The sequence below is a fragment of the Mirounga angustirostris genome, unplaced genomic scaffold (assembly GCF_029215605.1).
Source record: "Mirounga angustirostris isolate CCGP_5_RB_7025 unplaced genomic scaffold, mMirAng1.0.hap1 SCAF_6, whole genome shotgun sequence".
Taxonomy (NCBI): Eukaryota; Metazoa; Chordata; class Mammalia; order Carnivora; family Phocidae; genus Mirounga; species Mirounga angustirostris.
Window position 1 is genome coordinate 92,222,418 of NW_026991714.1, and position 272,294 is coordinate 92,494,711.

The 272,294-nt window shown below is 41.6% G+C and overlaps 1 protein-coding gene and 1 long non-coding RNA gene across 4 annotated transcripts; one reads left to right on the forward strand and one right to left on the reverse strand.

The window, feature by feature from the left end:
• The first annotated feature begins 40,661 nt into the window (after positions 1-40,661).
• Positions 40,662-221,022, forward strand: ARID5B (AT-rich interaction domain 5B). 3 transcript variants are annotated; one of them, XM_045877911.3, is made up of 10 exons: positions 40,662-40,817; positions 41,249-41,503; positions 71,099-71,324; positions 130,191-130,421; positions 177,255-177,367; positions 183,387-183,591; positions 185,529-185,581; positions 195,204-195,301; positions 211,163-211,361; positions 214,845-221,022. In XM_045877911.3, the coding sequence occupies exons 1-10, from the start codon at positions 40,797-40,799 to the stop codon at positions 217,011-217,013; spliced, it is 3,570 nt and encodes a 1,189-aa protein (XP_045733867.2). In that variant the 5' UTR covers positions 40,662-40,796; the 3' UTR covers positions 217,014-221,022. The 3 variants fall into 3 exon arrangements, with proteins under 3 accessions (XP_045733867.2, XP_064450745.1, XP_045733868.2); XM_064594675.1 differs by lacking the exons at positions 40,662-40,817; positions 41,249-41,503 and adding an exon at positions 70,771-71,012; XM_045877912.3 differs by lacking the exons at positions 40,662-40,817; positions 41,249-41,503; positions 71,099-71,324; positions 130,191-130,421 and adding an exon at positions 175,543-175,844.
• Positions 219,996-222,646, reverse strand: LOC135364760 (uncharacterized). The gene is made up of 2 exons (XR_010412444.1): positions 222,473-222,646; positions 219,996-221,203 (listed from the first exon to the last, which is right to left on the reverse strand). It is a non-coding gene; the product is annotated as an uncharacterized LOC135364760 (long non-coding RNA).
• Between the last annotated feature and the right edge of the window lie 49,648 nt (positions 222,647-272,294).

Here is a 272,294-nt window from a genome sequence, read left to right on the forward strand (position 1 = left end):
GTGTTCTTCCCTCCCGATGAAATCTCTCACTTCCTCAGAAAAATCCTGAAGAGAAAGTGAAAGGCAACTCACCTCAGTAAAGATGGTGGCGGTTCTCCAGGCAGCCAGAGAAGCCCTGGGCAACTGCTCTTCCTCCAGATTGCTCTCCCTGCATCACCTGCCTTCAGTCATGTTTTGTGGGCATGCTTTTTCAGATGAAATATCATCACTCATATATTGATACACTTAAAAAGAGCCATTCACCCAGAGCTCATCTACAGGTGTCACTCCCCTCCTGCCTTTTGTTCAACATCACGTGACATTTTGAATTTTACAATCTCTGGCGCGTTAAACCAAATGTGAAGTGTAAGCCAGCTGATTATCACTGGGGGAAAGAAGAAAAAGCAAACACACTTTTCCATGTTTGTCAGTAGGATACGTGACACACTATCGTTGTTGGTATAGGGAGGGAGGGATGTGGATGGGTACATGCATAGATTTATTTGTAAATTTATTGACACTGAATGAGCCTACAAGTTTCCCACCATGGGGTGGGAGGTCATCTTAGGGAGACCCAGTGGCACTGAGCTGTAAACTATTACAAGACAAAGGTAAATAATTACTCAGAGGTGGGAACACTTTACCCACAAGGAAGACCATTCACATCATCTCTTAAATCCTGCATCAACCTCACCTGGTGAGTTAGGCAGGGCATGTAGTATTCACCCCATTCTTGAAATGAGGAAAAATCAGGTTTGGGGAAGATAAGTGATTTGCATGATCCCACTGCTTATTAAAAACAGAGCAAAGCTTCACATTCATATTCTGAATTTAGGGCCTTTGGCTTACCCAATAGCAAGTAGTGGACTTCAGGCTTCAGTGGGGTAGATACTTCAAGTGTTAGTCTTTCCTAGAGCCTCTCTTCAAAACCTGCGATGTGAATGACTATTCTCACCCACCAATGCATGAGGCCCAAGTGGACACTCCTTCCCCACGCTCTGGACTTAAGCCCGAAACCCAGTTACCCATCTTCACTGGGAAATTTTATCCTGGAGGGTCGATGTCTACCAAAAACGGCTGTTTTGGCTTTTTTGTACAATGTACCATTTATTTTCTTCTAATTTTAAGAAGTATTACAAGTTCATTGTTTTTAAAAGTGAAAATATAGAAATGCTCCCTCATTTCGAAGAAAAAGTAATTAACATTATGTTGTAAGTCAACTGGAATCATGTAATGCAGATGTTTGTATAATTATATGCACTGAAGTTATAATGCTATTCTATTTTGTAACCTGCATTTTTCCCTTTCTACATCATGAGCATATACACCAACCATTAAATATTTTACTAAAATATTTTTTTAAAGATTTTATTTATTTATTTGACAGAAACAGAGATAGCGAGAGCAGGAACACAAGCAGGGCGAGTGGGAGAGGGAGAAACAGGCTTCCTGCCGGGCAGGGTGCCTGATGTGGGACTCGATCCCAGGACCCCGGGATCATAACCTGAGCCGAAGGCAGACGCTTAACGACTGAGCCACCCAGGCGCCCTAAAATATTATTTTTTACTTCTGCAGAGTAATTTTAGCCTACCATATGGAAGTACTGTTATGTATTCAACCATTTCCTTTTTTTTGGATGGACTTGTTTGTTCAGTTTCAGCTTTCTTTTCCTTTTACCTTTTATCATAAAGGAGCAGGTTCATATGTACCCCAATATTTGTCATACACTTGAGTCCCCTCTATCCCTAATGTCATACATCTCACCAATCAGCAGACTCCTGCTGCCTTAACTCCTTCCTTCTTGCCCTCTGTCTTTCCTCCTCCACCTCTACCACCAATACTCCAGTCCAGGACCTCCCACATCTCTCTCCTAGACTGGGCTCCCTAAAATCCATCTGGGCCCAGCCTTATCCATTCACCAACTCCAGCCTGAATAGTCTAAAACTCTAGTTGGACCATATTGCTCCCCTGCTTATAAACCACTCAGTGGCCTCCTATAAGCTAAAGCTAATGCCCAGTGTCCATTACATGGAATATGGGGCCATTGACGGTCAGGCCCTTAGAAGTCTGTTTTCAGTATAATGTCCTGCCACTCTCAGCCTCCAACTCCCCAAACCAGATGTAGCAAATGGCCCCCAGCAACCACTCCTGCCCTCTCAAGAGTCATACCGTGCATTTTCTAGATCTACCATCTCTACCCATGCTGTTCTACTGCTCCTACAAAGCTTCCTCCTCACCTCATCTCTTCACCTGGACAGCTCTTTTTAGTTGTTCAAAACTCTGATCAAGAACTTTTCCTCAGGAAAAAAGTCCCTCCTCCCTTAATGCCTCCCCTCATCACTTCACCTACCCCCAAGACTGTGCTAGGAGCCCCTCCCCATAGGGCTCCCACTGGCCCCTGGGCACATATCCATCAAATACTACCACACATTGTTTGCAAGGACATGCACACCTGTATGTATCCCTTGCTAGACCATAAAATAATCCAAAACTCTTTTTTACATTTCAACACCCATAGGCCTATATATAACACTTGGCACAGCACAGATGCTGAAGAAATGGTTAGTGAATTCAACCAATTTATTCCAAGGAAGTGAGGCTCATTGTGTACTTAATCTCAAACTTGTCCCACCTACATTGCTTCTGAGTCTCATTTCTTGAGATTGACTTAATCGATTGTCTTCTTTTGATCATTTGCTGATTGTCTACATGCTGGGCATTTTCACACACATGACCTAAATTTAATCTCACCACAAACTGGCAGAGGTAGACAGCTGGTATTTCTGCCTCCTTCTAGAATTCACTTTTCTTCCATCTTATAAACTTACTCCAACTTTGCTCTGCAGAACAATCCATCTCCTACTCCAGAACCGAGTGATTTTGGTGCAGTGAGAGGTGCTAACAGCACACAGCAGTGAATGGGCAGATGACCAAGACCAAAACCAAATAGCACAGCACATGGTCTTTGCCACAGCAATTGTTTCAGGGATGAGCACGTGACCAAACAAGCCAATGAGAGGCAAGAAATGCAGTTGGGCTGTTTAGATAAATGTACATCCTCTTTCCCAGAAATGATGCCAGAACTGCTATAGCCGTCTTGCCCCACCTGAGCCTCCAAATGACACCAGTGAAAAGAAAGGCAGAGCCAAGAAAGGGGGGACATCTTTGTGATGATGTTGGATTAGCCCTAGATGAACGTGGGCTGAAAGCCACTCCTGTGATCTGGACTTGTCACTTGCATGAGCAAATCAACTCCTTTTATCTACGTAAGTCAAATGGAATTAGGTTTTCTATAATCCACATACTAAAAGTCTTAATGCATATACCTATAAAGGAAGTATTGTTGGAAATAATTATTGTAAATTAAGACTCCAGAACATTACTATAGGCAAATTATAGCTAGTAAACAGCACAGCTAAGATTCAAGTTTGGGATCTTATAACTCTATACTTTGCTGTTCTCACTCATGTGATTAAAAACCTGACACAATCGGGCGCCTGGGTGGCTCAGTCATTAAGCATCTGCCTTCGGCTCAGGTCATGATCCCAGAGTCCTGGGATCGAGCCCCACATCAGGCTCCCTGCTCAGCGGGAAGCCTGCTTCTCCCTCTCCTACTCCTCCTGCTTGTGTTCCTGCTCTCACTGTCTCTGTCAAATAAATAAATAAATAAAATAAAAAATAAAAAATAAAAGCCTGACACAATGTAGATAAGGGAAAGCACGCACACGAACACACATGCACACACGCACACACACGATCTCTATACCCTATCATGAGATTTTAAATGACATCTGTGAGTCATTCTGCCCTTCTCTGCAATTAAAACATATTAGTACGTTAACTCTAAAGGTCTGCCTCACAATACAGAAGGGTATTCCTAAAAATGTGTGTACTTATTACTTTTAATTAGTCAAACTTTATTGTATAGAAATATTCTTTATTTCAAGGGATTTGATGGTAATCCTTCTGCAAAGTGAAGAATCTTAATGTTGAGAAGAAAACGAGTGCCATAATTTAAATCTGGCTGTTGATCAATCAGGATTGCTTAAAAATAAGTCTGATTTACAATTTAAAGAGAGAGGGAATCCTGACAGCATGCAGGTTATGTGTAAAAGACAGAGTATATCCTACACTCTGTTTCAAAAGTTTGGACAAATAGATCATTCAAAATGTCCAAAATACTTCCAAAGATCTTCCAGGGTAGAGATCCTCAACTGTGTAAGGAAAATTTGATAAAAACAAAAACAAACAAACAAAAAAATACCTTCTGTTGGAACAATTAGTTTATCTAGTAGGCATTAATTTAAAAAAATATATTTTGGGGCGCCTGGGTGGCTCAGTCGTTAAGCGTCTGCCTTCGGCTCAGGTGATGATCCTGGGCTCCTGGGATCGAGCCCCGCATCAGGCTCCCTGCTCGGCGGGAAGCCTGCCTCTCCCTCTTCCACTCCCCCTGCTTGTGTTCCCTCTCTCGCTGTGTCTCTCTCTGTCAAATAAATAAATAAAATCTTTAAAAAAAAAATTTAAAAAATAAATAAATAAATAAATAAATAAATTTTTTTTGAGCACCTCCTAAATTCCAAGGACTGTGCTAGGTACCTGGGATATGACATTAAGAAAAGATAAGAGAGCCTGTTCTCTTGGAGGTTATACTATAAAAATGTGTTCTGGATGCTCTACTAGAAGCTGGGTATACAGAGATAAATAAAAGAGACACCATCCCTGCCCTCAGAGAGCTTCATCAAGCACAACATCTCTCAACTATTTTGATTGTTTCACCCCATTATTACAAAGACTCTTGAGCAAGCATCCCTCACAAATGTATATTTACTTGTTTATAAATTGTAGCTTTGCTCTAGTTTCAAATATGTGCTGTATAACATATACACATCAAAACCAACCAACTAACAGAAAGCAGGAAGGATGAGACCAAAACTTAATATAAAGAGTTCTAATATTTCCTTCCCACACCCTTCATTGGAGAACACTGGTCTAGTAGACTGCGCCTCCAATGGCCAAGCATTGCCCTGACGGAATTACAGCTCCCCGTAGGCACAGTCAATGACTGACCCGCACTCTGGGGCTGGGGCTAGGCTGAGTATTTCTTACTTTGGTCCAGAAAACCACTGATCAGTGCCTGGCCACTGTCCGTGATCCTGTCTGGGATTCACGGACACCTAAAACCACTCTTGAAAACAGGGCAACCAGGGTCAAATCAGTTGAATTTTTATTTTTCAACCCTTGGCTTTGGCACTGAGTAGACACTCTGCTTGAGTGAACATTCCTCACAAAATATCTCATTTACACACCAAGCAGAGCTGGTTTATTTGGCCAGTGCTGGAAAACTCACAGACTAAGTGTCCAGTGCATTCTCTCCAGAACGACATGACTTGGACACAGCTGGCTGCATTGTCCCACCAGGCCTTCAGTTACAAAGCACCAGTATTCTTGGCACCCTCTACTTCCAAGACCAATGTGTAGAGCCCATAAGCTACAAGAAAACAGTGTTTCCTTACACCAATTTCTATTCCTGTTGCTGCAAATTAATTCAAACAACATTTATCGAGGGCCTACCTTGAACAAGACACAACAAATAAAAACTTATTTTAGCCAAATGACTTGAGCCAACATAGATATGTGGGTGAAGAGACTTGGTCATAGGCAGAGCTCCCACTTTAAGGAAATTATTTCACAGAAAAATGAATGCTAAGTAGAGTTTTCATGCCCATCCCCTGGCATCATTGTGAGCATACATCAGCAACCAACAGCATGCTTCATTCCCGCATACGCTAATGAAAAATGATTGCTTGTCTTTCTAAAACCAAACCAATTATTCTTGTTTTTGTTGAATGGAAATCTAGCTTGTGTTTAGTGACAGAATAACTAAATCAGTCTTATTTGGAACCCAAGCGTCAACGTGGATCCTGTCACTTTGCTGACAGGAAATGTACCCCAGATAGCTTATTTGATAAAACAGGGCTATTTTGGCTTTGAAACAAAAAACTCCCCTCTTTTGACTTCAGAACGAATGAGCCATGTGCCCTCACCTCCATCCCTCTCTTTCCCTGATGCCTGTCCTCACACAGCACATAACGGGGCAACATTGTACATAACCAGCAATGTCTGCTCCGAGCTGGTACACGGACACCTACCTGATTGAATATCACCATTTCAGAAGTGCTGCCTAATCACATTTTTTCAGGCTGTGTGAACAAAATAATGTTTCTTTAATTACGTGAACTCTTTATTTTTGATATTTTAATGACATTTTAGAAGATAGAGCAGCCACTTCTCTTAGATCGGGTGGTATTAATCAGGTGTGACAGCTAGTTATTTGATACATTTTTAAATCCCACTTGTATTTTCACACGAGTAATCTGGGACTTGATTTCTCAGTCCTGAGCCTGTAATGGCAACTTGTGCTTCTGCCCATAATGAGCAAAATAATTGAACCAAATTAGCACTATCTATAATTCAGTTGTAGCTTAGAGGCCTTATTTTATTTTATTTTTTAATGAAATTAAAAAGCACTCTTTCCCCTCCCCCCGCCCCAGGATAAATGTTAATAAATAAAGGTCAGTGAGATCAACATTCTTCATCGTGTCGGTCCAACACATGTCTTCCCCTGGGGCTGCACCCAGCAGCCACGCTATAAACGTGGCAGATCCCTTTCTTCACTGAGCATGTTTTGTGCCGGAGAGTTGCTCAGACACACGTGGGGGCTCCATTACCTGGGTCAGGACGCTGGGGACCATTTAGTGCATCTTAGATGCTGTTTGGGGATCACAGAGTATTAACATGGGGTACGACCTGGGCATGTGTTTGTCATAAGTGCAATAATTGTTAATTTGTTTGTCTCTCTGGTATCCTGAACTGAGAGGCCCCAGACGACAGGCTTGGGTTGCCTCTGCCTCATCGGAACTTCGGAGCCTCCACACCCAGCGTTGTTCTAGAAGTGCTTGTCTAGAGGCCACACTGTTAGTAAGTAAATGTTTTTGTAGAAGGCAAAGTATAAATATTGCTCAGGCCTCTCATTTGACAGAGAAAGATGAGGAGGCCCAGAGTAGACTTGATCAAGTCACAAAGCCCACATACTTGAATTCCATTCACAGGTCCCAGGCCAGTCTCCCATTTACTATACTGGTCTACTCCATAAAGCTGAGGGTCCAGCTAGTATTCAGTTAATAATAAGAGCAGGGGCGCCTGGGGGGCTCAGTCAGTTAAGCATCGGACTCCTGATTGCAGCTCAGGTCATAATCTCAGGGTCGTGAGATTGAGCCCTGAGTCAGGCTCCGCACTCAGCACAAAGTCTGCTTAAAATTCTCTCTCCCGGGGCACCTGGGTGGCTCAGTTGGTTAAGCGACTGCCTTCGGCTCAGGTCATAATCCTGGAGTCCTGGGATCGAGTCCCACATCAGGCTCCCTGCTCAGCGGGGCACCTGCTTCTCCCTCTGACCCTGTTCCCTCTCATGCTCTCTGTCTCTCATTCTCTCTCTCTCTCAAATAAATAAATAAAATCTTAAAAAAAAAAAAAATTCTCTCTCCCTCTCTCCTTCTGCCCCTCCCCCTGCTCGCACTCTCTAAATAAATAAACAAACAAACAAATAAATAAATAAAATCTTCAAAAAATAATAATACTTAGAGCAATAGAACAGTCTTTCTCAAACATAAACAGGCATATGAATCACCCAGGGAGCCTGTTAAAATGCAGATTCTGATTCGATAGGTCCAGGTTGGGACCCGAGATGCTACCTGTCTGAAAAGCTCTAGGTGACCCTGGGACTGCTGGTCTGTGGACCACACTTTGAGGAGCGAGGTCAGAGAACAGAGTGATTAATCCTGCTGTCTCTGGAGTCAGACTGGCAGGGCTCAAACCCTGACTCTGCTACTTTGTGCATTTTACCCACAGGCCAGGCACAGTGCCGCTATTTTCCCCAGACACCATGTTGTCAAGTCTACAGACACCAGAGAAACAAAGCAGGCAGTGGGGAGTGGGGGCGGGGGGGAACTGAGGCAAACTGGAACATTCGTGTGCTCTCTGGGTAGAAGCTGCCGTCTATCTTGATTTGATTGTTACATCATGGGAACAAAAGCCCTTGCAGAGAAAATCTGCATCACTGATTTCATATCTGAGGAAGAAAAAGATGAAGATAGATGATAGATGATGGACAGATAGATAGACAGACAGACAGGAAGACAGATAGTTCAATGATATCTCCTAATTTTTAAAAGTTGGCAACTACTTAAAACATTTCAGAACATCTTGCAAGCCACCCAGGGGCGGGATCCTGCCTCTATCTTGCTACTTCTTTACAAACATGTTCTCATTTAATCTTCAAAACAACCCCAGGAGGTGAGTATTTCTATGATTACCATTGATCAGCAAGGAAACTGGCCTAGAGCCGCTCAGGAGCTCCCTCCCCTTGCATGCTTAGGTAAAGACAGTCCAGGACGCGAGCTGGGACTGCCTAATTCCAAAGCCCGATCACTACACAGCAGTGGCGATCGTCACCCAGTCCTGCCCAAATCTCTGTTTCTCAAACGTCCCCTGGGCTGCGGCTGATGTGCCATGTGCTAGCAAAAGGGAGCAAACACCAATAACCATTAAAAGGAGTTTGCAAATCCAGCTGGCCCAAAAGATCAAACTTGTGACCTAGGCCTCCTGAGCGCTATGCTATCTCGTTTCTACCACAGGCTCTGTCCTCACATTGTGTGAAGGTTAACAGAATGAAATAACTAGAAACACCACCTTGAATCTTGGCACTGTGAGCCACGTAATGTCCATAGGCCTCAATTCGCCTCAATGCCCACCTCGTTGGGCTAGTGTGAGGGTTAAATGAGAGCTGAGCTCATGAAGCAACTACACCAGGTGTGTAATCATGCTCAGTAAACAGCCACCATATGTATACACAGTCCCTGTTATCTCCAGGGCATCTCCCCCAGGGACCCGAACACGGAACCAGAATGTTCCTTATATGTCAGGAGATCTGATTCACAGTGCACCTTTCTCAGTAGCTAATCAAGAGGAAATCTCAGGCCAGTTGAGCAGTGCCTGATGTCCCAGGATAATGACTTCTCGTCTCCCTTTATTGTCTTCTCTGCCCCCCCCACCACCACCCTACTGCTACAGAAAAAAAGCCTACACACTTGGAAGACAAGACAATCTGGTCTGGATCCTACTGTGCCCCTGGCTCCCTCTCGGTTACATCACATAGGCTACTGGAGATTCAATATTCCCAATTGAGAATGAGAACAATAATCGTTATCTCCTAAATTTTCTTCTGGTTTTTGTGGGAATTAGATGAGATGATGTATGAAAAGTGCCCGATACATAGTAGGCACTTTGCAAATTTAAGTTCCTCTTTCCCTTCTGTCCAACCTTATCCCAGAATGTCACCGGGTAAAGAGTGAGCAGATTACACATAACCTACACACGCTCTCTCTCCAGGCTCTGAAAAAAGCTTGTAAAGAAGGTAAAATTATACCACATTCAGCTCTGGACTGGGAATGGAGAACTTAGATGTTTGTTTATAAACAAACATGGAAATGCAAACTGTCATTAACCCCATTTTCAGGGCAGGGAAACAGGTTTAGAGAGGCTAGGTCACTCATTCAAGACCACTCTGCTATCAAGGAGGACTCAGTGTCTCATTTCTCAGTGGGTACACACCAAGACAAGTCATTTTACTTCATCGGTCAAATAAAGATCGCAGCAATATCCAACCATATAGGAAATTCATATTTTTGTCCTGGCTTTTGGAGAGTCTTCCCCATCAGATTCTTCACCGAGACTAGACCAGGATGCAGCCCCTGCTGAACAGGAGCCTAAGGCCAGTGGCTCGCCCTCAAACACACTGTTCTCTCATGTTAAAGACAAGTCCTGTTTGGTGATCTGCCCCAGTCTCCTTTCAAGCGGGCCTGTGTGGACAGTTGGGTAGTCTCTCTCTTGGATCTAAACTATTTTCAAGTGGCTCAGATGTCCAGGATGGAAAGGATCCTTTTGATACAGATCAAGTTCAGCTTTGATCATTAAACCATTCCCTACTTCCCTGTGAATTTTCACCAAAGCGGGAAACTGAGCCAATGCATGCACATTGGCTCAGAGGGTGGGTGCTATGGATCAAGGCGAGAGGGAGGTAGGGGCACAGCTCTCTCCCGTAAGCTGCATGAAGACACCCTGTTAGGACCGCAGTCCAGGGCGAAAAGAGGCACTTTAAATAGAGATCAAATACTGCTACCCTTTCTCCCTCTCCACTCCCTTGCAAATAAACACATAAGGTTTATGACTGGATAACCATTTGGTTTCATTCCAAGTGTAGAAATGGGTTTAGAAGACTTCAGTTTCCTGTCTCCTAACTTCCCTGACCACAAATATTTTTTATTGTAAGCCATGAAAGCAAAGGGTTATTTGATAAATTAACACTTCAAATGCCTTTGGTTCAACTCTCAGTTAGTCCTAAACTCAATTATTGGCCTTCTATTCATTTAGCTCAGGCACTTAGACCTGCCTCACCTGTCTCTTAATTCCTTCACCTAGAAAGCTTTAGTTCCTATCCTTGCTAGATTTTATGGGTTTACAATACTTTATTCAATTGCTCTATTGTAATATTTCTGCCCTCCACCCCCACCCCAAATAATCCTTTATGAGGAAGCATAGACACAGTAAGGTAAGCACAACAGTCTTCATAGCATTTCACAAATTTCTCGTGGCCTCAGAAATCACAAAATAATCACATTAAACATACACACACACTCACACACAACAACCTAGGCCTTTGCCTGCAGGACAATGCATGTTTTTTTATTAAAAGAGGAATTTAAATTCCTTCTGTGCACAGACTGTTTTAACTAGAAAGACTTAGAAAATTAATTTTTGCCTATAATCTCTTATAGATAATGCTTTAAAAATAGTTCCTCTTTAAAAAGCATATTTCATGCAAATATCAAAAAGCCTTTTATCTGTGTTCAAGATTTCTTGTTCTATTTCTGTCCCTTGTTTCCTTCTCTTAGGAAAAGATCAGATTTCGGGGGCCCTGGATCCCAGAACTCAGTGCTGGGAGGCAGAGCGTGGGGGCTGGGGGGGGGGGGTGGCGGGAGGCGGCGGGGTGGTAGGCCACAGGTCAGCCGGCCTGCCATCTCACAAGCTCAGAACCTCAGGTCCCCACCGAACTTCCTACGCTGTGCTGGGGCCGCGGAGGGGTGGATTCAAAAGGTGAGAGTTGCAGCCTTGCAGCTGGAAAGATCGCGAAGGCCTGGCCCTGTGGCACCCGTGCAGAAAGAGACGGAAGGGCAAGAAATAGCATCTTCAGGGGCGCCTGGGTAGCTCAGTAGTTAGGTGGCTGCCTTCCGCTCAGGTCATGATCCCAGGGTCCTGGGATCGAGCCCCGCATCGGGGTCCCTGCTCAGCAGGAAGCCTGCTTCTCCCTCACCCACACCCCCTGCTTGTGTTCCCTCTCTCGCTGTATCTCTCTCTGTCAATTAAATGGATAAAATCTAAAAAAAAAGAATAGCATCTTCGAAGCAGTGTTGCCCAAACCGCCCTCACTCACAAACCACCTTCAGGGTTTCTGCACATCCTAATACTGCCTGTATTATTATTTATTTAATATTTTCTTCAGACGATTCACTTTTTTCCTTTAGTTCAGCCTCATCCTAAGCAATCACCTTTGGTGAATGTCACTGTTTAATGAGCTGCTGTTATGTGTGTTTCTAATATACATTAAAAGAAGGACATAGTGGCGCCTGGGTGGCTCAGTCTTTAAGCATCTGCCTTCTGCTCAGGTCATGATCCCAGGTCCTGGGATCAAGCCCCGCATCGGGTTCCCTGCTCGGCGGGAAGCCCGCTTCTCCCTCTCCCACTCCCCCTGCTTGTGTTCCCTCTCTCGCTGTGTCTCTCTCTGTCAAATAAATAAATAAAATCTTTAAAAAGAAAATAAGGAAATAACCATTGAAATGAAATGTTTATCCACGTGCCTGTAACAATGTTCTCAGGTAAACCACCAGGCAGCCCCACAACACACTTTGGGAAACCCTACTGCTATGGACTGAATGTTTGTGTCCTCCCACCCCCCACCCCAAATCCATATGTTGAAATCCTACACTCTAATGTGATGGTAAGAGGAGGTGAGGGCTTTGGGAGATAGTTAGGAATTGTGGGTGGAGCCCTTATGAATGGGATTAGTGCCCAAATTCCATTTGACTACATATATTTTTTATCAATTTGGGAAAGCTATCAAAGCAGGCATTTCACACAAAAGGGTCTCTTTTTTTTTTGATATAGTGATTTCCCCAGCCTTCCCCCAGCCAGATAATATCAGCTTTATTTCCAAGCATTTAAGTGAAAATGCCTGCACAGCTGGCTGAGTCTCTGCCCTCCACTACGTGAGGGCACAGTGAGAAGGCTGCTGTCTGTGGACCGGGAATCAGGCCTTCACTAGGTATGGAATCTTCTGGTACCTTGATCTTGGACTTCCCAGCCTCTACAACTGTAAGAAAAATAGGTTTGTTGCTTAAACCACCCAGTCTATGGTATTTTTGTTGTAACCGCCTGAAGATGCTTGCACAGATGAAGAAGTCACCTACCTTAAGACACAGAAGAAGATACCAGGAAAAGGCAGGAAGGAGAAAAAAATAGCTAGGACTCAGCATTTGTAGAAAAAGAGTTTCCAAACTGTGTCACGTGGTGGGGGGGACTCCTCACCTGTGTACACACTCCCCAGATGAAGCCGTGAAGTCGAATGCTCAAGATGCCTTCTGTCCTTCTGTCCCCAGGGCCCCAGGAGATGCAAGGCCCAGACCCTGCAAACTCATACTGTTTGACAGGTGCCTGGGCCTGGAGAAATCTGCCCAAATCTATTCCAATCACCTGAACACCCATCGAAGCCCACCTCCTATCACTGTAGTCCATGGGATAAGCTCTCACCGTGGAGAGACAGTGCTCATTGTTATGCTCCCTGGCCATTAACACGGTACGTTTATGGCCCACAAAGGCTATGATACCTACCCATGCCCCAAGGATTGAACATTTGGGTTTGCTAATTTTCTGAAGGCAGCTTTGGGATAGTAGAAAGAGTGAAGTTATGGAGTCAAGTCTCTCCTGCATTTCTTCCCAGACATTGACCAGATGTGCAGTCTTGGGTCAGTTACGTAAATCCTGTAAATCCTGTGACTCCCAACTTCCATGTCTTCAAAATGCAGGTAATGATCCATATTTATAACAATTTTTTTGGGGGGGGAGGCTGGACAAAAAGCCTAGTGTATATAAAAACATAATACTTAACACATAATTTGAAATCACACAGTAAATATATTTTTAATATGAATTATGCAGCCACTAGAAACGATAAAATCATAGTAAAGAAGACTGTAAAAGCAATTATCAGAAACCCTTAAGATGATCAAAAGATATTCCAAATATTCCAATATTCCAATCTTAATATATTCCTGTGTGTGCGTTTATGTGTATTCACTCCAATTTCACGTGAGAAAAACAGTGCCTATTTATGGACAAAAACAAAACCATAGTAAAGTAAAACCTTTTGTGCCTTAGAGCTGAGAGACAGTCTGGCCTAGAAGTGAAATCCTGAGTCCACTACACTGGGCTTTAATCCCAGGTAGGCCCCCTCCCGAATGTTATCTTAGCTAAATTACGTAGTCTCTCTAAACCTTGGGTTCCGCTTCAGAAAAACAGGGATATTAATCATAGTATCCACCTCACAAGTCGGCTTAGCTGGTCTTAGTAAATTCTGGTATTGAGTAAATTTGCAAGAAACAGTACTGATATTAAGGTCTTAGGATGATGGGTGATACTTCTACTTTTTAAGAAGGATCTTTGTTTTCACTATTGAAAATGTAAGTAGCCAAATTACAACTATATTCACTGTGTTTCTATTGTTCAACCCCAAAGCTGTAGTGTGGGAAAGAGCTAGAAGAGCAAAGGCACCGCCACCACTAGGCTGTCCGATCAATGCTAAGCCACACCTGGGCAGCTTGTGACCACACCAGAGGGACAAAGGTTCCCTTCCCACCTGGCACAGTCGAATAGGACATAATGATCCAAGTGCTTTTTTGTCACACGGAACAAATGCATCTGAAATATCCCTGGGCTGTATGTCTACCCCTGCCACTTCCAATTTTACTTCACAGCTACAATGGAAAAATTTAAACCCTCTTCAATTTAAGTTGCTTTTATTTGTATTCAGACTAAGATAGAGTGTGGGTGCCAGGGGATAACTTGACCATTAAAAAAAATTCCATTTGACTACATATATTTTTTATCAATTTGGGAAAGCTATCAAAGCAGGCATTTTCACTTAAATGCTTGGAAATAAAGCTGATATTATCTGGCTGGGGGAAGGCTGGGGAAATCACTATATCAAAAAAAAAAAAGACCCTTTTGTGTATCCAATTTCACATCGCTGTTGTCATGCACAGGATGTATATTCAAATGTGTTTGCATATTTCTAAACTGATCATACATCAAAATTAGAGCCATATTGTTCCTTTTACAGTGAAACTGTTTATATAGGAAATATTGTACCGAACAGTCCCTGCCTCCACCCTGGGTTGTGACTGATTGCAGAGTGAGATAAAAGCACTTATGTCCACAAACAGGAGAAAAGCCTATATGCATGCAAGAAATCAAAAGAAGGTGTGATTTTAACACAAACACTATTATCAACCAAGAAAAAAAAAGATTACTGGAGTTTATGCAAATTCAGAGAAAGCAAAAAGCATATACTTACACACTGACAGACTGAAAATTAGGGGTTGGGTTAGATAACAGAATTCAGTTTGGTACAGTTCAAAACAGCTCCTGGATGGCTTTTTATTTCCATGTGACCCACAGAATTAGAGTCATTTACAAGGGATAGATATGGCCCACCAAGGGGAATCCACTTCCTACTACCCCATGGGAAACAGTGATAGAAAGCCGGCCCCTTGATTCTTTAGTGTATTCGCCGGAAGAGCTGAGCTGGTTTCAGTAAGTTCAGTTGAATTTTCCCTCCTCCACACTCAGCCATTTTTCCTTCTTCTTGCTCAAAACCTTGCTCCAACTACAAAGTGAAGATGGAAGCTGGCAATTATCTTATAAATCCAGGTTATGTTGTTTGGTCAACAGAATTGTAGATTTGATGGAGCTTAAAGGTATTTTAGAGATTATCCCATCCTGCAGTTTTCAGACTTCAAATATTTTGTCAGTGAAATCATATGTAGAACCCCAACAGATAAATTAGATGTTAACGGTATTCCACCATAAATTTATTTTAAAAGCAGGCAAGAAAAAGTCCTGATTTTAACATTTAACCTTTTATACAATCGACAAATCAGAATGGTAAGACTGATTTGATAAATATAAAATATTGATATTTGGACTTATGAATGACAACAGTCTTACAACTGCCTCAGCATCTAGTTTGTTGCTTTTGAAACCATCATTTCTCACACAAATAAGCAGTGTAAAAAAGTAACAGTTTTATATTTTAAACAGATAAACAGAAAACTTGATTTAGAAAATGTCAAATGTTGGGGTGCCTGGGTGGCTCAGGTCTCAATTTCAAGGTCATGAGTTCAAGCCCCATGTTGGGCTCCATGCTGGGTATGGAACCTACATAAAAAAAAATAAAAATAAAAATAAATTTTAAAATATAAATACATTTCAAATGTCAGAAGACACTGTATTCCAAAGCCTTCACAAAAACAAGGTAACCTGGCCACATAAATAAAAGGATTGATAGGCTGTAGTATGTAGAATTTGGGGGATTATGATTTTTATTATTATAATTCTTAAAATTGAATAGAAATCTACTTTAAAATAAAATTCAAATTAAATGGCTACAAAACTCTTGACTATGGTTTGAAAACCTCTGATCTAGTTCAACATCCATATTCTAGAAGCAGGGAGACCAAGACCCGGAATTGAAACGACTGGCCCAGGGACACAGCGTAAAGCAGGTGGCAAACTCCTTAGGTGCCCCCTCTTCTTGCTCCTCCCATTTCTACTTCTCGGTAGATTGTTCCTAGAGCTCTAGTATGTTTTATTATCTCCCATTTTTAAAACCAATAAAATAAAACAAAAAGCCTCAATGACCCAACACCCCAACATCTTCATCATATTATTACCTGCCTTCCTACCCCCACTTTTTAAGTCTCTTGAAGAATATCCTCGAATGCCATCTCCTCTTCAGTCAGCTCCAATGTGACCACCCCTCCTCCCCCCCCAACCAATTCCCAGTCTACTTTCCCTTTGCTAAACTTTATTGTCTGTCACCTCCATTAGATTGCTAACTTTATTATGACAGAAATTTTTGCATGTTTTGTTCATTGACGCATCCTGATTACCTACTCACAGTAGGCGCTTAATAAATATCTTTTGAATAAATTAGTAAGTCATGTTATGGTCCCTATCATTTGTGACTAAAGCTGCTTATCAAAAATCTCTAAGAGCAGAGTTATATTTTCAAATAACACTTGATAAAGGACTGAAAGGGAAGGGATATGCCTAGTCAAAAGCAATTGCCCAGTAAGAATCATTACAAACATAATCATTTAATGGCTCTAGAAACACTTGTGTTGTTATAAGAGACCAAGTTTTAACCCAACTGTGGCACTCAAAGGCTTTCTCAGTCTCGGGTTTTATTGGTGTAGATGACAAATGCTTCCATTTTCCACAAGTCCTGCAATTTGGAGCTTATATATGCCCTTTTAATTTTACCTGTCAACCTGGCGGTTCATTTTCAAGCTCATCTCTTCCTTGTCAAATGCAGCCAACAGAACCAAGACACACTAGTAATATTCTGTTTCCCAAACTCCCATACTTCCAAGTAATTGCAGATGACATCCAATCAGTAGCTTATGATGATAAAGTTTTATTTCCCACTCATGCTGCATGCCCGCTGTAGGACAGCTACAGCTCCATCCCATGAGTCTTTTTTATTCTCGGACCCAGGTTCAGGGATCCGCCCCTTTTAGGGACATTGCATTCTCATGGCAGAGGGCAAGAAAGCAATGGTCCCTAAAGCTTCTGCTCAGACATAGAATGCGACACTTCTGCTCACATTTCATTGGCCAAAGCGATTCACATGGCAAAGCCCGATGCCGATAGTTGGAATGCATTCTTGCCATGGAGAGGGAGGTCCTGTAGAGGAAGAAATCCCGTAAAGATGAGAGCAGTGAAGGGGGTAATAACTGTTTGAGGAAAGAAAAAGTAATAATACTGTCCTCCTCAGTGACAGTTTGAATATTGAGAATGAGAGAAAGACCAGAGTCTAGATAGACTCCCATGTTCTAGTCTGGGGAGCAGAGCAGGGGAAGACGGTACCATTCCTCCTGTTCAGAAGTACAGATGGAGGAGCAAGTGGTGAAGACAAAGACTACTTGAGTGAATGAGGTCTCCCAGGGAGTGTGAAGGAAGAAAGAGGTGAAGACTGAGGAAAGTACATTCTTGGAACTCGCAATTCAGTTGTCAGCCGTGGAGTGAGAGCCTACAAAAGAGACTGAGAAGAAGAAGGAAAGATCCAAGAGAGGCCCATGGAAATCAAGGGAAGAGAGATTTCAGGAACTTGTAAACTAGGCACCAGTCACCGTTTTAAGTCCTGCACACATATTATCTCAATTAACATCCACCACACTATAGAAGTAGACTCTATTTTGTAGATAAGGAAACTGAGATAAAGAGAAGCTGGATGATCTGCCCATGGTCACACATAAGTGAAGGAGTGCTGTGGAACCAAAGTGTATAGCTCCAGAAATCACTCTCCACTTCAAAGGTTATGGAAGGAAGAAAAAGGGTGTGAGCTTGATTGTCAAAAGCTGTTGAGTGCATGGAAGGTGAGGAAATGGAGTAGGAAGGAAACAATTCCTTTTGGCTGAGCTGACCAAGAGAAACCTCATGGTATGGGTACTAAAGGATGAACATCTTTCGGACATTCTTTCCTTCCTTCCTTGTCTCCCCTCACCCTTCCTTGTCAAAGCTGTAATTCAGAATTGTGATCTTCTAAGAACTCCATCTAAAGGGCAGCCACGTGGGAATTTTTTCAACCCGAGTAGGTTGTCACTTCCCTGCAATGACCATCCCACCTTTGGATCTTGTGGCAAAGATGACTGGCTGGTCACCAGGGCTTCCTCTTCTTCTTGCAAACACAACTACATTTCCCAGCATGCTTTGCAGCAGATATGGTCATGCGACTGGGTTCAAACAATTGTATGTGGGAAGTAATGCTGTTGTCCAGGCTTGACCCAGAAAAGAAGAGCGTGGAATAGATAAGATGTCAGTGAGAACACACTGGTGTAATGGAAGGGTCACCAGATTCAGAGTCAGATCACCTTATTCCAGTCGCATGACCTCAGGCATGTCCCTTAATTTCTTTGTTCCTTCATTTATAAAATAGGGATAAAAATACCTACTTTGCAGACAATTTTGTTTATTCAACCAACATTGATAAGGCAGTTGAGAGGTTGCCCTGCCACATGAAAGGAGCATGTATGTATATGGGGAGGTGCTCTCTAAGCAGAAAGCACTCAACAGTTGTTGATGACTAAGTTCCCATATCTCTCTAACTAGGTTCCTGCCAGTGTGTGTCTGTGCTCAAAACCAGTAAGGCAAAATGAGAATGTGCAATATCATCATATCCAAAGGATTATAATCCATCTTGGAGACTGCAGGAAAGGGTTTTATAGAACTGGCCCCCGGGGCCCCCTGGACATTCTGCTCTTTCCTCAAATTAGAAACACAGGTTTCATTCCCTGCTTCCTCTGTGTGAACCAGCATCACCAGCACTCAGCCTCTTGCTCTTTTATGACTCTACCCATCCTCAGGTACATCTGATAGGCAAGAGACAGAATTGCAGCCAGTGGTGAGCAGGGAGCAAAGCCTGTCAGTCCGAGGCTCCATGCCAATTCACCTTTAGGGTCAGGGTTTCATTCGGCATGGCAGCTCCTTCGACATCGGGCAGGCACATCTCATTTCCAATTCTTGCTAGATTTTAAGGCCATGTAGAAATCTGGAACCAAGGAACTTTACTCTCTCATCTGCCCATCCGTGCCACCACACTCATTGTCCAAGAAGGCTGCCTCAGATTTAGGATCACTGAATGTCAGGACAGGACAGGAGAGAGAGGTTGGTAGGCTATTCTCTGATTCATCTTTTTTTTTTCTTCCAGAAAACATTTCAGATTCTGAAAGAGTTCTGCAGCTAAATAACTACAGAAAGGTTTGTAAGACACTGAAGCAAGTTTCATGAGGCAAGTGACTTACTCTCCAATCTTCAATGTCCTCAACTATAAAGTGTGGGATATAGTATGTGTTTTTTTCTGCCACACAGGATTGTTTTCAAGCACCAATGAAATTATTTCCACAGATGGTGGAGGTATCATCGTTAGTATCTTTATCACTATCTTACCGAAGACCAGCACCAAGACCTATGGCTTGAAATCATGTCATCAACAGGACATCTTCTGGGTCAACCATCCTGTATGTAAGACTACATTATTTCATGTTTGAAAGATGCAGGATCTCTCTGGAATTAAGGACTTCAATAATAGTAAAGTCTCAGGAATCGAGACATTGCAAATTCAGAATAAATCATGGAGGGAGTGCCTTTGCACCAATTACAAAATAAGGCCTGAGTGTGTAAACAAGGATTCAAGGGGAGTATTGACCCTCCTCTTGAGTTAATCTTCAAAGCATTTTGCTCAGAACTTTGAGAAATGTTTTCAAAGCAACGTCTTCCTATAAATAAGTAATACAGCAATTCGGAAATATTTTTACTACTTTGTTATGGCAAGTCCCACAAGGGCCTACTCATGAAGATTCTGTTCACTGAGATTTCTTAATTAAAAATGTATTTGCTGAAAATATTCTATAATTTATACTTTATAGCAAGAATAAAAATTACCTTTTATTGAGGGCCCATTGGGGCACACATCATCTCATTTAACCCTTAGGACAACATGACAACTCCCAGATATATTGTAGAAGCTATTCTTTTCTTTGTACCAGCAGGAAAGTCTGGTTTGGGGAGTTTAAGTAACTCATCCAGTGTCCTAAAGCTAGAAAATGATAAAGCAGGGATACAAACCAAGGATTATGTGATTCTAAAGCCCTTTCTCCTAGTCATTTTTCTATTTTGTCTCTTAATTCAGATGACCTCTCATCCAGTTAGGCCAACTTAGTAGGGACTTTGCTGCAATGAAATATGCTAAAAGGGTCAGCCTTCACATCATCAGTTGGCATGTTTCTAGAAAGCAGTAGCCACACTTGATCAGATCCTTATTAAGTCCATTTGGCCCAGCAGGGTGTCATCATCCGTGGATGCCACAGGAGGTTTGATACTCATGATCATGACTTCCAAGTTTCCCTCATGGTCAGGATACTGATAAGTGTGAGAAATGACCTGTGTAAGGTCACAAAATCACCTAGCAACTGGGAAATGGGCATAGCAAGTTAACTCAGGGCCTATCAGGCTCATCTACCATCTTCTCCTTGACCTTCTGCCCACACTGCTCCCTGCAGTAGCCCTGGCATTTAAAGGGAAGGTAAAGGACAAGAAACATTAGTCTTTCTCAATCCCTCCCAAGAAAGAAAAGAGACCCAGCTGGAAAGAGCAGTGCAGTTGGTTCACGGTAATGCAGGCTGTAGAGGGAGCTGGCCCCAACATAAGGAATGTGCAACTCTATCCGCTGCTGATTTTCTCCCCAAAGAGAGACCCTGTGGAACGTAAACTTCAACCAAGAATTGGATTTTTCTTACAATGTCAACAATTACTTTGTTATTAAAGAAAAAATCTGGGAGGGAGATAGCAGATGGGCACATCTGACAAGAGGCAGGGAGGAGGGAGCAGTGTTCCAGGTAGTGGAGAAATTGTTCAAGGACAATTTGTGTGTGAAAATATAACCCCTATAAATCTGCCAGAGCCAACAGGACTGAAGGCGAATCACTTACAGAAATGTGTCATCTCTCCCCAGCAAAGCTGACCAGGGGCTTAATTTAGGTTCACGCCCTGTTTGTACTGGGTTTCAGATATTTTTTTAAGTGAGGCATGGGCAACAAAGAAGTAAATTGATATCAGTCCCCCTGCCTTGTCCCGTTAATAGCATCTTTTGCCTCCTGGTATTTTTAGAGCTTTGATTCAAAATATTAAAGTCTATGCCATAATCCAGATCAGCGAGCATATCATTGCCTTGGCAATAGAATACTGGCCTAAGAGCAAGAGAGCCAACTTTTTGTTCCCAATGCCATCATCAACTTTCTTGTTCTTGTCGACATGACTAAAAAGGATGGAAGAGCTGATCCATTAGTTAGCCAGTTGAGAATTGCCTAAGCAGCTTATTCAACCCATTAGGATATAAGTCACATTAAGGCAGAGATTCTTTTTTTTTTCCTTGTTCGTGCCATATCCCCAGTGCCTGAACCATGACTAGTTCATAGCAAGAGGTCAATCATTATTTGTCACATTAATAAATGAATCATCTATCCATTTATCCATCCTTGAAGACTAACGCAAAATATGTATGGGTTTTCTTTCCATGGAATTGCAAATGATACTCATTATCTCACTCAACTTTCTCCTTGAGACACGAGTTAACATATTTCCATATTACTTTAACTGCTGTTCCACAATTTTGGAATAGGAGCTCCCCTCTGGGACTGTCTTGCACCAACGAATACTTCCACTTAATTTTGATACCCACCCCTACCAACTCTTTAATAGCGGCCTACTTTCTTAATCACATATTCAGCAGCTTGGGTAATATAGGTTACAGACAATTAAACAAAGAGTTGTGCTCAGAATTATTGCTCTCTGGATTATCAGATTACAGTTTTATTCCATCATACTTTCTTAAAATGAATGATCTATCAGTTTATTATGGGAGATTTTAGAAGAGAGATTTCTGATCTGCCTTTGGCTAAGTCACTTCCATCTCCTCATATGGAGAGAAACACTTGGACCAAATCAGAGGTTCCAAGATGGCAATACTCAGAGTGGATGGAAACCATGGACACTTTCTATTTGACCTACATGGAAGTTTTTGTTTCTCTCTGTCTGTGTGTGTGTGTGTGTGTGTGTGTGTGTGTGTGGCGGAGGTGAGGGTGGAGGGGTGGGACAAGAGGTAGGGGAGTTTAGTTGCTTAGTTGCCAAGAGATAAAGACATCTTCACATAACAACCCAAAAAATCCAAATTCCCATCTTCTTTTTGCAATTCAGATCTGGCAACACTGTGTCTAAAATCTCACATAGGAACAGTTAGGAGCTGTTCCCTTTCTAGTTTGATCTCTCTGGTTCTCCCAGTGCCCTCCAACCCACATCACTCCTTAATGCTGACCCCCTGAATTAGGTGATCTCTGAAATTCCTTCCATACTGAACATTCTATTATTATGGAATTGTATGCAATACTGTCCATTGGATTGGGTCTCTAATAAGCATTTGATGAGAGTCTACAATGGGTAAAACTCTGTGTTGTCACTATATATGACTTACTTACTTTTTAAGATCCTGGGGACACTTGATGCTCTGAGTCTGTTTCCTCATCATTAATGAAGGAAATGGCTGCTAAACAAGAAAATATGAGGCCCAGATATCCAACCTGCTGGCCTCACTTTGAATATAAAGCTAAAGGATTAGAATGCTACCTCATTGCTGCTTCTCAAATATGCCCAGATATTAACTTTGAATGACTATAAACTGTAATAATTTGCTCATTGACTTTCTTCCAGTCATAGTATATAGTATATGTTATAAGCCAGTACATTTTTCCTGTGGAACTCAATAAACTATTTTTATTTTGAATGGAAAATAAAAACAGAGGGAGGCAGGGAGGAGGGAGCAGTGTTCCAGGTTTTTTTTTTTTTTCTGAATAATCCCTTCCAGTTCTCAAATTCTGTGAATCTGTGTTTTGGGTTTTTTTTTTTTTTTTTAATGCCCTTTCTTCACCCAGAACAAAATAAGCTCCAAAACTGGAGATATTCTACAAATATCATATTGGTAGAAAGGAATAAAATTGAAATGGCCCAAATATGCCCTACATGTGTTTCAATACAATTACCTTCTGGCCTCACAGGAGCCCTGTAAAGTAGATATCATCATCCTACTTTTACTGAGAGGCCAGTAAGAGCTGGAACTCAGTGTGGTCTGATTAGAAGTCCCAAGCTTTTCCCACCATTTATCATGGCCCCCTGGAAAGGTCTGTCACCCTAACTGTAGACAATTACATGATCTTACTTTATTTTTATTTTTTTCAATTACATGATTTTTGATGGAAAGAAGCACCGATGAGTTGACTATCCCTCCATTACTGACTATTAATAAATACATTCTTCTCAATGAGGAATTTACTTTAGAAAATTAGAAATTAGAAAATTGTAAATCTCTCCATAATTTTATCAATAATTCCTTTTCATTGTTGAGTTTTATTTTTTTAAACGTTTTTACAAGTTTTGTTTCCTCTGTATTTATTTCTTGGCTACCTTCTATTCACTGCAAATGACACTGATTTTTCTTTTGGTCATAAAAAGTTTTAAAAGTGAGTTACTATAAATTAATAGTAACCAGGAGGGGAAATACAGGTGGCAAATTGAGAAACCAAAGATCAGAAAGAAAACATGCCAATGTCTGAAGTTGGAGAAAGACTAGTCTGAAGGAGGAAGTGTGTGATCAGGGTTCTTGGGAAGGACTTACTCTAGTTACAAGTTAATGAAAATCCCTCCCCAGGGAGCAGCCATCTTATTGGCTGGATGTGGAAAAAGACCAGAAATAATGAAGGGTCAACAAGGAGAGATATTAATCAAAGAAGAGATCTCTTTTTGTCTTTGTAGTGTTTCTCATTTCCTCCTGTCTCTTAACTCCACCCCACCCAGGGCCTATTATTTTTCTATTAGGAAGTGCACGCATCTTTAAATCCCACTTAATTGGTCACTGACAAATCTGACTCCTCTCTTGAACACTGAAGTCACTCAGCTCAAGTAAAAATTTTCTTGTCTCCTCAGTAGAGCAAATGGAAATTATCTGCATAAAAATAATAAAATTGATAAATAAAAATTCCTTCTGTAAGAAAGAACATTAATAAGAACACAAAGCAGAAAATGCCAAGTGTTTAGAAAGCCTTCAGCTTCATTTTATTTAAATGTTCCATTGTTTGTAAAAAATTCTTTTTTTTTTTAAAGATTTTATTTATTTATTTGACAGAGAGAAACATAGCGAGAGCAGGGACACAAGCAGGGGGAGTGGAAGAGGGAGAAGCAGGCTTCCTGCCCAGCAGGGAGCCCGATGTGGGACTCGATCCCAGGACCCTGGGATCATGACCTGAGCCGAAGGCAGACGCTTAACAACTGAGCCACCCAGGCGCCCTGTTTGTAAAAAATTCTTAATAGCTTGCAAATCCAATTTTTCCACTACCAATTTTATCCTTGGCCACTTGGCAAGCACTGGCTTTTTTTTTTTTTTTTTTTTCTTTTCTGCCTCTGTTACCCCAGTGCAGAATTTGGAGATTTAGATATGTGAATCCTGAATTATGAAACATTGCAATAAAAATATCATCTCTGTGCTGGGAATAGCACTAAGAAACATCAGGACCAAGACTGTTACAAATTACTGGGAGCAGACTATCCCTCCACCCTACTATACAACAGAGATTCAGAACACACAGAGAATAGAGACACAAATTCTCTAGGGGTAGTTGATCTGTAGTGAAACCCTTTTATAATTTAGTGCACACAATTGCATCTAACTTTTATACTAACCACGTATTATTACGCATTGCATAATTATTGCAGGATTGAAAATATATGACAAATATGCCATAACTCCCCCCACCCACACCATGGCAGACATTATGAATCAATCATGGAACTGTTTCCTGTTAGAATGGGGTTGGGGAAGGAGGGCCAGAAAGGGTATCCTGATTAACCCTTTCCCTCATAATAGAATCCAGCTTTCCAAGGACTGATATTCCCATGACTGCCAAAATGAAAGCCTCCCCTTTTATAATGTTGGATAAACATTATTCAAATCTTCCTCTTTTGGTTCTTATTTCAGAAACGCCAAGCAGTTCATGAACACATTTTTCTTCTGTCAGATCTTAATGCAATGGGTTGAGTTTCAGCTTTGGCCAGGTTACTGCCCTTGAGAAAATTGAAGCTGCCTGCCTATGTCCCACTTAATGAGTCATGTCCACATTCTAAAGGCTGTGAGGAAAAATTCTAACTCAAACTTATTTGACCCATTTTTCTTCCTGAAAAACCTGCTTCACAGATCAAACCTCAGGCAGTCACTTTAGGAAAACTTGCCAGAGTACTATTTTTCAGCATATTAATATTCCCCCTTGATTGGATACAGGCTATCCTCATCTCCTTATGTCCACTTCAGCCACTCAGGCTTTTCCTTAGTGGGTGTCATTTCCAGGTCGTTGGCCTCATTGATCATACATGAATTCTAGGTATTGGCCACCCATCCTTATAACAGCAATCTCCTCTATAACAGGATTTGGCTAATGGTTTAAAGTAATGCCAATAATGTCTTGGATAAAGGCTTTTTCACATCTCTTATCTTACTTTGCTCTCACCATAGTTCAGTTAGGTATGAGCCATTTTGTGTCATTTGTCCCATTGGCAGATGATGGAACTGAGGCTCCAGGAAGTAACTGAGAATATGTCTTAGTGATGACCAAACCAAGTCTATAACCCATACCTCCTACCTCTCAGGCTTGCCCTAGAAGCCAATTAAATCCTTGCACAGAATAGGTTCTAGACTTTTCACACTGGACTTTTCAAACATTTGAAGTTTCATGCATTGAAGGCTTAGTCTGGTAGATTATGTCTAACTTTATATCACTAGGCTTCTCTCTACTGAAATAAATAGGTTTGCACCACCCTAGTCATTGCTGTTGTTTTCCCATTGTTGTTATTTAGTAGCGTTCCTCTTCTTCAAGGGAAGAGCAATGTAAATATACAACTTACTCAAAGAGTCACAGCCAAGCAATACACACTGCCTATGGAGTTCCAGGAACATTGAAATAATTCCCAGTTGATAGCATCAGAGAATTCTTCATAGAAGAGGGGCTCTTGAGTTGGGTTTCAATGAATGATGAGGAAGGGGAAGATGAGTTGAGGTATTCCAAGGAACATAACCATCATGAACAAAACTTCACAACAGTCATGAAGGTTTTTCTGTCCTTTCAAGATTCTGGTTCGCATTATTTAAGATAGAATATTAAGGAGCATCAGTGGCAATAATGAAAGTAATTCCTCTGTGTCTGAAGGTGCCCTGAGGTTAGACAGAGACCCAAGGGCACTAGGCACATTTTCTTTGCAACTGGTCACTGATTCATTACTTGTCCTTAGGACTAAGTCACTTACCAGTGGCGCATTCTTTGATGGACACAATGTTTTCTCATTCTCATGCTAAGTGCTATGCAAGCACAACTTGAGAGAGTTCTCCTCCTTCTGACGGTGCTCCCACCCTTAGGGCCCTACTGTTTAGAAGTTCTAAAGTTACTACAGCATTTAGTACTTCTGTATTTTCCAACTAGTAGTTGGGAGAAACAGCAAGGTCTCAAAAGAGGAGACTCTTCAGGATGTAGAAAAGAATATCAAATGTTCATAGAGAGGAACTGGGAAGGGGAGAGATGGGTGCCAAGCCAAGCAAAATCCCCAAATTACCAAAATGAATTGAATTGACCTACTCTAGGTTCCTCTTCAGATCAGATACCCTTTGTATGACTTCCAATTAAAAGAAAAAATCTACCAGGAAAGCACTTTCTATTTGGCAGAAAAGTTAACTGGCCCATCAAAAGTCACACAATATAGTTATTTACCTATACTAGATCCCCTCAGGTCTCAATTTCTAATAATGGATGATTTAATTTTTAACCAGATAAACTTATCCTCTTTTTGAGGGAGATGGTGCCTTCACACCGAAGGGTCAACTTTATTTTTTTATTTTTGAATACTACAAATTATTCACATCCCCTTAGAAGCTTCCTCCTTAGTGACTTTGAGCAAGTATTTAACCTCTCCATGCTTCAACTACTTAAAAGAACTGCTGAGAGTGCTTCTATCATAAGAGTTGTAAAGATTAAAAGAAATAATTCATTCAAAGTATTTAGTGGAGCTCCTAGCACATAATGAGTGCTCAATAAATGTTAGCTGTTAATTTCACTTTGAACCTTCTCTGGTTACAGTCACTGCCTGTTTTGCACATTTGCCCAAGTTTGCCAGTGGCTAAGGCAAGGAAGGCTGAGCCCTTTCTCACACATATATGGGATATATATAAATACATATATATTACATTGTAGAAATTTTCAAACTACCAAAAAGTACAAAGAAACATAATTGCCTCAATTCTACTATTGACATAAGCTTGTATGTTTTAAGTTAAAAGCATTTCCTTTTTAAAACAACAGTATTTTTAATATCTTCCCATGTCAATAAACATGTTTCTGTTGCATTCTTAATGTGTGCATATTTTTCCTTACTGGGGTTGTACCATGATTTTTGTAGTCAATCCTCTATTTCCATTACTCGTGTTTCTCTCAAATTTGTGTTATTTTAAATAATGTTCTGGTGTAAATTATATATTCCTTTTTGTGACCTTGTCCAAAATTTTCTTTAGCATAAATTCAGAGACGGGGAATTTCTGAGTTTGAGGGTGCACTGTATCTAAAGGACACATTATGTACTGCCAAATTATCTTTCAGAAGGACCATACGAATTGACATTCCCCTCCTTGGGGCAAATGCCATTCTCTTACTTCCAATCCAACACTGGCTACTCTTTAAAATCTCTGCCAGGTTGATAGGTTGTAAATCTAATTTCATTTTTTAATTTAAGGGGTTTTTTTTTATCAAAAGTAATGAAGAAAACAGCTTAACACATTCATCAAATATTTGAAATTTTTTCTTCTGTGACATCCCTGACAGTGTCATCAAGGAGATGGTAAAATGTGTGTGAAGAGCACAAACCCTGGACTGATTACCTGAGTTTGAATCCAGGCTTTATCTCATGCCAGCTGTGTGATCTTAGGCAAGTTACTTCTCCTCTCTGTGGTGGTGCACAACAGACCCAGTGCCTTCATTTAAATGTGGATAATATTAGCACTTACCAAGTACCTGCAGGCATTTAGGACATTGTTTGCCCATTTTTCAATGGGTGTGTTGGACTTCTTTAGGTGGATATGATGAAGAAGGCAAGGTGAAGGATATCCAAGACAAGTAACGGCATAAACAAGGGCACAAAGGAACATGAAGTGTCGTGCCACTCCTACAGTTGAATCTCTCCAGTAGATTCATATGATTTAAAGAATGAAAAACAAACACAGTTTCATGCATTGTTTTTCACTTCATGAAACCCAATTTAAAAAAAAAAGCCTTGGCAAGTCATCAATGTGAAATTTTCTTGGTCCATGGACAACTGTCCCCCTGGGTCTAGCAGCTCCCAGGTTGTGTTGTCTTTTACCTGTAATGACCCTTGTTGAGCAGGTGTGGCGAAGTAGAGCTACACTTGTTTCAGAATTCTACGGGCCCCAGCCTCTGGATCTCAAAATGTAAATTATACCAGGATACCTCTCTTTTCCTTGTGATGCAGCACAAAGGGGGATGTTTAGAACCCAATTTGGTGCTCTAACATTGTCCTCATGTGTGGGTGACACTACCTAGAAATGCAGTCCTGGAAACTTCATGGAGAGTCAAAAGAAACCTCAGACTTCATCTGGTTCAACCTTTTCATTCACAGTGAAGGTTCAAGACCACTGTAGTCACAACAGACCCAAGAATGGGGGAGCAGAGACCTCAGGGAGCCTTCTAACTTTTAAGGTTGAGGAGTGTTGTATGTAATTTGTTTAAAAATGTTTAAACCCAACCCCAATGTTGACAGGATCAGCTACACATGAGGAGCCATAATTACTTTACCCCGTTCTACCCATCCATCCTGTCCCAGAATGGCTTGAGGCACTTTATGAAGGTGGAATTCTGCAGCATATATTTGAGAACCATTTGTCTAATGTGCCAAGACTCTCTTTCCAGAGCTTTGCCTTACAGAAGTCATCCAACACCACTTAGCATCTCTGGGTCTCAGTTTCCCTCATAGGTAAAACAAGAGTACAGTTCTAAAATGCCTTCTTGAACAAACATTTCAGGATTTCACTTATGGAATCATGATTCCATTTATTCCATTTAGGCCTATATATTGACTCAAAGAGCAGACTTTCCTAAGACAGGGTACTTTATGACAACAGAAAATCATCACCCCCAAAATTACTATTATTGAAAAATAGCCCAAGGGGTCAGCAGAAATTATCAGCCAGGCACAGGATACAATTCAGGGCTCCTCAATTCCAGACCATGAGAAGCCAGGTACACTCCAAATGGGCATTGCTTCCAAAAATAAAAAGATGGGTACTAACTTAGGCAAGAAGACATTTTCAAGATCATCTTACTCGACTTCACAAACAGGACTTTTTAATACTTCCAAGTAAAAATTTCAAAACTGCTTTAAAAAAAAAAGATTTTATTTATTTGAGATAGAGCAAGAGTGAGAGAGAGAGCACAAGCAGGGAGAGCAGCAGGCCAAGGGAGAAGCAGTAGCAGGCTCTCCACTGAGCAGGGAGCCCGACGTGGGGCTCAATCCTAGGACCCTGGGATCATGACCTGAGCTGAAGGCAGACGCTCAACCAACTGAGCCACCAAGGTGCCCCTCAAAGCTGCTTTTAATACCATCTTCTCCGTGATGTTTCCCCAAGATGCAGTCCCTGATTTTTCTCCCTGGTATCACAGTCTGGGATTCTCACCTCCAGTTGCACATTAGAATTCCCTGCTTGGGGGGGCGGGGGGGTGTAAAAAATTCCTATGACTTGTGTACCTACCCTCAGAGATTCTGACTTAATTGACCTGGGGGCGCAACACCATCACCATATCTTAAAAACTCTCCAGATGATCCTGGCGTGCAGCCAAAGTTGACTGCAGCTTGTCTAGATGAACTGGCCACAAAGGCAGGTGCCTACTTCATTAGCATGCTGAACAAAAGTTTAGGATGTCTTTTGTATATATTTCAACTTCCTTATAATTGATATCTTTGACTATATTAGTATCTATTATTACATTTGTAACAGATTAGTGTAATGGCAAATATATAATTTATAAACAAATACACATTTATCTGGCGTGCATTCCAAAACAAGGGTTTTCTGATAGAAGTATGTCCCTGGAAAGTTTGAATCTCACTAATTCATTGGGTAAGTAGCCATTTCTAGTAAGTGGGCCTTTCTTTAATTATAGTCTTTGAGGTCTGTTTTTAGCTAACATGTATAGTGTTATCTGCCTTTCATTTCTGCATTATGTCCTATCTCCCAAAGTAGATTGTAAATGACTTTAAGGGAGAGACTCTGTTTCTTGCTTCTTACTGTTCCCCATATTTCTTGGCATGGTGACCCATGGCTGCTCAACTTAGGGCATGCCTTAGTTCCCTCACTCAAAAAAATATTGATACTAATAGTACCAACTTCATACCATTTTTATGAGGGTTAAATTTGAGACACAGTTCCTAATACATATCATTGGCTCAGTGAATGAGAATGATTTTGAGTTAAACTCTTATCCCATATACATGGGATACCAGGTACCATGCTAGAAAATGAGGAAAAAATGCATAAGACATGGTTCCCTTTTAAGGAACTCGGAGTCTAACAACAACAACAATACCGCAGACATTTAAACAAACGTAAGGACACATAATAGATGCTCAGATTGGCACATGTATAAAGTGCTATGAGAATATAGCTAAGGAAACAATTTTTCCTAGGGCCTTGAAGCATGAATAAGAGTTTTCCTACTGACAAGGAAGAGGCATAGGCTTGGAAGACCAGCATAAGCAAATGCAAAGAGCACTGGTTCTCCTAAGTGTACTCTGGGGAACTGTGGGAATTCCTGACACCATTTTAGGTGGTCCACAGGGTTAAAATAATGATCATAATAATTATTTGCTTTTTTTCACTTGCACTCTCTCTCAAAAGTATAGTGGCATTTTCCAGAAGCTACATGACTTGGGATATTCAACAGACTGAATGTAGAAGCAGCTATGAGAATCCAGCTGTCTTTCATTAAAGAGATTTGTAAAATGTAAAACAATGCTTCTCTTTTCACTAAGTTTCTTTGTTTTGGAAAACATAGTTATTATTTATATAAAAAAACATGTTATGCTGACATGTAATGAGTTTATTGTTATTTTAAAATGAGTTAATGAATATTTTAAAATATTTTTCTAATATTTCAGTTATAATTTCTAGTATGTTAAATATCAAGATATATGCGTGTGTGTGTATATATATGTATACATGTATATATGTGTATATGTATATACATATATACATAACTACCATAAACAAGCTTTTTGAGGTCCTCAACAATTTTTAAAAGTGAAGAGGGTCCTGAGACCACTAGCATAAAGGCATAAAATTGCATGGTCTGTCCAAGGAATAAATGAATAAATGAATACATGCAGCTAGCTAGCTGCTTCCAGTTCTTTTCAGAAGTAGACAGAGTATAAATTATAAATATATACATCACGCATTCATACACAATGAATCTGATTATCATATCCTCTCAGCCCCTGAATAACAGATAAAATACACCAGAATGCTGAAAGAGTTAACCTGAATTTATTGGTGATTTTTGGAAAAGGAGGGGGGAGCAGATTTAGTTAATCCAGTGAAAGTCATCGCATATAAATTTGCAAACTAAAATATTCCCTGGGCTGAGGTCATGTGTTTAATTTTAGCAAGCAGGGTGAATATGTTTGGGTAGGTATTTATACTAAGTGGTGGACTGAGCTGGAGATAGGTTTGGCAGTGGAAACGGTGATACAACCTTTATTATTTTCAATGCAAAAAAAAAATGAACTATTAATGTGATGTTCTGGTTGAGAATTTAAACTCTCAAAAAATCTGGAAATTCAAAGTCATGGTACCCATAGCAACCATAACTCTGCCCCCTTGCATGCCCAGTGTGGAGTATTTTGTATTGCAGTACATGCTGTGAAATCTATGCCTAAATGTGCTATATAGCAGAGTTACAGTTGCTGTGGGAACTGTAACTTTGAATTGCCTGCCTTTTGTGTCATTAAACTTTCAGCTGATGTATTGCATTAAAAGAATTTTTTTTTCCTCCACTGCGTTCCCTCATTTAAAGAAAAAAAACAAACTGATTGGGTATTTTTTTTAAAAAAGGATGTAAATGATGTTAGACTCAAATGGAAGGATAATGCATTCTTGTTTCCCAGATATATGCACTGATATAGCATTAGTGAATTACCACATTTACATATTTCAACCTGCAATCACAAGTCATAAAATAATCCTCTATTTATACAGCACCTTTAATCCTGAAGGGTCCCATCACACACAGAGACATACTGTAACCGAACCACATTGGACGAGAAAACTCAATAAATATTTAACAGTGCCCAACAAAATTATACAGTGCTTTAGGATAGGCAGTAGGAAAGAAAGGTATTGTCATCCAGTGGTCGGAACATAAGCCAAGGAGTGCGAAATCTGAATGCTTCTGTCTTCCTTTTGTGATGGCATTGGCTCTGCCCTTGAGTCAATGATTTGAATCCCTCACAATTCTGGGTGTTCCATTTGCTCTGTTTACCAGAGGAAGTATTTCTCGGTCCAATGGCAAGAAAAGACTTCAGAAGGTCATTTGGTGGGGTCTACTGCTCCCAGCCAAGGAACATACCTACATATTATAGAACAGACCACTTCTACAAAATTCTGCTACAAAGGGCACAGTAGTAAATATTTTAGCTTTTGAGGGCCATACGGTCCTTGTCACAACTCCCCACCTCTGCTGTTTGGCGTGATAGAAGCCGTAGACAATACAGAAATGAATGAGCATGGTTGAGTTCCAGTAAAACGTGTTTATGGAAACTGAAATTTGAATTTCATATAATTTTTATATGTCACAAAATATTATTCTCCTAGTGATTTTTTTCAACCATTTAAATATGTAAAACACATTCTTTGCTCATGTACAAAACAGGTGGTAGGCTATAATTTGCCAGTCCTTGCTCTAGAAGTTTGGGTTGCATGTCAGGCTCAAGGCTACCTTTAGACAGAGACATGCTTCTAAATATTTAACTAGCTTCCCAACCTTAAAAAAGAAAAAAAAGTACGTGTGTGTGTCTGTTTATATCTAGATCTAGATACGTACATATGTATATATCTAGATTTGGATATATACAAATATGTGGGTGTGTAAGTTCATTATACATTTTGCTGATATACAGGAAGTATAGCATAAATGTACAAACAATAATAAAATATACAACACTTTTCACCGTAAATTCCATATAGCCAATCTATTCTCATGGAATGCTTTTTGTTAACTATTCGCTGAACTCTTGTGTCCATAGCTAACCTATGATTGCATTAACAAATGAGTATAGTTCCAAAAAAAACAAAACAAACAAACAAAAAAAAACCAACAAAAAAAAACAAGCGAATATAGTTTCAGTGTGAATGTCGGTTGATCTTTTCATTTATATTAAGGAGAAAGACAAAAGTGAAAAAACAATGATGTATCTCAGAACTTCAATCTTTCATAAATGACATGAGCAACTTCTTTGCTGAATCAGGTTATAACTTTCAAGTATTTCCTTCACTTTTTTGTACTATTCGCAATTTAATTGGTACAGACTTGACAGACTTTCAAGTTAATTTGTGTATTAGTCAGGGTTCTCTAAAGAAACAAAACCAATAGGATGTGTATCTATATATATATTGGCTCCCATGGCTTAGAAGTTTCAAAATCTGCAGCTGATAAGCTGGAGCCCCAGGAGAGCTGATGGGCAGTCCAGTCAGAGTCCAAAGACGAAGAACCAGGAGAGCCAATAGTGTAAATTTCAGTCCAAAAATCAGCAGGCTCAGATTCATGAAGAGTCAGTGTTTTAGTCTGAGTTCAAAGACTGGAAAAGACCTATGTCCCATCTCAAGGAGTCAGGCAAGAGTTCCCTCTTACTCAGACTTTTTGTTTTATTCAGGCCTTCAACTGACTGGATGAGGCCCACCCACATGGGGGTTGGGGGGGAAGGTGGGCAATCTGCTTTACCCAGTCCACTGATTCAAATATTAATATCATCCAAAAAATCCTCACAGACACATCTAGAATAACATTTGACCAAATATCTGGGCACCCCATGACCCAGATTGATATATAAATATAACCATCACAATCTGCAATATGAACATTTTTCTCCATCATTTTCTTAAGTCTAGACAATCAACAAAACAATAAATCAAGCTCTGATTTGTAATGTTCGCTGAGTTCCATGGTCTAAATACTCCCACCACAGACAATTTCAAGCCACCAACATGCCAATGGACACGGATTGGGAAGAGAACTCTCAGTAACACACCATCTTATAGTATTGCAACCATAAAAATATAAAAGCTAAAAATAACCTCAAGAGTATATAGATAAGAGTGAAATGTAGTAATATAATTAAAAAGTGGTGAGTTTTGAGTAGGTATTACCTTTGTTTTTAATACAATACTTACTTGTGAGTTCGTGTCATTTAATGTTTAATAATAGAGATGTTTATTAGCCAGCTTGCAAAGTTCCTGAAAATATAACAATCAGCTCTGGTGAGTAAGTAATAGTTGGTTCCAGCAACCTTGAGAATGGAATTGTGCAAGCCCTGAGTAAGGTTCATACTGGTCCCCTGCCTTCTTCCTGAAAAGGCTGACCAATTTCATTTTGGCCAAAGCTTACTGAAGACAAGAACAGAAACAATCTCACTATTCTTCTTGGTATTATTTTTTCCTCTGAAGTACTCAGATCTCTTTACACCCTGAGTGAATTACTACATTTACATATTTCAACCTGTAATAACAAGTCATAAAATTATCAGTCTGTGGCATGGCAAAATGTAGGTGGAGGCAACCAAGGGACTCGCTGGCGCTTCCATGGGTTTGGTGGATGGCCTAGCATGGGGGGCTGCTAATCCACAGATGACCAGTCTGGATAATTCTGCCACAATCATCTGAGAAATCCTGACAAAGCCAGAATTAGGGTTTGAGTCCTGCAGATAATTATAGCCATGGACAGGGAGACATAGGAAATCAGTGCAGAATGGTCCCCTTGACTTTCAGTCTAGTGATTTACCTACCATACCCACTCTGCTTCTAAATAATGAGTTGCTTAATGCCTGTCAAGTAATTTTAAGTTATAAATCACCAAACACAAGGCATCATTAACGTCCATTTGAAGCTGCACAGAGAAATTTTTAGTAGGCAGTATATGAGTCCCCCAGTGGAACCAAGACTCCATGTCTGTACATTTTCTTGTCTTCTTTTTGAAAAATCAGGTATGGCAAGATGTTTTAACAAACCTCAGATGGCTGGGATCTCTGGTTTTAGGATGATCTAAGATAGCTGTCCCCAGCAGTACCAGGCTGAGGGGCAATTTGATTAAATTCTTTATTAATATGAGGATCACAAATGAAGCTGAAGAATAAGGAGCCTGGAAGTTACACCACCCACTCACCACCTGAGATGAAATGGTGTGTCATCCCAGGAAAGGAACAAGGTCACAATTTAGTCAAATGTCATATGTGCACCACTGCAGCGCATATAATTTAAAAAAGAAGAAATGAAGCTTATTTATTTCTAAACTAAATAACCCATAAATATCAAGGCATTTGAAGGCAGTGAATTGTTAAAATTAAGGGGGTTTGGGTGTATCTGTGATCAGGGTGACGGAATGAGACTTGGCTTTCATTGACAAACAAATTTAGAAAAATAGATTCAGCATTGCTACTATAACTGGAAATGGCTTGGACAAATTTAATCCAACTTCCCTGAGAATACCTAATTAATCTCAGGCCCGGGAGGAAAATCAAGATTAAGATAGGAAGTCTCCATCTGTACTAAGGGCAGAGGAACTTGGGGCCTCCGTGTCCACAAAGGGCATCACATGACCCCTCCCTGGGGGATCTTCTCGGAGTGCCTCGCTTCTCTCTTGGCTTTGGCTTCAAGTCTATGAGAAATGTGTACCCGGCTACCGATCTTACTGCCTGACTTGAGTTGGAGACCCACGCCCACCACAGCCCAGGAGACAAGCGACAAATACGAGCCCCATATTTAAGATGTAGCTCAACCTTTGACCACTAGAGGTCTCCTGGAAAGCAATGACCCGTATAACCCGGTTTATCTTCCTTCAAACCAATAGACTTGTTGCACTAAGACTTGGCGAGCCTGCTCTGCTGGAGGCCGCCTTATTAATAACGCCACCCACCCCCACCGCTGAGGACGGCGCCAGGCTAGGAAGGGGGAGGGGACTAGGCGGTGGCCGACCCTCAGTGCTGGTTTTTCGATCCACGAATCAGTCTGCAGACTCCGGGGCTGCCCCCTCGAACCCCACTTCCTAACCAAGCAAGACGGGAGAGCCCCTAACTCAAGGTCCCCAGGTGGGCAGCGCGGAGTCCCACGGACTTCCAACCAGCGATGGACTAGCCAACGGACCAACGTGCAGAATCACCTAGCATCAGGTCCACCAACAGGCCAGGATCCACCCCCTCCCCGGGCTTCGCCCCCACTCATTCCTGCCCCCTCCCCCCCTTCATCTCCTCCCTTTGCCTCCCGATCGCCAAAGTGGCCCGAGTTTAGCCGGTGGAAGGAGATTAGGGAACCTTTCACCGTCCCTGTTCTGATCCATGCGGTATTTTCTGCAAAAATTAGCGGCTTCTAGCTGGAAGAGGAAAGGAAAAAGGAGGGGGGAGACGAGGGGGAGCAAGAAAGGAAACAGCCAGGTTGAATTCCCAGTCTTTATCAAGCAGTTCGCTCACCAGTGAAAGAAAGCTGCAGTGGCAGATTCGAGCCACATGCGGTAGTGTGTAGCAATTAGTAGATAAAATGCTGACTAAAGTGCTAAAACATGAAGTATTATTGTAGCCAAGGTCAAAAATGCTTCAGTTGTCTTTTGCAATTTGGGGGAGGGGGAGGCCCAGAGGTGCGCAGAGAGGTTTGAATTTTCGAAATGGTTGCCTTCTTTCTTCAAACTGTACTTTTTTTTTTTTTTTATGATCCTGTTTATTATAGCCCAAGCTGCCTAATTATGTCACTGCTGGTTTTTGCAACTAACTTAATCCTCCTGATCCTTTATGAAACGATTCACAGGCACTGAAAAAATGTGTCTACTGCTTCCCCACCCCCTTGAGGGGGTGAGAATGATTTATTTTGTATTTTTTTACCTTTTAAATAAACCAAATAAAACTGAGAGTTGGATTTGGGGCTAGCAAAGCAGCAGGAATATAGATGTGTGGGTATAGGGTCCTGTGTTTCAGTGTAAGAGAGCCCAGAAAATAGTGGGTCATATAAACATATACTGCTTTATTTCCCACTCCTCTTTTATGCACAGTGAGTCCCAGCTACAAGCTTTTTTATAGATAAATAAAGCAGTTGCTTTCATGATTATAACTGTCCTGAATAGATTGTCTTCTTACAACATTCGATCTGTTTATGAGTATTTACTTTACATTAGCCCAAGGACCCTGCACTGCGGGAGTTTGTCTCTATTCCCCTGGGTGTCGGTGTCTCAAGTCTTACATCTGCTCTGTGATTGATGGAGCCTTGAATCCACGTTATTACTCTCTCACAAGCAGAAATCAAACAGGCTATTAACTACATTACTTCAAAGAACTGTTTCAATACAATCTCCTTATCTTAATTGAAACTTTCTTTGTATGGATATTTGCTACACAGATAATTTACAGGTGCCTATCAAGCATCATATTAAAGAGGTAAAATAGATGATATTTTTTGGTTTTTTGTTTTTGTTTTGATTTTGTTTTGTTTTTTTTTTTTTTGTAAATACACACCATTGTGATCTGTGATTTTAAAAGCCATTTACAGGATTGGACCAGAGGTTTGATTTATTAGATTTTATTATGTTCATGGGGGGTGGTTGTGGTGGTGCTGTAAAAAGAGAGGGAAGATACCCCTGTGATCCAGTTTTGAAATTTAGCATTCATCTGATTACAAGACTGCAGATATTCAAAAATATTCAGACCTAGATCCCTGCAATTGTTAACATCTGAAAAACCTTATCGGGAGTTTACAAAAAGAGAGATTACACAGCATGCAGCCTAGTTCAGCGCCTACCTTGAAGAGACATAGAAACAGGGTTTCTAATTAGATGAAGTCCCTCACAGACACTTAAAGACTTACAGCACCAAAACCAGCAGAAGTTTCTTAGATGCTCTAAAAAGCTGTGTATTTTTTAAGAGAGAGATTTAATATACAATCCAGGGATACCCTCAGGCATTCTGTTGAGGTTTCCTGCATAAATGCTGGAAATGCATTGGTCATACAGGAAACTGACTCAGACTCGATCTCAAATATGATCTTGTCAAAATACTGCAACTCAAGTTTTTAAATATAGGATGTCTTGAACTGGATGTATATATTTACACTAACAGGACAGAGACTAACTGAAGCCTTAGGCATCTCTCCTGTATTTAAAAAAAAATACGTAAAATGCCCTTCAGTCAAGTCCATTCATATGTAAAAAAATGAACAAAACGGGTTATTCTAATCAAATGTCTGCAGTATGCATCATAAAGTTAAAAAGAGAGAGAAAGCATGAGAGAGCTGTAATTTCTCTTTGTAACCCATGTTTATAAAATAGAAAGATCAGATGAAATTTCAAGGAAGATAATTAAAGAGTGATGTGCAAGTCATAATTTGGCTAATGCAAAGATGGGAGACTGAATTGTTACATTGTCCTCCTTCATTGTGCAGAGTTGTGATATTACTTTAAATTATTAAAATAGTTTTCATCTTTAAGAATACCGGCTCTTTGGCATGGGCTTTTATTACTTATTGTAATTGGAGGATCTGCCATTTTCTTTCGTTTATCTCTGTGTGTATAGAAACGAGATAGATCTTGCCTTTTATTACTTCCCCATGTTCTGAATCAAAAATGTGGTTTAGATAATGTTAAGTGCCCTAATTCTTACTGCAGCGGACGCAGACGTTATAAGAAGGCATAAAAATACAGAGAGGGTCTTTCCACCTCAAGTCACTGAATATGAGGCATTTGTGCTCTGCCGGGTGTATTAACTTCAGCCATGTGAATATAATTTTCATTAAAGTAATCCTGTTTCAACTAGATGCTGTGACTAGAGGTGAAACGTTGCGAAAGCGTTAAAAATAGCTTACTAGTAATTTCAACATCCTGTAATTTTATCACAGATCAAGTTTCAACTGTCATACTATACAGACCTTATTCCCCATATAGTACATGTTTACTTTTTTAGCATGCCAGACCCACTTTAGAAAGACTGGTGCCAATATAATAAATTCGGGGGGGGGGGGCGGGAGGTGCTGGAAGGAGTGGGAGGAGAACGGGGAAGGGGGTGGGGAGCGTGGGGGAAGCGAGTACACCATTTTACATCAACACTGCGAAAATGCAATCTAGCCTGGCGGAGGACGGGCAGCTGGGTCAGAGCGAGCGAGGGCTTTGCAGTCTCTGCCTGTTCCTTGTTCTGTCGCTCTTAAGTTTCTCTGTGTTTGCATAATAGCCGTGCATGCAAACCTCGCAATGCTCCAGGGCTCCAGAACAATAAATATACACATTTAAAACCTTTATTGTCTTACGGTTCATGCCCCCGGTTTTCAACAGCTTAATTTCTGGTTGTATTTAACTAGTTTGCAAATGGATTTTTTCAGTTTCAAACTATTATTGAGGAAGCTCCCCTCCCTTTTTTGGCGGGGGAGGGGATGGGGGTGGGGTAGGAGTCGGTATATTATTCCTGTAGCGCTGGGTTATATAAACACATTATCATTTGAGAGCGCCCTTGGCGTCCATCAGCATTGTAAACACGTACTAGTGTATATACTTCAAAATTAAAGAATGCACACGCAGAACCGGGAGCCTGAATTCATATTCCGAGCAGACTCGCTGCTCGCATTTATTGATTTATCATGCATCGTTTATTGTTCCAGTCCCTAAATGCAGTCGCTGTCCGTTCAATATTGTTTGCAAAATCCTGAGATGTGTGTGCACTGCTCACTTGTCTTTCTGTTTTTGGGGGGTTTTTTGCCGAGTATTTTTTGCGAAGCGAACAAATGCATTAATATTTATATGTTTATATAATCGATAACCCACTTTTCCCTTCCATGTAAATAGGCATCAAAATATAATTTAACAGATTAGTTCTCGAAAACATGGCAGTGAGGAAGCGTAATTTAACTATCAAACAAATCTACATGTCTAATAACAGCAAATCTGCTAAGGAGCATTAGAAAGAGGAGCAGCGCCCCGGAATCTCTGCAGGAAATGTTCTTTATATTAGACATATACAAGCAGGTCCTGTCAGATGCACAGCGGAGCTCGCTAGCTCTCGTCTCTTCCAAAAATCTCATTAGACGACACCCCTAGACAAGGGAGATCGGGAAGAGGGACATCTCATCTTCACACAGTTTTAGGGTGGATTTTATTTTTACAAACCGTCCTATATGTTTTTTGCCTTGATCCATCCGCTTCCCGCCGAGATCGGACGGAACCTTCCTTCCGATTATGAATTTGATCATTCCACATTTGGAAGGAAACCTACACAGTTTTGACAGGAGCTGAAAATTGAGTCGTCAGAGAAATATTAGGACATATTTTCAATCATTTTGGTGCCGAAGGGGAGGCAAGAGCTCAGTTTTATATTGAGACATTACGCCAGCTGAAGGCAGAGAATGTTTTTCCCTGCCAGGACCTGATGCAATCCATTCAAGCCAACAAGTTTGGAGAGAATGTTGAGTTCAATCAATTCAGAACGTCGAGATGGAGCCCAACTCACTCCAGGTATTTCGCTCTCCTCCGCTCCTCCGATCCCGGCACCCCCCGGCACCCCCCAGCCCCCCAGCTCACCCACACCTCTGCACCCACCCACACCCCCCACAAACTTTTCACCAAACTTTTACCCTCTGCATCCCCCCAAATCATTTTTATTGTTTAAAAAAATCCCTGCACTGATCATACATACATAATGTAATTTTACCGCCTCAGATGGAGAAGTAGGGAGAGGTGGCGGTGGGGGTGCCCGGAGTTTTTTTTTTTTTTTTTTTTTTAAGGGAAGCAGAAAATTTGTGGGCTCTATTATTTTTCCACCCAGCTTTATATCTGTTGGCTCTTCTGTATTAAGAGTGTGGATGTCTGTGTGTAAATGTGTCTGGGAATAGATGTTTGTGCTCTGATGGCTACGTTATTTATTTGGTGCTTTTTTTCCCCTGCAGTGGGTCGGCTCACCGTGTGGCTTGCACGGACCTTACATTTTCTACAAGGCTTTTCAATTCCACCTTGAAGGCAAACCAAGAATTTTGTCCCTTGGCGACTTTTTCTTTGTAAGATGTACGCCAAAGGATCCGATTTGCATAGCGGAGCTCCAGCTGTTGTGGGAAGAGAGGACCAGCCGGCAACTTTTATCCAGCTCTAAACTTTATTTCCTCCCAGAAGACACTCCCCAGGGCAGAAATAGCGACCATGGCGAGGTGGTAAACTTATATCTCCCTCTCTTCTTTCTTTATTGTCCCCCCCCCCCCAAGTAATGCTTATTACAGGGCAAGCTTGAAAATACTGTATTCACTTCTGCAGGCGAGCAGGATCGACTCCTTTTTTAAAGGGGTAGCGCCACTAGCTGGGGCTCGAGTATTTTGCCATTGTCAGAGTTTGGCTGTCAGCTTTACAAAGAGGATCCAACTGCTGATTTTAGTCAAGATCAAATAACTTGTTCGAGAAGGGTTTTGTTCAAGGATATGTGTGTGTGAGAGAGAGAGAGAGAGAGAGAGAGAGAGGGAGAGAGAGATCGTTCGCTCTCTTGCTACTGCGCTTGAACATCACATGCTTTTTATATATTTTTTGCCTTTTGAAAATCTTACCTTCGCGTCTGGCTCGGTCGGGGCTGGGTGGATTTCTTTCGGTGGGTTTCGATATTGTTCACTTTTTTTTTTAAGTAAGTATTTGATATGTTTAAGAGGGCGGAAATTACGAAATGGAGGCAGAGTGAGATCAAAAGCTATTGAGTTGGCAAAGACGTGTTGAATAAAGTGATAAATGACAGGTACTGGAATAATACATTCAAATAACTTGCAGATCTGCCCGGGCGGATTTCAAAGCGGTCGTGTAACCGGCACAAACACGTTAAGCATTAACAACTATCTCTCGCCCCCACCCCCACCCCCCCCACCCCCCCACCCCGGACAAGCCATTTGATGTTCTAGTTTTCAATTACTCCACGCAAAGTGGACGTCTTCCAGCGCGATCTTTGGGGATGTGTGGGACCGGGACGGGGGAGGGAAGGCAGAGGGGTGTGTGCTCGCCCACTGGCCCGGCGCGTCCGGCGGCCTCCGTGCCCAGACGGCGCTCCGGGGGAGGGTGGGGAGGGACCGAGCTTCGCCGGCACGTTTCTGGGCGGCCGCAGGGGCGCTAGCCGCGCTCCCGGGAGGACGCCCGAGGTGAGCTGCTGTCACCGGGCGCCGGGGCGGCCGCCTCCCTTCGGCTCTGTCATTTCATGTGTGACCGCAGTTCTGCGGGCTCCCCTCGTCAGCTGACCGACCTCAGCGCCGTGATACCCACCAGGGGAACTATTTTGGGGAGGCTGTGCCCTCGGTGCGGTGGGAGGGCGGGCGCGCGGCCGCCTGGCAAGGCTTTGTGTTGCCCGAGCGAGAGCAGGGTGATCAAACTGAGACTTTTGAGGGCAGCTAGCTCTGTGCCAGGCCCTCGAGCTTTCGAGGTAGATGTAAGGATCTTTTTGTTAAATGAATGGTTCCCCGTTTAACTCATCCCGGAGCGTGGAGCTGCCTGCCAGTCCTTCCACAATTCCTTGGTTTGATGGAGTTGATTGTACTTTTGGCATCGCCAGTTCACTCCCTCTCCCAGGATCGAATTACCCATCAGTGGTCTATGCCGGTTAATTACTGGAGTTCGTCAAAACCTTCGCCCTCAGATCTGCCTCTTCGGAAATAAGCCCCGCCCTCCTCCCCGAATGTCCCCCCCCCCCCCCACCGCCCTCCCCGGCCAGCTTTGGGTTTTAAACGTTCATACTTCCCGACGTCTGCCTGCAATTTTACAAAGGTGTTGTTTGGAAATACTGGGAAAAAATACTGCAACCTACCAACAGGTTGAGCTCTTTCCCCCTCCCAAGGTCTAGCTCGGCCCCCTCCCCCGCCCCAACTTTCCTGCGCAGCTGTCTTCCTCCCCTCCCCCTCCTGATTTCTTATTATTTGCTTTTCAAATTTATTACTTCAACATGGCCTGTGATCTGGAAAAGGGAAGGATTAAATATCCAGAAAAGAGCTGGTGCCTAATAGACTTCTGACTAAACCCAGAAGGAAATTATTCAGTGTTTTATGAGATATTTTGTGGTCACTCTCCTCTCTCTTTTTTTTTTTAATTGAAACTGAAATATTTTTAAAGACCCCGAGTTGACCCCACTTGGTCCAGTTTTAATTTCTGTTGGTGTAATTAAATAGTGAATTCTGATTTAAGAATAAAAACAGTATTAGCCGAAGGTTGCATCTGTTAGAACTGCTGATAATGAATAGATACACAGTATTTTTAAATAAATGATGTTAAAAATTGTTCATTAAGGGGAAATGAAAGCGAACCGTTGTAATGATCTGCACATTTCGTCACTGCTATATGAGCCATACCTAAGAAAATTAATCTTGTCATTTAAAAGTAAACTCTAGGGGGTTTGGGGAGGGAGATGGCTCTATTTATAATCCTCAGCTGCATATACATCGTCTAATATTATGCATGATTTGTTTTTTAATGCTAACACGGCTGGTAATTAGCTGTATGATTATACTTGTATATTTCATTAGGACTTTGGCTGATGTCATTGTGAATTATTCAGCCATATTAAAACAATTTTCAATTGAGATAATGACACGCCTCAAAATTATGCAAATGCAGGCTGCATTGTGCAAAATAATTATGACAAATGTAAAGCAGGTAGAAAGTTTCCCAATGCAGATTGCTTTTCCACCCTGGTGATGTCATTTCCCCCCCTGGCCTAAGTTAGTCATTCATTAGCTGAATAGCAGCCCCAGTCTCCTCTGGAGGAGAGCCTACAGAAACCAGCATTTACTGCAGGCACCTAGAGGGGGCAACAGGGTCCTCTCATTAAGAAATTTGCTTTGTTTTCACTTACTCCATTAACTTGTTTATATACAGTGAAATGATTTTTGTTATTGATTTTAAATAGTTTGGAATGATGCATTTGCCATTTGCAAAGTGTAACTGAAAGAAAAAGGTTTCTTGGTGATGTGCACTGTTACTTGGAGAAAATGTTCAGCACATTTAATCAGCCAGGACAGTTTATTTTAAGTAACCAAATGGAGGTTAATAATTTCTTGATTGAGCTGACATCAGCATCCATTTCAAAAGGACAGCCAGGACTCAGTATGCTTTTTTGGTTTAAGAGAACCATTCTGTCTATTTATGATTTCTTGAAATGTAAAGACGTCAGTTCTAAAAGCAGGAAAATTATCATTGTGCGAGATTAGAAATAGCGTCCCTGTGTGGTTTGCTATCATCTGCAGAGGGCCTTTTTGGGGAATATTTTATTGATCCTTGCAATAATTGTATGAGGCTGGATAAGGCAGGACTTTGTATGCCATTTTACAGATGGAGACAGAGGCTTAGAGAAATTATGTGGTTTGTCAAAGGTCACCAGGCCAGAACGCAGGCTTTTCTAAGCTTTAGGGTTGTTTTTTTTTCCCCCACTAAACCCTACCCTTGACACCAGAGTTTTAATGCATCATATTATATTCTAGAAGTATGCATTAATGTGGGCTGGTCCTTGTTCATTTTAGAATTATGACTAGTCAATCCGTTTTGCCAGAGGTCACTGGATTTTAGGTAGCAGAACCATTCTTATTCTATAAAGTTCAGCTGATTCGAGCTAGTGGTATCTAACAAGAACAGTTGCGTTTTAATACCATTATTAATAATCATTAACAATTTATTATTGGTTATAATAACTATGATAATGACTTAACTGCTGCCTTCACATAACTTCCAGTGCTGGCAACTGGTGTAGAGGAAAAGCAGTCCAGAAAGAGTTACATCTTGATTCTGCAACTTAGTATTTGTTCGACCTTGAACCAGCATAAACACTCTGAGCCTCAGTTTCTTCAGCAGCAAAATGGGGACAATAATGAGGCTGACTGGGGATTGTGAATATCAAGAGGCATTGTATGGGCAAAAGTACTTCAAAAACAGTACAGTCCTTAAAAATAGAAAAGAGGGATGATTGCGGTGACCTTTATTCTAGATACTAATTTATAAACAATAAGCAGGATAACTTTTATGCCTGTGTGGAGGTTCCCAGGCCTAATCATGATACTGTCTTAAATTACCATGAAAGTGAATAGCAGAGCCATATACAAGGAGTTAAGTATCTTTAGTAATTACCCCCAATCGCCACATTCAGCCACAACCTCTTCAGAGGAGGAAAATGGCAAAGTAGGCGGGTAATTGGTTCTGTTACTGGGTAACTTCTGATTATATTCATTTTCAAATTGCCAAGCGCTTAATCTATTGGCAATATACACTCTTAAAAGAGGTGGATGTGCAAGCTTGGATTTCAGCCTGACCGTGGGCTGGATTCTACAAGAAGCTTTACTGGGCACCTACAACTTTGAGTGTGGATGAGTAAGCTAATGATGTCAGGAAGTCAAGATCAAGTACACCTGGGCATTACAGATAGTAATGACACGTAGTCAGGATTTCTACAAGTGGTTACTATCTGGTTAAAAATTGTCAAACATTCATATTCCAGAGCCCCTGTTGAAATTAACTCGATTGGAATCTCTGGAACTGGGGTCCAGGATCCTGCATTTTAAACATTGCCTCACTTTCCTCATCTATGAAATGGAAATACAGTACCTACTCCCTAGGATTGCCTTAAGGATTAAATGAGTCAATACATGTGAAGTGCTTACAACTGAGATTGGCCCATAGTAGATTCTTCAGTAGTGGTGGACTCACTGTTTTCATCATTAATATTTGTATTGCTGTTCTCATTGAAATTTGAGACCACTACCACTACTTTCCTTTTTTTTTTTTTTTTAAGATTTTATTTATTTGAGACAGAGAGCACAGCCAGGAGGAGGGGCAGAGGGAGAGGGAGAAGCATACTCTCCGCTGAGCAGGGAGCCAGATGTGGGGCTCGATCCCAGGACCCCGGGATCATGACCTGAACCAAAGGCAGAGGCTTAACCGACTGAGCCACCCAGGCACCCCCACCACTACCTTTCCTAAAGAAAGGTTTTCTCTGTGAGAGGACAGCATCTAGATTAGTTTGCTAGGACAAATACCCGATATAGGTCTCCCCAAATCAGGTTGGCTTTCATCCATATGATGAGTTTAGCTATGTCACCAAAATAAAAAGTTCCTTAAAGATTTACATTTCAGTATGGAGCTATGCTGTCATCTGGATCGGCAGGATGTGTTTAAAAGATTGCCTGCTTGTATCACATCTCGTGTTAGTCAGACACGTTCTGAAATCTAGGAGGTGCTGGACCGACCCTGTTCTAGCTGTAGATGGCTGCTCAGTCTCCGGTCTATATACATGAGCTGACTTTTTTTTTTAATTTCCAAGACCTCTTCAAGTGACCTCACTGACCTTGGACAGTTTCTTTAGCTTTTCTCAGCCTCAGTTTCTCCATCTGTAAAATGGATCTAATGATCTCTACTTTGTCAAGAGAATTAGAAACAGTAATGGGAAGCGCCTGACAACTAGCATAAGCACTTACTACAGGAGAGCTCAGCAAATGAGGGATGCAGTTCGGGCAGTTTTTAGTAGTTTTAGTAATGACCTTCAACTAGGTGAAGGAGTAACTTTGCTCTAACTGGCTGGCCCTTCAGAACTAGGGCGAGAACTAATGAACTCTCTGGAGAGAATTTAGAGGACTGTGATAAGCATTAGTGAACTGCGGCCTGAGGGCTGAATCTGGACCACTGTCTGTTTTTGTAAAGTTTTATTGAAACAAAGTCAGACGCAAATTGAGTCCTTGTGACGGCAAACATTTGACCCACACAGTGGAAACTGGGAAATTATTTACTGTTTAGTCCTTTACAAAAATGTTTGCTGACCCCTGGCCTATGGAGTTGATTTGAAATAGGGAGCGGGAGTGTGTACTTTTTTTCTCTTTCTTACTTGGGTTGGAGCAAGACCCAGTAATACTAAGAAATAATTTAACAGTCATGTCAAAAATATTTGCATAAACAAATAAATCTCTGTTTCATCACTGATTCTAATGATGTTAAAATTTGAGAATCAGTAGAATGTGTACTGATTTAGATTTTGTAGGTTCAGATCCTAACTCCGGCAAACGTTGGTGTCATCTATCTTGAGTTAATCAAAAACTGCTTGTTGAGTGCTAACCATGTACTCGGAGCTCTGCTAGGTACAGAGATGGATGCAAAACAGTTCATGGTGTGACCCTGTTTCTCAAGAAGCTTATCAATCTTCATTGAGAGATGAGATCAACACGTTTTGAAAATGTAAAAACAACATAATTCGTTATGTAACACGTTGGTGAATTGTGCTGACAATAAATGCAATGTGTGTTTAAAGGAAGGCTCATGATCTGCATGATTTTGGAAAAAAGAATTTATTCAGCTTGCAGATGTTGATTGAAGGCCTACTATGTGCTGGACAACAGGATACAGAGAAGAAGGAGAAGGGCCTCAGCCCTCAAAGAGCTCATCGTTTACACCCATGGACAGACATTGGTCACAGAAAAGCTGTCAGACTCTCTCTGTGCTCCTTAGTTAAAGTGGAGATTAATTAAAGTCACTATTTATAGCCTTTCCTGATCTTTCTGGAAACTAGAAAGTATTGTCTTTATCTTTGAAGTCTCGATCACTCAGTGCATATTTATAGAGCACCTACTTTGTGCCAGAGCCTGTTCTAGGCCCTGGGGATACAGCCATGAACAAGATAGACAAGGATCCCTGCCTTCAGGGCTCTTCCTGGGCTGTGGTTGGTTTCGCCCTCCCCTGTGCTTCGCACATGCGCCTTTGGTGATGGTTATCTGTGTCCTTTTCCTTTGCCTGTCATTCCCCCTTTCCACCTCCCCTCTTCCCCCACCCTAGCGCTGTTCTCAGGAACTGCAGGTTATGCCTTATTCACCTCTGGGTACCCCCCTCCCCCAGTATTCAGTGCCAGTCACTAAGTATTTATTGAATGACTATATGACATCAGTCATCTAAAATGTTCTTTCCCACAGCCTGCTTTCTTTAAGGCCAGCCTGGTTTCTTCCTGGCAGAGGACCTACGATGGGTCATTCCCATGTGGGCCAGCTGCCGCATACCCCCGACTCATGCGTGTTCTTTCTCATCTAAAATCCATCGTCGTTTTGCCCCAAGATGTGAAAAAGCGTAAAGGATTTTCTTTCAGAGTACTCCGCAAAGAGATGGGTGCCTATTTGGGACTGATGATGAGGCTAGACCCAGCATGTCCGTGTTTGAGTACTTTTCCCATCTTCAGCCTTCAGCCCATAAAAAGCCGGGGCAGTGCGGTGGCGGTCTGACCAGAGACTGCCGGTCACTCCTTACCTGAGTGTGGTTGGCAGCTCCTGTGGGCCAGCATTCTTCCCAGACTGATGGTCTTAACTAGGCCAACGTTTGATAGTGAGTCAAAATTGTAAGCAATTAAAAGCTCCCTTGACGTTTAGAGTGTCAGGCACATACTAAGGAAATGTTATTTTTATGGAGTACACGAGTCCATACATGTAAATACTTTGTTATTAATTATTAATAAAGCATACCATTGTTCGTGGTGGCATCTAGTGATACATGACTCGAGCTCATTTATCAAAGTCTAGTTTTAACCAATATCCAGAATATAATTGCTCGAATCAAAATGCATTTGCTTGTCATTTTTTATAGCCAGGGGTGGTTGGACATTTGCCATCTCCCACTCAGAATAATATTGTAGCTAGTGATTACCCGTTGGTTTGGCTTTTAAAGAAATTTAAAACAAATTTATCGGTTGTTGGCTTAAAGATTCATTCGCCTCTCAGAAATGCCGTCGCAGATTTCCTGCATTTCTTGAAAACTTTGCTCCCGTGGCCTCGCACAGGCATGGATGGCTTTTTCCAGCCACGCTGTGGTCTTTGCCGGCTTGCCTGAGATTAGAACCCGGGCCTTAGCCTTCGGAAAACACGGCTTCCATCCTGGACTGTGAACGTCCGGATCGACAACACATTTCAAACATGCAGATGATGATTATTACCAAAAGGGTGCTTTCGAATCATGCTAATGGCATCAATCTCCAGCACATACTTGCGTAAATTAATTCTGCTTTTAAAATCAGATGCACTGTTAGCAGCGTCAAAGATGGATATTTGACATTTATCACACAGACGAGGACGTGTGGTTTAATTACATGAATTTTCTGTAGAATCTCTGTGGCTGTATAAATAGATGCACAGTGGCGCATGTCCTTGCACGCGTGACCATCAAGTTCACAGCCCTGTCTCCATCCCTTTGCCACGATGAGGAAAAGAGCGGGGAGGGGCCATGTGTTACTAGTCAATCCAGTGGCCCCAGGAGCCTCTTCCCCCCCTTACCATACCTTTCCTTTCTCGTGACTCAGAGCACACCCAGGCTGTGAAACACACCCCCTCCTCCCCAGAGCTGAGTTCCAAGCCTGATCAGTGACACTAAACATTAAACTCTTGTCTTTGAGAATAATAGGCTTTGCTTTCTACACCCTCAAGCATGTTGAGCTACTGTGCAGGCTGGAAAATAAAAATGTTCTAATTGTGTCTTTTAAATAAGCATAGGAGTGAATTAATTAGACCATATTTTGTCTTTAGTTGCTTAGTTACACAATAGTATTCCTGAGCACGAGTAAGATAAATTGGCTCTTTTTGTGCTGCCTGTCCCTTAATCATAATTACTGTATTGCTTAGGAGAGTAAAGCATACATAGATTTTGAATTTTTTATTAATAGTCAAAAATATGCATATGATATATAAAGTATATGCTGTTCAACCTGTTTTATATGCTTTTATGTGGGAAGAAGTTTTATTGTGGTGGTAACATTTGCATTAGTTGCTCAAAGATGTAGTTCTGGGAAATACATAATTGAAATGTTTTTGAATTGCTTTTTCTGGCCTTTTCAATCTTATTCAAAATAATAGTGCCTCCAGTCCTGGAGCAGTCATTCTCATTTGATTTAACATCTTTCTTTGCACTGTGTGTGCAGGGCCCAGCCTTAACCCTGCAGAGCCTAGACGGGGCTCCGTGATTCTCAGGCCTCAGACATCGCGCCTTATGTTTCTGGGCTCACGCCGTTGGGGGTCGGGGGCAGTGGGGCAGCAGAGCATGAAATGCCCTTTGTCCTTGGCACACTTCCACGTTCCTCGCAGAAATTTCCAGGGTTAGAGATCGTTAAGACTTTGTTTTAACTGGGGCTAGACAACGCTATGAGCTTGCCTTCTGGGGTCTTACAAAATGGGATGTTGCTACCAGAACTCGGGTTTCTGGCCCCCTACCCCGACCCTCCACCGAGGAGGCAGCAAGAGTTGGACAGCTTGATATAGTTATTGAACAATGGGAGAGTCTGGCTTAAGACCCAGGATGCATGCTGGGTAAATGTATGTGAAAACTGACCCCATTGTTCTGTTGTATTTGAAAAGCAAGTAAATTATTTACAGATATTTGCTAATTAAAGCACATGTTGTTTTACCAGCACAAAAGAACACAGTATAACTGGAGACAAAGAACTAAGTGCAAATAATTTAAACTTGCTAATTCTGTGTATTTTTCTGAAAGGAGGAATATGTTTTAAAAATATGTATAAATACATACATATTAAAGTGTGCGTGTGTGTGTGTGTGTGTGGATATTCGGATATGCATGTGTGGGTTTTGTTTGGTTCTGACCCCTACATGGGAAGCCTTGCATGCTACAGCGGTAACAGGCCAAGTTATCACCAGTTACCTGTCACTGGGCTTGCCCCAAGCCCCCTGTGGGCCATGGGGATGGAAATCATTGTGAGAGAATACTTGTTTTCCCTTTAGTCCAAGCTTTGCTTGCCATCCTCTGGGTTGAGCTCGGCTCAGGGTACCAGTGGAAAAAAAAGAATAAAAATGTTCTTACTCACTGCCTTGTTCTCTGACTTTCCTCCATGACAGGCTCGGGTTTAGTTGTTTTTCTTCTGTGACTACCCAACTTCGGTAACATTCTGGTTGGAAATCTGTGTTGTGGGATGAGGGCCTCTTGACATGGGGCGAAGGGTTCAGATGCAGAGAAGGTCGCCGAGAACATTCTCATACTCTCAGAGACCTTCCCCTGGCTGGATGTTGGTGGAGCCATAGGGGCAGCTGGTCCCTCTGGCTCCGCCATCTGCACCGACATGTTTGGTTTCAGGTGTGACTGGCTGGACATCCCTTGGCTTTGTTGATAAAGAGGATCAGGAAGGCTTGCCATGGTTATCTAAGAAAAAGGCTCATGTCTAATTTGCCAGGGACATTTGAATAGACTTATAGGACATTCAAGAGAGCAAGTCCAGCCCCCTTTATTTAATGGACACAGAAAGGCCAGAAAAATCTTGGGCCTAACAGCCAGCACCCTCGGGCACAATGGTCTGCTGCTTTGAGGAAGAAGGGCTGCTCTCTTAAGGTTCTACTCTGAGGAAAATAGGCAGGCGTTTCCCATGGGTGTGTTCAGGGTGGATCATCCCAGCGCTCTTAACCAGTAGATGGTGCCTCTGTGGGACATGACTCGTATAAAATCACTAATGAGAGTGTGGGCTTTAGTGCCAAGATACTTACCCAAGGGGCAGTGATTACAAAGAAACCAGGCTTGGTGTTCACAGTCCCCGCTGGACCTTACCTTCATTTCCATATTCTTTCCTGAAGTTAGGAGGGCCCTCTGATGGTATTATTTATGTTGGCTTAAGAAAAGCTTTGCTGAGACGGCACTCTTGGCGGCAAACTGAATTGGCATTTCTGCCACTCTGATATTCACGGATGGTTTCTTTCATTCTGAAATGTTTATTGCATGCCTACTATGTGTCGTTTCTCTCCAGTGGGGACATTAAGAGTGAACACAATGACTAATGCACAGATAAAAATTTCTGTTCCCATAGAGCTTACTCATTCTCTCATAATAAGAAGGAAAAAGCAACTTGATTGATTTATCCAAAGTGGCGGAAAACTATCCCCATACATTTTGGTCTTAGAACCACATTCATACTTCCTTCTTCTAAACTTTTCTCTTCTCTATGTATGCACAACCCAGAGAAAATGCCCCAACTTTCTCTTCTTCCAAACCATCTGCCAAAGTTTTACCCACAGTGTTTTCAATGAAGTTACAACATTTTCTGTTTATTGAGTAGCTATTATGTGTCAGGCATTGCATATATATTAATATATAAATTAAATGCTCATTTAATTCTCAAAGAAATTCTCTTAGGTTGGTTGTATTGTGACATTTTCATACTTCATAGATGAGGCAGCTGAGGCCAAAGGAGGTTAAATAACTTGCCCAAAGTCACGTATAGTTAAGACTCAGAGCTAGGATTGAAATCCAGGTTTTCCTTGATTCTGCCAGGATTGGTGAGTTTCATGTCTCCCTATCACTTTAAAATACACTAAGGGACTAACAATGGGATTTTGATTATATACTGACCTATTCCCTAATTGAGCCTTCATGAATATTGTTTCTTCAGTCCTTCATTTATTTGTTCAGCATATGGCGCTTGAAAGCTTCTGTCCTGCTCTCTAGGAATGTGCAGTCCAATTGGCGGTTGACTGATACACAGATGACTCAGTCATCATACTGTGCACTTGAGGAATAAAAAGTTTAAAAGGACTCCTTAAATCCCACACCCCCCCAAGGCAGGCATGTGGTGCCTCTCACACACTGCACAGGAGAGGAGACTCAGCCTCAGCCCCCCTCGAACGCCTTCTGTGTGCAGGCCAGCATGGGGCCCTGGAGAGACAGAGGTGGGGAACCAGGCAGATCCTGCCTTCAGGAAGCTGCCGGTCAGGTGGGGAGTGCATAATTAATCAAACTGTCACAAGTAATGGGTCATCGTGTGGCACAGTCAATGTGATGGAGTAAAAATACAGGGACCTCTGACAGGAGTGCCTGATCTTGTTGGGAAGCTCGGTGAAGGCATTTTGAAAGAAACAACATTTGAACTCAGGTCCAGTGAGATTCTGATGAAGGTTGGGAAGAGGTTTCTTTCCAAGATGTGGAGGTGGGAGCAGTGTCCCTACAGGATGATTTCTGGGCGGAGCCTAATCTCGGTAAACAGGTTAGAGATGCCCATGCCGCCCACTGGAGGCACCTACTGTTCTCGATGTCATCGAGACACCTAGATGGCATCTTCAGAGGTGATTTACATTGGGCGGCTGTGGGGATGTTGAAAACAGGGGGTCAGTAAACAAAGGCCCACTGGTCAACTCTGGCCAGCTGCCTGTTTTGTAAATAAAGTTTTATTGGCACACAGCCGCACCCAGTTGTTGACAAATGGTTTCTGGCAGCTTTCACACTGCAGTGGCAGAGTTGAGTCGTGTGACAGAGACTGTGTGATACACAGAGCCAAAAATATTTACTATCTGGCCTGGGACTAAATTGATATTAATAAAGGTAGTAGTAAAACTAGATGCTTACAGCTTCACGTGAGCTTTTATTTACTCCTTACAATAGTAATACCATGAGGTAGGTTCTAGTGTCATCCCCATTTTGCGGGAGGGCCATCTGAGAAGTTAGGCGACTTGTCGAGGTTTCTAAATTCCTTCACCAGGTGAATGACAGAGACTGAATGGGAACGTGAGCTCTTGTGATTCCAAAACACAGATGGCAAAAACATCGCGCCGTCCTGCTGACAAGTGGAGGAAACACAGGCAGTATGAGCAAAGGGGTCTAGAATTCACCAAGATATTCCTCTGTGAAGTAAAACCTCTCAACAGCTGGATCCCTCTTTCAAGGCCCTGCTCAAATGCCACCTCCTCCATGATGTCTTCCACCATGTAGGGGAGAAAGGGACCCAGAGCCCATGCACGTGCTTAAGTGCCCACTGGGCCCGGCAGGTGACATCAAGTGGAGTGAGCCAGGTCTGGAAGAAAATATGATGCTTGAGGGAACTTGGGACGTGCAACTCACTCAAATGTCGTTACTCACATCCTGCTGATCATTACTGGGCAGGAATGTCATTTCATATTGCCAGGTCTTTCCATTTTTCAAGAGACATGTCAGAAATCTAGACTTTTGTGTGAATGTAGTTGGCACTTTGGTCCAACTTTCAAAAAAAAAACACTGGGCCAAACAAAACATATCTTCAGTCTGGATGTTTCCCCCCAACCTCTCCCCCAACCCTGGCTGCCACCTTGCACTCTCTAGAGCAAAGCTTTGGATGAAACCATTCTTATATTTGGCCCATTTTCTGTGGATAAAGCAAAAGGAACTTATTGGTCCTAAAGGGGCAGCAAAGAAGTGAGAAGGGGAAAGCCAGGTAGACAGAGCCCTCACCCTTCTCTCTAGCCAGAGTTCCAGAGGCCTGCCGGTACAGGACTTGAGCTGTGGAAAGAAGCGTGTGCGAGTAGGAAAGTGGCCTGGAGTCATGCTGAAGGTATCCTGGAGACAGGAAGCTTGGGAGCAGGCCCTTGAAAATAACTAGGACTCTCTTGGATGAGCTTTTTGAGGAATGAGTTGGACAGAGGGGGAAACCCTTGACAGAAGAAGCCATAGGAAGGACATAGATAGGAAGGAAGGACATAGCAATATTGGATATGGTCTACACTGGGCAAGAGGGCAGGGATTTAGTGGAAAATAAGGTAGACCGAGGCCAGAGTTTAGGGGGTCTAGCAGGTCAGTCTTCACTTGAATCTGAAGGCCAGTGCTGATTAATAATTTCACATGTGCATTTTGTCTTTCTGGTTGGAATAGAAACTCTTAGTCTAGAAGCTTGAGAAAACCAAATGTGCATACTTACTCTGCCAGTTAGTAGCTGGTTGTCATCTTGGTCTACTTACTTAATCTCTTTGGGATCTCAGTTTCCTTACCTGTAAAATGGGTTCCTCTTACAGGGCTGTGAATATCAAATGAAATTTATATGGGCACAGAGCACCAAACCATGGCCTGGCTTCTCCTAGGCCTTTAGCAGATGCTCGTTATCGATCCTGCCCTTCCTGGTCAGGGGCCAAATCATAACGTATTGTCTCAATGAGGTCTGTCATGATGCTAGACTGTTAATAGCTCGTTAATAAGTAATGTATTGGTTAAGCCGTTGGACTACTAACTATTATTTGAAAAATGCTAACTAAAAAAACTATCAATTTGAATAGAGCGAAACTTCCTGGCTTCCCATCTGTCCTGAGACTTTTCTGTTTAGGCGCAGAGATTTTGATCCATGTTTGAGGTTTCTGGTCAGGTCTCCGTTCTGTTCTGTACCATTTAGATCTTAAAGGACATTGAGGGGGCGTCTCTCCCATCAGCCACAACAAAATGGGATGAGATGGGGGAATGATGGTGTCAAGAGACAAAATCTGCATTCCAGATGTTCCATCTTGGTATGCCAAAGAACGTTCAAACCTGCTGCTTCTCAGGTTCCGCCCCCTTCTTGAGGCAACCTCTGCGAAACTGGTGTTGACCTGCCGAATGTGCACAACATTAAATTTATTTCAGATACTCTCACCTTCCCTCCGTTTAAAAAAAAGCCTCTCCTATTTCCTATTCTTACCCCCCACACCCGCAATTTAAAAACATGTTTCCCCCCTAGACACCTCCTCTCCCTCCTCTTCTTGTGGTAGTGCTGGTGGTGGTGGGAGGGAGTGTATTTCACACACATCTTTAAGATGTGCGAGGGCAGGTTCTTTTAAAAAGCAAAAAAGCACCAGCAAAGGGATGCAAAAGGAAGGGAAGGGGTCCCAGCCAAAATGGCTGGGGGATCTCAGACATAGGATCTTCAAAATAGAGACTGCCTGCTGGGCCATTAAATCCTTTTGCTTTGGGTTAATCCCACAGTGTATATCAGATTACTGAATTCAGATGAAAACACTGCTCTAGTACTCTGTCTCCTCCCCAAATTATTCCAAAATCAAGTGTACATGGGTTATAAATACAGAAAATAATTGAGTTCTGTGTGTCTTAAGTGAAATAATCTGTTCCATTCTGTTTCTTGTGAATATTCTCCATAATAGTCTAATTGTGTTTTGTGCTCCTGGGAGCTGAATGTGTGTTCAGCAACAATGCATTGGGTTGTAAAATATGCATCCTCAACTATCTGGGCAGGCAAAAAGAAGGATCTAGTAAAAAGGCTGAAGATGTTTCTCCTAATGCAAATTGTATGAATCACATAAATGGTGGTATCTTTTAAAATTATCAGCAGGCTCTGTTTTTCTTTTTTCTTCCCACCTATAGGTCCTGTTTCTCACTCCACATTTTTGATGTTATAGATCAGTAATTCAATAGACAGCCAAGCAGGTGTTCAAATCACTCCTGACCCCCCAAATTCCTTAAGTGACCCCTCGAAGCAGTGGAGTGAAAACATTCTCAGCATGTCAGAATATTGAGATATCTCAGTTGCCTTAATTTTTTTTTTTTTTTGGCCTTAATTTTTAAAAGGCTGTTTTCTGCCCTTTTTGTTTGTTTGTTTGTTTCTCTTTTTAAGCAAAGAGAAGCCACATCTTGATCCTGGCCATGAGGATTGGAGGATTGTGTGTCTACAGGGCCTGCAGACTGTGCTTATAGGCAACACAATTCTGACTGGTCAGCTGTACCAAGGGCCTTCCAAAGATGAATCTGGAAAAGGTGGGAGGAGGAAAAGAGAGACAAGGCTTGGGCTTCTTCTCTGGTAGCTAAGGATGTAATACAATACTGCTCTTGAAAAACATTTCTATTTTTAAACATAGGTCTTTTGGCTGCAAATTTTTATTCAGTTCAATTCAACCAATATTTATTAGTATATCCAGGGTACTGTGGGGGTGGCAAAGAGATGAGTAATATCGGCCCCTTTCCCTTCAGTTGCTTGGAGGAGAGAAAACATAATGTTAGCCTTACTTGGCAAGATTATCTTTTACTCTGCCCCTTGCATCCAGGAAGATATGCTCATATTATTAAATAGTGTTCTTGGAAATTTCTGTGGGTCCCCCAAAAAAGAAAAGGCCTCTTGTATAGGTAGTTGTTTCAGGATTTAGGCAGGCAGGAAGCATTTTTCCACTTCTCAGCAGAAATTAGTCTAATTTTCAAGCAGAGTCAAAACTGGTAGTTAGCACCTTCTTTCATGGGCTTTATTTCATTATCACACAAAAATGTGTACATATATCCCATATTAAAGATGAGTGTATTGTTATCTATTGTTGTATAACAAGTTAGTTACCTCCAATTTTTGTGTCTTTGGACAACATTTATTATTCAGTGTTTCTGTGGGTCAAGAGTCTAGGTAAGGCTTACTGGGGTGGCTCTGACTCAGGGTTTCTCAAAGTTGTAATCACAGTGCCCGCCTGAGCTACGGTCATCTCAAAGCTCACTGGGGTAGAATCTACTTCCAAGTGGCTCACTTGCCTGTTGGCAGGACACAAGTCCTCGAGGGCTGTTGGGCTGAGGGTCTCATTCCTTGCTGGCAGGTGACCGGGGCCTCCCTCAGTCCCTTGCCATGCCCCATGGGCTTCTCCATGGGCCAGTTCCGAACATGGCGGCCTTCACTCACAGGGTGCGAGTGAGACAGAAGCCATAGTCCTTTTGTAACCTAATCTCAGAAATGACATCCATTTGCCTAATTCTGTTTGTTGGCTACTGTGCAACCCACACTCAAGAGGCTTACCCAAGGGCATGAATACGGGGAGGTGGGCATTGTTAGGAGCCAGATTAGCAGTAAGCAATGGAACCAGTCACCGTAGCCTAAGGCTAGTCTGATGAGGGTTGAATGATATTCTTCTCACCCTATCTAGCTCTTTTTTTCCTCTCTCTCTCTCCTTTTGTTGTTGCATATTCTCTCTGGGTGATTCCTTCCAAACACCTCCTCGCTCTTCTGGGCATTTAATTATAGAAGACATACATGGTAGACAGCAGATTGCCTTAATCTTTTAAAGATTTGTAAGTCTTAGAGCACGTCAACAAGCCATATTGGGTCTTTCTTAAACCTAACATCTTGATCAGTGAATTTGGAGAGTTTTGCTGGAAAGGGCATTGTGTCTGGTGTGATAAGTCTGCCGAGAGAAGGGGAAGGAGGCCCCTGTACCTGGTGTAATTAAACAGGCTCCTTATTGTATAAGAAAATAGGTAGGTTTCATGCACAGTGGTTGAGGAGGGGCATTAAGTCAGGTTGGTATGTGTCCGTGTAAAGACATAAACATCCAAACGAAAGGGATTGTTGTCCCAGTTTGTGTTTCTGAGAAGTGGGTCTACAGGAGATGAGCATGTCCTTGCTACCCACCAACCTTCTGCATATGTCATAGGGCAGCTGGGCTTCCACCTTGTAAATTCTGTGAAAATCGGTTATTTCATGGGAAAACGTATCTATTTCTCTTTCTGGGAAGATGCAACTTGGTTTTCTACCAAGTGTTCAAAACATACATAAGTAGGCATTAAAGGTTTGAGGAAAAAATGACAATAAGCAAATTTTAGTCAATTTTTTTTTAAAGATTTCATTTATTTATTTGAGAGAGAGAATGAGAGAGAGAGAGAGAGCACATGAGAGGGGGGAGGGTCAGAGGGAGAAGCAGACTCCCTGCCGAGCAGGGAGCCCAATGCAGGACTCGATCCCGCGACTCCAGGATCATGACCTGAGCCAAAGGCAGTCGCTTAACCAACTGAGCCACCCAGGTGCCCCAAATTTTCGTCAATTTTTAACAATGGAAGTTGATTTATTGGGTAGCCTCCATGCTAAACCTACTGGAAATTTAGAACAAAGGAGTGTGGATTCAAATTTAGAAGCGTGCATCAGCTATAAGGCATGCACCATGGTGTGTGTGTGTCTGTGTGTCTGTGTGAGTCTGTGTGTGTGTTTAACCTTGAGTTTGACTTTGCACCATGCTCCTCCCAGTGCCTGTGTATCCTGTTTTCTCTGCATGAAATGTCCTATGTTCTCCCCCCATCCTTTCCTCCCCTCCTGACCTTTCTAGCTCCTTCTGTTCCTTAGGGTCTTAGCAGAGAGACCTCCCCAACCACTCGATTTGAAATCATCCCCAGTTCCACCCCTGGTCTTCCATTATTGCCTCTTCTAGTTCTTTTGCTTCCAATTTTTTTACTATCTGGCTCTTAGACTGCCCCACTCCTCTCTCTTCTAATACACACACCTCACACCATACACTACACATGACACTTAATGACAGTAGGCCTCAGGAAGGTAGGGAATTTTGTCTGTTTTATTTCAGACTGACATATAGTTGGTGCTCATTAAATATTTGTTGAATGAATGAAATCACTTATGACAATTTCTCATTATATAAATCATATTTAGTTGAGGGCTACCGTTTACCATCTACCCACCCCCCTAGACTGGCCTCCATGAGTCAGGGGCTTCTTCCCCAGCTGTTCTAGTACCTAGCACAGCTCAGAGTAGATGCTCAGAACATCGAAGAAGGGAAGAGTGAATGGATTCTCTGGCAAAGGACTGAAAAGAGAGTAGCCTTCATTTCCTAAGTGCGAACAAGAGGCCGTGGGCACCATGCATTTCGGAAGGGAGCAGCACAGAGTCTTATTCATCCTTATCTCTCCGTGGCTGGTACTCAGCCCAGGGCTCGGCCCAGAGCACAGTCCATACAGGTTAACTGGATCAGATTGAGTTGAGCTAGGGAAAAGCTCAAAGTCTCTCGTGACGATAACACTGGTGATTCCTTCTGTATTCCCTTCTGCAGTCGTTTTCTCAGAATGCCCAGAAGCATGCATGTGTCCATTCATCTGTCCATCCATTGGTTCATTCACTCATTCTTTAAGCTCCACTTGGGAGTGTACCGGCTATTGGAAGGCATGGAAAGCTGTGCAAGTTTTCAGCCCTGCTTTCAGAAAGCTTACCTTGAAGGAAACTTGGGCTTCATTCTCTGGGGTTTGTACAACGTCCCTGGGACAGCAGCAGAGTTGGAACTAGGCCGTTGGAGTTGCTTGGGTCTGTCCTCTGCACCGGCCTGCACACCACGATCTTCGAACAGGAGTAGAAAGGTCACCAACTGTGGTTGCAGACTGGCTCTTGCATTAATCCTGGCTTATTCAAAAACACGCAGTATTTTTCCAAACTGAGTTTAGAGCTTTTGATGGAAGCCTGAATCATTTACCATGGCAGAGCATATCACCAGTATAGGGAAAACCAGAACTTAAAAATACAAAGCCCCTTTAAGTAATCCAATATAGGATAATTACATTATTAAATAAAGCTGTGGGTTTCAGATTATTCCACCGCCATTGTACATGTAAGGATAATAATGTGAACTGTGCAAAGTGAACAGAGCAAAAAAAAAATGTTTAACAAGAGGGAGCATGTCTAAATCATATGTTTATGTTTAAATAGAGACTACACAAAACAGGAAGATTTACTTGGTTTCTACATTAAAGCGTTCTAAATAGGCATGAGGCTTTTGGTGATACGCTGTGAAGACTGCTCTTCTCATTAATGACAGTAGTATGTCAAGACTCCACGCCAGATCACCAGCAGCCCTGCATCATTCAGACAGTGTCCACCATGGTTTTCATCTACCGACAGGGGCAAAGAGTTTTCTTCTTCCTTTTAGGGTCTTTATGGAATATAGGCCCCACTGAGCTGTGTACCTGGGCAGAAGGTAACGTGCCTGTAAAAGTGGGTGAAAAAAGATCAGGAGATGTCAAAGGAATGGTTTGGAGTCGTTCAGCATATTAGACCGTCTGTGTTGGGTGGCGGTTGAGTTTGGGTTTTATTGTTATTGTTTGTTGAGAAAAAGTGGAGTTGAGAATGTTTTCAACTGAACTTTAACACTGGAATTAGACTCATTTATCTTCTTTTGCTTGTTTTAATGGCCAGAGCTAAGAATATAGGTGCCAAGCTAGTTTTTATCATAGCAACCTCAAAGTAGTTAAAAAAAAAAATAGACTGTGGAGTGAAGACCCCATTAATTTGGCCAAAGGGAAGGTGGGCAGGCTCAACCATTAACACGTCTTTCGGTATGTATCAGATACTTGCCTGTTTAGAGAGGAAGTATCTAGGACACTGGGATGCATCTTCTTGCTCTCTGCGTAAATTGTTTTTAATCTTAGGGAGGGAAAAAAGGCTCATACATGGTCAATCCAAAAGGAAAGATATGAAACTGGGCATTAATGAGAGGATGTTTCTGGGGTTTTCTTTAGAGATGGGCTTCTAGTCAGGGGAGCAGGCTGCAACCTAACAGGTTTTAAATTAACTTCTATTAAAAATGTATTTAGCTACATAAAATATTTAGGATTTTGAATTACTTGTTTGATACGCAAATGCCTTTGGCTATACCGTGAAGGATGGTTGCATTACATCTGACAAATCACACCTCAGAGCAGTCTTCTGTTTGCTTACTCCCTCTAATTGTGCCAGGATGGATTTCCAAAGTTCATTGAGCCACAAGCTTCACCCAAATATCTGTGGGGAGGGAGGGAGGAGGTTGGAAGAGAAGGGGCTGGCTTGGGAAATTGGAACCCAATACACTAATGGGTCTCCATGGCAAATCCATTTCATCATGTTCAGGGAGTCAAATTAAACCTTAGCACATACTTGAGAGGATATCTTCATCACTCGGACGACAGAAAATTCTTCACATTTTTAAATAGCACATGAATGGCAATTCCTATAATCTTACTTTGAGGACAAAAACACAATACCAATCAAAAATTCAAATCCCTTTTTGTTGCAAAATGACCTTAAATCCCAACCCTTCCCTCCTCCCCCAACCCCCAGGATACTGTTAGGGGAGAGTTCCCTTATCCCAGGGTGGGAGTAGCATGGAGCTTTACTAGAGAAAGGACCGTAGAGATCAATTTGCCAGCAAGACGGGGGTGCTGCCAAATCTGGTTTCTGGTTCCACCTCAGTTTTCTTATCTCTAAAATGGGCCTGAGAACACCTACCTCAGAGAGTCCTTGTAGAGATCAAGTAAGAGGTCTGTCAAATTCGTGGATTAGTGTCTGGGTAAAGTAAAACATCTCAGAGTTTTCGACTGCCCTATCCTCAAAGACTGAGGAGAATGACTTAGAAGCCCAGACATTAGTAATTGCTTTCTGGCCCAGCTTCCCCTTGGAGGTACCCAGCAGCTACAGGGTTATCCACTGTTCCCTGACAAAGAATTCAGAAGAGTTAGGAATACACACAGCTACTCACAAGTGGCATATGGATACCCCTCGCCCTCACTCCCTCATTTTCAGTTAAAGCCATGTGATATAGTAATAGTAATCGCCATTATTTCCTGAGTGCCTACTCTGTGCTGACCATTGTACTCTGATGGCTTCAACATCCTTTACTGCCCTAGGAGGCAAGTTTTTTTTTAATCTTAATCTTTTTTTAATCTTATTTTCCCCCATTCTTTAGTTTTTTTTTTTAAAGTAATCTCTACATCCAACGTGGGACTCAAACTCACAACCCTAAGATCAAAAGTCAGACGCTCCACTGACTGAGCCAGCCAGGCACCCCACCCCCCAACCCATTTTTTTTAGATGAGACCTTGGCAAGATGATGCCATGCTCCCAGGATGAATGTGGACATTAAACCTAGTAGAGCTGCATTTGAACCTGGGGCAGGCAGACTCCAGAGCCAGTGCTTTCTAAGTATCCCTTCGTTTCTCCAAACATGGAACCATCCAGAGATGGTGTACCATTAAGATAAGCAGTTTTTGTATGCTTTAGGCACAGCCTAGTCCTTGGCTCCTCGGGAAGTACGAAAGAAGTAGAGATTAAGCAAGGATACCTGCCGCTAAAAAGTTTCCGCAATGCAGGTGTTTACTGTAGAACATGGAATTACACAATTCAGCATGAAATAGTGGTGCCTCATAAAGATTTACCATTATGTCACAGGTAATAAGAACAGGAATTCCCAGTCCAGGGACCAACTTAGTGTTGATATCATTTTATTTTGTCTACTCAGTACATTAAAAAACAACTACTACCATCTATTGCCATCCTTATTTCTAAGGAAAAATGGATATTATTACACCACATGAAAGGAGGAGGGACAAAGTCTTAAATGGGAAGAGTGGGCAGGGGCCCCGCTAGGTCAGTTCATTCTCCAGTACAGAGAATATTTTAAAAACTGTTCCCTTCTCTATGCTCTCTGCCCTCTGTTTCACTGGTTTGACTCCATGAACAGAGCTGCTGGCCCTGTGGTTTCTGGTGGGGTTCAGCCAGAGAGGTGCCCTGCCAGGATGGGGATAGGAAGGAGGGTGAAGACAGGTGATGATTCCCTGTTCTTTCCTGTGCAATTCCTCCAGGCTCTTGGTGTCCCTCCAAGGAAGAGTCACCACCACTGGTAGAGAAGGGTCTACTCCATCCTAGTAACCGCTCGCTCCCTGCTTTGACCCTTAGGCCTACAAGTGATGATAACTGACCTGCCCTTAGCCCAAGTTCCTTTACTCTATCTCTTGTGGCTCCTTTACATCCCACCAACACGTTTGTCATCAGTGCCTTTCTGAAATCTTCCTTGGATTATCATTACACAAGCATTCTCTTTCTTGCTGGGATCCTACACTGGTACAAAGATCGCCCCTGAAATCTAGCAAATGGAGCTGCGTTGTCTTCCTTTTTCGCATTTCACGGCTGGCCAGTGAAAACTTCCATCTTGTCGACCCACGTTACCGTTCTGCCCTGACTTTGTTGGACTTCTGACCGGCAACCACGTGCCTGTAGAGTGAAACCTTTTACTCGCTCTGTAGGTGTCCTGTTAGTGGAACACACCAATGTCTTAACTGGGAGAGTGACCGGCCACGTGAGCGTGAGAGTGGCCAACCCAGCCAGGCCCGGTGGTGGCAGTCTTCCCCTTGCACGCTGTGGGCACACCTGCCTACCACAGTGGTGAGGGCACAAGCCGATGTGCTTGCACTGGTCTTTCTGAATGTTAGCATTTAACAGGGTTTTGTGTGTTTGTTTTCATTTTTAGTTTCTATCTAGATGAAAATATCCCACTCTCGTGGAACCAATTGGACTATTATTTTGGGTTCACTATTTATTTAGCTAACATCACCTGTTGGTATGCTTGTGTTCCTAACATTTATCACATTGCAATTGCTACAAAGAACATTTTAAAAATCTAGGATGTTTGGGGAACATTGAGGTGAATATGCCGTGTTTTCCTGTTCTCATTCCATCCTCTCTCTGTCAACCCCTTTTACATTACGTTTATGTGTTCATGATACTTTAGGCTTTATTAACATAGCTGAATATAGTTATCCTTTTTTTTAAGATTTTATTTATTTGAGAGAGAGAGAGGGAGAGAGAGAGAGAGCAAGCAGGGGGAGGAGGAGAGGAAGAGAGACAAGCAGACTCCATGCTGAGCATGGAGCCCAGTGTGGGGTTCGATTCCATGACCCTGAGATCATGACCTGAGCCGAAATCAAGAGTGGGATGCTTAACTGACTGAGCCGCGCAGGCGCCCTTGAATATAGTTATCCTAAGCAATGATCAGTTACTGGTTACCACATGGTATGTTATGAGGAAGGCTGTGTTCATGTTCTCTCTCCTGAGGAACGATATATTTATAAAGATAGAGGTTTTTCTGTGTGTCAGAGAGACCCAGAATTAAAATTGCTTGGATAAGTCGGGAGTTCAAAATCTCTCTTGTGTCACAGCCTACAGGTAGATGGTTCAGGCCTAGTAAGGTGGCTCTGCACCATGAGGTTGCCTAGACACCCAGCTCCTTCTGTCTTTTTCTCCTGAGAGATTTGTCCTCATGTGTATTGTCCAAAGGCGTTTCCATTCCCTTTAAGGCCATGACCTGGTAGTGGCACATGTCACTAATACTCATATTTTTTTTGGTAAGAACTTGGTCACGTGGCTGCACCTGGCTATAAGGGAAGGCGGGGAAATGGTGGGGATAAGGATGCTTATCTAGTGAACAGCTTTGGAAGACAGAGCAAGTTTCTTTCTCCAGAACAAAGGGCAGGCGTGATTATTGACCAGTATTAAAGATTTGGGTTCCCTGCACTCAGGGTCCTGCTCCTATAGTGCACCCCACTTCACGTGCACATGTCAGCTCGCCCTCTTTGCATCTCATTTTGGGAATTAGGTATTGAAGAAACAACACGAACATGATACTTTGACTGCAGCTGTTGCTGTGAACAATAAACCGTTCTTTGTCTCTGACCAGGAGTCTTGTGTCCTCTGCCAGCATCCGTAGAATTGTGGCAGGCCAACTTGTAAGTTTGGAAGGAGAGTAAAATCTCAGACGCTTCATAATTCTTAATAAGGACGAGAGTTTTGTCAAAGATCGGGTTGTTCGTTATCAAATGCCACTAAGAGGTCAAAGAAAATGAAGAATAAGAAAAGGTCTTGGTTGGGCGCCTGGGTGGCTCAGTCGTTAAGCGTCTGCCTTCGGCTCAGGTCATGATCCCAGGGTCCTGGGATCGAGTCCCACATCGGGCTCCCTGCTTGGCAAGAAGCCTGCTTCTCCCTCTCCCACTCCCCCTGCTTGTGTTACTGCTCTCGCTATCTCTCTCTGTGTCAAATAAATAAATAAAATCTTTAAAAAAAAATTTAAAAATTAAAAAAAAAGAAAGAAAAGGTCTTGGTTACATGATATAATACAATGGTTCTCGAAGTTTTTGGACTCAAGACCCTTTACACTCAAATTATTGAGGATGCCAAAGAGCTTTTGTTTATATGGGTTATATCTATTGATATTTACTGCATTATAAATTAAAACTGAAAAATAATCTAAAGTACTTGGTAACTCATTTAAAAATAAAAACAATATGACATCCACATGTAGAAAAAAATGGATGTCGAGCTGAATCTCACAGACCTCATACAAGATTAAGTCAAAATGGATCATACTTCTAAATGTAAAGCTACACAGCTTTGGGCAGGAAACATAGGAGAAAGTGCTTATGACATGGCATTAGGCAAAGAACTCACAGGTGCAAAAGAGTAAAGCCACAATTGAAAGGAGAAAAAAACTGATCAAACTGGACTTGATCAAAAATTGAAAACTTTTGTTTTATTGAAGACACTGTTAAGAGAATGAAAAGACAGCCACAGGACGGGAGAAAATATTTCCAAATCCCGTATCTGACAAAAGACCTGTATTTGGTAGTTACAAGAACTCTCAAAACTCAATGGTAAGAAAACAAACAGCCCAATTTGAGAAATGAGCCATAGACTTCAACATGTGCTTCACCAAAAAGGATATACGGATGAAAAAGTAACACCTGAAAAGATGTTCAACATCATTAGCCGTTAGGGAAATGAAAATTTAAAACATGATGAGAAGCCACTCCATACATATTAGAGTGGCAATAATAAGTTAATAAACAAAAACCGTATCAAGTACTGGCAAGGAAGAGAAACAACTGGAACTCTCTTCCCTTGCTGGTGGGAGTGCAAAATGATACAGCCACTCTGGGAAACGGTCTCTGCAAAATTAGGTAGACGCTTACCCAGCAGTCCCTCTTCTGAGTTTTTGTTCTAGAGAATTGAAAATGTCTGTTCACAGAAGAAGCTTGATGTGAATGTTTACAGCAGCTCTATTTGGAGTCCCCAAAGTTGAAAACAAGCCAGTGTCCCTCAGTGGGTGAATGGAGAAACAATCTTGTGACACTTCCATGTCAAGGGAGGTAGTACGCAGCTGCGAAAAGGAACAAGCTTTTGATACATGCAGCAACATGGATGTGTCTCAGAGGCGTTACGCTGAGTGAAAGAAACAGTCTCAGAAGATTTCAGATGGTATGATTCAATTTATATGACATTTGGAAAAGAGAACTCGATAGCAAGAACATATCAGTGGTTGCCATGTGTTAAAACTCATAGAACTGTACATCAAAACAGGAGATTTTACTGTAAGTTAATTTAAAAAATGAAAATAGCCATATAAACCCATTATATAAGTGCTACATTTTTATCAAAATTAACCATATTTTGAAAAAAAAAATCAGTAAAAACAGTAGCATTGTTTTCCATTTTTATAAGCTCTTGACTGTCTAGCTTAATAGAGACAGCTGGGTTCTCATATCTGCTTCTGCATTTACTCTCCTGCCTTACCATATGTCATATAGTGTCTGGAAAACCCCACTATACACTTGAAAGAAAATAAGACTGAAAAAAGCAAATAATGTCTTAGTATTATTATGATCTTTGTTTTGCTTCTATGGACCACCTGAACTAATCTTGGGGATTCCCCAGGGTTCCTGGACTACACTTTGAGAACCACTGACATAATACACTGTCCCAAATTTCAGTCATTTTCATAGCATCTTGTCTTTTATCTTTTTTTTTTTTTTTTGGCCATACCCACATGTCCTGTGTTTACTTAATGGTTTTGTTCAAATTGGCCTATTTTTTTAACTTAAATTTATTTAAAGAGGAAACTTTCTAAATCTCCTATAAATGGAAAACCAGTACCACTTTCCCATAAATGGAAAGTAACCACAAAAATAAATAAGCAATGAGTAACTTTTAAAAAAAAAAAAAAGTTTACCCATGAACCATCTACACTCATCTCTGCATGGTACAACTTTGGAAAACATCAGAGCGGAGGACTCATGACAATGAACGTGTTGCTAACTCTGACATCCCACTTCATTTATGTTAGCCCATTTAATCCTCACAATTACCATAAGAGGTAGTCTTATTGTCCTTTTTTAAAAAAAATACATTAAATAAAATGGAAGCACAGGGAGCTTAAAGAAGTTTCCCTGTGCTTCACAGTGTAAATTGCAGGCCTGGGATTCGAACCCAGGCAAAGGCTTCAGAGTCCAGAATGAATGCTATGTTGGCAGATAGGAAACCTGGAGGCATGCCCCGGTTCTATCAGAAGGTGGTACGAGGCTATGTCATTGGACCTCACTGTGCTCGTCAATAACGTGAAGGAGGTGGACCAAATCAGGGTGTGCATGTTTACCTGCTGGCCAGCAGCCCCACGGGGCCAGGCAGGTGAGGGAAACATCGACTGACTATAAGGCAGTAGTAGGGAGTGATGGGTCACCCGTAAACTAGATATCTCCCATCTTATCTAAAGAAAGCAACCACTTTCAACTGTTTTTGTTTCTGTTTTGTTTATTGGCAGATACCTCTTTTTTATTTTATTTTATCTTATTTTATTTTACTATTTTGTTTTTATTTTATTTAATGAAAAGACAGAAGTCTAGAGACCTTGTGTGAAGTTTCCCAATTTTTAGAAAACGTGGGGAGACCAGCAATACACAGGCTAATTTGTGACTTCATAGCTAGATACTTTCCTCTGACAGAGAGGGTTCCGGGATGGCATGAGCTGTTTTTATACAGAGGTAGACACAAAATCCAAACTACAGAAACAAGCCACTTAAAACAGTGGCAAAAGGGGATCTGGACTTCCATAGCCTCTCAACACAGCCTCCATAAATATTGCTAGGGAGCTGGGTTAATTGAAAAGCCAAGGTACATTACGAGAATAACAAAGTGTATTTCTTTGTGTTCCTTTTGTGTTGTAGTAGAGTAAATCAGCAATATTTATCCAGTGCTAATTCTTGGTTTGCAGAGAGCTAATGTAATCATGAGATGAGCTTATTGTAATTCTTTTCTTAGACATAGAAGCTTGCCCAGGAACGGCAAGTATTAGGAACTTTAGTCAACGCTTGCTCAGAATAGTAAATATGAACATGTGATTTATGCCATTGTGTGTACAAAGCAATGTTTCCTGAGACATTTTCTATATATATGTTGGCTGTTTTGTTTTTTGGGTTGGTTTGTTGCTTCCCCTCCTCCGCTTATCAGATTTCCTTCTAAATCCTGGCATTTGACAATGTTGCAAGGCCAGTTTCTCTGTGAATCCACAGTAAAACACTGGTGGTTGCACAATTCATCCAAACTTGGGTTTATGGCTTATGCGAGTTTATGTGAAACCCTGCATTTGTTTTCATGTACGGATGTATATTCATGAAGTCTGCTTCTGAGAGAGAGAAAAGGAGGGAGGACAAAATCTATAGACTGAATCTTGAAGGATGGGTTTGTTCATCAATGACATCATAAGGATTGTATTTTCTCTTGGTTAATAAACTATTTGTTTGGCGGGCGCTGTAAGCCAGCCAGGGCTAGTCATACCATTTCTTGGAAAAGATCTGAAGCAACTGGTAATTGAAATGATAATCATTTGATCATAGAGCTATTCGAAAATAACACTCATCTCCAAACTGGTCTCATCTAAGGAACCATATTTGGTAACATTGTTGCCAAATTCCATCTTTGCTAATGTTGAGACTTATATACCATGATACTTAATTATTTTCCAGCATATTCTAAACTTGATTTCTGGTGTGCCCTGTCCAGAAGCTGTTCCCATATGCTTTGAAACAATACCCAGCCTGAATTTTCATTCTGACATTTAATAATCACCATGTAATAGCTATAAAATGCGTGACAACGACAGATCTTTTATTTCAAGAGGATGGTGTAGTGAATCTGAGTGAAATCATCCGTTGAAATGGTACTTTGTAATATGCTCCATTGTTTATAAAGTACTGAATTTTTTTTTCTTGAGCAGAGGATAAAAACAGTTTCCACTTTGGGTCCCATTCAGTGGAAGTTCATATTTAATCATGATAAGAGAATGGATTCCATTACGAAAGTTTTACTTTTCATTTTTGATAGAGTATTTATTTTGTTGCTGCCTAACAAACTTTGTTCTCAGAAGCAGCTTGGAACTGGATGAGGAAAAGTGAAATTTTAGATCCTACCTTAAAATAATTTTAAAAACTAAATCCAGGGTTTCTTATTGTGTGAAGCTGATCTTAATAAACCCTTTTTTGTTTGCTTTGGAGTAGCATGTGCAGTACTGTGTGTGTGTGTGTGTGTGTGTAGGTGGGGGAGGAGGAGGAAGGAGTCATGTTTAACAGCAAAATTAGCCAAAATCACTTGTGAATTCCTTTTGTTTAGTAGCTTAGAGGCATCTTCCTGTTGTTGTTTGTCAAAAATATTTCTAAGATTTTGTAAGCTTAGGGGTTTTCACAGCTAAGCTTTCTTCAGAAATGTGAAGTAAAAGAAATGAAAAAAGTCAGTTCAAGTTGAAATGTCAAATGCTTCAAATAATTTAACTTAAAACCCAGTGAGATGATCTTCTTAAGCCTTTTCCAAAGAATCTTCGGGTAAGAGAGGCCCTCCTTTGCTCCATGGATGGATATCTATTAAATATCTTGCCGGATTAATTCTGAGTCAGAAAAGTTGGTTGTTTCCTGGAAGCAATTAGAGATGCTTAAAATTCAAATTTATGATCCATACGAGAAACTTAAGTTTCAACTACTTTTCTTAGATTCAAAGGCTTTCTCCTCGCTCACCCTCTCTCCCCTTGCCCCATATGTATTAAAAGAAAAAATCAGTTCATTTCTCAACTTACAAAGTTTTTAAGAAACATGAGAATGTGTAAGTTTCTTTCAGTGGGAAGCACATAACATTTATGAAGTATTTCTTTTGGGATTACATCACAGTTTTATTTAATTTTTAAGACAAAAGTTAAATTCAATATTTGTGTATAAGCCAAGGGAAAATGTACCATAAACATAGGAATTTGGGGGTGAGTCAGAGTTCCAAGAATCCCAGATTTACTTAGACCATTTATATAGAGACAGGCTAACCATTAGTCACCTAGTTCTCACTTTTTACTTTTGCAATTAACTGCACCTAAAGATTAGCTTTCACCCGAGCGAGTGGTTAGATGGGCAGAGTAGGCTTTGGCACCTAGCATTAAAAATGGCTATCAGAATTACTGCCCAATTTGGGGGCACTTTCTTACCGTATAACAAATAGATCTTCTACATTATTTTTCAACTAGACAGCTAGCAGTGAAAAACCCTTGAAGTGAATTATTGAAGATTCTTTGTCACCAACAAGCCCATTGTCTGCTTGCATAAAGTTAAACCACTCAAATGGTATTTCAGAGGGGCTTTGTTGAAAATTTATCGTTTGCCCCCCAGCCACCAATAATGTTTTGTTCTTCCCTGACCACCTCTTGTAGGATGAAGTCATTGCTGTTTCTGAAAAGGTAATTGTGAAGCTTGAAGACCTGGTCAAGTGGGTACACTCTGATTTCTCCAAGTGGAGATGTGGCCTCCAAGCTGGCTCCGTGAAAACCTCGGCCTTGGGGAGGAACGGACAGAAGGAAGCTCTGCTGAAGTACCGGCAGTCAACCCTCAATAGTGGACTCAACTTCAAAGATGTCCTCAAGGAAAAGGCTGACCTTGGTAAATATAATTTGTACTTCAAATCGCATGTGTGGGCGTATACGTAACCTACTTTGTTGTTGTTGTCGTTCACAGACCTTTCTGGAAACCCTGTCATATAGATAATTTTATATAGATATAAAATTTCTTTGACTTCAAAGTATCCTGGGAATATGTATGGACAGATTGTCTGGGTGTGTAAGGGATGGATGCTGGCTGCCAGATCGCAGGGCCTTCTCCGTGGGAAGCCCCATGCCAGGAACTGGGTGATGTAACACATGACCTTAGGCAGCTTCCCGTTGGTGTGAAGGCATAAGACTTCATTAGGGTGCCTGAGACTGAATTAATGAAGAGTTTAAATATTTGTTCTAAGGAGATAGTATGACATCTACTAACACCATGTCAATTTCATGTGTTTGTTTACATTGGGTGGAAAACAGCGCGAAGAAGAGAGAGGAGTTACTTAATGTGGAGCAGGAGAGCAATAGCAAATTGTTTAACCTCCTAGCCTCAGTTTCCCCACCTGAAAAAGATGGGCACTTTAACACGTCACTGAGATTTAAGATATAAAGAGTTTAGCACAGGGATGATTGGTGTACGCGAGGGGCTCCCTAAGTAATTCTGTTGCTTTAACTTAACACTTTCGTCTCCAGAGACTTTTTGTGACCTTTTCTTTTTTTTTCTCCCCCTTCTGTCTGTATCTCCCTGTGGCATTCACTGACTTATTCTCCTAGCATTGCTCAAGACCAAAGTTGTTGACCTCTGAGTTAGACTAGTTATTTCCTCTTTAGGCAAAGAGGAACTTCACTTTTAACATATTAAGGCATCTTTTTCTTTCATTCTCGCACAATGCTGATGTTCATAGCCCTATTTTATGCCTTAATGTGACAACTTCCTGTTTTTTTCAGCCTAGGATTTAACTATTACAACAAACCTAGACTATTTACTTAATTGGCATAAAGAGACTGCATAACAGCCGTAACTGTCTTCGGTGTGATTCTGATTTATGATGAGCTGTACTGTGCTTTGGGAATCATATTAATATTTTCTTGCAATTTGAGTCAACGACTAACAGTTTCCTGTCATATTTTGGTAGATGTCAGGCGGTAATATTTTGGACATGGCAGCCTGACTGTCATGTGTACACGTAGGGAAAATTATTAATCTGGTGGTTTTATTTTAAAGCCCCCCAATTGTTTTTTTACTGTATTTCCTATATATGCTGTTACACTCCCTAATTTCATGAACACACAGTGACTAGTCTTCTGACATGTCATAATGGTGAATAATACATCTTTTGTATTACTTTCCTAATGTATGCTCTAAGTTGTATTGCTGTTGTCTTGTATTTCCCCTAACATTAAAGCGTGTTTTTTGTTTGTTTGATTTTTTTTTTTTTTTTTAGTTATGGAATATACTGTTACTAATAAAAAAACTAAACAGGAAACCCATGGGGGACAAAAGGATGTGTAGATGGTTAAGCTTGATGTCACACATATAAACAAAAGTATTTATAGCAGAGTTGTTTTCTGTTTAAAATTGATAGTTTATTAATGAATCTGAAGAGAAACTCAATCTCTTAATTCTATCAAAAGATTTAGAGGGTTTGATCTCACTGAATTCTAAAAAATGTCCATGATCTACTTTTTAATAATTGATTTCAGAAGAAATTGATTTATAGTGAATATTCAAAGTACTTAGTGGTTTTTAAATCTAGTTGTTCATTGAACTCAGTACGGAAATTTTAAATATAATGCTGATTGCTAAATCCAGCTTCCCCAGATTCTTCATTCAGTGGGATTGAGGCAAGGCCAAGGAATGTGGACTGATAAAAGACTTTCCAGGTGATTCTGATTTTGGTTTTTAGTGTTTTTTTTTTTTATCTCATTTGGGAAACAGAACTACAATTAGTGCTGAGGAAGGGAAAATAATCAACAGGAGATTGGATGGGGAGGCTCTCCTCTGGTGAACAAGAAATACCATGTGCTTTTTCTTTCTTTCTTTTTTTTTTTAAATGTAAAATACCCCTTTAAGGATAGTATTTGGGGCCTTGAAATTCTACTCAGTTGGTATGAACTGTGGGGAATTTGAGACAAATAGCTTTTGTAATTGGAATGCACACTGTGTTGTAATAATGTGGAAAGAGAAACAAAAACTTTCCTTAATGTAATGAGTTTCCATTATCTGCCTGATCTAAGGTTTACAAGTCTACATTGTTAGGATTTATATTGGGGAGATAGGGGGTGTCATTTGCTGTACGCATTCCTGTCCCAGCAACTTTCTCTTCAACCTCTTCCTTTCTCTGTCTGCAACATCAAAATATTTGTTGTCTGTACTTTTCTTTCTACACAGTGGTTTTCTTATCTCTCTTTCTCTTGGCCACACTGAAACCACTTCCAATACCACATTGTTAATGGAAGTTCACACACTTATTAGGTTTTTCCTTCTGTAGAACACTTCCAACTCCTCATTGTTCTTACCAAAGAAAGAAGATGAACTCTGAGATTATTTAAGACCCCCCCCCTCTTTTTTTTTTTTTCTGGTGGAAGTCAACAAAGAAGGGAAAGATCTCACCTTTCTTGTGGCTAAAATAAAACTCCAATACGTTATGTTTTTAACCAAAGTATTTCATCACGTTAAAACATCAATAAGAACAAAATAATTAGGTTGACTCTTAAAGAAGGGATTTTGCCATCTAAAAGCTAATTAAAGAACTCTTCTTGCTCAATGTTTAGGTAGAATAAGTTCCCTTTAATCCCAGTTTGTGTCACTTCCTGTCTCTCTCTGAAGAGTAAAAAAACAAGAATGTTCTCACAAATGTGTGTCTGCCAACAAATTAATACTCCGCAAAGAGAAACTCTGCCCCAAATGGCAGCTTCCAATAACTGCTCTGATTCGAAACACAGCTCTTATGTTTTTTATCCCCTGCCCCTTCAAGGACAATATTTGTGGGTATCATGTTTGCTTTTTACAAATCTGTGCAGTTTTCGTTTAAGATTCAAAATGACTGGTGACGAAAATGACACATCTAGGTAGTGGGAAAACCAATAATCTTCAAAAACACTCCTGAGATGTGTTAGAATGACTTCGTCCCCTTTCCTCCTCTTTGTCCTTTTCAAAGAAAGAAAGTTCACTATGAAACCAATTCAAATTGTGACTTTACTCGGTGAGATATTTTACCTTCTCTCAGACTGTTTCATACTGAAGTTTATAGGAAAAGAAAAAAAAGAGAGAAACGAGCTATGTTAAAATAGGAGGGTTGAGGAATGTATTATTCATAAGCATAACGAACACAGGAACCTGTTTTTCCAGAAGAATCGGGTTGATTAAATCATTCACTACCAAGCTTCTAGTTATTTATTTTTGTCTTTAGAATTACAGTACTTAGCTTTTGTAATAAAGTGGACTTGAGACCCATATTTGGTATGGCAGTTGGAAGTCATCAAATGAAGAATTATTTCATTTTACAAAATTTTTAGCAACTAAGGAATATAAACACTATCAGTTAAACATAGCAAACTTGCATTTTTTATTCCTTGGGCTATAGTTTGGGGGAAAAAATCAAATTATTTTATATAACACTGCTTCTTACAGAGTTCCTTTAAGTGAAGTATGAAAGCTGCAGTGTAAGCTTTATTGGCCTATAAATATGTCATTATAGTTGGACTACATTTATATGCTTTGGATTGTTGTTTAAGCCAAGAAAATATGTCTCTACAGGTTGACTTTTTATTGAAACCCTTTGAGGCATACAACAGAATGTATTTTAGGCCAAGGTTATTAAAACAGCATTTTCATTTTTTTGCAGCAGACTCATTGTCAATTATGCTGCCACAAAGTGTCTGTGGATGGGCAGTTATGAATGGTTTCATCTCCAAATGTGTCTCTAGAAAAAGAAAGAAAAGACAGAAGCGTCTGAGCTGAAATTGAGAAAAGAGACCAAAGGATGTGGGTGTGGGTACAGCTGAATTTAATGATGGGGGTTCCCTTGGTTCAATTTCTGTTTCTGAAGGCCCATCAGACTGGGAAAGTGTGGCTTCCCCTGTCCCTTCTGCTGCTCGGATTTTGTTGTACTCTGGGGAATAAGACAGCATGATGATGTTGAAAGCGCAGTGGGCAGGAGGTCAGGAGACTCTTGGCTCCACCTGTCCTGGAGATCTGTCACTTTCTGCAACAGTCACTGTATGTTTACATCTTTAGGTTCCTTGGGTGTAAAATAGGTGTAATAGTGTATACCCTGCTTTATCTCACTCGGTGTTTGAGAAGATCAACTGAGGAATAATTAGTTAGTGTCAATGGAAGCATTTGTGATTTGTGATACTGAAGTCCTAGTATAATCAGCATGTTACTATCAGAAGAAGGTTTTGTATGATAGGGAGCTATGCAGTATTTTAGTTTATTTGTCCCTTTTGAACTTTCCTAATCACACGGTCTAGTATTGAGGGCAGGGTTTACTTTCATTATTATCTGCCTCAATAGAAGACTATTATTAAAATCCTCCTGGATATATATATATATACACTATAAAATGATATTTTATATGTATATTACATATTAGATATAAAATATACATATGTTTTATATGGTTCCTTACATATAGATAGGTATATTTATATGTTGTATAACTTTTTTCCTCCTGAGAATTTTGTCAAAACAAGCTGGGCCAGGAGTGGCCAGTCGTGTCAGTGACTTCTCAAGTACTTTTAGTTAGAAATTGACTTGGGGCACCTGGGTGGCTCAGTCGGTTAAGCGGCTGCTTTCGGCTCAGGTCATGATCCCAGGGTCCTGGGATCGAGGCCCACGTCGGGCTCCCTGCTCAGTGGAGAGTCTGCTTCTCCCTCTCCCTCTGCCTGCCTCTCTGCCTACTTGTGCTCTCTCTCTCTCAAATAAATAAATAAAATCTTTAAAAAAAAAAAAAAGAAATTGACTATAGTCCTTGCTTGGAAATTCTGGAGGCCTTGTATTTCAAATGGTTATTTCAGGTCATTTTTGAGTTTGATATGTCAAACTGCTTCTTGGGGTGTGGATGTGGGTAGGATTCTCACTCTGCATTGAAGAAAACAGTTTAAATGTCTCCAGTAAGAAGCATGCTAAGGTGCTGACAGTTTATCATAATGAGGATTTTTCACCTGATACATCTAACGAACTTACTAGGATTGAAGACATGCTTTATTAGGACAGTCCTTTCCTTCCTCCTTCCTTCTTCCCTTCCTTCCTTCCTTCCTTCCTTCCTTCCTTCCTTCCTTCCTTCCCTCCTTCCTTCCCTCCTTCCTTCCTTCCTTCCTTCCTTCCTTCCTTCCTTCCTTCCTTCCTTCCTAGATGTAAACTTTGTATATATATTAAACAGTCTTGTGGTTTATTTGGTGTTTATATTTTAACTTCATTGCTGGGTTAGCTGTACTATTTTCCTTAAGGTAGAAATTTGTGAAGTTTCTTAGATGATATATTGTTGAATTATTCTATTCATGAACATCATGAGGAATCCCTACAGAAGGGCCTCTTCACTGAAACAAATCTGGCCTTTATAGAATCTTTGAGTTCAAAATAGAAATCAATTACCCATGGAGCTTATAAAAAATTTTTAAAGGTACTTTGCAAAGGATTTTCTCACAAGGCCCTCTGATGGTATTGTTGTGTGAGCCACACATTCTTTAAAGAAGCTCACCGTGGCATAGTTAACACTGAAGTATGCTGTCCAAGGGCCAACATGGCTGTTTCTTCGTGAGGTTGCTTCATGTGTTTGTAAATTGACAGTCCAAAGGACCTTTGACAGGAGTATGTTCACCTTTCCCAGAGTCTGTATCCAAGACATTCAAAGTTTTAGAACAACTTTTCTAAGGATCTGGGAACAGATCAGGGAGGTTATTTATTTGCCCATGTAATCAAACAGTTGAACATTGTCCTGAAATAATGGTAGAATGCGTGTGTAAGAAGTGTCTTGAAAAAATGACAATCGTGTATTTTGTCTGCACTCAGCCATCTCGGCTGTTCCTGCTGGAAAGCAAGTCGGCAAAATCCACGCATGTGTGAGCCAGTCGGCAGCTGGTCATGGATATTGCTGTCTGGATACTTGTCTTGCCATCACTCATGATGGCGCATTCCAAGTTAAGACCCTCTCGTTTGGAATTTCTGTTGACTTGTGGATCTTCTGGTGTTTTCTAGAGTAAGGAATGCGTTTTAGGATTCCATATTCTATTTTCTTTTGATAGTGGACTGAAGATGGATAGTCAACAGAAGAGAAGTTAGTAGAATTTAAGAGTTTATTCTTTTAGAATTGGAGATGTCAGGGCAGAAGTGGGGGGAAAATGTGAAATTGGAAGTTTTGGTGTTATTTTTAGTATTCAGGTTACCAGTATTCACCTCTTGACTACAATGCATGAACAAGGCAAGAAACTCATGCTTTTTTCAAGCTCTTCAGAGAGTTGTCAGGCTGGACATTGGTACAGTTGATGTTTCTAATCCCCTTTCCTTGAAATAGTCCTCAATCCTCTTTTTATTTGCCTAAACAATCCCAGTTCTTTCAATTCTTCCCCAGGACATGGTTTTAAAAAATCCTTCACCATCCTGGTTACTCATCTTAGGATCCATTTTGGGTGTTCTTTTTACACCTGCTTACCCATTCATATTTTATGAGCTCGTCTGTGCTGAGAAATCTAGACCCAAATGAGGAACAGCTTCCTGTGGAAGAGGGACTGTGATACCCGTCCCTCCGTCTGGACAGCCTCCAGGTAGATCATGACACTGACTAAAGTATGGCTCTCTTCTTCTCTTCAGCTGTATGGCCTGGATTTCTAATTCTCAGAGCACAAAGAGTTATTCATTGTTATTCAGCCACTACTCCTGAATTTCAGTTACCTGGGTTTTTTTGTTTTTAAACAGTAGCATTAAATGTAGACTATTATCAAATGAAAATCGTTGTCAACTAATATGGCAGGAGTCTCTGTGGCTCAGTACCAATGCTATGCTTTTCTAGCTTCTGCGGTTCCTGTAGTTGTATTATAGCATTTAAGGGACTACTTGCCCCAGCTGGTTTTTGCCTCATTAAAGGTCCACAGTTGAATACCAGCATGGTGTCCAGCTTGTTTAACCTGCTCCGATCAAATAAGATAAAGACCAAGAAGTATTCCCTAAGTTATCATATGTGTTAGTTGAATGCATCACCCTCCTCCTGGACTCTAGCTATTCTGGCTTTTTTGTTTGTTTTCATTTTCTGTTTTTCTGGTATTTTGTCTTTAGTCAGGGACTCTATGGTCATTTCTATGAGAAAAAGACCATGATGGAGAAAGCAATCAACCCGTAATTTTGTTTTAGCTTCATCAATGAGAAATGTTAATTTCATAATGAACTACCTGTGGTGGTTACCAGCTGATGGGAAGATAACCAAAGATGGAAGAAATCCAGGTGTGGTCTGAGTCCTTTGCTCAGATATATATATATATATATATATATATATATATATATATATATATATATATATATATATCTCACCTTTAGTTCCTGGTTACATACCTGGGGTCCATTGGAAAAAGTCTTTTGACAGGGGCGCCTGGGTGGCTCAGTTGGTTAAGCGACTGCCTTCGGCTCAGGTCATGATCCTGGAGTCCCGGGATCGAGTCCCGCATCGGGCTCCCTGCTCGGCGGGGAGTCTGCTTCTCCCTCTGACCCTCCTCCCTCTCATGCTCTCTGTCTCTCATTCTCTCTGTCTCAAATAAATAAATAAAATCTTTAAAAAAAAAAAAAAGTCTTTTGACAGCCTTAGCTTCTTGCAAGCTCATAAATTTCTGGTATCATAGATTGACGAACTTGGAGCAATAATTCTATATGCATTTGGCGGGAGGAGTGCAACACTGACTCTGGGCCTCAGAGATGCTTCAGAAATGTGGTTTGATTCAACAGCTCCCCTCCCGTTTGGAGATACATAGTGCTTTTCTCCTATCATTGTAACTCTAAAATGTTTTTGTTTGCTCTCCACCTCTCATCTCTTGAGCCACTGCATGGTTACTGACTGTAGGCCATTATTATAGCTGTTATCTGATGGCATCACCTTGCAACACAAAGCACATACATCCTACATGTGAATTGCTGTGACTTTTCCAGAGGGTTTTGTGAGCAGATATTTGATTTGGGCATTTAGGCTTAATTCTCTTTAGTCTTGACGCTGATTCTCCCAAACAGCTCGTTTATCTTTTAGAGTACTTCAGATGTGAGGTTTTATTGCAAAACATTAATTTTCCTAAATGTCAAAGATTCACCCCTCTTCTGTCCTCCAGCATTATGTGTTTAGGTCTGTAGTTTGCACAGGTCACTGCAGAGAAAAGCCGAGGTTTGGACTTTTACCCCATTTTAATAAATATATTTATTTAGGACAGGCAGGAATAATGGTGGGTTTGCGAAGCCTTTCTGAAGTGCTTCGTGCACAGTAGGGGCTGAGCAAATAGTCCTGCCATTTCGGGGTTTCCTGACCGGCCTGCCCATGTGTGTTTTCTGTTAGTGGTTAGTGTGCTGGGGTGAAATGACATCTCTTCTTTCTCCCCCAAAATCCCAGAGCCATGCCTTGCCTCCACCTCTCTCCCTTTGGACCTCTCCACTTGCGTTCTAAAATTTTTAATAATTTCTAACATTTTTATACTTCTGACCCTTTTTTAAAATATTGGTTTTCAGCCTGTAGCCCCCCTCCCCTCCCCGCACCTTCCGTAGCCTCATGCCTATCGGATAAAGTACAAAAGTAGGCCAGCATCCAGTGATTACCCCAGCCTCCATTGCTTTTCTTTTTTATGAAATAACTTTAATTGGTGTTGTTTTCATTACCAATGCTATCCATGTTCATATTACAAAATGTGGGCCTTGCAAACAAAGAGCAGAAAAATGTACGTTGCTTCTTTTCCTCCCATCCAGAAGTAACTGTAGTTAACACTTTGATAGATCTACGTGCCAATGTATATAATATGTGCAGAGACCAGAATTCATATGCATGTACTTTTCCCCCATAAAAATGAAATCTCATGTTTGCCTCCCCGTTGTACATCTGTACAGATGTTTCGTGACAGTATCCTCAAACGCTCTCTACACTGTTTCTTTCTGCCTGCGTCATGTTGCACTCTAGAGGTGTTTCTGTTGTTGAACATTGTTGAACGTTTCGGTCACTTCTGTTTCCTAAAACTCGGTAAAATTCTTGGTGCTCTGCACATATCCATGACTATTTCCTTATATATCTGTAGAGGAGGAATTGCAGGCTCAAAGTGCACACGGAATGTTAAGACCGCCTATCTCCCTACCTTATCTCCTATCCTTTATGTAAACCTTCTGCTTTAGTCTAACTAGTCTGACTGCTTGGTCTCCTTTCTCTTGAGCAACACGGACCTACCCTCCTGCCCCTCGATCTCTGCAGTGCATTTTGAGTGGCTCATGCCTTCACTCATTCTTGAGATGCCCCTTCCAGGACTCTCTACCTGCAGAAATGCTCTCTTTTCTTTAAGACTAGCAGGTTATGCCCCTGAAGCCCCCGTCAGCCATTCCGCTCATAGGATTTTCCCTGCTTATGGAGCTCTTAACACACTTAGTGTCCCTACCACCTACAGAGCACCTAACTCTGTAACCAGCAATATAAGGCAGTATTTGTTTCTTACGTGTTTGTCTTATCTTCCCCGTAACGGTCTTCGGTCTATCATGTAGGCATTCTAACTTCAAAGCCATACCTACTAGTTTGAGTAAACATGCCACTTTTATGATCAACCTCTAAACCTCTAAATCTCTGGAGTTCTCTGCTCTGAGTAGAACCGGGATCAGTGGTTGACTTGACTTCTTTTCCGCGCTTCCTACCATGACACCCTCTAGTGGAGGGGCGGTCTCATCGGTGCCTGCTAGGAGAAGCAACATGCCTGGGGGGCAGGGGCGGCTGGGGGGTGGAGTATGTCGTTTTTAACTATTTTGGCTTAATCTGTAGCCAGCCATCTATAGACTTATGCTGGGAAACTCGTTAGGAGAGATTTTGAACGTGCTCGAAGCTAGCCTGCTAGCCTGAGGGTTTGGGGTATTGTCGTAGGGGTTTGTGGTGTGTAGACATTTTGCGTATTAATACTGGCACTTATTAATTCATCTCTTCCTCAAGGGAATCTTTTACATGTTTCAGGATTATAACAGTTACAGAAATGTGCAGGGAAATAAACAAATCCAGACTGGACTTGCTCTGCCTTATCTTTCTTATTATCGGCTTGTTCGTAATCTGTCTTTTTTTTTAGGTGACAGGTTATTAAGGAGATGGTTTTGCATGACATCTAGTATTTCGTATTCCAGGCAATTGCACTGTTTTAATCCTCGCCTCCCTTAAAATGGTTACTTGCTAATCATGATGGAGGATATTCTCCACCTTCCAACTACCCATTCTGCTTCTTTGGTTCACAAAGAAAGTATTCTATTGGGCCCTACAAAAACAATGCTTCATGCCTGGCCTATTCACTCAATAAGAAATAAAACATTGTTTTCATAGCAGTGCTGATAATAAGGCAGATTTCAAAGCATGATGAAACGTATACTTTTCTAGCAGAGAAAAACCTATAGTTACCTGGCTAATTACCCATCACGTGATGCTTGTGTGTAAATATAGGCTTCTCACATTTGCAGCCGTACAGGTTTCTTTTTTCTTTTTTCTTTTCTCTTTTCTTTTTTTTTTTTTTTTTAATTGAGAACACTTATTTAGTTGACACTGTTTTGTATTAATGTTTTCAGTCAAAGATTTAGAATGAGCAAACAGAAGCTACCATTTTAGGGTGCCTTCTTTTTGACCATTGTGCTAAACCTTTGTAGCATGGACTTTAATATAAGACAGTCCTGGATTCAAATTTTTGCTCCATCAGCTGTATGACCTTAAAAATTGTAATTCTGCTTTGATGGCTTATCTGTGAAACAGAGTTAACAATACCTGTCTCACGGGACTGGGGAAGATTAGATTCGCTCACGTATGAGGAATCACCAAGAACACAGTGGGAGCATTTAGTCAAGAACAGTTTTTTTTTTTCCTTTCCTCCTTCCTTTAGAAGAGTAAACCCTACAAAATGCTGTTTCCTCCTCCAGAAAGTAAAATAGACAATTGCAACATAAAAGAATACGAAGATATAGACATAGTAATACCTGACTTCATTGAGATTCACTCATAAACATTTGAGTATCTATTATAAGGCACTGAAGTTGGTTCAAGGTTAAATAAGTCATGATCCCAGTTTTCTAGGGGTCCAGAAAACCTCAAGAGTTATTTTGAAATGCTTTTAATGTGATGTCTTTAAATTTAATTCTTTTTGTCAGAATTTACCTGTGTATTGTCCTGTAAACCATCTGCTTTTACTTCCTTAGATCATAATTCACAGCCGATCCTTAATTGGTTAGAAAATATTTGATGCCAGGAATTCAAATGTACGTTGGGATATCACAAGTGAGACATGTGAATTACTGGCCTCATCTGATGCTTCAGTGGCTGTGACCTGGCTGATCTTGTGGTATATTAGTTGTATATAGGTAGGTGTCTGGTGTTTGTGTGTTTGTACAATGGTCCAACCTAGAGATCTGTTTGTCCTTGAGGTGCCTAATTATTCCAGAAGAAACCCAACCACACTGTGAGGGCCATGGGTTTGTGTGTTTTCTTTTGGAGGTCATGAACAAGAATTTTAAATGGACATCAGGAAGGCCTGAATTATGCTACAGTAACAAACATCTCCAAGATCTCAGTGGCTTAACACAACAAAGGCTTATTTTTTTTGCCTCTGCACAGTTCACTGTGGCGTACAGGACTCTACAAAACAAATTTTCCCTATGTGCTGGCTCCGCATTGGTGCTTCGTGCTTATAGGAAGGGGAACCGAGAGGTGGAGAGCTGAGCACTAGAGTTTAAATGTTTACACTCGATAGTAACATGAAGGAACACACATCGCTTCTACTCACATTTCACTACTCATTCAGATTAATTCCGTGGTCATGGCTTACTTCAAGGAGGTTAGGATATACAAGGAGTTTAGGATATATAATCCTACAGCATTCTCGGAAGGAAAGGGAAATTGGATGTTGGGTACACATTTGTAATAGCTCACACATGCCCTTGGGATATTGATCAATTTCATAGAATAATAAAATCTCAGGGTTGATAATTTAGTTATAAGATTCTAGTTGTGACATCTTTCCTACACTTGCTACTTCTTAAATGTCTTCTGCTGACATCTTGATTAGTTGACCTTTTACTATTTTCAATGATTGAGAACTCATTACCTTACGAGGCAGTTCTGGTCCATCTTTGATCCATCTCTGTGTTAGAAATGATTATTTTTGATGACTTAAGTTTGAAATGCATACGGTTTATAGTACAAACTACTATATTCATGGTATACTATTGTCACTAATTCTATTCTTATAACAACAGAGAGCAAATCAAATTTTCCTTTTCCTTGATAGTGTTTCAAATATTTGAAAAGAGTTGTCCCCACCCCCACTTTTTCATTCCCCAGCTCAAACACCAACAGCCTCAATCCCACATTCCATATGTAGCATGGCTTCTAATTCCTCCCCCTTGCTGGTAGTCCTCATCTAAAGGAATCTCAGCTGTCCCTGCCACTCTCGGAGTATAACTATATTTGTCTCTACTTAAGGAAAAGATGGGACTGCAACCCTTTAATTTTTTTATACAATACATGTAAAAATTTAAACCATTTCCTGCTTAATTGTACTTTTTTACAATACACATAAATATTCAAACCATTCAAGTACAAGTCCTTCTTCGCCTCTTTCCAATTCCACTCCTTCTCTTAGAATTTACTTTACTAACAATCAGAGGTTACTCCTCCAGTTATCTGTGTGTGTGTGTGTAAATTGTTTTGCTTTAAAAATAAGATCTTGGGGTGCCTGGGTGGCTCAGTCATTAAGCGTCTGCCTTCAGCTCAGGTCATGATCCCAGGATCCTGGGATCAAGTCCTGCATCGAATCGGGCTCCCTGCTCAGCAGGAAGCCTGCTTCTCCCTCTCCCACTCCCCCTGCTTGTGTTCCCGCTCTCGCTATCTCTCTCTCTCTCTGTCAAATAAATAAATAAAATCTTTAAAAATAAATAAATAAATAAATAAATAAAAATAAAATCTTACCATGTACCCTATTGTGCAACTTGCTTTTATCGGCTACTTAAGTAGCTAGAACTGTGTTGTCCAGTATGGTAACCACTAACTAGGAACAGCTATGGAGCACTTGAAATATGGCTACTGCGAAAGAGAAACTGAGTTTTTGATTTTAATTAATTCCAGTTTAAAATTAAAAACTGAAGCAATTAAAATATTTTTGTGTGTGAAACAGCTTTATTGCTTTGGTAGGGCTACATATCACTTTGCTAAATGTTTAGCATACAAATTACATGTACTTTAAGTGTAAAATACACACCAAATTTCAAAAACTTACCATAAAAGAATATATATCTCACTAATAATTTTTATATTGGTTACATGTTGATATAGTGTTTTTGATATGTTGGGTTAAATAAAATATATTATTGCAATTGATTTTACCTTTTCCTTTACATTTTTTATGGCTACTCAAAATTTTAAATTATGTGGCTCACATTCTATTTATATTGGACAGTGCTGATCTAGAGAGATTCGAATAGCGGTGACGGTTAGCCAAACTTTTTATTTTGAAGTAGGATCGCTGCTGTATGCACTGAGTGCTTCAGAAGGCTAGAGCACTGAGTTTGCCGTGGAAAGAAGATGAAGATGGAAGAGACCCAGGCTCAGGAACTCATAGTGTAGTGGGGTGGACAGACACAGCTAGGTTGTGACATGGGGGTTAGCCAGTGCATGGATGAAGGTGTAAGCGACATGCACTGGGAGCACAGAAGAAGTTTCCATGGGTACGTGTCTTGCAATGTGAGCAAACTTGCAAATGCTTAAAGGGCAGGGATTATGATCGTTGAATAAGTGAGGCGATTCCCATCCCGTGTGATTTCTCTGTTCTATCAGGTTATTGCTAGAAATAAAGAATCTCGTGGTCATCTCTGGCTTAGATCTTCTTTCTGAATGGCCTACTCATCTCACTAGGAACTTGGACTTTGTTCAAATTTGGCTTCCCAGATAGAATTCCTGTGTTTGATGTTAAATGCTAAGCTTTCATTGTCTCTGACAAAAACATTGGGGTTCATATCAAGCTTGTCTTGTTAGCAGAAGGAATACATGTATTATATATTCCTCGTTGAAATTCCTAATATTTTGTCAAAGCTTTAGCACTTCTCCCCAGAAAGTGTTCTGAGATGTTGAAGGGAAGATAATTAAGCTGAAGGCTCTTTCTTGATTTATTTGGGTTTATAGAGTTCCATTTGTTTCATAACTAGGAAGACTTTTTATGCCTACCAATGCATTCTCGGATGATAAAAGGCTATCAGTTGAAACTCAAAATGTTAAGTCTTTATCCTCTCATTGGGTGTCCTTGATTCATCAAAGCAATATTTTCGTGTGATATTCCTTGCTTGTATTACCCACAAGCTACGAAAAAAAGTTGGCAATTTTCGACTGCAAATGATAGAACTTTTCTGTGAAAATGTCAACTTTCTGCCTGGCTACATTATTCATAGTTGCAAATGGGGCTAGTGTGGTTAATCAAATCAAGTCACATAAAAGAATTTCTTCTGAAGGCAATGTTAGTGGTGGATCTCACAGAATCAGAGAATTACCCTGGGCAGAGTTTTCTGGCTGAATAAAACTGTCGAATCTGTTCTGGGAGTGAAGATATGGATGGTATACATCCATACTACAGATGTATGTACAGAACTACAGCGGGTTCAAGGTTTGGCAGACAGTGCACCGATGATCATCCGCTTTCTCCCACCCCCCAAAATCCTATAACTTACGCTGTAAGTCAAGTGCCTGAATGTTCTGCTGAGGAATCATGAGTCATGGGTTCTTCATTCAGGACCAATGGATAAATTTGTGTGAGGATGCCTACCCGCCCCGACAACCAACACCAAATCTTCATGCAGAATTCTGTATGTAAATACACATTTTCTTGGGAGACCATTCAGAGCATTAATCTGATTCTGAAAGGAGCCTATGAAGGTTATGAAGTACTTTTTTAATGCCTGGGGATTATCAGTTACCCCCTCTCCCCAAAAAACACCCCTCAGGCACTTCTGCCAAATTTGATGTATTGCCCTTTCCTGCTAGTCCATACATATGGGATCGAGAGGAAAGGTGGTTGGGTTCCCCTGTCCTGATGGTGCTTAACCTTTGTGGGGTGCCATGGATAACTTTGAGCATCTAAAGAACACTGTGGATTCCCTGCCCAGAAAACATTTACATCCACCAAATTGGAGTGACGTTGGAGGACATTCATGGACGCTGTCCTGAAATTGCTTTTTGAACTCTTGGGTCAAGACTGCTGGTTGAGTCCCTTTAAAGAGCACAAAATCATCATGCTTAGAAGACCAAGGAGGGTGATGTTGTGTCCACCCACAATGTTGGTGGGATTCCACTCTCCGATATGGGGATTTCTGGTTCTCAAGCATGTGTGGCTCTCTCATCTCGTATATTTTTCTTCTATATTTTCAAATTATAAATTTTGACAGCAGGGTTAGACCAGAGGCAATTCTTATTTTCTACTGTCTGGATAATTTGGATCTGCCGTGTAGACATTGTATCTTTATTAGTTACTTCCTCTATAGGGTGCTGTAAAAAGGCTTGCAATGGTGGGAAACCCTCTGCAGACTCCTTTTGACGAAGTAGAGCGCCCTTTTGTAATGTAAATTCATTTCCTATGGCTTAATTTTTAGATATCAGATTTTCATAAAATTAGGCCTAAGGATTCCTTTGAAAGCCTTTTTGTCAAATCGACCCAGTGGCCATTTCTAACAGCAATTTGTTTATTATGTGAATCAATCTCATGCTCAATATTCTTTTTTTTTTTTTTTTAAGATTTTATTTATTTATTTGACAGAGAGAGAGAGCAAGAGCGGGAACACAAGCAGGGGGAGTGGGAGAGGGAGAAGCAGGCTTCCCGCGGAGCAGGGAGCCTGATGCGGGGCTCAGTCCCAGGACCCTGGGATCGTGACCTGAGCCGAAGGCAGACGCTTAACGACTGAGCCACCCAGGCGCCCCTCATGCTCAATATTCTTAATATTTATAAAATAATGACTTTTTCTTTTACTTAGGGAACTCTGCATATTTACTTATGGCTCTAAATTTGGTCTATTTCCTGGGAGTATGAGTTGAAGCCCAAAATGAGAAACCTTTTCTTTTTTATTCTGATCGAGACCCTATCTGCCATTTACTAGACTGAAGTACTTACCGGGAAGAGAGAAGTTCCCTCCCTCAGCCCAATTTTTAATCTAAGATACCGTCTGGCATGCAGTAGGTGCTCAAAATGTACATTGGATAAATGGATAGATGACTATGCTTTAAATCTTATATCTGGAGGCAGCAGAACGTAATGGTAGGAGTCTTGCTGACCTGTACTTGAACCCTGGATCCCCAATTTAAAAAAAAATTATAAAATCCCTACTTCTCAAGGATATTATGGGATTTAATAATATACTGAATTTCAGGTTCTTAAGACAATGTCTGGCACAATAAAGTATTTGATAAATGATAGCATTATTAAAGTCTCAGCCCTTACGTTAAGATATCCTAGACTTTAGTAATTTATAAACCAACATCACAATTTTTGCCATATCAGTAACTCCCTATTTTTTAATTTACTTAATATTTTTCTTTAAATTAACTGCCTCTTTTTTTTTTTTTTTTTACCTAACTTGATCTAATAGAAAATTGTATTTCACTACTATAAATGGAAAACCTGTATCACTTGCTATAAGGAACAGTGGAGATAAATACATAATTCTTAAAATTAAAAAAAACCTGTTTATCCCTGTACCACCTAAGGTTGACTTGAGTACACCACACTTAAGTCATTTCCTTCGAGGCTTCTCTCTTGGGCAACAGCCCAGCCTAGCTTATTGATAGCAAAGAGACCTGCTCAGGCTGTGGCAAGCCTCACGTCAGCAGCAGGCTGGGAAGGGTTGGAAGCAGTTACAGTGAACTAATCTATAGGCTCAGAAGTGTAACTGCCACACAGATGTGAGGTCTGAAAATAACCCACCACACACCTGCCCTTGCTGGGTGTCCGTTACGCGTTAATTGAGCACCAGTAGATGAGATGCAGTAGGAAGAGTAAGAATAAAGACATGAATCTTACCTCTGAGATGCCCAGACTCTTGTGAATGGTTTAATACTCAGCCCGGGATTGGGGTCACAAACTTAAGAATCGCAACTCTGGGCAGTTGTGGAACATGGGTCCCAGGGGGTGAGGAAAAGGGTAATTGTTATTACCCTCAACTGGCCCCAAACAGTGATTGTGTAACCTTGCAAAACTGAGTCCTGGGTAAAATTTGTCTCTTTAGAAATGCACCTAGTCAAAGGTGATTTGCTGAGGCTGCATCCTTCAGGTTGTCTAGATTAGAACAACCTCCTTGCCCCAGGGTTGTGTTCAAGCCAAGCAGAAGAAAATAGACCCTGTTCTGAAAGGGAGTGTACTTCAGTGGCACACGAAAAACAAAAGTGAAGGCTCACATCTGTGTTGTGTTGCATAATTGATAAAAGCTGAGGAAGCACCACTGGAGACAGGCTCCTCGTCCATACTACTCTCCCAATCGTTCAGATACGGGCAGCACATTTGAGGAGGCACGTCGGTACTCAGAACGTTGCATGTGGTTTGAGAAATGGGTCCGAATGTGTTTGCCAGACAATTTGATTCCAACCGTGTACCGAAGACCATCCTCAATCTGACTGTGCTCTACCCCGTTACGCTGAGAAAGAAAAAGATAATTCCGCCGAGCGTTGCGCCGTTGGCTAGAAACACCACAGTTCTGAATACAAATATTTCTAACGGTAAACGAATCATTAAAGGAAGAGTAGCATAAAATATCTAACAAATGAACTCCCGAGGTTTGGAATAGAATACATTTTACCATCCATGAGCAGGACCTTAATTCGTCAACCAAAATATTAGTTGTCCGTTGAAGTCGCCAAAAAACATTTATGGTCTTAGAGTAAATGACTGGTAATTAGGACTTACAAGCTATAAATACAGAGCAGGGATTTGGTGATATCATAATAAACCACGAGAGAAGCTAGAGTGGTTTCTAATGTTAGTAGAACCTTGAGAAATATTTAGATCCATGTTCTCAGCGCCACAGTTGGGTTTTTTTTTTTTAATTGGGAGGTGGGGTTTTATCAAAAAGTGTGCCACTCTTTTCCATCAGAGTCAGTGGGAGTATAGACTGTTGAGAGGAAGTTAGGTCCTTGGTTTGTATAACGCCTGAATCTTTTAACAAACAATATATACTTAGAGAAAAATAAAATTATTCCCCCATTCCTGTCTCAGTTCCCTCACTTCAGATCCCTTTCCTTTGAATGAGTTCTGTATAAATGAAAAAAGACAACAATGGAAAGTTCCTGGGCCTCTCAGCTCCTCGTCCCCAGTTTGGCTGGTTTATCCGCTATTTCAGATTGTAAGAAGTAAAGCATTCATCATTCCAGCTCTGGACTTTGTTTCCCTCTCTTTTTCCCTGCCGGTCGGCTGACTCTGGAGACATGACAGGGGTGCTGACCCACACCTCTGTCCTGGCTTCCCTCACTCAGAGTGAGGGTGTGAGGGTGGGAGGGTACCAGCTAGGCTACGTCCAGAAACGAAGTGATGGGCATGGATGATATCAGTGGGGCATCTTAGTGAAAGATCCAGACCAACAGCTGATCTCCTACGGGCCAGTGTCAGTGCCTTGCAGGACCAACCCCGCAGAGCATCGTATATTTGAGCAAGGAGCAAGACAGTTCTTTGTAAAGTACGTTAGTCGCACAGAAAGTTCCATGGAAATGCGGGCCAAGTGGTGTTTGGGGCTGTGGAGAGTTGCTTGCTGCATGATAGCTACACTCTTGGTTTCTGTAGCCCATTTCAGGAGATTTCAGGCATCCTGGACTAGGCATTTCTGTGTGCACGCACCACAACCATATCTAGCATGTGCAAGGCACTGGGGAAGAAATGTCCTGGACAGCCAACACACCTACCCTGATGTCATTAGCGATAGTTTTTTAACGGAGCTCACATGCAGGGACAGATGTTCTTTTTTTTTTTTTTTTTAAGATTTTATTTATTTATTTGACAGAGAGAGAGACAGCGAGAGAGGGAACACAAGCAGGGGGAGTGGGAGAGGGAGAAGCAGGCTTCCTGCCGAGCAGGGAGCCCGATGCGGGGCTCGATCCCAGGACCCCGGGATCATGACCTGAGCCGAAGGCAGACGCTTAACGACTGAGCCACCCAGGCGTCCCCGCAGGGACAGATGTTCTTGGTGTGAAACACAGTGCCAGGATCTGGCCCAGAGTAATTTTATTTTTACGTATGTCTGTGGTCCTCCGATCCCTTGTAGATTTGCGCCTTTCTTGAATTTGAAACCTGGAATCAAATCCAGAGTCCGGCTCACTGGAGGGTCAGAGTCACGGGTGAGAATCAGCACATGAACAGCTATTGGGCACATGGCAGGCCCCAGTCAGCAACCAGGGGCCCCCCAGTGTGGCCGGGGTTAACCCGTAGTGCCTGGACGGAGGGGGGTGTCACAAGGGAGGATCCAGGGATGTGGGGGAGGGGACAGGGAGCATCAAAGAGAGGGGGCTGGGGGCACTGGCTCTTTACTAACCAGCAAGGAAGTCCTCGGCCTCGTAAACTGGTGAGGCCATCGTGGGGCCTACCAGCCAACCGGGCAGCCCCTGCCTAGGGCGCTGGTCTCAGTGTGTAGCAGGGGGGCAAGAACGTGCCTAGATTCTGTTTGTAGCTTACTGAAAGCCCACCCTACAATGCTTAACTGAATAGTGCTCTTCAAAATGCACCGACTAAAAATAGTTTCATCTGCAGTGTGAACATAGTTTCGTATTTATACTAGCATCTGGCCTAAGGAATTGAAGACTCCATTCTTTAAATAGCTCCACTCCAGCTCTTGAATACTCTGAGAAGAAAATCTATCCCAGTCAAACACCTTGTTTACATAGCCATGTTTAAATGCAAACAAGCTCCCTTTTTAAAATGCAGAAGAATATTAATTTGGGAGTGATGGTGCTTTGGGGTAGTCTTTTGGGGGGGGGAGGAAGAGGGGCTGACTAGAAAATGAATTTAAAAATATGTCCATTTAGTAAAAAATTTCTGAGACCTCTACTGTGTTAAAATTTTTGTATTTCCCTAAATTAGATTTGCAAACATGTAAATAGTATGTGTGAATTTGGGGTGCCTGCTTTACTGTCATATGTGAAACCAGCTAGAATGAAGGTCTTGGGAAGAAAAACTTACACTGCTGCTAATGCCCAACAATAATAGAAATATAAGCCTAGATACACTTTAACTTTTTCTACCAGCAAATGCTCTGGAGCCGGAAATCATTTGCCAGGAGGCAATGAATGTACTTTTGTTAGTCTTAGGGGGATACTAATGGTTAGTCCCCATGAAGAAAAATGTGAAAATAACACACTAAAAGTAAACATTACGAATGGATGGCTAATGATTAGCTGTTATAGTCCAAAGGGGCAGGGTATTTTTTTTTTATAGTTTTATGACCCTTGCCCAGCCTTTATTGAAAGAACATTGTATATTCAGAGTTACGTATTTCAAACTTCTACCTCCTTTGAACATCTCCTTAAAGATCATAGCACATATTCTCCGCCTTCATTTGTATGTTGTTGTAGGGAGAGGAGGATTTTAAATGAATACTGGTTTTAACATTATATTAAGGAAGAGGAACAGTTATTTTTAAAAATTCAGTTCATGAACCCACAGAGTGGGTTATAATAATAACTCTTCCTCCCATTATGAAAATTAAGTAAGGGCAGTAGGATTGTTCTGCTAGGTAGATGAGTTTGTACATGATCGCTACAGTGTCTTCAAGATAGAGCCCTGTCCTGAGTGAAGAGCTTTTGTGTACTTAGGCCTGTTCAGAGAAATAAAAATGTTAACAGGTTGCATTTTTTTTTCCTTATTTAAAACAAAAATGGCTGTTTTTGAGTCCCTGGGGGCTCTAGTTTTACAACTTAGATTAACTACTTTAGTAAATAAAAGAATGTCGGTAGAATATTGCCCACTAAAATGTTAACATGTGGGTATTTGGAGAGTAGGAACATAAAAGCAACTTTTCAGTCATTGCTGTTGAAATTAGATTTGAGGCCATGGGTTGTTCTTCACGGTCTAGGAAAGTAAATGCTCCGGCTGAATGAAAACTAGGTATATTCTTTTCTCTGAGAAACACTGAAATGTCATAATTTAAGCACCACTTTCATTTTTCACCAGTGGAACTTTTCTAGATAAAAATCCAATCTAATTCTAAATCATCCTTTTAAAATGTTTTTTTTTTTTTCCCACTACAAATGTAATATGTTTTTTTATGGCAAAAAGTAAAGATACGTGAAAAGAAAAAATAAAAATCATTCATAGTCCCAAGACCCAGAGGGTTCTACCACTGGTAACAGTTTAATTCCAATTTACTATATTTCTTAATCCCAAAATGCCACCGCTTGTAAAGATGCACCCCTGATTTCACAACAGCTTTTGAGGAACAAGAAACAATTTCATTGCAGTTTTTAGATATGTACTGATTTCAGAAAATTAGTAAGTTGTGAAGGGAAACAAGGAGTGCATTTGAGAATTGGTTTTAAAAGGCCCAGCTGTGACCCTCCTTTTCCCAAGAAGCTATATTACCCCCAGGTTCCTAGCTCACAGTGAATCCTGCCCTAGTCTGAAACCCTTAGAATTGTAAGGAACCTCAACAGTTCCATCTAATCTGACAGTAATCCTTCCATTGATCTTCCAGTGATGCTGACTTTACTTACCTATACAACCATGGATTTTTTTTTTTTTTTATGTGCTTTGAATTTTAGAAAGTGCTTTGTTTTTATATTGGACCAAATAGTATGTCCCACCACATTTTTCCATTGGGACTGATTTCCTTAAGAAACCCCACAAGAGAGGGTATACATCTTTTCCCACCAGAAGTCCTTTAGATATTTTAAAGGCAATTGCCATATTGCTTTCAAGAGCTCCTGAAGTTTTACTGGTTCTTCTGACATCTTCTGATTTCTTGGTTAAACATCCCTGGTGCTTTCAACCTAGAATAATTCCTTATGCTCCTGTTGATGTGCTTCAGTTAATCAGTGCTTGTTTAAAAACAGTGTCCGCGGACTATATACGTTGTCTAACCAATGTGGTGTAAAATAAGACCATTACATTCTTTATTCTGGACCTATATTTCCATGAATTCTGCCCAATGTTTTATTGTTTCTTCCTAGCACTGTTTTCTTTTGACTCCTACAGAAATGATGTTTAGCTAAGAAAATTGGGTCTTTTTCATATGAAATGTTAAGAAGGACCATCACCATCCTGTTCTTATACAATATATTTTTTCTTTTTTGAAACTAAATGTAAGACTGCATTCTCCCTTATTACATTTGGCATTATTTGATTTCAGCCACTTTTTAGCCCTTTAAGAGCTGAATATATGTTTGGATCATACCTTTGGTTCTCATATATTTGGATCATATCTTCCCACTGTATCATCTGCAAGTTTTTTGTTTTTTGTTTTTTGTTTTACTCAAGTAGTTGACTAAAACAAGTATCCAGCAAATAAACACAAGCCATTCTTATTGTTTAGCTGTGACCACATTCCTACGTGAATTTCTTTCTGAGGTGTATCTTCCTAACTTGACTCCAAGTGTCTTACAGGAAGAAGCTTGTCTTACTAGTCAATATTTGGATCTTCCAGAGCTCCTAGTTCAGAGTCAATTTTTGATGGATCTGTTGGCCATTAGTGAATTTTATGTCTACCTCCCCTTACCTTCCGCCAACACCACAATTCTTGGTACATGAACAAAAGGGAAATTAAGTGGTGTGAAACAACACAGTGGACCTCGGTGGAGATAGTTCACCCAGTGTCATGTATCCTAACACAGAAGAGTCCTTTTTCTCATCCATATGTTTTCTTATAGAATGATAAACCGAGCTGGTTGATGGATAAAGCCTCATCTTTCAGCTAGATGATTTATTGTATAGACAAACTGCCCAAACATTTAACTCAGTTTTTCCTTTTCTAAGCAGATGTTCTGCTAGAATGTAGACACAGCTTCCACAGATACCTTTCTGGCCTGTGACTGTTAATATCTTTGTTAATATATGTGCCATTTACAACAGAAGAATGATGCTGGCATTTTATTCTGACAGTGTTGGAGGCATGGCTCGATGTAATAAAAGGAGCAGCCCAAGCCCATGGAGCAGCTCGTGTAACCTTCTGGTTGGAATATGCTTGTTGTATTCATGCAGATAACCATCTGTTTGTACATTCTTATACTGACTTATTCATTGCTTAAGTCATTAAACACTTAAGAGTCTTTTGTGCTCAGGCTCTGTTAGTCTTTAGCTTTCCGGGAAGATTTGTGAAAATATTAATTTTTTTATTGTATGGCAGTATTGGGGATGGATCATTTCATAAAAATTATTTAGGTTAGCATTTGAGGGTACACAAATATACATAATCTAATAATGTTCAATAATATTCATCATCATCATAAATTTAACACTGTAAGCCAGTACACACACACAAATATTTATATTCCATTAATGTATATGTGTGTATATATATATAGTTATATCTGTATTTGAACCTGTATTTTCACCATACCTTGCTTAACACTACTATGAAAACGCTCTAGCATTTTCTTTTCTGTTATGTTCTATTTCATTTCTTTAAAATGATGATTGTAACCCACCTAACTAGGTTTTATAATCCTACTAATAGGCTGAAATCCTCTGTTTAAATAACACTGACCCAGAAGTGCTTGTTTTGCACAATGTCTTCTTTCTGGTTAAGACACTATTTCCAGACTGAACTGCTTATGGATCTGAATTTGGTCAACTGTTATCTAGGTCCTCCCATCCCCATAACAATCCCTACGGAACTTGTGCTTCTTTTCCAAAGTCTAGAAAGGAACCCTTCCAAGGTATCCTACTTCTAAGGCACCATTACTCATATAGTTCTTTGATAATCTAATTATATTGCTATAGTATATTGATAATCTAATATACAATATTGTCATAAGTAATTAAACTGCCCATATCTAAAGTAAAAAGAAAACCGTACATCATTGTCTTTTATGACACAGTGCCCTTGATTTTTCAAAACATGTGGGTAAGTTTGCTGTTCTTCATATAAAATATGTTTAGAGAATCCATCTTTTAGGCATTGTCTGAATTGGTGTGTGACTCCTTGGTGGAGAAAAAGCAATAATTTCCTGCTTCTTCGCCTTGGACCTAAGAGAAACTGCTTTCAACATCCCAAAGACAAAGAAAAGCTTCTATTTATAGGCTTCATGTGGTTTCTAAAGTTTTAACCAAAGTGAATAGAACAATAATAAATTGCTTTCACATTTCTGCCCATAGAATTGTTTATTTAGCATTTTCTGTAAAACAAGAGACCTTCCATCCTCATGAAAAAACTGTATTTTGATTGCCTGGGAGATTTGAAATGATTTCTAATCTTGCCACAACTGTCTTCTGCTGTATAAATGAAATGTTTCATTTTCAAAGAGACTGTCAGGATATTCTGAAGACAGTTCCTTCCCTACTCTGCACAGCAACCCCACCACCACCACCACCAAATAAAGTGCTTTGCTTTGTATTTTTAAGAGAACAATGGCATTATATCATATATTGGAAGATACGGTTTTTAGCGGGTCCTAAGATGCTTATTTTCGACCAGTTTTTTGTTATTGTTGTTTCATGACATTGCTCCTAAGATTCACTAATTACCAAGAGTTGCCAGTTTTGTGGGGTGGTCAAACGGGACAGTAGCCCTTTGTATACGGAGCAAGAATTGCTAAAATATTGTATGTATGCAAACAGCTAGCTCTTTTTTTAAGTATGGAGGGTGGTGGTCAGGGCAATAAGTATCCACAACAAAACTCCCTTCCTTTGTTGAAATAGGCAGGCCTTTTCTTGATAGCTAGACAAACCACATCAAGGGACTGCCATTTTATCAGGGTGTTGAAGAGGACTGAGTTGAGCTTATCAACCAACTTCCTGACCTTAGGGCTTAGGATTTTCAAATTATTTATATTCTCATATACCCTGCTGATCTCTAGACCTGCCTGGAGTGTGAAAGAGGCTCAGTTTTGTTTGTTTGTTTGTTTTGAGGTTCAGTTTTTAATGGCACTTGACCCAACCAGTTTTCACTCCAGAATCATAGTGTTCTATTATCCCACAATCAGAATAAATTGACGTTTCAATTTACTAAGTGCTTTAGTTGTGTTTAGAAATAGCCCATAAGGTAATTCTTTTAGATTTTTTTTTTTTGCCCTAAGTTTCTAGATTTCCATGCTAAATTACCTGACTGATATATTTAATAAGGAGAGTTTTTCATAATTACACTTAAAGAAGTGGAAAAAGTCAAGTTTAAAGCATACACTCTAATGCCATTACCAGAAAAGTGACTAACATCCAAGCAGAGAAAAATAGTTAGCCAGCCCACTAATTACCTTAATATATATAATCAGGTCTCCAAGCTGCACTTAATCAATATCTTCTGCCTTGATTAGCCATTTTGAAATACTTGAAACCCTGACTTGTAATATGAAATTCAGTCATACTTATAAATGGTGATAGCTTTTATTTACTTAGAGTCAAGAGTTGATGAAAAAGCTCTTACTTAAATAAATTGGCTTTGAGAACAAGGATACAAACAGAAACATAATTCATTCATTTTATAATTGTTCCTTTCTGCTGTGGACATTAGCCCTTGGCATCTGGTCTTTAACCATAATCTATGGCTAGATATATCCAGGGAACGGGAGGCATGCGAAGGTGAATTCAAATTGGATAACGCTTGAGAATTCCAGTTTAAACAAGCTGACTGGAATCTAAAACACACTGTAATATGGACAAAAGAATTGTTATTATAGATTAAATATATGTCGAAGATATAGAAGGGTTATTGTGTCTGTTTCAGATGTAATTTCATGCCTGAGAATTTACATTGAAGGAAAAATGGTCTGGATCCCATTAGCAAAAGGCCCTGTTTTGCTGTCAGTTTAATTAAATGGAAACCTCTGGCAAGAGCGCTCAGGAGGTTGATAGAAGCAATACTATTTTGTATGTTGGAACAGGAAACTGTTAGGTCTTCCAGTTTGAAAAGGATACAAGAATGAAACCTGTGATTCATTTTTGTTTACAAACTCCCTCCTAGTTTACAATGACCTAAGTGATAAATTAACTACAATAAGTTATACATAGTGTGCAGGACAATGGCTTGATCCCAAGATATGAAATGCTAATCTCTGATGAAGAAGGTAGAACTTATTTAAATGTGACTTTCCCCTAAACAATGCATTCTTCAACAAAAGTAATTGTTTCCTTTGGTTTATTTTTCTGTAAATAGATTGAGTTGAGAAGGGGGAAGGGTGTTCAGTTTGCTTTTAAAGAGTGTGTCCGTGTGTGTGTGTCCATGTGTGTGTCCATGTGTGTGTGTTTGTGTGTGTGTAGCAAAAGAAAGAGAAGAAAAACAACACAAAAGAAGAAAGGGGGAAAAGAGTAAAAGAGAGACCCTGAAACAGTGATTTATCTGTTAAGTGTGTTTGGCATCCTGCCTTTTGGCTGGAATTTTTGAGAGAAACATACTTGGTTTACTTTAATGGGCAAAAGCTCTGAACCTCATTTGTAGAAAAAAAGAGCATGTTTTCTTTTCCCTTTTTCAGTTCAGTTTATTATATCTTGACATTCTGTCTTGTAATTGAATAGTAATTCTGAATTTAGAGCTGGAGAAGAAGAAAATTTAAGTGGGTCCTCCTCCCCTCCCCCTCCCCCCTCCTCTCCCTCCTTCCCCCCCTCCTTTCCCCCTTCCTCTCTCCTTCCCTCATTCTCTCCCTCTTTCTCCTTACATTTCAGAGAAAAGGACTAGCTTATCCCAAAGTTTTATCTCCTTTCACAGGCACCCTTAGGACTGGCACCAAAACTGATTAATTTCACTGAAACTGTGTAGCTGTCTTTGTAGCTTGGACTGTGCTGGGGGTTGTTGACATGTTTGTGTCTATTCTAATAACATGAAGTCAGTATATGTTAGTAGAAGGAAATTTTCAATCTCAGTTTAAAAAAGGTAATCAGTGAACATATTCTATATCATACTGTCATGGTGGATTCATGACATTATGCATTTAGCAAAGCTCTCATACAATATACAGAATGAACCCTAATGTAAACTATGGATGTGATTAATAATAATGTATCAATATATTGGTTCATCAGTTTTAACAAAGGTACCACACTAATGCAAGATGTTTTAAATATATATTTTGCAGGAAGATACTAGCAGCAAAAAAGAAGAAAAGGGTATATAAGTAGTATGCAAACCAAAATCCAGTTTTTCCCTCTTAGTTTGGTATTGCTATTTTATCACTATTATTAACTAAATGTCTTTATTGGATTGTCATTCCCTTAATAAATATGATGAGGGGAAATTATCAGAGTTACAAAAAACATAAGTTGGGTATATTATTTCAAAAAGGTTTGATCAAATATTTGAACCATCCAACATTGGAGGATTTATATGGGGTCATTTTCTCTCTCCGTGTCCACATTTATTTTCTTCATCTCTTTTAATTGTGCTTATTTTCTTATAACAAAAGTATTCCATGCTTGGGGCGCCTGGGTTGCTCAGTCAGTTAAGCGTCTGACTCTTGATCTCTGCTCAGGTCTTCATCTCAGGGTTGTGAGTTCAAGCCCCGTGTTGCACTCCACGCTGAGCGTGGGACCTGCTTAAAAAAAAAAAAAAAAAAAGTAATGGATATTTATCATGTTAAGATGATATAAAGAAATAGAAAAAAAATTAATCACCCATAATACCACCATGCTGAAATAACTACTGGTAATATTTATTGTCGCTCATTCTAGTCTTTTTTCCTCTGCCTATATATGAGCTTTGGTTTTTTTAAATTTATACTGTATCTTCAGTTTCATATCTCTTTTCTTATTTAATGTGGTCTTTTATACACAAAAGATATTCATCGGCAGTATCATTTTTACTAATGGATTCCACTGTATTCCATTATACGGAAGTACCATAATTTGTCTGTCTATTCTCCTATTGTTGGACTTTGGAGTTTTTTTTCCTAGCTTTTGACTATTATAAGCAGTGCTCTTGTGAACATCCTTGAAGTTATATCATTCTTTGTATTCTTGATTATTTCCTCATGACAAATTCCTAGAAATGGAGCTTGTGAGGTCAAATGTCGAAGCAGAATTCAGAGGCTTTTGCTAGGTGTTGGTTCAATTGTAAAGAACATCTTCAGTAGAATCAGGATATCTTGTACACTGAAAATCCCTCAATGCTTGGAATTGTTGAAGCCAATGTAAAATGAAAAACATGTTATCAAATTTCAAGAGAAGTTGGGCAAATTTAGATATAGCCAATCTTGGGCAGATTTGTACTTTGTGTGTAGTACATGTTTCTTTACCCAGAATTCTATCTCTAGTTCTTGCGTTGTGATTTGGAAAGATATCCCAACTCCTAAGAGTGTTCCTAACCATTCCCTTCTCCACCTGCCAGAACTTCCTACAATGTCCCTTTGGGGGCTTATGTTTGCACTAAGCTTTCTATGGAAGAGACACACTTCCCCGCCCCCCCCCCCCCCCCCCGCCTTTTAGAACATTCTAGCTCCATGTCATTTGTTTGTGTGTGTGTGTGTGTGGTATGTATGTGGTGTGTGTGAGGGTGTGTGGTCTGTGTGTGTGTATGGGGAGGAAGGCTTCATCCCCATTCTCTCTGCGCTCTCCTACTCACAGGTGAATATAGGGGACTTGCATTAGAGAACTAGCCAGTGATAGGCTGGGACATCTGTGAAAGGGTTAAGCGGAAAGACTGTTACAGCCAATGAGCGTTTATCCTCATGATGTCACAATGGTGATATCAGAGGCTCCAGGGAATTGATTATGAAATTACTCAGAACTGGAAACATTCATTCCACTCTTAGTAGCTTTTTTGAGTGTGACAAAAACCAGGATAAATTAAAGTTTTGATAAAATAGGGCTGTATATGTTGCTCTAGGTTCATGAAGATCATTATTTTGAGTACAGTTAAATTAACACACGGGCACACACACACACAACTCACACACACACACACACACCAGATGCCAGTGTGAAAAAGGGGAGGGGGAAGCTTTTAATCTTTGTTATTGATTTTCTGTGTGTACAGTTTTATCTAAAGAGTATGGTTTACCAGCTATTGTGGGGTTGGGCTTTCAGGCCAATAAAAAGCTTTGGTCCTTAGAAAATAAAATGAGATATTCAGGCAGCTAGTTTATTTTAATTTCTTTTCTTTTCCACTTCATGACAGTATTTCAAATAATTAGGTTGATTTATGATTACAGATAGTTTTAAGATGTAGGACGCTTTAACAATGCAGTGCCAGTTTATTGTATCTGGCTTTATCCAATTATAAAATTGAGTTTAGTCATGTAATGATTCTCTAACTAAAATATCAATCACAGTGCATGGACTTTTCCGATGTATATACTGCGAGGCTATTTTAAGCTTCTCTTCAAGGCGCCCTCACATCTGAATATGCTTACTTGGCTTTTACTCTTTAACATGTAAGAACACATGAAACTTTGGCTACATTTAGCCTCCCGAGTCTAATGCACATGCTTGGTGACAGCAAAGGGGGAGGTTTTGACGACGAGCAGAATATGATAGACTAGAGTAATTATTTCCACGAGAAAATGAGCATCCTACGTTATTTGTACAAATAACACAAAGTGATTATTTGGCTGTGCCATTGTAATGAAACAATAAAGATCATATTTAATTTAAAACAGTATCCCCCAGGGTCTTCTTTTTTATTCAGAGCATTTTTGGCTACTAAAACAAACATGATTTGCTGCTATGCTTAGCAACAGCAATTCTAAAGGAGAGCGGAGGGAGGGAGAGAGAGACTGGGAGAGGGAGAGAGAAGGGAGAGAAGCACATCTTTTCCTCTCTCTCCTTTAACTCTAGTATTCCAGAAATCATGATAAGGGCATACGGAACAGGAACGTTGAAATGAGTTGCTTATTGAAATAAGTTGCTTATTGCACTATTCTTTCCATATTGTTCATATAACCATTTATTTACAATAATTTGAGTAATCTCAGAGTTCCTCCTAAAGGCTTTTTTTGGCCTGGATAAAAAGTGCAGCTTTAAGATATTTCTCCTAAAATAAATTTGAGACGGTCTCATTTATAGTCAGCAGTGCCTTGATTACTTGCAGACACACTGGAAATTTACATGCGCTTTTCTCCTTTATAAAACACTGATCTGTTCATATCATTAGTTCCCTCATGACTAGCTCTTGGCTGCTTGCCAAGCGGTCTAAATCTGTAGTTGTAAATCGTGAGTTGAAATAGCAGAAAGTGGATTTGTAACTTAAAAAGTGTAAACAGTTTGGAAAATGAAGTAATTTTGGAGTATGATTGATTGCCTTGTGATTGTACTTTAAATTAGCCTGGGGTTTGGGGGGCAGATATGTGCTCTAACTGCTTATTATACATTTTCAGTTTTCGAAGGAATAATAGCATTGTTGGTCGGCTTTTAAACAATGTATGCATCTCCTGGAGTGACCTTTTAGGAAATGAATAGTTTTATTGTGTGTCCATTACTTTGCCTGAAACAACATTTTTGAGTTATTAATTTGACTTGTTCTATAAATAAAGAATTCAAAATGCAAAGCAGCTGTGCAACCCAGAGCACAGTATATCATGACTGTGCTTTAAGAACCACTGTTTGAGATTGATAATCCACAGAACAAACGGTTTCTTGGGTGATAAATTAATAATGTTTTCTGGAGCCTATGGTTACCGAAGATTAGTCCTTTGATACGGCAGAAGCCAAAAATTATTAAGGAGAACAATCGATTCGTTGGCCTTCTGGGGCACTGGAAGCATAGGTCTGCTTTTGTGAAGGGATCTCTATTCATTTAACGGCATAGATAGAAAGCAGGAATAGCCCAGTGGGTCATTTCTGGGCAAAATATAGCAGCTGTGATAGGCAGAAAGCCCTGGAGTCAGAACACCTGAGCCCAGGTATCTCTTACCCTGATTTGCCAACTGAGTTATTAGGCAGGACAGCGAGGCTCCATTCCTCTTTCTCCCCCACCAATAAAATGGGTATAAGAGCTTCAACCTTGCAAAATCGTTGTAAGATTCAAATGAGACAAGCTGGGGAAGGATTTTATAAACGTAGAATGCCATGTATTTCGTATCGTCATCACCAACATCATCATTATTTTTATCGCGATTGTGTTACTATTACACTAGCTTTGGGAACTTGGCCTGTTAATACCGTGAATGGCCCACGGATACAAGTTGTGAGCAACAGTCTCAATCACTCTTTGCTTCCATGAGGGAGAGGTCTAGGAATAGTTGTTTTGTGCTAACACTAGAATTCTAGTTTTTGTTTATGGAAACAGTTTTCCCAATATAGCCCTTTCCTTGTATTTTTTTACTTCTTCGTCAAACTCAACATTTCTTGGGGACCACATTTTGTTCCCATGTTTAGAGATGAAGAATCTCAGTTCCTTAAGCGATTGTTAGAGCTTTTACTCCATGTCAGGAAGAGCCTGCGGTAGGCATCAGGGACACAGAGGAGAAAGGAGGGTTCTCTTTGCCTTTGCAAGTGGTCGAACCTCGGCAGCACTTTCCAATAGGACTTTCTGTGGTGATGGACCTGTTCTGTGTCTGTGCCTTCCAGTAAGGGACCCCCCAGTCACATGTGGCTGGTGACCGCCTGAAATATGATTAGTGTGACCGAGAAACTGACATTAAGCATTTTAAATTTTCTTTGATTTTAATTCCGTCAACTTTAGCTACCCGTGGCTGGCAGCTATTCTATTGGACAGCCCTGATCCAGAATAAAGATTTGCTAGTTTAATTGCCAGGTTGGGAAGTACACCTAAATATTTTGGAAGCACATGGTTATCCATGTTTCTATTCTCCTTAATGAGACACAGTGCCAAAGCTCAAAACATTGGCATTTAGATAATGCCATTGGACAAAATGGATGAATTGCTTTTTAGTGTGTTGTCGAAACAGGGAATTGGTGCGTATAGGTAGGGAAAATGCACAAAATACTTCCATCAGGGCCTAAACCCTGAGCAGGCAAACGGTGGTGGTGCTGATACAGGATGCTGGCCGGGTAGAAACCCCAGCCAAGCCAGCTAGGGGTGTTTGACTGGCTGCCCTGGTGAGTGACGGCGATTTGGGGGCATCGGTGCCCAGCAGTCCTCTAAGTGTAGGATTTATGAACAGTGAACTACAGAGTAAAGAACTCCCTGCCCCACAGGGAAAATGTGGCAACTTCACATTTTCATTATGAGTTATCAAAATTCCTTCATATCCATGGAACATAAGAAACGTCCAAAGGTATTGGGTGTGAAATGCAGCCGTCCAAGACGGGGGACCACACAAATCATTTGGGGAGCACCCCGAGCGGCCAGAGCGCGCAGCGGCTGCTCGGCAGAAGGGTGAGGGGTGCTGCATCCGAAGCTCTGCAGCGTGGGGCGGCGGTGCATCTTTCCAAGTGATCTGGGTTCCTCAGAGTCCATGCTTAGTTCCTACGTGAGTGAGTTTCCTCTGGGAGAGGAAGCAGCTTTTGGCATTGTGGAGCCGTATTTAAATACTTGTGGTGAAAAGTCTAATATTAGAATGGGAACAGAGAGACTTTAGACATCATGAAATCCAATCTCCTTACTTTGTTTGTACTTTTGGACTCCAGCGTTCCGGGCTGAGCAGCGGAGGTCTCAGCGAGGACCTCGTAGAGTGGTTGGCCCAGTGGCACAGGGCTTGCTTTCCGCCCCGCCCCCGACACAGCTCTGACGTCATTTCCCACCTGGCACCGCGGCTCTCGCCCCGCCCCAGCCGGCGGGCAGCCAGGAGCGGGTCTCCTCCCCATGCTTCTCGCGCGCACTGTGCAGGCCCGGCCGCTCCAAACTTGCTTTCCGCGCCCCAGGGCCTCGGCCGCCACGGGCTTGCCCTTTGTCCCCGAGTCCTGGCAGGCACAGCGCCCGGGGCCCACAGGACCTTTCTCGTTGCCCCCAAAAATGTTTCCAGAGGAGAACACAACTTTCTGGTCGAAGGAAATGTTTTCATATATAGTATCTATTTATTCGTCTTTGTACCAATGCAGTCGTACCATGGGATATTTCTCATTTTCCGCGGGAGGCAGGGGCCGGGGAGGAAAATGCTACCTGGGGCTTTTGGAAGTCCTAATGCAGCGCTGCTTTCACGGGTCCCACCTTCCTTGGAAGGCCCCGTCCTTTATACAGAGAAGGCACCTGAAGCCCAGAGAAGGGCGCTAGTTTGCCCAAGATGACAAAGCCGGTGCCTGGTACGTCTCTCCCTTCTGAAGCTCCTTCTTTATAGGACATCAAGGAGATTTTGTCTTAAAACGATTTATTCTGGGGCTGGCTTTTCTAAACCGTAATGTGACTGTACTTTAATCAATAAAAAATGTCCTGTGGAACAACTGGGAGGGTGGGGGAGGAGAGAAGCGCAGCAAATGTGAATTGTTGTTTATTTGTCTCTCTTAAACAATGTTTCGCGTTAAAGCAGCGGCAAATGAAATGGATTGTATTACAACCTTTTTAGAAAAATAGCTGCTGATCTCATAAATTCATCGAACTTCCTGGTTCCAAAGGCCCCTCTTAAAATAATAGTAAGTGTCGCACACTCCGTAAAACCTGCCTCCAGGTAGCGGGCAGCGAGGGGATTATAATTCCAAAACCAGAATGGGCCCCTCCTGCCTCCTCCGAGGTGGCGGGTTCTGTGCCGACCCCGCCCAGGAAAGGGGAGGGTGATGGCTTCCTCCCAGGACTGTCTCCTGTCCTCCGTATTACATGATGCCTGGATCTCAAACGTCATCCCTCGGCTGATAGTTCGCTCCTCTGGCCTGGATCTCAAACGTCATCCCTCGGCTGATAGTTCGCTCCTCTGGCCTGGATCTCAAACGTCATCCCTCGGCTGATAGTTCGCTCCTCTGGCCTGGATCTCAAACGTCATCCCTCGGCTGATAGTTCGCTCCTCTGGCCTGGATCTCAAACGTCATCCCTCGGCTGATAGTTCGCTCCTCTGGCCTGGATCTCAAACGTCATCCCTCGGCTGATAGTTCGCTCCTCTGGCCTGGATCTCAAACGTCATCCCTCGGCTGATAGTTCGCTCCTCTGGCCTGGATCTCAAACGTCATCCCTCGGCTGATAGTTCGCTCCTCTGGCCTGGATCTCAAACGTCATCCCTCGGCTGATAGTTCGCTCCTCTGGCCATCTCTCTGGCCCGGCGCACAGCTCATGGCTCTGTTCTCGGAGCTGCCCGGGGGGCCGCTCTCCTCGTGTCATAGGTTTATCCGGGCAGAGGTGTCTCTCAGAAGCCCCAAGCAGCGGTTCTGACCCGGAGTTGTAGAATCAGGCAGACCTGGGTGCCACAGTGACCTTGACCAAGCTGCTTAATCTCTCTAAGCCTCAATTTCCTCATCTATAAAATGGAAGCAGTAAACATATCCCTCTGGATTGCTGCAGGGATTAAATACACATTAAGGGTTTAGCACTTGCTTGTCAATAGTGGGTGTTCAATAAAAGGCAGCTGGACTCGATTGGGACAGTGTGGGATAACTGAACATTCTGACAGGTAGCCCAAAGATCTTTCTTGATCTTTTTCTTTCGTTTGGCATCAAGCTCTGTGATGACTATGGTATGAATAAGCATCAGAAAGTGTGCCTGGCATTTTGCAAACTGGGCTGTATCTTACCTGTATCCAGGTGTGTGAGATGTTCTCAGAAAATGCTTCCAAGTCAGTTGTACTTGAGTTTTGTTGGAGATGCAGTCGGTTCGTCGGGTTTAAGACCTTTTTGAAGCCCGTGATGTACATTCCTCAATGCAGATCTCTCAACACCAGTCCATTGCTTTATGTTGGCCATGGGAGGATGCCTTCCACAGGAAAGAAACACCTTGGGTGTAACTGAACTCTGTTACCTTCTGTCAGACGTGCAGGGCAGAAGAGACAACTTCAGTCCTCCCCTCCTCCAACCTGAACATCGGAAGGGTTTCACTGTCTTTATAGAGTCTTCTTTGACACAATCGGTGTGGCATTTTTATTTATTTATTTATTTTTACTTTTTGCAGGTCTAGAAATCTTATTTAAATCAATGTAATGAGACACTTTGAACAAAATGTAATCATTCTCACTTCTGCAGGGTTGGAAGAAGTGGTATCAGAGCTACAGAGTTGGGCTGAGCTGGTTGTGTTCACACAGGCTAGGGTTCTTGCCGTGTGCTCTGACTCATCACAGCGTATCCTACAAGTAGGATTTTTTGAGTGTCCGTATTAAGTGAATTATACTCTGGAAGAATTAAGAGGGCTATCATTTCACTATGATTTTTAAAAGAGAACCCTCAGACCCAAGCAGAATTGCTGGGCCAGAGCTCTCCCTTTTTCTTCCAGGCCCCCTTCATGTCCTGAGAAGAGCAGTTCTCTGGTTTTCAAGCAGGCTCTATTGAAGTGGAGGTGTAAGGTTTTGTTAAAGTTCCAGGGTTTGTGAGGTCAAGGGAGTCTTCGCTTTGTCTTTTACAACAAGAATATATTTATATATTAGTTCTGAAATTTAAAAAAAATTATTTTTAAGTATTCATGAGCAAAGATAAAAGAATTATCTCATTTCTTCTGGCTAAAGATATCTGTCTCCTCATGGTCACCTCTGAAGGAGCAACTCACTGACACTTACAAAGAGCATTTTAATCCAAGATATCATGTGGTGGGAAATTTAATCTAATAAGAGATTCTTCCAGTAAAAGAAGTTTTGCATGAGCAAACTTATAATAAGAAGTATCCCCCAAGGTGATAAATTATGTGGCTTTTTAATCTAGAAATAGGCACCTTAAACAGAAAGAACAGAGATGACTTTCAATCATCTTGATTTGAAGGCTAGGGGAAGGTAGAGGGATCTGATGGATCTTAGGGCGTCTTTCTTGGCTGCCTAAGACCATGTATGGAGTCTCCTTCAGATGCTGTACATGTGTGCCTCTGGCTAAATCCTTAGAATAACTGGTGTTGGAAGTCCTCTAAGCTTCGAGATTTGTTACTGGAGCAAGGAAAGGGTGTTTGGGATGTCCCACTCGACTTGAAGGACCTGAAAGCTTAACAGCCAATAAAAAGAGCATTGGTGGAAGATGAGTGCTAATTTTAGGCAAGAGCGGACTGTTTCCTCATGCAAGACCTTCCCTCCCTCCTTCCATTAAGAATTGAGGAGCCGCAATGGCTTTGTCTTAAGGTAGGATGACAGAGAGAGGTGATTTTCTCAAGACAAACATGGAATTTTTATAACACGTAATATTTGCTGGTATTTAAGTATACTTTGGTGGCATCTTGGCTGGTGTTCAGAGACTTGAAATCATCTTGATTGTAAAGAGTCACTAAAAGGAGCTGTTAAATTGTGCTTCTTGAATTACATTAGCTACAAAGTATTGGTTCTGTCTTGGCCTTGTAAATGATAATACCTATTATCTAGATGGTCTCTGTCCACATCCCACCTGAGGAAAAAATTGAATTGGGTTTGAATTTCAGTTGAGGCAAAATATATTAATAATATCCTTCATTTTTAAAAGAAATCTCGACCGCTTCCCTGCACGGAGCGTGAAGTCCTTTCCCCCTTGAAGGGGTGGGTTATTTGTAAGCTGGGTGCCAGAAATAAAAATGAAAAAGGAAGCATTTAAATTGTAGGCGATGTAGGGATGTATTCGTTTTTCTTCTGCATGAACCCGCTCATAATCCAAATTGCATTTTTTAAACCCCTTTTTGTTCAAATTATTTTACCAACCATCGCTTTAGAAATTTCAGACTTGAACATGATGAAATAAAAAACATCACTTCCAGAGCTGGGGCATAAACACCTCCAAAGTGTGGTGTTCCGTGGGGTGCTTTGCATTTCAATTCTTCATCCCTTGGGCTCCATAGTTCTGTTTGGAACCACCATGCCTCCTTCACCTGGGGTCTCACCTCCTGGATTCTGCCCTGGAGCACAAGACCAGGAGCCCCTGGAGGGTGAGCCCTGTCATGGTCACCAGTGAAAACCCACTGATGAGCAGTGTCTGGCCCCGAGCAGGAACTAAATAAAGACTTGTTGAATGAACGACTAAAGCACAAGACATTATTCTTGAATATCTGCTTGGTCAAACCTACGATATCCTTCCTGGGATCTTGGCTTTGAACGCTGGCCACCATGGGCTTTTTCTCCCTTAAAGAGACTTGATGGGGACATGGAACGTTGTCTCCCCTGAGCAAGGGACGGTGGAGCTTGCTGAAGCTGTGGGGGCAGATGGAGGGCTTCACTCAGTCACCTGCGATGAAAGGAGGAAAAGGAAAGCCAGGGTTCAGATCTGGCTCTCCTCGAACATGTCTTCCACTCTTGCTCAGATGAATGGAGTATGATGCTCGAATGGTACTCCCGGTGCTTCGGGATTTAACCTGAACCCTGTAACGTGGCTCCCAAGGTTCTCTGCCACCTGTCATAGTGCCCGGCCTGCACTCGAGCCACGGCCCTTTAATCCCATCCTCTCCATCGGCCCATAGCTGTTAGAGCCCCAGGGACTGAAGATGTGCCTCTTTCCTTTGAGACGCCAGCAGCAGACAGCCCTGAGTCTGGGCTCAGATCTGTTCCACAAGCCTCCTTAGCAATGTGACTGTGGCAAGTCAGTTCAATTTTCTTATGTGTCAGTCTCCTCGTCTGGAAAATGGGAATAATAATAACTTCCTGTAGAGAAGGAGAGAGATGTGTTCATGATCAACACACAGAAGGGGCTGAGTGAGTGGTGGTTTTATCTGCCTTGGGGGGTGTCTGTGTATTCTTCAAAACTCAGCTCCAGCTCTGCCTTCCTGAAGATTTTCTCGACACTGTTTGGGTGCTGGGACCTGCCTCTGCTGTGATTCTTTTGCGAACGCTTATTTATTTGTTTCCATGTCCACCACCTCTCCCAGGCTGTGCATCCTGAGAGGAGGGGCACTGGCTCTTTGATCTTGGTTCTCCTACCCCCTGCCACCTCCTAATCCACAGGATGTGGTGTTTGACCGGTCAATGGATGGGTGGGAATTTTGACCTCAAATGCTACCTTTCAGGAACAGTCAACAAAACAAAGAGGCAACCCACAGAATGGGAAAAGATATTTGCAAATGACACTACAGAAAAAGGGCTGGTATCCAAGATCTATAAAGAACTTCTCAAACTCAACACCCAAAAAACAAATAATCAAGTCAAAAAGTGGACAGAAGATATGAAAAGACACTTCTCTGAAGAAGACATACAAATGGCTAACAGACACATGAAAAAATGTTCATCATCATTAGCCATCAGGGAAATCCAAATCAAAACCACATTGAGGTGGTATCTCACCTTACACCAGTTAGATTGGCAAAAATGGACAGGGAAAGAAACAACAAATGTTGGAGAGGTTGTGGAGAAAGGGGAACCCTCTTACACTGTTGGTGGGAATGCAAGTTGGTACAGCCACTTTGGAAAACAGCGTGGAGGTTTCTCAAAAATTTAAAAATAGAGCTACCCTATGACCCAGCAATTGCACTCCTGGGTATTTACCCCAAAGACACAGATGTAGTGAAAAGAAGGGCCATATGCACCGCAATGTTCATAGCAGCAATGTTCGCAATAGCCAAACTGTGGAAAGAGCCGAGATGCCCTTCAACAGATGAATGGATAAAGAAGATGTGGTGCATATATACAATGGAATATTACTCAGCCATCAGAAAAGATGAATACCCAACTTTTACATCAACATGGATGGGACTGGAGGAGATTATGCTAAGTGAAATAAGTCAAGCAAAGAAAGTCAATTATCACATGGTTTCACTTATTTGTGGAACATAAGGAATAGCATGGAGGACATTAGGAGAAGGAAGGGAAAAATGGGGGGGGGGATTGGAGGGAGAGATGAACCGTGAGAGACTATGGACTCTGAGAAACAAGCAGGGTTTTAGAGGGGAGGGGAGAGGGGGGATTGGTTAGCCCGGTGATGGGTATTAAGGAGGGCACGTACTGCATGGAGCACTGGGTGTTATACGAAAACAATGGATCGTGGATCACTACATCAAAAACTAATGATGTATTGTATGGTGACTAACAACATAATAAAATTAAAAAAAAAAATGCTACCTTTCTCACAATGCAGAGGGCATAGCTGTGTGAGCTGTGTGTGTGATAAAGATTGGATAGTTTGTGGGTCTTTGTCCTGAGACCCAAAGGAGGGAGGAAATAGAGACAAATCACACTACTGGCATCACTGAGCCTCCAGTTTGCTTCCTGAGGGGTTAACAGTGAGAAGTATGCTGATGAAGGATGTTTTATACAATGGCAGTCTCTTTCTGAGATTATCTTCCAAATAAGGCAAAATCCAGTTTCACTTTAGGGATTGTTTTGAACATGAGACTGGAAGGGATACTTTAATAGCACAACCTGAAACGAGAAGTTTGCTTCTCTTTAGTTCATAAAATCACGAGGATTTTCAAGGCCACCGGCCCACTGGAGAGGCCCAGAGAGTCTCTCAGATTCTCATCAATCTGCCAGAGCCCCTCTCAGAGGTTTGGGGCCACACCAAAGGCAGCTGGGGTGTGGTGTAATGGGGACAGCACGATATTTCGTGCCGGAGGGCCTGTCCCTGTCATTAGCTGGGTAACCCTGAGTAAGCCATTCACCTTGTTGAGCTTTCTACATCCTCTTGTATAAAATGGGGATATTCATAATAGACTTCAAAGGGGGTTCTGGGAAGACTGAGTGAATCTAAGTATGTGAAGGGGCTTTATAAATTCTGAAGTGTTACACAGATGAGTGATTATACTATGCATAGTAACCTATTTGTGATTTTACAGTGTTAAGCAGGGTATGTATGCAAGAAGGGGAGTTGCAGGGAGCTGGGGAGTGCTGTAATCAACATTTGGGGGACTAGTCCCCGAAATGTGATCAGAAAACACTAACCTCTTGAGGGGAGCCATGAATGACCAAAAAAAAAAAAAAAAATGGCAGGGGGAAGAAAGAGGGGTGAGGGGTGAGAGAGGGTTCTATGGTAAAATAAATTCAGGAAAGGCAGCATATTCCCTCCTGTAGATTGAAATGCCCCTTAGCGTGTCAAAGGCTCCAAGAAGCCTGTCTGCATAACTCTGTTAAACTCGGAGTTTTCCATACTAATACTAGGGTACCCTTTCCCACATAACACTTGGTTGTATGTCCCGATCTTTCCCCAGGAACTAGTGTTGTGTGAAATACTTTGGGAAACCACTTGCAAGGCCATTCTATAGTGAACATCTATAGTGTTTACTATGCCCTACACAAGCCTCAGGACTTTTTATCTTTTAACTCATGTATGCGCCCAGAAAGGCACTGTTTTTTATGTCCATTTCAGAGATTAGGATCCCAAAGCTGTGAAGTTGTCACTCCCCGGATCCCACTGTTAGTAGTCGGCAAACTTCACGCCCTGCTGCTCTCTGTCTTTCATACTCGCTACCTTGTTGAATCCCACAGATGATTGAACTATAGGGCTCCCGCTTCCCAAACTCTCAATGCAATTGATCTTAATGCTCACCACGATACTGGTACTGACCATAGACAGACTACGGACGCCAATGTTATGGAATATGTGATTTTTAAACGTGTAGCCTACCTTAAAGAGCTAAACTGTGTTACCAAGTGAAAAGAGTAATTCCTGTTTTAGCTACAGCGCCCCCTGTGGTCTTCTGGTAGAAAGCTCTGACCCCCTATGGACTTAATCGCCCTACCACCCCCCCACCCTGCACCCCCCCCCCCCCCCGGGATTTGTACATCTGACTTCAGGATTTTTGAAACACTCCGTAGTTCTTCAAACTGGGTTTCTAGTTCTTATTTTCATCCTGCCCCCAAACCTGCATCTCACCATCTGTTTCAATAGGTGCTTTAACACCTGGGATACTTGCTACAAAGCCCCAATCCAGAGACCCAGCCCAGATATTTTCATTTTGCATGTTGGCAGGGTGGTCCAGGAATCTTCATTTAAAGAAACCCCTCAGCGGTTCTGATGTGACTGGCCCACAGAACGTATGTCCTCTCTTGCTTTTCATTTGAACTCGGAGTGTGGGGACATCCTACCGAGTTACCACTTGCCAAATGAGAAGCCTGGAGGAGTATCAGTCAGGGTTGAGGCAGACCAGATTTCCACTCTGAGCGTTCAACTGGAGAGTTATTAACAAAGGGAAGACTTGCAGAGGTGTGGTTAAGATAAAGGGAACCAAGAAGGGTGGTTGAGGCACCCAGGGTCTAGTAACAGCAAGAAGCAAGGGAGGAAATATTGCTACCTGGTGAAGGCTGGAGCCCTCGAGGAGCTACTGTGGTGTCGGGGTGCAATCCCAGGTAGCACTGTGGTGTCAGAGCTGGGAGGGAGCAATGAAGAAATACCCCAGCTTCTCTCTTTCCACCATCTGCTCTCCTGTTGGTGTCTTCCATTTGCCAAATTAAGAAAAAGCCAGAGTGTGAGGAAGCCCAGGAACACAACTGTGAGGGGTCACACAGCAATGTAGACAGGATAGACAATGAGTAGAGGACACCAAATAGTGAATAATCAGAAAACATTAATTTGAAATAGTAATTGACCATTAATTGAAATTAACATCAGTTGAAAGCCTACCATATGCTTCACTTGTATCGACAATGTTAGGGATTCAGACGTGCTAGAGACCCTGCTCCTGCCCTTCAGAGAACCCACAGTCTAGAAAGGGGGACCTAACATGAACAAATGCGCTCAGTAAAGTATCACAGAATAACTGCACCTTGGAGTTAAACTGATTTTGATGATCCAAAATAACAGATTTCTGGAAGCAATAATCTGTTCTCCAGAACAGGGATCAGGAGAGACGGGGACTAAGTAGATCAGATTTACTGTCCATAAAGTTTCTGTCCCAACACAACTCCATAACTACACACCTCCGCTGCTGCCTCAGGAAAGCAGCCCACACACAGTGCCCATGAGCAGGCATGGTTGTGTGGCGATAAAACTTCATAAGAACAGGCCCGTAGTTTGCCAACCCTTGCTTAACATAAGCCATCTCACAGAAATATCTAGAATAGGGGCGCCTGGGTGGCTCAGTCGTTAAGCGTCTGCCTTCGGCTCAGGTCATGATCTCAGGGTCCTGGGATCGAGCCCCGCATTGGGCTCTCTGTTCAGCGGGGAGCCTGCTTCTCCTTCTCCCACTCCCCCTGGTGTGTTCCCTCTCTCGCTGTGTCTCTCTCTGTCAAATAAATAAATAAAATCTTAAAAAAAAAAAAAATAGAATCCCTGTTTCTTTAAAAAAAAAAAATGAAATATCTAGAATAGGGGCGCCTGGGTAGCTCAGTTGGTTAAACGTTGGACTCTTGATTTCAGCTTACGTCATGATCTCAGGGTCATGAGAGCAAGCCCTCCCTCCGTCAGGCCCCAGGGTCAGCATTGAGTCTGCGTGTCCCTCTCACTCCCCCTTGCTTGTGCGCACTTGCTCTCTTGCTCTTGCTCTTGCTCTCAAATAAGTAAAATCTCAGGACGCCTGGGTGGCTCAGTTGGTTAAGCGGCTGCCTTCGGCTCAGGTCATGATCCCAGGGTGCTGGGATCGAGCCCCGCATCGGGCTCCCTGCTCGGCAGGGAGCCTGCTTCTCCCTCTGACCCTCCCCCCTCTCATGTGCTCTCTGTCTCTCTCATTCTCTCTGTCTCAAATAAATAAATAAAATCTTTAAAAAAAAATTAAAAAAAAAAAAGAACGAAGTGACAGTAAAAATTAAAAATGAAGTACCGGACCTGACTGTACTTGGATGTTTGCATTTCCTTAAATCTTACTCTAAACCAAATTTTCTTAACCTGAGATCCAAAGACCCACACCCCCCCCAAAAAAGCCAAAGACCACCCCCCCCACCGCAGAGTGAATGGATGAGCCTCAGAAGGCCCGTGAGTCTCTTGAAACTACATGCAGTCCTTTACATGGTTGTACATACGTGGTTGGTGATGGAAGGAATCTATAGCTCTCATCAGATTCTCAAAGAAATAGGGATCCCCGGGCGCCTGGGTGGCTCAGTTGGTTAAGCAACTGCCTTCGGCTCAGGTCATGATTCTGGAGTCCCGGGATCGAGTCCCACATCGGGCTCCCTGCTCGGCAGGGAGTCTGCTTCTCCCTCTCCCACTCCCCCTGGTGTGTTCCCTCTCTTGCTGTGTCTCTCTGTCAAATAAATAAATAAAATCTTAAAAAAAAAAAAAATAGAATCCCTGTTTCTTTAAAAAAAAAAAAATGAAATATCTAGAATAGGGGCGCCTGGGTAGCTCAGTTGGTTAAACGTTGGACTCTTGATTTCAGCTTACATCATGATCTCAGGATCATGAGAGCAAGCCCTCCCTCCGTCAGGCCCCAGGGTCAGCATTGAGTCTGCGTGTCCCTCTCACTCCCCCTTGCTTGTGCACACTTGCTCTCTTTCTCTTGCTCTCGCTCTCAAATAAGTAAAATCGCAGGACGCCTGGGTGGCTCAGTCGGTTAAGCGGCTGCCTTCGGCCCAGGTCATGATCCCAGGGTCCTGGGATCGAGTCCCACATCGGGCTCCTTGCTCAGCAGGGAGCCTGCTTCTCCCTCTCTCTCCCTCTGCTTCTGCTCTCTCTGTCAAATAAATAAAATCTTAAAAAAAAAAAAGTAAAACCTCTTTTTAAAAAAGAAATATCTAGAATGGGGATCTGTCGCACTGGTAACTCATGATATGAAACCACAGAATTATAACTGGAATTAATATATTAGTCACCCGTGATTTGTTTATTGTGTCTTTTATGAGAAAAGGGAAGTAGGTGTGGATGTTAGAGATTGGGGAAAGGAGGAATTTTACAGTGGAAATGAGTTTCAGCAAATGATAGATATTATGGGAAATGTGAATAAACCAGATTCCTCCTCCTCCTGTCTTACATCAGCTTACTCACTACTAACACTGTACAGAAGGAAGTAAGACAGGGCATATCCATATCATCAGCTTTCAATGATAGTCTTCCACCGTGCAGTGTGAGAGCACATTAGAAGGTGCCGGAGTTTTCATATGACTGCATTGCCGTGAGATTGAATAGTGGTTTCAGTTTCCAGTACGTTTTATAAGTATCTCTTTCCCTCAGATGTTAAACTAATTTTCATATTGCACACACTAGGAAAAAGAAAAAAAAATTCTGAACAACTGATGTTCTCCTGGCATTGTGATAAAAAATAAGAGCAGATGGTTTGTGGAAATGGCACCAGGTGAACTTGTAGGTAGTTAGAGCAGGAAAATAGATATAACTCCGAGAGAGGGCTCTTACCAGGTTTTATAGTTGAAGCTTTTTTTCTTTAATTTTACTTCAATTTTTTTTTTTTTTTTTCCCATCATTCACCAGAAAACCAAAGGTGGCAAGCAAGGATCTCTGTTGAGATAGTGACGCAGGGTTGCTTGCTACCTTTTGGCCTTGTTTGGTGTTTTTGGTTATCAGAACAATGAAGTAACAGCCACTGGAGGCCTTCCCTCCAGTTTTGTTCTCTTCTTCCAGCTGTGTTTCTGAACCTCTTAGGATCATGGGGTCCTAGAGTCCAGGATCTAAAGACATCATGAGGACTGTGGCAAATATTCGGAACAGCCCCATCTGTCCTGGCTGCCTCTTCAGGCCCAGACTGTCCATCACACAGCTCTTCCGGTTTCTTTCCTGGTGGATTCTCTACCGCTGTGCCATCCAGTATGATAGCCACCAGCACATGTGGCTATGAAGCCCTTGAAACGTGGCCTGTACAAATAAAGAGATACCACACATGTTAAATACATACCAGATCTCAGAAACTTAATATGGAAAAAAATTATGTGAACTATCTCTCTACTAATGCTTTACATTGCCCATGTGTTGAAATAATATTGTGAGTATACTGGGTTGGATAAAATAGATTTTTTTAAAAAAGAACATACGGTAGAGAAACACTTGCACTTGTCCTATGAAATAAGACAAAATATTTTCTTAGTTTATACATATATCATATCATTGTGTTCTGTGCCTTAAGTTAATACAATGGTATATGTCAGTAATGTTTCAATAAAACTGGGGGGGGTGCAAGATATTCATTGAATTTTGCTTTTAATAGTAAAAAATTAGAGTCAAAAAAAGATAAATAGAGTGTTAAGGTTATTTCATGTTTTCTTTTTACTTTTTAGATTTTGTCTACATATTTGGCTTTAGATTTCCCAAACACTGTATATGAGCCTTTACCCAATTTTCAATGGACATCTAAATTTTCTCATCATCAGTTTGAATGAGTTTTTTGTTAATAGGAGGTAGAAAATGTTAAACATGACATAGATGGTAATTGACTATAATTAAAATGAACATACATGATTTGATAAAAACGTTAAGTTTTAAAATCTGTATTTATTAAAGTATAACAGTTCCAAATAAATCATATGAAATGTTTATCCTTAGGTTTTATCTAATTTACTTCAAAAAATCTGGTAGACTTACAGAGCATTCCACCTAGATTTAAAGGGATCAGCATCATTAACCTTTATTGCTCTGGCTTTTCTGAATTCAGAGCATCCTAACACAGGCCAAAGTACTCCATTTCCACTGCCAACTTCTTTAACAGAAATATGTGGAAGAAGGGAAAGAGCAGAAGCCTCTGGTTTAAAGTGTCTAGATACAGCAGTAAAGGAGGTTTCTTCAGAACCAGTATTTTGCTTGGTCTCTCTAGTGGTCCTAAGACCAGGAATGGGTGATGGTTAAAGAAGGAGATTAGCTTCCGTATTGAACGTGGTCTCATCCCTGGGCACATGGACAGAATAGGGAGTGATAATAGACGTTGAGGATCTGTCCATTCCTATGTGGGCTCCCCTAGGAAAGTCCTCTTGTACCCCGTTGGGTGGGAGTTTACCACTTTGAAGACCACTGATTTAAGATGAGCCACTGATACCAAAGAGGCCTTTGCCCTCTTTTTCTTGTTAAGCCACTCCGGGAGCCCTGTGATAACAAGAGAGGAAGCAACGCGATCCCTACACCTCTTGTCACTTCAGGAGGTGAGCTCCCGGAGGTCAGTGCAGTCATTTGGAGGGTGGTCCAGCACTTTGAGGGTGGTCCACACCCTCCTCAAGTGGTGAGATTACTCAAAAAAAGTCCCCAAAATGAGATGTCTGCCTAAATTCACGACCCTTCATCTGAAAAGGCCTAGCAGCCCCTGAGGTCAGCGCTGTTTGCCAGACAACTTTCTCCAGATTCCTTCAGCCTTTAGGAAGAGCTGCTGGTCCAGAGGCTAGGGTGAACCCAGGACACTGCTGCTGTCACTCCTGGGTGGAAGGGTCACGTGCTTCACTGCAGCGCTGTCTGCAGGCAGCTCCTTGCCAGCGCACCTGCGCGGGTCTGGGCGGGTCACAAGAAATGAGGACACCGCTCCTGTGCCCTCCAGGAGTTCATATTCTAGTTGCCTGTCCTCCTCCCAAGAACGACTAAGAGCGCCTTCACACAGAAAACATAACCCCTGCCAGACATTGCCCTTTCTTATTGTGTCAGATACACATCACATTGACCATTTAATTATTTTTTAATGGATAGTGGCATTAAGTATTCCTGTGATATTGCGTAACCATCACCGCTATTTCCCAAACTTTCTCATCACCCCCAAACAGAAGCTCTGTACCCATTAAGCGACAACTCCCCATTCCCTGTCCCGTCCCCCCACAAGCAGCCCCTGGCAACCTCTAGTCTACTCTGTCTGTAAGAATTTGCCTCTTCTAGAAGCCGCATATGAATAGAATCATACAATATTTGTCCTCAGGTGTCTGGCTTATTTCACCTCGCATAATGTTTTCATTATGTAGCATGTATCAGAACTTCGTTCCTTTTTATGGCTGAATAAGTGTCCTTCATTTGCATATTCCATCTTTTGTTAAACTGTTCATCTATTGGTGGACAGTTGGGTTGTTTCCCCTTTTTGACTCTTATGAATAATACTGCTATCAACATTGATGTGCAAGTATCAGTTTGAGTCCTTATTTTCAATCCTTTAGGGTATATACCTAAAGGTGGAATTATTGGGTCATATAGTAATTCTCTATGTAACTTTTAAGGAACTTCCAGACTGTTTTCCACCACAGCTGCACCATTTTACATTCTCATTAGCAACGAATGAGGGTTTCAGTTTCTCCACATCCTCACCAACACTTGGAGTTTTTTGCTTTTGTATTTGTTTTTTTAGATAATAGCTACCCTGGTGCGTGTGAAGTGGTTATCGCATTGTAGTTTTGATTTGCATTTCCCTAATGATTAATAATGTCGAGCATTTTTTCATGTGGCATTTGTATAATTTCCTTGGAGAAAAATATCTCTTCAAGAACTTTGCCCATTTTTAAATTGGATTGTTTGTCTTTTTGTTGTTGTAGGGGCTCTTTATATATTCTGGATATTAATCCCTTATCAGATGTGTAATTGGGAAATAATTTCTCCCATTCTGTGGGTTGTCTTTTTACTTTTTTGACAGTGTGCTTTGATGCACAAAATTTTTTAATTTTGATGATATCCAGTTTATCTATTTTTTAATTCTTATTGCCTGTGTTTTTGTGAAATCCAAAGTCATAATGGTTTTCTGCTATATTTTGTAGCATTTGGCTCTTAAATTTGAGTCTTTGATCCATTTTGAGTTAATGTTTGTACATGTTATGTCGTAAAGGTCCAGCTCATTCTTTTCCTGTGAATATCTAGTTTTCCCCCACATCATTTGTTGGAAAGACTGTCCCCACCCCATTGAATGGTCTTGACTCCCTTGTCAAAAACCAGTTGCCCATACATTTGAAAGTTTACTTCTGGATTCTTTATTCTGTTCAATCACATTTTGTCCTTATGCCGGTACCACACTCTTTTGGTTACTATAGCTTTGTAATAAGTTTTTGAATAGGGAAATGTCCTACAGCTTTGTTCTTTTTCAATATTGTTTTGACTATATGAGATCCCTTGAAATTTCATATACCTTTGCCAGATGTTCCCATCTTTTAAAAAATTCCATGGTTAAAATGAAGGCAAACAAAGGAGAAAATAATCACAGATAATCTCACAACCTAGAGGCATTCATCTACTATGAATGATTTTGAAGCATTAAACAAAACAACATGGGATACCACTTCACATCCTCTAGGATGGCTATCAAAAGACAATAGCAAATGACAGAGAAGCTATGGAGATGCCAGAACCCTCATACACTGTTGGAGTGAACGTAAAATGGCACAGCCTCTTGGAAAAATAGGCTGACAGTTCCTCAACCGGGTAAACATAGAATTACCACATGACCCAGCAATTCCATTTCTAGGTATATACACAAGAGAAATAAAAACATATGTCTACATGAAAACCTTTAAATGTTGATAGCAGTATTATTTATAGTAGCCAAAAAGTATAAACAACAATAAGGTCTCATCACCTGATGGAACAGGTAAATAAAAATGTGGTGTATCGATAAAATGGAATATTATTCAGCAAAAAAATAAATGAAATACTGATACACTTTATAAAATATATGAACCTTGATAACATCATGCCAAGTGAAAGATGCCAGTGACAAAGAACCACATACTGTATGATACAGTTCATATTAAATGTTCAGAATAAGCAAATTGGTAGAGACAGAAAGTAGATGAAGCAGTTGCCTAGGACTAGTGAGGGGTAGCGAGATGTGGGAGCAAGAGGGTTCAGAGTTTCTTTTGGGAGAATAAAAAAATGTTCTAAATTTGATTGTAGCGATGGATGCACAACTCTGTGAATATACTTACATCTCAGTAATGCTATTGAACAAAAGACATAGGTTTGAATATATTGTTTCATGCCTTACTTTTTTTTCACTCAATGTAACAGAATCTTTGCATGCCTTGAAAGTTATTTAATTTTGCTAATTTTAAGGGCCACACAGTTTTAATGAAAGTAGATGTACCATCCATTACATACACACACACACAGATATGTGTGTGTGTGTATACACATGTATAAAATGTCTTCAAAATGCTAGGCATTAAGTAATCAATATTAGTCAGTCCTACACTATTTGTTGTTTAGCTCTCCATACACGTGTGGTGTTTTTTTTTCCCCTAATATAAAAGATGTTGGAATTTATGAGGTTTAGCCTGATCAGTGTTGACTACTTGTCCATGAAAGTCATGGCAAATAGTGACTGGTCATTTTGCTAAGGCACACATTTGGATCTTACATGCTGAGAGACTGATGTGTGGAAGTTAATTATTTTGCTATTAATCTGTCCCGTATCACACCTTAATGAGGTTTATTCATGAGTGTGGGGGCTCAGGAGGGTCTCTCAAATGTAAAGGGTTTATACAACTGCTGCATAGTGGGATTGTGGTTCTCGCAATGATGGCAAGCTTAAGATACAACTTGAAAATAAAAATCCATATAGATTTATAAGGGGAAAGATGGCAGAAGTTATTATGGTTTTTAAAGCCAGCTGGACTAACGAGGTCAGGTTTCCTTCTCTTCCAACAACTTTGTCATGGTCACCACAGGGCTGACTGGATCTCAGTTGTAGTTCCTCATAAGCCAAGAAAAGGTTGAGTTTAATGAAGTTCAAATCCAATAAAACAGCCTTACCTGGACCACTAGTAAATAAATAAATGTGTAAATTAATCTCTGAGAAAATTTTTGGCACAATTTTTAGAGTAGGGGAAATTTTGTCTAAGCCCTGGCTCCCTGGTGTTCTCATGGGTCCTTTATGTTTTCTTCTTCAGATACTGAAATTCATTTGTACCGAAAGAGAATGGCGAACTGTAGCCTCACAGTGGGTGAAGGGGAGGCAAGTTAGCTAGGTCAGTCCCCTTAGGATCCCGCTCCAAATGTGGTCACCACTTTCCCTATTTGTCAATCTGGCCACGTGGTCTCAGGAGTAACCATAGTCCTCTGTGACATTCACATTCAGCTGACAGGAGCCGTATGGAAATAAGATGCAGAGTCCTCCGAATGAAATCTAGAGTGGCTCCTGAATGTGGCTTAGAATTCAGTGGCCACTTGGGAGAACCTTGGAGGTGGAGCTGGCTGGCTTCCCAGTGGGTTTGCTTGTTACTCAGAGTGATGGCAGTGTTTGGTTTTAGTTCAGCCTGGTATTGTTTTCTTTTCGGAGTGAGGAAGCAACAGTCAGGGCAAAAGCCAATATGAATGTTCTAATACATATTTTTGTGAGTGTGCGTCCATGTATTTGAAGTGGTCGGCGTTGGGAAACAGCAAGTTAAAAGCCCAGGGTTTTGTATTTGAAATACTCTTTGTTCTGTTTACAACCATGCACAGAGATATTTTCCCACATTTTCTTTTATATAAGTTCTCCAGTGATGTTTTCGTGGCCTATCCTGGGAAGATCTGTCTTTCCATTTATCAAAACAAATGGCAAGCTGGGGACCATTTAAAGTCGTTTTTTTAGTTAATAAAGCCAATCTTCTTGTTCTGTTATGTTAAAAGTACATTATCTTTTTATTGCCAGCTCTCTATGGCTAGGTCTGTTTTCTGTCTTAGCAATCTCAGGGCTGCCCCACTTGCTTACTGTGTAGAGAATTACAAAATCATCAAGGGTGGGGCGGCACCAGCTGACTTACAGTACAAACCATTTCTCAAAATAACCACAACAGTGCAATACTGATGTGTAATTTACGTCACAGTATGTTTTTATGAAATAGTTTGTGGCATTTTCATTTCTATTCCGGATGGAATCTTGTGCTCTCTCCCTTTTAATCAGGCATTTAATTTATTTTTATTATTAATACTTTCCACTCCTTGTCTTGGCATGCCTCCAATTTAACAGCTTTGATGAAGGGGGGAAAAAAAAACAACAACCAACAACCCATCTTCCCCCACCCCAACTCTTCAACATCAGTTTAACTGCAAATGTCTTTTCCCCTTTGATGTGTACTTACTTCGGGTACGGGTACAAAGCTTACTGCCTTAGGAGAAATGTAGAAATATGGCGGGACACGTTACACACTTACACGGACTTACATTCAGGAATTGATGAAGTTGATGTACAACTTCGGAATTTTAAACACTTTCAACCAATCCAAGCTATGTAGTCATATGCACTGCTGCATTTTGCTTTTACAAATGTCTTTCTGTATAGTGTCCTGTAATTAGAACAGGAAATCATTGAGTAACTGTAAGATGAATAAGAGCACTTAGACTGAAAGGAAAATTACCTTCCGAGAAATTATATTCTCTCTCTCTCTCTTTTTTTTTCTGCATGTTACAATGTTGGTAATGATAGTAACAGCTGTAGCTGCTCTTATCTGTAGAATTTTCATGCTTAGGTTTTCTGAAATTAAAAAAAAATGTTCCTTTTCTGTAATAATCAAAAATGAATGGACAGAAAATAGGAAATGCCTAATTATGACAAATATTCAGTGTCACAACAGAGCAGCAATTAAATGGAAACTTCAGTATAATTGTCAATAGCAGTAAGAATTGGACTAGTGCCAGGTACATAAAGTTGATGCTTTGCCTTTGGTTGGTTGCTAGGAGCACGGTGAAAAGTATAAAGCTTTGAGAAAGGAATGCCTGATGTAATAAAGTAACAGAAAGAAGCATAAATCATTGCAAGAGCCTCTCGTATTGACATTATTTTACTTAAATTGTCTCAAAACTAGACATCAAGTTTTATAACATGAGCAAATTCATATTTGCTTGGGGGAAAAAAAGAACAGTCTATGTTGTCTTTGAAGGACTGGGGACTTTGTGTCTCAAGCATAGCCTTCATACATATTTGGAATCTTTTAAGTGAAAATCTTTAAATGTTTGTTTCTATTGGCATCCAAATGCATTTGCCCTAATACGATTAAGAGAACTAAAGGGCAAAATACTTGGCAGATTTTTCAGTTGAGGTAATTAGGTGCAGGAAGGAACATGCATACTTTTTCCACCAGGCTCTATAAAATCCTGGTGCAAAGATTTTTTTTTTAAGATTTTTTTTTTTAAAGCTTACTGATTTTAGAAGTAGATTATAGTGGTTTTCAGTAAGCATAATAGTGTGATGTTTCCACAACAAGCCTTCCCTTCTCCCACCCCCGCCCCCCCCCCCACCAAGAATGAAAAAGAAAGTTACATTTCTAAATGTTGTGTAAAAGGTAAAAGCAGATTTCTCCTCCGGAATTTGTGTTTTCAGTCTCCTGTGCATTGGCCACCATTATCTATTTAAAAAAAAATAGCATTATGGATATTTGAAAGTCAATGCTCCATTAATTCATTGTGTTTGCTATTTCATGCATCTCTCTTTGTATAAAGACAACTTGAGCAACGTGCTATTCAGAATGAATGCCTGCTCTTACCCTCTCCCCCCAACCCCTTCCCCATTCCCAGCCCAACTCTGAGGATTAAAGCAATGGTATACAGTTACTGTTTGAAAAGCTTGGGTGGAGTCTCACGTTATAATTACAGTTTCTCTGTGGAATTCTGTTTTGGACTTTGAAAATATATAAATAAGTGAAAAATTGACATTGAGAGAGGTTAACAAAACGTGTAATTATGATATAAGCACAGGATTAGAGTAATTTTGGTTGAGCATTACAAGCAGTGTACTTTAGGTATTAACTTTTTTTTTTTTTCTAGGTATTAACTTTTAATAGGCAAAGTTCTTCTCATTGAAGTTGAAATGAGGTTTGGTAATTTGGGGTCTCTTATTCCCTTTGAATATTTCATTTAAAAATAGGCATTTTCACTTTTTTTTTTTTTTTTTGGTGGAAGGGAGAATTGAGGAATGGGATGACATTTTAATAGAATATCATAATATGGCTTAAAATTTCAGTCTTTGGTACCAAGAATTTATTGCTGATCATTTTCTGTTGACAGAAATCAAGTACTGCCTACATAACCCAACCAACTACCGCTGACTAGAGTGTGTTAGAGTAAGATTCCTTGGGGTAATCACTTTGATTTCTTTTCCTATGTGGGTGTGGTTGAAAGAAAATCTTTGTTCCAGGAACACTTTGTTTATCTTTTGCTAAACAAATGTGCAATTTATCCATTCTTTATTCATTCATAGATTTATCTGCTAGACCTATTATGAATTGGAAAGGGGAGAATGTCCTATGAAGCCTTTATCGGCAGCCTCTGTTTCATGGGTAACTGCATACCGAGTGTTTGTTTATATGTACATGAAATGCATAAGGAGGAAAGAAGTAGCTGAGGAATTTAAATAAGAATTCTTGAAAGGGTTGTTTGGCTTTATTTGTTTCATAGTGTACTAGGGCAAAATAAATATGACAGCTGTTGAACAGTTTAATAGTTTTGTAGCTGTATGAGGAAGAAGTTAATTTAATGCAAAGGCTTAGGGGAAAGTTATAGGATCATAGAATTTTAGATCTGGAAAGCTCTTCCAAACTCATAATTTTATTCTCTGTTAATACATACCTTTCATGTGAAGGTGACCATGCTTTGTCTTGAGAAAAAAATATTTCTCCAGTTAACTAAGCACATATACCTAAATTCATCTAGGGTGAAGTTTCTCTGAAGTGAACTTTACCCTAGATGAATTGTTGATTCTTCCAGGTCTCACATTTATGCTGGATGTCCTCTTTACTCTCACCTAGAATGTTTTGTTAATTTTCTTAGCAGTCCTGAGGGTCTCATGGGCTTTGTCGGGTTTTTTTTTCCTTAGCGGGGGGGGGGGGGGGGGGGGAGGGGGGGGGGAGGTGTTCTTTTTCTTTTTTTTTCTGTAAATATTAGAGGTGATTCCTCTGGGCATGTCTAATTGTAAGGTTGGAAATTTGCCTCTGTCTAAACAATGCCAAAATTCTGGTCTAAATGGAGAGTTCTTTTCATAAGGAACAAAATTATCATAATTTTTGTTTTGGTATTATTAAGCACTACCACATTAAACCAGGTCCCAACTGGGCCTCTAGCCTCTTAGTATGGGAGCGATTCAGGAAGTGCAGGGGTTCTGGGCTTGCACAACTTAAAGTAGGCCTTATTTCCTATTACGTGGGTAGAAAGTAGAAAGGTGATATACATAGTACCCCCCCCATCCATGGGGGATACATGCCAAGACTCCCAGCGGATGCCTGACACTGCAGATAACATCAAACCCTATCTGTACTGTTTTTTCCTAATCATACAACCTATGAAAAAGTTTACTTTATCAGTTAGACACAGTAAGAGATTAATAACAATAACTAATAGTAAAATTGGACAGTAAAGTAGTCTCGCTCTCTCAAAAGACCTTATTGTCCTGTGCTCACCCTTCTTCCTGTGACGTCAGATAGTAAAATGCTTGAGTGACGAGAAGTGGGATGAATGACGTAGGCACTGTGACATAGCGTTAGGCTACTACTGACCTTCTCATGATGTGTTCAGACCGGAACATCTGCTTCCAGACCGTTGTTGACCACAAACTGCAGAAAGCGAAACCTCTGATGGGGGGGGGGGGGGCGGGGCGGAGGGGGGGAACCACTGTGCGTGAAAGATGTGTCCATACTGTTAAATCATGGCGGAGTGAGTTGCAGTGTTCCAAAATCACAACAAGCTAACTTAACCGGAGTGAAATTCTGACCTATAACTGGCCGAATTGTGCAGTTCTTGATGACACAGAAGTTTCAGATTTTCCGTGACCAAAGGCCGTCATCCTCATCCCCAATACTGTACCTTAATTAAATCTCTAGTAATAATGAGCTGCAAATAAACAAAGATTTTCTTTCAACCACACCCACGTAGGAAGAGAAATCAAAGTATTACCTTAATGATCATAATGATGTTACTATTATCAGTATTTGTGACATTTTTGTCATAATGAAAAGCCCATCAAACTTGGAATGAAAAGACTGGGTGACAGTCTCACGTCGGTCACTTTCTGCGTCCTTGAGAGCCTTGGGCTAGTCACTCGGGTGTCTGAGCCTGTTATCTCACCTCTGAATTGGGGGAGATTCACGAGCCGTAATCCTACGAATAGGGTTGTTGTGAGGAGCAAAAGAGATGTGTTTTGTGAAAGATCTGTGTAAATTTTTGTGTTTTCCTATCAGTACCAGAAATCATGGTAGTATTTCTAAACCAACAGTCCCTCTGTCCCTCTTATTTTTGGTTACGAGGTCTTTTTTCATTTGCTGTCTTCTATGCGACCTACAACAATCCTGGGAGAGTGGCAAGGAGAAGGGAATTTTGTCCTAGATTCTGTTCTGGGTACAGTGGGGGTTTGGCTAGAAGCATATACCTGAAAACAGGTTATAAGTATATATATATATATACTTAGAAACCCCAACTTGTGACATTTCAACTTAGCAATTTTTCGACTTTACAATGGCGTAAAAGCGATAACGCACTCAGTAGAAAGCGTACGTTGAATTTTGAATTCGAATCTTTTCCCAGCCTGGCAGTACGTGGCTCGATACTGTCGTGGTGCTGGGCATCCATCCCCAGCCGCAGCTCCCAGGTGGCCATGCGCTCACGAGGGTGAACATCCAACACACAACCAGCCTATACCCATGCAACTGTCCTGCTTTTCACTTTCAGGACAGGATTTAATAAATGACATGAGATATTCAATACTTCATTATAAAATAGGCTTTGTGTTAGATGATTTTGCCCAGTGGAAGTGTTCTGAGTACATTTAAGGTAGGCTAGGCTAAGCTATGGTGTTTGGTAGGTGAGATGTATTCAATGCACTTGCAACTTAGGATATTTTCAACTGACAAGGGGTTGTCGGGACATAAGCCCATCGAAAGTAGAGGAAGCTCTGTGTGTGTATGTGTGTGTGTGTGTGTGTGTATACACACATACATAGAGAAAGAGAGAGATCAAAACCCAAACTAAATAAATTACTATAAGTCTGTGCAAAGAGCTAAACTCAGACTCAGAGGTAGTGGTTTCAGAGTTTAATGTGCATGAGCTACCTGGAAGCTTGTTAAAAATGTAAATTAGAGATTCTGAGTTAGTGGTTCTGGATGAGCCCCTGGAGTCTGCCTTTTTCCAGTTACCATATGTGATTCTGATGTGGGCAGGCCCGGGAGCGCTCTGAGAGATGCTGTCTCCAGAATGAATGGACATCATAGGACACATCTCCAGGACGTGGACCAGAGGGAACTTGCTGGTTTTTCTTCCAACAGAAAGCAGATTCATGGCTTGGCTTGTATTTTGGGAACTACATGAAGAAAGAAGGATAAATGTTTCAAGCTAGGATGAAGTGAAGAGAAAACAAAAACAAACAATCAAAAAAACCCAGGTCATTTCTAAGCACCAAAGATAGACAGGGAGCTGATTGCATCCACAACAGAGAACTAAGAAGAGGTTAGAGATGGCATTATCATGAAAAATGGTTGGGGGCGCCTGGGTGGCTCAGTCATTAAGCGTCTGCCTTCGACTCAGGTCATGATCCCAGGGTCCTGGGATCGAGCCCCACATCGGGCTCCCTGCTCAGCGGAAAGCCTGCTTCTCCCTCTCCCACTCCCCCTGCTTGTGTTCCTTCTCTCGCTTCTGTCTCTCTCTGTCAAATAAATAAATAAAATCTTAAAAAGAAAAATGGTTGGAGAAAAACAGGAGGAGAATGAGGGGACAAGAAGGAAGTGAAATGCTCCCAAGAATCCAGGTGACATCTTCTGCTAGAAAATGAACTCTGAAGGATCCATTCTTTTGCCGTCATTCCGCCTGAAAAGCAGAACTTCCTCCATCCCAGGAACTTGGAGGAACCAACACAGCCGTCCCTCCAGTACAGAAAGCCAGTAGCACAACCAAGATAGAATGGTGGGAGCTGTGTGCTGATTTGCACAGTATGCAGGAGACGGTCTTAGATGCTGAGCATTCCGATACAAGCCCTGGGGGTTCGTGGTTACGCCCCTCTCCCTCATCCACGGTGTCTTGGACAAATAGAGGATAATAATACCATTGACACATTCGGGGGCTGCTTCTTCGAATAGGACTTAGGTACTCTGGAGTTCTGATGATGTTTGGTGAAAATTTCCAGTCAAATGTTTTGTGCTTTAGCTCTTCTAGAAAGCACAGATTTGAACCCAAAGTGTGAACTTGTGTCTTGGTCTGCGGTAAAAATCTCAAACTGAAATGTCTTGGGACGTATATCAGCATTTCAAAACTGAACTTCATTTGGGGACTTGCGTTCAATGTAAACATATTTCCTTGTAATTAAATATGCCAGCTGACAAAGTGGCTACCCACAGACCAGGCAGGAGTCTAAGAAATGTAAACTGTTAAAAGATGTCATCTTGAAAGCAGCTAAACATCTCCATTCTCGAAGAAGCCTCCAGCCTGAGGAACTAAGTGAACATAATTGGAAATACATCTGGGTATTGGCCTCCTATCTGAGAAGGTCACATGCACACCTTCCATGGTACTGGTTAGATTCCATCATTTGTTCTGTCCTTCCTCATTTGTCTCCCACTGGTTACCAGATGGCCACGATAATGTTGGTATCCTTAACAACTGTCTTGTGCAATTCCCTGCAGCATGGTAAGAGCTCAAAATATGGAGTGTTTTCCCTTTGGATAAGCCAGTGACATATCTGGGAATTGCTTACAAACGCCCTGATGGTGTGGTTATAGGGAGTGATGGCAGACTAGGTCATGGAGCCGAAATTCAGCGTGACATGTTGCAGGTGGCAGGCTACCAAAGGGGAGCTTTTGCCATTTCTCAAGCTTAAGATGAAGGAAGGGGTCCTCCAGGCCGAATCTGGTTTTTATAAATAAGCGCTTAATATCGTGAGGTGCAGATAAGCGGTAAAAGGGAGCTTCGTGAAAGCTGAAATGTTCTGAGCTAAGTTGGTTCTGATGGGGCTGTCACAGGACGCTTGGGGAGTCCTCTCAGCATGGTTCTCTGAGTTGTGCCAAGTTACCAGATGGGTTTGAGGCACATTAGAAAATAGGGAGCATGGGAAGGAGGGAGGGCAAGGAAGGTGGATGTATCAATCAAGTCGGGATGGATCATGCTGCAAAAACAAATAACCCCCAGATCATAGCCTCACTTAAAACAACAAAGGTTTCCTTTGTGCTTGTGTCTATGTCCGTTGCGGACTGACGAGGGGCTCTGCTCCGCGTGGCTCTTGTCCCAAAACCCTGACTGGCAGCCCAGCTGCTATCTGACTCATGACAGGTGCCCAGGATGAAGGAAAAGAGAGAGTGTTGTCAGTCAAACACTGGCCCCTAAGGTCGCCACTCACTCCTGTCATATTTTATTGGCCACAACAAGTCACAGGGCCACTTGACTCCAATGGGCCAGGATGTGTGGTCTTTCCACAAGACCGTAAAGAGAACCAGAAATATTTGTTGAACAGCCCTAACCACCACCAGATTAGATGATGATGCCATTTGAACTTATGGACGTCTCTCTGGGGCCACATGACCTTTTCAGGGCCTTCTAGCACTGAAAGATTATATAATCTAAAGAAAGAGCAGGCTCTGGAAATTTATGTAGATAGAAGCTCAACAAAATTCTGGTGATGATGACTTTAACGCTTGAAATATGTATCAGACTCTTTGAAAAACAGTTTTTTGGTTCTGCAGCTTGCTGATGACCCAAACCTCACATAATCTGTCTATGAGGTCACCCTGACTCTCTCTTCTCTCCACCTTTTCTCTTCTCTGCTGGTAACCCGAGGCTTTTTTAGTGGAACGGGGGTGGCGAGGTGAGGCTGGGAGAATGCCGCCATAACCCAGACTGGGAGAAAGATGAACGGGTATCAGGGTCACACTGAAGACATGTTTTCATACCAAAGCAGAGTGACAATTGCAATTATGCCATGGCCATGACAGTTCTTTGTGGGAGGCAAGAGGGTAACGGAAATGTTTTCTTGTTTGTCTAGGGGAGGACGAGGAAGAAATGAACGTGATCGTTCTCAGCTACCCTCAGTACTGCCGGTACCGATCGATGCTGAAGCGCATCCAGGATAAGCCATCTTCCATTTTAACCGACCAGTTTGCGCTAGCCCTGGGGGGCATCGCCGTGGTCAGCAAGAACCCCCAGATCCTGTACTGTCGGGACACCTTTGACCACCCGACGCTCATTGAAAATGAGAGCATATGCGATGAGTTTGGTGAGTCTTTTTTTTGTTTGCTTGTTTTCCTACGTGAAACTTGTGCTTGTGTGTCTCCTTGCTTTGGGTTCTTGTGAAGAGTGGTGATGGGAGCAAGGCTTATTTTCACCAGCTCTATGTGCCACCCCCCCCAAATTATTGTGGCATAAAGCATCATCGCCTCCTGGGCAGCCTCTGTTGGCCAGGGTAAAGGGTAATTATTTAGAATTTGTTGTTCAATATAGGGTCTGAAGTTGCTTGGTCGACCTTGAAATTGGACTTTAGGACAGGAAGCTTTCATGTTCGTTCTTTCTCAAAAGGCTTTGGCTATTCAGATACTGAATTTTTTTTTTTAACTGATCACTCCCTTTTTAGTGTGATAAGGAACTATAAAAATGCACCAGTTGTAACCACTTCAGTACTATAAGGTGAACAGATAGATTGATGATAGATAGATCCCTACGCCCCTTAATTTTTTCATGTACATGTATGGATACACATATATATATCCATCCTTGGGGGGCACAGTGTATAAAAATATGTATAGATATTTATATATCTACCTATATTCAGATATATTATATATATATATATCTTTATACACTATGCCCCCCAAAGATGGATATATGCACACATAATTTTATCTGCATCTCTCCTAGCTGATCAGTCATGTGTCTCTATAGATAGAAGCAAAGGAGAAGATATATCATAGGTTTGGGAGCCTTTGCATGATGCAGTGAATGGCTGGAGGCAAGCCAGGATCACATCCCTCACATCTTCAGTTTCTCATCTGTTTGTTGAAGAGATTGGATCGTATCAGTGGTTCTCAACAGGCTGGGCAGGGATATCAGAATACCCTGGGGGTGCTTTATCAGGCTAGACATGTTCCTTGGAAATTCCTGTACTTACAGAGGCATGAGACCTTCTCCCCACCACCACCTCGCCCTACCCCTTCTTTGGGATTTGCCACCATGGCACAACCAAAGTGATGGCTGACCCATGCTAATGGGGACCTGGGCGGAGAAGAGGTGAGACCCATGGCCCAGAGAGAGCACTGATGGGGTCATTTTGAGTTGGAACATTACTTGATTTTGTTGGCTAAGGTTTTCCCAAGGCTCCCCAGTTTGTGGATTATTCAGATCAGATTATTCTGCTTAACTATTACAGGCCTCAGCATGGTTTGGGAAATCCACTGTGGCCTCTCTAATCTGATTATTCCTGACCCCAGTAGCCCTCTACCTGCTATAGGGGGCTTGTAAGTAGTGGTGAGCGTGAGGGGATGATCCAAGAAGGAAGGGAGGAAAGAGGAAGGGGACCTCAGTTCATTGGACGTGGCATTTTTTTCCTTATAAACTTTTTTTTCGGATGCCTTTCACAACTCTGCCTTACCAAATGACCGTCGGTCTAGAAGAGAATAGTAGTGTTTATACAAGTTATTTATCCCTTCTTCCAAGAATTTAGTGTCATATTTTTAATACTCAAATAACCGTTGTATTCAAGTAGATGAATGTATCCAATACATCTTTTCAAAAAATACCCTCTCTTTTCAGATCAGCATTTACAAATCGACCCTTTTTAATACTTCTGTTTTGAGGGGTTTTCTCCCCTTCTCCCCTACTCCCAAACTCTCTGACCTGCTTGCCCCTCAAGAGGTCTGTAAATTCCTGACACAAAATAAAACTGAAAGAATGCTTTCCCTCATTTAAGACTAGTCAGAGTTAGAGTATCACAATGTAACATAATGAAAAATGTTTTAACCTTTTTGGCTAATTTAAGAGTTATTAGTCATTGAGCTTCAAAGCTGTTGCGTCTGGAATTGGTAATAGAAAGAAGTTCCAATTTAACAGTGATCACAATGGTTGTTAAGAGTTACTAAATTAGTTTTAAATGTTCTCACAAACACAAGCATCTGACTTTTGAATGTTTTCCTGAACTTTTCTTCTGGTAAAGCTAATTTTAATGCTGTTTTTCTTCTCCAGCCTCTTAAAGTGGAAACTTTCTTTTGGAATAAAGGTACCTTTAAAGAGCTTCTAGATGGCTAGTTTAATAATTAGAATATTAGGTTTTTCTTTTATTTGAGTTTATACTTCAAATAGTTTGTATTTTGTGTAGTATTTTTTTTAGTAAGTGAACCCCCCCCCAAAAAAACTTATTTTTGACCTGATTTGAACACCTTCGCCCACATGCCTCCCCCACCATCCACTCTTGGTTCTCCATCTAAATTTCCAGAGATCACCCTTTTAAACCTCCAACTGGTTGTATTTGAAATCAACACAGGCTAAAGGGTTTGTTAAAACGTGGGGTTGGGTTTCTCCAACCAACTAACAGTTGGTAGAAGAACATAAATTTAATTAGTGACTAGCATTAAACAAATGTTCCTAATATTAAACACTGCCAGATGACCGAAACACTTCTGTCAGATTACCGTGGGTGCCAGGGGGCCCACAGATGAATTTTCTACACAGTATATATTCTGTACCACACGTTTGGTGACTTCAGTAATTGGTCAAATGTAATTTAGGTAACAGTATGCCTAGGCTGTAAAAATCAAATTTTATTAGCCATATCACCAGGTGGATGAATGGCGGAGCTGATGGCAAAGAGTTTATAGCATTTAGCAGCTACACCTTTGACACATGAAATTCATAAATTGCCATAAAGTACCTGCAAGGCCCTTCTCAAAAGGACAGTGTCTGCTTTCCTATGATTAAATAATGTTTATTTTATTAACTAATATATTTTTTGCTTTCTTCTATTAAATGGGATTATGGAGTGGGGGCAGGAGAAGGTGTTCAAAAGATAAATAAAACACAGTTCTTGCTTGTTTGGAGGATTTAGAAATCTAATTGGGGAAGACAGGATTAACGCACCTGAAAGGTTAACTAATGTTACAAGAAAGTCAATGATTAAGTATTTGGTGAGTGTTGGAGAAAGCAAGGGCAGGAGGAATTTAGCAGCGGGGCTGCTGGCGGGGCGGGGTGGTGATCATGGGAGGGGTCAGGGAACGCTTCATGAATAAGGCAGGACTGGGTCTGGTATTAAATGCTAGGGGAGAAAGGCTAATAGAAAAGTTTTGGAAATACCTAGGTCACTTGTAATTCATGTCCTGACTCTCCACGTTGGGAATGGCTGCCTTCACCGTGGGTCAACTGTTGGCCTCCCCTAGGTTTGTTTACCCTTAATAAATGCTCTGGTGCCCTCTCTACCAGGAGAACATGAATATGAGTCCGTGGACCAAGGCTGGGACAAACCCAGGCAGTGGCTCTGGAACTGGGCTTTCCTGGGGAGGGATGATCCACATTTTCTCTTGTATGACGACCTTTCCCAACTGCTCAGACACCTTCCCCCTCCCCCCATTGTTTCAATGTTGTCCACTGAATAACAAGTTTAATTGAATAATAAAAGTAAGGCTTTTAAATCTACAGTGAATCCCTATAAATAAATTCTCCGTGGAATTTTATGAAGCTGTTTAATGAAAAGTTTGATTAGAAACTATTAAAGAAAAATAGAATAGATGAAATTTCATCATTTAGTCCCACATTACAGTGGTGTCATTTTGATTTTTATTTACATTGAGATATTCAGAATAGAGTAAATATATCCTGGCTTTAATTAACTATCCTCCTTACTTGGGAAAGGTTATTTTAGGCTTGAAGGGTTTTGATAGCGTACCATCTGCTTTCTTCCCTGTATTTTATTCAAGTCCCTTCCCTGCTTTACAGCACTGTGCAATGTTTAAGCCTATGACATAAGCATAAATTGAATCATATTAATGGCAGGTGATTGAAAAGCTTCAGCCTCAACATCCTGCCTGAATCCTTCCGTCTTGTCAGTGACAATGCTCTTAAAGGTGGTGTGCTCTTTTCTCAGCACAAGAGAATTGACTATTTTTGAAACTAAAGCATTGTGAAGACTGGCTGTGTTGCACATGCAATAAGGAAATGAGATTATAATAATGAGGGCAAAGTGACATCAGGATTGACTATTCTTCTCGTGAAAATCTTTACGCTACGCGTAATTCCTACCCCCACTGTCCTGGTAGGATCTCTGAATGTGAGGCATTCTTCAACCGCCCCCCACCTTGCTTTTACCTCTTTTTATAATTTGATTCCTCTTTTGTAAAACAGATACCGTCATGTATATTATATTATTGTCTGTGCTGTAGAGAAAACAGACACACGTGCAAACATTTTGTCTATTTTCCCTGTTAGAACAATAAAATGTCCACCAGTTTGTAATGTGCAATGTTTACCTTAATATCACACGGGTTGATTTCACATGTACGAAGCGTTGACAGCTGAATCCAAACAGGCGTGCACAATACCGTAGATGAATGGATAACTTTAAGGAACTAGCTTTTATCAGAGAGATGTAAGGTGGACCCAATATGTATAAATGAGATGAAATCAGTCCCTTAAATAAAATCTTAAAAAAAAAAGGGGGGGCGCCTGGGTGGCTCAGTCAGTTAAGCAGCTGCCTTCGGTTCAGGTCATGATCCCAGGGTCCTGGGATCGAGCCCCACATCGGGCTCCCTGCTCGGCGGGAAGTCGGCTTCTCCCTCTCCCACTTCTCCTGCTTGTGCTCCTGCTCTCGCTCTCTCGCTCTCTGGCAAATAAATAAATAAAATCTTAAAAAAAAAAAAAAAAGAAAAGAAAAGAAATCAGTCCTTAAAGGTGGGTCCGACTAAGTGGATTAAGATATGGTTGATTAAAAAAATAATAAAAGATACGGGCGCCTGAGTGGCTCAGTTGGTTAAGCGACTGCCTTCGGCTCAGGTCATGATCCTGGAGTCCCTGGATCGAGTCCCGCATCGGGCTCCCTGCTTGGCGGGGAGTCTGCTTCTCCCTCTCCCGCTCCCCCCTCTTGGGCTCTCTCTCTCTCTCACTCTCTCTCTCAAATAAATAAATTTTAAAAATCTTTAAAAAAAAATAATAAAAGATACGACTAATTTTAGTTTGAGTTTTGAATTGCGAAGAGACATAAGTCATGCTTCTGAGTTCTTTGGAGTCAGGGTGTGTGTGTGGCGGGGGGCAGGGGTAGTTCCTTGACCAAGGAATGGGATGGGCTTAAAGGAAGGATGTGGTAATTCGCCTGAGAGGGGCAGAGATGAGATGGGCTGCCGTCTTAGCATTTGGTCCACGTGCAGGAAACCATGGGCTCTGCCCCTTGGGGAGATGGTGGCTACATCAGTATTGATACATGTCCTTTGCTGAAGCCCAGGGAGGATAGCACAGTCTAGGGGGGAAAGTGCTGGGCTTACAGATCGGCTAGGTAGGAATCAAGGCTCACGTGTCTGATTTGCTGTTCCTCCAGGCAAGTGACATAAGGCCCCTCACTTACCCCATCTTTCAAACTGGGTAGAAATAGCTCATCACCGGGCTTAGACTAAGTCTGTATCTGCTTGATTAAAAAAACAGTCCTCGTGATCAATGAAGATTCTCTCCTGTTTCTATTAGAATCTTAGGCTTCGGACAACTTAGAACCATCCAAACCAATCTCGCTCTGTAAATAATGAAGGAACCATTTCTCTAAGGCTCTGGGACTCTTCCTAGAACCTTAATGGAAAAGAAAAGTTTTCTACTTTATACGTTATGTTTTTAAGAAGCTTTTCTGTCTCTGCACTGAACTTTCCCTTTCTGTTTCCCTGTTGGGTAAAATAATGACATTATAGACAAAAGAAGAAAAAGCCAAGGGGAGGGAAGGAAACAGAAGAGGGGATGAAATCTTGACGTTTTATGGAGGAAAATTCAGGATGTGTACAATTATTTTGAAGCACGGAGGATGAGCTGGACTCTGCCTCTTCCCCTCTAAGCATCACATGTTTTGCTGGAAATGAAAGGAAAGGCAGTTGTTTTGTTAAGAATCATGGGAATTTGTAAGTGAGTAAACATTTTTTTTTTCCTTGCCCAAGTAGGTTTCATGGTCACAGTGGATTTCGATGATCAAATGGCCTTGTTCCTGGCCCCTGTCCACATTCAGGCTTTCGCTGCCTGTCTGCAGTGCCCACCGATCTCCCAGATGATAACAAGGCAGATGTTTCTCTTTAATTGAAGCCGAGTAGGAAAGGAGTCAGGCTTCTTGTGTATTGCTATTTATGCAGAAGTCCTTAACCTCCAGAGGTCTCTCTTGGAGGACTGCTTTGTCCTGGACATTTTCTAGAGCTTCTGTTTATCGCTAGAGAATGGTCTAACCAAGACCATGGTTGGTACCTTCTCTTTGTTGCATGTGCTGCCCAAGGAGGGACAGAGGAATGTTTAAGTTTATCACACAGTGGAGTCCACTGAACCCAAATAAATCTGCGGGTAGTGGTGTATTGGATGTGCTTGACAGGGCCTGTAGTGATTAGCATATGGCCTTGGCTTCCAGGACACTGAGACACAAAGAGGGCTGGGGAGCAGACCTCCTTGGGCAGGGGTGTTGGAAGCTAGGGTACCATCTCTCTTGAAGGTTAATGACCAGAATTTTTTTGTTGTTACTATAAACTAATTTTTCAGAGTCATGATATATGGAATGGGTAGGATTCGTGAGTTTCTATTTTTGGAACCTGGAAGGATATTTTAAAATAACTCTGGACTCTTTTTGTAGCTGAGGGGACTCAATGGGTTATTAAAAACTATTTGGACTCCTGGGTACAATAAACTCTTGTTCACTCCAGAAGAAAGGATTTGTGTCTATATAGGCTAATATTTCACCTAGCGTTTCATTTAGAAAAGCAAGAAAGTTATATCCCATTACATTAACAAGATCAACATATTCCTCTCTAGGGTAAAACAAATATTTTTATCAATTCACACACACACACTAAAGGAAAGAACCAGGTCATTGAAAAATCACAGGCAAAAGTGCTAGTTAGGGGTAAAGATGGTAGAATGAAGTTCAGAATAAGTCTGTATTCGCTTGATTTTTAAAATCCTCCTGGGCGCCTGGGTGGCTCAGTTGGTTAAGCCACTGCCTTCGGCTCAGGTCATGATCCTGGAGTCCCTGGATCGAGTCCCGCATCAGGCTCCCCGCTCAGCAGGGAGTCTGCTTCTCCCTCTGACCCTCCCCCTTCTCATGCTCTCTCTCTCTCTCATTCTCTCTCTCAAATAAATAAATAAAATCTTTTAAAAAATAATAATAAAAATAAAATCCTCTTGATGCCAAAGATACCCTCTAAAGCCCTTCATTCTATCCTGTCAAGGGAATTGGATTGATTAAAGTTCCTTGGACTGTAGGACAGGCTGTCTGGGGATGCCGAGAGCCCACCACAGTGCCTAACACACAGGACTTTCTTGTCCATTTACGCATTCCACCAATATCTATTACACACCTACTATGCGCCAAGTGTTGTTCTGGTCCCTGTGCACCCAGTTATGAACAAGACAGAAAAATTTACACTCCTAATGACCTCACAGTGTCATATGTGGGGAGAGGGTTGGGAAAATATGGGATGGCCATGGACCATATGTCGTGGGTATAGACTGTAACTCATAGAGTTGTGAGAATTCAAGCCCTTAGACGGTACATGGCGAGTACTACTTAAGTACTCCTCGTTGACTAAATCTTCTTGTAACTCTTGCATCACACAACACAACCTTAACCACACATCATACACCATAGTGTTTCCTCAAAAAACATCTACAGAATTATTTCATACCTATACAGACTCCTGGGGACATGAGGTATCATTTGCTACTAAAAATCATTCAACATCCGCTCATTCCAGAAATACTTGTTTGTTTGTCCTTCTGCATGGAATGTGTTTCCCCAGATATCTTGGGTCTGGCTCCCTCTCATCATTCCAGCCTCAGCTCAAATGTCTGCTCCCCAGAGAAGTCTTCTCTGACTTTCCCCTTTTCACAAGTCTGGCTCCACCCCATCACCCAACATATAATTACCTTCCCATAACTTTTCACTATCTGAAATTAACTCTCATATTTGTTTCTTTATACGTTTATAGTCCGTCTCCCCCATCCCCACCTGTGCTATAATGTAAGCTCTTTCAGAGCATGTTCACAGTCGTGTACCCAGGGACCAGAACAAGACTGGGCATATGGAAGGTGTGTAATAAATACTGGTTACATGAGTGAATGGATATATGCATACCATTTGTCAATATCCTTGCTCTCCCCCATTTTGCAGATAAGGACACTTCAGCACAGCAAAGTTATCTCACTATCAAGTGGCAAAACCAGGGTTTGAACCTAGACAGTCTGGTTCAGTATCCATGCTCTTAACAGTTACACTAGATTGCCTTTCAGCTTGGACCTGACTCAGAGAGATCTTTCCAGGTTCCTGAGATCCAGCTGCCTAGAAACAGATAAACTGATCACCAGATCTCTAGATAATGAATGTACAAGGGGTTCTGAAGGACTTAGATCAGTGTTTTTGTAGGAGTGGTTAGGAAAGGAATGATCGTGAAAATTCAAAATCTGAAAACCACTGGATGGGATCCGGAGACTTTGATGCCAGCCACGTCCTCGCTCATCTGTATTATACCAGCCTCCCTGACGGAGCCTCTGCTGCCCTGTGGTCTCTTCCACACACGCCCAGAGTGATGCTGCCCATCTCATCACAGAAGCAGATAATCAGTCTAGAGCCCCGTGAGAACTGCAGGTTGAAAGGGGCAGACAGTAAACTGCCCGGTGTTCTCATGGGCTCTTTCTAAGGCATGGGGTCGTGATGCTCACAGAACTTCGATTGTACACCTCTCTCTAATTGTCTGCTTAGAACACATTGGCTTTCCCAACTTGGCATCCTCCCTTAATGAAAAAATTATAGGTCTAATTCCAAAAAATGAAATGTATGCAAGCTTTCCTGCTTCTGTCACTTCTTTATTCCTGTAGCACATAAATCATTTCCCTTTTTAAAATTACATTTTGCTTGCCATGACTTGGTAATGGGTTTTCGAAGGAGGCAGAGTAGCCAGGCTCTTGGCACGGGAGCGGGCTGTGCTGCCTGCTCAGGAAATCTCACTGCTGGCTGGCGTGGGCCTTGATTCCATCATCTGGGCTTTATGCTCCCTTTGGAAGTTGCCTAGAAATTCTCTCCCTTAGAATCTCCTTTCTGAACGGCCTTTTTGGCTCTCCAGTTGCCATCATGGAGGACTGAAGAACAGATGGGATTTAGGCAGAAAAAGACTGGTATGTTCTAATGCTGCTGGGTGCTTACATTCATTCATTGAGCACCGACTCTGTTGAAGGCAGAACTCCAGGCATTGTTGGGGTATTGGTCTCTGCTGTCAAGACACTTAAAAGTCAAGTTGGCCAAGATAAGACGTAGAGTAATGGGCCTCTACAAATATTATTGTGATCTTCTTAACAATTCTGGATCTTCCCATGAGCAACCTGACAACATAGTTTCCGTAGGCTCACAGGTCCAGCATGTTGCCAAAGTGGGAGTTAGCATCCCCACCCCAGTCCCCTGACCGCAGGGGACATACTTTTCCACCCCGAAGTGAGAGGAGCACGGGCTAAGACTCCAGACTTATTTTGATATTTTGATGTTCAGAGGAGACGGTATCTGCCAAGCTTTATAAATGGGAAAGCTTTGCCACATGCTGGAGACTGCAAGGCAGTCCACTGAGGGCTAACTAGAGGAGGTCCAACTGTAGGTGCCCCTGGAGTTGAAAGATGTAAAAGAGGGCCAGGATGTCAGGGGAGGCCTCTGAGAGGACATGGATCTTCAACCAGACCTTAAGAGATTCAAAAAGAAGGAAGTTATTTCAGGTGAGGAGGTGGAAAATACTCCAGACTTTGAAGCTCAAAGAAAGAGGTTGTTTCCTCTGCCATTTTTAGCTATCAGCATAGACATTTAAAACACACACACAAAAACAAAACAAAACAGCCTCCGCAAGCAAAACTTTTTTCTTCCTAGAAGAGGTCTCCTTCCCCTGAGGGACCAGGTGCTCCTAAGTCCTTCTCCCAGAGGCCCCATTATGGTTAGGACCCAGGGGAAACCTCTTGGAGGAAAAATCAACTTGTCTCTTATTAAATTGGAAATTTCCCCTTGGGCATATAAGAAGGAAAAGGAGGGATGCATCAACTTTGCAGCAGGGGGGAAAGAAGTGAGGTGAGGTGCCTGGTTGGTTTCCTGGGTATTTAAGGGGCTGCTTTTAGGTTGAAATTGTAGCTCCTAAAGAATCATCTAGAACACTTCACTCTGTGTCCTCCTGTGTTTCTCAGTACTTTTCCAAAGTTGCTTTTTTCTTCTGCTTGGTATTAAAGTTAATAGATTCTACTGCATTTCTCTTCCCTAGACTCTAAGCTCCTAGAGGGGGTAAGAATCATGCCTTACTTGCCTCTGTCTCAACATATGTTTGTGGAAATGATATAAAAATCCTGCTAAATTCCAGAAGGCTTCATTTTATCTCCTTTCTTAGAGTCAAGTATTTCTTGACCTCAATCTTTAATGTTTAGCTCATTGCCAGTTGATTTAATTCTCAAAGGAAAGTATCTAGCTCAAAGGAAATGGTTTTTCTCAACATTTATTCACCTCTTCAAACCAGAGGAACATTCTTCATAAGCTGGTCAAGGTCTTTGGTTGAAGATTGTTCATTTGTTATGATGTTTAATAGATCCGGAGGTCTGCACAACCTAGAAAGGTGTTCTCTGAGGAAGTCGAGCAGTACCGTAAGTTAAGGCAGGTGGTATCCAGAAGTCCCTACACTGACCTTTCCAGTCTCTAACCTACAGAGCTCAGAATTCAGTTTGAAAACCAAGGAACAGTGGCAGAGTAATTAACAAAGAGGACATTGACAAGTTCCAGGGAAATATGGGCTATATGGATCTGGAACATAATATAGATCACGATTCAGGCTGGAATCATATCAGAAAATGTTGGGAAAGAAAAGTCTTCACCAGTTTAATGTTTATTATTAGGAAGATTACTTGGTCGGTGGCACTTACACCTGGAGGATACTTTGTGGATCATTGACCTGCTCCATGGTATTTGTAGATGAGGATGAAGCCTTCTGTCTCTCAGGAGAGCTCCATGGAGGAGAGCCCCGTCTTTGGATGAAGCAAGTTCACAACATGCAGGGTTGAACACATCACATTTTCTTCCTCACAGTTCCAGACATGAACATTAGGTCTTTAAAATAGGAGATATTTTAATAAAGATGTCACACATAGTGCCAGAAATTATACTGCCCCATCCCCGAGAACAGACACCTTCCGAAAGAGAAAGGATGTTGGTAAACGTGGGTTCTTTTGAGGTCTGTCTTTATCGTAGTCAGTTCACAGGTCCCGTGCTATTGAGAATGCATTCTGTCCCATAGTTGTGGGGAGAAAGGAAGTTGAAATGTGTCAGGACTAGAACAAAAGGGCTATTGGGAGCCCCCATTAAATTGTCTTGGGGACCACTGGTACCAGTGTCATCTGCTGGACCTGAGATGAGGAGGTAGCCTCAGAGAGCAGAAAGTGTGGCCTAGCCACTCCCAACCCAGCAACCACTCCACCCACCCTCAGCCCGGGCCATTCACAACTCGTGAGAGGAATGTCCTTCACATGGACGAGTGTTCCTCCTACTTTTCAAATGGCCGACACCCCGTCTTCATTGTCTTGCCCCTGAACAACCTTGTACAACCTCGAGGACCGGTGTCCATGACCCCAGTGGGCAGTTGAAGAACTGATTGGGAAAGTCAGCAGCTAAACGTGAGTGCAGTAGTGGTAAGACCATGATGGAACGTGGACATCAGCTTCTGGATCTGTGTTCCTGAGGCTGTCCCCCCAAATGCGGCCTCGTCCTGAAGGGCATGGCCTCACAGCCGCGAGATCCTATGCAACAAACCCTAGGCAACCGGGATCTTCAGCCAACCAGATGCTCCCCATCCCTCATCCCCTTTGTACCATGTTTCAGGGAGGGGAAAAAAAATAGTAAAAAACAGTTCATATGTTTTTCAAAATATTTTTCTCATCATACAATTATTTCCATTATGGAAAGGACAAGTATAATAATAATAATAATTGCCACTCTTCTGTGAGCATGTACCATATGTCAGGCCTTATGCTAAGTCCTGTCCATACATGATCTCACTTATTCTTTAGAGCGCCCCCGTAAGGAATCTATTAACCGTCACTTCGCAGGGGAGGAAGCAGAAGCTAAGAAAGGTCACATCAGCCCAAAGTGACACAGCTAGTAAGTGGTCAGGCTGGATTCCAGATCAGGTCTGTAGAGCTTCAAAGCTGGTATGCTTATCCACTCTTTGATATTGCCTGCCTAAATATCACTGGTAATCTCATAGGGTTTATAAATTCCTTCCAGACTTTTTCCAAAGCATTTTTATTTACTTGAGGACATTTTATATATGCAACTGTTACATCATGAAATTCTAGTCATTACAAAATAAACATTTCCCTATATTATTATAAACAGTCTTACAAGCACCATTTTAATAGTCACCTAATACTGCATCAAATGACTTTATCAGAGTTTACATAATCCCTTTCTATTAGAAGTTTGTTTTCGTTTCTTCCAGGGTTTTTAGTTTTGTTGCTTTCATGTATAATTAACACTGTAATGAACATCTTTTTGTGTGTGTGATGAACATCTTTATTTATAAAAACATCAGCATTTTGATGGTTTCTTTCGGGTAAATTCCCAGAAACTCTTAGTGCCAACATTATTTTCCTTCTAAGCGATAGCAGAGCTGTGGGCTAATCAGAGCCAGCTCTGTGCTTACCCACAATCAGCCCTTCCTCCTGGACCTTCTACAGCTAAGGTTGAGGATGCTGAGAACCCAGTGTTCAGAATGAAGATCCAGAGTTTCTCCTCTAAAGCACAACAGGGAAAAATGTCTTCAATGAATACTGGGGGGCTTGGGCAAGAAAGTGAGCTCATGCAAAGATTCCTGAAGAACTCACTAAAGTTTTCATTTTTAGTCTCCAACCTCCTGAATTTGAATGGGCAGCGTCCCGTCACCAATATTTTAATCGTACTTGGTGCACGCTGAAGACTGAGACTCAGTGCTATAGGAATATTCGCCTGCAGTCGTAGTAGGTGGCAGGGGTGATGGGGACTGGAAGTCGACGATGTAATCATTATGGCCAGCCACCTCCTCCCTCCTTAATTGCTTCCATCCAGGTGTGACGGCGGGCGGCTGAGGGCCGATTGTGCTACAGTGCGCCGACAAGTCGCAGCAGAAGGTAGGGAATGTTCCCTGGCCCGTCACAGGCTCAGGTAAAAGGCCTTGCCTTAAGTAAAAGTGCAGAGCCATAGGGCACCTGGGTGGCTCGGTCAGTTAATAGTCTGACTCTTGATCTCAGCTCAAGTCTTGATCTCAGGATTGTGAGTTCAAGCCCCATATTGGGGTCCATGCTGAGTGTGGAGCCTACTTAAGAAAAAAGAAGGTGCAGAGCTGTGATTTTGGAAGCATACATTCTAGTGCAGAAATTAAGAAAAAGCACAATGTACTAGAAAGGGTACTTGACTGGGAGTCTGGAGAACTGGGTTCAGAATCTGACCCTCTCACCAAGAATCCAACCTGTGCTCAAAATTTTTGACAAAAGGGGCGCCTGGGTGGCTCAGATGGTTAAGCGTCTGCTTTCGGCTCAGGTCATGATCCCAGGGTCCTGGGATCAAGTCCCACATCGGGCTCCCGAGCTCCTTGGGAGCCTGCTTCTCCCTCTGCCTCTCTCTCTCTCTCTCTCTCTCTCTGTCTCTCATGAATAAATAAATAAAATCTTTAAAAAAAAAAATTTGACAAAAGGGACAAAAGAAAAAAAAAGGTCCTCATGGAAGTAGCTGAGGACATTCTTTACGTTCACCTGCACTATGTTTCCCCAACCCTGGACAGTCGCCATGTGATGATTCCTGTGAGGTGTTTTGTTGTTTTTTTTTTAAAGATTTTATTTTATTTGAGCGAGAGAGAGCACAAGCAGGGTGAGGGGCAGAGGGAGAAGCAGGCTCTTCGCTGAGCAGGGAGACTGATGCGGGACTTGATCTCAGGACCCTGGGATCATGACCTGAGCCGAAGGCAGACGTTTAACGGACTGAGCCACCTAGGCGCCCCGATTCCTGTGAGTTTAAGCATGGTCAGTCACCTAGCCTTCCCTGACATAGACTGAGCACCTGCTGTAGGTGAGGTGTGACACTGGGAAAGACCGAGAGTGAGACAGGGTGTGTGCCCTTCGGAGGCACCTCATCAAGCCCAGTGTCCCCTCAGTGTGCACTGGGTCCACTCTCACCGAGTGCTAAATAAGGCAAAGTATGGCCCATGGGTCACATCTGATCCATCACCGTCTTCTAGAGTTTTTTATTAGAACACAGCCAGGCCACGCTCACGTGCTTCTGTCTCATTCACAACTGCTGTTGTGCAAAGTTGAGTATGCCCCGCAAGGCTGAAAATATTTCCACTCTGACCCTTTACAGAAACGTCTGCTGACCCCTGAGGCAGATCAAACGACTAGGTACTAGATTTTATCAAATCTAAGACAACATCATTCGTAACACACATCATTTTCATATGTACCCACTAAGAAATAAAAAACATCATTGTCAGATGCCGTCAATGGGGAGACCACTGATCCTGGAGACATCGAAACGTGATAAGGATTGTGTACTTTACAATGGAAATTTGGTACTTTCCAGAGAGATATTTTAGAGACATTTTTAAAAAATGTAAACAGGGATTGTCATGAAGACTATTTTCCCTTGCCCATAAATCAACCAGGCTGTTGACTCCGCATGAAACCTATAATAACAGACCATGTGATGGGGAATCAGAAAAGTGCTGGCTTTTTGGCATCTGTCTTGCCAAAGACTGTTGCTATTAATGAGTGGAAGAAATATCTTGGCTTTGTTCTCGGATACTATTTTCAACTCCCGTTAGTATAAATATTTAGGGTGTCTCAGCACAGTGGCAGTAAAATTGTTAGTTCTTTTATCTCAGGACTGGAATATTTGAACAGTACACCTGCTCTTAAAATGTGTTATGAGGCTGCGTACGAAAGGCTTTGTAGTAGTTTGGAATGGGAAGCTTCTCCAACACTGCTTATGGTCAGATTCTTACCAGTCTGAAAAATATGCTAATTACACGCAAGGCTCTGAGCAAAGAGTGAATTCAATATTACGATTTTAAAACTTCCTCAAAACAAAAACAGGACACCACTTCGGGCGAGATAGCAATTAAATGGCATCAACGACGTGTGCATTGCGTGGGTCAGCAAATTGATCGCCGTGTGGACACACATTCTTATACCCAGAGAGCATCCGCGTTTGCAAATATAAGTCATGGTATGATGTTTTGTTTTTCCTTCAAAAATAGGAATTCAGGAATTCTGAGTCAGGCCACTTATTATTTGTCTAATTCAGCTGCAGAGTAAGTTATTAATGACCCCCAGATGTTGTTTATAGTGATTGGATATTTTCAGTTGTGAAGGAATATTTTCTTTTTTTGTATGTGTGCAAGTGATATTTCTTAATATGCTCTACGGCATCCGAATAAAAGTTTGATGGCAGAACAGTTTGCATGTCCAATGTAATTGCTTCTAAGTGAGTTCTTCATTCTTCACATTTTTAGCTCTAATTGCTTTTTTTCCCATATGTCTAAAAATAAATATTTGCAAGTTTTGCGTCCTGCTACTCATTGTAATACATAAAATATTTGTACACTGAGCAAAATTCACTGATAATGTTCGCAATGGGCTATTTAGAGAAAGTAAGGTTTGTGTGGTAAGAGGAGATAAAATACGTTTTTATTAGTATAAATGCCAAAGAAAGCCATTTATCATATTTTGAAAGAATATTTTTAAAGGAGTGGCCAGATATTTGACCTCTGGGACTATTTAAATAGATTCAGTTGGAAAAAGCGATCCAGAGTCAAAAATAGTCTGTTTGCTATATAATGGATATTATTAATGATCTTTGGAAGGTAGCAATTAATTTTTGATTATCAGGGACAGGGGGCCCCACTATGTGGATTATCCAAGTCCCTGACTTCCCGGGCAGACCTCCTCTGCCTTCATTTGAGTTTATTCCAGCTCATTAGCACCTCCACCCGAAGGTTGGCAGAGAAAAGGAGAGGAAGAAAAAATGAAATCACTTCTGCTGCTCTTAATGGCCTTTGGAAAGAATGGATCATGAATGAAATAGAAACTAGTGGGAAAAATAAGCTATTGGATTTTCAGTGTTTTCTTTTATCCTTACTTTCCTCCGTTGACACGAATAATCAATAGTTGGCTTAAAGACTTTTAAATGAACTGTACATTGGAAGGCTTTGCAGTTATAATAGCAATATTATTCCCTTTATGCTCCCAAAGACTGGGTGAATTCCAGAGAGGTAAATATTGCCCAGTCTCCACATTGGCATGTTTCTGAGCTTGCTGCCTTTTTGTTGTTGTTGTTGTTGTTGTTGTTGTTAAAAAAAAATAATAATAGCCCTCTCCCAGTCAGTTTTTTGTTGCACAGAATTCCCCTCCCCCTGACCCCATATTAAATTTAACAATTATTTGTGTGCGTTCAGATCTAAACATCTGCTTGGCCGCCATACCCTGTGATCATGTCTGCGATACTGACCTGGTGATACTTTGCATTAATGAAAGTTGGCAGGTTTGGTCTTTCTCATCATATTTGCTTCTTAATGTGTTGCTGTATTTACAGTTCGCCCAGAACAATTTGTGACAAAGGTTTGCTTTTATCCTAACAGCTGCCGGCTTTATACCACCTCTCGAGGTTCTATTAGACATGACAATAAAGCGATTCTTCAATGTGTGCATTACTTAGCCATCTTTTTGATATATATTCTTTAAGTTATCCTGGCTACATGCATCTCCAGTTTCAGTCCCCCTTTTGGACCACCATGCAGCCCAGAGCTTTTGAGCTTTGTCTTGGAAGCTCCTTCCATCAATCAGAATACCAAATTTACATTGTTAGGTTCCCTGGAGGTGTTAGAGCCATGGATTCAGCAATTATTGTGAATAAGAACCCTGCAGCCAGGGTGAGTGCCAACATTCCAAGTGCTAGCACAATGGAAAAGAGAAGTGGTTTATGTTAGAATATGGTCACATTCTTCTGATTAAACCCACTCAAAAAAGACAACATTGTAATATTTTCCAATGACTGTTTATCATGAATTACGTCAGCCTTCGTTTAAATTGCTATTATTTCTCCTTAATGCTTCTTGGTGCCTGCATAATTTACGGCACTGGCAGCCTCGGGACTATGAAATAACCTTTCACAACCAACACACAATAGTAAAGAACATGGCGTTTTTGTTGTTAATTATTATAGGACTCCTTTAACTTTTACAAAGTGACATAAAATATTGTTGAGGTATTTATGGTTCAAGCTACTTTTACATGCATCTATTTTGCTTCTGGCTAGTTCTTAACTAAAGCAATCATTTGTGGTTATTAGGCCGCCGGAGATATTATGTCAGAACTGGTTTAAGAGTATTATTATGTATCACATGTCATAGGCTGCATGTCAGCACTTGAGGCTGTCTTTCAATAAAAACAAATGTAATTTTAGTGTGTGCTCTTTTAGGGATCGGTGATTTGTAAGCTAACCTGAGTTCATCTGAAGGTGCCCCAACCTTGTTCGGGAGGGAGCTTGTCTCGGCCTTCTATCATACCCCGTTAGTCCCTTTCCTGTGGATTTAAGGCCTTTTCCAAAACAAACTTTGGCAGAGGTTTAATTCAGAGTGAAGAGTTGCTTCTGGGGAGCCACTGAATTAGCAAGGACTAGTTAATTGCCCATGGCTGAGCTTGTGATGAGCCCCCCATTTTGTGGTTCTTCTTATAGATTTCATAAGTCCTGGGGCTTCCAGTTATGGCCTTCTGAAGAAAGGAGGAGAGTCCCGGCCCATAGAAGACCCGACCTCACACATTCACGGGGGCTACCCCAACATTCTGGAGCTAAGTCCTGGGTGAAGGGTGGTAGAAACAAAAAAGGATGGGAACTCGTTTGAGTTTCCACAAAGCTCCACTTCCAAGCAAACTTTGAATTAATATGTCACTCCCCTGGGTTCCAAATACTGTGCATATTTTCCAGTCCTTGCTTATTTAAAGCAAGAAAGGAAGGGCGTGCCAGAAAGTTTTACAAAGAATGAAAACACATTAGTGACTCATGTGAACAATTACTGATTTTCTTAACATATAATTTCTTAATTACTGTCAACCGAAATAATTTGCATGATAATATTTTCCCCCCCTCCCCACCCCCATCCATGTTTAAAGAGCCATAAAATAGTGATCAAAGAAGCTGTTTGATCAATAGTAGGGAAACTTAACTCCTTAATTCTGGGTGGATTGATGGGATTCTGACATTGGATAGTCTTTAGAATAATCACCTCCAACACAATGGGCAAAATGAGCTTTCCAGTAAAACAAACAGCTTTGCAAAGAGCTCGGGGGCATTTTCTTTAGCTTGAATTCAAGGAGGAAATTGTGACTTTTATGAAACTTGCATAAATTTACATGTATCCTGTCAGAGTTTTAAAATTAGACAACATGCCTGAATGCCCTGGAAATGAGTCTGCCATCCAGATTTAGAGTGCTTTTAGCTTTTTTAATTAAAGACATTTCACAAGCCAACCCCAGAGAAGAAGAGAATTAAGCATTACATAAGAATGTAGCAAAGTTGGAGATTTAATGAGTGAATATTACGAATTTATAAAGGAGATAAAAGGTGTGAAAGGAGCAGTTATTGGGAGTTTTCTGCATTTGTATATATACGTGTGTGTGTGTGTGTGTGTGTGTATTTATATATATATAAAAACGGGAAGAAGTGAAAAGGCCAGGCTGCCATTTGCCGTAGCCCTCGTTCTGGAACTGGTTCAAAGCTCCCAGCACTGACTGTAGGCTGTGAGGCTTGTTAATGAGCATTTGTGGCAGTGAACTGGGATCATGGGCTTGTCACATGAATATAGATACACACGTATATATAACTCAGAAGATAGAAGACAAGAACTGTTGCTGCCGTGTGGCTGTGAGAAACTCAAAACAATGAAAATCAGCCTAAAAACCGCATTTATAAGAACTCCATGCTGAACCCGACAAATGCTCATTCTGAATTCTTTAATAACTGCTCAGAGTGAAGTATCATTATTGAAAATTGTTTTTAGCTACATATGTTACACCGTTTAAAAAACTTAGACTAAATACTGTCAGCCCGTGTTTGCTTTCCTAGCATGTTATTCATTTATTGAGAAATTCAGAATGTAAAACATCTGGGAGTAAGCTGCTGTGTGCAAAGTCATCTTTAAAATGTGTATATTTCAGAACTTCTTTTGTGTATTTATTTAGAAATATGGGAAAATTCTGTAAACATGTTCTGGAATATATGTAGCATTTGAATATGAAAGAGAAAGTTGGCATAACTGAAAACCCAAATTTCATTTTCTATAAATATTACTCTGTTGGAGGAATGGGTTTCTGAAATTAGAAAATTCAGATTATGGTTAGCGATATTTACAGGGAAGTGTCTCTCTTTGCCCTGGACTGAATATGTGTGAACCAGAAATGTCCATTCTGGCTCCTTCTGGGGTGTGATGTGATGTTTATGTCTAAATAAAGGAGTTAATTTATTTCAGCATTTCAAGGCCTGCGATGGAGCTGTATAAACCCAGGGGTGTAGCTATAATAGAGTCCGACCAGAAGGGCTGCACCGCTAGGGTGTTAATAGCTCCCTGGTTTTGTTCAACAATTAGTCCATATATTTTATAGCTGGGCCTTTAAGGAACTGAAGCCATGAGCACCATCACAGTAAGTGGAAGATGATACAACATAGAGATTGGAGTCAGGAAGGGAAGTTATTAATGATTTGTAATTTTCTCCTTTTGGGAAAGTAGAAATAAGACACAATATCACACAGCTCTTTTCAATTCTTGTAAATTTCACATTCTCTAACCATTCTGGTAGCTCTGAAGTCCCAGGGCAAATTCCCTCTGCCCCAGGCTCTTTAATCCTCTTTTTTTTTTTTTTTTTTTTTTTCCTGAAATGGAATTTGTTCTTTGTGATAGGAGCAGAGCTTTATAATTAAGTTTGCTGGTGTAGTCCAGTGGACTGGACTAGATGAGCTCCAACCTCCTCCGAACACCACTTTCTGGGGTTTCTCCAACCCATTCTGTGGATGAGATGCTCCAGAGAGCGTATGGCTCTCCAGCTAAAGGGCACTCCAGCTTTTATTTTAACCCGCTAGCCCCTGGGGTCCTTTGAAAACCTTCCTGCTTTCACTGTGCCTCTCAGCCACCACAGTCCCTCATTTGTGGCTTTGGCTGTGGACTGGCTTTGATTTGAGGGCCATCACCAAAGGAATATTAAAATCAATGTGTTTTCCCAGGACAACAGTTCCCTGGGTCTTATAAAGAACTAAAATGACGGAAAGGAACAGGGAGCATACTTTCTGGCAAGGAAGTTGACTTAAAATTTAAACTAAAAACAAACAAGCAAAACTCCTCAATGTGAACAATCCTCAGAGATCTCCTGTCACTCGAGTACAAGGTTAAATTTGTTCATTGACCAGAGCAGCAAAACCCATTGAGCCAGTGTCAAGAACCATCTATTCTCTTAAGAGTTTAGATGAGGTCTCTAGATCAAGGAAATACTGGGAATAAGCCAAAGAGACAGGCCTCCATGTTTATCTCTTTCTTCTGCCTGGACTTCCAATAGACTGGGGCAAGTCTCCCACCCCTTCCCCAGCACCTAGTAACTATGGTGGAAACGTGGTTGCGGATGAGTTGGAGAAGACTTGTTTTGAGGATTTCAGCCCATTGCTATGGATAACACTTATCTGTTCATTAAAGTAACACTGCCCTTTGGACATGCTTTGCTAGTAGATAGTTGAATGTTTGCAAGTAACAAGATACTTATGAGTATCCATCAGTTCAGACTGTCCAAGAGTCTGCTCCTTAAATTTCAGTGAGGGACCTCTTCCCACAGTGCCTCCTTCGGCCATCACAGTATACAACTGACAGCCTTGAATTAAGTATTGCTGCCTTCAGAGTTCCATGTACACATAACATAGAGTCCTCTTCAGTCTACTCACACCCAACTTGACCAAATGGCATATTTATACACATGTGGGCAGGTCATTGCCACATTTCGAGGCATATTCTTATACCAGAAGAATGAAATACCGAAGTGCTGAGGGGATTCAGTTTAAGGTTGCTTTAGAGGGGGGAAGAGGCTAGAGCATCACATCAGAAACAATGGACTCTTGTTCAGGAAAGGGGAGAAAAGAAACAAAGAAGGATAAGAAAGCTGTGACTCTAAAAATAGAGACAGATAAGTGAGATGTCACAGTAACCAAGTGAAGGGAAGCCTTACTTACGAAATTAATAAGAATGGTACTCTTGGACAAAGTCAAGAGAGATATTTATGATCTTCCAGTCAAGCCACAAATATTTATTGAGTGATAGCTGTTCTGCCTTGAACTATGCCTTAGGCACACTGAGGAACCTAGCCTCTTTGGGAGAGTTAGTAAATACACTTGAACCAATTCATAAAACAAATTGTGAATAGAAGAATATGGAGCTAGCTGTGTTATGAAGAGTATATGCAATTGAAAAAAAGTTAATAATTATGTCCAGGGTGCTCAGGACAGCTTCCTGGATGGTCTTTAACTTGGAGGAGGATAGAGAAGGCTTAGATATGTCCACACTGGCTGGCACACTGGTGGTGTTTGAATTTGATGAGACTTTATGTCCCACCACTAAGGGCTAACATTCAGAGCAGCTCATTTTACAGCCTACTGGATTTGATGGGTTTGCAGGTGAAATAGCCTACAAAACATAAAGCCACTAATCCCTAGAGATGCAGCCTTTGGCTGGAGATGCTGAAGGTTTTGTGGGTAATCTTTCACAGCGGTACCACACCTCCCTCCCAAACCGTCACAGGAGCATTCTGCTGGTAAATGCGATTCTTCGTGTTCCTCCAAGAGTCCTTTGAGTGGATGCAGGGAAATAACACGAGCCCATTATCACAGATGTGGAAACAGTGTGATTGGGACTCGTGCATACACATGTTAGTGGAAGAGTCTGGAATAAACTTGGCTCAGTTAACTGTCGCTACTGTCTGTCCCAGTGATGAGATGTTGAGCTAGAGGCTTCCTGTGGCCTGAGCAATGAAGCCACCGTTTCACCATCAATGCCATGTGCTCATCTCTGGGTAATAGGTATTGAGGAAATTTACCCCCTACTTGCATAATGCTTGGTCTCCTTTCTTGTTTGTTCTGTTGTTGCTGTTGGTTTAGTTAACTTGACTGAACTTTCTCATCTCGAATACAAGAATGACAATACCTGTTTCCCATGGTTCTCATGAGGATTGGCCAAGACAATATATGGGAACTGTTTTGCACTGTGATCCTGCTATAGTAGTCTTAAAATAATAGCAATAGTAGTCATGATCAAGGTCACATAGAGACTGAGCTGGTGGTGTGCCCTTTTCTGTCCTGGATAAAGGTAAGAGACAACATCCTCAGCAATATCCACACAGAGATATGGCAGATGTTGATTTACATACCTGCCCCCTCTGCATAAGCAGTGTCCCATTCAAGCCTCAGTTTTCTTAGCTTTAAAATGAGCAAGACAGGGGTACATAGGTGGCTCAGTCAGTTAAGCATCTGCCTTTAGCTCAGGTCATGATCCCGGGGTCCTGGGATTGAGCCCCACATCAGGCTCCCTGCTCAGTGGAGAGCCTGCTTCTCTCTCTCCCTTTGCCCCACCCCCTGGCTCATGCTGTCTCTCGCTCTCTTAAATAAATAAATAAATAAAATTTAAAAATAAAATAAAATGAGCAAGACAGTCCCCTCAACACAGGGTCCCTGATTCATCCTTCTATCTATTTTTCTTTCTATTGAGGTCACCATTCATCAATTCAATAAATAAGTTTAGGGAGAACTTATTATGTATCAGACATTGCATTAGACCCTGAGTCAACCTTAGTGAATTAAACAGATGTAAGTCCCTGGTCCTAATGAAGTCTAGAATCTAGGGATGTGAATAGCAAGCAAGGAAATATATGCATATTTTATATATAATCACACAAATTAGAATTAGAATTACAGGCCATGATAAGAGCAACAAACCCAAAAAGATTGCTGTCTGGGTTAAATGAAATACTGTATGTGAAAATGCATCAAAGCCTATAAAATGTAGACCTCCAGAGACTCTTAATTTTGACTCACCTAACACCTGCTGTCTTTGTAGCAGCCAGAGGCTACTGCACGTGCTCAGTGCATGAGGTTTAATGGTGACACCACCACCATTGCTTTTTCTTTGAGGCTTATTTCAGAAAGGAGAGTAGAAGGGAACCTTTCTGTTGAGTTTATAATAGCAATTATGGGCTGATAAGGGTAGACCATTCATCAAACGATCATACCTCGGACTTTATCTCTTTGGGTCAAATGTTTCCTGATTGATATTGACTACCATATCTTAAGCAGCTTTGAACAGATAAGAAGCTAGAAAAGAAATTCCTTTGAAGGAGATTTGACAAAATTATGTTTTCTGATTTTTTTTTTCTTTAAGAAGAGAGATTAACTTCTCATTGTTCTTCTAAAAGAGTACAAAAGCTACCAAACCATTGAATTGAAGAAAATCTAGAAAAGTTTTCATGGGTAGATATTGACTGAGTTCCCACTGAATACAAATGATCATCTGTACCGATGTTCGTTTCTTGCTTTGAAATTGTTTGGAAAGAACTTTCAACATACTGAGAATGACCATATACCACAGATACTTAGGAGTAGACAGTTATCCCAAGAAAAGATAACCCCTTGATGGCTGTATAGAAACAGCCCTACTAGAAACAGAGCTGTAAGCAAAAGTCTTATAGGTTAAATATAATTCATTTTCACAGAACATTACTTGTAGAAGCAATGTTTTAAAGGCGGGGAAGGGTAGATTTCTGACCGTGGGCCTGATATCCAGCTTTTAATTGAAATGACCATAAACATTGTAATTAATCAACTATGTACTCAATTATAAAGTATATAATTACATTCTGAACAGTAAAAAGCTTCCTAAAGTGTATATAAATCAATTAAACAGGGCAATACAGTAACCGATCACATAAAATTATATTTAATGAGATGTGTCATCTATCACAGTGTTTTCCACATAGTTCTTATCATACATCTTTGTGATTCATCTGTGCCTTCTTTCTTGCTGCCACGAAGCTCACAGTGAAGGAACCTCTTTATCTTGGCTATACAATTTAGTGACATTATTTTGAGCAGACATACGTAGGTATCTTTAAAGAGAGTTTGGAGGGGGGGAAGATTTTGGATCGTCTCTAATGGCTTTTGGGAAGGGTGACTTGGATTTGTCCGTGTGCCTTTACTTGTTACACATTTCCCTATAGCAAGTGCGGGCATTTGCATTTCTGGTCTTGCTACCGAATCCACAGTCTGCATCTGTTTGTTGCCTTGAAATTAGCTAGATGACCTATGTTTGTTTGCATACCTCTGCAATAGTTGCTAGATATGACAACAGAGGTGTAATTAGAAAAACATGCTAAATACAAATCCTCCTGATCAAGTCACTGCGCTTTGAGAAGTAAGGTGTGACTTGTGACCAAATCGTGGTGCCTGTATTAGCAGAAGTCCTTCTGTATCCTCCATGTATAATCAGGCAGATCATTGCAAGCAGGCTGACCCAGGGCCAGTGGGACTGCAGCAGAGGAAAAGTATATTTGCATCTTTAACTTTGGCAAATTGGAAAGACTTCTAAGCATGTTTGATATAGTCTATAATGGCTCTCATCAAGTGGATGCTCAAGAGGTGTTTGTATCTGGTGAGGATACACCAAAGACCCTGGTCGCGCAAATTCTGACATGTACCTCAGAACGGATAACAAAGAAATAACTGAGTAACTGCTAATGGTCTGGCTTTCTAATAAGGTGGTGATGCCACCCCTTTCCCTTCTCCTCCCTCCTTTCAGACCCCGAATGGCTTTTCCATAAGCGACGTCAGTCTCTCATGCTGAGTAATTACACCCAATCCTTGCTGCAGGAAACAGAACCATACAGAACCACTGGCCAGGGCAGGACTGCCAAATGGGGTGACCTAAAGGCCTTCTCCTCCACCTGTCTGGGAGCTCACATGGTTGTTTTGATCCCCACTTTCCCGCATCACTTGCTAGCAGATACTTGGGGTATGAACAGTTGGTTCATTTATTCGTGGGTCCAACCAACATGCTCTGATAACCGACCTATGTAATTGTGCGTTGCCCTATGGGAGGACACGGGGCTAGTACAATCAAGAACTCAACACAGAGCTAACCTCTGAGGCGCTCGCTTGCTAGTGGGGGCACTCTTGAATTAAACAGACACTTAGTATCTAAGCACTGTCTTGAAGTATTTAAATAGCATTTAAGTGCTGTGACAGAGCTAAGTGAATCCTTCTCCAATTCAGTAGGCAAAGAGGAAGATACTTACTCTTTTTTTAAATTTTGATTATTTTCTTGAATATTTTACTGGAACTAATGAAATTGAGGGACTGGCAAGTTTTACAAGTGACTAATATATTAATCCCACTCTTCCCTGCTGCCTTGTGGGATTGTCAGTTGAGTCAGGGCTTAAAAATGGAACTTGATGAGATTTGCTCTAAAGATGTTGACTAATACCAGGTAAACCCCTAAACATCACACACAGATTGATTTCTCCTTTTTCACTTTTTTAAAGACCCAAAGATACACCTAGTTAATAACCTGCTCCATGTCCTTAATAAAGAGCAGGCTAATTAAAAATTGTTTGCTAGCTGAAAATGAATAAATTAAGAATCACATATTAACACAGCCCTCCTCAGCCCGCAGAAGGAGCTGAACTCGGGCTGGTGGGGGATGAAAGGAGTAATTGTGAGTCCTTTATCACTGAGCATGACATGTATAAATGTAGCGCCCTGTCACAGAGATCGGGGTGCTGGGTAAGAAGGCTCTGGGCAGGGCAGGCAGCCAGGTGAGCCTTCCCCTGTGTTCCTGATACAGAAGCAAAGAGTGGGACACAGAACGGAATGTGTGCTTCCTCTCTTCCTCCCTCCATCTCTCCTAATCCTGCCTAGCCATCAGGCCGTCCTGCCACGAGTCCTGCACCCACCCCCTTAAATCCCTCCGTGTGTCTCCCGAAAGCCTGCAGCATAGAGAGTCTCCACCACGGTGATGCATCGGTCCCATGGTGTCTGGTCAGAGGACAGCAGCTCCCCCAGCCCCAGTGCTCCGTACAGCAGGCCATCTGGGACTTTCTTAGTTCCTCGAACTTGCTTTCCTCTCCTTGGACTATGTCTCTGTCTTGGTATGTGTCTTTCCTGGAAGAGCAATCTTCTCCTTGTCATCTCCCCCCTCAAACTGGCGATCCTCTTCAGTCCTGCCGACCTCAGCTTACACATCACTTCCTCAAAGAGGTCTTCCACATGCTTCCAGGAGGTGAGTCCCCCTGCGATGTTCCCAGAGCTTCTCCTCTTACTTGTTGACAGCACCTACCCATCTACTTTCCTGGAACTTCAGCTTCGTGAGAGTAAGGCCAAGGGAAGTCTTGGAAACCCTTGTGTCCGCAGTACGTAGCCTACATATCCTAGGTGACCATTGACTGTTGAAGGAATATGCCAGAACTCCCAACAAACAAGCTCGGTTCTGTTTCCCTAGAAAGCAAGAAGTGGGTCTTGTGTTTCTTTGGTGACCCTCATGAGACGAATTGGTGCTCAAGAAATATTTGTTGCAGACGATTCTTCGTTGTGGTATTATATTTACCTTAGCGAGGAACAAGAGGAGTTTCCTTTAATAATGTGTGGGACAGGGAGAGAAATGAACGAGCGCGGGCTTGTTTCTGTCTTAGTTCGAAGGAGTTATGTAAGCACCAAAGGGCCAGTTCACAGCATGGAGTGAGCAAGCGTGTGTTAAGTGCATGCCGGTGGTCCCTGCAATTGCTTAGCAGCTTCTCCCCTGGACCTCCCATCTGAGGGAACAGAGGCCGCTCCCGGTCGGTCCTGGGGCGGGCTGCTGTGCAGAGGCAGGTAGCGGAGCGCCAGCAAGGTGAACTCGGACGACACACGGGTCTGGGTCTCAGTCCCCACTCACTACTACATACCAGCCTTGTGCTCCCCGGCAGTTCCTTTAATGTCTCTAAGCTTCAGTCTTCCCATCCTTAAATGGGCATTAGTGAGGTGCGCCTGGGTGGCTCAGTCAGTTAAGCGTCTGCCTTCCGCTCAGGTCATGATCTCAGGGTCCTGGGATCGAGCCAGGCATTGGGCTCCCTGCTCAGCGGGAAGCCTGCTTCTCCTTCTCCCTCTCCCCCTCCTCCCCACCCCCGCTCGTGTGCCCCCTCTCTCTCTCTCACTCAAATAAATAAAATCTTTAAAATAAATTGGCTTTAGTGATATTACCCACCTCAAGGGGAGATCGTATGAGGATTAAGTGCACATAAAGCTCTCAGCGCAGTGCAGAGCATGGAACGCTTGTTAGAGATCGACAGCGTGTACCATGACTCACCTAAATCGAGGGAGATCTGTGAGCCTCTATCTGCTCTCTGGAAGTGCTTATGGGACAGTCTGAGGTGGCAGTAGGGACACAGAGAGGCCTAGGATTGATCTGTCCAGAATATTCCAGAGCCATGATGTTCTTGCGTCTGTTTTCATTCTCTTCCTCCCCTCCCAGCCCCCTAACCCGCACACACCGTACAGACACTCTCCATTCCAGGTGCACCATGCCCTCTCTTCTTTCTGTGGATTCCAAAAGTTAACTCAAAAGTTTAATATCATATTTTTTATTTAATGTAATTTTATCTCTGATCAGAATCTCTTTATTTCTCCGTGTTTAAGTCTATTATCCTCAATATTTTTCAAAATTGATTTCATAGCAGGGGGTGCCTGGGTGGCTCAGTCGGTCAAGTGTCCAACTCTTGCTTTCAGCTCAGGTCATGATCTCAGGGTCCTGGGATTAAGCCGCTCCTCGGGCTCTGTGCTCAGCCCAGAGTCTGCTTGTCCCTCTCCCTCCCCCTCTGCCCCTTCCCCCACTTGCTCAAGTGCATGTGCATGTGCATGCTCTCTCTCTCTCTCTCTCTCCGCCCCAAATAAATAAATAAATCTTTTAAAAAATTGATTTCATAGGAAAGACATAATCCTTGATTGGAATTAACCAAGATGAGAATATATGGCCAAGAAATGGTGGGAAGATGAATCTAAGACCAGAAATAATAATAATAGTAGTAGTAGTAGTAGTAGTAGTAATAGTACTTCCATTGATGCTGCTTATATGCTATTTACTAGGTGCCAGGCATTATTCTAAACCCGGAATCCTTTTCTCCATTTTACAGATGATGAAACTAAGTTACCCATGTGAACCATATAGTGGAAAGAGTATGTAATTAGCTTAGTTTGCCCTTAGGACTCAGATGGAAAATTATTTTTCTTCACTTAATATCAAACAAGAAAAGGAGATCACATTGCCACAAGTTCTACCTTTGTTTAGTTTAGACGTTTCACTCAATTTATGGAAGTCTGTCTTTGTAGCTTGATCATAACATTGGAATGTCAAAAAAAAGTGCAGGGAAAACACACTATAAAATGAAGTCTGCGTTTACTGGTAAGAAGCACAGAGCATTTGGCATCAGCGGAAAGCATAGTCTTTGATGTGGAAAATAGAAGAGTTCTTGCTGTTTCCATTTGGGTCAGAGAAAGAGATGATCGCTATATGATAAGTTTAGTGGGTTCTAAAGCTAGATGTAATAAGTGACAAGCCACAAGTTGTCCTGCCCCCGAGGATATGCAAGGATGAAATACACATGTCAGGAAAAATGTGGTCAGTGAGGAACCACACAACAGAAAAGCAGAGAATATTTAACAAGTCTCGGTTATCCTGGGAGTGAGACTTGAAGAGGAGGCGATTTACATCTTTGAGTGGGGGGCTGAAGAGGGATGATGGGAGAGACAGAGAGTAGGGGAGTAATTTATGGTGAATCATCTTATCCCCTGACATACAGAAGCCAGGACAGCTTTTTATTTTAGGTATGGCAGTGTCCTCGGTTTTAAACAATTTTCCCTGTTTTTGAAAGTGTTCACACAATTAATGCCTCTTGCATGTATTCAACAATAGTTGCCTAGCAACCATCAAGAAGCATTTTTGGAGCGCAAAGGGTCTAAAAATGAATGAAGAGCAAATACAGTTCGAGCTGTGGCTGAGATGACTGGATTTCAAAGTAGATCCCCCAGGAATCAGGCCATGCATCTTTAAGAGGAATGAGATCTGGTCTGGCATCCTTGGAGGCCCACTGAAATGTCCTCTTCATCTTGGACACATGCAAAGCGGGAATATGTAAAAAATAAGAGAGACTTCTAAGTGAAGCTTCATACGTTTTTCTGCCTTCAGGCAGGACTGCTTTCTACCCAATCCTAAATGCATGTGGAGATAATGAAGTTGTGGAAAGCCCTTAAGAAGGATGATAGCTCCTCCTCTGGTAACCCACTTAGGATCTTGTAACCTTTGGACTGAGACCACTAGGTAAAGAACATGGGTCCATCAAGGAACTACCTCTTCTCTGCAGGTTACTGATTTATACCCTTGGCTGGCTCTCATGATCATACCTCATTTGAAATGAAAATCTAAATGAGCTTCCAAATCAGAAGTCACAAACGCGGGTACTCTGAGGTGTCAACAGGGAGCTCAGGGGGAGAGGGCAGGTGAAGCCCTATAAGAAATCAGGAAGCACTGGGTGCCCATGCTCTGTCGAAAGGAGCTGCTACTTTCAGCTCCAGTCTTTTGCTGTGTTGTAGGAGTATGAGCCCAGTGTTGTCAGATCTCTCAACTCTTTAAGAACAGACAGACATGCTGATTTTTATGTGAAAATCTCATAATTTTAGATTGATGACAATGATTGACAAAAACTGCCCGAGCCAAACAAACTGGCACCAGGCGGATTTTGTCCATGTACTAGTCTTGTCTAATAAACCCCTAATGTTGTAGATGAGGAAACAGGCCTGCTGTTCTTCAATTCCTTGAAAATGTGAACTCGTTAAAGTCAGGAACTGCATTACCTTCTCTGTTTTATCCCCAGCTGGACTAACACAGGGTCAGGCATATGATGGCGAATGCAACAAATATTTATTGAGTCAACAAATAGTAGATGTGAGAAACAAAACCAGGACTTGATTTGGCCAGTAAGAAACCAGGATCTTAAATGCTTCTTCTTAAATGACTCTTTTTTCCTCCTAAGAGACCTTCCCTTACTTTCATATGGATAGAATTTGATCTTCTCTTTTGCCACATCATGGCCTTGTTCAGCAGGAATTAAAATGTCACACTTTACACAGAATAAAGCACTGCAATCACCAGGAAAACACACATTGCAAATACAGTTCGAGTTGATGATTCCCACATCATAGCGAGATTTGATTCATACAAATGTTTTTATAAAAACCCAGAGGAAAAGCCTCTCTGGGTTTCAACCTTCCCATAGATTTGTCTGTACTGGGACAGCTATGAACGTGAGGTTGCTTTTCTTCTTGGCCCACCATATGCAATTCCATTCCATTGACTGTCTATTTATTGAGCCCCTACCATGTGCAGAGTCCTCTGTATGGTGATTCTAAGGTACAGGGGATTCCGATGAGCCTGGGGCTCTCAGAAATGTTGAACAATTCATTTAGAGAATGAAGATACTTAGCATAGTCTCTTTTTTATTTTCATTTTAATGTTTTCTGATCCTATTTTGGCAACACTTTACTGTGTGGCAATTTTCTTTCTTCACTTTTTGTGTTAAGATTTAAACTGGTCTAAAACATAGAATCAGTTAATACCAAGACATGTTTTCCCCTTTTAACAACCTACTTATTGCCTCTCTGATGAAAGGCTCTGCCAGAGTAGATGACAGTCAGCCTCCAAGGAGGTATACCAGGGGTTTGTGTCAAATGATCCTCTAGCTTTCATTGTACTTATTCTTTCTTGCTGGGTTCTACAAGGTGCCTATCTCTGTGCTGAAGGTTCAGATGTTTCCAGAGTGACAATAACTCTCCCACCAGAGAACCACTGGCCTCTTGAAATGCTTAAAGTAAGGTACTCTTCCCTTGTGTCTGTGCCTATAATAGTAATAATAATGGCATCCACCATTTATTAGTGTCTTCTGGGTACCAAATAATGTGCCAGGCATATTGTGTCATTTTATCTCATTCATAGTCTTTCTCCGCCATTCATAATCTTTCAAGAGAGAGATACAATCCCGTTTTGATAAATGAGCAAACTAAACCCCAGCGAGAGATGATGACTTGCCTGGGGTCATACTGGTTGCCTGGTCCGTGAAGTCAATGAACAGCTACCTGTTTTTCAAAGTCTGTGCCCTCTTTACTTCCTTGTGAAACGTGGGGATCCAGAGCAATTTTACCACCTTCACCAGTGTTTTGGAGACAAAAGGAAAGATGCTGGATTGCGTTTTCAGAAGCAAACTCTAGGGGACATTTTAAACAAAGTGGATGATTTTGCATGAGACTGTGTTTAATTTCAGAACAGTGTCCTTTGCTGGCGAAGATAATCAGATGTAATGTCATCTGCAACCTCTCTGCGTGCGTGATTTCATAAAACTGGTGTAGCAGTTTATTATTATAAAATTAGTATAGCATGGAACAAACCCGGGATGCAAGCCAGATGAAATAGACAATGAATAGTTATATAAGGTTTTGGAAGCACATGTAGTAGAACACAAGCTCACTGTATTTTCTTCTCAATTGTCTGCTGTTTGTTCATGTTTCCTTTTCAACATGATTGCATCTCAGTTTAATAGCACTTGCCATCTCAGGCTTTATGGTGCCAGGCCTGACATAGTTACATCCCCTCTGTGCTAAAAATATTGCATGTATATATTCAACCGCAGCCCGACATGTTTAGCTAATGGGTTACTCGGAGCTGTGCGCTTATATAATTAAGTGATGTATGTAATTTTGTGTTAACACATTTGCAATGTGTGTTTTCCTAGTGATTGCAGTGCTTTATTCTGTGTAAAGTGTGACATTTTAATTCCCGCTGAACAATTTCCTACCTTGATTCGCCTTGTTTTTGTGGCAGGGGATTATTTTGCAATCAAGATAAAAGCATTATTTATGAAATTTCTAGACTATCCCATTACTGGGAACTTTTAACTGAAGATCAATCTCCTATTTTATTGATCCCTTTGTTAAAAATCTTTACTGGAGTTTAAATTTAATCTCTACATTATAGATTTGCCCAGACTTTTGTCTGCAGGTACATTTTTTTTAGGCAGCTTTGCAGGGATGGGGTTCCTTAAAAAATAATTCTCACCAGGCAGTCTGCCATCTTATCTTCCCCTGGGAACTTAATTTCTCTTTTCTCTTCGGTGTCACTGACTTTTTCCCTGTTGAGGGTTCTCCAGGAGAGACAGCATCTCTGTGGGTTGGAGGGTCTTGGCAAACCAGGTCAGATCCATAGATTCACAGACAGGGCAGATTTCTGTTGAGCATTTAAGTGATTGACAGGAGCTGGGCCTCAGAGTTACAGAGTGGGAATTAAAATGTGGGGGATACACTCTTTCTCTTTATTAATTGTAATTGTGACCAATGGGAGGTGCTAGAGACAGGAAGGTGAGCTGCCAAGGGCAACCCAGCCCGCTTGCCCTCTGCAGAGGTGTTTATGTTCTCCAATGGGATCAGAAGCTTAATAAATATTTATTAGACTCTTACTAAGTACCAGGCAGTGCTTTCAAAATATGGTACGGAGAGACTCACTTGTTCAGTAAATGTTTATTGAACACCTACTGTAACCAAGACCAGAGTCTGGTGAGGGAGAGGGACCTACAATTTCAATATGGGATGATAAGAGCTAGGATAGAAGCCTGCATGATGGAGAAGCTGAGGACAAAGGGTTCCTCCTCCAGCTGGACGTGAGGGGAATAAGGAAGCTTTTGAAGGGGGTGTGATGCCCAGCGTCAGTCTAGGAGAAAAAGTAAGAGTAGGGGCAGGAGGGACGAAGGTGGAAAGGGAAGGGTGTTGTCCGAGGGAAGTCTGGGAGCGTGGGCACGCAGGAGTAAAGCCATGAGTGGTCTTGCGGCCTCTAAGGTATCGTTCCTGTTGGAAGATAGCAAGGCCACTCCAAAGCAGGGTCTGCGGTGGTCCGTTGTCCTGGCCCCCAGAGGTCCTGAGTTCCCCTCATCCAAGGAAGGCCCCTTCGTTTTTCAGCACAGCCAACGACAGCAAGCAGGTGGCACGCACTGATGCCAGTGCTGGGGGTCGCCCCATGGCGCCCCACGTGCTTGCCTCCTGGTCCCTCCTGTTCGGGCCCCAGCACTCTTCTCTGTGGTACACAGAAGTTTCGCCAGGAGGACCCACAGGCCGTGCGCTCCAAGGGAGCTTTCTCGGTTGTATGTTTTGGCATTTGAACACAGCGGGAATGTCCTTGTCAGCTCCCATTTGACTTTATTAATTGCAGTTCCTTGGAAAGTGTGTTTTAGTAATGCGGTCTTGGGATGACAGAGCCCGCCCCGCAGAGACCCGAGAGGAGGTATTCAGGGTCCATTGAAAAACCATCTGCTGCTGATCCCATGCAACCAACAGACAGCAGTGTCTCTGGCAGCCCCAACACTAGCTGTGTGACTTCAGGCAGAACTGCAGACTCTCTGGGCCTCCCTTCTCTGGTGTGTCAAATAAGTTTGGACTAGTGGTATCTAAGGTTCTTCTTAAACTCTGGAATTCCAACATTTTCCAAGTTACTCAAATGAAGAATCCTGCTGTCCTAACATCTGTGGATTCACCAGCACCTAGCAGTGCTCTTTGGTTCCAAATTCCTTTGAAAAGCCAAGAACCGCTTTTTGTACTCCATGCCTTGTAATGATTCCCTGGCTCTGTATTTGGGGAGGGGGTTGTCTGCACGAGCCCTCAAATCTCGATTTTCATTTTTTAAGATGCAAAGGGAATCATTAAGCCTCTGAACGTTCCTAGACTATATGGCAGTATGGATCAAGTAACCCATTTTATGAGTCCTGTTGCAAGACGCTGTCACCTAGAAGCTCCTTATTGTTTCCAGGCCCCGCCCCCTACCCCCACTTCCCCAAGCCCTGAGGCTGTGGTTAATAATGTCAAAAGAATGTTTTAAAATTGCTCTTCTGTTGATTCCAAAGAGTCAGAGCCCTCACGTGGCTAGAGTCCTGGGCTAGGAGTCAAATTCTAAATTTAATTCCAGCCTCTGTGAATGTCTTCTGTTCTCGCCTCCTTACCATTGATCGACGATTCAGTTTCCTCATCTGCAAAATAGACGTAAGATGCCTTGCTCCACAGAAGTGTTTGCAAACAGCTTCGTTGTACCCCAGGATTTGCCTTATATCGGGGCAGAATATAATTTTCCATTCCATAATAGGAACAAAACAAAAGCCCTTTTGAGTGTGCACCTTGTGTAAACGCCCCGTGCTTAAATTCTGATCAATCTCAGAGGTCAGCAAATCCCCACCCCCTTCTTTATTATTATTTTTTTTTTTAAGCTAAACAAGGCTAACTAGGGAATTTATTTTGGAATAAAAAGACATGAAAGAAAGGGTATTTCAGCTTGCACAATAGTACAAAGAAGAACAAGAATCATGTTTGGCTAAAGGACTCACAGCTGTTTAATTTTATAGTAAAATTACTTTAAGAACTTTGCTAATTCAGAGACAAAACCAAACAACTATTGTTGCAAAACTGAACTTCCACGTGTGAATGGAAAAGCCAAGTTAAGGCGAATCTGCCCCTAAACTCATATTAAACTCAAATTAAAAACAGAGAGCATTTTTGTGAATGCAGGTTAGAGGAGCGGCTTTTATCTAAAGAGAAGGCACATGAAGAAGGAAATGGTACATTTGCTGGTAATATGATGAATAATAATTTATGTTCTCATGTACTTTGCCCCCAGCTTTTTCTTAAGCCGCTCAGTCTGTTTTAATACCAGGTTTGTTTGCTTTTGGGGGATGGGCCTGTCAGGCAGGAAATTGTCAAAAGACGTACAGCAGAAATTTTAAATGGTGTTTTTAAAAATTAAAATTAAATACCAAATGGAGTAACCAATTATTAAATTTGGAGTTCAGATTTTTATAAAATTTTATTTCTAGAGGCTATGAATGAATGGTGTACCTACACTTCGCTCTATACATTCCAAGTTTCCGTATGTTGCCTATTGTCAAAAACAAATAAGCTGTTCCTTATTTTTTTTAAGTGATTTTCTTCCATATTAGGGAATTATTCAGACTTCTTTCCTTGGTTCCTATAATTCCAAACCAGTTGGAACATCAGTCTATTTTTGGTTATGAAGGAACTTTTAAAATGTGGACATGATTTTTTTTGAAGTTTCTAAATCTCATAAAAATCAGTTTGCTGCATATATAACAGTTATGGGAGTAAACATAGTGAAGTTATATGCCGGACAAAGTTCTAATTTCCATATTACAGCCTCCCCCGCTCCAGGTCCTCCCCCTCCAATCCCACTCCGCATGGGAGGGCTGCTAAATGTAAATTCTGAAACACATACAACAACATAAGGTTGTGATTTGTGACTGTGTCTCTCAAGGATGAATGTGCTTACCTGTATTTGATTAAACTCTTAGTTTCTGGGTTTGTATGGTCTGCCCACCACATCACATAGATTCACCACGAGAGGGCAACCAAGAGTTGACTTTCAAGCTAACAAAGCTAGAAAGGGTTTTAATATCAGCTAAGTGTTTTTGCTTGCTGAGGATTTATTTCCCCGCCTTCCGATTGCCACATGCAGCCTCCAAGTTTCAAGTAACAGCGAATAATAATCCAAATAAAGTTCTTCTGAAGGGAAATATAGACAGACTGGTGCAGACAAGAGCTTTTGCCCAAATAAGGATCCCTTTTTGGAGACCCCATGTGTTAGATAACCATCAACTGACAGTTGGTCATGAGTTAATAATGTTGGATGCTGAAATATGCATACCATGTTGCTATAAAAAAGTTTGGAGGACAAAGACAAATACTGGTCAAGTTAGGTATCAGAAACATACCAGAGGTGTGCAGACTGCTTCCCTGGCTGTAGGCGGAACCTGCCAAGTAATTTCATTTAAAAAATGTTGTAAGTACTACACAGTAGAATGTGTAATACTCACTGCACAATTTGCTGGTGTTGTAGGGATTTGCTCTTAATCTCCCTGCGTGTTACTACCTCTTCCGTGCAGTGCTATAGCAACTCCTGCCTTCTAAGAAAAGAAAATATTTCCTAAGCTTATTTCCATTGCAACCATTACTGTTCTTTTATTTTTTACAATGCGGACCCTAACAGGAGGGGTCGGGGAGGATTTCCATAAAAGAATCCAGGTGGGTGTGTGGCCCTTTGATTGGCCTGTTGCATTTGGAGAGCTGTTAACGTCTAGTTCTGTTTCCGTGCTGTTGCTGCCACGGGAATCAAAAGGTGAGGGGGTGGAGGGACTAGGCTTTGATTTCAGCCACCGCGACCAGTTATTTGGGAGGCTGGGACCCTGGGCCAGGTGGCCACGGAGCAGCTACTGTCTTCTTAGAGTGACACCCCAATGGCTATTCGTGCTAAGAATGAATGGGGAGGGCGCCTGGGTGGCTCAGTTGGTTAAGCGACTGCCTTCGGCTCAGGTCATGGTCCCGGAGTCCTGGGATCGAGTCCCGCATCGGGCTCCCGGCTCAGCGGGGAGCCTGCTTCTCCCTCTGACCCTCTCCCCTCTCATGCTGTTTCTCTCTCTGTCTCAAATAAATAAATAAATAAAATCTTTAAAAAAAAAAAAAAAAAAGAATGAATGGGGAAAGAATGTGTCTCCTCCTCTGCCCCCTAGAGTTCAACCCTTTTTGTTCTATCGACTTTTCGGGGCTTATTGGAGTGCTTTGTCTTCAGTGAATAATCTCACTTTTCGTTGTATAGAACCGTGGGAGTTGAAGCACCTTGGCGAAGCCAAGAAGGCCATGCCCTTGGGTGGCTTTAGGACTGACTCTATCTGATCTCTCTACTTACTTGCAAATGAAATCTCCAAAAAGGAAAACACACCCAGACCATGAATTTATTCAACAGTTTGTGGTTAAGCAGCTTCTACCTTCCAACCAGCCAAAAATCATTCAAGGTCTATTTTCTCTTACTCACTTTGCAAATGGCTTACATTATACCCAACCCATGTTGGTAACTGGAGAGAACACTTAGTAACATTAATAATTAGACAGCCTCTTTTTCTCTGTCTCTTCTCCACTTTCCCCCCAAGTGCCCTGTCAAGGCTTAACATTTGCTTTGACATCTTAGTTAAGGAAGTTAATGAAATAATATCTTCACTGGGGCCATTGAGTAACCTGGAGTCAATGATTACCAGATCTGAATTTTGCAAAGGAAATACCTCAGCTTTGGCAAAATTCTCAGATACTAACATCAATGCATGACTATCCTTGCGTGTAACAGTAAATAAAATCCTAAATTTCAGTGAAACTTTGACTCACCACTTTTGCTGATGATTCTGGCTTCAGATGTTAATCTTGTTCTGTCTACTCTTTAACACATTTTCGAGGACCTATCTGTAATCATAACCTTGAATTGTTGACTAAACCAGCATCCCCCAAGAGAAAGATAATGCAAGCCACATGCAACGTACCATTTTCTAGCAACCGCATTTTAAAAGGTAAAAAGAAACAGGTAGAATTAATTTTAATAAAGTGTTTTACTTAATCCAGTATATTCAAAATATCACTTCAATATGGAATCAATATAAAATGTTATTAATGAGCTATTTTACATTTTGTGTCTTGTCCTGGAAATCCAGTGTGTACTTTATGCTTATGGCACATCTTAGTATGGTACCGGACAAATTTCAAGTGCTCAGTAGCCCCACGTGGATAGTGGTGACCGTGTGAGACAGAGCAGCTCTCAACAGTCATAGAAACATTTTATCTTACACTGAAAAAAATGGGAGGGAGTTCTAACCTCTTCTGTGTATTCTCTTTGTTCATCTGATGGCTATCTGTCCACGTTTCTCCACAATGTGACACACAGTCCCACTACCCGAGCGCTCTAGCTTGCCCTGCCTCCTCACACACAACCCATTCTGGACCCTCGCCCCACTCCGCTTCAACACATTTTCCAGTATAGTGGCCCCTAGGTAGCCACGAGCAAATGAAGCTCAGACACGGTGCTGGTAGCTCACGGAAGAGAACAGGGCTGGGCGACCTTTACCTGAGCAAAGAAAAATGTCTGAGAGCTTCAGACAAACAAGAATAGCCATCTTTTTACTTTTAAGTAAGAGACTTGTCCAACTTCTTCAATTATTCTTTCTGAAAGGTAGAAAAGCATAAAGAGTGTGAAAAATCCCTTTTAAGTATAAATTCCTTTGGGGATCTCTTAAAAAAGAGATTGGAAGCTTATTACTTGATGACCTTTTACTTTTTCTTATATGTATGTGTTTGAAAAACTGAAATTTCTCTCATAACATATTAGTCCAAGTCTGTAAGAAGTTAAATACCTCTATGTTAATACACACACACACACACACACACAAATGTCTCTTTTACTTATTTCCAAGTAGGGAATGTTTTCTTTAGAGATGTAGCAAATCAATTATCCTCAATGTTGAAAATGGAATATCTCATTTCCAAACCTGGAGAAATGGCTGAACAAGAATGTTCTGTTTATATGAGTTTAAAAACTGTTCTGATATTTGCTGCTCCTTTCAAGGCTATTCAGCACAAAAAATGTAACTTTCACTTCTGTGCTGGCCTGTTCAATAGTTACACCACAGAACACATCCATCATGGACTAGATGAGCAGGATTTTTGATTGTAACAAAAAGAAAAAAAGAGAGACAAAAATCCTCTATGTTTAAGAGGTCCTATCTTTATAAACTTCATAAATTAGAGACATCAAAATGTCCTTAAAAAGCATTTTCAGACTAGATCCTTAAAATAGCCTAAATTTTTTTAAAAAAACAAGTATCTTAAATTAATATTCTATTCTTATTCCAGACAATCATACCAAGAGAGACTAAATCTGTGTTTATTGAATAGTTTTCAAAAAATGGAAACACTATTTCAAAATCTTCAGAAGAACTACACAGTAAACATCGAAACAATGCACTTAATCTAATTGTTAATAGCTTTCACGCAGTTTTTTTCCTCAATGTCCAGCATGATCTTCTCCACTAAGAGTGGAGCCTGAGCCCCAGGGCCTGGAAATGGACCCTGGGTACCTGGCATCCAGTGAGAAGAATAGCAGGAGAAATGAGTTGCCGGGTAGAAAGTTGAGCCCCTACGGCATTTTGGTTTTGCTGGGTTTGCGACTTCATAAAAGACCTTGCGGCTGGGGAAGGAAATCTGACCCTTTATTTGCAGGGTAACACCTGGACCAAATGGCCACCTGTCTGTAGTCTGTGCACCAAGCTAAGCCTTCGGGTATCCACTCTGCCCTGATGTTTCTTTACAGAATTGTAAAATTTGGACTTTTAAGGTGAAAGGGTCTTCCACCGGCTCCTGATGCCATGGTACGGACACCTCATCACCTCAAAGACAAGTAAGCATTTGTGAAAGAGCTGCAGGCCACCACTTCGGTCCCTTTCAGGGATCCTGAGGGGGACCTTTCCCTGAGAATGGGTCCCCTGACGGATATGTGAGTAGCCAGAACAAGCCAAAGGGAAGCTGAGGGTTTGAAAGTTCTGGCACGGATTTCAATCTCCTTCCCTGTTTCCAGAATTCTCTCCTTAGAGAGTCAGTCTCCTGAAAACCCAGACTCTCTCCTCACTCTGCACCTAGATTTAGCGCCCAGATTTTCCCCTCATTCTCTAAATGGTAGTGAAAAGTGTCTCTAATCCCCTTCTTCTTTGCCAGCGCCCTTGTAGACAAGCCTGTTATACACATCTAGAACATTTCTGCATTCCTTTGGAATTCACTACATTGTTTCGGAATAATATATAGATAATATTTGGTCATTTAAATTTCTCTCCCTCCTCAAGACACAGAGGGGAAATAAAGATAGAAATCTGCCTGTCACTTCTGGTAAAACCTGACTAAAAAAGAGGTTTGCTTGTGTTTTAATGCAAGAACGCATGGAGTCACATGCTTTCAAACCAATTAGCAATACAGATGAGCTAGCAAATCGAGTTCCATTTATAGGGTGGGGGAAGGGGAGAAGTCAAATTATCTGTGTTTTTAAGTGTTTCTGAGAAATGAAGACCTCCAGGGCAGAGAGAAGGCGGGTCAGGAAATAGCTATGCAAATCACATGCCTATGAAATTACTAAAACTTTGATCAGGGGCATTAACAATCGCTCCAGCATTCACAAGTATGAAACAAAGAGTGAGTAAGACTGGGCCTGTTTTGGAAGGGATTACAAGAGTGTTTACTTACATGGTTTGTTGAGCAGTCAATGAAGTCCACGGCTGTTTTGGACTTAAGCTGCCCGGGCAGTCCAGGTATGACAGACGCACTAAGACATTCCACTCTCATTAGTGACTCGTGGGGATCTCAGCGATGCTGACAAACAGCCAAACTGGCTGGACCTCGTGTGAAGTCCGCTTCATTTTTTTTTCCCCACCTGCCCTCTTTCTAACCACACAACTGCTCACCCTGCACAGGAGGTGGGAGGGGACCTGGGTTCTGGGAGAGTGTAGTTCATTGGAAATGCTAAATTGTGGTCATGGGCACGGTGGTCCACAGGGCGCCAGGGGAGAGCTGGGGGCTAAGGCCAACGTGGACACTCACGGTGGCCACGACATCCAGGGTTGCGGGCAGTGTGATGGGCGCTCTGGGGACACACGACGGTCGACGCTCCGGGCAGCCGAGAGTGAGGGCATTTTGCGACCGGCTCTGGCCTCGGTTCACGCCTCTGAACTATTCTCTTTCATGCCTTGATTTGAGGAAAAAAAAAAAAATTACCCGGGAAAAGGGAACTGTCAGAACAATTGTGGAGAATGATAACACGCTTGCAGTGGCTTTTGTTTGTTGTTTGCCTTACCTCCCGCCTCTGGCTGTCAAGTCAGCATTTACGTGGGAACGGCCCACGAGATGGAGTCGGGCTTGTTGATGGCCCCGGGGGCTCGTGTCTCAGACAACACAGTTGCCACCCATACATTCCTGTTGGGTGTAGAAGGTTGTTTATGGGAAAACAGAATAAAAGTAAACTTGAGAAGTGTTAAGTCTGTGTGTCCCGAATGCTTTGCGCATTCACAGAAAGATTCAACCAATTAACAGACTTTGAGCACCGGGGCGGCTACTGCCGCTTCCTGGCACCGCTCTCTTAGGTGTGGAGTAGTGAGTGTAGAGAAGGTAGCTGCGGATTTGAAATACACGTTTCAGGGAATCATTTTATGAATTTTTAAAATAAAAATGTTGACTTTAAGTTAAAGCCAAAATGAGGGCTGAGAGCTTCTGTTTTTCTTTTCTATTTTCCCAAGTATTTGAAAACTGAAATTCTGTAAGAGATTATCTGTGAAATGCCTTTCTTTTATTACACCCATAAATTTCAGGAGTGGCTTTGATCAAGCCTTCTGCCATGCTTGGTTTCTAGATCTTTTACTCATATATTAATAACTTTAAAAACACTCATCCTATTTTTGTTGTAGTGAAAGAGGAAGTTTCTAAATAGTCAAAAGGGAAACATTGAAAATAGAACACAGTAAATGATAACTAAATTAGGGTATTTTTTTTCCAGCAAGAGCAATGCTCCATGCTGAAACTTGCCAGAGTATTTTAAGATTATTGTCTATAAAGAAAATATATCAGAGAATTGAAATCCTCAGAGGAAAGGCCTTACAGAAATGCAAAGTATTATCAGAAATGCATACTATACAAGGAATGATGTTTGTCAGTCCCTAATACATCAGTCAGGGGAGTTTAGTTTTCTGGCTTGTGTTTAGTGTTTAAAACACACACACACACATACATACACACGTGCACACATGCACGCAAAACTTGCAAATCAAGTGAGTTAACGCTCTGCCAACTTCCTCTAGATATTGACCCTGGGGGTCAAACTCTTAAGAAAATGAAGCCTGGTTTTCCATCCCCCTAATTGCAGTCCCCACCAACAAGCAAGTCCTATCTCTAAGTGGAAGCTCACAAAGAATTTCTCGAGAGAATATGGAGCTGCTTTGGCAACAAAATCCTCTCTGCAAAATGAGAAGAAAGAGTTGTTAACTGATGAGTCAATCCTGCTTTTATAGCAGTTTATCTTCGTGGTATTTCCAAGAGCATAAATGTTATAAAAAAAGAGAGACGGTCATGACAGGAAGAACACAGTAGAAAAAAACAGGAATGTTTAAGCCAAAAGCAATTTACTTTGCCAGTAACTGGTTACATTTCCTTTGTTTTATTATTATTATTTCAAGAGCTGGGGTTGAGCCGAAAGTTTCCCACACCTGCGCTGCCCTGACACATAACTTGTCAGAACCCATAGTGAAGGGAATATATAAATGAATGCCTGAAAACCCTGAGCTTCTAGACCCTTTAAGAAAAGAAACAAACCCCAAAACCTTTTGCTTATGTTGCCTAAAAAAAAAAAAAAAAAAAAAAGGCTTTATTTTATTAATGTTTGACGGAGTTAAGAAGAGGAAAAAACAAAACACACAAGTCAGATGTCAAAGTAGCCTGGAGCACTGGCGGTCACTGATGCTCCTGGGATTACCGGCATGGAAATAGTAGTGACTTCACAGAGGTGCGTACTTGTTAATTTCATGACGCTGAGGAAGAGGAACAGATGGGCAGTCAGAGAGGAAAGATTTTTTAAAAACCACAGAGATCTTTCACTGTTTAGGCAGAGGAATCAGTGGCCCACTGCAAAGGGGGAATGTGCACGGCGCTCTAAGTTTTATTAGACCTATGTGGCTTTAGTGGAAGCCTTTACCTGCTACTGAGTCAGGTCGATGGGGACCCTGCTCCGTGTCAGGTCTGTAGGATGCCGTTGGCTGCCTGAGATGGACTCTAGCACCCTTGTGCTATGTGGTGTTTGGGGGAAGCTCCCTGGTGCCCGACAGCCCAAGTTAATCATATAAATATCTCATTATGAGACAGAATGAGGGCCTGTGTCTGTCTGTCAGAAGTTACTTAAAACAGGGACTCTGGGTTGGAATCCTTCTGCTACCCATAACCAGTTGCATGACCTAAGACAAGTAATTTCATCTCTGTCTCAGTTTCCTCTTCTGGAAGATGGGGATAATAATCTCACCTTCCTGTTGGTTTGCTGCGGGTTTTAAATGAGTTATTGTATGGGGCGCCTGGGTGGCTCAGTTGGTTGAGCGACTGCCTTCGGCTCAGGTCATGATCCTGGAGTCCCGGGATCGAGTCCCACATCGGGCTCCCTGCTCGGCAGGGAGTCTGGTTCTCCCTCTAACCCTACCCCTCTTGCGCTCTCTCTCTCACTCTCTCTCTCTCTCTCAAATAAATAAATAAATAAAATCTTAAAAAAAAAAAAAGTTTAAATGAGTTATTGTATGCAAAGTGCTGACTGGCACAGAGAAAGTGCTCAGTAAATAGCAGCTATTATTATTATTCGTGTGTAATATTGAAAACATTCATGTAAAGAGCATTGACTGAACTCCGTGAATGAGCCAGGCCAGAGCTGGGCTGTGGATTATATACACATGTAAAAGTCACCGTGCATTTATTGCTTCACACATTTTTTTTTTTTTTTTTTTGGTAGTGGAACTGACCAGAGGCAGTTGTGCTCTCTACAAGCATGCTCCCGGCTTCCCACACCCCTGACCACCACCACACCATAAAGCATTTGTTTTCACTCACCCGCCTGGCAAACGATTTGTTCTCTTGACTCTGTAAGAACAAAAAGTAGCCTGGGAACCAGAATTTTTACTCCCCCCGCAAAAAGCCAGCCCCTCAATCCCAAAGCTTCGCCTGGGGTCTTACAGATCCCAGAGGTTTCAGATTGCATTATGGGGTCTACCCCCCACCCCCCAGTCCTGCAGGCTCCATTCTCCCTGGGACTTTGAACATCAGCTCTTCCGGGCACTGGGGCATTGGAGACAAGATCACAGTCCTTCCGAGCGCCAGACAAAAAGGCTTAACGGTCATCGGGAACCAAGGGCCTTAGGTTTTCTGTCTCAATTCTCAGAGCAAACTTGGAAGTCAGGTTAACTTGTTTACCTGGGTTACGTTCCCAGAGCTCAAGTGTAAATAGAGAAGGTGAAGGCAGTTTTACAGGTGCCCGGTGTGACAGGTGCGCACATGGGCAGGTTGGCGGGCTTGGCTTGTGAAGACTTGAAGAAGGTACATGTGGGCATCTTTAGTTTCATCCGTCACTTATTCATTCACCAGGCTGATATCATGTAATGCCATCTCCTGGGTGTGTGCTGGGCAGGTGACAGATGAATCCCACATGGTCCTGCCCTGAAGGACCCTCCCAACTGAGGATGATAATAACCCATAAACTACAGCTAAAGTACCACGAAGACCGTGGTACCTTCCAGAAGAGAAAGCCAGGAAAGGAGGGCAGAGGAGAAATGAGAAGAGAGGTACGTGAGTCTGAGGCTTGAGCCATTGGTGGGATTTGCCTAGCCTACCTGAAATGTCAGCCACTTGCCTCATTAGGAACAAAAGGCTTTTTCTCTTGATCAGGTCCCATTTAGAGTTTAAGTTTGCGTGACCAGAATATTAGGTGCTAGCCTGTTCTAAATTTAAAATTCTCAGAATCTGCCGGGGAAGGGCATGTGCTTCTCTGCGTTCTGAAAACAGCTCAAAGAATGGAGAAAATAGACCCGATTTGAGGATGACCTATTGTCGGTTCCCGGAACCTTTGCCTGTATTTAAAACAGCCTGTTCAGTACAAGTTCTATCTAAAAGGCCTTTGGGATTTGAAAGCTTTCTGGAAAGAAATGCTTTTAGGTTTAAGTGTTTTTTTGCCAAAATGTGAGGAAGGAGAGATCATAGTTAACAAGTCTGAGAACAGAGACGATACTGTTGTGTTTCTTTTTCGTGAAATGCCTCAGACCTACCCCACATCATGCTCCCTTTCTGTCAGCTTTCTGCTCGGCTATTGTTTTGATAAGGGACATGAAAGTACATCCTTCCCTCACACTCATTAAAGTCTTAGCACTTGGGTCCGTGGTGGAAACACCTCTGTGCTACCCTGAGTCTTCAAACCAAAATAGTCCACGCCCTGGCTCCGGGCTAAGGCCCGGGTCAGTTCATGGAAGGTGATGGCATGAGCCTGTGACAGGGGAGAAGGAGGTCAGGATCCACAAAACAGGCCTGATGAAATCACCAACCCGGCGCAGGGAGGGCGGGCGGGCGGGGGGGGGGGGGGAGGTGGGGAGCAGAGCCCTCCCTGCCAGTCTGGCAACTCCGGCAAAGTCCTCAGAGCTCATCCCACACACTCCGTGCTAGTCACTGCTGTGTGTTTACATGAGTAATGGAGCTGCCGGGGGAGGGGAGTTGTAAGCAGAGCGCGGAGCCTGGCAGCTCGCATTCACATTCGCATTCGCGTTCGCGCTGGGAGGGAAGCTGACATCCACACCAAGTCAAGACTTCCAGGGACGGGGCCGGGAAGCAGTCACATGCTGTAGCTTTCGTGAGCACAGACGTCCTCAGGCAGATGTTTGTCGACTGGAATGGGTAATCGCTACTTTCTCTTTGCTTGATGTTTGTCTGTGAGTTTGTTTACCTGTGATAATTCCAGGCTGGCTTTGGGGGATGGACTTCTGGACGCTCGTCTGGGGAGGGGGGGAAGGAGCGGAGAGCGGGTTTGGGAGGGGGAGCTGAGCCCCACAAGCCACTTTTTAAACTTTTGCCGGACTGGAAAGGAGCTAGCTCTGCTTTCCTGAGCTTTCCCAACAGCAGAGCTGTTATCCACAGTAGAAAAATCAAATGAGTGGGACTCGTTATGTGGATGAGATGAGTACATCAAATGTCCTAAAATCCCTGGTTAACTGTGTGATGTCAGGAAGTTGAACAACAATTAAAAGCGTTGGAGTTGTTCAGAATTGGCGCTCTCATCATCCTACCTTAAAGCAATAAAAAAAAAAGTGTGGGTGCCTCGAAAGGGCTGGAAGAAAACTGCTTGAGGGATAATTCATTCGTTTGGAATTGTTCGAGGACTGCTCGGTTAGTGGTTTGTTTTAATTTTGCTCGGCTTGGGTGACTGATGGAGCTCAATGTGAAAGCTGATGCCGGACAGTCAGAGCACTAGATAAATAGCAGCCTTCTTTTTGCTGCTTTCTCTGTGGATCTTAAAGGGATCGAGCTCAACATCAAGGATGAAATAGAGCTTTGATTTGCATCTTGTCTGTGGCTTTAAAAAAGTATAATCTTCACGGAATCAGGCCAACCTCAGTGTGATCTTTGCAAGTTATTTTAAATAACCCTTGAGATCTTCATAAAAACTCTCTTGAAAAGGAAAAGAAAGCATGCTGATTTGAATGTAGCTGCCAGATTTGCTGAGATTTAAAACATGCTGGTTGCAATATTATTAGTAAATACCTGTAAGACTATCTTTCTGATTGGTATCATGAATGTCCTTTCTGTGCTCTCTCTCTACTTATTTGTATCCTATCAGCTTATTTGGATCATAATTTCAGAAAACACTCCTGTCTCCACTTTTGAGGAGAGAGGCTTTCAAACGCTACATTACTATGATACCGTAATGGGCTGGCATATCACCTAGGTTTCTGAAAACGAGATACAAAACAAAAGGAATCATCTCGGAGCCTGGCTTAGGGTTGTCCTTCAGCTCAACATGTTTCTTTTCTAACAATAGGGAAGTGCATTTTCCTGATTATTGTCCTTGAGAGCCGAGAGCTTCATTTTATTTATACTAATTAGACATGTTAGCTTTGGGAAGAACTGTAGAGTCTACCAAGACACAGCCCTTCAGAGAAGGGGGCATAACGTGAAGGTTGGCTTCCACACGTGGGTGCGCTCCTCCGAACAGGTTAGAGGGCACCACTTTATTAACATTCTTGGTCTTTAATAAGGAAACCCATGCAAATGAAAATGTACATCAGTTTGTTCTTCGTTTGTTTTCAGCGCCAAATCTTAAAGGCAGACCACGCAAAAAGAAACCATGCCCACAGAGAAGAGATTCGTTCAGTGGTGTTAAAGATTCCAACAACAACTCCGATGGCAAGGCTGTGGCCAAGGTACGGTCGGTCGTTCGCTCCCTGCTCTCCATTTGGCTGCCTCTTGTTATTTTTCCCTTTTCTCTTTATCTCTCTGCTCTTGTGTCTTGGTGGCAGTTTTCAATTCAGAATCTGGCTTTGGTATTCACAGCTCTCTGTATCTGTTCCCTCCCCTGGGTGGTTGGGGGAGGGGGGAGCGTAGGCATTTTGATTAGTCAACAGAAAGACTTCCCACCTCCCAGTCTGGCCTGTTGGGTAAAGGACAGATGATTAAGCGCCCACGTCATTGAAGCTGAGGATTTCATAGAAGGTGACACAATGACATAGTTTACTCTGCTTGTATCAAAAATAGACCAAGATGAACCATCCTGTTTCTGAATGTGTTCATCTAAATATGTTGCAGAGATTAACAGAGGATGAAATTAGAAATAGCTAGAATTATGTTTTTTAGTTGTATTTTTTCAAAGTCACCTCTAATTTACCTTGGAGTAAAACTGAAGATATTTACCTGTATGGAAAAATAGTTACATGGATACAGGTACCCATATAGACATTTGTATCTTCTTGAAGATCTCTCTTAACACAGAATGAAAATCCAAATTCTAAACTATTTTTCGGGCCCAGGCCCATTTTGCCCAAGCATTCCTTGGAGTCTTGAAAGTGCATGCCTGAGGTATTTAGCACCACGAAGGGTGAAGTGTCACTTTATATTTTTAGACTTACCTTTTTGACTTTTGTGAGGTTGGTCAGATTTGCACGGTTCTGTTTACTGGGTCTTTGCACTTAGGTGTTGATTCTGTGCCAAAGACAGCAATAACCCCTTTAGGACCCGGATTGAAGACCAGATTTCAACTGATACTATGTTTCCAGATCCAGGAACTAAGCTTATGTAAATGGGAGCATTTTCACTAGTGGTGAATTTGGAAGATTCTGATGTAGGAAAATATGAATTTGGTTCTGTGTTGACAGTCTGCTGTTACTCTGCTCTGTATACCACTCCTCTTCCCAGTTTAATGAAACCAACCCTAGACAGTCACAGTTTACAAGTCTTACTTTCAGCGGATGATTGTTTAATCCGGAAGTTCTGAGGACTTTTTGGTTAGGATTTCTTCGTGCTTCCAAGAATGCAAAGGGTTAAAACACAGAGATCAACCAGTAGAAATGTGTGTTTTCTGGCTATACACCGATCTGCTTTCCTAAAGTTATTTTTGTCCTGCTCTTTTGACCTTCTGCAAATGAGTGCACATGGGTACCAAGAATGACATTTTCTAGTAATTTGGACATCTCAGCCCTAGAACTACCCATCAGCTTCCATGGTCTTGAAGAATGTCAGCAGGAACAGTTTATTCCCTGTGATGTGGTTTGCAATACTGTAGAACAGACTGAGAAGGTTTTAGGATCCTAGCCTTTAGCCGAGCTTGCACTGCTGGTACCTTATGTTGGCACCCTGCCCCATACCTCCAAGGTGACATCATGTGTTTACCCCAGTATGTTCTGTACCTGAGCCCAGCAGGATGAAGCTCCTTCCCATGTCATTTGGAGTTACTAATGAAGTATGCCTCTGGGAATTTTACAAAACTCATACGAATTGATCTGAAAGACGAGCACCTCCAATATCTCTCACCGGGGAAGGCAGCTCAAGACTCACAGTAGGACCCACAAAACTGCAGAGAACAGGAGCCTGTTCTATATTTGATGTTCACTGACTTCGTAGGAGGGATCGTAGTCAAACCTGGGTTTTCTAAGGGACCCTTTCCACACCCCTCCCACCAATGCTGCTGTTCAGAATCTTTACAAGGAGGCGGATCACCCTTCCATCGTTGGTTTCAGTGGTGAGTGGATGAGGCACCTGCTGCAGTCAGCCCCCAGGCACTGGTCTAAACACCTAGCTCTTCTCAGAGTCTTGGATTACAGTTCTGCCTTGGCTGCTTCCAACGGGTCTGGCAAGACCACTTCAACTAAAAGAAAGAACTAGTAGGTATAAAGTATGGCGGGCTTGTGTGTTGACACCAGCAGACTGATGGAAAGTCTCTACAGAATAAACAGGCCACCCCTGGGACGAGGATGACCACTAGAAAGGCATTTATGTCTTAAAGGGGTCTTTTCTCATGAAACACTGTCATAGAGATTACAAGCTTGTAACCATCTGATCACTTGCTGAACTGGAAGCAATATTTCAAGTAACAGTTTGGCTTTATGACCAAGACCTGTGTGACTGTTTTGCGAAAGTGTCTCACACAGACTATTTCTAACCATGGATATATACCAGCTCCACACAGCAAAGCTCTCTAGCATGAGAACCTCCTGGATTTGTGGTCTGCATGGCTGGAAGAGCAGTTCGAGTAATTTGCCTGTTGCCATCAAAAGGTTGCACTCTCTCAATGAGAACATAAAAGCCAGCTTTGTAAGACTCTGTTTGTTAGGGACAGAGGATCCCGTGAGAGCAAAAGTCACCCGCGGAAGAGGCTATCAGTTCTCTGAAGATGTCTTGAAAGTGTCCAGCCAAATCCTGCTATTTCCCTGGGATCATCTTATGCAGCAGATGTGGGGGTCCAATCCCATTCATATGGGGATCTGTACAAGAAAAATCTTCTTGGTCCAGGCCTCTAACGGAAGGCCCACAGATAGAAGGCAAATGACTTTTCAGATTCTGTAAGCACTTTCGAAAGGCCAGAAGTATATTACAGGTGGTTTATATTCTAAAAGGAACAAAAAGAGGGAAACCATGGTGTGGTGTGCCATATGTTCTTCCACTTAAATCACAAACATCCCTTTGATATTTCACAAATGTGATACTTTCGTTATTTTCACTATGTTTCATCCAGTTTGGTTCTCAGAACCACCCCCAGGAATTACTCTTCCTTCTTCACTGGGAGGAAGATGAGGGTCTTCCAGCAAGTTAGTGACTACATCAAAATTAGATTATAGCTGCTTCTTTCTTGCTGGTTCATCACATCTTAACTGCCAGTCCAGTGAAAGGATGTGGTTAATATAAAATAGGTGGTGGCTCATTGAAAACATTAAATGTGGATTCTTTAATTAGCACTTCCTCAATCACTTTAGAAACCCCAAAGCTCTTAGTGAACTCAACAAGTAGAAGGTGTTCAGGTTGGGAAAAACAGATCTCTTAATTAACTGTCACCATCAAAAGGTTGGTCTTTCTCAAGGTCAACATGAAGACCAGCTCCTGTTTCAAATTGCAGGACATTAAAATGAGAATATTTGGGGTAAATGTGAGAATATGTAGAAAGGAACTTGGCTAGGTCCTACCCAGGAACAGAGTAATAGCCTGAAGGGCTTCTTTATGTTAACTGAAGAAATGTATGGAGCTAGCCCGAGAAAGGAAACCGCTGCTCACTTCTTACAAAGCCTTTGCCCGCGTCCCCACGCCCCGTCCCAGAGAGGAGAAACCTGCTGGCTCACCCACCGGGGTTCGGGATGGAGCTCAGTAGGCAGCAGCCTGGCTTTCCCAGGAGCCTTCTCTACAAAGCAGGGAGTCTGAATGATTTTGGACCTGGTTTGTGCACCTGGTCCGTGCTTTCCTTCTGTTTCTGGGTATTTCTGCACAGTTTGCGGCAGAAGGTTAGGCAGCCATCTAGACACTGAGGGAATGCTCATACTCCCTTAACAATGGTACTTCTGACCTCATAATATAAATAATGGCCCATGATCGCTGCAAATTTAAGACTCAGGCTGTTTTATATGCAGATCTTATATCTACTCCTGTTTGTGCAAAACCAGAGTTTGGAGCGAGGCAGACCTGAGTCTAAATCCAGAGTTTTGCCCCCATGAGCCGACTAATAAAATACATAACCTCGCCGAGCTTCATTTTCCTCAACTGTAAAATGGAGCTAGAGGCCTCCTTTGATGGTTGTTATGAACATTTGGTGGACTATGGGAAGCCCACAGCACTGTATCCAGCTCATTGTGGGGGCTCAATTGATATGGTTTCCTTCCCTTTGCTCAATATACAATAGAAGGAATGGAGCCCTTTTATACTTTGGAAACCACCTAGTTTTATCTTGTATTCCTCATTTGATAGATCACGTTTCTAAGCTGTAGGTTTTGTAATGCCTAGTAATAAGATATGCTTTTAATTGGAAGTGTGTTTTGACTATCGATTCCATTTTTTATGAGTGTCAGTAAATTATAGTGTTTAATACCGCACAAGCCCTAGAATGAGACTACCTGGGTTCAGATCCAAGCTCACCACTTACTAACTTGGACATGATCCTGTGGCCATCACTCATCCCCTTTGTGCCTCAGTTTCCTCGTCTCTAACGCAAGAATAATCACGAGCCTCACTAGGATTGTGGACATAAAATGAGATAATGCTTTAAAAAGTGCTTAGAATGGAGCTTGGCTACATCGTAAGCACTCGCGAAAGGCCAGGGGCAATACAGATTAAAACTGGAATGATTTTCTGATTTCAAAAAGGCATTAAATTAGAGATTTCATCAGAAATTGAGACTCAGTCTAAAATTTGACAGTGAGAAATGATGACGACATAAAGTTTCACAGGATCTTCTCCTTAATGTAATGTGACAAAGTACTAAAGTTCGAAAATATTGTAAGTAAAAATTCTACATGGAAGAATGTTTTAGTCCCATTTCCACAGTCCCTTAAAAATTAAAATCTTATCTAGAGGCCCAGTTGAATGAGTTGTACAGGAAGTTTTATTTTTTCCAGAACCAGTCTAAAGATATTAACCTCACATGTTCACTTGAGAGAATAAGTTAAAGAAAGCCCTGGCAGGAGGATACAGTTCCCTTTTATAAATAAGCATAGCTTTTATATTCTTAAGGCCTGAGAAGGAGACGCTGAAGGGAAAGAGAAAGAGGGGTCAAAAATCTGAAATGGAAAACAATGTCGAATATGTGGGACATTTTTATTCATAACATTTCCCCAGCACTTGCCCTCTTCTCTTCGATGTTAGATATAGAGATGTAAAGAATATCGGAATGTACACATTCCCCATGGGCGCACTTGAACTCAAAGTCTGACCCTTTGTACTTCCCCCTTTTACAATTAAAATAGCTCAGCAACTTAGCGTTATATTTAACAACCATCAAAGGCCTCTTGTAGAACATGGCAGTGAGCAGGGAACATTAGGTTAGCTACTCAGTTTGCTGAGTTCCATATTCGCCTAGACTGTGGAAGGAACAACATCTGGCACGTTGGCCACCATTAGTTTTTAAGTATGGTGCTTTCCATTTACTCTTCTTCAGTTTTTAACTGACCTCTACCCTTTCCTTTGTGGCAAGTTAGTATCTCCTATTACATGCTCAGAGCTGACCGAAAAGCCATTAAAGAGTGAGATCTTTTGTTTCCTACTGAGGGCGTATCTGGGCATCCCCCTCAAGTGAGAGACAGAACACACCTTGCTGGTGTTCCTGATGCCAACATCTGCCGGCATTGACATGTTTTTTTCAGGTGGCTGGAAAGAGTAGCAACAAGAGAAGTTTACTATGAAGAAGTAAACTTTCTTTCATGTTGATTCAAAGTGCGAAATATGGGACTATTTACTAAGAAGACAGGGCTTTGTTCAATGACATTAACAGATGGTGCCCCTTGGGAAAATAAAAGTGTGTAAAGAGGCAAAAGAATGGTCCCACTCCCACCAGATGCGGACACTGTTTCTGGTTTCCTATCAACGTACTTGTAAGGACTCTGAGGCTGGCATAGTTCAGCAAACCATGGCCCCCTCACCACCTGTTTCTATAAATAAAGTTTTATTGGAACACAGCCGTACCCATTCGCCTATATGTCTGTGACCGCTTCTGTGCTAGTTGAGTAGTTGCAACCGAGCCGATCTGGCCCCAAAGCCTGCAATATTTACTACCCGGCCCTTTACGGAAAGTTACCACCTACTGGTCTGAGACAGTTCATATTCAGTGTTGCCTCCAAAAAGCTCCTTGAGGGCAAGGTTAATTTACTGGCTCACCCCTCCCGCACTGTGAGAAGTGTCATGGCTGTGTCTTTGTTGAGCGTTCCGAGGCAGGACTTGATTTGATGTGACATATTTTCCCCCCTTTTCCAGGTGAAATGTGAGGCCAGGTCAGCCTTGTCCAAGCCGAAGAATAACCATAATAACTGTAAAAAAGTCTCCAATGAAGAGAAACCAAAGGTTGCCATCGGTGAAGAGTGCAGGGCAGATGAGCAGGCTTTCTTGGTGGCACTTTATAAATACATGAAAGAGAGGAAGACGCCGATAGAACGAATACCCTATTTAGGTTTTAAACAGAGTAAGTATGCTTGTTTTCATTTCTGAAAGATCAAAACTGCTCCTATTCTTTAAATTGGGAAAAAATTTTGACTCAGGGTTATGTTGCAGTCCTAATCTGGGGATGATGCTCTCTCTGTTTATACTAAATCTACAAATCATCCAGCCCAGGAATTTTTCTCCCTGCCCCTCTCCGCTACGCTGTTCCCTTCTGGGGCAGTTGCCGTGAGATATTTATAGGCTTGAATCCACTGATTATGACTGGAAATAGACATGTTGAAAGTTTCTCATTTTCTGTTTTGTCAATCTTGAGTGTCTGTAACGCCTTTCTTCTGAGATAATAATATGACGTCGCTTTATCAGGCCCAGATGTTGCCTGCAAAAAGGCAGCTTTAAAGAGGAGGACATTGAAAGGTGGACAAAACAACCAGAAAGAGAAAACGTATTTCCTAAGCCCCAAATTTGTTAAGAGATAACAAAAACCTGACTTCAGAGGAAACACGAAATACCCAGATTTGAACCGAAAGCCCAATTTTGGATTACATTTAAGCATCATAATACATTTTTAAGTAGAAAAGGAAACTCGCAGCTGAGCAGAATTCCATAGAAAAAAGAGAAGAAACCCAGATCCGGTCCTGATTTCACAACCGAATATATGTATTTTGCCTCTGTCTGGATTTTGTAGCACACAAAGCAATGAGCCCCTGGCTTGAAATAGTATTTTCTCCAAACGTATCTTCCTAGATTAAAACCATGTGTCATTTTGATGAAGAATGTCAAACCTGTATGTTTTACATAACAATTTACATACCTAATAGCAATTGGCACTGATTGCAAGAGAACACTCGCAGCCATTATAAACTTATGTAACTACGAATGATTACAATGTTTGTCTGAAAACTGGTTGCTTGAAATAGAAGTAAAATTAATGTACTATGAACAGCTTTGTTGCATTATGCATTGGTTCAGATTAAATCAGGGCCGAGGCAGGGCTCTTGATAGCTTTGAAATAGTGCAAGGTTCAATGAGGCTTTTCCAATGTGTTGTGTCAAAGAGCCTTTTTTTTTTTTTTAATTTTAATTTTATTCTTCATTTCCCTTACCAAGGAATTACTCGAAATTCAATTTTCCTCCTCTGGTAAAAGAGTCAAATCCATAGCAGTCCCATTCCATGGTGTTTGGGACAAATGAACAGATTTGCCAGCAGTTTGGCATAGTTGTTTAACAGAATAGACGTATGCAAGCCCTGCAAAGAGAAATCTGTTCTAGAAGAGTATATACTCGAAACATCACTTAGGGGACTAAGTGGACTCAGGACTCAATTCTGTGAATGAGTTCTTCCTTCGCTTTGATCTGTTATGTCACCAAGACTTCGAGGGTAAAATATGTGTCTTCCTACTCATTGCAAGGCACCACATGTTAGTGAAATACAGTATGAGTTCTTAATATAGTGCCGCCATCAGACATTCTACTAAAAGGTAATCATGTATTACAGTGGCTGGTATTTATTGATTATGATAAGTTCTTATCTGAAGGAAGCATGATGTAGTACTCTTTAATCAATGGCTTCTTTCTAAGGGTTGAACAAGACCAACCCTAATTTTGAAATCTCACTCTTTTCCCCAAGGACGCTGTAACTTAGCTTCCCTGGGTCTGCTGATGGCAACAGGATTAAAACTGTGTTGTCCTTTATCCCCAAAGTAGAACCATTTCCGTATTTGTGACTGTTTCTTAAGAAATATTTTAAGTGGTAATAATATATCCTGTTGTTGAATGCTCTTTGGCAAATTGTTTCCTAAGAACTTAGCTCTCTGGGGTACTAGTGTTTTGGTTTTTGGTTGGTTTTTTTTTTTTTTTTTTTTCTCTTTCTCATTGAAAACAAAACAAAATGTTTTAATTGACATTTCTTGGAAGTATGTTAATGCAATGCTTATCTAAATACTTATTGTCCCTCTAACAGTTAACCTTTGGACTATGTTTCAAGCTGCTCAAAAACTGGGAGGATATGAAACAGTAAGTGTTTAAGCAACTTAAATGAAATAATTTTGCAATCTAACTCCCCCACCCCTTCTCTGACCAAAATGGAGAAAATACAAAAGCTAACCGTCCCTGACTGCCTTCTCAAATGGCTCCACACTTTTGGGGGTTTATTGGGCCGCTTTTGGAAATGATCCCAATTAGTTCCAGGTTTGGCAAAATTGTAAACTTGTCGTAAAAACTACAAGTGGAAAACATATGTAACTCTCCCCTGTCAGGGAAATTAGTTGGGTCTGTAATTTTTTCCCATGTTGAGAAAGGGCTATTATTGTACAACAAGCCAAGATTGCATAAAAGAAATTTCCCTTGGCAACATACCTGACATCTGTTCATGTCTAATATGGGAAATGTATTAAAGGCTTTCAAAAGTAATCAGTATTGGCCATTAAGGAATAGAATGCAGCAGAATCTTCTCTTATTCTAGGGCAAAGAAGCTTTATTAGACAAGGGTCAGTGCTGCATAAACAGGAAGTTATCAAACTTATTCAGAACAGGCTCTGACACTCTTTATCAGCTAATTCTAACTGACAGGAACGGGTTATTTTTAGCCCACAGGAAAATTTGATGGCCACGGATTTTACAGCATGTATTTTGAACCAATAAAACGTTAGAGCAACAAACTAAGATTAAAATCTTGAAAGAAGAAGAAAGAGCTGTATTAATATAGCACACAGATGAAATCTGTAATAAAATCAATTGACATAGGAAGATGTCGTCATTGGAAATATTTTCTCCTCCACACAATGATCAGATTAAGTTGTGCAGTTTCTTCGCAATTGAATTTTTTTTTCTTTCCTTATGAAGTAACCTGGGATATCTCTGTAACATAGTAAAATGACAGTAAGAGACACAGAGTCAAGAAAATGAAATTCATTTTTAGCCCCACCATAATAACCAGGGTTTCTTGCCAGATATAGCATATTGTTCCACAAACTAATATAATGGTTTGATGTCAGGGTTTTGGAATGGGAAAAGATGGCAAGCATGATGTGATTCGGATAATCTGGTATTTACTGTAGAGATACCTGCCATGAATTCTGACTCAGATTCTAAGATGGGAGTAAATGTGTGTGTAAGATGTTTAAGACCTGGGATATATGTACCTGTTTATAAAGCAATATAATGCTCATATGAAGTATTATAAAATATGTGTTTCATAGACATGAATTTACTTAAACATTTGTTTTACCAAGCACCCTCTGTAAATATAAATAATATAATTTTTCACTTGGTTGGATCTGTTGATAGGACAAAGAGATTGACTCCTTGCCATGGTGGCTCATAGTTTTGCAAAATCTTAAGCTAATAATAGCTTTTGTCCATGTGAAAAAGATAGCTTATTCAGAGCTAGCCTCGTGGATTTAGGAGTCAGCCCCATAGCCTAGATTTTTAAGTCTAACGCTCGATGTTAAGAACAGGAATACACATTTGTATGAACAGCGGATAAGTTACGTGATACTGCACAATATTATGAAATGTCTTTTTAAACCCAGAAATGTATTGTTGTTTACTGATAGAGAGAGTGCCAACAAATTTCACAGAATCCGTTTTTCCTGCTTTTGTATCTTCTCCATCTTCACAAGGATCTGTTTTCCCCATGCAACAGCAAGTGGGTGTAGAATACACAAAAGAAACTTCTGATAAGTTTCAGGGCATTCTTCTTTTGTTGAATGAGCGAAATAACAAATGACTGCACAGTCAGCCAATCAGCGGAACACATAGGCCAGTGGTTCTAGTTGCTTGCCATCCAGGAGAGGCAGTGGTTATGATTAAGAGACAAGGTGGAAAAAGATCCGTTCCCTATTCAGGTATAGTACTGTTTCATTTTAGAAATGAGGGAAGGAAGACTTGTGGCTCTCGTGCCATCTGAGCAGAATTTTGGAGAATCGATGGAATTTAGACATGAATTATCACAGCCTTCCAGGAAGAGAAAGCCAGATGGAGAAATAAAATGTGGAGGTAGAATGATGTTGGACATGGAGAGTTTGAGTAATGTAAAGTTGGGTGACCAGGTGGCTGGGATGAGTGACCTCGAAGGTGAGTCCAGAGAGGATGGAGCCCTGTGAGAAAGGCTTTTAGATGGTAGCCCCTGGACTTAATCCTGTCGGCTGGCTGGGGGCGGGGGAGGGGGAGCAACGCAGAGAAGATTGTTAACAAGCTAAGTGTTATGTTCTGCCCCTCATTCTGCATTCACTCTGTGTGTGTAGGTGGAGTCAAGTAGAGAGATGCTGGGATGGGGGGCGGGGCATCTGGGAGACCCGATCAGCATCTGCTTCCCATCTGGTTGTGTATGAGCTGCAGGTCTTCAGCCAAGCCACAAAGAGGACTGGCAACCTCTGGAATCGCTCCTTCCCTCCTTCTCTCTCTATTTACCCATCGACTCCCTCATTGTTCGTTGGGCCCCTGCCATTCTTCACCCCCAAGTTTTTCATCTCCTCTGAGACAGCAAATCTACTTATCCCTGTGAACTATAAAATCTACATCCGGGGTCAAAAACTAGATGAAGCCGGTTGGTAGGATTTTTCCTTCCCTCCTCCCTTCCTCCCTCTCTTCTCTCCTTCCTTTCCTTTTTATTTTTTTAATGCTTCATACTACCTTGCTGTCCCTGTAGGCACTGCAATTGGCTACTCGCATGCTACGTTGAAGCTTTTGAATCCCCCAAGTACAGAATACATTTTTCCATTGGTATATATTGACCAATAAACGGAATGAAATATTCAGTGAGGATTCAGTTTTGAAGTCAGTCCAGACTAAGATCCCGTCTGAGGACTTAAGTTGTCATCGCTGTGTTATTGAAAGACATTTATCTGTGAGATTATCTGGTAGCAGAAGCAAGTGTAGACTTGTCATTAGAGCTCAGAGGAGATCTTAGAATCTTCTAGATCCGTGGCTCCCAAAGGCCACTCGAGAACTAGGGCTCAGATTTGCAAAGGGGAACTTGAAAGTATAGGGAGCTGTCTAGACCTCCACACTGAGCCGTTAACTGCGGTGGGCCTGGGCCTAAGAACCCGAGAATCCTTTTTGACAAGCGCTCTGGGTGATGTTAATTCAAAGCTAATGGTAACAGTGACTATTCCCACTTGTGGGCTCCTCGCTTCACGATGTGGCCCCATCTCAGTCAAGCATCAAAGATTAGAAAGTTGTCTTCACGCTATTACTAAAGAAGCCCGCCAGAATATTACCATTTCTTTGGCTCCAAAGCAGCACCAAGTTTCCAACGAAGGTTTTTCCATTTGATAAAGTGGTAATCCAGCTAAGTCGGGACCTGATAAGCCCTTTTCATTTTGAATGAGGGAAAGAGTACCGTCCGAACCTTTTCGTGTTTTGCAAATTGGCCTTGGTGCAGAGAAAGATACTTGCCCTGCTCCAGTCCATACCCTCATTTTACAAGTGAGGAAACTGAGGCACAGTGAGGTGAAATGAGTTGCGAGGGGTCGTCGTGGACTTCTTCAGATTCTGACTTGCTGAGATTTTTGCACCCAGCTGTCACAACCTCCATAGAAACATTGAAAGGAAAGAGATGCATAAGTGACCATTCTTTGTGCCTTCCACGCCCAGCGGTGTCTTCTGTATCTACAGTGCTTTCTCCCTATTATGGGTGATTTTTTGGGAAAAGCCTCCAATAGCCTACCTTCGTTAGTAGCATCTTTCAGTAGATTCTTTGTACCTACCCTGAGCCTTACCCGACACACTAACTACTAGCTGAGATTTTATCTGATTCTTGAGAAAAATCTATGAACTTAGGAGGTGGGTCAAGAAGCCTGCGTGATGTAAACATTCAGTAATAGTAAAAAATTGCAAGTTTCAAATTCGTAGATCTATCTCTTCTGCTGTTAACTTGTGATTAGATAAAGACATCTCTCTGGAATTCCTTCTGGTTATAAAAAGAGGCCATCTTAATTGGCTTGTTTTTGTTTGTGGTTATAAACTATTCCAAACCTTCTGGTTTGAATTGCGGATTATGGATTATTTCATCGCAGTCCTTCACAACCCTCAAATTGAATTAAAAAAAAAAAAAAAAGAGGAGCAGAAGTTTTATTTTAAGCCTTTATAAGCATTTGACTAATGGCTGTATTCAGTTCTGTTGGCCTCCATCCTTAGGTTTAGAGATCGCAAATGTACCGAATGGATTTGATTCCCTAAAAAACAATATCCTGGCATTTTGATTGGTTGGCAGTGAGGATCCTTCCTTTACAATCATATATCCAACTTCTCCTCCCAAATGTTTTAGAGCAGAGAGCAGGCTCACCCACAGTTGAGGAGGCAGAGCTGGATAAAACTGTGCTGATGAGCAAAAGAGGTCTTCACTTCAGTGTCTGGTGAAGCAATTAAAGCTTGAAGAGTAGCTTGGGATATTACTAGGATGCAGCGTGTGGAGGGTGGTTTGCTAAAGTGATTTCCATTTGGCTAACCATGTGATGGTAAGCCAGAGGCAATATTTGGAGAGAAGGTAGAGTAGGGAAATGGGTCTTGAGAAAAATCTTATTCTAGAGGCAAAGGACCATGCAAGCGTTGCCTTCTAAGAATGCCAGTTAGCAGGTCCTTCTCTCCCCACGGGTGAGACAGGACCATTATTTCTCATCTGGAGGAAGAAGTCACATGTCTTCTTGCTGGAAGGATTAGGCTCTGACACCAGATTCTGGCTTTGACATCATTTCAAGACATCCTCTGAATCTAACCCTAGTACTCTGGACGGACAAAGCCTCTTGCTTAATTCAGAATTCTCGAGGCCAAAGATGATGTCATGTAGTTTTGAAAGGCTCCAGTTCCTGGAGTACTACCAGGAAAAAAAAGTCATCTTCCTTGAATTCAGTCCGCCCTCAAGGTGTCCCGAGAAAGAGGCTGTTTCTCGGGGCAGCCTGGGCATGCAGGCAAATGTTCCTTTTGACTCCACATCTGCTACATTCTTAAGCCATACACACTCGAGTCCTGCAAGATTTCTGATTGCTGTTTCCTAACCAGGCCACAAAAATTCCAACATTATTTCATCCCTGCAACCGCGAAGGTAAAGAAACCCAGCTCCAAGGCCATGTCTTGGGTTAAAATCGTTTCCCAGTTGTTGTTGTTTTTTTAAACAACAGGATATTTTCATCAAGTAAGCTATAGATGGGACAGATTCCTTTCCTACCCCCTGGACCCGTTTTCTTGGCAGAGGTGTGAAGGGTTAGTTTCAGGCCACCTTGGGTTCCAAAGAGCGGTTTGAAAACCACTATGTTTAGAAGCAATGAACATACATAAACATAATAGGTGTACAGTGCTCTTCAGTCTCTTGGGTCTTACCCACACCAGGGAAAGAACTGTCAAGTGTCTTCAGAGTGAGGTGAAGTCTCCACACACCTAGATTGGTTTGCTGTATGTGGGTGTGGTCTGCTTGGTTTTTCATCTTGCTTTATGGTTAATGGTATGGGGTTATGCTTCCTGCTAAATTATGAACCCTTGAAAGTAGTAACTTCTCTTTCTTTTCATGATATCTCCCCACCCTCAGCCCTCCATCTTCCACCTTCCCCCTCCACACCTCTGTGACTGGCCCAGGGCCCTCCAGTGGCAGCCAGTAGACGCTGGGCTGATGTCAGGAATCCCTATCATTTAAGCGCGGCTTTTGCAGGAGATGACAGGGGAAGCACAATCCAAGAGAAAACATTGCTTGAATGAATTTGGCCGTTCTCTTTAGGAAACAAAGAGCCAGAAGTTCTTTGTATCCTTAAAAACCTAAAATAATAGAACGTCAGGTAGAAACGTGACCATGACCGGGAGGCTCCAGTTTAACCAAAGAGCTAGTCAGACTCACCGCATGGCTAGATCAGACTTTCCAGCTGCGTGGAACGGGGGGCTAGAGACTACGAGGCAGGCATTGGTTTTGCCCCAGTGGGGTTTTAGAGATAACACACATTCCGGACTACAGAATAAAAACCCGGAGCAGATACATACTTCGGCATGAGGAAAGCACACTAGTGCAGGAGGCCCATCTGTACAGGTGGGAGCACGATGCCCAGTAGCTGAGCCAGGAGGAGTTCTTGCATCTTCCCTTTCTCCTTAGAGGGTGCCGGGACCCACAGTGGGTTGGACAATGGGAGGAGTTAGACATTTCTCGCTTTAAAGCCCATGGACGGGGGCGCCTGGGTGGCTCAGATGGTTAAGCATCTGCCTTCGGCTCAGGTCATGATCTCAGGGTCCTGGGATCGAGTCCCGCATCGGGCTCAGGGAGCCTGCTTCTCCCTCTGCCTTTCTCTCTCGCTCTGTCTCTCAGCATTTGAATGAAGAGCACATCTGGACACAAAAAAATGGAGATGTGTACCCAGGAGAACTGTGTACTTAAAAGCATAAAAGCAGTTAGCAGTTGGAAAGAGCACATTTTATGACTTTCCTGTGGAAAGAAAATATCTCAAAATGGCCTGATTCATCTAGGCCGGCAGGTGGAAGCTCAGTAAACAGGGACCACTTCCCGGAAGGCCCAGCCCTTGTCTTTGCTCCAGATGAACTCTTACTGGTGAAAACTGTATTTAAACACCAGAACTTGCTAGCAGGGGCTAACGCAGACTGCTAGCCAACTGCATGTGGCTTACTAATGCCAAGTGGCACTTGAGGCTGGTCCCCTGCTTGCCACACAGTTTCAGTCCTAGTGTGAGGAAGATTGTTTTCCTCCTTTTGACAATTCATTATTTATTCTTTTTTTAAAGCATTTTTTTAAAGATTTTATTTATTCATTTGAGACACAGAGATACAGAGAGAAAGAGAGAGCATGAGGAGGGGGAAAGGCAGAGGGAGAGGGAGAAGCAGGCTCCCTGCTGAGCCAGGAGCCCAGTGTGGGGCTTGATCCCAGGACCCTGGGATCATGACCTGAGCCAAAGGCAGACGCTTAACCATCTGGGCCACCCAGGCGCCCCTCGTTATTTATTCTTAAAGAAGTTTGTCATTTCTGTGATAGGCAAGTGTTGAACAGGGTACTACCCCCTAGTCTAGATGATAGGTATAGGAGAGGAGGGGTGCATGGTCAGTTTCCACACATTAAATATCCCCTCATCAGTGGTCTCTCATTCATGACATTTTTCACAACCTGTATTATTTTATCTGTGTGGTCCCTTGTTTACGTTTGGTATCCCCCAACACACACACACACACACACACACACACACACACGGATGTGGTCATGTTGGGTGTTGGGTCTGGTTTCCATTGTTGCATCCCAGATGCTAGCATAGCACCCAACCAATGGGAGATGTTCAAGAAATGTTTGGTGAATGAAGAGTTGAGTGAATGGATGGATCCCAATATAATTGAGAGTTATCTATGATTCACTGGTGAACATAACAGAGAACCTCTGTTCTAACTAGATACACACGTTGTCAGTGTAGAAGGAGCCATAGTTTTACTAGGTGAGAGTAAAATCTCAAAGCACTATTAACCTAACCCAGCCCCTTAGATTCTTGCTGACCTCATTGCTGTGCTATTTCTCCACTAGTAAGAGACCCACAGCTCAAAGTCAGACCTTGTAGCAGAAGCTGTGATTTGCACAGTTCTCTGCCTCACGTGAAGCAAAAGGTCCCTAGGTTCTGTATTATCACCCTGCTGTACACGTGGACTGTTCACCAGCACATTCTGATGGGGAGGCTGTTTTGATGTAGTGAAAAGGAAGTCTGCTCTGGCATCATAAGGTATTGGTGTGAGCCCTGGCACGGCCATTCTGTTGTGTGTCCTAATGGGAGGATGAAATGATATCACGCTTGTGAAAGTACTTAATAAAATATGAAATAGAGTGCACGGGAGAGATACAAGGATGCCAAGAGTGATGGTTTCCTCTGAAGTGCATGCAGGGACATACATAGGCTGTTTTCTGGCCCTGCTGGGCTCCCCGGGGCCCACACACCTCATCTTAGGGAGGGAAATACGGAGGTATGTTTCAGGGGGCCTCAGCGTGCTAAGGGCTTTGAGGAATAAAAGAGACACGTGGGAGAGGATCCAGTTTCGCTTCTTCCTTTACGCAGATCTTGAATAGACCAGCCTGAAAGTGTATTATTTAAAAGATTGGAGGGAGATCATAATTAAATATAAAGTAATTACTAAAATATGTATTTTGAGTGTTTTGAAAGGGACTTGAAACCATTTATTATCGTCTAAACCAAGCTATAAATAAAGGAAGATTTTATTTTTAGTCATACCTGCCAGGAGATGCAAGAGGTGGTTCTGTCTAGAGAGAACTATTGAAACCCATTGGTTCAAGAATGCTTCATGGGAAATTGAACAATGCAAACCTCCCATTGTCTCGGGGTCAAGAACGGTTTATAGAAATAAAAGCGCTTTTATTTGAAATGGAAAAGGTGCCATTTACCCTGTAATATTTAACCACCCCTCCCCTCCTCCTTAGATTACAGTGACAGAGCCCCTGTTTGCAAGTTGAGATTCCTCCTCCCCCCTCCCCCCCCCCCCGCCCCTCGGCTTGCTGCCTTTAGCCCCTAAGTGAACTCAGCTGGCAGCTCTGCGGGTATATTTCAAAAGAAGCCCCGGGGTCAGATTGTAGCCACTGCCAGGCACACCTCGGCCACACCCTGCCCCCTGCACATTCCAATAACAGAGTTTTCCTGGAACTCTGTTGAGAAACGTTCACAAGGACCTCAGAATGGGCTCTGTCTCCTCGTTTCAAGGAAGTACTAGACTTGCTCGGATGTAGTAGATGACGTGGTTTCCCCAGATTAATCATTTGCCAGATGATGCATCTGTTCTTTTGTAAAATCTTAATTTACGTGCAAAAAAAAATTAAAGAGGGGAATTAAACAGGACCAGGGTATGCTGTTGGGTAGATTGCAAGCTGCCAGGTTCTGTTCACCCAGCTCCCCAGTAGACATAAGCTCGCATTTTCACTTCGGAAGTTGTTCGTTTTCCTAGCATTGGACTGATAGCCCGTTTTCCTGACCTAAGGGAATAAAAATAAACAGGTTGCAACATATACAGTTTCAGATTTAGGTTTTGTTTTGGTGGTTAGAGGAGCTGGATTAAAAATATAGCCAGAGATGACTGCAAATTCCATAAGCAATTTGATCAATTGAATTAATTTATGTAGTAATTTTATTTAGTGTTTGAAGTGGCCAACACAGCACACAGGTCAAAAATCGGAAGATACAAAAGCAATTTTGGTGCAAAGCCTCTCTCTTTTCCTCTATCCTTGGCCACCCATTTCCCCGCCCCTTAAGCAACCAGTGTTCATTCTGATTCATTTAAACTGATACTTTAGCTGAAATCTTATTTTATTTGGATGCTTTATCAACATGACCTAAAGGATCAGAGTATGAGTTTGGGTCCTCGGGGGTGGGGTGGGGTGGGGGGAATAGCTACATAAAATATCCAGGGAGATGCCTTAGAGGAAATGCTCTAAGAGTGACACAATATAGAACCCAAAGCAGAATTCCATGTTTATTGTCAAGAAAAGTACCACAAGAGAGATCCCCCTGTGAAACCCCGAGTCTCCCCGTATACTTATCTGGACTTCTCTGTCTCTGGGTTTCCAGAACAGACTGTCCTCTTCTGCCTGTTGCATTTGTACTGAATCCTGGCACTGTGAATCTCCTATGATGCAAGATTGAATTTCCCGTTGCCATTTTTTCAGATAACAGCCCGCCGACAATGGAAGCACATTTATGATGAATTAGGCGGTAATCCTGGGAGCACCAGCGCCGCCACTTGCACCCGCAGGCATTATGAAAGGTAAGAAGCCCCTTCTTGTAAAGTCCTTGCTTAATTAAAAGTGTGTTCATTCAGGGACGCCTGGGTGGCTCAGTTGGTTAAGCGTCTGCCTTCGGCTCAGGTCATGATCCCGGGGTCCTGGGATCGAGCCCCGCATCGGGCTCCCAGCTCCACGGGGAGCCTGCTTGTCCCTCTGCCTCTGCCTCTCTCTCTATCTCTCATGAATAAATAAATAAAATCTTAAAAAAAAAAAGTGTGTTCATTGGAAGACACTTTTGGGGAAGGATAAGATAAGGGGAAGTCTGAAGGACCTTTCTGGAAATAGAAAATATCCTCTGGCATTTTACCTTGCATACCGCCTTGTGATTTTTTTAGGGGACATGGCTTTCTCTGGTTACAGGGGCTAAAATTAGATGTTCTTTTAGTTTGGTTTTATCCTGTGACCACCTATTTGACAATACCTCTTTATTTTTCCCCCACAAGCCTAGATTACTCAGTACATTCTTCGTAGGTTCATGTACTGGGAGAACCTTCAGCTTCTGGAAATCCTAAGTCTGCAGTGTTACTATGGGGTTGCCATGTAACCATATGGACATTGAAATGTTTTAATATTGAACGTATTAATACTGAAAAGTACGCACTTCTTTAATAAGGAAATTGGCCCCAGATAAGATCCATTGGGTTTTTTTCCCCATCTTGGTATTTTTTTTCTTCTATGGCTATGCTGTTGACCAAGAAAATCCTTTCTTGCCAAGCTTTGCATGGTTCAGTTTTCTAACACTTTCAGCCTCTCTCAGAAGGTGATGATCATGCAAACAAGAGGTAATGCTGCCTTAGCTGTTGTGAAGCTTCTCTCCACAGGAGTGTTTCCCCTTTGCATTAGGACTGTCGGTGCCCACAGCAGTGCAGGTCTGTTAGCAGATTCCTGCGTTACCCTTGCTCTGTGCTTCCAGTCCATCTTTAATTTGTTAGGGTCACACCAACTTCTTTATCGCTGGCATTTCATTTCCTTGCTGACATGTTGACTGACTCAGCAGCCTGGTTTCAAATTCAGAGCTTGTAAGATCCAAGCAGAGGGTGTGTGTGTGTGTGTGTGTGTGTGTGTCTGTATGTTTTAATAACCGTCATGGATGGAACGAAGTCAAGACACAGCTGAACAAACAGGCCAGTTAGCTTGCTAGTTTGAAAGGTAAAACAGAACTGCTAAGTGTGACGGCTGCTCTTTCCAAGTCCATTACCATTCCAGCTTCAACCCAGATGGATCCTACAAATGCATCTCCAGATACTGTTATCTAGAGGATCACCTCTCAGTCATATTTTGTTAAGTTTTAGTTATATTTTTATCTGTGTTGCATTTAGCGTAGAGCCCTGTTAGGATAGCCATTCAATGAAACTTAGAAAGTTTTTGTAGATATAATCATAGTAAACTAGGCTGGGTTTAGTAACCCATGAAAAATCCCCACAAAGTAGTAGCAAGAGATTGCCTTACTTGTCGGGGTAATGATCCACAAGGATTTTTTTTTTTTTTAATGGTAACAGGAATTCAAATTATTACTCTTCCTAGCATTGTTTTCAGTATACTACATCAGTTTTTCAAATGTGAGTGTTATTTCTCTCAGTATTTAATATAAAACCTACATTCTCACTGGACATAACAGGGGCACCACTGAAATCCTAGTACAAAATAGCATCAGTATCTCAGGTGAGTGTTGTGTAAAGAGCACGGAAGGGAACACATTCAGCTTAGTGTTGACTTCTGAGTCCAGGCTTTAATCAGAGCATTTTCATTAGAAACTCTGTCTGTATTTTCAACTCTGTCTATATGTTCGCTGATAGTGAACCTCCCGTACCTCCATCTGCAAATGTTCCCGACACCTGAATCATCAAACTTCAAAGATCACATAGTTAAAATTTGCAAAAAAGAGCGTATCTCAACTGTTAGCTAGTTTACCCAGTTAAAGAATGAAAATTAATCAAACATATTACAGAGCATCGCATGGTCAAAAAACAGATTAGGTTTGGGATGGAAAAAGGATTGGGTCTGATAGTAGAGTGAGTGTGTGTGTGTATAATGAACTCAAGCAGTTATGTGGATGAAAATAGCCTCAATCTTAAATGAAATACCAGGATATATTCTTTTGAAGACTGTACTTTGTTTCATGATTTACCTCATCTGGAGTAGTAGAATCCCAAATGCCTTCAATCAGTCAAATTGGAAAATTCTAGTCGAGATACCTCAAACTTTAGCTACTAGGAAACATTATTTAAGATTCTTTAAAAATGTCTCTTCTCTCCTCATTCTTGGGAGTAAAGGAGTATTTCATATAGGTTTGGTCTCCCACTGGATTAAATTTTTTGAAAGGCTATGTCACCCACTCTGCTAAATCTAGAATTTGTTGGGTCAGTGTGTATCAGTCGGGATGCAGTAAGGAAAATAAAAACCACACCAGGAGGGGCACCTCGGTGGCTCAGGTGTTGAGTGTCTGCCTTTGGCTTAGGTCATGATACCAGGGTCCTGGGACTGAGCCCCGCATCAGGCTCCCTGCTCGGCGGGAAGCCTGCTTCTCCCTCTCCCACTCCCCCTGCTTGTGTTCCCTCTCTCGCTATGTATCTCTCTGTCAAACAAATAAATAAAATCTTAAAAAAAAAAACAAAAACTACACCAGGTATTCAACAAAGAGAATCTACTATAGGGAATTATTAAAACAAACGTAAAGCACAATGTTAATATGGAGGAAATAACCACAGGTTCCCTGGGGTCAAGAGAATAGGAGAAAGGGGGTTAGGGTGTTGCCACCCAGAAGTTTAGAGAGTATGCCTCACAGAGCTGGGGTTCAGATTCCTCCCTGGGAGAGGCTCCCAACCACTGCTGATCATTATTGAGCTCAGAGGTGGAACACCACGGAGCTAGGCTCAGACCTGAAGAGGCAGTGCTCCCTGGCTGGTGCTGGACCTCAGAGCAAATGCCATAAAACTGTTCTGGGATTGTTGACAGAAGCTAAAGGCTGGAACCAACTGCTGCTGCTAAATTACTGTTGGGTTGGCCCTGAAATGAACAGCAAGCAAAATAGAAAGAAGGTGTCCTTCTTCCCCTCCCCTGGGCTCCTCGGGCCCCATTTGCAGGACCCCAAAAGGAAGACAGCTGATAAAAGAGACATGTAATCTGCAGAATCCCAGTCCCAGCATCATCAAGCAGAGCACAGAAGAGTAGATTTGGGGCTGAGACAACAGTCAACCGCCAAGTGGGACCCCCAATATGGAAATCCCTACACAGAGATAGAAACCCAGGTTAGAACACAGCTGTCCCGGGTCAATTAGCAAGGTCCTTCATCCTTCCTTGTATATCCTTTCACCATCTAGGCCCCTTTCACATTGCTGAGATCAGATACAAGGGGTGTCTTGAGTGGTTAGTAGTTAACAATAGTGAAGTACTAAAATTTGCAGATAATTGACTCAAAAAAAAAAAAAAATGAGACTCCAGGGGGTGCCTGCATGGCTCAGTTGGTTAAGTGGCTGCCTTCAGCTCAGGTCATGATCCCAGTGTCCTGGGATGGAGCCCCACATCAGGGTCCCTGCTCAGTGGAGCATCTACTTCTCCCTCACCCTCTCCCTCCCCCCGCTCATGCTCTCTCTCTCTCTCAAGTAAATACATAAAATCTTAAAAAAAAAAAAAAAAAAGGAGACTCCACTTAGAATTATACCAGACTCACTCATTTTGAGCCAATCATAATCTGAAAGGAATCACCTATGTTCCTGTGTGTTGTGATCGGGAGAAAAGTCTGGGGGCAACTTCTCTGGCTGTCTTACGTCTTACTTCTCTTTACTGGTTCTACCAGAGAAGGGCGGAGGACACTCAGATCTGTCCCAGGGATGAGAAAGTGTTCTGCTTTGGTCAAAGAAGAGGCTGAAGCTCTTGGCTAAAACTGTGCTTAGAGGACTTGGTAGATTTCATTCCTTCTTGCTAGTTACAGGCTACCCTAACACAAAACAGACAGAACTAGATTGGTGAAGGGCCACCGTTTTCAAGAAGGTTGAAGAAGTTGAAAAAGATCAGGATGTTGTGGGCAAACATCTAGTCTGGAGATGCCCGTGGACATGTTTCAAACCTTTCCCATCAGATCAGGGTGACCAAGTTCATCCTGTGCAACCAGTCATCTCGTGTTCTTCTTTTCACCCCAATATGCAGACGTGGTCCTTTTCCTATTTCCCTACCACCAGCTTTGCTTCCCTCGAAGATGAAGAAGAAATGAGTGCTCTACTATGCATTATCCACTGATTTATTTTTCATGTGGTGGGGTTCATGTTTCCAGTAAATGTTTTCATTTTCCAACAAGAAAAAAGTAGCTGGTTCCTCAGTAAATATTACTTGTATATTAGTTGGGCACTTTTGGTTTATTAATGAGTGTAATAATGAAAGTGTGGGTTGTTGAAAAGAATCAATGGGTGTTTTTATTTAAGGCACAGCAGAAATGGTACAATGCCTGTGAATGCATCATTGTCGCTGAAGGCCTGACTCATCCAAACTTGCCTCTGATTGGTTTAAATCAAATAGGTCCAAGCACTTCATAAAAATGTCTTTGTCAGCCTGGTGTTGCTTCCAAACCTATTCATCTCTGTCAGTTTTTAATATTAGTACCAGGCTCCTGGCCATAGTCCATTACTACTGTACTTAATTGCTCATGTTACAGCTGATCACCAATATAAAAAGCATTAATGTTTCCCCATCGCGAGACTGTTGCTATGTGGATGTCTCAAACTCAGCAAAGCTCATGAAGTGTGGTTATTCTAGACACTTCTTGCTTGGGATTTATAGTAAAGTTACTATAGGTTGTAACTCAGAGAAAAATGCCCACCTCTGGCTGGGCGGGACCCTTCTACGTAGAACATTTTCTTCCTTGTCTGACTCTCCATTTAAGGTGTCCCAAATCACCTTTCTGAGGAAAGGAATAAAAAAAAGGAAAATGGTTATTTTTATGGAATTCTCTTAGCTTGATTTTCTGGAATAGCAATTCACTTTAAAGACTTTGTTTTCACGTGCAGATGTGTTTTCCTTTTTAGAAAAATGTTTTTTAAGCACATGCAAGAGGCAAAAAAAAATCTTCACACAGAATACCAGATTACTGGTGTGAATTTTCCTGAACGAATTGTATGGTGTGTGTCTGAGGAGTACATGAAGTTGTTATTAAGGATGGAAAAAGGAGCATTAAGGCAAAAGGACTTCATGATGTGCTTTTCTGAGTATTTAGAAAATCAAGATCAGAGACAAACGTATTTGTTTATGGGGGAAATGAGTAACGACGCTTCATCTTCATACATACATAATGCCCAATTTAGAATTCTCATCTTTTGCTTTTCCCATGAGCATTCCCCAGGCAAGACTGTCCTGCCGCAGGGCTGGGGTGCCTTCCTTCGCCGTGACTCGGGGTGAGCCGGACCCAAGCCAGATGCATCTGGGCAGAACCCGAGTGACAGTCAGCTAAACCTCTTGCCTTTCTTCTCTGAAGGTAGAAGGCAGAGCGTGGGAGGGTCACCTTTTGAGTAAGATAAATACGTGCTTTAAGGTAAATGCCAAAAAGATATCAAGTTCTAAGGAACTCAGCTAATCACTTTGTGAGGAAAAAGTCAAGGGGGAAAGTAAGGTGAGTTACAGCTTTCTTTATGTCCAGGACACAATGTGATGTAGTCTTGCTCATTTTGATACCCCTGAAGTTAATCAAGACCCAATTCAGAAAGACACGGGCAAGATCTCAGTATCTGAGATCTGAGAGGTGCCTAGGTCATCCTCTAGACCAATGTTCCTCGAGTGAGGCTTTCTGGCCCGTGTGTGCTCGTGTGAACAGAACAGTTAACAAATGAGTGTTATGTTATACTTACACAGCAGCCTGCCAGGATAATTTTATGTCCATTGAAAGTAATAAAACATTGGGGCTTATATTTTATGTGCCTTGCTTTAAATTTCATTTTTCTACTAATTCATTTTCATGAATTCTGAATTTTACAAAAGTGTCTGTCGGCAACAGACAGGAAATTTAAAAATCTAGTCCTTCCCGTCAGGTCGCTGAGGGAGCCTGGCTCCACACCACTGGTCACAACCTCAGATGTATATGGGGGAGGTGGTGCAGGTGGCCAGGTAGGAGAGTAGGAAGCTGGCACACATAGCCCAGGCCAGAGAGGCCCGGTGGGATCAGCCAACACCATTGTCTTGGGCAGATGGAGGCTCAGTACTGTCAGACCTTCCATGTTTTCTTGATAACTTTTATGTGAAGTCACCTGGCTTACAAATACTAGATCCAGGATTTCTGAAAATATTTTACACAAGTTAAACTAAACACACCCCACGGCAAAGGTAGCCTACAGGCTGCCAAGTTCTGTGAGGACTGAACCATCTTTGGCACTGGGCTAATCCAGTCTCTGCACAAATGCCCTGCGGTTGGGGGGCAAGAAAGAAGAGCCACCATTGAAGGTGCTTTTCATCTAAACACTCTGCCACGTGCTGAGCAAGACACCTTCTGTGGCTGCCCATTGACCCGACCTTGCCTTCTGAGGCTGACTCTTTCAGTGCATGCCATTTCCTTGGTGATGGGCCTCCATAAGCTTGGCTCCTCTCTCACTTCAAGTCCTCCTAGTCCATTCAGCCATGCCTCAGAGCACGACTTACGGATTTTCACCAGCTTGGCCTGCTGTCATGTGGATGCCTCCAATCTGTGTTACTCAGGCTACCCAAAGCGATTCCAGATAGAGCATATCGTACCTCTTGGGATGTAGCGGGATCAGTCTATCGACATAGCCTAAGATTACATTTGAAATTGGTGAGAAGCCCTCTCCTAGTGGCTGGTTTCTTTTTCTGGGGTAGGATAGATTTGCCATTTGAGTGACTGCCTTTTTCCTTTGCTGCTGCCCTCAAGAGCCAGTGGGTGTTTTTTGAACGTCTACCACATGCACAGCACCCTCTGGGATAATGCAAACGTATGAGCCAGAGAGTCTGGAATAGGGCTGGCAGACGATGAGGAGGTGCCCATGCTACCACATTCATGGCAGAAATTGCGAAGGGAACATGAAACTGCTTTCCATGAGCTCAAGCTCAGCTTCAGAACCCTTCTCAGTATGGCACCCCCAGGCCATTACTACCGACTCATTAGAACCGGAAGGTGCTGTGATCCTTGGCTTACCTAACTTATCATACGATTCGACTCATAGTCCATACGTACCTGAAAGAGAGTTAGATACTTAAGGCTATAAAAAACCTCAGGTAAGTAAGTAATTGATACAAATAGCAAGTTCAACAGGGATCAAAGGAGAAGAGCAAATTTTCGGCTGGAATGAGCAAAGTCTTCCAAGAGGATCTAGACTTTGAACTCGATCTTAAAGTGTTAGGTTATAACTTGAGGATCATCATATATTGCTTAAAATATTCAGCTGTTGAATTCGAGACCGGTGAAGATACTAATTTTGAGGATATGGATCATGGGCTCTTGCTTTCCTGGAGTCTCCCCAGTGCACTCAGGACAGCATCATGAACATATCAGGGACTCAGGGATTAGGGGTTGAATGAATTAAATTAAATCCAAACAAAAAGGATAGTTTCCTCTAGGAAATGTGTGTCAGGAGGTAGGGAATAAGGTGGTAGAAGAAGCTGTCAGGTGAATACTAAGGCGGAATTTCCAAACTGGATACACCCAAGGCAGATATTACAGTTTATCTTTTCAGTGTCTATTGACTGTCTTGCCCCGAAGTCCAATGGGTAGACCATGCCCCATCCTCACCCATGGGCACCCATGGTGGAGTTGACTGGTCTATGGACTTGCAGCTCCTTTCTAAACACTGGCTTGGTGATGGGGGCTCTGGCCAATGGGCACAGCAAGTAGCCGTCTGCAGCACTGCCACATACGCCCTCTCATCAACCTTTCCCCAAACCCGCAGAAGGCTTCCTGGCTCTTATCCACAGCCAGCAGCCCTGGGAAAATCGAACAAGGTGCCGAGATTCAGGCAGGCTGAGGCACAGCCACTGCTCTTCTGTCTACACCCCACCAAGCTTGTTCTTGGAGACCTCCAGAATTTCTCCCGAAAGGACAGTCCGATAACTTCATAAGCAAAAGTCTCCCTCTATATCACTCAGCATGCTTAAAATGCTCTGATACCTTTCCAATGCCTGGATATTTCAAGAAACTTTTAAAAAGGAAAACAAAGCCCTCGCCAGGCCCTGGAGTAGAAAAACTGGTTTCTGTTTAAAAAAAAATAAACAACAGCCTTTGAAAAAGTCTCTATTTAAAAATTCTTAAATTTGCCTCTAAATGCAAGTTGTAATTAATAGAAGTCAGAGTTTACACTCTAGAGTGTAAAAACACCCTTGGGCACAAACTAATCAAGTGTGTGTGTCATGCTGTAAACTACAGCAAGCTCTTTGTTTGACCCAAAAAAAAAAAAAAAAAAAAAAGCTTGCCAAACAGCAGTTTTTGTCAGACTCCTTTATTGTCTCACTTTTGTTTTCTCCCTACCACCCCCCTACTCTCACCCCTTTGAACCTGGCTATAGTATTTAAGAAACTTTGCAGGTCCGATGTTTTATTGATAGTTTTCATCAAGCATGAATTTAAATGTGAGAATAGATTAGGTGTCTTAGCCCCTTTTCTTTTTGATAAATAACAAGAGGTTTCTACTTATGATTTTCTGTCCTCAGGGCTTTATCATTAAGATTAAATAACTGTACTCTCAAGCATGCCACTGCACAAACATCTTTTCAATTACGTGAGTAACAGATGCCTTCACAAAGGAACTATTGAAAATTCAGAGAGCCTGTTTCCAAAAAAGAGAGAAAAAAAGTATCAGATGATAGAAGAATGTAATTGTTTACCATTAAAATATATCCTTAACTCTTCCACTGAAAACCTCTTGGAACATTTTGGTTTTATACAAGTTATTACAAAGTTCGATCAAAATAATAAATGTCGGGGGAATTGTTGAACATTTCAGAAGCTCTGTAACCTCTGGTATCTCACATACGTGGGACCCAAATGCCATAGTTGTTTGCTTGTTTTTACACAATGGACACTGCCTGCCTTCGTTGGTGGGGTGCTCACTATGTTGAAAACACTGTAGTTACATTTGTCTATTAATCTTGAAATAATGTTCATCTGCCCTTGAAATGGATCCATGCAACTGGATTCTGAGTTAGTCATTGTTTTGCTGCTGGCACTCTGGAGGGCTGAGTGCTGTGTATGGTCTGTGTCCTCTGTTGTGAGCATGTATTTCAATCCCTGGGGCATAAAGTCGGCCTTTCTGAAATCCATCCCAAGGTCTTCAGTTGAAAGGCCTGGGGCTAACATTGGTCTAGACCCTTTTAGAAGTGGCAAGGAGGCATCATAGAAGCAAAGCCCCTGAGGAGCTTTCGTTCTAGCTGGGGAGGCCATGAGAACCTCAAGTGTGTGTGTAAAATTAAGTGCTACAGGCTGGAATTCATCGAGGATATGGTTCTTGAGTTTCTCCTGATCCAACCAGAGTCGCCACCTTTTAGAGAATCTTGGCCTAGTTATCCTGGCGTTTTGTAAGAGGAGCACTGTGCCCAGTGCCCGAGCCACAGGGCTGCTTCTGTTGTAATGGGTTGACTCTTTGTGGAATGGCCTCTGAGAAAAGGAGAATGCTCACCCTGATTTTTTTAGTGCCTTAAGGGCTTAGGGTTTTCTTAAGCTAGGGATGATCAGTTCAATACCTCATCGGTGGTGCTTTTTAGACAAGATATGAAAATGCACTACTACCCTGCTGATATGAAGGCAGCTCAGAGAGGCAGGCCGATCTGTGTTTGAACTCAAATTTTGGCACTTAATAGCTGCATGCCTTTGACTAGTCATTTAGTTATTTCACTCTGAACCTCAATTTCCTCATCCATGAGATGAGGATAAAATAATGTATCTGTATATACTTCTTTTTGTAATGGTTGGACGTAAGGTATGCAAAATGCCTGGTATTAAGAGGCACTTAATACATGGTGGACACTATTAATATCGTAATGCCTAATCAATATATAAGAACAACCAGAAGTTGTCCTCCCCACCCTCCCACCTCACCTTTTCACCAAGATCCTCGTAGACCAACGCAACTCCAGTTCAGGGGTCCTGCTGTCCTCAAGCTACCTCTCTCATGTTGACAACCCTTTATAGGAGTCAAGCTGCCATCTTGCTGGCAGGCTCCTTTTTTTCTTTCTTTGCTTAGGGTTACAGCCACTCCAGGACCATAGAGGAAGGTGTCAGAGTCATTAATGGGTCTAAGAAACAACTCTCCCACCACTTCCAGGGGCAAAGAGACAGAATTAGTGCCTTCAAAAAAGTTTCTCATTCACCTTCTACTGCCTCTTGAGTAGGTAGTGGTAGGCAGGTAATTTTCCCAAGAAAGAGCTTTTCTGAAGACAAGTGGCCATGTATTGTTGTTGATAATAATGGGCCACATACCTTTTGGGTATCTTACACAGAATACAAATGATGTGATTTATACCCACTTCCTCATTGAAGAGCTCGGTACAGTTTACCCTTGGTGAGCTCATCTAAGCTAAGTCTTTTATACAGAATCCATGCGGCATTCTCCCGTTGCTTTCTTGGCTCACATGAGTCCTGCCTTGGGCTCAATTCTCCGTGACCTACATGTCAGCATGGACTCTCCCTCCATGGTTTGATGCTCAAAGCCTTCAGTTCACCTCTTCATCTGTTGGAGGGGGATACTGGAGACATTTTTCTCAGCTCTCTTGGTTACTGATATTTTGCTTCTCACACTCTGCACACTATTTTTTCTGCTTTACAGGAACTCACACCATAAAACCAAGGAGATCTTTACCCAGGGCCCACATCTTTCTCAGATGGAGCTTGGCTTTTAAAAGGACAGGAACAAAGTTTCTTCTGTACTCAGTGAGTGTTGTGCCCACTGAGGAAACATCCCACTTTTGTGCACACTGGCGTAGCACATTTGTGTACTTGACTTTGGTCGTGGTGCCTATCACCCAAAGGCTCTTTGGCCATCTTGGTCATGGTCTGGAACCCTGAGAGGTGAACCCTATGTGAGATTAGAAACTTTCTATTCTTCTTGGAACCTCAACCAGTGTGCATACATCACCTTCAAACAAGAAAAATATACCTTCTATTGGCTCCATATTTGGTGAAAGATTGCTTCCCACACTTCGCAGTGAAGTTACATTTTCAATTTCTGGCTGAGAAGGGAAATGTCTGGCCAAGCCTTAGAATTTATCAACCCTGGAATCAACTTGGAGGTATAATGACTTCATCTGGGATCAGATCAGGTCCGAAGCCCCAGTGGAACCAATATGTCATTTCTTTTCTACGACTGTGAAAAAAACCTAATACGTGTAAGAATAGCAGTAGCATTTTTGCCCTGACCTGCACACCAACTTTTTTTCCCTCTGCCCCTAAGATATTCTGTTCCAAGGGCACCAGCAGATCTTTGGGCCTAGACTTTTTCACACGTCTGATGCCCTAAAAGTGTCTGCAGGGTAGCGAGGGTGAGTTCGAGGATCAACTTGAACAACCTAAAAATTTCCTGCTTTTTTTCCCCAACTCTCCAACGAATTTGAATCAGTTCTAGACAGTATTATAATATCGTTTTGCAGAGCTCTATAAATAGATGGATTCTCATTTCTCCTAAGCACTATTTGCTCAATGTTTTGGCCCCAAAGTTCAGTCATTCCATGCAGGCATTAATCAATACAGAAGATTATTAGTGGTTACTCGTTCAGATGAGATTTGACATTATTTTCCCTCTGCCTATGGGGAGGGAAGGGGGAAGGCTGCCTAATAAAGATGAAGAGTCTTTTCTTCTTTTGTATGAAATGCAAATGATGAGGACATGTGCCATACACAGTTCTGGAGTGTGAGGCTGCCGGTTTTTGTTGAGAAAGAGAGGCAAGACCCCGGAGGATTTTAGAATTTGTAAATATAAAATTATCTGCCTTGGTGTTTAAAGAGAATAATAAAAGGGAGAAAGAGTTGGCAGGTTGCCAGATTACTTACATTACAGTAATAGATTTGCTGACCCCTGATTCTGCTGTAGAGAAATGTATTGAATTTTTCATAATATCAGATGAGGCAGATCTAAAAACCTAGTAGACGGCGCACCATTATTTAACTTTAGATTTAACAAAGCCGAAATCTTTTCAAACCAGCAATTTCTTGTATGATGATAATTTAGTGGCTCAGATGCTAATAAATCAAGGTTATAATGCTATTGATTTGTTAATTTTAACTTGGGTTGATTTTGAGTCGTCTTTATTTTTAAAAAGGGAAAAAAGAGAAAGGAGAAGGAGAAAAAAAATCTTGCTTTCACAGTGACTGAATTTAATAAGAATCTTGGTGATAGCAAAAGGCCCCCCTACTGTTTCTGCTTTGGGGTGGAAAATGTTATTCTTGTATTATTCCTAGGGAAAATAAAATCTCATGCTGCTACAAATCTTATGCCTATGGAAAGATGTTATTTTTTAATACATGATGGCTTACCTATTTCAGAACCATTAATGGCTTCGTAAATAAGCATTTTGCTAATCTGAAATGTGAAATCTGGATAATAATAAAGGCCCATTTATCTGCCTAGCTTTCAATTCCCAGAGTAGATGTAAATCAGGGGTAAAAATCTCTCTGGATTTTCTAATGAATATATTGCTTCTCTTCCCCATTACTTCCGCCCACCTAAAACCCAGCCCACATTCTTAGAGTTGCAGCCCATTGAAAATATTTCTCCTGTGTAATGAGTTCTTGGGGGCTGGGGTGCATTTTTGCTTTTATCTGTATAGTTTAGAAACTGATTAAATCTTTGTTGTACTACAAATATTTGAGGAATAATCATCCGCAAGGCACAGGCATGTTGCATTATACTAGATTCTTGATACAGTATGAACCTCCTCAGCTTCCTGCATTGGGCAATGTTGACCTTAATATTGGCTAACCTGTTTGTAATGGTATCACATGTACGCTAAACGTTTAAATGTTCAGAAACCTATAATAGCTTTCATCCTCTTGCACTGTAAAAACTTCTAATAATCAAATGATAAGATCATATCCTGTGGGGTAATTGTGTTGTACTGTGACAGGATAACTGAAAAAACACTCAATGAAAATCGCACCAAACGGAAATCACTATATGAACAGCGATTGTTTGTGTGCTGGGTGAGACCGTGCCCTGTTCTTCAGGGCTTAGCTGGTCATATTTCTACTTGTTTCCTTTTAGCTGCTGCCTTTCTTGTTTTATTTTGGGAACCTTTTTTCCCTGAGCCACTATAATTATCTTTTAGTGATTTAGAAGGGGGGAGACCACTCAATCGACCTTTACACGCACACACACACACTCGCTCCCATAGACTCTCCCTCTGGAAGTCTTGAACAAGCAAGGCTTGTGTTTGGATTCAGTTTTACCTTAGTCATGCCTCTTTCCAGATACAAGAAACATTTAATTCCACATTTCCTGCTTCTGGCTTTAGGCCTTTGACCAGCAAAGTGAAATGTATTTTTTACTGCTGACGACCAGCCAGCTGCTGAGTTGAGTGAAGAAGAAAAAAAAAAAAAGAAAGAAAGAAAAGAGGAAGAAAAAAAAAAAAAAGGAATGAAATGGAAATGTTGCCCTGCTTCTTGAATTGGCAAAGTTGTGTGAGAAAATTCAAGTCTCCTTAGCGCCCACCCCTCTGGAGGGCCTGGTGGGGAGGTGAGGGGTCCTCTGGGGCCCGGGCTGGGTGTGTGCCCCACCCAGTTCTCTGCCTCCTCTCCCCCTCTCCCCTCACTCTCTGCAAGGCGGGCTCCTCAAGGTGTCGCCGGCTCAATAAGGAATGAAGTCAAGGGCAAGGGTGGTCCCAGCAAACAGCCACCGTCGGAATACCCAGACTTCAGTGCTGCTCGGGTTCCCATGGCAACCAAACACCAGTAAAACAAACCTATCTGTCCCAACAATAAAAAATGTTTTCATTAAAGTCTATTTAAAACATTTTTTTTCCAGTGTAAAATATTCGATGCCTTTCGCTCCCAGACAAAAATCCCCAACCTGCCGATGTTAAAGGGGATCAAGTCCCCGGCAGAACCCTACAGATAAAAGGGATTGGGGTAAGGTTGGGGACTTTACAGACGAGACAGGATAAGTTCAAGTATGAACAAGATTGCTTTTTCCTCTCTTCTTCTGCTTAGTTATGCTTTTTATTATATAAACATTAACTGTAATATTACAGTGGGAAGCAGGTATTTGGCAGCCATATATTATTTTAGTAAGTCTACATAGAGAGAACAGTTTCCAGTTTTAGCAGCTGTAACATGTTTAAACTCAGTTTGTAATGGGATCTGAAGATAACTATTCCCCATGGGCTGTGTTGATCTTCATGGCTGGCCCACTGCCAGATGGAGGGCTCGAAACTATTATCCACGCCTCCTTGCACATACCTTGTCCGAGCATGCTCAGTAAATGAATTTTGTTTCTAATATGTTGTAAATTGGGATTTCATTTTCCCATAATTTACTTGGTATTTCATTGAACATTGAAATATTATCACAAATGCCCCCACGTCTGTACTCGCAAACCTGAACAGTTGTGTGTGTTTAAGGAGCTGAGATCCAGATTGCATGGTTAGAAACCAATTTCAGGATAGCTAACAGATATCCAAACCAAAGAAGTTTTTGCCTGGAAGTCTTAGTTTAAAAATAATTAGGGTTCCCAATATTTGAACAGATTTATGTTGTTTATAAGCCAAGTACATTTTCTTCACTGAGTCAACTTGTCTTATTTAAAACAAATTATGTTTGCTGTATTAAAGTTCATATTTTTAAGGCTGAGTCTTGTATTAATCCCACAGTGAGTCATTAATCATACCAAATGCATTATAAAAACTTTAATCACTGAAGTTGAAACTGAGATTGTAATGCAATCCATCCCTTTTAATTACATCAGCTATTTTTCCCTTTCAGATCAAGAGCTATGTCGCAAAGGGAAAACAGATTAAAACTAGAGCTGTTTGATGTTTCTCTTTTTAGAACAATTTTATGTACTTTGTTTTAAAAGTTATATAATTAAAGTGCTTGAATTTTTCAGCCCTCTGATTTTTGTGGCTTGAGTGGTCTGTCCTCCTTCCTTCTCTCCGGGGACCTCTTTTGTTTGGCACCCCAAAACGGAGCTCATTCTGGAATCCCCTGCCCGCCTCGGAGCTCAGTTGAAGACAGCTGTCTCTCAGCCCCACTGTGCTTGCTTCCCATTAGCCTCTTTATCTTAGGTGTCTGGTTTATATTTTGACGTGAATGAAAACACACTCTGGAGGCAGGCAGAACGAGGTTCAAATGCCATCTCTAACAAACGATGTGATGCTGAGGCAAAGATGTGGAGATTACACGGAATAATCTACATAGTGTATCTAGGACACTAACCTGGGGCATACCAGTACCTCCTAGAATATCATCCTCATGAGGTCAGGGCCTTTGAATATTTTGTTCACTGCTGTATCTCAGTGCCAGGAACCCGAAGCACACAGTAGGTGCTCCATAAATAACTGTCAGAAGAATGATCAAATGGATGGTAGCCATCACGGGTGTTGCTATTATGCTGCGGTGCTGTTGTTAGCGCTTAGCCAGGTTCCATGTTAACCCATGTTAACTCTGGTTGCGTCCATTGGTATCTTTGGTGTATAGATCACAAAACCAGAAAGGTGTCTTGCAAAGGAGTGTGTAAGCTACCAGGTTCTGGTTTTGGACTTAAGAAGTAGAGCCCTGAACTGTGGAGTGAGTTTCTAGAAATGCACTGGCGCCACTGGGGATGGAGTCATTCCATAAACCGTTTGTATGGAGAAGAGAAACTAAACCCCAATAGCTTCGATGCTCCTGGAATTGCCTCCCATGATGGATCATCTCTTCTGATACCCTTCCAGATTAATCCTGCCGTATGAAAGGTTTATTAAAGGAGAGGAAGATAAGCCCCTGCCTCCAATCAAACCTCGGAAACAGGAGAATAGTTCACAGGAAAATGAGAATAAAACAAAAGTATCAGGAACCAAACGCATCAAACATGAAATCCCTAAGAGCAAGAAAGAAAAAGAGAATGCCCCGAAGCCCCAGGAATCATCAGAGGTGAGTCGCCCTCCACAGAAATACCCATCCTGTCCCGGGTCTCCCAGAGCCCTGCGTCCACAGCCGGGTCCCTGCACCCCTGCAGCCCCAGACTGAGAACGGCCCCCATCTCAGCTTCACAGTTCCCCAGAGGGGGGATCTGTCAGTTTGCTTGGGAGCTGTAAGGCAGTGCGTGCTATTGGATGGGGTAGGCCAGGAATAGGATCTAGAAAGATGGGAACATCCTGTGGAAAACTGAGAGCAAATGCCAGCTTTGAGATAGAAGGAGCCAGAGCTTCAGCTCTGTGAAGCCAAGGGGCTCCAGTGTGAAAGATGTGGCTTCTTTGTCATTTCACAGCCAGTCTATCTGAGGAGCTGGTGTGACTCTGAAACACGCTTTGTGGGTTCTAGCAAGGAGGGATGTTGAAATGATGGGCCATGTCTCTGCAGGACTATCCTCGAAACTTCAGAGACTCTTTTGCCTCCCATAATTGACCTCTATGCAACAGCCTTGGGTTGAGATCAATTTAGAAATATCTTAAGTACATATTTATAGGAGAATTTTGAAATTGTTCCTCTGAAACCACTATTATCTCTCATGTTAACAGGTAGTTTCTGAACCTTTTAAAACCAGCCCCAGCTGCCCACAGCCCCTGACAGCTCTTTGGTAGAAGCCATTACCCGTCAGTGTTCAGCCAGTCATGGAGGCTGATCTGGGCTCTGTTTCAACATGAATAATAAAAAACCCTGCTGCCCATAAAAAAAAAAAAAAAAGGAAAGAAAAAAAGAAATAACTTAGCAGCCACATTTGGAGACAGCATGTTCTAGGATCCAACCCCAGGGGGAATTTTGGTGCTGATATTAAACACCCCCTAAAAATCAGGTTTATAATGAACACATAAGAGACTCCCTAATTAAACACTGGCTTGAAACACGCACACACACGCACACGCACACACACACACACATAATGCACACTAACCTCCTAACTAGAAATTAACCTACCCAACTGACTCCTGTGTAAGAAGATACTATGAATACCAAGAAAAGACTTTGTTGTTTTTATTTTTGTTTCATAATTATTCTAAGCTTTAGTAATTAAAAAAATGGGGGGGAAAAAGATGATGCAGAGAGATTTCTAAACATCTGCAAGCTTGCAACATAAATGGCCAAAAGCAAGGAAATTCCAAGTTAAGGCTCACATTCCATTCTTCCTTTATCCTGTTGGCCTGGTGATTTATTATAGGGTTTTGGATCAGTGAGTTCTATTAGATACCATATTACAGCATTGCCAAAGCACCAGAGGACAAACTGAGGCCAGAAGCCAGCTGACCTTTGAGTGGCTCCACTTTGGGGACGGAGTTTGAAATGGTTGTTTTGTGAGGTGGGGGAGGAATCCTCAGCCCATTGCCCTGAAGCCCATCAGCGTGGGAGATGCCTATTGCCAAGATTAGGGCCCAGCTCCCTCCGGCTCACAGAAACCCTTAAAGCCTTCAGACTCCCTGTTTCTTATAGGTCCCAATGCCTCGGGGCATTGTAAGTATCTGGAGTGTCAAAGGGTATCATGGTCAGGTCATCTGAACGACCTGGAATCTCACACCCTCTCTAAGTCAACCGTATGGTAAGAATTGCTCCCCACTTCCAACATAGACCCCTGTGTTTGACCAGGTGTATTTCTTCTCATTGACTGTGTGTTGGGGGTTTGAATTTTATTGTTGTCATTGGTGTTTTTATTGTCTTTAATTTTTGATGTTTTCAATACAAAGCAGTGAACTCAGTGGAGATAGGAGGGCTTATAAAGCTGTGCCAGGCAAACCCACTGTCTTCAGGTCACTAGACTGCAAGTTTCCTGGTGGGAAGGTACTATGTAACATGTCAAGGCAGACTGTTAAATGCCATCCTAGAAAAAGGGTCCTTTACTTTTTTCTGCCTAGCTTTCAGAGAACCCCTAAACCTGTTTTCCAGTGACAACCACAGACCTCCGTGTAACCAACGGCCTAGGTCACAGAAACTTCCATGAGACTGGGTATCCCCTGTAGCTTCACTTCAAACCACAGCCCCATCAGAAGCTAACATTTAAATGCAATTTGCCTTTTTCCCTTGCTGTACTCATTTTTCTGTATTTTCATGTAATGCATAAGCTCAAGAGACCAATGATGATTGTTAATGTAGAACAAGTAATGATATTTGTACTGGAAAAGGCAGCTATTAGTATGAAAGAGAGAAATCGAGAGAGAGAGAGAGGAAGGGAGGGAGAGAAGAAAAGAAAGACGATAATCAGCAAAAGCTCTTAGGTCTAACACATCCCTAAAACACAGGGATATCTTCAAGTAGATTTAAGGAGAAACATCTCTGAAAGGGTGTGATTCCTTAAAATGTCTGTTTCTATGCATCCCTACACCAGCATCCTCAATCTTACTCAAAGATGTTAATGTGTTCAACACTTCTTTTCTTAACAAAGAACAACGTTCAAGGGATGAGACTGGGGGGGTGGGGGCAGGGCTTGGGGGAGAAGACCAGCTCAATACGACTGTTTAGTGACTGTTCTCTAGGACATGTCAGGACAGCGTGACAGTTTTGAAAGGGCCTGTCAGCCAGCTGGGTCACAGATGGAAAGTTAAAATGACCTTCTAAGGTCAAACTTTGCACAGCTACATAATGCAATGAATGGGTCAAATTGTGCCCACAACTTCAGTCAATAGGGACACATAAAGAGCATCCATCTCATTGACTACAACATATTCCAGTGAGCAGAAAAGCTGTATTTGGGGCGGTGCTCACTGCCTGCATTTTGATGACTTCATTTTTAGCTTTAATAGAAATGTAGTTTGCTGCAGCCTAGAAGGACTTTGAGTCCCTCTGTCCCTCAGGTAGACAGGCTGGTGTTGCATCTGCATAATTTTCCAGTATTTTAGCATTTTCTGCATGTCATATGGCGCTGAGTAGAAATTAACACTTACGCATTGCTAATTTTATGCATCGTACTGAACACATTGGGATGGGATTTGCTCTCTCAGAGAAAGGCAAGGGGTTCTAGTAAGTTTGTTGCTTGTTGTTGACATGGGGTTGGTTGGTTTTTGAAAGAGAGATGCTTAAAAAAAAAAAAAAAATCTTTCTCCAAAGTGTCATAAAGCACAACATGTAATTTAAAACCCATTTGCATAATTGACTGATTTGACAAGAAAACAACCTCAGAATTAAACTATATATTAGAATCAAGGAGTGATAAGATTGCATACCGTCAGTACAGAACACTTTGCTATTTTGATAGGTGTCTCACAAGGGACTTTGAGCGAATATGCATTTCTACCCTAATGTTTCCATAATTTAGATTTCTTTGTTTAGAGCTGTGATTGGGGGGTAATAAAGCTTTACAGAAACTCCCTGAGCTGATTGACAAGCCTGTTTTCAAAGAAAAACTGCTGCGTGTAATATTTTGTTTCATAGCAAAATGTGTCAATGCATTTGGCTTCCTTCTGACTGCCTTTTGAAATATTTTATCAGGTTTCATCAGAGCCAGAGAAGGAACAAGAGACTTTAAATCAGAAGAGCATCACTGAGCCTCTCCCAGCAGCAGACATGAAGAAAAAGATGGAAGGGTACCAGGATTTTGCAGCGAGGCCCCTGGGGTCTAGAGCAGACCCAGAAAAGGACAACGACACAGATCAGGGTGCCAACAGTGAGAAGGTGGCAGAGAAGGTGGCAGAGAAGGAGCCTGCTCCTCCGCTCCCGAGTGCCCCTGCGGCCCCTGAAAGGGGTCCGGCCCTGGTGCCGGGGGCTGGCAAACAGTGCCTCACCTCTCCCAGTGCTCTTGTGGACTCAAAACAAGACCCCCAGCCCTGCTGTTTTACCGAGAGCCCCGAAAGTGAACTCCAAGAAGCACCCTTCCCTGGCTTCACCACCACGCAGCCCCCCCTGGCCAACCAGAGCGAGCTGGAGGATGACAAGCTGCCCGCCATGGCGGACTACATCGCCAACTGCACCGTGAAGGTGGACCAGCTGGGCAGCGAAGACATCCACAATGCACTCAAGCAGACCCCGAAGGTCCTCGTGGTTCAGTCATTTGACATGTTCAAAGACAAAGACTTGACTGGGCCCATGAATGAGAACCATGGACTTAATTACACCCCTCTGCTCTACTCGAGGGGCAACCCGGGCATCATGTCCCCACTGGCCAAGAAGAAACTTCTGTCCCAAGTGAGTGGGGCCAGCCTCTCCAGCAGCTACCCCTATGGCTCCCCACCCCCTTTGATCAGCAAAAAGAAACTGATGGCCAGGGATGACCTGTGTTCGGGTCTGTCCCAGGCCCACCACGGCCAGGGTACTGACCACATGGCGGTCAGCCGGCCCTCGGTGATTCAGCACGTCCAGAGTTTCAGAAGCAAGCCGGCGGAGGAGAGGAAGAGCATCAGTGACATTTTTAAGCACGACAAGCTGGGTCGATCGGACCCCCACCGCTGCAGTTTCTCCAAGCACCACCTCAGCCCCCTTGCTGACTCCTATGTCCTGAAGCAAGACATCCAGGAGGGCAAGGAGAAGCTCCTAGAGAAAAGGGCGCTGCCCCACTCCCACATGCCCAGCTTCCTGGCCGACTTCTACTCGTCTCCTCACCTGCACAGCCTATACCGACACACGGAGCACCATCTTCACAACGAGCAGACATCCAAGTACGCCTGCAGGGACATGTACAGGGAAGCGGAAAACAGTTCCTTTCCTTCCCACAAACACCAGGAGAAGCTCCACGTGAATTATCTCGCGTCGCTGCATCTGCAAGACAAGAAGGCGGCGGCGGAAGCCCCCACGGACGACCAGCCCACGGATCTGAGCCTTCCCAAGAACCTGCACAAACCCACGGGCAAGGTCCTGGGCCTGGCGCACGCGGCCCCGGGGCCCCAGGAGAGCAAAGGCGTCTCCCAGTTCCAGGTCATGAACAGCCAGACTCGGGACTGCCACCCCAAGGCCTGCCGGGTTTCGCCCATGACCGCGTCGGCCCCGAAAAAGTACGCCGAGTCGCTGTCGCGGTCGGGGAAGCCTCAGCACGCGAGGCTGGAGAACTTCAGGAAGATCGAGGGCATGGTCCACCCGGTCCTGCAGCGCAAAGCCAGCCCTCAGAACATTGGGGCCGCGCGGCCCATCAAGCGCAGCCTGGAGGACCTGGACCTGGTGATCGCCGGGAAGAAGGCCCGGGCCGTGTCTCCCCTGGACGCGTCCAAGGAGGCCGGTGGGAAGGAGAAGGCGGCCTCGGAGCCGGAGAGCGACGGCAGCAAGGCGGCGCCCGGCGGCCGTGCGGCGGGGGGCGCCCCGGAAGGCCACAAGCTTCCGCTCTCCTCCCCCATCTTCCCAGGTCTGTATTCGGGGAGCCTGTGCGGCTCGGGCCTCAACTCCAGGCTCCCGGCCGGCTATTCGCACTCGCTGCAGTACTTGAAAAACCAGACCGTGCTTTCTCCACTCATGCAGCCCCTGGCTTTCCACTCGCTGGTGATGCAGAGGGGGATTTTTACATCGCCGACAAATTCTCAGCAGCTTTACAGACACTTGGCCGCGGCCACCCCCGTAGGAAGTTCGTACGGGGACCTTTTGCACAACAGCATCTACCCTTTAGCTGCTATAAATCCTCAAGCTGCCTTCCCCTCTTCTCCGCTGTCGTCCGTACACCCCAGTACAAAACTGTAAGCCCAGCTCTGCGCGGCGTCCGGCGCGGCGTGCCTAACGGAGCTTCCCTCCCAGCCCTGGGGGGGACGGCTTGGAGAATTAGAAGGCAGAATTTCTTCTAATCCGGGGGAGGTGAGATCAGCCCCAGCCACAGGGGCCGCGAAGGGGAGGTGAACATACCTGATTTTTCTGGGACGACTCCAGCCTTGGCTGGTCAGTCTTGAGCTCCTTCCAACACAGATGCCCTTGCACCGAGATGGGTCGCTTGGCACGAGGGTCTCGTGAAGGGATGTATGCGTGTCCGGGAAGAATTTAGAAGACCCCGTCTTGAGTTGCGATGGTCAGGAACAATCTGGGCAGAAAAAAAAAAAAAAAAGAAGGGGGGGGCAGGCATTTCACAGGAAGGGGCAAGGAAGACTGGCAAGCGTTTGCCAAGGGATGCCCCTCTTTTCCTAAAACTCTCCAAGGTTCAATCAATGCAATGTATAGTGGAACTTCAATAGGTCTTTCATTTTGACACTATTAAACAATCCAGAGAAGTGAACACTGTTAAAATGACTGTATATATTTGCTTCTTAAAACTACCCGTATCACTGTTTGCTCACCTAATTTATATACAGGTAGTTCCATTTTCTCCCAGTTCCTTCTTGTCCTTTTTTTTTTTTTTTTTTTTAATTAAACAGTATCGCTTTTGTTTGCAGGTCTTTTTTTGTTTTGTTTTGTTTTGTTTTGTTTTCAAGGCTGACTGACTGTCCTAGTTGTTGATGTGTGTTTGTAATTTTTCCACATCTTATCATTTTGAGCAGCTTTGGGTGGTAAAGTTATTGTTTACAAATTGAAGCAACTGATTCTAGTGGAACAAATGAAAAAGAAACAGTTGAGCACACAATAGTGCAAAGAATGTTCCTTTGCAGATCCGCAACTTAAGGATTTTGTTCCTCATAAATGGCATAGTTGAAAGAGCTTATACACTGCTTACCCGGCCAAATGCTTTGCTTTGAAGTATTGGGTTATGTGAAAATATCGAGCATTGTACTTACCTTATCTAGGCTGTGAAACTGTCCTACATACCAGAGGAATCATAAAAACAAAAACCTCACTGGCAGCAAGCTGCTGAATAACAAGAGTCTAGAGGACATATTTGTGGGCTGCACAGATATTTTAGGAATTTCAGAAATTAGAACAGAAGCCAAAATGATTTACATTGGTGTTGGCACTGATCCCTTTAAACAGTGTGGGAAAGGGGGTTGGGAAGAAGATGGAGCTCGACTATCCGGAAGAGAACGAGCGGCTGGAGGCCCGGGCACCAGATACCTTCCCTGGGCTGTGGTCTTTTGAGTAATAGGTAGTCACGTTGCCTTCATCGAGTTGGTCTCTTGTTGTTCCCAAGAAGAACCTCCCAGGCCACATCTTTGGGGAGAATTGGTATGCTGGATTACCCGTTTCAAATGAAAGTCATCTTCTTTGGGTTTATGGGGCGTTAGATTTGGGTGGATGCGCGCCCCCTTGGTGGCGTGCGTCATGTCTTTAACCACCTGGCAATACGTTGGTCCACTTTATGATTTCTTTTGCCATTGGAAGAAACGGTCAAGTTGTTCACGCAGTCAAAAGATGTGCAGAGTGTGTATTGTCATTCTTGCCACATTATTCCATTCGCTGCTGAGCTGTAACATCAAGGTGGATGCATTTTCTAAGTGTGTTGAAAGTCCATCGATACAGAGTGGATTTTCTTTCCAAGTCCCATCCCTGCTGATACGACTGCTTTGAAGAACTCCCCAGCCAACCCTCCCCTCCCCCAACACTCCCAGTAGACATTAGAACCATAGTTAGCCAGTCTTTTACCTCTGAGATATTTAATTCTATGAAAATTGATGACAGTTTTCAACTTCTAAGTAGGTAACTCGACTGCAAAATAATCACAACTGATAAACAATGACACTGCGGCTCTTACACAAAGCCATGCATGCCGTGCATTTGTATTGAAATGTCTCCATGATATGAAGCCAAATATTCAATGTAACATACTTAATATCCAAAGGTGGAAACAAAAGAATGTAGAGATCTAGTGTTAAGAGTTCATTTGCTTCAATTAATTATTTACCTTCCTGTGGAATTTCACGTATATATATATATTTACATATATATATATATTTAATAGAACCATAGATAGACTAGTAGAATATAGATTATAAATGTGTAAGTGCAGATTATCCTGCTATTGCACAAGATAGAGGGGGAAAGAGATCTCAATTCTAGCTGGCCGAATGGCTAGCCAGGACACCTAGAAGAAAGTTGCACTAGATGAATGATCGCAGAATCAGACGACATGGAAGAACACGGAATCTCCAGTGTTTCTGCAGCAGACATGGGCTAGATTGTGCATGGTTTCTAGGAGTTTGTTTCTCCAAGAAATGGGGGCCCGCTTGTCCCTGGTGGAGCTCACCTATCCATTTGGAATATGGGCATTTGTTTTCCCCGCTACAGTGATTTCAGTCTGGTTTCATCATGTTGGAATTTGATCACACCATTTTTCAAACAATGTTAACATAGTCCAGCTTTTGTTTTTCTCATCTCTTCCGAGAGGAGACTCACTGTTTCTGTCTGAGGAAGCTCATACCCTCAGCAAAACATCAGGACAAATAAAGAGAAATGGGGGTATACATTCCCAACAGAAGCAGTGTGTTATTTGTTTTAAAACTCCGAACAGAGATCTTGGAAATCTTTCAAAAAGACCATTGAATTCTTCATTGGCTGAGAACTACATTTTTAAAAGTCTTAAATGGGGCTTTGTTTGCATTGTTTGAGTTCAAGGGGCCTTATTATTGAATGGAATTGCACAAGCCTTTCTTTGTGCAATCAAACCATTGTTATTGGTAGTTTAGTAAAGGAAACTGTGGAATCTAATTGGCAATGGAGTCATAAATCTATTTACTGAGCGTGGCTTCCAAGAAATGTTGCAATTCAAAATAGCACTAAGTCCGTGATTTACTGGAGATTTGGAGATTCTAAATAATATTGAAAAAAAAAAAAAAACCTTTCCATGCAACTTCTGGTTTAACTTTTGGCAACTCAAAAAAAACAAAAACAAAACAAAAAAAAAAAACAACAACAAAAAAGAAACAACACAAAAAACCACCCCAGCCCAACTGAGTTTCAGAATTAAGTATTCTTCTAGTAAGTGATTGGAACTTGTAGTATTTGCCACAGGACTGACTTATTTATTTACTAGCTAGAAGCTCTTCAGTTCACTTGTTTATCAGGGCATATACAGAAGGGTTTGTTAAAACTCAGTGTTGACTTTACAACTTTCCGACCTGGTGCATGAATTCTCAAGTACTGTATTGCAGTGTGTTGGTGTGTCTGATGGAAATTTCAAGGTGATCCCACAAAAATATTTTATGTAGTGTGCCTTCAAGGAGAACCATTTCTTTCTCTTCACTCGTTGTCCCACAGTCACATTTGGTGGTGGTCAGCCAAGTCCCATCTGGTCCAGTGTCACTCTTGTCCCAGTTTTAAAGAGAAATGGGAACAAGTTTGCCCTGGTGAGACCCACACCATTGCAATGATTATCTTGAGCACTTAAATCCCAGTGTTGGCTGTTGATGTATTTGATACTCTGCTTGTCTCCCCATGGTTGAAATATGTCTGAAAAATAGCAGCATAATCTCTCGGCTGTTTATACTTTTTTAAACTTTCCTGTGTTGTAAATATTGTATACTTTTGGTGATTCCAGCTATGTAACCTCTATGCTCTGTAAGGTGATTATTTGTATATAGCAACATGGCCCAGTGATATTACATAGTTTCCCAATGGAGAGGTTATTGAGTAACCTTTGCATTCGTTTAAACACTACCAGAAGAATGCTGAGCCAAACTATAAACACTCAATTTTGTATGTTTTCCAAATTGTACTTATTACTGCTTTTGATACTGTATTACGTGCCAATAGTTTCCCAATCACATAGCAGGCAAGAGATATTTTGTACTTTTTGATCCACTGTAATATTTAATAAAAAATGTTACTATCTGTTTCCTTTTGGGTGTGAACAATCTGTTAGCTCTTCCTGAGGAGTCCCAGAGCCTCACAAGGGTTCTTTCCACCCCATTGTCTCCAAAGTGGATCACAGCAGCAATGATGAAGATGGTGTCTTTAGTTTGTTGAGAGCCCTCTGGGTCCCCGGCTGGCATCCAGTATCTTTAGTCTTCACAATCCTGCGTGAATACAGGTATGCCCATTTTACTGATGAGAAAACTACAGCTTAGAGAGGTAAATCAACTCACGCCAGATCACCTGACTAACAAACCGCAGAGTCGGGAATTGAACCCAGAGCTCTTAAGTCTATGACTTCCTTTGTATGCCACAGTCCTCTCCTGGCAGGTAACAGAAGTCACTCTCTGTTTACTTGGTCCACAAAGATTTACTCATGCCTCAGTTGCCAGGCATAATGTTAGGAACTGGGAATATAATGGTGAGGAAAAGATAAATATTTTCTCTGGAGCATATATATCTTATGAGAAAGAGCTGATCAAGTAGTCACCCATATAAATACAAAACCTCACCCTGACCTAGTTCCGGGGGAGAGGAGGGTGGTAACTAAAGTGATACATGAAGAGGAAGTGGTGACTAAACTGACATGTGAAGGATGAGTAGGAGTTGATCAGGTGAGAGGGAATCAGGAAAAGAGGAGTCCAAACACAGGGCACCACATGTGCAAAGGCCCTGTGGCAGAAACAAGTTTGGCTTATCATAGGAATCCAAAAAAGAGAGAGAGAAAGACCGACCTGTGTGACAGAAGCATGATTTACAAGGTCCAGGGAATGAGGTTGAAGTGAGGTGAGAGAGTATAACAGGGGCCAGCTGAGTAGGGCTAACAGACCAGGCTGAGCATTTTGGTCTTTTTCCTTAGAAAAGGTTGAAGCAGGGAGGTAACTTGTTCAGATTTCTTTCAGTGTCACTTTCTGGCTGCTGTGGAAAGGCAGACTGAGAGCAGTCTAATACCAAGATGGTGGTCATTTCATCTGGGGAGGTGGAGTGGTAGAGTGGACACAGTTCAGAGGTACTTAGAAGAGTGAAGAGACTTAGCAGTGGATTCAATGGGACAATTGATGGCTATTCAGGAAGGGCTCAGAAGCTGGGAGAGCAGCATGTTCTGACACCTGATGAGGATGGACAGAGTTCTGACCATCCGTCCCCTTAATCCTCTGCCTCCGGGCTTCCCCCTGGTTTTGCTCAGCTTACTATTAGTTGAAGTAATCATGAAGTAGTACCCTGGGTGCTCCCTTCTTACTGGGTCCCAGAGATTGGCACAAGGTAGAGGTTGGACAGACTTTGGTGGGGGTCTTGTTTTACAACCCACACCATCTGGTCAGGCTGGACTTGGAATAGACAGGAGAGAGTAAGCTGCAAGCAAGCATGTCACCACAACTCTTGGGGAAAACAGATGGATATTCTGATAAAAGACACTAGATGCTTTTTCTTACCAGGAAAAGGACTTCAGGAATTGCAGCAACATATCCTGGGCTTCACCCTCTTCTTGCTGGCTATCATCCCTTTGTAAATCCAAACACTCCAGCCCAGGTAGGACCCCTTGCCCTCTGGTCTCCTAGCCTTCACTCTGATTCACATGGATTTCACGGATCATGTGAATTGCTATGAGAACATCAAAAAAATGTTCTTCCATCTATGACACATTCAGCATTTATAGATCTGATACTTGAATCATACACAACAGGAAACATCATGATAAGTTATCTATTTTTACCAGGCCGGGCTGGCAAATACCGTTGGGAAGGAGGGTGCTTTTGCTAAAGATGTCACTCATAGTGCAAAAGCAATGAAAATGCCCAGTGATTTATTCTAGGAAAGTGGCCAAAGTTGACAAATGTTTAAGGGCTGATAGTGACCAGGAAGTGGGTGATCATTTACATCAACAAGTATATAAGTGGCAGGAGGTGGGGAGTGGGGTGAGAGTGACCTCTGGCCAGGAGTAATGTGAAAGAAATCTTAGCCCTCAAGGTTGGCCTAAATCACATTAATTTGGGCTTTGCTAATTCAGAATTTCTGAATTTTGGAATCTCCTGGCTAAGTCCTAGGATAAAAAAACATTCCAAAGTATTTATTTAACCTGCTTAAAAGAACAAACTATTTTTAATCATGCTAGCCATAACCCTAGGCATTCAGCCAACCGAGTAAGGACAAGGTGATCTGTTCCCTGAGGCATCTATACAACAACTACTACTATTTTAATTATTGTTGAAACTCTCTCCAGAACAGAGCTGTCCAGTGGAACTTCCTAGATGGTGGAAATGTTTTCCAATGGGGTAGCTAGTGGGCAGTGTGGCTACTGAGCCCTTGAAATGTGCCTCATGGGATGGAGGAACTGACTCTTCAATTCTATTTCATTTTTATTTATTTAAATTTAAATAGCCACCTGTGGCTAGTGGTTCCTACATTGAACAGTACAGCGCCAGAAGGTCCAGCTGGTCAGTGTGCAAGTACAGATACAGACCCTGTTGTAGTCAGGTCAGTATCTGCAGGCAGACTTTAACACAAACACGAAAGCAGAGGCGCCTGGGTGGCTCAGTTAAGTGTCTGCCTTCGGCTCAGGTCATGGTCTCAGGGTCCTGGGATCGAGCCCCTCATTGGGCTCCCTGCTCAGCGGGGAGCCTGCTTCTTCCTCTCCTCCCCACTTGGGCTCTCTCTCACTATCTCTGTCACTATCTCTGTCTCTCTCTCTCAAATAAATAAATAATCTAAAAAAAATCACTAAAGCAGACAACATTAAGTCTCTTCTTGGCAAAATTCCATTCATCAGTTGGGGGTGGCTATAGATTTAACACTATTTTTCACTCAGGATTAACATATCATAGGCTTTTAAATACTCAACCAAATGAGCAAATAAATCATTAAGAACACATCAAGAAAGAAGTCTCCAATTATGCCATTTTGTCATCAAGTCCTGCTTTTTCTCTTCAATCGGATTGTGTAAGGCTGGAACGCGACTTCCAGAAAGTCTCTGCCATGTTGGTGCGGCCACACTGCTTCCCTCCGTGGGAACAGGATCTTTAACTCTGGAGTCGAGGAGAGGATTCAGCAGCATGAGGGAGGAGATCAAGTGGGGAGAGGCAGCCCCAGGGACCAAGCGTGGAGGACTCCATGACAAAATATGTTCAGTGTCCCAGGCCTTGTACTTCAAACCTGGGTGTGTCACTTTATTTCTCCTTTCCACACAGTGACAACAACTAACCACACAGAGTGACAACTCCGTTATGTGACGGACACTGCTTTACGTGTTTTGTTCTGTTCGTCTGTTTGTCTTTTGGTATTGATTCATTTGATCCTCAAGCATCCCGTGATGTAGATACTGTATTTATTCCTATTTTCTAGTTGAGGAAAACAAGGCCGTAACTGAGCGTTTGATGACCAGTCGAAACGTGCAGTGCCTACCCTGATTTACCAGAAGACTCTTTCCGAGTTTTTCTTATTGTGTCCATCTTTTTTTCCCACCACCCTGACTCAGAAATTCAAGTGGTCAGCCAAAAATGTCACATAACACCCTAAAGTTGTTTGTCAATTAATGAGGCAAAAAAGAGAGAAGGCACCAAGAAATAGTATTAGGAAAGAGAAAGAAGTAGACTTTAAATTATTAGAGAATAGCATTAACTTTAAGCCTCTACATTAGAAAAGTTAGATGAAAGGAGCTATTTTCTACAAAAATAGACATTAACAAAAATTTCCCAAGAGAGAAAAAAAAAACCTCCAATGACAACGAAAAATTTCATCAGGAGTCAAATAGTTCTCCACAAAAAAGCACCAAGCCCAGATGGTTTTAAGAGCTTCGTCAGAGACTTGAAAAGAAGAAAAACTACTCAATACTTTTTATGGGTTTATTTTGACCTCATTACCCAAACTCAAAAAGGACAGTGAAAGGAGAAAAAAAAAAAAAGATCAGTCTTACTTATAAACCAGATGCAACAATCCTAAGTAAAATTTCAGAATATTATAGGTTTGTTTAGATATGTATATTCATACACAAATATGTATTCTACATATATGTACACGCATAATACACTATAATGTCATTAATATTTGAAATATATTAAAAACAGTATTTTACCATTACCAAGAAGAGTTTATCCTAGAGATATAAAATTGGTGAAATATTAATAACTCTATTAATGTAATAACATGCAAAAGCTAACTGGAAGAAAGTTAAGGTGGGCACATACCTCAAACAATACACAATAATACACAGATGAATTTCAAAGAAGAAAACATGAGAGAACCATTTTATAATCCAGGAGTGGGGAAAACCATTCTATGATTCAAAATTCAGAAACTATAAAAGATGATTCTCTATGTAAAAATTAAATTTCTATATGCAAAAAATAAGCAAGTTCAAAATGCAAATTTTACATTGGTAATAAATACTGCAATTCATAAAGATCAGGAAGAAAATGAGCAAATGACAGCAAAATGTACAGGTCTTAAGTGTACAGTTCAGTGAACTTTGATAAATGTGTGCAGCCACGTGAGCATGACCAAGAACAAACTATAGTACGCCTGTATTTTGGCAGAACGTTTTTTCATGACACTTTCCGGTCAATTGACCTACTCTGACCCTGAAGGCAATCACTATCCTGATTTCTATCACCAGATTTGTTTTACTTGTTTTCAGCCCTCTTAAAAATTGAGAAAACAAAGATATTTACCATCACGTCACGGCTTTTATTTAACGTAGTACTGTAGGTCCTTTGCACCATGGTATGACAGGGAAAGGAAATAACCGGTATAAACTTTATACCGGTTATATTATGTATATTATACATAAGGAAGAAATAAAATTGGAAAATTTCATAACAATATGATTGCTTATCCAGAAAATCCAAGAATATTTACAGATAAATTATTATAATGAACAAGGGAGCTCAGCACATTTGCCAGCTATAAGATTAAAACACCCAAGTTCATAATATTTTGATCTACCAGCAACAACGGAAATGATACTTTTTTTTTTTTAAGATTTTATTTATTTATTTGACAGACAGAGAGACACAGCGAGAGAGGGAACATAAGCAGGGGGAGTGGGAGAGGGAGAAGCAGGCTTCCCGCGGAGCAAGGAGCCCGATGTGGGGCTCGATCCCAGGACGCTGAGACCATGACCTGAGCCAAAGGCAGATGCTTAACGACTGAGCCACCCAGGCGCCCCAATGGAAATGATACTTAAAAAAAATTTCCTTTCAGAGTAGCAATGAAACCAAAAGTTACCTAAGAATAAATCTAACAAAATAACTTGGAAAGCAATTTGGCAAAATGTAGTCAAGTTGTAGATGTGTTTACTATAAACTCAGCGAGAACACTGCTGGCTGGATCTGGAGAACCCTCACTCTTGTACTAAAAGGAGTAAGTAGGGGGATGCTGGTTGCAACATAGGTTCCCACCACACACACAGGACCCCAGAGACACAAAACCACATAAAAATCCATTAATGAAGAATGGATAAGGAAGTATATGGATTAATATACAGTAGTTACGGGTACCTGGGTGGCTCAGTCGTTAAGCGTCTGCCTTCAGTTCAGGTCATGATCCCAGAGTCCTGGGATCGAGCCCCGCATCGGGCTCCCTGCTCTGCGGGAAGGCTGCTTCTCCTTCTCCCACTACCCCCCTGCTTGTGTTCCTGCTCTTGCTATCTCTCTCTGTCAGATAAATAAATAAAATCTTTAAAATATATATATATAGGGGCGCCTGGGTGGCTCAGTCGTTAAGCGTCTGCCTTTGGCTCAGGTCACGATCCCAGGGTCCTGGGATCAAGCCCCGCATCAGGCTCCCTGCTCTGCGGGGAGCCTGCTTCTCCCTCTCCCGCTCCCCCTGCTTGTGTTCCCTCTCCCGCTCCCCCTGCTTGTGTTCCCTCTCTCGCTGTGTCTCTCTCTGTCAAATAAATAAATAAAAAATCTTTAAAAAAAAAAAAAAATATATATATATATATATACACAGTAGTTACAATGAATATTTTGAATATCTATGTAGCAATGTGAAGAAGTAATCAAAAACTTGATGTCGAGTGAAAAAAATTGCAAAAAAGTTCACACGGTATGGTAAGAATTAAAAACGTAAACCAATAGGGTAATACTGCTTATGAATATATTTAACGAATATATAAAGACATAAACAGAAGCACATCAACATCACGTTATTTATAGGAGGGAGGAAGGAGAATCTGTTAGGGGAGGAGGAGGCCCTTGGCGGCCTATAAAATTCACTTCTTTTTGAAATCTGGAGTGAAATGGCAAAGGTTAATATTTATTGAATTCGAGTGGAAACAAAGCAGTGATGTATTATGACATATGTTGTATATTTGGAATTATTCCTACTTCACAAAATAAATTAATTGGCACATGACGTTGCATGTGGATTTGCGGCCTCGGAGCCTCTGTTAATGCAGCTGTAAACGGGGGCTAATTAACCCAGTGCCTGGCCTCCTGTCAGGGTTGCTGGCACCATACAAGACCCCTCCATGAGCCCTGAAGTCCCGAGCGGCTGCCATCATTACCACGGCCTGCCCACTCCACGGGGCACCGTTCACGTGGAGGGCACCAAGTCCCTCCCGGGCGTCAGCCCCTTGCTGAGAGCCTCAGATGCTTTTAGCCCACGTGCCCTCATAACAACCTGGAGAGACAAGTCGATGTGGGCATAGAAAGGCTAAGCGCATGACCCAAGGCTCCTAGGGAGCAGAGTGGAAGACACAAGGTTTGATCCAGGCCCATCTCATTCCAGCGCCTCAGCTTGTGATCCCTGGGTGGCTACCTCTCAGCCCAGGCCTGTCTGCGTTCACCCAGAGATACCTCCCAACACGTGCCTGCGTGATCAAGACTCCTACCTACTTCTTCTCTTCCTACCCACCCCACCTACCTTCAGGGCAAGGTGGGATCTTTTTCCCGGTTGCCTAATAGAGGGAAGGAGGAGGGCCTGGCATCTCCTCACTAGGGCTCAGATCCGCCATAGATAGCTCGGCCCTTCAATGCGCCTCAGCCCCGGGCCTCAACAGCTCGGCCCTTCGCCTCAGGCCCAGGTGGGGCTGGCCTCCGGTTATTAGACTGGTGCCCACCGACCGAACAAGAGCACCCTTCTGCTTTTCTTTTAGAGCAAAACTTTGCAGATTGCAAGAGCATAATGGGCACGATTTCCAGCTTAGACTTCTAATCCCTGAGTGGATGGGATAATGCTGTGTGTGGAATAGCAAACGGGCCTGCCCAGAGTAGGAGGATCAGAATAGGGCAGGTGTGGGCATCCCAACTCTCTCCTGAGAAACTGAGGCTGCTGAGTAATGGGCTAGTTTCCATGAGCCAGGAGGATTCATTTACAATTCCTCCTCCGTGTGTGTGTGTGTAACCCAGGTACTATGCTCAAGTGCTCCCACATATATAATCTTCTCATAACAACCCTCCAGGGTTATGTGATTACACCTTCTTTACAGACATGGAAACTAAAACTCAGAATGTTACACAACTTGTCAAAGGTCATCTAGAGCTATTATGACAAGGCTGTAATTCAAGCCCAGACCTTCTGCTCTAAGAGCACATCTTAGACCATCAGCTCTTCTATTTCAAAGAGGCCCCAAGAGGGAAGATGTTTTGCTGTATAGTAGAAAAACATTCTACTGACTCCTTTAATTCTTGAGGTTGGGCATGCTCCCTCACTTTTTACATAACGTCCGATTCCTGAAGGATGGCTGCTCCACCCATGTGTTTAAACCAAGTCATATTCAGGAAGTAAGTCCAGCTTCCATTAATTTGGGAAGTTATTTTAGTTTAGAAGGGAACCAAGGGTCAGTGGTCTTCACCAGGTTTAACATCTTCTTAAGTAACCAGCTTAGATCGGAGATATCAATGTCAGTGGATGAAAAATGGACTTTTTGCATGCTCGGATTTGGTGACCTTGAGAGACCAATGTGTGTCGATCCTTTGTTGCAGTTCAAACAAGGCACTGAGTTCTTCATACACATTATTTCATTTTTCCATTGAAACTCCTTCTAGAGAAGGAAACTGGGGCTCAGAAAAAGTAAGTAATTGGCCCAGAGTCACCCAACTGGAGTGGGCCCTGATTGTGAACACAGGATGAATGGCTCGCGTCACAGTGCCCAGCCTCTGCCCTGAGCTGACCCAGCAGGGATTCACCTCTCAGGATTTGCACCTTTACCGCTAGGCTCTCGATGGGGGTAAATGTGAGGCCCACATCCGGGCACTTGGGCTCTCTCTGCCCGGCCTCTTGGTGACTGCTGTTTTTCAGCTTCTCCGGGTCTAGCACCCAAATTTTGGGAAGTACATCTTTGGGAAGTTCTTTTATTTATTTATTGTATATTCTTGCTCTATTGCCTCACACATTCTGTGGCATGTTTGTCACTGGCCATTTCCTCTGTGGGCCGTGGTCCAGCCACACATCACTAACCTTCTTCCAGAACCTGGCCTTCTCCATCCTGTTTCGTGTGGATGACATGGAGGAGCGCACAGAAAGCATGAATGATGAAGTCCCTCCACCCAGCTCACACTAGGACCCATAAAATAACTTCATTGGGAAGCTAAGCCACTATGAATCTTTTAAGTTAAAGATGGAGAGTTTAAATCTCTCGCAGTTCACAAAGGCACGGAAAAACCATGGCTATCTCCTGGGTCCTAATTTATTCCATCATTAAAAAGCGACATGATTTTTATACTGAAAATAAGGCAGATATGTTATGTAATCAAAGGCAAAATTCTTCTGAGTCTTAAGAGTAGAACCAAAGACATCAAAAATACATATCTGCAGCAGGCTGCTTTAGGCTGCAATCCGGCAGATACTCTTCGGGTGGCTCCCGCGTGCCAGGCATAGTGATGAGCTCCCAATTATAGCACTGAGTAAGGCAGCACTTGTCTGTTTCTTCTGGGGCTTGAAATATAGCAAGGAAAACAGCTATGAAAGCAGGACTTCTGAGAGTGTTGAGTACTACAAGAGATCACAGTCAAAGAGCTGTGAGAGCAAGGGTAACTTCAACGAGGATTCAGGGAAGGCTTCTTGGAGGAAGTGACTTTCAAGCAGAGATCTGGGAAGTGATGAATAGGGAAATAAGATACATGAAATCTCACAAACGAGAGCATAGGGTGTTCTAGGAATCAAAAAAGAGCAGAGAGATCAGTGGCTGGGGTGGGGAAGCAGGACTTCTGGAGTAAGTACTTGAATAAGGAGGTACAAATGCCCTGACTTAGCATGATGCAACCATAGCACGACCTCCCACACAACAGGAACATCAGATATTAGTCAAATAAGTGATTTGACAAATATTACCCCTTCAGGGATAATTTACATTCTAAAAGAGAATGCCAGGCCCAGAAAACCACTGGAAAACAATATGAAACAATAAGAGAATTCAGAAATGAGTTGCAAAGTAGATATATAAAACCAATACTTGTTAGAAATTGTGGTGAAAGAAAAGATCTCATTTAAAATAGCAACCATAAAGAGTCCTATACATGAATTTAACATGTAATTTGCAGGGCTTTTATTTAAATACCTTTTAATAATCTATCAACAGACCCAAAGATGGCTTAAGACATTGAAAGACAAATAATTGTCTCTGATGGGAAGATAGCAATTCTTCCTACATTAATTTATAAATGTAATGAAATCTCAATTAAAATAGCAACTTTTTCTTTTTTTTAATTTTTTATTAACATGTAATGTATTATTTGCTTCAGGGGTACAGGTCTGTAATTCATCAGTCTTATTTTTTTTAAGATTTTATTTATTTATTTGACATAGAGACAGTGAGAGAAGGAACACAAGCAGGGGGAGTGGGAGAGGGAGAAGCAGGCTTCCCGCTGTGGGAGCCCAATGTGGGGCTCGATTCCAGGACCCTGAGATCATGACCTGAGCTGAAGGCAGATGCTTAACCAACTGAGCCACCCAGGCGCCCCCGTGATTCATCAGTCTTACATAATTCACAGCACTCACCATAGTACATACCTTCCCCAATGTCCATCACCCAGCCACCCCATCCCTCCCACCTCCCTCCACTCCAGCAACCCTCAGTTTGTTTCCTGAGATTAAGAGTCTCTTGGGGTTTGTCTCCCTCTCTGGTTTCATCTTGTTTCATTTTTCCCTCCCTTACCCTATGATCCTCTGTCTTGTTTCTCAAAATCCTCATATCAGTGAGATCATATGATACTTATCTTTCTCTGATTGACTTATTTTGCTTAGCATAATACCGTCTAGTTCCATCCACATCACTGCAAATGGCAAGATTTCAATTTTTTTTTTTTAAAGATTTTTTATTTATTTATTTGACAGAGACAGTGAGAGCAGGAACACAAGCAGGGGCAGAGGGAGAGGGAGAAGCAGACTTCCTGCCGAGCAGGGAGCCCAATGCAGGGCTCAATCCCAGGACCCCGGGATCATGACCTGAGCCTAAGGCAGACGCTTAATGACTGAGCCACCCAGGCACCCAAGATTTCAATTTTTGATGGCTGCATAATATTCCATATATATTTACCACATCTTCTTTATCCATTCATCTGTTGATGGACATCTTGGCTCTTTCCATAGTTTGACTATTTTGGACATTGCTGCTATAAACATTGGGGTGCATGTGCCCTTCGAGATCACTACATTTGTATCTTTGGGGTAAATACCCAGTAGTGCAATTGCTGGGTTGTAGGGTAGCTCTAAAATAGCAATTTTTAACTTAACAAAATGATATTTAAAATTTTTTTGTGTGAAACAGATGTTTAAGATTAATCAGAAAACTTCTTAAAAATAAAAGACAAGAACTAGCCCAGGTTGATGCCAAAATCGTTTTAAAGCTACAATAATGAAAATAGTGCATTATGAGACAAAAATAGATCAATGAATAAGAATGAAGGGTCCATAAATGAAACCAAATTCATATGGAAACTTGATGTTTGAAATGGTAACACTTCAAAATATCAAGGAGAAGGTGATTAGTCAATAAACGGTATTGGAGAAAGGGGCTAACTGGAAAGAAAAATAAAGCTGGGTCTCTACCTCATTTATTATACTAATACCAATTCCAGATGGATCAAAGATTCAAATGTAAAAAAGAAACTATATGAATTATTCTGGAAGAATAAATGACTGAGTTCATACACCAGGAATACAGAAGGCCTTGCTAAGTAGGGCTCAAAACCCAGGAACCATACAGGAAATGACTGATACGTTTGACTCTATACAAACTGGAATTTTGGGGGTAAAATATACCATAAACCGAGAGAAAAGACAAATGACAAGCTGGGAAAATATTTAACTTATGTGACAGGAAAAGGGCTCATTTCTTTCATTTTTAAAAAGTTCATGCAAATAAAATAGAGAAATGACAAACAATGGCCACCAGCAGTCAATACCAAAAAAATGAAATAAAAAGTAGTCAGTCAATATGAAAATATGCTCAACATTACTCATAAGTAAACGCATGCAAATGAAATGGCAACAAGAGACTTCTGAACTCAGATTGTGAGAAAGTAAAGTGAGGAGGCCCATTCTGAGAAGACTGGAGAGGCGAGCTCAGGTAGACTCTGAGCCGTGGGGAGGGTGAGCCACTGGTCCGTTGCTGGAAGGACACTTGGCAAAATCTATCTGATTTTTTTTTTAATAGTAAAACAAATGAGTTTTGTTTTTTTTATATTTTTAAAAAATTTTTATTATGTTATGTTAGTCACCATACATTATATTATTAGTTTTTGATGCAGTGTTCCATGATTCATTGTTTGCGTATAACACCCAGTGCTCCATTCAGTACGTGCCCTCTTTATACCCATCACAGGCTAACCCATCCCCCATCCCCCCTCTCCTCTAGAACCCTCAGTTTGTTTCTCAGAGTCCATAGTCTTTCATGGTTCGTCTCCCCCTCCGATTCCCCCCCCTTCATTCTTCCCCTCCTGCTATCTTCTTTTTTTAAACATATAATGTATTATTTGTTTCAGAGGTACAGGTCTGTGATTCAACAGTCTTACACAATTCACAGCACTCACCATAGCACATACCCTCCCCAATGTTTATCACCCAGCCACCCCATCCCTCCCACCCCCCACCACTCCAGCAACCCTCAGTTTGTTTCCTGAGATTAAGAATTCTTCATATCAGTGAGATCATATGATACATGTCTTTCTCTGATTGACTTATTTCGCTCAGCACAATACCCTCCAGTTCCATCCAAGGTACTATGATAGACCAAATGTTTGTGTCTTCCCCACATTCCCTTCAGTCCTAACCCCATAATGTGATGGTATTAGGAGGTGGGGACTTTGGGGGTGATCAGGTCATGAGGGTGGAGCCCTGTGAATGGGATCAGCACCCTTATAGAAGAGACACCAGAGAGTTCCCTCGGCCCTCCCACTGCATGAGGACACAAAGCAAAGACGGCCATCTATGAGCCAGGAAGGGGTTCTCACCAGGCACACAATCTCCTGGCACCTTAACTTTGGACTTCCCAGCTTCCAGAACTGTAAGAAATAAATTTCTGCGATTTATAAGCATCCCAGTCCATGGTATTCTCTTATAATAGCCTGAATGGCCTAAGACAGATATGTATCATTTAACTCGGCAACTACTCTGCTAGGAATTTCCCTGTATAAATATACCTACAGAAGTTGGTCAAAAAATATGTATAAGAAACATCTTCCTATATTACTTAAATACCTCTTGCAGGGAGAGGGACTCACTGAATGGCTGTGGAAATAGATCACAGTGAAAGAAAAAAATATATGTAGAGGTGTATTCTTTGCAGCATTGTTTGAAATAACAAATCCCAAAGCTAAAGTATGGGGCCCCCATGCCATGGGTTCTCCTGCAGCTGTGAAGAAGAACGAAATAGTTTTGTGCACAGAGACAGGGGAAAAACAGTTATAGGCCCATGGGTCCAGCATCATCCCTTTTGTGTCACAATTTTACAGGAAAAGATACATATAAACAGATGATGATAGTTAGATCGACAGACATGCACACCGGTACAGACATAAACAAATTATCTGAAAGCAATCAAAAATAATTTATCTTTGGGCAGACACATGGGCCTGAGGGACGAGGTTTTACCTTTTGTTTTATACTTTGCTCTACTATTAGAAGGTTTTAAATTTATAGATTACTTACATTTATTAAAATATGAACATGGATTGCCTGGGTAGTGGGATAATGGATTTTTTTTCTTCTTTGAATGTCCATAGTTTTAAGACAAAGTTTGAGTGGTGGGGGGAAATAATAAAGAAAAAGGCCCCAGGTGAAGTCTTGGCCCTCCGGAGCGGGGGTGGGGGGAGGGTAGGGGCAGACCACACGACAGCTGGAGCTGCAGGAGGAGGTGTTTCCAGAAGAGCGGAACGTCTAACATCCTACAGACTTCCCCACTTGCCTCCATTAATGATGATCCCCTCACAGGCAACCTTCAAGGAACTTGGCTTCAGCATCAACAGAGTTAAAATAAATAGAAGGAAATCAGGCTTAAAAAGAATGTCGTTCCTATTTGTGCAAGCATTTCCTCTCTATAGATACAATTGAACTAGATGACAAAAACAGATACAGGTTCAACTCATGCCTTCTCTTCCCGTTGGCTTAAAATGGCTCACACCCAGTCTACCTTCTCATGGGTCCTGCATGCCTCAGTGGCCCACGCATGCAGAAGGGTGCAGGGGGCACACCATCTTGCCCCTTGAAATGGACCTGGAATCTAGGGCAAACGGAATTGAGGTGGCCCAGGAGAAAGCTTCCTTCCTCTCTCTCCTTAAAGGTCAAAACTATCTCAAAACCATATACAGCAGACATGACTTGTTCTGATGCACAGTGAGAGGATGATGGGGCTGGTTTCTCAACCTTTCAACCTACTGAACCCACGAAGAAGATTTCTGCTTTCCTCCGTTTCCTCACAATGAGGCAAAGCACCATGGTATTGTCACTGTATGTCAGAGTCAGGAGGCCTCCTCCTGCCCTGCAGGGATTCTCGGATCTTCTTCTAACCTCTCTGAGCTTCAGTTTCTTCATCTGTAAAACAGGGATGTGGGACAAGGGGGAGAAGATAGGGGAGGAATTGCTTAGAGAAGTTCTTGGGTTCATTCTCTTATTTATGGTTTCTCGTGGTCCCTGGGGCATCAGGGAGTTCATTCCATCACTCATTTATTCCATAAATATCCGTTGAGCACCTCACCTGTATAGGGCACAGGTTAACCACTGGAAATACCATGGTGAGCACAAGATCTTATAACCTGATGAAGGGGCAGACAATAAATGAGCAGACAAATGAAGAAATTAGATAACTTCAGAAAGGGATAGGAGCTGTGAATAAAATATCACTAGGAATGGACTAGAGCATCCTGGGGGTGAGGAGTCTAGTTGAAGAGGTGGGTCTGGGAAAGCCCCTCTGAGGTATGAGCTTATGCTTAGCCCCCATAATGAGCTGGCCACACTCTGGCTCTGTGACTGGGAATGCACACTGGTCCTCGCTGCAAGCGTGTTTCCAAGATGGCATGCCCCCTGTCTATGATGGCATCCTAACAGGCCCAGACTGTGGGTCTTCATGGCCCATTGTCCAACATGGTGGGTGTAGGCAAGACTAGGGCTGTCCAAAGGAGAGGATGGAAAAGCCAATGGCTGTGTCAGCCAATTCAGGAAGGCAGACAGAAAATTCTGCACTTCCATTTTATGTATTTTTTCTTTCATCTTTTTCTTTTTTTTCAGGGGGGTGATATTCTTCCTAATGAATATGGTATATTATTGTGATAAAAATAGTGAACACTTAATAGTGCTTGCTATATATTTAGACATTGCTCAAGGTGCTCACATATGTTAACTCATTTAACCTTCACAACAACTCCATAAGGTACATGATGATATCATCTCCATTTTACAGATGAAGAAACAAAGGCACAGTGAGTTAAGTGATTCTCCACACTCAGGAGTGGCAGAACAGGACTTGGAGCCGAGCAGGCTGGTGCCATAGTCAGTTATCTTAACCATTATGTTGTGCATAAGATATGTATAAAATTTGTGTGTTTGCTTCTTTTTTTTTTTTTCAAAGATTTTATTTATTTATTTGAAAGAGAGAATGAGACAGAGAGAGAGAGCACGAGATGGGGGAGGGTCAGAGGGAGAAGCAGGCTCTCCGCCGAGCAGGGAGCCCGATGTGGGACTCGATCCCGGGACTCCAGGATCATGACCTGAGCCGAAGGCAGTCGCTTAACCAACTGAGCCACCCAGGCGCCCCTGTGTATTTGCTTCTGAGCATATTTATTTATGGTTTTACTGGTGGTTCAAGTTTGAGTTTTTTAGAAATCTTCTGTCAAAAGTTTAGAGACCATAACATTGGCTATGAAGTCAAGGAGAACTGGGTTTAAATCTCTGTTAATGAAAAATATTATTTATGACACTTGTTAAAGATGATGAGGCAGACTTTATTCAAGGAGGCTACTGCAATGGGGCTTAGCGGTAGGGGAGAGATCAGGCTCAACTCTGAATACAACAAAAACAAGTGGAGATTTATAGCCAACAAGTAGAGTGGGGGTTACTGGATGGAGAATTACTAAGAGGGGATATGGGGTAAGGAAAATTCTGTTGAACCAACTTTGATAGGATTTTTGCTAAAGCAGGCCAGAGTAGGGGATGAAAATTTTGTGTTTTTTGGTTTGGTTTTGCTTTGCTATTCCATTTTATTATGGTTTCATCATGATAAGTGTACTCTTTAGTCTCCATCCTCTATTTCCCCCATCACCCACCCACCTCCCCTCTAGTAATCCCCAGTTTGTTCTCTATAGCTGAGTCTGTTTCTTGTTTTGTCTCTCTCTCTCTCTCTCTCTTTTTCTCTTTGCTGCTTTGTTTTGTTTCTTTTTTAAAAAGATTTATTTATGGGGCGTCTGGGTGGCTCAGTCGTTAAGCATCTGCCTTCAGCTCAGGTCATGATCCCAGGGTCCTGGGATTGAGCCCCGCATCGGGCTCCCTGCTCGGCGGGAGGCCTGCTTCTCCCTCTCCCACTCCCCCTGCTTGTGTTCCTGCTCTCACTATCTCTCTCTCTGTCAAATAAATAAAATCTTTAAAAAAAAAATTTATTTATTTGAGAGAGAGAGCACACACACAAGCAGGGAGAGGGGCAAAAAGGAGAGGGAGAGAGACAATCTCCAGCAGACTGCCCACTTAGCACAGAGCCCAACCCACGGCTCGATCCCACAGCCTTTATTTCTTAAGTTCCACATATGAGTGAGATCATGTGCTATTTGTCTTTCTCTGACTGACTTACTTCGCTTAGCACTATACTCTCTAGATATATCCATGTTGCTGCAAATGGCAAGATTCCATTCTTTTTCATGGCTGAGTAATACTCGCGTGTGTGTGTGTGTGTGTGTGTGTATCACCTCTTCTTTACCCATTCATCTATTGATGGACACTTGGGCTGCTTCCATAGTTTGGCTATCATAAATAATGCTGCAATAAATACAAGGGCACATGTATTTCTTTGAATTAGTGTTTTTGTATTTTTTGATCAGATGGCAAGGGTGGGGGTATTTTCTAAACTGACCCAGCAGGATTTTGCTAAAACTGGACTAAATGGGACAAGGACAGAGCGCAAGAATGAAACCTCATCAGAAAGAGTCCTCAGAGGAGCCCAACTCATGTTTGGTTAAGGCAAGTCTGGTAAAGGAAAAGCTTGATAAAAGTTAGCTCCTCCAGCAACAAGAGAAAGCCTTCAAGCAAAAGGAAGCAGATGCTGGTAATTGGAAGCTGGGCAGTCTTGCATGGAAATGGAAAGACCCAAGGAGAATCAGATAGGGCCCGACAGTTTGTATGTATTAATCAGAACTTACTACCGAAGCTGATGGATCATGGGTTCTGAAATAAAAGGATTAGAAGTTCAGCTACTAATTTCTAAGGCTCATTTCCTCATATGAAAAATGTGGGAGGGAGACAATAAAAACACACATCTCACAGGATTGTTGTGAGGATGAAATAAAATGATATATATGAATGTTTCTTGCTATATGCAACATAGTTAATAGGCCTTTTATTTTTCTTTTATTTAAGAATATGTGGATGACAATAATACACTGAATAAAGATAATACTGGTAAAGTTGGAATGGAGTCATGTGAATCTTTGTTCATGTAGCTCTAGAATAATGACCATCAATGGTCAGAATGAACCCAGGCAGGGGTCCTGCTGGATTTTCTTTAAAGAAGACTCAGTTTTGTTCATCTATCTTTGAACATAGAGATTATTATGGCAGAGACTGCAAAATGTTGACCAAAATGTGTTGCCTCTTCTTCCTGGGCTCACAGTTGGAATTCTGGGAGTTGGAATTCTCCCCAGGTGGAGGCTTCTTCATTCACACGCATGGTGCTCGGGCTGAGATGAGTGGTTGGGCTCAGCTGGGGCTGCTGACTTTACCAAGCCTCCTTGCACTTGGGAGAGGCCATGTGACTGAGTAATAGTCAATGGAATGAAATGGGTTCCATTGTTAGTCTTGATCCATAAAACCTGCCGCAAGCCTCCATTTTTGTGTTCTTTCCCCCCTTCTGATTGGCAGAAATGGAGAAAATTGCCAAGGTAACTTTGGAAGCCACACATTAAAGATGGCACAGCCTCAGTTCAAACGGGCCTCCGGATATCCCAACAACCTAATCACCCTTCCATTACTGTTCCATGATCAAGAATACTTGATATTTCTATTAAATTCAAACCACTATAGATTTTTGGACTTATTTGTTGTAGCAGCTACCATTACCCTAACAATTAAGCCCATAATATATTAGAAAGATTTTCACCAAGGGAGTTTTGGCTTAACTCTGGATTAATAAGTTTTCATTAAGTATAACTGACTTTTTCAAATATTCTGATTAATTGTGGTTGTGTTGGAGGGAGCTATGACCATACAGAGCAGTGTGGAATGTAATCAGTGTGTTGTGGTGTTAACTCCCAAACGATAGGCTTTTTAAAGCAGCCCTCCGCCTGGAAAATTCATCATATCCTTGGCTAGCCTCAAGAAGAGAGAGCAGGGAATCATGTCCCCATCACAGCAAACATTTTCTACCTGAGAATCTTCCTCCTCAGGTATCTCTTAGATAAGGGCAGGTAAGGGGTATTAGATACATTTTTTATGAAAGACCATTTGGGGTAAGTCAAGCAATTTCTTCTTCCTTCCTGATCTAATGAAAGCTCTACTGAGGGAAGCAGCTGAGACTCTGTACTTGTTTTGGTTTTGTTTTAGTTTTTTACTTTTTGTTTATTAATTAGTTCAAAAAGACAATTAATATCATCTCTGTTCCAGTTATTTATTGATGAATAACAAACTACCCCCAAATTAATGTTATCAACAGCCATTTTATTATGCTCACAAACTCTTTGGAATTCAGACAGGGCAGGGGGAATGGCTGTTTCTGTCCCAAGGCGTTTGGGACCTCAGGTAAGAAAGAGCGAATGTCCGGGAGTTGGAATTCTCCCCAGGTGGAGGCTTCTTCATTCACACGCATGGTGCTTGGGCTGAGATGAGTGGTTGGGCTCAGCTGGGGCTGCTGATTGGAGATCCTGCCCTTGGCCTCTTCCTGCGTCTTTGTCTTTCTCACAATATGGTAGTCTCAGGATAATTGGATTTCATAACTGATAGCTTGGGACTCCAAGAGTGAGTGTTCCAGAGACCCAGGCAGAGGGTGGAAGTCCTTTTATGAACCAGCATTAGAAGTCACATAGGGCCATTGCCATTATACTCTTTGGCCAAAATAGTCCTAAGCCCACACAAAATTCAAGGAGAAGGGGGCACAGACACCATCTCTCGATATGAGGAATGTCAAAGAATTTGCTGCTGTATTTTAAACGTACCATTATCTCTAATCCTACCATCCAAATATAACTGCCACTAATATTTTGGTTTATTTGTTACCAGTTTTTAAAAATCCCCAAACCTATAAAATAAAATTGGAAGAGAAGAATTAATACTGTTAAAATGTCCTTACTACCCAAAGTAATCTAAAAATTCCATGCAATCCTTATCAAATTCCAGGGGCATCTTCATAGAAATAGAACAAATAATAGTAAAATTTGCATGGAATAAAAAAAAAAAAAAAAAAAAACCAAATAGCCACAGCAATCTTGAGAAGGAACAGAGCTGGAGGCATCACACTCCCTGATTTCAAACTATATTACAAAGCTATAGTAATAAAAAGGGAGTATGGCACTTAGTATAAAAACAGACACGTATCAGTGGAACAGAATAGAAAGCCCAGAAATAAGCCCCCTCACATACGGTCAATTAATTTATGACAAAGGAGTTAAAGGGATTCAATAAATTATTTTAGAAAAACTGGACAGCTATATGCAACAGAATGAATCCGAATTATTTTATACCATTATTATTTTATTTTATTTTATTTTATACCATACAAAATTAACTCAAAATGGATTAAAGATTTAAATGTAAGACCCGAAACCATAAAACTCCTAGAAGAAAACATAGGTAGGTGGTAAACTCTGTGACATCAGTCTTGATGATGGTTTTTTGGATCTGAATCCAAAAGCAAAAGTAAACAAGGGGGACTACATCAAACTAAAGAGCTTCTGCACAGCAAAGTAAATCATCAACAAAATAAAAAGGCAAACTATAACCTACTGAAAGGGAGAAAGTGTTTGTGACTCATATATCCAGTAAGAGGTTAATATCAAAAATATACAAAGAAATCCTACAACTCAATAGAAAAAAACAATCTAGTTAAAAAATGGACAAAAGATCTGAATAGACAATTTTCCAAAGAAGATATACAGATGGCCAACAGATACATGAAAAATGCTCAACATCACTAGTCATCAGGGAAATGCAAATCAAAATCACAGTGGGGTATCGCCTTACACCTGTTAGAATGGCTATTATAAAACAACAACAAATAACAAATGTTAGTGAAGATGTGGAGAAAAGGGAACCCTCGTGCACTCTTGGTGGGAATGTAAATTGGTGCAGTCACTACAGAAAACAGTATGACGGCTCCTCAAAAAATTAAAAATAGAATTACCCTATGATCCAGCCACTCCACTTCTGGGTATTGATCTGAAGAAAATAAAAACACTAACTCAAAAGATACATGTACCTCCCTCTTCATTGCAGCATTATTTACAATAGCCAAGATATGGAAACAACCTAAGTGTTCAATGATGGATGAACGGATAAAAAAGATGTAGTGTATGTATGCAATGCAATATTGCTCAGCTATAAAAAAAGAACAAAATATTGCCATTTGCAACAACATGGATGGAACTTGAGGGCATTATTCTAAGTGAAATAAGTCAGACAGAGAAAGACAAATACTGATTGATCTCACTTATATGTGGAGTCTAAAAACAAAACAAAAAATCCTCCCAAAACCCAAGCTCATATATACAAGGAACAGATTGGTGGTTGCCAGAGGTAGGGAGTAGAGGGTGGGCAAAATGGATGTAGGAGGTCCAAAGATATAAAATAAATAAGTCATGGGGATGTAATATATAGAATGGTGAATATAGTTAATAATACTGTGTTGCATATTTGCAAGTTGCTAGGAGAGTAGATCTTAAAAGTTCTCATCACAAGAAAAAGGTTGTGTAATTACATATGGTGATGAATATTAACTAGACTTATTGTGGCGATCATTTTGCGGTATATACAAACATCAAATTATTATGTTGTACACCTGAACATATATTATGTTATATGTCAATTATACCACAACAAAAATAGAATGAAGTAAAATAAAATTGGGAGAAAACTTTTGGTGTAATTTTGTGTCCCAACCTTTTTGACTTTTTTTTTTTTTTAAGATTTTATTTATTTATTTGAGAGAGAGAGAGAGAGCAGGAGGGAGAAGGAGAGAGAATCTGAAGCAGACTCCACGCTGAACGCAGAGCCTGACACAAGGCTCAGTCCCACAACCGCGAGATCATGACCTGAGCCAAAACCAAGAGTCTGACATTTAACCGACTGAGCCACCCAGGCGCCCCTCTTTTTGACTTTTAATGTAATATCCTGAGTGCTTCTCTATGTCATTAAAAATTCTTTGAAGATCTTTTTAAAAAGTATATAATGTTCTTTAGCCCAAAGGTGTTTCTTAGTTTACTAAATGCTTTATTCGTTGTCTGCCTTTGACTTTATAACTGGCATGAACAGCTCTAGCTAGAGCTACAATACTCGGGTCTAATTTTCTTCTTCTTTGTTAAAATTGAGGTATAATTGACAGCACGCTTAACAAATCATAAGTGTACAGATTGATGAATTTTTACTTGTTTGTGTGCTTGAAACATAATGCAAATCAAGATATTGATCATTTCTATCACCTAAAATTTCCCTTGAAGTCTTTTGTCAGTCATCTCTCCCCTCCGGGAGGTAATCGCTATTCTGACTTTTATTGTCATTGATTAGTTTTGCCTGTTGTCGAGTTTCAGACAAGAAATCAAAGGGTATATACTAATTTGTGTCTTCTTTCATCCACATATTTTGTTATATTCATCTGTGTTGTTGCATGTATCCATGGTTTTCTTTTCTTACTGCTGAGATATTTCATCGTGTGAATATTACCACACGGGATGTATTCATTCCCCTGTGAATGGACAGGTTTCTAGATTTGGGCTATGATGAGTAAAAGTGCTACATTCTTGTATATGACTGTTTGTGGATATATTTACTCAGTTCTTTCAGGTGTATATCTAAGAGTGGAATTTCTGGGTCATAGAGCAGGTGTATATTTAGTAATTACTACTAAATTGTTTTATAAAATGTTTAAATTAATTTATATTCCCATAAGCAATGTATACAAGTTACAGTTACTCCATATCCTCAGTAACACTGGGTATTTCCAGTTTGTACAATTTTAGTCATTCTAATGGGTACATTCTATTATTTTACTGTGGTTTTAGTTTTCATTTCCCTGATGAATAATACTGCTCAGTACTTTTTCATATGCTTATTAGTCATTTAGATATCCTCTTCTGTGAATTGCCTTTTGAAGTCTTTTGCTAAGCTTTAATTGTGAATTTTTTTTGCCTTTCAAATATTTATTTGCAGGAGGTTTTAATATGATCTGGATTCAAATCCTTGTCTATGACGAGTCCTTTCATAAACAGAAGTTCTTAATTTTAATCAGTTTCAACTTATGGACTTTTTTTATAATTAGTGCCATTTTGTCCTATTTTAAAAATCTTTATCCTAAGATCATTAACATGAACACACATCCCACATATTTTTTTCTCCTAGAAAATTTCAGCTTTAGGGCGCCTGGGTGGCTCAGTTGGTTAAGCGACTGCCTTCGGCTCAGGTCATGATCCTGGAGTGCCGGGATCGAGTCCCGCATTGGGCTCCCTGCTCGGCAGGGAGTCTGCTTCTCCCTCTGACCCTCCTCCCTCTCATGCTTTCTGTCTCTCATTCTCTCTGTCTCAAATAAATAAATAAAATCTTTAAAAAAAAAAAAAAAAAGAAAATTTCAGCTTTAGATCTATATCCACTTTGCATTAATTTTTACACATGGTGTGAATAATGATTAAGGGTTTTCTTTTTTTTTTTTAAGATTTTATTTATTTATTTGAGAGAGAGAGAGAGAATGAGAGAGAGAGCATGAGAGGGAGGAGGGTCAGAGGGAGAAGCAGACTCCCTGCCGAGCAGGGAGCCCGATGCGGGACTCGATCCAGGGACTCCAGGATCATGACCTGAGCCAAAGGCAGTCGCTTAACCAACTGAGCCACCCAGGCACCCGGGTTTTCTTTTTTTTTTAAAGAGAGGGGCTTCACAATCATTTATTGAAAAGGCTGACTATTCTCCACTGAATTAAAAAAGGATGTTTTGTGTAAATCAATTGACTGTATATGGAGTAGGTCTATTTATAGCCTCTCTATTCTGTTCTAACAATTCATTTGTCTATACTGTGCCACTATCACATTATCTTAATTACTGTAACTCATAGTGATATTCCAGGAAGTGAGGAGAATTAAATTTGAATTCAGTCCTGTGACCAATGATTGGATCTTTCATGCCTACATAATCAAAACCTAATAAAAACTCTGGACACCGAGGCTTGGGTGAGCTTCCCCAGTTGGTAATCATACATTGATATGCTGGATGAGTGATGTGTCCAAAGGACAAAGAAACTTCATGTCTGGGACTGTCCCAGACTTCACCTCACCCTATGCGCCTCTTCATTTGGCTGGTCCTGACTTGTATCCTTCATAATAAAATTGTCATAAAAAGTAAAGCACTTAGCTGAGTGTTGTGTCATTCTCACAAGTTACCAAACCTAGGAGGTGAGTGGGAAACCTCAAATTTGCCAGTTGATTATTTTTATTTATTTATTTATTTATTTATTTATTTATTTATTTATTATGTTATGTTAATCACCATACATTACATCATTAGTTTTTGATGTGGTGTTCCATGATTCATTGTTTGTGCACAACACCCAGTGCTCCATGCAGAACGTGCCCTCTTTAATACCCATCACCAGGGTAACCCATCCTCCCACCCCCCTCCCCTCTAGAACCCTCAGTTTGTTTTTCAGAGTCCATCGTCTCTCATGGTTCGTCTCCCCCTCCAATATCCCCCCCTTCATTCTTCTCTTCCTGCTATCTTCTTCTTCTTTTTTAAACATATAATGTATTATTTGTTTCAGAGGTACAGATCTGTGATTCAACAGTCTTGCACAATTCACGGTGCTCACCATAGCACATACCCTCCCCAATGTCTATCACCCAGCCACCCCATCCCTCCCACCCCCCCCCCACTCCAGCAACCCTCAGTTTGTTTCCTGAGATTAAGAATTCCTCATATCAGTGAGATCATATGATACATGTCTTTCTCTGGTTGACTTATTTTGCTCAGCATAATACCTTCCAGTTCCAACCACGTCGTTGCAAATTTGCCAGTTTATTAGAAGTGTGCCTAGTCTGGGAACCCTGTACCTTGCCGCTGGAGTCTAAAGTGAGGGGAGATTTGTGGAGAACTGAGGCCTTCATCTATGAGGTCTGCATTCACTCTGGGTAGTCAACAAAACAACTGCATAGCAGGCACATTAAGGATGCTATAGCTTTTCAGAGAATTGGCCCCTTTACCACCGTGCCATTCCCCTCTAATCCTTGGTAAGTGTCCTTGTTCTGACATTGGCTTCGTCTGAAATTAATATAGCTACTCTAGGTTTCTTTGGACTTGTGGTAGCATACTCCATCTTTCTCTATTGCTTAGCTTTTAACCTATCTGTGTCTGTGGGTTACCTGCTGACAACATTTAGTTGGGTATTGTTTTCCTTGGGTGTCATTAAATCCTCTCTGAGAATCTCTGTCTTTTAATTGCTGTATTTAGACCACTAACATTTAAACTGATTATCGATATAGTTGGATTAATAACTATTATATTTGTAACTCTTTTCTATTCATTGCCCTTCTTTTCTTTATTTGTCTTCCACTCTTTTTTCATCTTCTCTGGTTTTAATTGAGCATTTTATATGATTCCATTTTCTCTCTTGTCTTGACATATTGATTATACTTCTTTATAATTATTTTTTTTAGTGGTTGCTCTACAGTTAGGAATATACATTTTCAGGGAAAACAAGTCCACTTTCAAATAACACCATACTGATGTTTGCTTCATGGGTGGTATAAGTACCTTGAAACAGTATATTCCCAATTCTGTTCTCCTGTCCCTGTTAGTATCACGGCCATTTATTTCAGCTATCCATAAGCTATAATCGCCCAATACACTGTTGCTATCATTTTGAAGAAACTGCTGTTAGATCAATTAAGAATAAGAAAAATTAGGGGCACCTGGGTGCCACAGTCAGTTGAGTATCCAACTCCTGGTTTGGCTCATGTCATGATCTCAGGGTCGTGAGATTGAGCCCCAAGTCGGGCTCCGTGCTCAGTGTGGAGTCTGCTTGAGATTTGCTCTCCCTCTCCTGTTCCTGCTTGTGCTCTCTCTCTCTCTCTAAAATAAATAAATACAATCTTAAAAAAAAAGAAGAAAAAATATTTTATTTTACCTTCTTTTATTTCTTTTCTCATGCTCCTTTCTTCAGGTAGGTCTGATTTTTCTGACATATATTATTTTCCTTCCCTCTGAAGAACTTTTAACATTTCTTGCAAGGCCACAAATTTCCTCAATTTTTGTCTGAGAAAGTCTTTATTCGTCCTTCACCTTTGAAGAATAGTTTTACTTGTTGATAATTTCTAGGCTGGTGTTTTTGTTGTTGTTGTTGTTGTTTTTTAACAGTTAAAATATTTAACTCCAATCTCTTCTTACTTGCATGGTTTCTGAAGAGAAGTCTGATGTAATTCTTACCCTTATTCCTCTGGTAAGTTGCTTTTTCTTCTCTGGCTTCTTTCAAGATTTTCTCTTGATCTTTATCACAGTTTAAATGTGATATACTTGGTGTAACTTTTTCTGGTATTTATCCTGTTTGGTGTTCTCTGAGCTTTCTGGATCTGTGGTTTGGTGTCTGTCATTAATTTGGAAAGTTCTCAGCCATTATTACCATTCAAATAGTTCTTCTGTCCTTTTCTCCCTTTTTTCTCCTTCTAATATTTCCATTACATGCATGTTATACCTTTTGCAAAAGCTCCATAGTTCTTAATTCGGTTCCATATTTTTTTTTCTCCTTGCATTTCACTTTTTGAAGTTTTTATTGCTATATCTTCAAACTCCCCGATTCTTTCCCTGGCTGTGTCCAATCTGCTGATAAGCCCACCAAAGGCGTTCTTCCTTTATTTTACAGAGTTTTTGATTCCCAGCATTTCCTTTTGCTTCTTGGAGCTTCCATATCTCTGTTTACATTACCCATCTGTTCTAGCACGTTGCCCGCTTTTCCACTAAAGCCTTTAACATATTAATCATAGTTATTTTAATTCTAAAATCTCTGCCATGTCTGTGTCTGGTTCTGATGCTTATTTTATTTCTTCTGACTGTGAGGGGTGTTTTTCTTTTGCCTTTTAGCTCACCTTGTCATCTTTCGTTAAAAACCAGACATGAAGTATTGCATAAAAAGAGCTCAATTAGATAGGCCTTCAGTGTGAAGTTCTATGTTTATCTGACTAGGAGCTGGGTGGTGTTTATTGTTTGCTGTAGCTGTGGTTTCAGAAACTAAAATGCTTTCTAGTGTCCTTGTTTTTGTCTCCCTTGTTGTTTTGGGTTTTCCTAGACACTTTAAATAGGGTCTGAGGCCTGTAGTTCTTGTAGCTGTAATCCTCTGTTATGGTACAGAAGCTGGATTGATGTGGTAATAAGGTGTGGGGGGAGGGGAATTTTTCTATCGTCCTATAATTAGATTTTAGGTTTTTAGTAAACCTGAGTTGGGTATTTTCCCTTTCCCCAGGGTGGTTAGGCTTCAGTAAAACCACAGTAGATTAGACACTGTAAGTTAGTTTCCCTTGAGGGCAGGTCTTGTGAAGGGGAAGAGTGAGCTCTGGGTGTATTTCAGAATGGTTATTTTCCCCTCCCCCTGCTGGAAGCATGAGGGGATTTTTCTTCAATCTTCACTTTGAGAACCTGGGAGAACTCACGGAGACAAAACTCACAAATGTAGGGAGTCCTCCCTAAAATTGGACCCTCTCAGAGTTTCAGACTCTCATGCTTATCCACACCGAATCTTCAGCAACTTGCCAGTTATAGTTTAGAATATTCCTACCAATACTGCCTGCAGTGATGGGTTTCTGCTCCACGTAATGTGCTTCTCATCACTCACCTGTCTGTCCAGTTTTCCGAGTAGCAGTTTCCCTTGTGACACCAGTTCTCTGCTGGATCTAAGAAGAGGTGTTGATTTTCTATGGGTTCAGCTTTTTTTCTTGTCACAAAGACACAAGTGAAGACTCCAAGCTCTTTACCTGTTGGATTAGAAAGCAGAAGTTCACCTGGTCTGTTTTTGAAACTTAAATTAACATATTGAAGAACCGTATGTCCATATCGGCAAGAAGTAGTATGCATTTGCTTAGAGATAGAACTGCCTGGGAATTTATATCTAGCATCCTCTCCCAACTGCCCTTCACTAAGGTCCTGCCGTGCCCTTCACCAGGTCCCTTGCCTTGGGCTGGAGGTGAAATGAAATTAATACTCCAAGTTTCTTCCTAGGGATCAGGGTGAAACTACTTCATAATCCTTGCTTGGTTTCCTTCCTTTTCTTGTCTTGCTTCCTTCCCATCCTTACCCATTTCCTTTGGAAGCACTTCCTTAATCAACCACTTCCTCATGACTCTCATCTCAGAGTCTGCCCCTGGGGAACTCAACTTAGGACACCATCCAAAGGGTTCAAGATGGTGAATGCCTTCTTGTCTTACATTTTCACAGCCCAAAGGGTTCTTCCTTTGATCTACTCCAAAATGATCCACCTCCTCCGAGTGAGGTGGGTGACACCATTTAATTGGCAGCTGCTCATACAAATTAAGGAACTTTTCTATGCTTGCCCAACCAAATTCTTTGCCATTGGTTGTTTCCAATCTTTTTACTTAATATTTTTCTTGTGACTAGCCCTTAGTGGGCTGCAAAGATCAGGGCCCACAGCAGCCAAATAATTCATCTGATAGACCACATTCAAGTATGCTTGAATATTTACTCTAAAATCAGTGTAGACTTTCTGACTCCTCCTTTTCCAGCCTCTCTTTTTCTCTCCCAGTGACTTCATTCAGGCAAAAAGGCCACCCACATCTCTCCCCACTTGCCCAGTCAAAACCTATTCATTAGAGATAATTAGTGGCTGAAATGCCCAGGCTACTTCTTTTCTTTTAGTAGGGGATGGGGAAGGGAGACTCAGAGTATTTAAAATATACTCTTTCCTTGCACAGTAAAAAGCTTTGGATGTTATTAAAGATATTTCAGGGGTCAGACAATAAGTATGAGAAGAAATTTGGAAAACGGGGCCCTTAAAGGTACTTCCTGGCATCTGTCCCTGGTGACTGATCATTGCTTATAGGCAATTCCTTACTTACGGAGTTTATTGGTTAATCACAGTGGCCAGAGGAGTATCTCTCTCTGGATGGACCTCCCTCTGCCCCCATCTCTGTACCTCACCTGGTGCTGGTAAGAGCTCAGGAACAGGTCACTTCAGCTCCAACCCAGGCACACTGGTGGCCAAGGACAGTCTACATGATGTGGTAGACAGGCAGCGGGTTCAGGAGAAGAGACTTGGTTCAAATCCCGGCTTTGCACTTGCCAGCTGTGTGACCTTAAGAAAGTCACTTAACAACCTCGTGGCTCCATTTCCCTGGATATAAAATGAAGATAATAATACTGACACCCACGAGATGTTATAAAGCAGAGATCATCATGTACAATGGCTGGCACCAAGTAAACACCAGAGGAGTATCAATCCCTCCACTCCCTCTGTAATGCAAGCTTCGGTAAATGACATTGGGTTTATTTGAGTCATTATTCTGCTTCCCTGGTTCAGAAACTAACCCCCTAATTAATTCTCCAAATTAATGTTCCAGAATATCAAAATTAGAAGGCACTTTTCTATCACCTTGTTCAACCCATCCATTTTGCAGAGGATGAAACTGAGGCCTGCAGGGTTTGGGGGCCTTGTTTAAAAGCCTGCTGTTTCTTCTCTGTTGCTGTTTGCCCTGCACCTCATTAATCATCACCTTTTTGAAGTCTATGTTTACAAATCCTCGCTAATGTTTAGTTGTTTGCATCTCCAGTATTATTTTGTGAGGTGTTGCCACATGGGGTTATTTTAGGTCTTTGGCAATGGTCTCCCAAAAGGGCAATGCGGTGGATTCCTCACAGCTCTCCAGAGGCACCAGGCTGGTGGTGCATGGCCACTGGCCCGGGGACCCAGATACTTCATTCTTGAGAGAGGACTCCTCTCTGGACACATTTGTCAGCTGGCAGAAAGGCATTCTTCCATGGCCAGGTGGTAAAGCTGGAGGGGAGAGTCTCCCAGAGGGTAGAACAGTTCAGTCGGCTTCCTGGTCTTTCATGTGTGGCTTTGCCAAGACCATTGTGCTCGGGAGGAGGGAGGGGGCAATGCTCTCTCTGTCCCAACCCCAGGGTCTGTTGGAGATCCAGGGATTCAGAGGAGTATCTGTAGGACCAGAGGCCTCACACAGCCTCCAGAATGTCATTGCCAGGCAGCTTGCCCTTTCCCGAAGAGTCGACCCAACAGTGCCTCTGTGAACAGGAAAGTTATGAAAACAGCCCGATCAACACAGTCAGGAGGGCTCAACAGCTTCCAAAATTGTCCTCACTGTGTGAAATGCAGTAAGTTCTACCAGGGAACAGGACAGACGTGACTGAAACACCGAAACACCCTTCAGGCTTTGTCAGACCACAGTGCCCCCCGCAATACCGCTTTCATCCCCCGCCTCTGGGACAACCTCAGGAGAAGACCTCAAATTCTGAATGTTGACAGGCAGGTAAGCAGACACATTCGAATCTGGCTATGTGTGGGGTGGGGGAGAGAACAAGTTTGTGCAAGCTCCCAAGATGATACCGAGGAACTCCCCCCAACCCGGGGGTTGCCAGATTTAACAAATAAAAACACAGGGCGCCCAGTGAAATGGGACTCTCACACAAACACAATGAACACCTTTTAGCACTCTTATGGCCTATGTGATATTGGGTTCGTCCTTCTACTAGAAAAATGCGTTTGTCTGAAATTCAGATCTAACTGGGCATCATGTGTTTGGCAACTCTCCCACCCTTTCCACCCTCAAACAGCAAAGTGACATTTTCAAATACCATTTTTAAAAAGCATACATTCACTGTTAAAAATGCAGAGAAATATGACAAATAAAATGAAAACCAGTCATAATTTTACCACCCAGATTTGTTAACCAATGTTAACATGTTAACATTTTGATCTATTCCATGTGTACATCTGTATGTGTGATTTATTGTCAGTCATATATTTATAAAATTGGGATTATACCAAGCATCCTAATATTTGGGTTTTATTATGCTTTTCCCCTATAGCATTACATGTATGTGTGTATGTGTGTGTGTGTGCATATAAAACACTTTATTTTAAATATCATTATATTTATATACTTACTACTCTATATTTTACTGTCTTTAAATATCATCCATTAGCAGGTCTTTTAATGGCTGAAAAATGCTCACTCGAATTCCCAGCATACAGGGGAGTGAGAGGAACAGAGCTTCTCAGACTCCTCCGTTTTGCAGACAGCAGTTAGCCATCAGATGCTTGCTGCACCAGCACCCTGAACCATGCCAGCCCCATAGGAGGGATTCCAGAAATGCTTATTGATCAAGTGAATAAATAAATGAACGAAGCCCTTTCGGCCCTGGGAGCACCCTTAGCCCAAACACAATCCCCACATTGCCACGTACAGGCTCCTGCTGAACAGAAAAGGAGGTCGTCGGACTTCAGCCAGCAATGGACAAACCAGAGCTCAGCATTGTGGCCTCTGTGTTGAACCCTGGCAAAGTCCTGATTTTTCTTTAAATTTTACAGTCAGTAGCCATATACTGGTCCCATTGCAGGTTCTGTGGATACAGAAATGAACAGGATAGAGAATTACATTCATGTGAAATTGTATTAGTGTATGGTGGTGGTGGGGAGACAGACAATAAAAGAGTAAATAGATAAACATAATAATTTCATATAGTGATGAATGAGAACAAAAACTATTATAGCCACACAGCTTACTGTTCATGCTAACGCAATTAAACTATCTGGCACTCAGCATTAACATGACTGCAATACTCTGGAAAATTCCAGCCCCAAAAGATGAAGCTGCAAACAGTGTTACTGTTTGTGTTAGGAACTTGCTGAAAACCCATTTATCTGAACAGCAGATCAGGGTAGTCGTCCCCTTCTCTCAACAACTCAATTGGGCTGAATATTCTTCAAGGTTCCCTCCAAAGCCCACAGCTCACTGTGTTAATCAGTCCTTGACTATTATGTCACACACTTTGCACAACTCCAATCGGGGCTCCCCATTGAAAGACCCATCGTACACTAGACCCTCCAAATCCTATCAATATTCCACCCTTGACCTCTTCCTTCTGAGAAGCTTCTATGATTCCATCAAAGTGATAGTATCTCTTACTGCACTAAGCAATAAATTTGGCTTTGTGCAGTCAGCAGGCTATTTCAGTAGTCTGTGTGGGAACCAGCAGTCAACATGAGTGGTAGGAAGGAAAAGAAAGCAGGGCCATTCAATCCATAGCGATGGAGGAGGGGCCAACAGCGGTGGTACTTTCATGGGGAAGCAAGCTTCTCAAATGGTAACATTTGAGCTGAGACTTGAAAGAAGAGAAGGATCTTGGCCTAGCCATATCCTGGAGGCAAACCTTCCAAGCACTGGGAATAGTAAAAGGAGGAAGGTTGACAGCAGAGCAAAGGAGGTCCGAAGGTGGGGGGTAGATGGATGTCAGATGATGAAGCTGATTACAGATCCAATGAGTTGGATCTTATGCTAAGGGTGACTTTAAAAGCTGGAGGATTAAAGCTGCATTCCTGCATCCATCCCTCTGGTCAATGAACATGACTTCAGATCCCTCTCCTGCCTGGCATTCTTGGGTACCAACAGTGCTAGAGATTTAGCATTCTAGAGAAAAGACAGATACAAATAGCCAGGACTCAGAAAACCAATTCCTGCACATTGGAGGAAGTATGGGAAGGAAACAAGGACCCGTAAGCACAGAACCAGAGGAGGTGGCCCTTCCTCGGCATGGTTCTGGCTCCCATATCCCTTGGGTTCCACAGAAGCGTGGTTTGCCTGGTGGCAGCTTCCAGGCCCCAGGGTACATGAGGCACTGCACAAAACCCAGGCCCGGGACTCCCCCGGGGCTTTTATCTATGCACCTCAGGACCAAGCATAGTACCTGGCATCCAGTAGGTGCTCCATGAATGTTGGAATTGACGGTCTGCTTTTTAGGTATTTCTATTCCATCCAACTCAACAGCTGTTTTGAAATTTGCACAGAACTATATATATTATTAAAACATGAAAAAAAATGAGGAAATCAGAGGAAGAAAATGCAAAGGGAAGGGAAGCGAGATAAAATTAGGGTTAATGTGAATGGTTAAAACCTCTAATGAGTCGTTTTGAATAGAACTACTTCTGGCAGCTGGTGCAAAGAGCGCAAAGTTCAGCTGCTAGATTCACAGAAACAAAATTAAGGACAATAACAAGAAGCTTTGTTAGGGGGCTTAGGAAAGGCCCAGCTCTTTCTAGCACTGAGTCAAGGAAATTTTTTTATGAGTCTTCATAAAGAGATTCTCTGTGAGATAGTATATAACAACACCCCTAAGACAACACAGTTGTGAGTTTCGAAGAGCTGTTTCTTGGAACACCCCGGGGGGGAGAATTATCGAGGCATATCTGAACAAAATCCCATCAAGGAGACCGGCCAGGGAGGAATTCTCATCTGCCAGTTGCTGGTGATGACCGTGTAGGACCCTAGAGGGGCTGGGGGAGGCTGGGGAGCAGTGGAAGGTCAAGCTGGCGGGGACCCCACAGTGTCTGAGTTTGGTGGAGCCGGGCGCGTGCATACATCCTGCACACCTCTGGAGAGGAGTCACTCAGAATGCAGGGGGCACCGTCCCTTCACGCCTTTGTGCAGCAAGTTTCTGCCCTCCTAGACCAAAACGAGGGGGAGGGAAGCCTCCAGAGAGGAGGGATTTGTAACGAGGGGAGAATCTTCATGAAGTGCGATAGTCAACACCTCATATTTCAACTCTGTGAAGAAAGCATCTCCTGGCAGACACGCTCACAAAAATGTGTGCAGTTTGTGGAGGGGTCGTCCCGGGCCCGCTGGCGGCTCCACCGGGGTCCCCCCATTTCCTGGGCCACAAAAACGAGGAGACGGGCCGGGAAGCCCTTGGCTCTGGCTGCGAGTGTGTGCCCCCGGCTAGGGCTCCCCTGGAATTAGCAAGGGCGGACGCCTCCGCGGCGGTCGCGTCCAGGGCAGACCCCCAATCGCTTCTTCATGGCGGAGGACGCTTGGCTTGGAAAAGAAAAAATCGTGGCGAAATCAAAACAGAAATTAACATCTCTCTTTTAAATGGTGTCGTTTGGGAATGATCGTAAACACAGTTTAAATTCATTGGATGTTCTACCCAGATCTGTGCTCTGATGAGATCAAGCGCTTGGGGGGAGAGAGCTCTATCTTTTTGTAAGCGTATATTGTCTTCTTGGACCCTGACATCGCTTTCAGATGGGAAAATGGAGGCTGGGTGAAGGTGAAGTGACTTCTCCCAGGCCACACTAGATGGCTCCTAAATCCTGCCTCCCTCCTCCTAGCTGAGGGCTCTTTCCGTGAAATGACGTCTGGGGACCTGGTTCCGTGCCCCACACTACTAGTGGGAGCCCAATAAACATTCACTTCCCCACCGCTTACTGCCCTCTTCTCTGCTTCTCTGTGAAAGAGATGCTCTTAGATTGAGGGCTTCGAGCGCAGCTGCTTCCCTAGTCTTACCTACGATTGCCACTTGGCCCACGTATCTGCTTTCCGTGAGTTCCAAGGGTCAAACACGCGAGCTTCATGAAATGTCTCATAAGCCAGTGAGGGCGGTGGAAGGCGGTCGAGCCTCCAATCTAGGAGGTTGGCGTGAAAAATCCCCTCTGAGCCCTCTGCCCCAGCCCTGTCGCTGACTCTGTGCTCCCAGCCCTGTCACCGTGTCTCTCTTTTTCATCCAGAGTTACAAGGGTTTTGTGAAGTGCTCACATCTGAACTATCGACGCCACGGGCTGCACATTTGGGTGACGAATAGGAGGCAAGAAAGACGCGCATAAATTCTCAGACAATAAGGGCAAAGAAAATAAATTCTTTAGGTGACAATAAGGGGGTGGTGGAATTTATCAGCACGATTATTGTGCTAGATTTGTACTGTGTTCAGCTTAGATTGGAAAGTCAACAACACGCACCATTTGGGATACTCTGTATGGGATCAGGCTCCTTCCATTAGGCATATAATTTAATAATTTAATAATTGTTTCGGGCTTAGGAATACATTCTAACTTCATATTATGTACATGTCTGTTTTAAGTGCTCTTGTAGGGCAGGGGCAGGAGGGGCTGGAGGGTGCAGGTAGGGCAAAGACACTGTGCCAACAGATGCAGACCCTAAGGAGATGATTCTCAAGGCATACGTCTCTTAAAGGTCCACCTGTTGAATAAACAGACCTAGTTCAGGGACGGTTGCCTGGAAATATTTTTATAGTAATTTTTCAATAGCAGAAGGAGGACACAGATAACCTGCAGGGAACTCAGGTGAACAGTAAATTGATCAGTGCTCTAAGTATCAGAAAAGAGACCAAGGTCCTTTCACATGATTTCAGCATCAAAGGTTGGAATAAAGAAGGTCTCACCTTCTAGGAACCAGAACACTTTACCAACCAGACTGGGCCATTCCTTGACATTTGTCTCTTTGCAGACTCTGATCCCCGAGTCAACTTCTAGCCAGCAAATTCTCCAAATATGATTACCTCCAGTATATGAGCTCATTTCTCTGCACTTACTCCCAAATGGTCGACATCGATTTGCGACATTAATGAAGTAAGTACCCAACTGTCCTTGTTCATGAGCTATTACCTCGGTATTGATTGTAGCTTTAATTGACAATTACTTGAATGGGCTGGGCTATACTGAGCTTTTATTAATTTTCCATGGTGATGCTCATTACTAAACTTCATTGCAATTGTGTAACAATGTACATTCCCCACTGTGGCTAACTGAACTGGAAAATTCCACTGGCCATTTCCCAAACCTCTTTATCCTGGAAAATAAAGAATTTGGTATTGTTAAATTTGCTATCAGGATTCTAGACCTCGATTCTGTGGGAAGAGAATTGGCTGTGAAAATAAATAGAATGTGGTACATTATTTTTCCTTCGCTGTTGTTTCAGAGAACATGCGGTACCCACAGATTTTATTCTACCCCATGCTGCCTAGAGAAACAGTGAACCCCATATAAAATTATATTCGTTCTTCTTTCTCCCTTTTTTCTTTTTTTTAGAACTAGGAGTGGGGAAGAGACAGCGAGGTAGAGGAGATTTTGTGGTTTTGGGAAAGAGCGGTTTGGGTTTCTGGGGGAGGTAAATGGAGGGAAGGTAAATTGATGAGGGGCAGACCCATCTCTGTGTCATCACGAAGGAACATTTATGCTCCGTTCTTAGGCAGAGCAATGGAATGCAGAGACCTCCCCTTGTGTCTGCCAACTCTCAGTTGCCTTCAGCTCAAAATGATCCTTATTCCAAAGTGGCATATTGGGGGGACACGCTGGGGGGGATATCCTGCTTCCCTCCAAAGGTGATTCAGAAATATGACTTATGGTATCTGATTGAGCCAGAGCAATGGTTATAATGTGACATAAATTGATTAGAGTTGGAATTCACTTTGTTATGAGCTAATTAATGGAGATGTTCCTCTAGTTTTCTAGGAGAGTGAGTAGTGTAGCAGAAAGGTTTGTCCATGAAGGAGCTATGGAATTCTTGGTGTGGCTGTTCTAGAATTATAAGTAGTGAATATCCACAAAAATTTCAGGAAAAATACTGATTGGCATTCAGCAAATTCAACTTTCAGTTAATTGGGCAGGTGCCGTTTTTGTTCGTTTTGTTTTGTTGGTCATTACACACTCATGAGATGTCAGGGATAGGAAAGCTAACTCCTATTAGAGAGGATGTTTTGAAAGACAAGAATTAACAGAGATGAGTTTACTTTGAGTGCGATCATCTTTGCCTTGTATGAAAGGCTATGTAGTATAGTGGAAAACGCCCTTCACTAGGAATCAAAATCCTTATGGCTTCATGCCTCTGGACCTCATCATAAAATGAGAGGCTTGGCCCGTTATAACCCCCGAGGGGCTTTTTATGCTCTTAAATGCCACAGTTTTGGTATTCAGACACTGAGTTGTGTGAAGGTAAGATAATGGAAAGAGCATTGCACTGGAAGGCCAGAGCACTGCTTTGAGTTGTCGTTTCCCCAGCCAGCTGTGTGCTCTTGGAGAAGTCACTTCCCCTTCCTGGGTCCCACCTTCCTCCTCTATACCATGAGGTGCTACTGAGCCAGTAGCCTGAATGATCCCTTCCCTTTCCAGGTTCTTCAGTTCAACATGGTAAACAATGGTTCCTGCTGTAGTTACTTCTATGTGCAGACTTGGGGAGTCTCTAGTACCCAGTTATTTGATTAAACACGAATCTGGGTGTCACTGTGAAGATTGTCTTGTAGATGTGGTTGACATCCACACTCAGGTGGCTGGAAGTAAAGGAGATTATGCTCAATCATGTGGACAGGCCTTGTCCAATCCACTGGAAGTTCTTAAGAGCAAAAACGGAGGTTTCCTGGAGAAGAAAAAGTTCTGCCCCAAGACTGCAACTTGAACTCCTGCCTAAGTTTTGATCTTTCCAGACTGCCCTGTGCCAGCCCCCACAATTATTTAAGCCAATTGCTTAAAATAAATCTCTTAGTATACACACATATAAATACACATTTATCTCTTTGGTTCTGTTTCTCTGGGAAACCCTGACTGATACAGCTCTCCGGGTGAGAAGATAAATTTGGGGCCATCAAAGGAAAATGTGCTGATATTTCTTCTCCTTGCTGTGGTAGGAGGAGGGACAGAAATATGGAGCCCAGGTTCGCTCAGTGGCTATAGTCAGCCCACAAACATTTTTTCTGGGGCTTACACAGTTTATTTCTTTTGAATTAGTTGACAACATTTAAACAGAAGGAGATATCACTTAAAGTGTGACTTTCTCTTTCTCTTAAATAATTGGAGGTCGGGCAACCTGAGGCCTATATTCCTACATATTCCTACGAGGGAATAATCAGCTTGAACTAAATCCTCAAACTGGGTTAGTCGTCGCCCTGGGGATACACAAAGGTTTTCCAAGGAATATCAATTTCCAGACACTCAACTTCCATATGTTCTCATTTCTAAGGCTGATCTGCTTGGCAACCTGCTTGCCTTCTGAGCCCTCACATTTGTTCTCTCTCTCCCTCTCAGGTCCCCTTTATGATCACCCTTGTCCCACCTCACAGTAGATGTGGAAATAATGCTGCCCAGCTATTCCTTCTACAAAGGACTTGCCCGTGGTGGGCTGAAAGATGACCCCCAAAAGATATGTCCATCTGGAACCTCAGAATGTTACTTATGTGGAATAAAGGTTTTTGTGTATTATTAATTCCTGGATTACAGTAGATCATCAACCCAGTGACAAATGTCCTAATAAGAAGCTGAAGGACAGAAAACAGCCACAGAGATACAGAAGGGGAGGCCATGTCAAGACAGACAGAGAGCAGAGTGATGAGTCTCCAAGCCAAGGGGCACCAAGGGGTGCCGGGAGCCAGCAGGACCTGCGAGACAGGCGTGGAACAAACGCTCCCCCAGAGCCTCCAGAAGGACCCACCCCTGCTGACAGCTTGATTTCGGACTTCGGGCCTGCAGAACTATGAGAGAATAAATTTCTGTGACTTGAAGTCACCACGTTGGCGGACCTAGAATATGAATTTATTCCTCTCTGTGGGGAGCTCCTTCAGGGCTGGCCTCGGCTGCAGAGGGCCCCCCTGACTGCCGTCACACCCTTCCCAGGACAGCCCCACATCTGGAGACGGGGCACGTGGGGTACCTGTCTCCAAGACAACTCCGAGGGGCAGTGTTCACTTCAGAGCAGCCTGCTGGGGAGCCGTCACCAATTTCCTCTCATGCAGGCTCGCTTCCTCTTCCTTCTTTGCACGTGTATGGATCTTGAGAAGACATCCCGCTCCCCACGTTCTGTCTCAGCATCTGCTTCCAGAGAACTCAACCTGCTATGCAAAAGCAATGCACCCTTTTGACCCATCTCAGGTTTACTACCGTGCATTGCCTCAGAGTATTACAATTCCCTGGAGGACAATCAGACAACTCCAAGTATTGATGTTGATGTTGCTCTAACAAAAGAGTTTCTATTCCCATTTACTTATTTATATAAACCAGTTTTCTCAGCATTTATATCTATAAACTTCAAACATAGGAACAGGTTTGGTGCGGAACCTTACCTCATCTTAGGTAATATTCATCCGTGCATATGTGAAATAATTGGAAGAAATAAAATGCCATCTATCTCGTATAGGTAGGCGTTTTAAATAAAATTTTAATTTTATGATGAATATGATTCAGAAAAATTTACAAATATATTTAGGTTATTTTAATCAATTTTCCCAGAAGAAAAATATTTTAACTTCTATGGCCTGATGGTCACAGGAAATTATTTTAATTTGTATTTTTATTTATGTTGCAGAGAAGTATGGAGTGTGATGAATAAAACACTTTAAATCAAACATTATAGTTGAATAAAATTTTGTGGGGGAAGAGTAATTAAAATATGAATTCAGGGAGAAAAAGGAAGTAAAATTTCTGTTTTTCAAATAAGAACTTGTTTGTGTATTCTTTTTATGGTTGATGGTGGTTATCAAATTGGTGTGGGGTCTAAACTCTATTGGAGTGATGGAAATTATTTATTTTAAAGTGTTACCCTTTACAGTACACTACTAGTTACCTTTTAAGAAATAACTATTAAGCATATGATTAAAAATTTTAGATGTTAACCTAACAATCTGATAAGAGGTACATGGTTTTCCAAAAATTCGGGGCATGTTCATGACTACCACTGATTTGCTCTGCCTGCTGGCACCTGTAGGCAGTTTGGTCTCTTGACTCCTGCCTTCGCTAAAGAGCAAGCAGAACAACTCTGCTAAAGCCTGTGTTAGTCCCCAAGTACAGTTTCTGGGAGCATTAGCCCCACTCCCCTGCCCAGATCTCTGATGAACTGACATTTCTGCCAGGGAGGAAGGGTTGAGATACAGAGGAAGGGTTGCTTTTTCTAATTCTCGTAAAAACTCTTTAAACGCAGGGGCTACCGAGGAGAATGGCCGATGGGCAACAGAGACTGATTTACAAATTCCCCCCAAAGAAATTTAAGACAAGCTGCTCCTTCCAGGCTCTCTCCCCAAATCCCTCACCCGTGGGCTTCCTTTCTTTCCCTTCTCTACATAGATTTCATTCCAGGCAAAGGAGAATGAGACATCTGAGGAAAATGTATTCACTTTGCACCATTGCTATTCCTTCCAAAATAATAACCACAACTATAATAATGACTGCCATTTATTGAGTGCTTACTATGTATCAGGTGGAAAAATGAATTATCTTAATGGTTGACATCAGATTCACTGCAGGAACAGAATTGCCTTTTGAGACTCTTCATCAGCCCTCTTAGGAACTGATTATAAAAGCCATCCAGAGATTCTTAATCGCAGGAAACAAACTGAGTGTTGTTGGAGTGGGGGGTGGGGTTGGAGGGATGGGGTGACTGGGTGATAGACATTGGGAAGGGTATGTGCTCTGGTAAGCGCTGTGAATTGTGTAAGACTGTTGAATCTCAAATCTGTACCTCTGAAACAAATAATGCAATATATGTTAAGGAAAAAAAAGAAGAAGAAGAAGGTAGCGGGAGGGGAAGAATGAAGTGGGGGAAATCGGAGGGGTAGACGAACCATGAGAGACGATGGACTCTGAAAAACAAACAGGGTTCTAGAGGGGAGGGGGGTGGGAGGATGGGTTAGCCTGGTGGTGGGTATTGAGGAGGGCACGTTCTGCATGGAGCACTGGGTGTTATGCACAAACAATGAATCATGGAACACTTCATCTAGAACTAATGATGTAATGTATGGGGATTAACATAAGAATAAAAAAAAAAAAAGCCATCCAGAGGATGCATAGGAAAGCAAGAAGATTTAGGGAGAAAAGTTATGACAAATAATAATAGCCAACACCTTTATAAATGCTAACTATATGTTAGATACTGCTCAACATTTTTGATATGTAGAAATTCATGAAATCCAAGGTACCTGGGTGGCTCAGTCAGTTAAGTGCCTGACTCTTGATCTTGGCTCAGGTCATGATCTCAGGGTCATGAGATGGAGCCCTGGGGCTCTGCACTGAGCATGGAGCCTGCTTAAAATTCTCACTCTCCCCCTCCCTGTACCCCTCCATCTCCACGTCGCGCATGTGTGCGCATTCTCTCTCTCTCTCTAAAAAAGAAAAATTCATGAAATCCTCATAATCATCCTGTTATTATCCTCATTTCTAAAATGGGGAAACTGAGGAACAGAGATTAAGCAACTTGTCTCAGTACTAGTTAGCAATAAAGTGTCAACTGGCTCCAGAGTTTGTGCTCTTATCTATTACACTGTATTTATGCTCTTAACCACTGTACTATGTTTTATCAGGACTTTTTAAAAAATAAAACAATAATAATTAAGCCAATAGTGTCCCATGTCATCATAGAATAAGGAAATAGAATAAAGATCAGAAACAGACCCACATATAGAAAATTAACATATGATAATTAGGTATTTCAAATCAGTAGCAAAAATAAAAACAGATTTCCAATTTACACCTAAATCAAATTATATTCCAGATGGATCAAATGTATCAAATGTGTAGAAATGTAAATATACCAAAAAATTTAAGTTCTAGGAGAAAATATTGGAATATTTTTATAATGTTGGCATCTCCTTCTAGGCATATGAAGCACAGTGTCTATTTTAAAGAGGATTTGTACTTTTAGCTAAATATACAGTAAAAACTTCTATATGGAAAACAACACACTATAGTCTAAGTTGAAAGAAAAACAATACTCTGAGAAAATATTGCAAATATATGATAAACAAAGAGACAGAAACCATAATATATAAAGAGCTTCTATAAACCAACAAGAAAAAAAAAACTACACATAAGGATGAGAAAAGAAAAAAATTCAACCGTGAATTCACAGAAAAATAAATGCAAATAGCTAGTAAACTTATAAATAGATGCACAATCATATCAAAAGCCAAAGATGCACAAAATTTTTTTAAAAGGATAACATTTTAAAGAAAAATATTAGGAAATATTAAAATGTTTGAAAATATGGCAGATGGAAAACTCTAAGATCCTGTTGGCATATTGGCAGTAGCTATTTCAACAGAAAATGCATATTCCCTTTGTTCTAGTAATTATAGGGGATGATTATCAGATCTCCAATGTTCAAGAACATAGAATGAATCCACGTTTCCCTCCTGGATCAAGTTTCTGCATCTCACCCTGGTTTGCGAGGCCCTCCATAATCTGGACCCACCTACCCACTCAGTGCCACCCCCACACACCAACCTGCCACCCCAAGCCTGACAGGTACCAAATAACACCACCTCCCCTATGCCTTTGCTTGTGCTGCTCCACCTTGAAGGCCCCTCCTTTTTTGCTTTCACCTCTCCCGACCTATTTCAAGGCCAAACCTGAGCCTCATCTCCTTCATGAAGTCAGGTCCTTAGCACGGCCTCCCTTAAACATATACTCTCTCAGGTGACACCCTAATCCTTTTGGGTATGTTTTCTTTACAGTGAGGTTGGAATTTTCTGGAAGACCAGAAATGCTTTGGGCTTTCCATGTAAAGGCAGTATAGTCTACAGGGTTCTAATATAAGACAGACCTGGGTTCGACCTTGATCTGCCATTTTCTGCCCATGTTTCAAGTTATTTCACCTGTATGCACCAGGCCATAATACATGCTAAATCAATTGTTACCATAATGATTACGGTTGCTTACCTTCTCTCTGCATCATACTTGCCCCATCCCATCAATGCCAAAATAGAATCAAGCCCATGGAAAGTAGTCAGCAAACTCTTCTTGCAAGTTGCTTAGCTAGAGGTCCAAATTGTAGTGTGTTCTATCAAATACATTCTAAGTGTCAACTTAGTGTGTGTGTGCATGTGCTTTCATTCATTCATTCATTCAATTATTCAATTGATTCAATTCAATTCACTCAATTCATTCAGTTATCTAAGATGAACTCCTCTTGGTTTGCTTGTAAGTGAGCTAGTAACTATTCTCAGTTTAGAGCTAGCCAAGAATCAATCTTGACCTGGTTGCTAGGAAACTCTGTCTTTGGAGCAGAAGTTAAGAATCAATTTCCCCCTGCTTTAAAGAACTTATATTTAAGTAAATGACTTTCTCAGAAATATTGATTCGTTCCAAAAGCATTTAAATAATATAGAAAACAAGAGGAATTTTATGTGAAAGCTGCATCTTGACAGCAAAGTAGACATGCGCTTAAGAAAAACATATTTACACATATAATCTACATCTTGTTCAGAGAGAAAAGAAATTTAATGTAGTAATAGGACTATTTATGTAATGAACTCTCAGGGGTTGCTGCATAAATAATGATTCCTGAACTATATGAATGTTTTTATGTGAAAAGTGCCTTGCGAAATTTCAAAAAAATTTGGTTTTGTGATTACATCAAAGGCTGAATTCATATTAACAAATGAAGCTTTGTGAAGACATGAAGACATTTTCTAATGGAAACATCATAATTAGAAGCACATTTTCTCAATAGATGTGAGCATCTTTGGAAGATGCTTGCGCCTCCTCATGGCCTCAGTGTCTTGCAAAGGATTCTCTTGGTCAGCCACTGGCTTCGCAAGCAATTCTCGGACCTCAGCGAGCCCTGCTCCAGGGAGGAATGCCAGCCAGCCTGTGAAATATTTCTGCAAGAACTTTTGGCTGCCTTAACTGCCTAAAGCAAATGTTTGTTTGCTGCAGTACGTGAATCAAATGCTTTTGTGTGAAAACACTTGCTAGAGAAACAAATGTTTGTTTTGGTAATCGACATTTGGACTGTTGGAACATTACCACTTAAGATATTGGTTTGAGAAATATACATTTAATTTGGAAAGCACCAGTTAGGATGTGACACAAATCTAGGCTGTAAGGAAATGAGGTTGAAATTGGACCCCAATATTTCACTTCCCCTTGTCAGATCTGACTAGGAAAATGGTGCCTTGTTTGACATGTTGCTGTATAATGTTACTGAGCAACAGCATAAAAGAAAAAAGTGATTTACTTCCTTCTAGAAGTGTATGACTTATAAATTATCAAAGATAGCAGCAAGAGTGTATTTATCTAGTATTAATATTTAAATGCCATCTTCCTATTGAATGTACCACATGCTCCATATTAATCTTTTAGATTAGACTTAGTACAAATTGATGTTTCCTAAATGGAAGATTTCTCCTTACAGTTCACTTTTGATTATCCATGCTAACTGGCAGGAGGAAAGGTACAGATACTCCAAAACAGCAGGTGATACAGAAATAAGCTTTGGCTTCAGAGAGCATTAAATTTTTTAGTAGCAGAAAGAAACTAATTACATTTTAAGGGAGAGAGATGTTCAGAAGGGAGTTTGATGGCAAGAAGTAGTTTTAATTTTAAATATATTTGGTCACAGAAAATCCATAAATAGAAAGTCAAATGATAGGATACTGAGCTCTAGTCTAAATACTAGAGTAAAAAATATTAATTAAATATTTTATTTATTTCCCATACATTTTAAATCATATTTTTAGTTCTGACAAATGCCAGGATTATATATAAATGTATTTGATTTTTTCCCCACTCTATTTGAGTTTTTCTATTTTGCGAAAGTAAACTACAGGACCCAGGTTCATTGGAAAATTTATGAGCTGAAACCTATAATCAAATCACTATGTACTTAATAATAAAATAAAATTATAGCCCACATTCTTTGCTGCTGGTCTTAGTCCTACTTGATCTTTAGCTGAAAAAAGAATCATATTTTTAAGTAGAAAAGGAAGCCAGTATCAGTTCAGAATAGCCAAATAGAAGGATTATTCACTAGAACATCAAGAAACACGACTTTGTATCCTGAATCTATCCATTGCTGTTTCCATTTGTAAATTTCATTCTACCATTGAGAAAGATAAGTGATATAATTCATATATATTTGAAATACTTTGAGCTCGCCAGAACTTAATAATTCAAAGTATTACAGTAAATTCCCATTTATTCTGAATCCAAACTACCAGAAAGCTGAAATAATGAGAATTTTTTTGTGTGCAATTTATAAAATGGTAATGTCCCTGGAGCATTAAAACATTCTAAATTCTTCTGAACAGTCATAGAAAGATTAAATTTTGTTCAGCATAATTTTGCGGTAAGATGTTTGATAGAGTTCTAGTTCTTTGAAGATAGTAATTAAACCATGCGTAGCCTATGGCAATTCTTCTTAACTTCAATATAGAAATAGTATCTTTGCATTTCCAGGAAACCTTGGCTTTGTCTTTCTAGTCTAATCATGCTCTAAAATGTAGCGCACATCATAAACTTTACAAAGTTTGATAACAGATCACATATGGCCTACTTTATTAGCTATAAATGATTCATGTGATTTCAAGTTAAGAGACAGCCACCCACTCAAGCTAGCTAAAGGAAAAGATATTCTTTATTTACTCTGATACTGGGCTCTTCCATGGAACCCACACTTGTGCTCAGGCACAAACAAAGCAAGGACTAGAGGTCTGTGGGAAACCTTGGGAATTTATATTTTTGCTTTGCCTCCCATCTCTATTCTCTTTGTTTATCTGTTTCATTCTCTTCTTAGTCTGCAAACCAATACCTGCTCTACTCCCTCCACTAGATGGAAAATTGGGCCTGATATGGTAACAGACATCATGTATTATGGGATCAGGCACTGGAGAGACACCAGAACTTTTTAGGTCCCACTTGAATTATAAGAGAATAAGATGGGTATCCACTCAGTACTCCACTTCCCAACCCTTCTCACCCCCAGGATACTGATGGGGAGGAGGGAAAGGATCACAGCCTAGGTAAATAATCACAACCCGTGGACAGAGGAAGGGGCAGTTATCAGAGAGGCAGGCTCAGTGTAAGCTGGGAGATATCACTACCAATCTCCTCTGAAGAATTTTAAGTATCAAGAAACTGTCACATTCATGGTGACAGATACAAGTTTTCTAAAATTCTAATTTTCACTTGAAAGCTTAAATTTTAGCATTGGCAAAAAGTACTGTCAATTGCATGACTGTGGTGACAAGCTGACTTCATTCATTTTTGAGAATATGTCTGCCAAATAACCAAGTCTAAATAACCATAATTTGTCTGTCAGTTATTCTTTTAAGTAAAAATGTTCCATTTAAAAAAGAGAGAGCGAGAGAGGCTAGTTGGGCTCACAACTCAAGCAACCACACTCCTGAAGGCAACCATCATACTTTGGTATACAGTGCTTTATACATACTTCCTATTTCATCAGATAGAATATTAAAAAATACATGTAATCAAGGGTCAATATTTAATACAAGTAATAATTTTTAACTGATCCATCAAGGGTGCTAAACAAAACTGTCTTCTTTTTCCCTCCACATGGTGGTTAAAAATATAATGACTATTAGCTGGTGTTCCTGCTAAGATGCCAGTTTTATCCTTTTTTTTTTTTTTTTTTTTTTTTACCATCAGTGCAAATGTCAATATAGTGAAGAAGGCAAATTATCTTTTTAGTGTTATTGTGAAAATTGCTTTGCTTTCTCATATTGCTGAAAGGGTCTCAGAGATATCCCCACTACCTCCAATAGCCAGGGATCTGTGGATCACACTTAGATAAACCTACTAAACATACATTCATATTAGCTGAAATCATTGAGCAAGAGAATCTTATTCTTCTGCTACAGTATTTTCTTGGCAACAAGAAAATGTACATCCATATTACATGGGACAATACCACATTTAAAAATTATAAACAAATTATAAGTTTTAGTAATCAATTTTGGGGAGAATTTTAAAAGACCAATAAAGTTGGTTGATAAAAACCACAGAAATGATGGAGTTCAACCTAACATCCAGTGGAAGAGTATTTAAAACAATAAATACCATGATTTTAGTTTGATGGATTACTTTCCAGGAACTGAGAATTTCATGCATGGAGACATGTGATACGACAATTTCCCAAATCATAAAATTAAAAATTCAAGGAAGTGCTGGAAGTCCTAGCCACAGCAATCAGACAGGAAAAAGGAATAAAAGGCATCCAAATTGGTAAGGAAGAAGTCAAACTTTCACTGTTTGCAGATGACATGATACTATATATACAAAATTCTAAAGACCACCAAAAAACTATTAGAACTAATAAATGAATTCAGTAAGGTCACATGATACAAAATCAATGTAGATAAATCCATTGCATTTCCATACACTAATAATGAAGCAGCAGAAAGAGAAATTAAAAAACCTTCCCATTTACAATTGCACCAAAAATAATAAAATGCCTAGGAATAAATTTAATCAAGGAAGCGAACGAACTGTACTCTGAAATCTATAAAACATTGATGAAAGAAATTGAAGTTGACACAAAGGGAAAAATATTCTATGCTCATGGATTGGAAGAACAAACATTGTTAAAATGTCCATACCACCCAAAGCAATCTATAGAGTTTTTTAAAGATTTTTATTTATTTATTTTAGAGAGACAGAGAGAGAGAGCACATGTGCACAAGCAGGGAGAGGGACAGAAAGAAAGGGAGAGGCAGAGAATCTAGCGACTCCATGTGTGCATGGAGCCTGATGCAGGCTTCTATCCCATGACCCTGAGATCATGACCTGAGCCAAAACCAAGAGTCGGACACTTAACTGCCTAAGCCACCCAGGTGCCCTACAATCTATAGATTTAATGCAATCCTTATCAAAATCCCAACAGCATTTTTCACAGAACTAAAACAAACAATCCTAAAATTTGTGTGGAACCACAAAAGACCCCAAATAGCCAAAGCAAACTTGAAAAAGAAAAACAAAGCTGGAGGTATCACAATTCCTGATTTCAAGTTATACTACAAAGCTGTAGTAACCAAAACAGTGTGGTACTGGCACAAAAATAGATATATAGATCAAGGGAACAGAATAGAAAGCCCAGAAGGCAAGAATATCCAATGGGAAAAAGTCTCTTCAACAAATGGTCTTGGGAAAACCAGACAGCTACATGCAAAGAAACACCATACACAAAAATAAACTCAAAATGGACTAAGGACCTAAATGTAACACCTAGAACAGAGAACAGGCAATAATTCCTCTAACGTCAGCCATACAAACATTTTTCTAGATCTGTCTCCTGAGGCAAGGGAAACAAAAGCAAAAATAAACTATTAGGATTTCATCAAAACAAAAAGCTTCTGCACAAGGAAGGAAACAATCAGCAAAATGGAGAAGATATTTGCAAATGATATATCAGATAGAGGTTAGTATCCAAAATATATAAAAAAACTCCTGCAACTCACTACCTAAAAAAATAATAATAATAATAATTCAGTTAAAAAATGGTCAGAAGACATGAACAGATATTTCTCCAAAGAAGACATCCAGATGGCCAACAGACACAGGAAAACATGCTCAACATCACTCATCATCAGGGAAATGCAAATCAAAACCACAATGAGCTATTTTTTCACACCTGTCAGAATGACTAAAATAAAAAACACAAGAAACAAGTGTTGGTGAGGATATACAGAATAAGGAACTCTTGCGCACTGTTGGTGGGAGTGTAAACTGGTGCAACCACAGTATGGAGGTTCCTCAAAAAATTAAAAATAGGACTACTGTATGATCCAGCAATCACACAACTGAGTATTTACCCAAAGAATATAAAAACACTAATTCAAAAGGATATATGCACTCCTGTGTTTATTGTAGCATTATTTAAAATAGCTAAATTATGGAAGCAGCCCAAGTGTCCACCGATAGATGAATAGGTAAAGAAGATGTAGCATATATAAAATGGAATATTACTCAGCCATAAAAAAGAATGAAATCTTGCCATTTGCAACCACATGGATAGATCTAGACAGTATAATGCTAAAAAAATAAGTTAGTCAGAGGTAGACAAATACCATATGATTTCACTCATATGTGGAGTTTAAGAAACAAAAGAAATGAACAAAGGGAAAAAAGAGACAAACCAAAAAACAGACTTTTAACTATAGAGAACAAACAGATAGTTACCAAAGGGGAGGTGGTTGGGGGGGATGGTGAAATAGGTAAAGGGGATTAAGGGTACACTTACCTTGATGAGCACTTAATAATATATAGAATTGTTGAATCAGTATATTATACACCTGAAACAAATATAACACTGTATGTTAACTATACTGGAATTAAAATAAAATTAAAATAGAAATAATAAAAATAACTGCATAAATAATAAAACACATTATAACAACTTAATTATAACAAACATTAAAAAAATTCAAAGAAATCTTTGATGCTTAAACTACCATAAATAGGTTCGTGAGTTAAAATAATAACAAAACAACACAAAATAAAATTTCAAATGAAGCAGTTACCATGATTTGAGATCACTACTTTGAATTTACTAAGATTCAGAGAGCCAGGGTTAAGGAAAGAGTGGTTTAATTTACTAGCTGTGTAACCTTAAGCAAATGTCTGTGAAATTCTTAGGACTGTTTTCACAGTTTTGTTGTATTGTATGAGTAAACGTATTTAAAATGCTGAACACTATGGAACACATAGGAGACATCCAAAAATGTAATTTCTGTAAAAGTTTTAAGAGATAGGCATTATATAGCAGAGAAATCCCATTGCATATCTAAAAAGATGGTTTTTACTATGCAATCTAAAAGAATCACTAAAACAAGAGTTACAGCTCATAAATCAAAAAGCATAATAAAATGTAATAATAATTGTTATTATAATACTCAGTTAATCTAAAATAGGGCAAAAAAGAAGGAAGAGGGGAACAATGAACTAATGGAACAAATAGAAAAGAACAAATGGGGTTAAATGTACAAGGATGTAAAAGGCTAAAAAGAGATGTGTCATGCTAACATTAATCGAAAAAAGCCAGAGTGGCTATGTTAATATCAAATGAGGTAGATTTCAGAGCAAAAACAATGACAGGGACAAAGAAGTTCATTTCACAAAGCTAAAGGGATCAGTTCATCAGAAGGATATGAAAATACTAAACTTTTATGAATCTATTAACAGAATTTCAAAATATATGAGTAAAATTGATAAAACTACAAGGAGAAATCCACAACTATAGTTAGGGATTTCAATATCCATCTCTCCCTAATTGACTAAACAGGTAAATAAAAGGTAGATGACAGGTATATAGAAGACTTGAACAACACAATCAACCACTGGACTTAACTGACATGTAAAGAACATTCCATCCAATGACAGAGGATAGATGTTCTTTTCAAGTGCACACACGTGAAACATTAATCAAGAGTGACAACATTCTGGGCCACAAAGCAAATCTCAATACATTTAAAAGTATTCAAACTATACAATGTATGTTTGTTGACACAGTGGTATTAATTAGAAATCAATACCAAAAAGATCTATAGAAAATCTCCAAATGTTTAGGAAATTAAATAACACTTTTCTAAATAACTTATGATCAATGAAGGAATAAAACAGTAAATATAAAAGTATTTTGAACTGAATGAAATGAAAACACAGCATGTCAAAGTTTGTAAGATGCTGCTAAAGCCAGGCTTAGAGGGGAATTCGTGCACTAACTGCCTATAATAGAAAAGAAGAGCAGTCTCAAATTGGTGAACCCAGCTCCCACACTAGGAAACTAGAAAATCAAGGGCAAATGAAACTCAAAGTAAACAGAAGGGAAATAATAGAGAATTAAGTGGAAATCAATTATCCTAGAAACAAAAATCAATAAAGAAAATCAATAAAATAAAAGCTGGCTTTTTGAGAGCAATAAAATTAACAAAGCTCTAGCCAGATTAATCAGGAAAAAATCAGAGAAAAAACAAATAATCAATATCAGGAATGAGAAAAGTGACACTAATAGAGTCTACAGATATTAAAAAGATAAGGAAAGAATATTACAAACAATGTTATGTCAATAGATTTAACAATGTAGATTACATGCCTAAATTTTTTGAAGGACACAAACTGTGAAAGCTCTCTCAAGAAGAAATAGATAAGCTGAGTAGCCCTGTATTTATTAAAGGAATTAAGTTTTTCAAAGAAACTTTCAAGGGAAAAAAATCCAGGCCCAGAAGCTTTTATTAGTGAATTTTATGAAACATGTAAGGAAGAAATAATGCAAATTTTATACAAGTTCTTCCAGAAAACTGAAAAGGATGTAATACTTCCCAACCCATTGTCTGAGGCCTCAAATTAATCTATAGATTAAATGGAATCTCAATCAAAATGCCAGCAGGGATTTTGTAGAAACTAGCAAGCTGATTCTAAAACTCATACGGAAATGCAAAGGATCTCAAATAGTCAAAACAACCTGGAAAAAGAATAAAGCTGTAGGACTAACAATCTGATTTCAAGACTTATTACAAAGCTGGAGTGTGGCCTTGGTGTAAAGACAGAATAGATCATGGAACAAAATAGAGAGCATCCAAGTCAAAATGACTTACAAATGCATGGGCTGATTCTCTACAAATGTGCAAAGGCTGTTCAGTGGAGAGAGAGTAGTCATTTCAATAAATGGTGCTGGAATAACAGGAATATGCATATAGAAATGATATGTCACACTATATACAAAATAAATTATAATGGATCAGAGACCAAATGTGAAACCTAAAAACTATTAAGCTTTTAGAAGAAAACATAGGAGAAAACCTCAGTGATCTTGGGTTAGGCAGACTTTGTAAATATGACACCAAAAATATGATTCATAAAATTAAAAAAAAAACCTGATAAATAAACTGCATCAACACTTAAATCACTGTTCAGAGAATGAAGAGACAAAGCACAGACTGGGAGAAAATACTCGCAAACCAAATTATCTGGGAAAAGGCTGTATCCAGAGTATATGAAGAACTTTCAAAACATAAGAAGAAGAAAACAAACAATTCAGTTTTTTAAAAGGGCAAAAGACTTGAACAGATACATCACCAAAGAAGCTACACTGATGGCAAATGAGCACAGGAAAAGATGTTCAATATCTTTAATCATTAGGAAGATAGAAATTGAAACCTCATTAAGATACTACTACCTACTCATTACAATGATTAAAATTGAAAAGATGGGCTGCCACGATACACGTACACTGGAATTGAACAATTACGTTAATTGATGGTGGAGGTGGGAGCCAGGTTTCTCACTATTTGAGTGGGAGGTTACAAATAATCAAGGGGAAGTGGCTAGACTGATCTCTGAGGTAATGGTTTTGAGCTGGATATGTAAGTTTAAACTCAGGTTGAGCTTACTATAAATACATGATTACAGATAGAAATATTTATAGGTATGGATACATTCATGTGTTCCCATTTTCTTGCTCTGTCAGCAGAGAGATCTAGAAGCAAGAATACTCAGTAACAATGAGCAAAAGGAACCAGAGTTCTTTGAAGAAATGGCTGATTCTAGGACTAGGGCAGGAAATACACAGATAGCCTGGAGAATTCTGTGGTACCAGAAAGTAAGAAAGCACTCATACAAAAACACAGTCACTGGGGTGTGTCAAAGAAACACAGGGGCCAAGGAAAAGAGCTCACATGGCTGAGGTAGAGTTT

Excerpts from the sequence above, each read along its gene's own strand:
- ARID5B (XM_045877911.3), top strand. The coding sequence starts at position 40,797 with ATGGAGCCCAACTCACTCCAG. Across the intron at positions 40,818-41,248 it reads TGGAGCCCAACTCACTCCAG|TGGGTCGGCTCACCGTGTGG; the intron begins GTATTTCGCTCT and ends TTTCCCCTGCAG. Across the intron at positions 71,325-130,190 it reads CAAGGAAAAGGCTGACCTTG|GGGAGGACGAGGAAGAAATG; the intron begins GTAAATATAATT and ends TTGTTTGTCTAG.